Consider the following 217044-nt stretch of genomic DNA (forward strand, 5'->3'; position numbering starts at 1 on the left):
TTGAATGGGAAAAGACTTCAGTATATTTGTAAGATGGGAGGAGGGAATCTGCACAATGGGAGAAGTTAAAGGTAAAGCAGAGAAAAGGAGGGAAGAAAAAATGGATAGAGAGGCTGTGAGAGAGAGAGACAGGGAGAGAGAGAGGGAGAGAGAGAGAGAGAGAGAGAGAGAGAGAGAGAGATTGAGAAAAGGAAAGAGAATGAATTAATTGTGGGGGAAGAAAACTCCAGAGCAGGCATGCGGAAGAAATGAGTTGTGGCTTTGAATCTGGGAACTGGTATCTTATTCTCTAAGCTAGTGTTTGGATATGGGGTTAAGGATGAACGCCGTTGGAAGTTAAAGAAAACTGCACTGGTTATCTCAAATTTCACCACAAAATAAGAGGCAAAATATCAAGAACACTGACGGAAGGTTTGGTCTTGTACAGGAGGTACCTCATCCACTAAGGCAGAAGCAAAGAGAGGCAGCAGAAGGCTCAGAAAAAGACTCTTATAGACATGGTGTCAAGTCACAGGAGAGAAAGGCGGATGGCCTTGATCTGAGGCAAACTTGTCTGTTAAGGCAGTGGTCCCCAACCTTTTTTGGGCCATGGACCGGTTTAATGTCAGAAAATATTTTCACAGACCAGCCTTTAGGGTGGGATGGATAAATGTATCATGTGACCAAGACAAGCGTCAAGAGTGAGTCTTAGACAGATGTAATAAAGGGAATCTGGTCATTTTTAAAAAATAAAACACCATTCAGACTTAAATATAAATAAAACGGAAATAATGTAAGTTATTTATTCTTTCTCTGTGGACAGGTACCAAATGGCCCACGGACCGGTAGCGGTCTGCGTTCTGGGGGTTGGGGACCACTGTGCTAAGGTATTATTTATTTGCTGCTCTTCTTACATGACACAATTCCAAACATAAAACTATAACAGAAATAATATATAGTATATTAAAATTAATATTTCAAATATTTATTTTATATTAAGATCATTATCTATTACATTAATCTTTCATAGGCAGGTGTGTCTATTTCTTGGTTTATAAACCAAAACGCTAAATATTCCCTTGATCTAATTTGTAATTTAAAAAACTAATACACTATTTAATTTTTTTTTTCAATAATTTTTTTTTAATTTTTTTATTTATTCATTTTTAGAGAGGAGAGAGAGAAACAGAGAGAGAGAAGAAGGGAAGAGCTGGAAGCATCAACACCCATATGTGCCTTGACCAGGCAAGCCCAGGGTTTCGAACCCACGACCTCAGCATTTCCAGGTCGACATTTTATCCACTGCGCCACCACAGGTCAGGCACTCTATTTAATTTATACTATTCAATCAGAAAAAAATAACTGGTAATATGCTGTGAATGTAGTATGTATATTTGTTATCAAATTTAACAAACAGAAACCATTCTGGACCATATAATTTTATCTGGTATTAAATTCATGTGCTAGTATAGACTGATTTTCCTATCAAAAAGTAGGCATAAAAGTATTCCATAATTGGTAGGGATCTTTGAGAACAGTAGCTTCTCATTTGGGGGCCTCACACTTCCAGAATCTAGATATTGAACAATAAAAGTTAATGTTCTACTTTCAAGTTTCAATGCATCTAATGGAAATCCCACTTTACCCACACACGACTTTGACGTCCCTTACAATCATTTGAAATTATTTCAGTTCATTGGGGTCATTCTTCAGAAGCTATTTTCTTGGATGTTAGAAGCTATTTTTTGTATCATGGTGTTTAGTGTTCTTAGCATCTGGGACCCAATGCTTCACATTTTGTTAATGGGTTGCTTTGGGAGTAGGAACACCCTAACACAAACGCTAGAGTTTATTAATTTGTACTCCCTCTGCTGGCCAACTTTCCAGTAAATGGTTTTCAAAAAAGTTCCATAGAGGTAACTAACTGAAAAACAAAAACAAAATCTTTTAAGAAAGTCTTCATAGTAAAGATGTACCAAAAAAGGCTAATTTCGAAGTCCAAATTCCATTCTGTATAATTTTAGGGTAATCCTCATCCATTTTTTCCTCCAGTTACAACAATACTTTGAACAGAATCCAGAATTAAACTGTTAACATATGAACCTGCAAGAAAACAAAACCAAAAACCAAAAACTCGAGATTCTTCTACAGATTTAATCCTAGGTGTACATACTAAAATGCATATTCTTATCAAATAATTAACACATATTCACAGTTAGCAAATAGGGACAAACTTTATACAAAAGTTCTGCTACTACTATAGTTTTCAAGAAACATTTATCCCACCAGCAAAAGTGAAGACAGCTCAACCTTTTTAAAGACAGATATTTTGAATAAAGAATGTAAGATATAGTCACAATCAGAGGTGCAAACAATAGTTTTCTTCTTGTGGACGATGTAAAACTTCCTTTTAAAAATATTTTTTCATTGTTCTTCCTTATATTTCTTTAGACAACATAATCATTTCTTCTCAAATTTTTTTTTGGGGAGGGGAGTTTTTATTGATGGTCTAAAACAAGTGCCTTCATAATTTTAGCTGAGGCAAAAACAGGATAATTAGTAATTCTCCTTACATATCATTGACATAGTCTTCCAACAAGTTGATTAAGCGGAGAGGTCATTTTCTAAGTCCAAAATATTCTAACTTTATGAAAATAATCAGAATTTATAACAAATGACAGTAAGTAGTTTTGTGCATTTGTTTTCTATGGGAATCAATAACATTTGCCAATTAAAACCCAGACTTTGTATTGGTGTCCATTGAACATAGCAGATGGCCAAATGAGGGCTAATCATTGTCATAGATGCAACCTGAAAGAAAAAAAAATACAAATGTAATTATGGTTATGCAAAAACACATGCCCTGGAGTGTTCCATGCTTGGATATATAGGTAATTCATATATTCTTCATTTAGGATTTCAAAAATTAAAACTGGCTCATTTTATAAAAAAAGTAGTTACATGAAAGTCTGTGTATTTATAACATTTATTGTTCTGTATTCAATTCCAATAAAGTTTATGGACAAATTTATTCTCTATCAAAATGAGACTCAAGATTATTTTATTTGGCATAAATTACATGTATGTTGTGGTAGTCATTCTGAATGAGTTTGAAATATTAAATATCAGTAAGAATAAGTTTAATAAGGGACTAAAGGCACTATGCTTAAGAATAAACAAAACACTTTCATGTCAGTGATTAATTTTTTAGATCATAATTTAGGAATACATAATGCTTAGGGAATACTAGTAGTATTATAGGTTATGACATAAGTACCAGGTACACATTTCTTTGTGGGTAAAAGCAATTCTTAAGATTCATAGTATCATAAAATTTTCACCAAATATTTTCATACTTCTGTTTTCAAAGAAAATAAATGATTCTTCCTTGATTTCCTAGTCATACAAAAATAATTTTTTTTGTTACATGAGCACATTTATCTTTTCTAACGTTTTCAAGCAATTCAAATTCTGATCATCTTGGAAGGTCCTAACTAATCCAGCAAGCTGTTTTTAGTATTTGTAGGAACAGTAAATTCACTGTTTCATATCTCTGTGGTTGGTGCCATGGGAAACTTACCATCAGCAATATCATCATAGATCTCTCCATCACTATAAATGTAGAAAATAAATTTTACTTTAAAGAAAATATCTTCTTAGCATTAAAGCAAGATTAAAAGGTTAATGATATTTTGCATGACACAAAGCATTTTTTGAACTTTATAAAGATTTTAGTTTTTAACTTAATTTTAAATCTTAATTACAAGGATGAGAAGTTACTATTCACTTAGAAGTGGAAAGAAATTTCATATTTATCTGCATCTTCTTTCATTGGCTTAATCTAATCCTCTGCTTCATTCCTCCCCACCAGGCCCCCCCAATTTGTTTCTGACTATCATAAACATAGAATAATAGAAACATGCCTCAAGAGCAGACTGTGCCTGACTCATCCTGAGACCCAGCAGTGAGCCTGGCACACAGCTGAGCTCGGGCAGAAGTGTTTGCTAAAGTAAACAAACTGAAAAACTATGGAGTATTAGAACCACTGGGGATTCTCATCAAAAACTGTAACAGATTCATTATATTTATTAATATCAGATTTATTCTTTCAGGTGAACTTCAAATGTTGACTGAAATACAGTAACATTTGACATCAGAAATGGATGCATCATTTTTGCATGTTTCTAATTTGACTTATAAATATTAATTATAAAAAATATAAATATTAGTCATAAAATCAGTGACCAAGACACAGTTAGTATGGTGATTCTTACATTATATAATACTAAAAGTATTTATGGTGATAAGCAGAGTTCATAATAATAGTTCTGGCTATTTTTTTTTTTACACATTTTAGGTTTTACATGGCCTTGAATCTTTGTGACATATTCCATTCTGCACACAGACTGAGTGCCTCCTCTGTACCAGGGATATACATATGAGTAAGACACAAGCTCTGATTTCAAGAAGCTTATAATCGAATGGAGGAAAAAATGATATACACATAATTATAATAAAAAGTATTGTAAATATTAAGATAGCCTTGAAACATAGGGTACAGTTTCAAAGCCCAGAAATGCAAGGTGACTGTCACTTAGACCAGACCCACGTCTGGTGCCTCTACTGGCTCTGTGCTCATCCTGCACCAGCCACGGGCCCTCCAGACTGCTGCCAGCTGTGGCAGGTGCTCTGAGCTCCCTATGTCTTCTGTTTGGATCCTTTCTCTGAGATTGAGGGAGGCTTTGGCTACTGGACTATTGGACTCTGGTACAAATGCAAAGAGGACAGATTTTCCTATTATTCATCCAAAAAATATTTATGAAGTATTCACTTCAGTAGGTGGTAAACCGATGATTCCTTAGAGAACAAACTTTTAAAATTCTCTAATCATCCTTAATAGTCACTGGGGAAGATGTTGTTCTATTATTTATCACATATTCTTTCCTTGAAATTTGTATCTTTTACAGAATGAAAACTATTGATAAGCCTCATGCCAGCACCATGATTAATTTTCTAAGGAAAATAAAAGTATTATGATTATTTTTCTTTTGACTCTAGACTAGTTTGTGGACAAAGCCCTTAACATTGATTTGTTTCTTTCTGACTGGCATCAGGTTGTTTATTGATACACTCTGTGAATTCTTCTTCATTGTTTTTATTATGCTGAATTCTGTAAATCTTGGTATTGCAATATTATGTAACCTGATAATCGAGTTCATTTCTTGCACTGGTTTACTTGGAACAGAATCTCATAATGTTTAAGGGGGCTCTAATAGCACACTGCTACCAGGCTATGACAACATCTTATTCATAAGAAAAAAAGAATCATTGACTGCTATCTTTTTTCTGGCCTGCCTCCAAAAAAAAAACAACTTAATACTCTACTATGTCTGCTATGAGTACAGAAACGTCCTCAATGAAGGGTTGAACTATAAACTGTTAATAAGTGATATTAACACCTACTGTGTAGACAATAATTGGTCCCTGATTAATTTGATTCAACCAACTGCATTAATCAGCAAGTGAAATGAAAAGTATTAATGAAAGTGTTAGTGGCTTTGACCTGTCTGTCTCCAATGTTTGCAATGTCTGTCTCCAATAAAGATATAAAACTATAAACTGTATAATGATAAATGAGAAGGGATTCTTGTCTATTTAAAGTGACACTTTAGGCCCTGGCCGGTTGGCTCAGTGGTAGAGCATCAGCCTGGCATGCGGGAATCCTGGGTTCGGTTCCTGGCCAGGGCACACAGGAGAAGCACCCATCTGCTTCTCCACCCCTCCCCCTCTCCTTCCTCTCTGTCTCTCTTCCCCTCCAGCAGCCAAGGCTCCACTGGAGCAAAGTTGGCCCGGGCGCTGAGGACAGCTCTGTGAGGCGCTAGAATGGCTCTGGTTGCAACAGAGCAATGCCCCAGATGGGCAGAGCATCGCCCCCTGGTGGGCATGCTGGGTGGATCCTGGTTGGGTGCATGCGGGAGTCTGTCTGACTGCCTCCCGTTTCTAACTTCAAAAAAATACAAATAAATAAATAAATAAATAAATGAAAAAGTGACACTTTATAAAAACTTTATTATGAGTACTAACATTAGTATGAAAGTTCAGTAGATGTTATTTAAGTGATATTAAGACTCTTTTTGAAAGCAAAGCATAAAATTCTTATACAAGTATAATAATAGAAGGAAATGAACTTACTTGTCCACCAAATAACTCCGAAGAACATAACCATCTATGAAGAAAAAAGAAAATCAATTTTATTATAATAGTCTTGAAAAATCTTTACTATTTCTTTTAAGAAATTGAAAGAGTTGAATATTAATATAATATACCATAATATATTGAATAATTATATCTATCTTCAAATAGGATTCATTTTTCTTGTGTCCACTTTTCTCTCCTTCTTTTCTCTCTGACTTTTCTATTTCTCTCTTACATGTCTCTTCCCCTCCACTTACTATCCCATTTCTTAAGGTGTCACCCACGGGACCCATTTTAGAAAGAGTTTAGTAAGCATAGCATTCAATTACAAAAGTAGTTTATAGGTTGGTATTTTAAATACTACCATATCTAAGACTTAATTAACACTTCATATTTTATAATATTGGGCCAAACCAGGACTGCTTTTAGATGCCAGCTATCTAGTGGCTACTTGGGGGACGGAGCATTCTAAAATGGTCTCAACATAGCGCTCAGATATTCATTGTGGAAGATCTTCCTTAACTGCTTTTGCCATCTCACAGTCTCAATAGTTGCATTTTCATCTTTCATGGAACAAATCACCACAGAAGAAGACATGCCAGGGAGTCTAGTCATTCCCCCGGTTAAGTAGGAAATAGATGGTATTTTATGCAAGAAAGCAAAACAACTTGTTAAAGCACCTTATGTTTGTCCCTCATATTGTAAAAATACCCTTAGAAAAAAAAGTCTGTTGACATACAATTCATATTACTAAACTTTAAAATAATTAGCCTACTGTTACTGCCTAAACGCTATTGTATGCTGGAGATTAGTATCATTTATTGCCTTGTCAGCACAGTCTCTAAGTCACTTGTTTCATTTAGTCAATATATTGGTTTTGGTCCATATTAGATATTGTTTGGGTTCTAATTCAAAGTAAATGTGTAAAAAATTATAGACCAGGAAGCTCACAAGCAAAGATTTATACAAGTGATAAACTTATGTAAACATATTGATGTCATGTTACTGCTGATTTAACATGCAAAAATATATTTTTAAAAGTTAGGATTGGCCCTGGTTGGTTGGCTCAGTGGTAGAGGGTTGGCTCAGCATGTGGATGTCTGGGGTTCGATTCTCAATCAGGGCACACAGGAGAAGTGACCACATCTGCTTTTCCACACCACCCTACCCACCTCTCTCTCTCTTCCCTTCCCGCAGCCATGGCTCAATTGGTTCAAGTGCATCAGCCCTTGGTGCTGAGGATGGCTCCGTGGAACCTCCAACTCAGGTGCTAAAAATAGCTCAATTGCGAGCATTTCCCCAAGATGGGCAGAGCATTGGGCCAAGATGGGGGTTGCCAGGTGGATCCCGGTCTGGGTGCATGTGTGAGTTTGTCTCTCTATCTCCCCTCCTCTAACTTGGAAAAGAAGAAGAAGAAAAAAAAAAGAATCATACTTTAAAAAGAATTATACTTGAAAAGGAAAAAAGGTTATCTTTGAATTCCTGTAGTATGAAAGCACTGAAGCGTGTTTCAAGATAATAAAAGTACACAGTAAAGTAATATTTTATTCAGAGTATGAAAAATTAGACTATTTTATACCTTTCTTTTTATTTCAGTCAAAGCAAAAGTTATTAATGTGAGAATATCTAAAATGAATATTTATGATCCTGGAGTAGTCTTTGATACCACAGTTTCTCCCTTCTCTTTACATTAAACAGACTTTAAACAATTAGGGTATATATCATAATTTAAAACAATTTTTAAAGGGAGATAAGCTCATCTCTAACAAATTCATTTCATGTGTGTCTCTCAAAAGAGAGTATTAGTGCACATAAAAAGGTTTCAGAATTAATTATGGTTTTGTGTCAGGCTCCAATAACTGAAATCTGTCTTTTTCTGTATGTATGTCTGGGGGCAAAATAAAATGTGAACAGTTCTCTATAGGCAGTAAGAGTCACAAACTTTTTTTTATTAGTTAAAATTTGTGGTTTTATTTTCATTTTGAATTTTTCCTTAAACTGGAAAATAAAACACTATAACTGTAAGTGTTCTCATGATACATTCATGTTTAAGTTAATAATTTAAAAATAAGGACTTATATGGACTGAAGCTTTTAACAATTGCATCAATCTCATTGTGAGTTGTTGGGGCTTTATAGACTCCCTGAATTAAAATTAAAAGACAGAAAATTAATGAAATGTATAAGAAATTATAAAGTGGTGCCAGAGACTGGAAGTATTCTGACATCAAATATATTTCTGGTTTTAGAACAGTCTTTAGAAAATTAAGAGTAATAAAGATAAAAATGAAGAGAATACAATCATGATTTTTAGAAATGAAAGGTTCTTATTTTCTTATGTTATTAGCTAATCTACTTTTAAAGATTCAATTATGGTAAAACTGTGTAGCCCTGGATAAAACATTACCTATAATTAAGCACTAAAACAATGTTGTACATGACCAAAGTTAATTAACTCCTGATATACAGCTTCATTATCTAACTTTGCAAAATAAAGTATAAAAAATTATATTCTCTTAGGGTTACAAAGCCCTGCCGTGTTTCCTCCTTCACTTGACCATTCAAGAATTCTGAGGAGTAGCATTCTCTTTTGTTGGATGCTCCATTTTCATTGTTGTGTGTTTGCTGCATAAACCTTAACAATTGGGAATCTTTTTTAGGAAAAATGTATCACAGAGATTAAGTGAGGTGTGGTGCAGTGCTGCTCTATTTTAGTCCCTTGAAATGATGTGATGATTGGGGGTTCATTAGCTATACAATGACTATTCAATAGCATCTTTACAGGATTAATGACTTTTAATACAGCAGAATTTTGCTATCTAGTACAATTAAAAACCTTTGCTGAAACTTCATTCTGTTAAAAGCATGATTCATGGCAATGTCAAAACAAGTGACTTGCTATGAATTTTTATATAATCCCTCCATTATAGTTCTTAGAAATAATTTTTTTACAGTAGCACAATACTCTCTTGCTCACACATTCCACGTGCATCCATCATGAGGGAATGATAAGGAAAAATACCAACAAGTAAAATTAATAAAAAAGACGCCTTATGGTTCCATACTGTGTAGAAGGACTGTCATGTGTAGTGAGCCCTATAATATTGTGGGTTTTGGAAATTATTCTCACACATAATATGAAATTATTACACAGTGGTACCTTGAGATATGAATTTAATTCGTTCTGTAACCAAGCTCGTAAGTCAGTCAACTTGTATATCAAACTGCCGATACTGGACCCATGCGCCAACGTGCCAACCAGCGGCAGTTTCCTGAATCACCACTCGTATCTTGGAATTTCGCTCAGATCCCGAACAAAAATATGGACTGAGTTGCAGCTTGTATCTTAAAAAATTCATATGTTGGTCTGTTCGTATCTCAAGGTACCGCTGTATTTGGAAACTTCACATTCAGAAAGCAGAACACAGTGGTTTGAAACAAATGTTTTTAAATATGTGGTGAGTTAGAGCTAGTTAAGAAAGTCACACCCACCAGTTAATGTCCCCAGCAAACATTTGCTTGCTACAGAGCAGATGTGTCCCAGGAATAATGACTCTCCTTGCAGAGGGGTGTTGTGAACATGAAATTACTTAGGAAATACAAAACCATCTTTCGAAAATGGAAACTATCTTCATTCTAATATTTTCATTTTTTTACTTGATAAAAATGACTTCTTACATCCTTATCATTCCATTTGTTTTGAGCAAGTACAGATATAAAGTTAAATTTATTCAATTTGGCCTCATGCAGTTTACAAAACAATAAAATTATATTGCACAGATTAACCCAGGCAAATAAAACAATGTCCAATTTCAAGGGAAAATGCTCATAATATAATAAAAAGGAAAAACAAAGTGCAGTGTGTAATACTGAATATAAATTATTATAGCATTATTTTAGTTTTATAAAATGTTCTCTCTCATTTCTGAAGCTTCAAATCAGGATGAGACTTCAAATTTCTGAATTAAAAGTTTTTTCTTCAGTGAGCACGTGTTTTAAAACTGAAAAAAAACTTACTGAAGCAAAGAAATGATCAGCTAGATTTGGCAAAATTTAAAGCACCTTTAAACTCTCCCTTTCTTTGATGCCCAAAGGAAATGGAGGACATTTTAGCCACAAAGAACTCAGCTCATGTCTCATTGCATATTTTTGTAGAAATTTTTTTCTCCAATGACAAGAGGTGGGAAAACTTACAGCTTATGGGACGCTGAATTATGGCATATGTACAAATACTAGAGACAAATTCTAAACATTTGGGACTGTGCCAGAAATATCTCCTTCCAATCTCAACACCTCTGCAGTATGGGCTTTCCAGCTCAGAAGGTGACACTTGATCAGGTGTGAAAGTGCCTGGAAGAGTGGCTTGTCCTCCACTCCACAACGGGAAGGGATTACTGTTACAGCTTTAGCCTCTAGTTTCTATCTTTACCAACCTTAGGTGCAAGTAAACTAGGTTGTCTTTCCTTTGAGAAACTACAGAAGAATACAGAGTAAAGAAAATGTTAGTCACCAGGGAGTTGCATTGTAAATGCCTTTGCTGGTAACTAGAAGATATGGATGGAAATAAGGAACTGAAAGATGTGGAGCCTCCCAAATGATATACAAGTGAAACACATTATTAAAGCTGAGAAAGAGAACTTCTGGTTTCTAACCAAAGTATCCCACAGACCTTCTCCTGTAAGTGTCTCTATGTCCAACTGCAGTCACCATATTGCCAAATTCAATTCAGCAAGCCCTCAGCAAGGTGCCAGAAACTGTAGAATGTGCTGGCATAACAAAGCTGCAAACATTTCATTGAAGCTACTCTCAAGCTCAGGGTTTAATAAGAATAATAGGTTGCCAAAACAGTAAGGCAACTACAGCAACAAAAGTCGTAGCATGGTGGAGCAGAGGAGATATTAATTGTGATGGGCAGCTGGGAAGAATAGAGTGGTTGTGTTTCTAATTTTAGGTGACAGCTGGGTAATTTTTAATAGACAATTATGGGCATTCCAAGTACAATAAAATAGCAAAGGATGAAATAGCATAAGTCATCGAGGGAATGACAAATAAGTCATTTGTAATTCTGGGGTGTCAGTTGCAGATGGGAAATAGCTGATGAAGGTGTGGCTAGATCAGAAAGGGTTTTCAATATTGGCTTAGAGACTTTATGTTTTAAAAATAATATTTGAGTCACAGCGTGGTGAGTAGATTAGTTGAGAATAAGGGCAAAGCAGACATGTTCAAAACATTATTGCAGTAATCTAGGTGAGGGAGGGTTAAATCTATATAATAACTGCCCCCAAATCTATAGAGGGATGTGTAGAATTGGTAATAAATTTAGAAAATTAAGAAGTACAGTTTAAGGAAGGAATAAACAGGAAGTTTAGAAAATTTAAGAAGAGCAGGAGGAAAAATAAAAGTAAAATTAGGCAGATATAATGATTCAATCTTGGACTAGTACTTATTTTGAAAGGCAGTAACACATTCTCCCCACATTCCTTCACCTTTACCATTTTAGTGCCTTTCGACTCAGTTTTCAACGGACAGCACTTGTGTTTTTAACGTTTTACCAATGGCTTTTCTCTAGTTTCCAGAACTCTCTTTGTCAACTTTCTCAGTACCCTGAATGACTTGCCACCTGCCCAGGAGTTGGCTTTAACTCCTGACAAATAACAGTTGTATAAATACCACAGTTTGTTTCCCACTGGCAGGGATCACTGCCACTCCAAGTTCCCCACTTAGATTAAGCTTCAGTTATCCAAGTGGTAACTTTTTCAAGAATAAGGCTTTACTGGCTAAGACTCTTCCCTGCCTACTTCTTCTAGCTTATAGATGTTTCCCAGAATCAGCTCTCACATGGAGAAGCCAAAGGAAGACAAAGTCCAATCCAAAGAAGCCTTTAAAAACAAAAGGTACACACATGCCACTGATGTAATCATCTGGTTTCCATCCTGTTTGAGATGGACCTCAAATCACTTAAGAATTGACAAGTAGGTTGGTACTGCGTCAGAGAAAACATGACAAAAGGTTCATGGAATCCTTGAGTGTAATCTACCAGAATTTTATGTAATGTCTCTACCTTTCATTTTTAAAAGATGATAAATTTCAAGAGGACAGGAGCCCTCCAGTATTAACAACAATAATTAGAATTATTGATGTCCAAAAAGAAATGATAGCAGATTACAAAATCTCTGAATGGCTACTGCTCTTCTTCATTCTAAAAGTTCCCTGGTCCCTAAGGAAGATAGCCATCTCTTCTGAATTTATCTATTGCTGCTGCTCACCTATATCTATACCTATTCATGTTTGTTGATGAGGTCATCTACATCCTTGTTACCCAGAGTGTGTTCCATGGACCAGTGGCGTCAATTACCTGGGAGCCTGGTGAGATGCAGAATGTCACACCTTACCTCAGACCTACTGAATTAGAATCTGCATAGATAACAAGTTTCCATGTGATGTGTGTGTATTTTGACATCCAGGGGCATTGCTCCAACTGGGATTTATTGCTAAAGACTGGAGTCTCAGAACAGCACAGCATGAGCCTCTCCAACCATACCAAGGGCAAGGTGTGTCTGGAGCGTGTGCATGGGGGACAGGTATGCATCACAAGTATTAGGACAGATCTCTGCTGTGAAATATGTAAAAGAATTTGGATAGAAGAATAAAGCAAACATATTACTGAGACCCTATCATCCTAATTAGCCATTATTTGCATTTTAGTTTTTTAATTTACAAAATTTTTAACATGCCTGCAAATCCTATACCACATAAAGCAAACTTCTTTCTCTTGCTATTGTGTTTTAAGAATTTCCTCATGTTATTATCATGATCTTCATGTAAAATATGCATAGATATATTTGTCATAACCTATTTAATAATTAAACATTTTTGAACATTTTAAATATTTTTGATGGCCTTTTAATGCTTACTGTGTTTCTGCATTAAAGGCTATTCCTTGGGCTACATCCTCACAAATACTAGTCTGAAAGGGTTTTCCTTCTTTCCTGGAGGTCTGTTTGCATTTTCTCTCTATTAAGCTTCGAATCTTAATACCACACACCCTGACTTTCTAGCCTCTGCATCCACATTCCTTTCTCTTCTTTTAAAAGCCAACCACACCTCCTCCATGATAAATTGAGATCCATTCCCCCCCACCCTTGAGTCACTGGGTTTTGTTCTTAAAGCTTCATTTCAGTTCCTGATCCTGAGTCACCTTCCTGTCATTAAAATCCAAACCCGGAGCCAGTGTTTTCCAGGCAGACTAGCCTAGCAGCTAGCTGATCGGTGGCGGCCGTGCTGAAGATCCAATTTTAAATATAGGACAACATAATTTTGAATTACTCTTTCCTCTACTTGATATTAATAAGCTTCCTTTTTAAAATTTGACAAAAACGTATCCATCTGCCTGCTTTAATAGCTAACAGAGTCAGAGGACAAAGACTGTTCTTGTATTCACTTGGAATAGTATGCCATGTTAAGTGTGTCCAAAAAGGAAATAAAAACAAGTGAATTTGCAAGGAAGAGAAATGGAAATTCTAGGTGTGACATATGCTATATAATTTCAAAACCAGGCCAGAGCTAATACCTCTCATTCCTTCTGCACTGTGGTTCTTATTTTAGTGTGCATTAGAATCAGCTAGGGAAGAGTTATGAGTGCAGATTCTTTCTGACCCCTTAGAGCTCACACCTCTAAGGGTGGGTCCAGGCAGCTGCAATTTTAATACACGCACATGGGTCTCCTAATGCTGGGTGTCTGTGGGCCTCGTTTTGAGAAGCACAAATCTGGTACTGCAGTGTGAAATATAGCAGGTAGGAAATGAAAAGGGACAAAAACCAATACGTTGATTGCAACACAGCAAAATTTCTTAATGTTCTCTATAATTAACAAAGCATAGAATGAAAGAGTTAATAAAAACAGGAATGATTACTGACCCTTGTTTGGTTGGTAAACTCTAGAGGGTATATCTTGCTAGAGTAGTCAGTGACTTACATTTTCCTTCTTCATTCCTGCAAAGAACTTTTGTGTCATCCGTGTTTTGTATGACATCAAGAGATTCACCAGGCTTCAACGGCAGATCTCTGTTCCCCCACTTTTTAGAAGTTAAGGCTGGGACAACTGTGGTTGAATACAGGACTCTAATTTCACCATCATACTGAAAAAAAATTTAAATACAGTATTTATTGACACATATTATTCAAGTAATTCATTGATTGATATATTTATGAAGAGAGTCTTTGCTAAATAAATAGTTTCTTGTTTTTAAAAGATAATGTAAAAACACTAAAGAAAAGTGTTTTGGAAAAAAATCACGTGTAACTTCACCAACCTATAAATATTATTTTTCAAATAAAAATTTGTTTTAGAAGTTTAAGGTGTACATTTATTACTTTCATGCACTCGTATATTTCAAAACCATTACCACTGTATTTATCTAACACCTCTGTGACCTCACATAATTGCCATTCCTTTTTTGTGGTGAGAACATTTAAGATTTACAATTTATTCTTTTAGAAACTTTCAAGTTCAGAATACAGTATCACAGGCTGCAATCGCCACGCTGTACATTAAATCCCTAAAACTTACTCATTTTACAACTGAAAGTTTGACCAATGGTTCCCCCCTCCCCCCACCCCTCCAGGCTCTGACAAACTCTCCTCCTCTATGTTTCTATGGGTTTGGCTTTTTTAGATTTCACATTTAAGTGAGATCATATAATACTATTTGTCTTCCTCTGTCTGGCTTATTTCACTTAGTATAGTGTCCACAAGGTCCATCTTCATTGTCACAAATGGCAAGATTTCCTTCCTTTTTTTCCCCGTGGCTGAATAATATTACATTGTGTATACTGTATATCACATCTATTTAATCCATTCTATTTTTAGATTATCTCCTAGGTAATCCAAAAGTTCAAAGGACAGCTAAATTAAGATGATTATTTCAGTATATATATAGTATGCATTTGTGAGTTTGCTTAATTTGCTATAAAAATAAATTTAAACCTAAAATAAATTTTGTAGAAAATGAAGGAGTTTTGATGGACAACTCTAATATTGATAATTAGACTTTTAAAATATGCATTTTGCAACTTAAAAATTATAGAATTTTTTCATTAACATTTTGAACTTGATATGATATTTAAACATGACGTACTTTAAATTTTTTCCTGAAGTCTTTTTCCTGCTTTTTTAGCTTCTTAGGGTCTTTCTCTTCTGTTTTGTCCTTGACCCCTTGACTAGGAAGGCAGAACACATGTAAAACAACAGTTTAAAAAGTATAAAAAGATAATGTAGAATAGAAACTTTACTCATAACATTAAAGTTTTGTTTTTAATTAATTCTTTTCTTTAGAAATCCAGTACAGTTATTGTAATAAATGACGATATTTCATAATGCAGAAGACGTTCTTCAAGAGACTGCAGATTATTAGTTAAAATGGGTCTATTATGTTGAATCATATAAGTCATTGACGTATAGTTTACACATGGTCACATATTAGCACTTTCTTATGATTCAACCTATTCTTGAACTTTTACATTTTTTATCTCCTCCTAGATAGTTAAAGGAATTGGCCACCGTCATAGAAAAGGTTTTTAGAAAAGAAACCCACACTTTTTAAAAAATGAATTTTCATCACTTAAAATATTTATTTATATGTTAGTTTTTTTCATATCTACTGAAAGTAGAGCCAGGGTGGGATTTCATAGATACCAATTTGACTAAAAGCTAATTCTTTTAAGAGATCAATAAACTTAAGAAAGTGATTCTCCAGCTTGGTAACATACAGGATCACCTGGTAAGCTTTTTTAAAATAGCATTGCCTTTGCCCAATTCCCAGTATTTCTGATTACATTAAATTAATTTTAAATTCTAAATAATTAGACTAAGTGGGGTCCATGTACTTACATATTTTAAAAGCTTCTCCCATGCCAGTAATTTGTAGCCAAAGTGGAGAACCATTTGCTAGGGTTAAACATGAATGTTATGGAAAGGCTATGGGATTTAAAAAATCAGAATATTTGTGAATAATGAAACATTTTAAACACTATTAATTTTTATTTAGATGACCTAAGATAAAATTTTGTTTATAACTGATTTATTTAAAGTGTTGATTCTTAAATTTTGAATCTTAGAATTTAGTTCATTCCCCGTGAGATGAGTCAGCACAGCTACTGCCTTCTCCCCAAGAATCTCTTATCCTGTGGTACTCAGGGCAGTAGTGAAATTGTAATCCCTGATCAGCTATGGAATGATCAGAATATACATGAAAGTTAGAAATTCCCCACAAGCTGTCTTTGAAAAGAAATCTATTGAAATTTATTTAAAAATAGAATACTCTGTTGGAGACCATGAAATTGTTTCAAGCTCTGAAAATAAGCCAACCGGTACAAAAACTGTTACATATCACATTAAGTTTAGTCAGCTAGGGTTTATTGTGCTTGAAGAAAAGGGCCAATGTGTGACTGGGTTCCTAGAGAGCTATTTTATGGAACGTAGTGGCATTTCCACAGTAATATAAAATAGAAAAATGCATTAAAACTGTCAGGGATAGAAGCGGTTTCCCAATGGTGAGGAATATTAAAACTTAAAATATTACTGAAGATTAGATTTTCCACCCATGGAGGACTGAAAAAAGGAGAATGAGTGTCCTTTCATCTTCCTTGTTTGTTTCGCCCATTGAACTTGATGTTCATAGATAAATGACACCATATTTCCCTTTGATTTCATTAATCTTGGTACTGTCTCTTTTTCAGTAAAATTAGTTTAACAATCTTGATTTTAAAAAATACACTGTACTTCAAGTTTATTTACACATTTTTACCAGTATTGCTAAGAAGACATCATTTATTGTATTCCACTTACGTTACTTTCATCCTTCAAATAATCAAGTCCAGGATCTTTTTATCCCCCCCCCTTTTTTTCCTTGAGAAAGCTAAAGAGGTGGTTGCTTTTATACACTGTGTGTCAGATCATTTCACATGCTTACTGAACTATAAACAAAGAAGCCTATCATATTCTTTTTTATTTCAAGAGTTTTCAAAAGGTACACCTTTTATATTAAGTGATATTAGATTTTCTTACAATTGTAAGCTAAAATTAAATGGAAACTTCATGTGAGTCAAAGAATGTCTCTATTCACTGTTTACTGTTCTTTTTTCCTTTAATTTGAATGGAACTTTTAAGAAACTGATGCTTTTTGAAAAAAAGACACACAAGAAGTCCTGTTAAAGAGCAAATCTTCTTGGTTTTCATAAAAGGAAAAAGCCTCCCTGTGGAGAATAGAAGAGGCTTAAACAAGGTGGGTGAAGGCCGATGTATAAACTAAGGAGTCTATTCCCGACAAAATGGTTTTGGAAAAAGAATAAAATAAAGGGAGGAAATGAATCAGTGAGATCAGTTGTGGTCAGGCCCTCAATATTTTCCCAGTGAACAAATGAATGAATGAATGAATGAATGAACGAACAAATGAACAAATGAATGCAGAAATCAGTGAGTCACAGAGTAAAGGATAATCAAGGGACAATATGCAGGACCACGGGGAGAGGAGAGGGCAAGGGAAAAGGTGAGGGAGGAGAAGGAGACCAGAGGAGGATCAAGGTTACCCTCTCATGAACCTGGCAGAAGTTAGAGCTGGGATCAGGGAGAAGAAAGAGCAAACAGGATCTCACACAGTAGATTCACACCCCATCGGAGTTTGACTAATTATTTGAGCAGTCTGATTTTCATTACTTCATTATACTGAGAACATTTTAATTACCTCATCTCTGCTGATGGAGAGGGGTAATCAGAGGCATCAACATCATCATAAACTTCATCTCCCACGTCTAACAAAAGACAAAATAGCAAATGTTGAAATGCTGTTAATTTAAATTTTGATATGAGCATTTAGTGTTTCAAAGACAAGAAAATAAGGTCTCCTGTGGTCTCTGTACATTACTTCTAGAAGCATTGTCTGCTCTTTAAAGGGAAGAGATTCTCATCTCATCTCGTTGGATGCCTGTGTTAAATTTCCCTCAAAAAAAAACAGCGACCGTGATTGTAACGATCATTCTCAAGACAAAGAAAAAACAAAAACAAACAAAAAAGTGACAGATTATTTGAAGATTCACAAGTGTAATGAATGCCAGGATTTGTAGATTACTGACAAAAACTTGACTTCACTGGTCATTGACAGAGATTGAAATCAAGATTCTTGGGATTTAGGATATTATAATGATATATAAATATACTGTAATTTTATTTTTATGTCTATGTCTAATCTGTCTATCTATCTATCATTCTTTTTTACTCACTGATCTGTTCCTCATAAACTTTTACCTTACAATAATGTTAGATATATTAGGTATGGCACCACCTTAAAACATAAATAACATCTATTAATAAGACACTGATACCAGCAGGTATTAAGAATCAGGATTAGTGGAAAAGTTGCTATGACTTTAACTGGTTCAATGGCTTTTCCAATCTGTAGTTACTTTTCTTTCTCTTAGACTTCTTGTTAATAAAGATCCACAGCAAATGAAGCTGAAGACATGAGTAATTAAGTACATGTTTTAAGGAACAATCATCATAGAAAGTTTAAATGTTATCTGGTAGTGGCAAGGATTTGATTTCCTTTAAAAATCCTCCTCTCTCTGTACATATGTAGAGATTTCTCTCCATTCAAGTTAATTAATTTCACAAGATAAAATTTGCTTAGCTATATGAAAAATCCATAATAAATAATGACATATTGGTTTCCAGATAAGGAAAAATTACTATCTCATGTACATACACTGAGAACACATAAACACAAAAGAAAATTAAAACAAAAAATACATTTCTTACTTAATTGATCACATTTGTTACATTTTATACCTATTCTTTGTGGAGTTGTTTCTTGAATATGTTTTGAAAATTATATATTAAGATATAAGCTCATCATTATTCATGGATTGATTTGAATTAGTGCCTTATATATTTTAAAATGTATAACTGAAAACAAAATCAGATGAACAGCCTGGAAAAATATATTATCCTGTGTTTGCTTTGCCCTTTCAATTTATTTATAAATTAAAACAAAGCTTTGAAAGCCCCTAAATATTCTTGTGAGACAACATTTTATTTTGTTCAAGTAAATTTAAGAAAAGAATTTGAAAGATCTGTCTCAGCACAGGTAAAAAGAAATAAGCTGATTGAAATTGTACAAAGAAGAAACTTTTACATTTAGCAGTGGAAAAATTTTCAAATATAACATAAATTATACATTTTAAAATATAAAAAAAATTTATGTTGGACCCTGGTGGCATCTAATCTGGTTTGTTTTTAGAAATTTTTATGCAGAAGTCCAATATATCCAGCTGTGATTAGATTGTGGTGTGCGGAACATGGGGAATGTTGGTGTCCACCCTTGCCTGCCTGTCTTTGTCTCCACTGGAAAAAACTATTTAAAAATCATCAACATTTAAAATTTTCCTCTTAATGCTATTTCATTGTTGAGAAACTGGCCACCCAAGGTGAAATTACTTGAGGAGGTTACACAATTTGTTATTTTCAGTCAGAGCTTTAATCCAGATATCATGATTATATCCAATGATTTTCCACTACCCTATCTATAAGAAATGAGATGTAAAATATACAGTTAATTTTTATTACTTACCCAATTGTTTAGGAGGAGCAGGGAAACTGGAAAGAAAATGAGAACACAGTTGTAAACAGACCAATATAAACACAGAAACTGAGTCCTTTATTTAGGAGAGACATGAACAAGTAACAGCCTGAAGGCTTTCAAAGGCTGATCAATCTGTAACTATCATTCCTTTCTCATCCGCCATTTCTCCACTAAGTCCAGTTTCTGCCTATCAATTTGAAATTTGGAAAGATTTTTTTGAACTCCATTGTTAGCCAAAGAAATCAAGAGTCAAGACATTCAGTAGTTTATTTTTCCCATAGCCATTGGATCAATGTTTTCAGATTTGTTCTATAAGGCTTGGGAATATTATTACATCAAAGTAAATTAAATGGCCTCAGTATTTTGGATTCATTGTGGCACAATTCAGGCCAAAACTTGTTATTGGACTCAAAGAGTAGAAATGGAGAATTAAAATGTACAAAACTCATAGAAATCTTTATATGACTATGTTTCCCAAACATGTGCATATATATCCCCCAACAGGAGAATGGTGAATAAGAGAGGCATACCCACTGAAACAGGGAGGATGAGTTTATTAATAGAAGTAAGTGATCTGAAATTGGATTGGGTGGCATTTAGTTGCAACAGAAAAAGACCTTTGCCTTTATTACTTTTCAAACTTTAAATATACACATACACACACACGCACACACACATACATGCACACACATATCACTGGAAGAAGGGTGTGCAGTTTTACGAAAGTGTGAGAGGTCATTAGTTCAAACGATCCAAAATCAGAATTAGGTTTTGTGTTATTGGAGCAGAAAACATAATCTCTGCTTATATTTCTAAGAATAGACTATATTTGAGCAATGCTTCATCAAGAGGAGATTTGCTGTGTTTACTTATAATTTTAAGTATCGTACTTATTAAGTGTTGAATCGTGTACCAGATAATGTGATTAAGATCTTTCAAGTTTATATGCATGGAATTTATACTAATGGGATATGTTTGGATGGAAAGAGAAAATTTATGCATTATTTTTTATTTAGACACACTGAAGACATTTAGAATAACTTTAGTATAGGATAAATGTATAATTGAAATATGATTAATATGTCACTATTGTGGAAGACAATTACAAAGACTTCAAATACTGTATTTAGAGAAAAGAAATGACAAGTTATATCCTTTATTTCTAGCAAAGTAATTTTTAAAAGCTTAAGTATATTTTGAGGAGTAGGTAATATAAAATATTATATAATAAAATGTGGCATTGAAATTATGGGCTTTTAGGTGTGATGTTGCAGTTTTAAAAAAAGTCCTACTAAGAGTGTGTAAGTATGAGTGTGTGAGGGTATTATGTGTGTACACATGTATGTATGTGTGTGTGTTTGTGCATGTTTGTAGGGAAAACAAGTGTATCTTTGAATCATATAATGGTTTTGAAATAATTTGTGCTCCTTTTATGTAAATGCACGAGCTTAAGGGTAAGACAGAAAATGAAGCTAAGAGGACATTTAGAATAATATTAAAATTGTGTAAGCCTGTCAGAATTTGGTTATTGGTTACAAAATATTAGTAGCATTTGATTAACTTAATATTAGTGTAGTTATTGTGCACTGGATTTGGTTGGTTGACTCTTACGATGAACCTTCATCATTGTCTGACTCAGAGACTTTAGGTTTCTCTCGTATACTTTTCTTTTTGTCATCTTTTCCCTTTAACATCTTCAAAATCCCCCAGGACCATGAGTTACTCTTCTCTTCAACCTGTAGTGTGGAGCTTAGGAGCATGCAGGCATGATCAGAATGGAATAATCAGTGGAACAAGAAGACATTGGGTAGATATTCAGATTTGTTATAAATGTACTGCATTGATCACTCAGGCAGTAAGTTACTCATTATAGTAAAAAGGATGATGCTATTAGACTTATAGGTCATGAGCTTTGAATACTGCTGCTACTTGATAAATAGTAGGTAAGTGATATTTTTTTCTATTTGGTGAGATTTCTCTTGGTTTTTAAAATAGTTAAGTCAAGTCAAGATAAAATTTTAACAGAAATTAACTTTATTTTTGATTAAAATTGAGTAACTAATAAATCTTAAATTTTAAAATATGCCATTTTGAAAGTTTAAACAACTAAAGGGTTAGGCCAGGTATTTAGTACTGTCTTTGCCACAAGTCTCAATTTCTTTGGGTTTCCTGTAACTATGATTCTTAAACAAAGGACATGTAATTGATAAATACTTCAGAGATTATTGTAAAAGTAAATTATTAATTGATAAATGATCGGGAAAAATTTGAAAAATAAAAACTATAACACCTGTAATTTTTTATCCCTTTTATTTATCACTTCTTTTGACATAGTTTTCCAAATAATATATCACTTATTTGAAGTGTGGTAGAATTACACATACAACTTTATTATGGTTGTTGAATAAACATTTACATCATGTTTGGTAATGTAATAAGGAACACTATTTTTTGCTATTTATTCTAACTAGGAAGCAAAACTAGTTTCAGTAAATCCAATAATTTGCAAAGAAGTAATTCACTGATTATTCTTACCCATCATCAGCATCTTCTTCTTCAATCCCATCATAAATATCATCATCTGGGGGAGGTGGGAACATTCCTTCATTTGGATTAAGGGGGGGAAAATCTTCTGTTAATTTTGGAATTTGGTCATGTAATAATTGCTCAAAATTTGATAATCTGCCTTATTTAATGGCAGAAAGCATCCCTCATTCATATTAACTATTTAAATTAAAAACTTTTACTCTCCCACTCTCACTTAGATAGTAAGTAAATTGTTCTGTTGATTATTTTATAGAATTCTTATGTATAAATTTTTATTAAATATAATAAAAGTATGAGGAATAATAAAAGGTACTGTATACCAGAAATGAAATAAATGGGTAGAATAAATATTAAGAAAAGAAAAATTAGAGAAAAGAGTTAAATATTTATTGTTGAAAAAGAGAAGGAAGGATGTGATAAGAAAAATTTAATTAATAGTGAGAAGACATTTAGAAAAAGCTATTGATCAAGATAAAAGTGAAGAAAAGCAAAGGAAATTAAACGTGAATTTGTAAATACTGATGGTACTGAAACAAATCTTTCATTTATTTCATTTTATCAATGTAATATTTAAATGTTAAACACTTTCTTATTTGAGTTTTTTTCCTACAACCCTCAGGAACCTTAGTATTTGACAAATATTTGTTAAACAAATGTTTATTGAGGACCTTCTATGTGCAAGAATATGTATAATGAGGAAGAGCATATTTGCCAATTACACATCTGTTGAGGGATTAATATCTTTATAAAGAACTTATAAAACTCAACACTAAAAACAAAAACCCCAAACAATCTAATTAAAAAATAGATAAAAGACCTGAATAGACACTTGTCCAAAGAGAATATACAGATGGCAAATAGACATATGAAAAGATGCTCAATGTTACCAATTGACAGAGAAATGCAAATTAAAACCATTAAAATATCACCTCACACCTGTCAGAATGTTTAATATCCAATATAACATCTGATATAAATCAACAAACAACAAGTGTGGGCAAGGATGTAGAGAAAAGGGAACCCTTGTGCACTGTTGGTGGGAATGCAGCCACTATTGAAAGCAGTGTGGAGTTTCTTCAAAAAAGTAAAAATAGAACTGCCTTAAGATCCAGCAGTTCCACTTTGGAGAATATATCTGAAGAAATCTGAAACACTGATTCAAAAGAATATATGCAACCCTATGTTCACTGCAGCATTATTTACAATAGCCAAGTTTGGAAGCAGCACAGTGTCCATCAGTAGATGAGTGGATAAAAAAAGCAGTATTACATTTACAGAATGGAATGTTACTAAGCTGTAGAATAAAAAGAAGGCTTACCCTTTGTGACAGCATGCATGGACCTGGAGAACATTATGCTAAATGAAAGAAGCCAGTCAGAGAGGGACAAGTACCATATGATTTCACTCATATGTGGAATCTAATGAGCAAAATGAGCTAACAAACAAAACAGAAACAGACTCATAGGTAGAGAACAGGCTGACGGCTTTCAGAGGAGTGAGGTTTACAGGGCTGGGTGAGAGAGGTGAAGGCATTCAGTGGAAAAATATAACCCTTATAGACATAGATGATAGTATGGTGATTACTAGAGGAAAAGGGAAGTAGGAAAAAGTAGAAGAGAGTAAAGGTGATGGAAAGAGACATGACTTGGGGAGGTGAACACACAATATGATATACAGATGATGTATTATAGAATTGTACACCTGACACCTATATAATTTTATTAACCAGTGCCACCCCAATAAATTTTTAAATAGGTAAAAAAATATGTACAATAAATTTGAAATTTGACTTTTAAGATGAGAATGTTAGCACTGCAAAGGTATTAGTAAAAGTCCCTTGCTTTGCTGATGAGAAGACAAGGAGTCTTCAGGAGCTACACCTGAAGTATATTCCGTGACAGCAAAAGAAGTATATATAGTTAAGGTGTCTATATAAATTGTCATCCAAACAAGGATACTTCTGAAAGTGAACGAAGATGCTTGTATAATTATGCCTGTACAATTGGCCCGTACAAATCAAGACTGCCCTGGGCACACTGAAAGTGACCCATAGCAGAGTTAGGAGAAAAAATGAGTTGCTCAGGGTCATCGGTTTCAGTCCAGTGTCATTCTACAACTTGAATATGCTCCTTGTTAGGTACAAACAAAAGCATTTTGTCATTAATACACACAAAAGTGTTGAAGACTTGGAAAAACTTCTGCTAAAGGCGTGTGGCTTACCTCCACTTCCACTGTGACTGTGGCTAAAAAGGAAAAAGAAAAGAAAAAAAGAGAGAGAGACAAATTAAATTAGTATATGAGTTATTTAATTATCAAGAAAAGATGTACATGTATTGAGCAATTATACCAAAAAAAAAAATAATGCTCCAGTTAAAAGTTCTTAGGCTGTTATAATATGTGAAGAGGAAGAAAAATTATTCTTTATCATAAGAGATGAGTAGTAACAAGGCAAAGTAGAAAACAAAAGAAACCTAGTAAGAATCAAGTGAGTTTTGGTACTCCACTAGGTATTCAAAACGATACTGTTTGCTTCGAACATTTTCCCATAAGGCAGTCTTCAGATTATACATTATCGCATCATTCCATAGATGGGCTTATTTAAAAAGAGTATTATTCCAGGGGTCCTACTGAATTATTATTGCATTAAATTAAATTCTCTTTCAACATCTTGTAACCACAGCATTTTACTCTTAGTCCCATAACATTACATTTTATTTTAAAAAGGAGATCTTATTCATGGGACTTTTATGGAATATGACCCCTGATTTTCTCAATCCAGATTGCTTGATTTATTTATTTCTATAGCATTCAATATCCCTATTTTATAATTGTATGTCTTCTTGCCTGTTTGCCACTAAAATATGAATTCCGTGACAGCAAAAGAAGTATCAGTTGTGAGTACTAGAAAATCTCAGAATTCATCTCGTTCATTTCCCTCAATTTGCAGAAAAGAAAATGGAGCTCTGAGAAGTTAAATGACTTGTCCAAATCTTCTCAATTAACTGAAGAGCTGAGATGAGAACCTCAGCATCTGGCCTTCCTGAAACGTTGTTTTGACTACACCTAGCTGCCAAACTCTCTGTACCGCCATTTTTACTCTTTGGATAATTCACCTGCAACAGATATCAGTCTGATATTACAACCCCACAGTATAATCATATACTCATATCTGACTCCTCAACCTTAAAGTCTATCAAATAAATTGGTCTGATGCAGAGCTATGGTTAATTTAGAAATAAAAAAATAAATAAATAAACACCCTTGCCAGTGAAACTTTGTAGAAAAACATGTTATAAATGTCTAATATACAAATAAGGAATTAACTTTTGATGAAGTTTAAGTATTTTCTTTACTTCCATACTATTCTCATACTCATTTTCTCTGACATTTCCTTTTGAGTATAAAGCAGGAAATCAGAATTACGTGAAGAGTTGTAATCTGGTTGGCTGACACTTCCAACAAATATATGCCATCTTGGAGATTCTCATATTCAATGTCCAAAGAATGAAGTTATAGTAATTAGGAGCAAAGCTGCCACATGTAAGGTCAGTGGATAGAGGGATGGTCACGTGGGGAACTCAGACCTGCCCACTTTGGCTAGGACCGCCCACAATCAAGCCCATCAAAGGAAGCTTCCCAGGAACCATTTGGAAAGAAGCGATCGTCTGCCAGCCAGTGAAATTTCACCACGTCATAGTAGCTCCACTTCCCTAGAGGGACCCTTTAAATATCTCCCACGCGGTTTAATCTGTGCAACTTCCCTAGCCTCCATTTCTCCTCCATCTTTCTTTCCTCAGGGCCAGGGAACCTTGCCGGGTGGGGTGTGCGCTCTGTACTCAATAAAGCCGTTTACTTATTCCACACTTTGTGGCTCCGAGCCCTCTTCCTTCCTTCTCGGCGGGGAAAAATACCTTACACCACACATTGTTGCATTCCTAGAGTAATTCTTCAACTCACTAAAATCCTGTTTAGCATACAAAATATTGAACAAAAAAACCAACCCCCCCCCACACACACACACGCAAATATTGAACAGATGAAGTAGAGGTTAAGGAGAGGAGAAAGTGTGAGAGGAGAGAAGTGGAGGGGAGGGGAGGGGAGGGGAGAAGGGAAGGAGAGAGAAAGAGAAAAGAATACATGGAAAAAAGATTGAGAAACATACATAGGAAAATGCTATGTGATGGAGGATTGGAATTTGGATCGATAATTTCCTTTCCTTCAGCTTTCATATTTATTCTAGAAATTGCCTCAAATGAAACAAGAGAGAGGAGAGCTGTTGGGACCTGTGTTTGTAGAGTCTGCAGTACAGTCAGCTCTCCCTACCCTGGAGGGATCAGGAAAGATCAGGTAAGGAGTGCGAGGGACCAGGAGGCGTCTGGAGGCGGGAGGAGAGGACGGGCTGTCTCCTATTCTTGCCAGGGCTAGCTGCCAGCTGTCGCCAGCATCCTTCCTTGTTCTACTAAGGACAAAGCATGTTCTGTTAGCAAATCCGTGCCAGCAGCAGCTGTAGTTTCAAAAACAAAACTTGTGTAGAAATTATGTCTCTTTCTCTTTTTTCTTTTCATTTTCTTATTCAATATGCAGGAGAGGAATAGAAGCTAGAAAATATTATGATTCTGTACTTGTTTAAGATATTGAGCATTAAAGCCATACCCCTCCTCATTCCACTCTGTTACAGAAAAGATTCTTTCTCTGCTATGTATTTACTAACCAGAGCATGTCTTTCAGAGCTGTGCTGTGGAGGACTTGATAAAACAGAAAAGGTCGTGGTGTTAGTTTGGGGAAATAGTCACCCATTACGGTTAAAGAATGCTTCATTTTAAGAGCATTGTTCTTTGTGTATTTATTTACTTTTCCTGAGTTTATGTATCAGTTTACACATGTATTTATTAATATGACTGTTGTCATAAAGCCCCAAAATAAAGTGTTTTTTTAAAAAAAGAAGTAAAAGATAAACATAACACAATATATATGCAATGACACATGTCTAAAAACTTTTAAATCTCTGTGACCATTTAGAACTTCAACTGACCTTGAAACTGACATTTGCTGAAACCAAAACTATGTCAATGGGTGTCTGATGACTAAAGACAATTCATGATCTGTGAACTCCAGTGTACACATTACATTACATGTTTTGATATAAGTTGCATAATTTATGTTCATAACATGGTAAGAAGGCATTACAGGCTATAATTATTTTAGAAAGATAATCTGCCAGTAAGAAACACAACAAATTCTATTGTTGTTGACAGGAGGTATAAAAACCACAAGAGAGGAACTTAATTCTTCATGTGTCTTAAAAGTATGTTACTATTTTTATAGTTTTACATTTTTTAAATGGTTGATAATTAAAACAATTTTCTTTGAAATTTGAGATGCGAAGAATGTAGACGCTCTTTTTTTTCCCCCAAGAGAAGCTCTAGCATAGCTCGTGTTTTGGGACCACAGCGGAGGATTTCCCATGCCACAATGCGGGCCTAGAGAAACAAGGCTCTTCACTGGGCTAGAGATTGACCTCCTCCATCTCCTTGAACTTGAGGGGATTGTGATTTTATCAGGAATGGGAGATATTGGAGGAAAGAAGGAATGAAAGGAGAAGGGGAATGAAAAAGCAAGGAGGAGAAGAAGGGACAAGGAAGATCAGAGGTAGGGAAAAGACATGGAAGAAGAGGCATGGAGAAAGGAAACAGAAGACTGGGAGGGGAAGGAAGAAAAGAAAAGGTACAGAGAAGAAGAGGGGAAGGGTCCCCCTTGGCTCCTCCAGAAGGGATGTCTTGTTCTGTTCCTTAGCCCGGGGGGGGCATTCCCTTAATTTACGGGGGGCCTTCACCCTCATCTAGTGGAGTGGATGGGCAATGGAAAGTTGGCTCCTTAGTTGATACACAAGAATCATAGGGAACTGAGTTTTTACTTTTGTACTTTTAAAGAGCAAAGTAGAGTTGTAGTAAAAAGCATTTTTTCCCTATGTTTAAATAAGAACAAATGTATTTAGACTTGAAGATTTCAGAGCAATAAATTTTATGTATCTTAGAACTTAATTTTATATTTCATGGCTCACATTTTACAAAATCGTATTTCTTTTAAGTATCTTATCTCTAAGATTAAATTGGAATGAATATTATAGAGCAGCATTTTGGAATGACAATACATTCAGCCAGATTGAACAAATGGCCCATTATTTTTCAAGTAGTATTTGATACATATAACCCGGAGTAAAATAAAAGAGTCTGGAGTTTCAAATGACCTTGCACTCATATTGGAGTTACTATATAGGGTGACTCAGTTTAGTGGTAGAGAGCAATAGGAAATATGGAAGGTAAAATATGGAAGGACCTTACCATCCATTATCCCTGGCGAGGAGACAGTCTGATCTGTTTTACAGGTTGTTTCTGCACATACCTGCTAACCTCATCCTGCTCTGCGACATCATCATACACTTCTTGGTCATCTTCAATGGTTCTCGATGAAAGGGGACCGAGAGAGTTTTTCTTCCGTTTCAAAGAATCATAGTCAATCTCTACAGCAGTTGTTTTAATGTAGCCATCTACCAAAAGGGGAATGATTTATGTTAACTGCAGCTTAAAAATGTTCAAGTTGTGAATAAAATACCAATTGCACATTTGCTCTTTAAAATGATCCCTTATTTTTTTTTTCTTGCAATCCTGATTTACAGACAGTCTTCCTGAGTAGACACACATTTTACTGTACCTTGTCCAAGTTTTATGCTGTTGTGGTTTGGAGTAAGCCTGGAGTCCATTTTCAAGATTCCAAAGTGATTCCCATGACTCAGTTTTTTCCTTTTAGCATCAGTGAGGAAACTAATGCCTCCCTTTCCTCCCTGGAGTAATATAAACATTTACATTGTTCCCCACTAAAAAAAATAACACAGCTGAGGTGAAGATGGAATGCTACCTGTCATTCTAAATCATCCTAGCTTTGTTCACCCTGAACAAAACTCCTAACTTAATGCTTATGAGTAGTTCTGAAAAAATGTGCACATTTCATTTTGGCTCAGAAAGATGACAGTCTGAAGTCAGAGGAAAGTTTGCACTCACATGACCCCTTGCAGGTCCTGCCCAACCACTTCCCCTCAGGGTTGTCTGTGAGGCGGATTATTTCAATTTGCTCTCCTTGCTTGCAGCTCAGTTCATTCTTCCCCCCTTTGACATCACAGCAAGCTCTGGCTTGATGGATGACTTGAATAGGGCCTGTTAGCTGCAAAGAGGGAAAAAAATTAATCACAGTTCTTTAAAAGTACAAATGTAAAACTCTAATTCCCTATGATCCTTGCTACTCAGAAAATCTTTAAGGAATGCAGCTTTGAAAGCCAGTGTGTCCACAAATTGCCAACCTGCCTATTTCCAACAGTTACAGGTTGGAACTAGAAATTGAGGGTGAATGTCTTTCCTGGTCAATGTTCTTATTGGAGAAGTTCGGGGAAATGCACAGGGCCAGGCAGGACCAGCAAAGAATAGGTGTCTGTGCCTGGGGTCCAGGAGAAGGTGGGGATATCTGGGCCTTAGCAACTCCATGGAAAGCTTGTAAAAGAAGCCACGAGTAACTGAATACCACGTGTGCACGACAATTCACTCTGAGTGGTATTTGTTTTTATGGCATATACTGGTGGTCGGCTTGGTAGGCGAAGGTTTTTTCTCACTTTGCATTGTGAAGTTATTCTGCTGGCTTTCTGTTTTATAAAACAGCAAAGAGAGAGCTACACTGCAGATGGTGGGTGTACTCTTGGGAAAAGCACTTTCTTTTTTTTAACTTTGTGGTTGTCTGTCTATAAATGTGGAGTAGACATTGCCTGCTATAAAGAAAATAATATTTTAAAAATAACTTTGTAGATAAAAAAATAACAAGCAAAAGTGAGGTTTTAAAAATTAATATCCTGAAAAGTACAGTGGTTTCTTGACAGCAAGGGAATAACCTAGTGGTTGTGGTGGTAACAGATGTCACACATTTAGAAATCAGAGATTATCGGAGACAGAGGTCAGAAATCCAGGTAGATGAAGAAGGATGAGAAACAGTAGATATCAGAAGTCAATGTAGGTCAGGTCGAGACACCAGCAGTTACAGTAGCTCATAGAAATTTTATTCTGAGAGAGGTCTGGTTCATCTGTAGACTCTTGTGTCCATAGCACCATGCCCCAGGGATGTGTGTGGTCCAAAGCTCATACTATAAGTAGGTTAATACCAAATGTGTAACAAGGAGAGCCACGATGGATTTGAGTAATTGCGCATTCATTCACTCAGTCAGCAGATTTCTTGGGTGTGACTAATTATAAGTTACCATATTTTATTTGAATTTTATCATATTAGATTTTTAGTGTAGGGATAAAGGAGCATATGGAAACAAAAAGATATCTGTTGTGAGGATAGTTACTCCTTGGAAAACAACAATTAAGTAATTTTCCAACCATGGAAGGTTTCAAGAATGGTGCCCCATTTGTGGGAAAATTGTAAAAAGGAGCTACTCTTTTTCACCTATCAGCAAGCAGGTTCTTACTTTAAATTTCTTCTTTATCTCTTGTTCTTTCTTTTCTCTCTCTTTCTGTTCCTTTTTCTCCAGCTCTAATCTCTTCTTTTCCTCCTTTTCCCTTTTCTTCTCTTGTTCTTTGGATGCTTCTCTGTGGATAGATATTGTTAGATTGTTTCATCAGCTGCAGATATTGATGTGACAGGGCTCACTATCTAGAGAGTTTTCTACCCACAGCAGAAGACAGTATCTGAACTCTAGGTGAAGGTAAAAAGCCAAGAGTTGTAAACATTTCTGGTTGTGTGAGATTGTTCTTAAACCCAGTAGGAAGCATACAAATGATCCCATCCAACGCTCTGCTCTGCTACCTCCCTTATATCTTGTGCCAACAAGTGGAAGACACTCTTTTATAAAGGCCTGGTTCTTGATGCTTGTTGGCATGAATAGAATTAATCTTACTCCCTCTCTCTTTCTCTCTCTCTTCCTCTCTCTGATGTCCATGCACTCACAGGTACAAGAGCATGTGAATATGGTCTGTCTAGAGGGTAGTGTGGACTCTAATATAACAGCATCTTAACCAAGTCCACTTGAAATCCTCAGAGAAGTAAAGAATCTTTAGTCCTTCATATAAAAATGAAGGTTACCATTATATGTCAGTCATTTGAACAATAAAGCTTCCCCCAACCCCAGTGTTGAATATATATCCAGTCTCCCTCCTGCAAATCTTTATATTCATCTTAGACAGAAAATATCATCTTAGATGGTAAAAAAATAAATGTGACTCATACATGTCTTCATATGTTTCTCCTTCACTTTCTTCCTGTCAAGAAAATATTAATAATTAATTTAAATTATTCAAAAAAGGATACACACATATTACATATATCAAGTACTTAGTAAAATAAGCATAAATTTAAATGCATGTATACTTGGCTTGTTTAAAATATTTTTCCCATTTTGGAGATAGATTTGGAAAGTAAAGCTCAAAAGATTTAATTTTATATCCTGCTATATAATTCAGATGTGTAGCCTGACTTAAGTTTATGTTCAGTGCCACAAAATTACTAAGTCAGAATAATAATTGGTATTCGATGTCTCAAGCATTTTAGATGAACTAAGATAAAAAAATTCATCTTTACTCATAAGAATTTTCATTTGTTGGTTTATACCAATAGTAAATAAATCACAATAATTGTTAAATATTTTAGTTACAGTAATATAATATGAGAAGGCAGAAAAAAACTGACCTCATCTAGATTTCCAGTACCTACAGGGGTTATAAAAAAGAATAAAATTTAACATACTGTAATTTAAGAAGCACTTTAAATCAGGGTTATTAGGTGTACTATAATATTCTAGACAGTTTATAATCAAGCAAAACATTTGTTTTATAGAATATATAACAGTGCAAAATCGAATATGTGGTTTAAATCCTTACTATGGCTTTTTGATTCTTGTAATTTAATTATAAAATCATTTCATTGGCTTTCATAAGATAATGAAGACACCCTTTATTCTCTTTATAAAAGGCATGCATGTTTGCTTTTGTGGGCTTGTCTGAAACAAAGGTATTATCAAAGGTATAACTTGTTTGCACTTTTTGACTTTTTGACTCTGATTCACTCTCATGCATTGAGCAAATCAAGTTAATTAGATTTTTTTGAATAGATATTTTACTGCTCAAGTGTTGATTAGTATGAACTAATTACCAGATATTAAGAATTATTTAAAACAGTAAGAATAAAAACAGTGTGGTTGGTATAGAAACAGATAGACCAATGAAATAGAGAGCCCAAAGACAGACACATAAATTTACAGACATTCACAACTAATGCACACCCAAACACACACACACAGAGGTGATAGGGTATAAAGGTGGCATGATAAGGAAATGAGAAAAGGGTGATTTCAGAGTATGGTGATGAGGAAACCAGCTCTAAACCTGGGGCTACAAATCTGGATTTCTACAGATTAAAGATCTAAATATAAGAAATAAAGTTTATAGAAGAAAATAGAAAATAATTTTTTTTATTTCCTAGGAATAAGACTTCTTCAATAAAATGTGTAAAGCGTGAATTATAAGGTAAAATGAATAATTTTGATTGTGGTCATTTTATTATTTCCAGTGGAGGACAGGATGAGCTATGTTAATAGACAAGGAGAGAATGAGAGAAAGTATTTGCGATGTCTACAACTGACATGTGCTGAGTATCTGGAATACAAGGAACTCCTGCAAGCAAACCAGAAAAAGACATACTCACCCAAATGGTCAAATGATATAAACTGGCAACTTCCAGAAAAAGAAACACAAAGGCTAATAAACAAAGTACTCAGACTCCACAGTAAGCAGAAATATGAAAATGAAATATCATTTTATACATGTAAGATAGGAAGCAATTGGAAAGTTGAAGAATCCATGAACAGTGAAAGGTAGACACCTTGGAATCCTCCTGCCCTGCTGAGGGGAGTGTACAGAAATGCAGATCTTCTGGAGAGCACGCTAGTCCTACTTAGGCAAAATGAATATGCTGTAGCTATGAATAGCCATTCCACTGCTGGATATCTAGATCTCTAAGAGAAGTCTCTCAGAGGTCCACGCGGGGGCAAGAAAGTGCACTGAATTATTATTTGTGGTATTAGGGAGTTGGAGGGAAAATGTAAATGTATAGGATGCATACCATGGAGTACTTGTGCAGTAGTTAACAGCAACAAATTAAATATAGTACATATAGCAGTATGGATGGGTCCCTCAAAACGCATTATGTTGAGTGTATAAAAAGATCAAAGTGAATGCTAACATAGTGCTTATGTAAACTGAAATAAATATACACACACATACAGCAGTATGCAAAGAATATGTATAGACACATACACATTAAGGACATTAGACTATTTGCCTCTGGTAAGGGGAAGAGAGGAAAGAGAGTGTGCCATGGAGATAAATCAACAAATAAATAAGTAAACGCAGAGAAGGGTCTTGCATGGGTCAGTGAAGATGACAATCCTTTAATAACCTTATGAGAACGATTAACTTAAACTTCTGTAATGGGACATAACAAAGATAAATAAAATGTGTTTTTGCCCCTTACCATCAAAGTGCATGGTGCCATCTTGATTTTCCTCATTTACAGGGCTTCTGGAAACCAGTAAGAAGGAAAAGTGAAAATAGAATAAGTAGATGCTCATCTTACAATAAAAAAGAGTAAAGGGATACTTTTTAAAATTATTCTTTTTCTTTTTGATACCTGCTGTGATGTAAAACTTCAGAAATCATCAGAATAGGCTTTAGCCCCCGTATTTATGAGCCTTGTATTTTGCAGCAGGAGCAGCAAAACAAAGAATTGGGGAACTTGACCACAGAACTGTCCATTTATAGTGAACACACACAATCCACTGCTTCAGGGCAGCCATGTTTTTTTTTTGTTGTTAGAACAGCAGTATATCAATAACTCAGTCCTGGGATTCTGGAAGCATTTGATTAGTTTTATGGTAGATACCCAAGAGAATTAGTTCCAATCCTTTACTCCTTTCTGTTTTCCACATGTTCCCCACAGGGCTTTACTCCCATCACCTGTGGCTTAGACTCCGAGTTGCATCATTCCAAACCACCTCACTCCAACTGCTCTTAGTTATTGACACCGGGGCCTGGCAAATCCCTAATGGTTTATGGAATCATCTATAGTTTCTGTTTCTATTTTCAGGTTGATTAGCATAGCTAGAGAAAATCGCCATTTTATTGATTCCAGGTATTATAAATAATTGTCATTCAATATCAACTATCCCCTCTACAATATTCTATAATCTCATTACACATTTTTCCCAGTCAACCCTCTCTTGCATCATCTCTCTCTCCATGGCTATGCAAAACCTTCACCATTTTCCTCAGTTCTCCTATTCCCCCTGTCCTCCCTGTAATGAGGTGATCTTGCTTCTTATTTCACTGATCAAATAGCAGTTATTGGTTGTGAGCTCTCTTAAGAAAATACATTTACTTAACCACAAACTTATCTAGAGTTATACCATCCCTACTAATACCCTTCTTTCCACCTGTGTTCTGAATCTTATCTGAATCTTACCCGAATTATCAGTGACTGTAACCCTTTCATCCCCTTTCTTTTGTGCATCGTTATATTATTTTTATTATTATTGTTATTCTTCTTTCATTCTTCTAGATATCTCACTCTTTGTTTCCTTCTTCAGCCCAAGTGACTCATTTATAAAGAACAAGCACTTCTCTTTGCCTGTCTAAATCCTCTACTTTACAAGATGATCTTCCTTTTCTCAGCCAAGGTTGAAAAAGATGTTTATAGTCACTGATTTCACTTCCTTGTGGCAGCATGTTATATTATGTAAATTTAATTCTTAAAAAAATTAGGCCTGTACATGAATTTTAATTAATTAAATATTAATTAAGAGCACAAGGTATCAGACATCAGAATACACTGACATTCTACATAATTACATCTATAGCCCTTTCCATGGTATACAAGGTTTTTATTATTAGCCCACTTTTTTTTCCCACATGTTAACAGTAAACTGACTTACTCTGAACATTCTTTTTGTTCTTCCATGCTTGGCCCTGCTGTTTTCCTTCTCATCATCTCCTACTGTAGCCCTCCCTAATCTTTAAGTTCTTCCTTAACCATTCTTCCCTCAGTGAAGTTATCCCCGACTCCTCTAAGCCCATGCAGCTGAGTCTTCTCTGTGTCATATACTGTTCCATTATAGTGATTGTTCAGTATTACTATAATTACAGAGACATTGATGCACGTCTGTCTTCCTACTGTGAGACCACAGCTCCTTGAGGAAAGAGACTGTCACTTTGTTAGTTAATTTATTATTATTATTGTCATTTTTTAGAAAGGTATCAGAATAATTTCTGTCATGTATAGGATTTTATTTAGATGAATTAATGATGTCTTAGTTGTACCAAGAAACTAAATCAACTTTCATTATTTAATTGAATTATGCATTAGCATTTATGAAGAATATTAAGTAAAAAATACTATCTAGTGTGTAGTTTACTTCCTAAAACACTTGGATGAATAAGAAACACTAGCAACATGAAGGCTATCTGCATATCACATTCATACACATGTGTCTATATGTCATGCAACCATTTATTACTTGTAGATAATGTTTGCATGCATACATTTATTCATGGACCCAACCTTAAAGCAAATAAATCTTACTTTATTTCAGATGGGTCTGAATTTGAAAATGTGTTAACATGGAAATAGTCAACAAATATGGAATAATGGTAAAAATAGGAATGCTCATGAAGAATGGAAGGGAAAATGAAGAGGAGAACTACATGGGTGTCATGAAAAAATCCAGATCGAAGTGTCACCAACTGCTCAGAAGAAGTGTTCCCAGCATTGAGAACAGCACCACAGAGAGATGAAGAGGCAAACAATAAAACTACAGTAGTAGTTGCAACCCAGGTCACAAAAACTAAACAGAGGGAGTGAGTAAAGGAGAAGAAAGGATGCTTACCAGTTATGATAATAGTCTATCTAGGCAGGGAGGCTTTTTGGCAGCATCTTTGTGGTTAGGGTATTGCAAGACAAATTAAACAAGAAAAACAATGTTAGGACCATCATCACTATGCTGCCACTTTTGGGAAGTATTCAAGCTCCATATCCTGCCTTTAAAGATGTAAAGTTGCTGACCTTTAAGCTTCATTCACTATTCATGACTTATCTTCATGACTAACTTTTAATTGCCAGTTTATTTGTTTCTCAAAGGAGGAGGAGACCCAAGAGATGCATAAAACTTTGTTCTGTACCAGCCACAGAAATCCTGAGAACTTTTCTGTGGAACACGCCTTCCTGTGTAACGGACAATCGCAGGACTCGGACTGGTCAAGCCATTGCTCTGTGAATGGAGGTAGGCAAGGCAGCGGCAATGCCTGGCTAATGTGGCAAGTCTCAAATTTGAGAGAACTGAAATCACTTGTAATTAATAAAAAGGTCATAATGGTAAATTCTTACTTTTCTCCTGATTTTAGAGCATGCTCCCCACACACAAAAAAATCTCCAAAATAAGACTTATGCGGACTATGAATGACCTCATGGAAAAGAACTGTTTAACCTTTCCTTTTTCCAACCTTAGTCACTTCCTATTATTTATTATTTCTTATTACCTCACTTTTCCTGTTTCATTACTATTAATAATCATGTAATTTTTTTGATATAACAAAATATTCAACCATGGGTTCTGTTTTCATATGAACAATTAGCCACACTGTCAAAATTTTAATTAAATTTAAACAATAGCACAAAAAAAATGTGTTACACTACCAATGTTGATTCGAACACTAATAATGATGACTATGCTCGTTTGATCCAATTCAGAGTCTCTCTAGGTGTCTGAGTGACATAGCAAAAAATAGAGCCAGCTGATGTCTGACCACTAGGTGGGGAAACAATACAGTTTAAAGTACAATTTGCATTTCTCTAATGATTAGTAATGTTGAGCATTTTCTCATATGCCTATTGGCCATCTGTATGCAACCTCATGTTTATGGCAGCATTGTTCACAATAGCGAAGATCTGGAAACAGCCCAAGTGTCCATCAGTGGACAAGTGGATCAAAAAGCTTTGGTACATATATACTATGGAATACTACTCAGCCATAAGAAATGATGACATCGGATCATTTACAATAACATGGATGGACCTTGATAACATTATATGGAGTGAAATAAGTAAATCAGAAAAAACTAAGAATTATATGAATCCATACATAGATGGGACATAAAAATGAGACTCAGAGACATGGACAAGAATGTGATGGTAAGGGGGGGGGGTGAAGAAGGAGAGAAAGGGGGCCAGGGGACGGGAGGGGCACAAAGAAAACCAGATAGAAGGTGACGGAAGACAATTTGACTTTGGGTGAGGGGTATGCAACATAATCAAAAGTCAAAATAATCTAGAGATGTTTTCTCTGAACATATGTACCCTGACTTATCAATGTCACTGCATTAAAATTAATAATAAAAAATAAATAAAATACAATATAATCTTGGCCTCCACTACTTTATTTTTAAGGCTATTTATTATTTCTAATTTTTACCTGCCTCCAGTCTTTTCCATTGTAATGGCATCTTGACCTGACTGATATATTTACAAGTGACTTCTGGGGAGTAGGCAGGTGATAAAGGCCACAGAGTTTCCTGAGATTCCTTCCTTTATCCCAGCGAGAGCTTTGTTTTCTTGTCTTAGTCAATACAGCCTCTGCCCCTGGGGAGAACTGTCAACCTTGCTGGTCCATTGTTCCTTTGGAAAGCTAGCCCCTCCCCTGAGCACTAGTCCCAGTTGCTCCAGTTCCTGGTTCCAGGAATTCTACCCCTTCTTTGCCATGATCATTTACCCCTCTTCACTGGCTCTTTCTCATTAGCATACAAACATATTGCTATTTCTTCCATCTTAAAAACAAAATAAATCTTGGCCCTGGTGGACAGCTCAGTTGGTTAGGGCATAGCATCAATGTGCCAAGGTTGCGAACTCACATACAAAAATCAATCAATGAATGCATAAATAAGTGGAATAACAGATTGATGTCTCTCTCTCTCTTTTCTCTCTTTCTCTTTTTCTCTCTAAAGTCAGTGAAAAAAATAATCTTTACACCTTTTCCACACCAGCCCCATTTCTTTGCTTCCCCTTTCTCCTTTAACATACAGTCTGTACTTGAAATTTCCAAGTTCTTTCCTTTCTTGATCTTTTAAAGCCATTTCAGCCAGGATGTATCCCCACTGCTTCAGAAACGTGCATACTGACCCCCACAGCGCTCAGTTACTGGCCTTCGCAGTCTCTGAGACAGCTCCTGCTTCCTCCTTGGGAGCTCTACCTTGGCTTCTTGGTTTTTTCTACTTTATTGATTGTTCCTTTCCATTCTCCTTTTCTGATATTTTTCTTCTCCTAGACCCAGTAGAGTTGGAGTGCCTCAGGGCTCATTTCTTCTCTTTAATTATACTCACTTTCTTGGGAATCTTAACAGTCTCACGCCTTAAGCATGAAATATACACCTATGACTCTTAAATTTATATTTTTAAACCAGTACTTTTTCCTAAACTGGTCCTTACTTATACCCAATTGCCTGCCTCCTCCACATTTCCACTGGGATGTTTAAGAGACACCTCAAGCTTCACACAGCCACGCCCCTGACCTTCCCCTGCAGCCTTTCCCATTTCAGCTGATGGAAACATCATCATCTCATTGCTGTTCAGGCCAAAAACCCAGGAGCCATCTTCCACCCTCTTTTTCTTTCACGTCCTGAATCCAAGATATATGTAGACTGTGGACACCTCTCACAAGCTCACTGCCAGCCCCCTGGGTGAACCCCATCTATACGTTGCCTATGTTTCTGCGTTATCTGCCCAACGGCTTTCCCTGCTTCTATACTTGCCCACTGTCTCTTATCAGTCCGCTGGTAAGGTACTCTTTATAAAACACAAGTGACCTTGTGGGTCACTTAGGATAAGAGCCGCAATCTCTGGCATGACTCACATGGGCCCTGAGTGAGCTAAGCCTTTTCTTGCTACCCCCCTTCCCTTGCTCTACTCAGACCCAGTCACCTTCTTCCTAGTCTTTGAACATTCCAGGCTTTCGTTCTGTCTGTTCTCTCCACTGGGAAGTGTCTTCTTCCAGACACCTTCGTGTCTAACTCCTTCACTTTGGGAGTCTGCTCGAGAATACCTTCTTATAGTCCTGGCCAGTTGGCTCAGTGGTAGAGCATCGGCCCAGCGTGTGGAAGTCCCGGTTTGATTCCCAGCCAGGGTTCACAGAAGAAGCGCCCATCTGCTTCTCCACCCTTCCCCCTCTCTTTTCTCTCTATCTCTCTCTTCCTCTCCCATAGCCAAGGTTCCACTGGAGCAAAGCTGGCCTGTGTGCTAAAGGATGGCTCCATGCACTCAGCCTCAGGCACAAGAATAGCTCACCTTGCGATAGAGCAATGCCCCAGATGGGCAGAGCATCACCCCCTAGTGGGCATGCCCGGTGGATCCCAGTGGGGCGTATGCAGGAGTCTGTTTCTCTGCCTCCCTACTTACTTTAGAAAAATACAAAAATATATAAATAAATAAAAAGGATACCTTCTTATAAAGAGAGCCATGTTCCTCTGTTTTAAGTTGCAACACACTGTCCTCAACCCCACCCTCATGCTACCCCATCCAAACCTGCACTATTTTCTCTTATAGCATTCAGTATTTCCTAATAAACAATATACTTTACCTCTTTATTATTTTTATTCCTTTGCTCTCTTGCCCCTGTTCTATGTGAACTGGCGTCTTTGTTTTAGTCACTGTTTCCTGAATTCTTATTACAAAGGCATAAAGTAATGACTTAGAAAATAATTGTTGAGTGAATGTAAAATAATCTGTTAGATCTTGACCTGAGCATGGCCATTGATTGGAGAGGGGAGGAGTGGCATTTGCAGGCCAGCAGAGGGCACACCGGAGAAAAACCCCCGGTGTGTGTTTTGAAGGGTGGGCGTGTGAAGAAAAGCACAAAATAGCTCACAATTTTACTTCAAGATCATCCCATACATTTCCCTCTCACATTAAATACCAGTTTTTGAGCCTGACTATGAAGACCCATTTTGCTTTCATTTCCTCTTTGTGTCTTATCTAGCTTCCTCTTCTTGGAGGAAAGTTTCTAACCCAGATATTTCTTCATTTCGGAATTTACTTGGGCTCTCTAATGAGAGCTAAACGCTAAATGGACACCACATTTTTACTTTTGAAATACGTTATCTTAGGGGTGCTCTTTAGCCTTCATTCCCTCTATTCTTTCCATCTGACAATTAACTTTCAGATATTCCTATTATAGCTTATTTAGGCAATAAAACAGTTAAGACTCTTGTTTCTCTTCTGCTTTCTTCTGAGAGCATGTATTTTGTGGAGTTGGAAACTCTTAGATGAGTCCAAATTTCTAATTAGAAGTTATTTTTTTTTTTTTTTTTTTTTTTTATGAAGCTGGAAACAGGGAGAGACAGTCAGACAGACTCCCGCATGCGCCCGACCGGGATCCACCCGGCACGCCCACCATGGGGCGATGCTCTGCCCACCAGGGGGCAATGCTCTGCCCATCCTGGGCGTCGCCATGTTGGCGACCAGAGCCACTCCAGCGCCTGAGGCAGAGGCCACAGAGCCATCCCCAGCGCCCGGGCCATCTTTGCTCCAATGGAGCCTTGGCTGCGGGAGGGGAAGAGAGAGACAGAGAGGAAAGCACGGCGGAGGGGTGGAGAAGCAAATGGGCGCTTCTCCTGTGTGCCCTGGCCAGGAATCGAACCCGGGTCCTCCGCACGCTAGGCCGACGCTCTACCGCTGAGCCAACCAGCCAGGGCCAGAAGTTCTTAATTAAGGGGGGGTAGGGGGGAGAGGTACAGTTTATGACAATTGGTAGTTTTTGCTATTGTTGCCATCAAATATGAATTCGGGCCCGGCTGGTCGGCAGTTCTTTTTCAACTTTGCAAGAATTTTCTGCAAAGCTAAAAAACTGACCATTATCCTTCTGAAGTAGTAGTACAGGCTAAAACATTAGGTTTTCAAATCCTTTCTTCCTTCTACAACTTCTTACTCCCTGCCTGTCGTGGTGGATCCTAGGGAGTAAGTTTGCAGAAAAGCAGGCCTTAAACCGCTATTTTTAGAAGAATCTGCTACCAAGGTTGCCCCTTGGCTTGTATCTGGGAACACAGCTTCTAAAAAGTTCTCTACACTGATATGAAGAGTTGTCCAATTGATAAGAGTGCTTTGCCATGCCTAGACTGTATAAACAATGTGACTTATGATGAACATCTGCCTATTTTTTTTCTAGAAGGCTGGTATTTTGGTAGTTGCTAGGTAGCAGGTGTCTATATGACTAGTTCCCAGTAAAAACCTGTCTCTAATAGGCTTTCTGGAAAAGCAACATCACACATGCATTGCATTTTCATAGCTGGAGGAAGGAGCACTCTCAGTGGGGCTGTTCCCAGCCGTAGGAGGCGAGTGTTACAGCAGTGCTACTGTATGCTGAATCCTGTTAGTACATCTTCTGTACACGGGTGATCTTGGAAATCCTAAAACAGCAGTGCCAAATACTCCTTCTCTTCACAATTCTTTTGATCAGACTACTATGTACCAGTCTTCATGGCTTATGAATGTTCAGGAATCGAATGCTTAGAACGGTATATGATTGACATAAACACACAATGTAGGCCATAAAGACAGTAATAGCCACTAAGCTGCTCTAACATCTTCTGGTTACTACCTTTAAATCCTCCCAAAATCATAATAAAGTGAAACATATTGGAGGCTACCCATTACTAACATACTTTCAACCCATGCTCTAAATTGTACTTATCAGCATTTAAAGAAAGTTGTCAGTCAGGTATTAACAGATTCTATTATTTAGATTACAGATATTAAAACTTTAAATGTAAAGAACATCAATCTGGTAGGGGATTGAAGTGAAAGAAAAACGAACTGTAGCTAAACATTTGGGGATATTATTTATTTGTGGTAAAGGAGAGTCATGGAAAGCAATTTTCTAGAAGAAGGAAGGGAAGATCTCTCCTTACTTGCCAGAAGAATTCAAGCTTGCCGCTCTCTGAAGAGTTGGGTTTTTTTTGTTTTTGTTTTTTAACAACATTTCATTCTATTTCAATCTTCCACTTGCTTTTTTCTCAACCACATACTCTGGTAAATCATGGGTAAAGAGCACATGCATAGCAACCCATATAGTTTTGACATTTCTAAAAAGTGCCATTTAAAAAATTTTAAGTTTGAGTAAGTTTCCTAGGTTTTTAAAACAGCCCTGAATCTGAAGGATGAGAGAAACCTGCTTCACTTTGGATTCAGACTGACATTGGCTCAGATTTTTACTCTATTTTTGTCTGATCTTAGAGAAGTTATTTAGCTTCTGTAGAATTCCATTTCCTCATCTGTGAAATGATGATGACACTATTCATTTGAAAAGATAATAGGGATTATATATGTTAAATGCCTAACACATCATAGGTTGTCAGTAAAATATGGTAGTAGTGGCAATGGTGGTGATGGTGGTGGCGGTGGTGATTAGGGAGGTGATGGTGATGGTGGAGGTGGTGGTGATGGTGGAGGTGGTGGTGATGGTGGAGGTGGTGGTGATGGTGAAGGTGGTGGAGGTGGTGATGGTGGAGGTGGTGATGCTGATAACAATGGTGGCTGTGTGATGGTGGTGGTTTGACCTGAAGAATGCTTCAGGACTTTAAAAAAGGCAGTGGAAATTTTTTTCCAAAGAATGACTAAAAGAATAAACTACTGTAAATACAGATAGACAAGAGTTGCTCAATGGTCTCAAGGTTTGATAGCAGCCTGATTAGGCATTCTTTTTCCCTGCTGTCCACCTGTGTGCTCCCCACAATTTACCACAGAACCCTTAGCATTCAGCCCAGCACAGTTTGAAAATTTATGGCAAGAGACTGACAAAGAAATGACAAGATAACCTTTTGCTTACTTTAGCTCTAAAGGAGGTTTAATGTTTCTGGGAGGTAGACTTGGAACGGGCGGTTGTGCTGGGTGCGAAGCTGGCAATGGCGGTTGGCTGGCCGGATGGGGTGGTGGAGGTGGCGGGAGGGAAGCTGTCGAGTAAGGGGTTTGGCCTTTGCTGGTACCTAAAAAGCCAAACAGACACCACCATGAATTAAGACAAGTCTTCAAAATACAAGAACTGGTTATGCCAAGTATGCAAAGATGAGAATTTTAAACATAAAAATGTAAGAAATGCATTATAAGTTAAATTAGTGCTTTAAAGAGTCTACGATTCTAAGTATCATGGGACATGGCATTTTTAATGTTTCATTTCTTTTATTTTTTCAGCCTTACTGAGGTATAATTAACAAATAAAATTGTAAGATATTAAAGTGTACAGTGTGATACTTTTATACATCTATATATTGTTTAAAGAATCCTCTCCATGGAGTTAATTAACACATCCATCACCTCTCTGTTTACCCTTTGGGAGATGAAGGAAAGAACATTTACAGTCTACTGCTCCCTTAGCTAATTTCAATTACACCACTTTAAATGTTAGATCCTCAGACTTTAGATATCTCATTTCTGTCCCTATTTCTCCCCACCCCTAAGTCCTGGCAACCACTTTTCTACTGTTTTTATGAATTCAATTTTGTTTTTAAAAATTACAGATATAAGTGCCCTCCTGCAGCGTTTGTCTTTCTCTGTCTGGCTGATTTGATTTAGTATAATACTCTCCAGATTCATCCATGTTGTTAGAAATAACAGGATTTCTACTGTATATATTTACCATATTTACTTTATCCATTCATCTGTTGATAGGCACTTAGGTTGTTTCCATACCTTGGCTGTTGTGAATAATACTCATATGAACGTGGGACGGGAGTACAGCTATCTCTTTGAGATAACGACTTTGTTTCTTTTGGCTATGTGCTCAAAGTGGGATTGCTTGGTCATACGGTATTCAACTTCTAATTTTCTCTAGGAAACTCTGTATTGCTTCCCATAGTGGATGCATCAGTTTACATTTCCACCAACAGTGCACCAATGTTCCCTGTTCTCTACTTCCTGGGATTTGCTCTCATGTCTTTTTCATAATACCTAGTCTAACAAGTCTGAGAGGATAACTCATTGTGCTTTTTATTTGCATTTCGCTGATGTTAAGAAAAATCTTAACAACTGTTAAATCTATGTGTAGAGTATATGAACAAAAAACTTCATTAAAAAGTAAACAAACAAAAAGCAATTATTACCTTTTGTAAGGTTTTAAAACCTGTTTTAATATCACAAATTTTGCAAACAAGCTGCATCAACTTTAATACCACATTCTTTGTGTTTTACAGATTAGATTGTTTTTCATCTGACTCACTATTTTATAGCAAAGAGTTTTAGTCTTCTTGACTGCTTTCATAGGTAATACATTTTGACTTATTTTTGATGTTCTCCTTGAATCTTTAATGAGAAATAAGTTTTGTGTGAGGTGTGATTTCTAAAGATTGAAACCTATTAAAGATCTCTTAAGTTAATCATATATTGCAGACTTTATAATATGAGGACAAGCAAAACTAAGTAAATAGGAATTACCCATAATCCCATCACCCAGCAATAACTATTGAGTTACAGGTATTTTAAAACACATACTTTTATGGGAGGGGAGCAAAATGAGAGAATTTTGCTATTTTGTTATCAGCCTTTTATTTTTTTTAATATTCATAAATATACTTTCAGGTTAATATAAGTATAATATTATTTTAAATCATTAAACTAGTGTTCTTCATGTAGCTCTACCATTTTTAAAAATCTAGGTCTTTAATGCTAGATATTTGTATAATTCTTTTCTTTATTGCTGTAATAAAAAATGGCTTAGTCTGTGCATATCCTTAAAGGTTTTTCTTAGGATAAATGTTATTAAGGAGAAACTGGGTCACACAATATTTTTAAGGCATCTGTTATGAAATATCAAATTATCTTTTAAAGCAGTGGTCCCCAACCTTTTTTGGGCCAAGGATCGGCTTAATGTCAGAAAATATTTTCATGGACCAGCCTATTTAGGGTGGGACGGATAAGTGCACAAAATAAAATTATGCGACCGGCATAAAAACTGTGGTATTTTAAAATATAATTGTCGAACTTACTAGACAAGTGTCAAGAGTGAGTCTTAGACGGATGTAACAGAGGGAATTTGGTCATTTTTAAAAATAAAACATCGTTCAGACTTAAATATAAATAATATGGAAATAATGTAAGTTATTTATTCTTTCTCTGCAGACTGGTACCAAATGGCCCACGGACCGGTACTGGTCTGCGGCCCGGGGGTTGGGAACCACTGTTCTAGAGACACAGCAACTGAAAGTTTCATCAGTTAGTATATGAGAAAGTCGATTTTCATTCATCTTGCCAGCATTGGCATTATCCTTTTGAATCTTTGACAATATTATGAAAAAAATTCTACCTTCTTATTTTAATTTCATTTTTATCAAACTAAAACACACGCAGGAGTTAGAAAGTCAGTGGCCAAAAACACATAACAACAGCAACAATAAAAATCAAGTCTTCTGTTCTCTGGAAGGCAATCACTTTCAACATTTTAGATGTTTCTTTTGCATTAACCCCCCTATCTATAGGCTTACTGTATTTCCCCATGTATACGACACACCTTTTTTCAAAAAACTGGGGGTCTGAAAACTGGGTGCATCTTATACAGTAGTTGTAGATTTTTTTTACTTGCATCTTCCACTTTTTCATGTGCATGAGGAGTTGCATGAATTTTATGATAAATAAAACTTGAGTTTGATAACTTTATGTAATAAATATTTTTCAAATTTCAGACCCCAAAATTAAGGTGTGTCTTATACAAGGGAGCATCTTATACATGGGGAAATATGGTACCCCCAAAGCCACGTGCTTTCTCACCTTTACACAGACCCATCAGTCTCTCTGAGTGGGCGTCTGTGGTGGGCCCCTGCTACTGGGCTTGTACCCATTCTCCCTTCCCTAATTACAACAACCAGAGCTACCTGGAAAGGGCGTGCTTGCATTTCCGCAGGACTGGGAACTCCCAGGGGCTCCTCTTGGGACTGTAGGCAGCCGCCCGGCCACCACCAGGGGAGGGCTTGCCTGAGCGTGTGGCGAAACCACAGGACAGCAGTGCTGAGTGATGCGGAGGGACTGAATTGGGTTTTTAAATAAATCACCTTAGGAAAGTTGTTAGAGATCATTTAAAAGGCTTAAGGAGGCTTTAAGCTAATTAAGTGTTCTGTTCCCCCTCAAGTTTAGGAAGACATATGCTAATGCCTTCCTAAACTCCACTGGTATTTAGCAGCAGAACATTTTGCTTTGCAAAATCTGTGGTCACTTTCAAATACCACAAGGAATATATTTGCATGTATATAAAATAATTTTAAGAAAAAGTACTTTAGTTTTTACAGAGGGAAAAACAGTTAGACTTATATTAATATAAAATGATTGGCTCTAAAAATCTCAATATTGTCTTTTAAAAGTATACCAAGATATAATTAGCAATATTGGAATACTCAAAAGCAAAAAAATATAATGTGTTGTGATGGAAAGAGGGGGGTGGATTATAATAAAATTGGTAAAAAATAGAAACAGAAACAAATCTATAGGAAATTTCTGAGATTAATAATAACGTAAAGTTTTGTGGGGTTTTTTTTGTCAACAACCATTCCAGGCCTTTTATATATGTAATCATTTTTAAAAAAAGATTTTATTTATTTATTTTTAGAGTGGGGAGAAAGAAAGAGAGAGAGAGAAGGGGGAGGAACAGGAAGCATCAACTTCCACATGTGCCTTGACCAGGCAAGCCCAGGGTTTCAAACCGGCAACCTCAGTGTTCCAGGTCAATGCTTTATCCACTGCACCACCACAGGTCAGGCCATATGTAATCTTATTTAATCTTTATAATAACCCTATGGGGTGTATGTTATTATTTAGTTTTTATTTTATAGTTAAGAAAACTATCCAAGTTCAGGGAATTTGCAAACAAAAAAAGTGGGGGTCAAACTCAGCCAGAATTTGAACCCTAGTCAATTTTTAAGTTTTTTTAAAATTTTTAAATTTTTTATTTTTCTGAAGCTGGAAACGGGGAGAGACAGTCAGACAGATTCCCGCATGCGCCTGACCCGGATCCACCCGGCACGCCCACCAGGGGTGACGCTCTGCCCACCAGGGGCCGATGCTCTGCCCCTCCGGGGCCTCGCTCTGTCGAGACCAGAGCCACTCTAGCGCCTGGGGCAAAGGCCAAGGAGCCATCCCCAGCGCCCGGGCCATCTTTGCTCCAATGGAGCCTTGGCTGCGGGAGGGAAAGAGAGAGACAGAGAGGAAGGAGAGGGGGAGGGGTGGAGAAGCAGATGGGTGCTTCTCCTGTGTGCCCTGGCCGGTAATCGAATCCGGGACCTCCGCACGCCAGGCCGACGCTCTACCACTGAGCCAACCAGCCAGGGCCCTAGTCAATTTTTTATAATGTCTTTGCCTTTTCTGCTGCATTCTGCTGCTCCTCAAAGTAATGAAATGGCAATTATTGGTAAGTTTAGATGGACGCATTAACTTGCTTTCCTGAAATCTGAGTGTAAGTTCAGCTTTTCTAATGAGTACCTTTTATTTTAGTGCAATTTCATAAGAGTTTTCAGTTTAGGCAGGGCAGAACTGGCTTTGGAGAATGGAGAGTAATTCTGAAGCATCTATTCACCTCTATGCGTGTTTTAGATTTGAATTTATAACTTGTATCAGAATTTGATATTGGAAGCCAGAGAGCAGGAAAGTAAACATTTAGGAGCCAGTAGAAAATGGGTCCCCAACAATGAATGACTGATATTGGAAGCCAGATAGCAGGAAAGTAGCCATTTAGGAGCTATTGAAAAAAGGGTCCCCAACAACGAATGACTAATGTGAGCTGGCTGGAATAATAGTCTCAAGAAATAGAATTGAGAAACTTGAAATAAAGTCATAATAGAACTTGGAAGACATTCAGCAGTAACAGGAAACAACAAGTTTAGAGTTCAGTTGGCATCAAAACTTAGGGACACAAGACTGATTCACTTATAAGAAGTATTCCCTGTGGCTTTAAAGTACTGGATAGGAAAAGACCATTTGGAATTTGTTCCTCAAATACGACAGAACTGAGCAGGGCTATGGGCCCCCTAGCAGGAGGCAGAGCTGGTCTTCTGGACTTTGTAGGATGAGTCAGTGGCAGTGGGCGAATCAGGTAAGTTTGCACCCTACCGCCTACTCTCACCCCAAGCTGGACGCAAGAACTGCATTCCTGGGCAGTGTAACAGTAGCTTAAGAGTTCAAGAAAGACGTGGGGGAGGAAGAAGGTTTCCTCTACCATTTCAAGTTCTTCCAGCTCGTCTAATAAACAGATCCACAAGAGAAAAATAACCAAACTTCATTACATAGGTATGTATACGAACCCCACATACAGGAGAAGTTCAGAGAAAGAAAAAAATGATGTTTACATGACATTCTTTTTTTAAAGTTAAGTCCAGTGGACTTTTTCTTTTTTTCTTTTTTAAAAGACTTTAATCAATTTTCAGAGGGAGAGAGAGAGAGAAGAGAGAGAGAGAGAAGGGGGAGGAGCAGGAAGCATCAACTCCCATATGTGCCTTGACCAGGCAAGCCCAGGGTTTCGAACTGGCGACCTCAGCATTTCCAGGTCGACGCTTTATCCTCTGCGCCACCACAAGTGAGGCATACATGACATTCTGATCTAAGAATGAGGTAAGGCACCTTAGGGCTTCTGAGGGGAGGAAGGTCATTTACAGAATGATAAAAAGAGCAGGTGTGTGGTAATTAGAAGTTTGCCCTGCCTTATAGATAGGTCATAAAGAGTTATTTCGGTGTTAATTCTTAATGTGAGCAAGGCTCCTAATTTAAATTCTTTAAGCGAGAGATAAAACTGACAAGAGTTAGTCTCCAGGAGGTCTTGATTGCTTTCTACTCAAAATAACTCACATGCAAAAGTGGTGCGTGTTAGAGAAGCCTGTCTGAGCCCCTGCAGAGACCCTGGGCACTGTCTGAGCCCCTAGAGAAACCCTGGGCACTGTCTGAGCCCCTAGAGAAACCCTGGGCACTGTCTGAGCCCCTGCAGAGACCCTGGGCACTGTCTGAGCCCCTGCAGAGCCTCTGGGCACTGTCTGAGCCCCTAGAGAAACCCTGGGCACTGTCTGAGCCCCTAGAGAAACCCTGGGCACTGTGTGAGCCCCTGCAGAGACCCCGGGCACTGTCAGAGCCCCTGCAGAGACACCGGGGTACTGTCTGAACCCCTGCAGAGATACGGGGCACTGTCTGAGCCCCTGCAGAAACCCTGGACACTGTTTGAGTCCCTGCAGAGACACCAGGCACTGTCTGAGCTCCTGCAGAGACCCTGGGCACTGTCTGAACCCCTGCAGAAACACTGGGCACTGTCCAAGTCCCTGCAGAGATATGGGGCATTGTCCGAGCCCCTGCAAAGATACGGGGCACTGTCCGAACCCCTATAGAGACACTGAGCACTGTCTGAACCTCTGCAAGGAGACACTGGGAGTTTTAACAAAAAACTCGAGTGGGGGTTTGACTTACATTTCGCTATACCATTTTAACTTTCACAAGAGATGTAATAATTTTGATAACAAAATTCTCAATTCTAATAAAAATATGACTAATGGCAAAAATAAGAGAGCTGACGCCCTGGCCAGGTAGCTGGGTTGGTTGGAGCATTTTCCCGAAGAGCAGACGTTGCTGGTTCGATACCGGGTCAGGGTATCTACAAGAGCAGATGCTTTATCTTTCTTGCTCTCTTTCTTCCTCTCTTTAAAATCATTAAAATAAACATTAAAAAGAGAGAGAGAAAGAGCGAGAGACAAAGAGAACTGACTGTAGTTGTATTAGGGAACAGTTTATACTTGTTACAGAAAAAAAATCATGTGGGTTGGGAATGAAAGGGAGAGAAATTGCAAAACTTTGTAGACACGAAAACAGCTTTCAAGAATCTGGAAAGTTAACAGCCTCTGATTCAAACTTCTCATCCTCTTTAATTTTGGAAGCTCATAAGAGGCTTTGCCCAAGTCATATGCCTTGACTCAGGCACACCCGGATGGGTGGAACACCAGGGCCATTTTACGAGGAAGAAACGACTGGGAGGGGCCCTCCATGAGTCAGGGTACCCAGGACTTATCTGGCCGTGCCCTGAGGGTGGCTCCAGATTCACAGACTCCCCAAAGTGATGGCATTCTGTCAGCATCTAAAACTCTAAGCAGAAAAGTAGAATTGAGGGAAAAGAAAAGAAAGAATGGGCAGAAGGGGAAAGGATGATTCATGAAAACACAGCAAAGGTACTAATATACTTATAGAAAAAAGGACATTCTGTTATTTCACAAACTGTGCACTTACAATTTTTTAAAAAAAATATTGTCACAATACTCTCTTAACACAGAGATCTATGAAGACTCAGGAAATCTACTCTGTAGATTCTGACTTTTATGAGTTTTGACTAAGAAGGTTCCTATGTCCTTCATGTCCCAGGAGTCTAAGGAGCATCTAGAACTGTGGTTCCCCATTTCCATTTTTTTTTTTTTTTACAGAGACAGAGAGAGTCAGAAAGAGGGATAGACAGGGACAGACAGATAGGAACGGAGAGAGATGAGAAGCATCAATCATTAGTTTTTTGTTGCGACACCTTAGTTGTTCATTGATTGCTTTCTCACATGTGCCTTGACCGTGGGGCTACAGTGGACCAAGTAACCCGTTGCTCGAGCCAGCAACCTTGGGTCCAAACTGGTGAGCTTTGCTGAAACCAGATGAGCCTGCGCTCAAGCTGGCGACCTTGGGGTCTTGAACCCGGGTCCTCCACGTCCCAGTCTGACACTCTATCCATTGCGCCACCGCCTGGTCAGGCCGTTTCCTTTTTAATCTATGGATTCTTTTACAAATCCAGTGACCCCCAATTACCATAAAACCCTGACCTTAGGTCAGGGATTTTTAATCCTGGTTTTGTTGGGATGGTTTAGAATTAGGCCAGGCATTGGAAAATTTTTATTTTATCACCAGCTCTATCACCAAAAAGCCTTTGTCTTTGGCAAATCAGTTCATCTCCACGTGATTTAGTTTTTCAATCTGTCAAATGGTAGTGATTCGACTCCAGCCATTTTACAAGGGTTTATGGGTTAGAAGGGCTGCTATACACGAAAGCATCTTGAAAAGTCTGCAGTATTGTATAAACATAAAGGGTGATCACACAAAGAAGAGTTCTGTAAATAAAATTATCACTAATTTATCCTAACAAAATATGTTTATTTATTCTTTGGCAATAATTATGTGTCTGCCCCAGGATTTAGCCATTGAACTGGCAACTTGGAACACTGACTTTTAATTTCTCTGGACCTGGGTGAGCACATAGTTACTACCCATCCAAGTGGGAAAAAAAGCTGTAGCCACTGTGTGGCATTTCTGGAGTCTGGACTAGTGAACTCTGCGTGAAGTGATTTATAAAGCAATCTAGTTGTACACGAAGTGGAACCCCAGCACACTCCCTGACACCTAACCACACCGGGACTTCCTCAGGACCTCAGTCTCACAGGGGTCTTATCACATTTGCCATAATGGGTGTTTCAGACAGTATCCCCTACCCATGCCTCCCTCATTCACCATGGATAACCTTGCCTTTCATTGCACGAAGAACATTGGTTCTTATCAGTGCCCATTTCCTTATAGACCCTGCTCCATTAATTATTAACTCCTTCCCTTGCATCAAGCAAGAAACATTTACTAAGCACTTACTATATACTCTGGACTGTGTTTCCATTCTTTAAGATACACTTCCCATCTTAAATGTGTCTGATCTCCTCTACTCTGAAGAAATACAATATCCTTTCTAACCACTGTCCCTCACCCTAGCTAAGAGCTGCTTTTCTCCTTTCCTTCACAGACAAGTTAAGTTCTTTGTGAAGAATGAAAGGGCTCTGGGATAGAGAAGCTCGGTTTGGATTCGGATTCTACCACTTTCACGTTAACCTTCAACTGTTTATTACTTAATTTGGGACCTTGAGTAAGTTGCTTGACTTCTCCGAGTCTTCATCTTTTCATCCTTGAACTGGTCACATATACCCACCTTGCAGTGGACATAGTCTAGCTCTTAATAAACATTTTTATTCTTCTTAGCCATTACTTAGTCTGGTTGCATCATTGATACATTGCAGTCTACCCACTGCAACTGGAAAAAACCAACCAAACAAAAAAAAGCACCTTTTGTCCCCCCCAAACCAATCATGCCTAGTACTGGTTCTGTTAGAACATCTTAGAATGGATTAAAAATCAGGAAATTTAACTTTAAATCCTTAAATCCATCCCATTAGGTATCCAAACAAACATTACTTTCACTTTCTTGATTCCTAAACACACCAGGAGCTATTTTCAACATGGGAGGCAGCATGGTTTGATGGAAAGAACACTTGTGCTCGCATCATTCAGACCTGGGTTTGCCTCCTACTCTCACCCAGGACCAGCTGTAGGACACTGGGTGGGTATTTATTTTGCTTCTCTGGGTTTTGTATTCCCTGCATGTTAAAATGGAGCTACTGATGCCTAACTTGCAGGATGACTGTGAGAATTATAGAAAATATGTGTACCTGCCCAGTGTATAATAGGTGTTCCACTTCTGAATTATCCTGAAACCCAGGACTGTGTTCTCTATGACTCCAAGAACACATTTATTTCCATCTGTGCTGAGAGACTGGTATAATCATACTTTTAATAACTTAAGCATCTCTCCCCTTAAGTTGCCACTTACGCTTGAAACAGCATGCTAATCACCACACATCTGACCAGTCTGTAGAAAGCAGTTGCCTCAAAGGCCATGGGCCCCTTTAAGAGTGGTGCGGCTGGCTGTCCTAGCTTCCCAGTAGTGACACCCAATGCAGCCTAATGCTGCTCTGAGAACTTTCTTTCATTTGTGTAGAGAGCACTCATCTGTGATTTCTTATACTAATCTGTTTTCTTTAAAATTCCCGTGACTTACTTTTTATTTATTTATTTTATTTTATTTTTCTGAAGCTGGAAACGGGGAGAGACAGTCAGACAGACTCCCGCATGCGCCTGACCGGGATCCACCCGGCATGCCCACCAGCAGCGATGCTCTGCCCACCAGGGGGCGATGCTCTGCCCCCCCAGGGTGTCACTCTGCCTCGACCAGAGCAACTCTAGCGCCTGGGGCAGAGGCCAAGGAGCCATCCCCAGCGCCCAGGCCATCTTTGCTCCAATGGAGCCTTGGCTGCGGGAGGGGAAGAGAGAGACAGAGAGAAAGGAGGGGAGGGGGTGGAGAAGCAAATGGGCGCTTCTCCTATGTGCCCTGGCTGGAATCGAACCCGGGTCCCCCGCACGCCAGGCTGACGCTCTACCGCTGAGCCAACCGGCCAGGGCCACTTTTTATTTATTTATACATTTTCTTCCCAGTAAAACAGTAATCTTTTGAAAGCAGGTCTAACCTATCAACATCTGGCTGTGCCCCACGACACCTGGACTCTCCTATACATAGCAGAGCATTTACTGCTTTATTGATGTGGAATGCTGAAAAGAAAACCTGACATTTAGATCCCATATCCTGGTCCCTACCCCCAAAGACAATTATGATCAGTCTCATACATGTCTTGCAAGGAATATTCCATCTACCTTTTTACACAAATGGTATCATAGTACATATATTATTCTGTGCTTTGCTTTCTTAACTTAATTTTAAAAAAGATTGTTTTATATTCTCACAATTATGGTGATCAGTTTTTCCCCCCATAGCTGTGAAGTTCTCTATTGCATGGATTTACCATAGTTTAGTTACCGTTTTCAACACTGATACAAACTTAAATTATTTTTTAGTAAGTGAAGATATAAATACACTGGTTTAAAGTATACAGTTCATTGGTAGTATATTTACAATTGTGTAACCATCATCATAACCCAATCTCAGAACATATGAATCACCACAAAAATAAACCCGTACCCATTAACAGTAGCTCTCTGTCCCTGTCCCTGTTCTTTCTCCGCCTGTCTAATCTACTTTTAGTCTCCATAGACTTGTCTGTTCTGGACATTTCATATTAGTAGAATCATAAAATATGTGGCCTTTTGTAACTGTTTTTTTCACTTAGTTGTTTTTGCAGTTCAATCATGTTGTAGCAGATATTGGTACTTTATATATATATATTTATATATTATGGCTGAATTATAGCCCATTGTATAGATACCATATCTACTATTTATCCATTCATTAATTGGTGGACATTTGAGTTGTTTCCATAATATCATAAGTAATGCTGGTATGAACATTCATGTTCAAGTCTTTGTGTAGACATAAGTTTTCATTTTTCCTAGATCTATGCTTGGAATAGAATTGTTAAGTAACTCCATGTTTAACCTTTTGAGGAAGTGTAAGTTGTTTCTTATATTTTTATATTTTTGGCTTATTAGACAATCACAATTATAAAATTATTCTTGCACTTATTCCCTTGAGAATAAGTATAAATACACCTGTAGGGTAAATTCAAGAAAGTGAAATTTGTAGGTCAAAAAAACCAAACATTTCTGTAAATAATGCCATTTAGTCAGATTTTTATCCATTTGTATATCTTCTAGCACAAAATTGTGAATACCTGTTTTACCATAACCTTGCCAACATTGTGCATTGTCATACATTTTAAGTTTTAACAATTCTGACAGGTAAAAAAATAATGATATGACATTTCAACTTGCATTTCTGTGTTTATAAGTGAGGTTAAATATCTTTTCATACATCTATAAGACTTTCATTTGTGTCTGTGTGGGTGTGTGTATCTGTGTCTCCTTTCCACAAAATATTAGAGGTGCAACATCTTATTTAGTTAAGTAACTGAAAAAATGAACGTTGTCTCTATTATAACTGGCATCTTATTATTTACATATAGACATATAAATAAATATTGACATATCTATGTAAAGTATCTTTAAAATTTCCAGAAGATCCTCAGCAACTTTCAAAGGTAAGAACTTGAAAGCCTTGGGCCCCTGGCTTAGAAAATCCAGTTTTACAGAATTTTTCCTTGCCCTAATTCAAAAGCATTTTTTTTTAAAATTTTATTTATTCATTGTAGAAAGGGGAGAGAGAGAGAGAGAGAAGGGGGGAGGAGCAGGAAGCATCAACTCCCGTACGTGCCCTGACCAGGCAAGCCCAGGGTTTCGAACCGGCAACCTCAGTGTTTCCAGGTTGACGCTTTATCCACTGCGCCACCACAGGTCAGGCCAAAAGCATTTGTTTTTATCTTCAAAGGATCTATAAACCCATACTGGATGGGAAATTTTGAAAACGAATTTCGTTGAAAACAAAGCACTGTAACTACACTACTAAGAAACCCTTTGCTTTGAAAGCAAGTTGCCGAGAAAATGTTGGTTAGCTTAGAACAGTCCATCAAAATGGAAAAAAAAGTAATATTGAAATGTCAGTTTTTGCATAGTTAATCAAAGCAGAAATTAGGATAAAGGCAACAAAATGAGATCAAAATAAACATGATGACCGATTAGAGAAGAATTAAGCAAAGAAAGGCTTTGCCCACTGTCTTAAACTTCTCCTTCTCAGACCTGGCTTTAGTATTCAGTGTCTCTGGATTCTTTCTTTAATTCTTAAAAATTCACTCATTCAATAACTTTGTTGATTGTCCAGTTGTTGTCTATATAATTATTTGCATAACTTATTATATATTAGTCATGAAATGTAAGTTATTTTTATAAATTATTTTTTATTCAATTCAAAAAGTAACATGAAATTAAATTAGACAGTAATCTGACAATTTCTGACTTTTGAATTTTTTAAAAAAAGTTAAGTATTATTTTAAAAAGAAAAATATCACTATGTAAGAAACATTTGTTTTTTGGACAGATGCTCAGAGCTTACAAAGTGCCTTTTTCTTACTTTACAATACAGCACAATTGGACACATGATAATAACTGAATTTCTTTTCTTTAAATGCTAAAGTCCTTTTGAAAGTATACTAATAACTTATATGGGAGGGAAAAAAATACCAGAACTCAAGTTTTAGAAACTTTCTCAGATGAACTGATCCATGAGTTGAAGGAATAGTGAATGTTTTGGGTGAATAAATACTTTTAAAATAAAATGATTGTAACCCAGAAATACAACATGAATGACCAGAGAAAGAGCAAACACAGATGCTACAGAGATAATATCATAGCTTCAGAATGGGCAAATAAAACAACTGTCCATGGCAGCCAGGTTGGAACCCGTATTTGTGCCCTGAGCTGAGAATGTGACTAGTTAGCAGGAGAAGAATGCCCTGTCTCAGTGGGGTGGCTACTACAGGGCTCCTACTGTTGTAAATATGTGAAGAGCAGGTTTAGAGTTTTCTACAAAGTCTTTCCCTTTTTGAATGCTGACAACTAAGTAAACAAAACAAAACAAATAACTAAAACCAACACCCACCCACCTACCGCCAAAATTCTGCACACCATACAAAGCATGTTTGCAGGCTATATTAACTTGTGAGTGGCATCTTCTTAAGTTAAGGTTGAGGAAGTTGCCATAAAGACAAAGTTCATTAATAGAAATTGCCTAATCATAGGCTCATCCAGAAAGCCAGTTTTTGTTTTTGTTTTTTCCCTGCTAAAACTATGAGATTTTAAAAGGGTAAATGAGGCCATCAGACCAGGGGGAGAATTACAATGTGTGGAGGAAAGAGAACCAACAAGAAGTCACAGCTTCCTGCAGTGCCCGGATAGAGCAGGTGTTCCTGGCGAGACTCCAGAGGAAGATTCCCTGGGCAGACAGAGTGACCACAACCCAGTGTAATTGTAAGAAGCATGAGTACATAAACAGATGGGTGTAAAAAGGTTATTCAGTTCAAGTAATGTTTGCGCTCCTATGACAATGACTATTATTGTCATTGCTATTTTTGAAAGATCACTGTGCAGAAGAAAGGAGAGACCCCGAATCAAGAGACAGCATGAAAATGTCAGATGATAAATCAAGACCTTGAGAAGAGAAAGAGCCCTGGCTGGATAGCTCAGTTAGAGCATCATCCCAAAGCACAGAGGTTGCTGGTTCGATCCCTGGTCAAGGCACATACAGGAACGGAATGATTTGCACACTGTGTATTCACAGACTCTGTGAAACTGGCCTCCAGAGGGGCTTAATTCATGTGGACTTGCTGAAGGCTTGCCTTCTCATACCCTCTTTCCAACTGGACATTTTTAATCATTTTTCAATTTTGCCAACATAATCACTTAATCTTTCTGAGCCTGCATTTGATCTGCAAAATAATAAAAATTCTACTTCACTATAATGTTATGATAATTATGTCAGTTAACAAAAATGCTTATTACAAGGACCTAGCTCATAGCCGACACTCCATAAATGTCCATTCCCTTCCCTTATTACAGGTTCCTTAGTGAGTAATACTTTAGTCAAATTAGGTGTATTTGTATAATTTTCTTATGGTGTTAATAAACCTTTGCGATTTGTAACGTGTTTAACCATTGAGCAAATCCACTGTTCAGTGCCCATATTCATATTCTTTTTTTTTTTTTTTCATTTTTCCGAAGCTGGAAACAGGGAGGCAGTCAGACAGACTCCCGCATGCACCCGACCGGGATCCACCCGGCATGCCCACCAGGGGGCGATGCTCTGCCCCTCTGGGGTGTTGCTCTGTTCGGTCCAGAGCCACTGTAGCACCTGAGGCAGAGGCCACAGAGCCATCCTTGGAGCCTCGCTGCGGGAGGGGAAGAGAGAGACAGAGAGGAAGGAGAGGGGGAGGGATGGAGAAGCAAGTGGGTGCCTCTCCTGTGTGCCCTGGCCGGGAATCGAACCCGGGACTCCTGCACGCCAGGCCAACACTCTATCGCTGAGCCAACCGGCCAGGGCCTATATTCTATTTTTAATTATAGTTTGCTAATTAGGAATATTTCTTTATAGTTCAGCATTATTATGTTACTATGAGTAACACACAGGTGTTGTAACTCAATTTCCTACATTTCTTTTTCCAATAACTGTAAAATCTTTGTTTTTAAGTTCACTGTGACATTATTTGACTTTCACTTTTTCTTTTTTCATTCATTGGAGGCAAATAAAGCTGTATGTTAATAACAATTAAATGCAAATATAAACTTATGCTAATTTTTATTTAGATTTTCACTGGAATGAAAACAGAATTTAAAAAATTGTATGGGAAATTTAGGACCTCTGATAATGTCCAAAGATTTCAGATTCAAATACACTGTCCTGACTGTCCATAGTCCAGACAGGTTTACCAGTTGAACATAAAAATTTCTCCACCTCATTTAGCTCATCTGTATGCTTTGCTTAATAGTTTTAATCAGTCAAACAAGTTTTACTCTTTCTAAATCTAATTCACAAACTCCATCACTGTGTTATTCAAATTAAAATATTGTTACCTTTACACTGTGCATCTAATCTGGTATGAAGTCCAAATATACCAGTAAATTGGTATTAACATCTCATGAATAAATATTTAACAACCGCTCCTACTAATTCCTATTTCGCTTTTTCAACTCCCTACATTTGATACGTGAGCAATTCCTATCTAGATTTCCTCTGGAACATATTCCAAATTCATCCACCTCTCTCCCTTGTACTGTCCCACCCTGGCCCAAGTCGCATTGTTTCTCACTCAAGACCCTTCAAACCAATCTTTCTGCTTTATTCTTATTTGCCTGCATTTTATTCTCCAATAGCAAAGAGAAGTCCTAAAAAGGAAACCAGATAGTAACACTCTTTTTTATAACAGCTCCAATTTCAGTGGCTACGTATTGCAAATACCAAATGATGACCTTCTATGGTATTGCAGCCCATGCAAGGTCTTTCTGTTTGTTGAACCACATCAAGCTGGTTCTCACCTAAGGAATTTGCACTAACCATTTTCTGCTCAGACATTCTTGTCCTATATCATTGTATAGTTGGATCCTCTCACTATTCCTGTATGTGCTTAAACATCATCTTCTTGAGAGGTCTTCCCTGTTGATCTCATTTGAAATAGCTGCACCTTATCTGACACCTCCTTAGTCACTCTGTTGTGTCTTTCGGTTTTTTCTGCGCAGTATGCAGCATTCTCTGAATTGACTTATTCATTCACTTTCATATTATCTGCTCCTCCAACTAGGAGGTAAGCTCTAAGAGAGCAAAAACCATACACATCATTCTAATTGCTATATTTCCAAACATAAACACATAGTTGTCACTCACCACATATTTGTTAAATGGCCATATAAATAAGTAAATAATCCTCTGCTTAAAAAATATCAAATGTCAAACCCTCTTGGATCTTGTCTCTTTTAGATCAACACCAAAGATTAAACATCACAAAGAATTTGTTACATAATTTATGTTTATCATTAATATTAACACAAAGGATTATCATTATTTTTATACATAGCAGTGAAATTGAATGTTATAGGACACTGAACAAAATGAAGGATAGTTAAAAATATGCTGAAGCTATATAATTCCTAGAATTAATAACATTTAATATTAGTCTTGGAATTGGAATAAGAAGACATCTAACAGAAATTCACTGAGTCTAAATTTAATTAAAATTTAAATCACAGACTTGGCTTGAAAGGAAATCTTTCACAATAAGAGATCAGAGACAGTCAGAAGCATAAGCCCAAAACTAAGAATTCCGGATAGATATGAGTTTGACTGGTCAAAGTTCATCTAGAAAGGTCAACCAGGAAGGAGGCAATAGTCTAAGTTAGTCAATGTAGAGTATCAGGTAAGACCATGTACTTGGGAGTTAGGCTTCTGGTCAAATCCCTTGACTTTGTAGATTACTGCTGCCCTTGTCCATTTACTGAATGTTGTTACCTAGTTACAGTGGACCTATGCATCTCTAATAGTTAATCATCATTAATTTGTGGACAGGAAGCAAGACAGTGCTGGTGGCCTCGTAAGAAATCATACATGAAACAATAATATTAGATCCAAATTATATGACTTGCAAAATGCAAATTTTGCAACCATGAAAGGTAATGATGCTGGAGATTTAGCATGATAAAACTGGGTTTGGGGTGAAGATGAGAGGCTTGCTAAGCCCCGGCTTTGGACTTTCTACATGTGCCAAGACTTCACAATAAGCCAGGGGTAGTCAACCTTTTTATACCTATCGCCCACTTTTGTATCTCTATTAGTAGTAAAATTTTCTAACTGCTCACCAGTTCCACAGTAATGGTGATTTATAAAGTAGGGAAGTAACTTTATAAAATTTATAAAGCAGAGTTACAGCAAGTTAAAGCATATAATAATAATTACTTACCAAGTACTTTATGTCAGATTTTCACTGTTTGGCAGAATAAATCTTTATAAAACAACTTACTATATATAGTTAAATCTATCTTTTTATTTATACTTTGGTTTCTCCACTACCACCCACCATGAAAGCTGGAACGCCCACTAGTGGGCGGTAGGGACCAGGTTGACTACCACTGCTATAAGCAAACAACACATAATGGACAGCAACCCCAAGTTTATCTTGAAAAACTGGGGATATATGAGAAGCTATGCTTCCCTAAAAACTCCCAGCCTGATTTCTTCAGGTAGGCTTTGTTAAAATTGTATTACTTATATTTACTTTGGTAAACTTTGACACCAATAGATTGTGCCTCAGTGCTCATTTTGACCAAACCTCTAGTGCAGTCTTTTGTAGGACTATACGAAAGATGCACACTTAACTCAGATTGTGATAACATCTTGTTGAAAGATCTCCTGTTGCTTTAAAAGATAAGAATCACATTTAGAGAATTCTTAGTAAGTTAGAGAGATCTAACTAGAATGACATTTAACAGAAAGAAGTATAATTACTTAGTGACAAAAAAATTGGTATATCTTGGGAAAAAAATCAACTATGTACAGCAATCATAGAAAAACTTTTAAAGTACCTTTATATCATAGATATAAAATATTAATAAATTTCACAACATAGTTATTTAAAAGATAAAGTGATATTTTATATTTTAGATTCCTCAACTGAAATGACTCCTAGTTCCTAAAAAGAATCATATATATTTTAGGCTCTCTTAGTGAATTGTCAGAATTCGACTCTTCAGGCATTGTTATTAGTCTGATGATTAAACCTAGGTCTCTGGCTGTGGTTTGCACAGTTTAAGGTGCTTAAGGATCCCTTGTGTTTATTTAATAAACAGGTTCTAGATTCTGATGCCGATGCTGATGGATGAGGCTCAGAGGTCTGCATTCTTGCTTAGAATCTCGGAGAGTTCTGATGCTTATGGTCTGTGAAACACACTTTGAGAAACACTGATTTCTTTTCCTTTCCCTTTAAATGAAATAGTAAAACTCAAGTTAGCTAATGCTGGCATTACCAACAGTAAAAGGTTTAGATTAAGGTATAATGAGATGTTTTGATTGCTTAAAAAAGTTAAACAATAACCTGGATATAGCTTTTGTCCACTTTTGTCTATTACTTATAAGACACAGTAGTTCCTGAAGTGTAAACCCAGCTGCAGCAGCACCTGAGAACTTACTAGAAATCAACATTCTCAGGCCCTGCCCCATAGAGACTCAGTGGCTGGGGCCAGCAGTTCGTTTCAATGAGCCTTCCAGGTGATTTTTCTGCACATTCAAGTTTGAGACTCACTGGTGCAGAATAAACGGTAGATACCTTGTCTTATTGGAAGGTCAGCACAATGTAGAAGGCTGTGAGGAGGCCGGTAACTGGAAGTAGGCATCGCACTATTAAGATGTGCAACTTCTTGCTAGAAATGCTCGTGCATTATTATCACAGTCTCTCTTTGTTCAGTCTTAAAACACAACTTGTTTATTTTTGACCCTCAATGATATTGTACCAGGTTCGAGCTGACACTTTAAGATAGTACTTCATTCTTTGTAAGTCCCTTCTTGCCCTTTCTACAAACCAAACCTTATACGATCCAACCACAGTTGAAGTAAGAGAAGCTGGTAGTTAGGAAATGGGAAAAGCCTCATTAAAATGCCACAGCACTCTTCATTTCATAACTGGATGGATGGGGAAGTGACCAGGAGGGGTGAAGGGTGATGCAAGGCACTGGAGAAAATCAGAAGATGACTTGAGGAGATGGCAGATTGAAAAGACTGTAAAAAGACAAAGTGATCAGGAGCAGTGCTTAGCATAGTGTCTAGAGAATGTTGACTACCAGCTTTCCATGTAGAAAGGGGACAAAACCAGGCAAAGGGGACTCACCGAAGCAGATGGTATCTCTTTTGACTACTTATGGAGCAAATGAGCAAGGAATTAGAATCTCTGTTCCTAAAGACAGAACCATAAAACCACCAGACGGAAAGTTCTTGTGAATTCACTGTTCCCGTGACTTTCATATAATTTGGCATAAATCAACTTGTTCACTAGTTATGAAGCCATCTTCCTGCTCCAGCACTGCACTTTGAAACAGGATGAGAGAATCAGCTAGCCTTAGGATAACACAGCATGGGATAGCTCTTAAAAATGTCCCCTGTTCTGACTGAAGATAAGAAATCTGAGGTCCAGATAAGTTTAAGAGTTCACTGAAGTACATAAAGCTTCGAATCCAGGGACTAACATCCTGTTTTCCTTATATAAGTGTTAGTCTACCATCCCATGAAACCCAAAATAGCTCTCTTTCTCTCTCAGTTGTTTCAAAATCCTAAAAAGATAAAAGCTAAACAGCTTCCTTTTGTTAGTGTTTTCAACATCTCAATGATGAGATAACAAAAAGGTACATGTTACTCTCTAAAATGAAAGAAGAGATAAAGCAAAACCACTAATAGACTAAGAGCAAACACAAAGCAGAAATCTTACCCCAGATAGAAACAGTTCACCCATATTTTTCTTTTCCTTTTTTTAGAAGAGGAGAACCTTAAGATTTCCCAAAAGTCATGGGTATATGTTTGCCTGCTCATATATGCGTGTGCATGTGTGTATGTGCGTGCTGAGATAATTCTGGGGGTGAGTGAGATTGCTAATTAACTTCCTGGAAGGGAGGGGAATTGATAATCAAATCTCTGAGCTGGGGGAAGGGAAAGGGAGTGTTGGGTGGGAAGAGAGAGCAGAGTCAAGATTCACTGAGGTAGACACTATGTAGATGGTTCAGCTTTCTTTATGGAGAATCCAAGAAAATATCAAAGAAGGGACTCTGGGGGCGGGGTTAGAAGTATGTAAAGCTCTATTATACTGGGTTTGATGAAGTCCCCACTTGATTGATGACCCTGATATCAACAGTGAGTTGGGTTGGACTGAGTTAAAATTGTTCGGAGATGAGAATGGCTCACAGGGGTTGAAGTATGGGGCTGCCTGGTGGTTGTAACTAGCTGAGGGCTTCTTTTGACCTCATTGGGGAAGAAATCTCTGGCTTTTTCTAGAGCTTAAAAGAGAAAAATGACAAGAGTTGCTGTGAAAATATGTGCCGTTGTCAATCTATAATTTCATAATGCCCTTAACTGTTGGTGTGCCTTTCACGAGCAGGTTTTCTGCTGGGCAGGATGTTTCTAAGAGGTTTCTAACTGCAGGCTCCTAACTGCTCAGTGCTCTTCTGGACCGCTCCTTACAGAGTGCTGGGCAGAAAGGCATCTCAGGGTGTACCTGCTCATAGTTCCAAATGGGGGTGGGGTAGTACTCTTGGGAGAGGGGGTAGGTTGAGAATGGGGGTGGAGGGGTTGTTTTTGTTGCAATGGGTAGTGAGCAATACTGGCTTTTCAGTAGCTAGAGGCCAAAGAGGCTAAAATTCCTGCACTAGGAAAGACAGTTCTACTTGACGGGCAATAGTGTGCCCCAGACAGCCAGGAGCATTCCAGAAAACTGAACAGCTCATTTTTTATATGAGACTGAAAGTGTTGAGGGCTTCATAGGCAGGTGCAGAGCACAGATGAGCTCCCTCAAAATAGAGCAACCGCTTCTCCCAGGGCTCATGCTGCTGCCCACAGTGGCGTCTTCATGGTTGCTGTCCTGTATTCAGAGAACACCGTCATTGTTACATTCACCTAAGACCAGCGTGATTACAAAGGCACGCTGCTGGTATTACTCTGGACCTTGTCAACAAAAGCAAATCTGTACTTTCGCATAACTAAACAGAGAAAAACTCACAACTTGGGATGGTTAGATGATTAGACTTCATTTGGCACCAATTCAGAGCGGCTTCACCTTAAAAGTGCCTACTTAAAAAAAAAAAGCCTACTTTTGAAAAGAGAAATGGTGGGAAGACAAACAAAGATGGAAAAATTGGGGGTTTTTCAGAAATGAGGCTCTTGGTTCAAGTGAAAAGTAAAATAGAAAGAGCAAAACAGCCCCCTGGGTTTCTGATCCCACCGTTCCCTGTGCTCGTCACTGGGCTGGCTTCCAAGCCCGTTTTCACTGAGAGGGTGTAGGCAGAGAGAAGCACCAGTGAAAGCAGGATGAAGTTTCACCTTGAGCGGCAGGGAGGAGTGAAAACAGGAAGGGCAGAGGCCAGCCCGGGCTGAGCCTGGGCTGTTAAATTTCTCCTAGGCATTACGCACCTTGGGGAGGGGCACTCATCCTCATTCTCATATTAATGTATTTCAGACTTTGAAAAATGTGGACTATCTCAGAAACATTGGCCTATAATTAGTCCAGTCTGCTAACACTGGACTATAATTTTTTGTCAACTGTCATTTCCAGGCATCCAGGGCCCACGCTTACTGTATCAGTACCGTCCTGAATTTAGTCCAGTGGCAGTGAGAGCCCAGACACCCATCTGGTTTCCTAAGGGCTGTAGCTAACCCTCAGTTTATTGTTTTTGTTGCTACCTCCTTACTATAATGCCTTTGCTATGCAGAGAGGCCTCTATTTATTAACAACCGCAAGAGGTCTGTAACTTACCCATTCCTGCACTTTCATAGGTCCCTAGCACTAGAAGGCATCTTAGGGGTGATATATCTCACCTCTCTCATATTGCAAATAAGAAGGTAGTCAAATAAATTACTTATCCTAAAATATTCAAAGTTTACAGAGTTGAGCTCCAAATGGAGTCTCTTGACATTAAACTCAACTATACTGTCTAAGAACTGAGGGCCGATTGGATTCACTAGGACTTATGGTGCTCAAACTACTGATTGTGATAGAATTAGGGAATCATTAAATGCGAAACTATTTTTTTCCAGTATGTTTTTCAAACTTTTCAACTACTTAAATTCAGATTTTTGAATCTTTATATATAAAAGCTTCTGAAATTTATATATAAAAAGGGGGCTTCCACCCAAATCCCCAACATTCTTTCTTGTCTCTCCCACATCCTTGAGGCTGTATGTGCCTGTGTGTGTGTTCTCTGAGATAAGGCATCTTGCAGCTAGCTCCATCTCTGAACTACAAAGTCACCAAAGCTGTTAGAAGCTGCAAGAATACCCACTTCCTACTATACCGGTACCATTTTTTTTTTTTGCAAAGCTGTTCTCACTCCGCTTCCCCATCTCAAGCAAGCTAAGCATTAGAACAATGCCTTCAAGTTCCTTTCTATGCTGTTTCTGCTTTGCACAGTAAAACAACTTTCCTAGCAAACATGAAATATTTTTCACCAGTAAATTTGAGCTGTAAGTATTATCTGCTACTCTGCATTTATCTAATGTAGTATTTCCTCCAAAGTCAGTTCCTAGGAACATTGGTCCTACTAGCTATTGAGAGAGAGAGAAAGAGTTCAGTGATCAAATATGATATGAAAAATTTCTGCAAACTACATACTCCTTTTGATATTTATAGTACTTACTAGTTTGTAAAAGACTGTAAAAAATGAATTTAACTTTACTTAACCAAGGATTTCCCAAACATACTAAAATTACTTTTTCCCTATCACATTTGTCGGCATCCTGCAGAACTCTCAGTAGCTGGGCAGTGTTGAGACAACAGCCAACCTTTCCTGAGTACTTTTTATTTGTCTTACGGGACCCCAAGCACCTTATGGAATAAAAATTTTTTTTAAGGCTCAAATATCTGAGTACAAATTTGACTCTGTAGTCAAAGGCCCTGGGTTCAATTTTGGTTACACCTCTTACTACCTGAATAACTTTGCATAAATTACAACAATCTCTGAGCCTCAGTTTTCTTCACTGCAAAATGGGGGTGGGGGTAGATTGTGATATAATGTGTGGAAAAAGAAAAAAACCCCCACTGGTAGAATATCCAAACAAAATCGAAGAACATGAGCCTCATCATTCCTCCTAAGCCCTCCACCAACATTTATTCCTATTCCAATCCTTCATCCTTATGTGCGACCAGGTAATCTCTTGTGAGCACACTGTGATGAGCATATGCAGGTTGGGTGTTGACTAAGAGCCTGAGGGAAGTCCTTGTGACAGTGACCAGTCCCAGGACGACTATGGGGGCAGGAGTCTCACCATCATTATGGTCATCTGTCTAGGTATCCAGGCTCTTTGGGGGCAGGACACATGAGATATGGAAACAGAGGTGCTCTAGTAACAGATGCTGTTGCTGCTGCTGCCTCCACGTAGTGGTAAATGGTGGCCGGTGTTACTCACAGAAGGCTGGTCTGGTAAAAACCGAGTGTCGTTGGGGCAGAAAGCAACACCATCTACTTTCTCCCTCTCCCGCCTCTACTCTGATGATGTTATCATTGTGTATGACAAACCCTCTCACTGACGCGATCTTATAAACCAGACTATTACTTTAGATTTTCATTTTTTAGTAGCTGTCTCATCAGAATAAATCCAAGAAATTACAGAAGTGGTTGCTTTTCTGTATATTTTTGGAAGAGAATTTCAGATAACAGCTCACTGAATTACTCATTCACTCACGTTGCTGAGCACATAGTTCAGCGACATTTTGCTGAGTGGAGGGGGCTTGAGAGTGAACAGGACCTGGTCTTCACTTTCATGGGACTCATGATACATAAGGGCTCAGGTTCAGAAATAACCGACACCATCTGAGATGTAGTGTGTATGATGTCACAGGAAATGCTACTCCAGTGTTAGAGATGCCGCTAAGCTACCAGCAGGTCATCAGGTCAGCACAAGTCAGTAGAATATTCCGGGATGATGGCTATGTACCATACCCGTACTGTCTTGTATTAAAGCCACCAGCCACACGTGGCTATTGAACACTTAAAATGTGACTAGAGGACATGAATTTTAAGTTTTATTTAAAGAATTTAAATTTAAATAGTCCCTTGTGCTTAGTGGCTACTATAGTGGACAGTACAGACCGAGATAAGAGGCTACCAGACAGGTAGCAATGTAAATACTCAGGAAAGCATTGGGTCTCAAGAGGCAGGTGGAAGTGTCAACAAGGTAATGGGAGAACTGAAACTCCTATGAGCTCCAGACCCGTGTAACTACCTGCTTAGCTGACATCTCAAAATGCCTCTAATTGCCTGTGTTCAAAATAAAATCATGGTCCTCCCACAGAGCTAACCCATCATTTTCTCACTGAAGAATCTGTCAGATCCACCTGCTTCCTATCTCCATTCACCTCCTCAGCCAACCTCCTGCCTCTATCACTTCTTAAACTATTTCGAAAACCATCCTTCCCCAACATCAAATATGACCAGGTCACCCTTATATGTATTTAGGCAAAAGGTCCAAGTCCTTAAAATGGCCTGTTAGTGTTAGTTTCTGCCTACCATCTTAGGTCCATCTTTTATTGCTTTTATTCCTTTATCTCCATTGCAACCTCACTTACCTTCTTACTTTTTTATTGTTCATTAAACAATACTGGAGTGGATGGAGGGCGCATGTATGGATGCCATGGGTGTTTGTGTGTGTGTGTGTGTGTGTGTGTGTGTGTGTGTATAACTGGGAGTAAATATGTTATATTACTGATTTACTGATCTTAGTCTGACTAGCCATAAAATAGAGCTAAATAAGAATAAATTAACAAAGTAAGCTCATAAAAGAATTTCTGTAAAATGTTAAATTCAGTTTATGTCTCTTATAACCATGATTTAGTATAATCAATTTAGTGACCACAGTTATGTATTCTGTAACAAATTGGATGTAATCAATCCTGTGCTTTCACCTTTGGTCAAGTTCTCATTACAGCTGAAAGGCCTGTCCCCCTCCGACTGATGCACATCAATGGATAACATCCAAGCAAGAAGAATAAGCATAAATGGGAGCTACATGTCTCCGCCTCGGCCTCCCCTCTTCCTTCTTCTCACTGCCACCACACCAGAGCTTGCAGTTCTGATTCTCACTGAAGGCCAAGAGGACAACCTCACTGCAGGGATGTGTGGGGACCTGTTGCAAAGAACAGTAACCCTAAGTTTATAAGTTACTTGCTAGCTTCGGTTCCTGTACCAACCAAAGAAGCAGACTCCGACTTTCAAATATGCCAGCTCCAGGAGACATGCTGATCTCCAATCAGTTATCTGAACTCACTGGCCTGGCTTGCACGTAGCCCCTCTCAGCAGAGAACTTTCAACCCTTACTTTTGATTCCTTTGCTCTGTTTTTTGTTTATTCCTCCTCCTTCTCCCTCCTTATAAAACCCCCTTCCTGCACCAAAAGAGGAAGATGGGTTTTCAAAGACAGGAGCCCCTCCCCCCATCTTCTCAGACTGCTGGCTAAAAGAAATGTTTTCTTGAATTTATTGAGGTGACATTAGTTAATAAAATCATGCAGGTTTCAGGCGTACAAGTCTATAATACATCATCTGCACGGCTGCCGGCTCTTGAATAAACCTCTTTCCTTCTCATCAGCACTTGAGTCACCAATTTGGCTTTTCCATGGCACAGCCAGCCAGACCTGCAGGGCATTATTCTGCATGCGTGTGCATGCGTGTGGTCCAATGTTATATGCCACTGCCCTTGGATTGCACCAACCGTGAGGATGCTCCTAGAGACACTGTGCAGATGATTATAAGTGATAAAAGTAAATGCTTTTCTTCAGGCCTGAGTTCAATGTAAGTTTTAATCAGTTGGAAGGCTTTCAAAGAGACTAGGCCACATCCATCATTTTAACTATGTTATGTGAGCTATGTAGGTACAATATGGGCAAATTGAGCTTATTTTAGCACCGTTATCTCCCTTTCATGACAGTTCCAAACCAGGGTGCTCTGAAGTTCAGAGCACTTTGTGTGTGGGTGATGTCAACTAGTCGGGAAATCTCGTGGCCTGCAGGGGGCAGAGGAGTGAGGAAAAGAAGCCCTTCGTTCCACAGCCACTTTCCCTAAGACAGTTGGCACCACTGTCCTGCACACCCTTGTGCTATTGTTTCCTTCTCTATTTGTTGTAGTTATTTTCTGGGCGTTGTAGGATAATTTTTTTTTTTTTTTTGTATTTTTCTGAAGCTGGAAATGGGGAGAGACAGTCAGACAGACTCCCGCATGCAGCCGACCGGGATCCACCCGGCACGCCCACCAGGGGCGATGCTCTGCCCCTCCAGGGCGTCGCTCTGCCACGACCAGAGCCACTCTAGCGCCTGGGGCAGAGGCTAAGGAGCCATCCTCAGCGCCCGGGGCCATCTTTGCTCCAATGGAGCCTTGGCTGCGGGAGGGGAAGAGAGAGACAGAGAGGAAGGAGTGGGGGGAGGAGTGGAGAAGCAAATGGGTGCTTCTCCTATGTGCCCTGGCCGGGAATCGAACCCCGGTCCCCCGCACACCAGGCCGATGCTCTACCGCTGAGCCAACCGGCCAGGGCCGCAGGATAATTTTATTATCCTCAGAATCGTCTCCTTAAAGAAAAGGAAATGAGCTACAGGCCAGACTCTGAGCAAAACTAAGTTGACCAAGTTGGTCTTCAAAGGCCCCTTTGTTTCCTGTTGGTATTTGTTTCCTTTTTTAAATTTTCTCAAACTCTGGTCCAGAAAGAAAAGTGGTTGTATCCAAGGTGTCAAGAAAAGTGACTGTATCCAAGGTGTCTTTAGTGACAAGTGCAAACAAGCATAATGTATGCATCTGAACTGTTTGGATCTATCCTAAGAGTGTTTGCCTCTCACAGGGCTGGCTGGAGTTCCCACTTAACATGTTGGGAGAATGAATGCTGTCCAGGAGCCCGCAGTGACTTCACACAAGTCAACGGTCAATGCCAGCTCTAGTAGTACTGCAGGCCAGCCCAGCGTCTATAACAGGATGCTCTAGTATGGTTCACACCAGCTGCCTATGTCACAGGACATCCTTTCCCTGGGTATTTCCACTCTTAACATCTCTGCTCCATCCACTGTTGCCCTAAGGAAAAGGAGTTACTAACACTGCTCAAAACAAGCTATTCTTGACTTTGTAAAATATAAGAAAGTATATGTCATTAAATGATTAAAAGAAGAACTTATTTGAGTCATTTTTTTCTATTGTCAGTGTACATAAGAATCTCCTGAGCAGGTTATTAAAAGTAGAGATGCGTAGGCCCTATTTATACCTTAATCAGAAGTTCTGATTCAGGAAGTGGGCTGATAGAATTGGCTGGTAATGATAGCATTGGGGGGAAGGGCAATCTTAAGTTTTCAAAAGTGCCTGAGCCCATTTTTGTGTGGATGGTCTACACACCACACTGGGAAAAAAAAGCATTGCCTTGAGAAACAATGGGTAAAAAGAATATTATAGTAGGTATCAGGAAAGAGATTTTGATGTGATGAAAATTTACTTGCTCTGCCTGACCTGTGGTGGCACAGTGGATAAAGCGTTGACCTAGGAATGCTGAGGTCATCAGTTCAAAACCCTGGGCTTGCCTGTTCAAGGCACATATGGGAGTTGATGCTTCCTGCTTCCCCCCCTTCTCTCTGTCTGTTTCTCTTGCTCTCTCTCCTCTCTTTCTAAAAATGAATAAATAAAAATCTAAAAAATAAAAGAAAATTTACATGATCGAATGGCAAACCCAGTCCTAGTTAACAACTTAGAAGAAAAGCCAATTTTCAATTTTTAGAAAAAACATAGCAATGTATTAAAAACTGATTTTCTACACTAATTTTGTGACTATATCAGAAAATGTGATCATATTAGCCACAAAACTGTCTAAAACAGATAGTGAATTATAATTCAATGAATCAGTCAAAGAAGGCTAAAACATTTTGCAGTGCCGTACTTAAAATAGAATAACCAAAAATTAAATAATGATTCGATTAATCGAAAACAGTTTGGTGAGTTTTTTTCTACAAAGAAGTATATGTACCTTAATAAAATCAATTATTTTGACTATTTAAATCATTTTAAGTTACTAAAAATGTGGAAATTTGAGAACAAATGTTAAATGAGCTATTTTGGTGACTGTAAATATGAAAATCCTAAACTATTGCTCAATTTTTTTCCTCTTCACTCACAGATTACAAAAAGATTAATTTTCTTGCTTTTTAAAAAAATCTCCCAAAGAATTTTCACATTGACTGATTGGTCCATTTGAAGAAAGATTAACTTCCTATTTGTCGAATGTGTTATAACATGAGTTACTGATACTGAGAGCTGGGCTTTTACTACAATGTCTTTTGTTGAATCAAGGTGCTGAAGTAACTTCCATTACTTTGCTGGTGTGACTTTAAAAAAATGTATATATTCTCTGATGATTCAGCTTTTGTCCCCAAATTCACTTTAATGATATGGAGAAATACTTGTTGGACATATGTTTTGAACAAGTTCTCGCTCTCGAAAGTGAGATGATAAAAATTGTTCTGATTTGGTTATAAAATTTTATAAAAATATGTATTTTATTTATCAAAATTAATTTGTCAATAGCTATCTCATGTACATCATTCAGCTTTAATTTATATTCATTTTTTCCTCCACCAAATGGAAAGAAATATACGTAAAAATAATTCTGGCCCAGCTTTAGTTGTCTTTGATTTCAGCTTATATGCTGTTAGCATTTATACTTTATGCCTAGACTCTAGGTCAAAATCCTTTTCTGGAGACTAAAGAACCTTAAATTTTTCTAATAACTAGTTATGTATCCCCTTTAGGGCACTCAAACACATTTCTCATTCTTTCTTTCAATCTTCTAAGTCCCTGCAAATAAGGAAGGGCATCATTATGTGTAAACACTGTTTTTCTTATAACACAGTTCAAGAAGTGAAGAACTCATATAAACCATTAGTTTCTTCAGGTCATTTGTTTTATTTATAATTAGTAAGTGCAAACTCAGGCATATGCACAGTACCTATACATGAGGCTAGTTGAATTTTTTACTCGTTTTTGTGTGGTGTAACCCCAAACTTAGATGATTCTTTTAAGATAACCCATTAAGTACTTTTCTAATAGACACTTTACAACAGTTAAATGTCTTACTAATGTTTTCCCCTTACCTTCACGATGAAAAGTTCTTGGTCAATATAGTAGGCTGACTACATGCTAGAGCAACTCTGCTCACCCCAAATCTCTATAAAATATTAAAATATCACTGACAAAAACCCCCCACTGACACACTGGAAAATAAGAAAGTAAACCCCCAGTGGAGCAGAGCCACGAGGAACCTCTCAAAGACAGATCTGAAGAGCACTCGCTGAAAGAGGACACAGAAGCCCCAGAGAGCAGACAAGAGAGGGTGTTGAAAGGCAGCACCCACCTAGAGCACCCTACGCTCAGAGATGAAGAGTGCTGGGGACAGGAAGGGGCCCTAGGGAAGTACTTCAAGGGACCTTCACTACCAACAACCGTGGAACCTCTAAACATTTAGGAAAAGCCAGAGCCAAGAGAAGAGGACTCTGGAGTCACAAATGGTAGAACTCTCACCTAAGCAATCAGCAGTACAGCGAGAGAGGTGCATCTAAATGAGGACAAGTTGATGTTGTGTTAATGAACAACTTTCGTGTTGTGTTTGAACAAAATAAAACGTGATTTAACACAACAGTTGGATGCCATTCTTCCTGGTAGTGATTGATACCCGAGGCAGCTGCTGATGGCTGCGATCCGTTAGTTGTTTATTGTTCAATGGGGTTGCTATTTGAGCATTATCTCCTTTCCCTTTTTAATAAGTATAATTAATTTGCTGTCAATGATTTAAATCTTTATGATATATCAGGAACTTTTTGAGTGCTCTGTATCCATTTCCAATCAACCCTCCAATAACCCTAGGACAGAGATGACTTACATTAATTAACAGATGAGAAACTGAGGCTTGGAGAGCCTAAGACCTCTCCCCCACACCTTGGGGTCCCCCAGTGAGCAGCAGAGCTTGTACCAGAGCCCGAGGCTCTCTTGCAACAGAGCAGCTGCTCTGAACTCTCCCTTACAAGAAAGAATTGTGTGAACTCCTGCATTTTTTAAGACATACAGAAAAATGTGCTCCTGTCTTCACACTACATCTCACCTCTAGATCAGTGAGCGTTGATAGTGCTTTCGGCAAGCTCTCTTATCAACTTCGCAGCGAGATTAACAAAAGTTTCCAGTCTACAAAAATACAGTGACAAGCTCCTACAAATATCTGTTTTTATCAACACCACATCCACCCTCTCCTTTCATCGTGTGGTTCACAAATGCAGGAATCGTCTGCAGCGTCAAACCAGGAAAGCAACTGTAAAGCTTCCCATAAAACAAGGCACCCTTTATTTTAGGAAAACCGCCCGACTTTCTTTTACACTGACTTAATTTCTATGTACTACACAAACACAGGCCTATTTTGAAGATTAGCCAGTTCATACATTAAATTTGCTAAAGAAATAGATGACTGTTGTTACCAAGTGACGTGTTATCTGGATAGTGAGGTCCCTAGGCCAGTACAGTTGCTCTTGCGTGCTGATCGTATTCAGAACACTGAAACACCCAGCCTGCTCACGCCTTGGCCCTCCTGACCAGCTTCGTGGGTGCGGAGAGGGTGGGCTATCACCAAGCATGGAGACTTCTCACGGGGAACAAGTATGGTCACACTGGGTAGGATCATGGGCTCCAGTGTCATTCTAGCCTCTGTCATACAACAGCCGTTCTTACAGTGACACATAATTATTCAGGTTTTTGAGGTCTGTTTATCATAGCACTTAGATTTTTTTTCCTTTGCCTTGAGTACCACCTGTAGTGATAAAGATGGTTTTTTAATTTAATGAATAGTAATTATATGAACCATGTGCAAACACTGTGCTGAGATAACCAAACAGCCAAGCAAGGCAGAAAGGGGAAGAGGAATGAAAATAAAAGGAAATAGAGAATGGGAAAGGGTGGGAAGGAAAGAGGAGGGGGCAAGAGTCCTTGATTACAGATGTTCTCTGGGGGAACACTGCCATTTTTAGGCCAACCTTTTTCATCTCATGGCACACATCAACTAATTACTAAATTCTGTAGCACACCCCAAAATGTATTATATTGTTTGCTAATCTGACAAAATAAAAACAGGTATGAGTTTGATTCATTCACACTAGACAGCTATGGTTGTGTTGGCTGTTGTCAATTTTAATTTGACAATCTAGGGTAAAGAGTTTGGTGCCCCAGACTAAATAATTAGGTATTACATGTTTTAAACATTCTTGCAGAGCACCAGCATGCGGTGCACTGGCTGAAAACCTCTGTTTCTGGGCTGATGGTCACAGTGTGCACAATTTAACCACCTAATAAAATAGTGCACAATTCAGCTGTTAATGTAGTGAACCAACTACATTCTTTTAAGGGCTCCAGACATTTCTTAGAAATCCCTGGACCTCTTTATGATAGCAAGTAAAAGGAGAAGCCTGACGACTTTCTGGACTCTGGTACCAGCCCCATCGATATTAGACATTTGAATAGCACCTTTGCACCTACCCTAACTAAGCAAATTTTTAAGATCAACCACAGGACACTATCTATTTGCTTAAACATATCATTTCCTCATATTTATATTTTAATATAATCACTCACTTCCTTTGTTTTCAGAAAAATACCTACGGCTTAGAAACCCTACCTCTTTCCATCATCCCCTTTACCCTCTACCCAACTGTAATTACTCTATTCGACTGCAGTATTTCTCAACGTGGTCCAAGAGCTACCTGCCTCAGAACCACCTGGTGATATGAATAGCTATGCCAATTCCCGGCTTCCATTCAACCTTCTTGAACTACAAACTTTGGGGGCATCCTTATGCAACTTAGAGTTGAATAACCTTTGAAAAACTAAGGCTCGATTTTGATGTTCTATTATTCTTTCTGAATATATGACATACACATTGTTGGTCAGATCATCTATCTGTTTTGGCCATCTTTCTCCTTAGAGACCCATTTAGTGTTACAATCATCAGGAAGACATGTAAGGGACATTGGTTTGCATGGGGATTGTTATAATATTTTAATTCAGGAAGGAACCTGAAAACTTCCAAATCCTAGATCTGGTAGAAGAAAGCTGCTCTCCAGCACTATTTCTTTTAAGAGGGTAAAAGAATGATGATCACATCCACTCAGAATAATTCTGTTCCCGTGCTTCTATCAGGATCAACTAAACTCTCCTAGGTGCATTCATCAGTAGTTTCTAGTAATACAATAACTATCGACAGCAATATAAAACCACTTCCTCCCACCTGGCCATCCCTCTCAACTAATTCCTTCCACTTTCAGAAGAGATGGTAAAGATACCTTTTAATAAGAAACTTCTGCTTAATACACAAAGACAACAGCTGAGCTTAAGGGTTTGGGGAGAGACAGCTGGACTGTTCCGAATCAAAAATGAAAAAAATTAGTTCTTATTTTTCTTTGCCATTGAGAAGGAATCAAAGAAATGAGAAAAGGAAAGGGTGAGCAACAGGAGAGGAGACAGGAGCCCATATTGCAAAATACCTCGCTGCTTGTGAAGAAGGGTTGTGGCCAGTATTGTGGTTCAAGTTTTCTATCTTCAATGCAGTGTAAACTCCCGCCTCCTCATGCCTTCAATAAAGTCTGTCGTGCACATAAAAATGCCTTCACTGAGTTCTCTGCAGTGAAAACTATGGAAAAGCACCACCAAGTCTTGTTCAGGAGACTGCAGTACAGCACAGGGTCAGTGTGACAATTCCTACACCCGTCCAAGTTAGAAGCAGGAACTGAAGGTCAGAAGGGAATTCAATCCACTTAAGAATTCAATCCACTTGGTCATTCATTGATCTTATGTGGAGACCATTAGATTTTTTTCATAAGACATGCCTGGTGTTTGAAATAAACTTCATCTAGATTTTAAAGACCACGTGAGTTGCTTTTCTATTTCCTACTTTAGCTTTTCCATTTCAAAGTTACGTTGGCATGTGGAATTCACCATGTTTTCTTAGTAGTCCAGGATTCAGCAACCCCTTTGGTCCACATGCCTCCATAAATGCTAAATATCTCTTGTGGGTTTTACCAGCAGGTTTCACTGACTCAAAAGAAAGGAGACTTGTGATGATGGGATGAAGGAATGGAAAAGAGTAAGATTAAAAACATCATAGCTTAGCCTGACCAGGTGATTGTGCAGTGAATAGAGCGTTGGACTGGGACGCAGAGGACCCAGGTTTGATAACCCCAAGGTCACTGGCTTGAGTGCGGGCTCATCTGGTTTGAGCAAGGTTCACCAGTTTGAGCCCAAGGTTGCTGGCTCGAGCAAGGGGTCACTCAGTCTGCTGTAGCCTCCCACCCCCCGGTCAAGGCACATATGAGAAAGCAGTCAATGAACAACTAAGGTGCCACACGAAGAACTGGTGCTTCTCATCTCTCTCCCTTCCTGTCTGTCTGTCCCTATCTCTGTCTCTCTGTCTCTGTCACAGAAAACAGAAAAAAAAATCATAGCTTAGAGGATGAGAATGAAGAAGAAAGCAAGAAAATAAAAGGGAGACAGATGGTAGGAGCATTGGTGGAATGTCATTTTCTAGACCTAGTGACATAGGCTATTGGTTATAGAATGAAAGTTTCTGCCACCCTAAAATTTATATTTTGAATCCTAACCCTCAATGTGATGGTGCTATAAGGTAGGGTCTTTCAGAGGTGATTTGGTCTTGTGGGTGGGAGCCCCATGAATTTCATTAGTGCCCTTATAAAAGAGACTCCAGACAGCTCCCAGGTCCCTTCTGCCACGTGAGGACACAGTGAGGAGACAGTCATTTGAACCAGGAAGTCGCTCTCGCCAGACACTGAATCTGTCAGCGCCTTGATCCTGGACTTCTCAATTTCCGGAACAGCAAAAGAAATTTCTGTTGTTTCTAAGCTGCTCAATCTATGGTATTTTTATAGTAGCTACCTGAACTAAGATAATACCTTCCCTTGTAATAGTGTACCAACACAGTAGATCCATTAGCTGACCACTCAGAGTTGTGGAGAAAGCAGAGGTTCACAGCTGGGAGGCAGAGAGCTAGCAGAAGGTCTAGAACCTCAGTTGGTTGCATGCCACTTAGCCAGAGTACAATTAATTTCTCCCTATGGGGATTAAGAATTCAAAGCATTAGAGAAATCAAAGACAGCCTCTTCCTACAAAATAGAGAGGTTTCCTGCTTATTAAACTGCTAACAGCAGGTCTAAGAATTTTTCTTTAACTGAGAGTAAAATGAAATACTAACGTGTATTTGATAGACTTGCCTTATCCTCCTTCCACATATAACTGCTTTTGAAAAAGTGGTTGAGGAGCAAGTCACAGTTTCGTGTGTGTGTGTGTGTGTGTGTGTGTGTGTGTAACTGTAACTTTCCTACCCAATCTAGATGAACCAGAAGTCAAGGGCTGGCGAGGAGGGAGAAGCAGGGTCCTGGAGAACCTGAAGTCTATATCCTCAGAGAGTTCATGCATGGGGTCCCTCAACTTCTTTAAGGTGACAATTTGGAAGAGAAATAGGAAATAGTGTGCGACTTTAAAACGTACCACTTCCTGAAAGGGGCTATTTTGTGGCATTAATCTAGGATTCTTTCTCCACCTAGTAACAGTTGAACTACTTTTTCCAGACTAAGAGGAAGAAATACTCACACTTTGGATCTCTGTGATATACCGTGTATCTGCCTTGCCATTTTATTTTTTTAAAGACAGATTTTTCATTGGATGGTTGCAGTGATCCGATCACCACACAGATCGCTTTGGGAAATATGATGATCTACTTTATTTTTCCAAGAATTATCAGAAAATCAAGAAAAGAAAATGGTATTATGCGGCAAGAAGCTTTCTGTGCGCCCTTCTTAGCCTTACCAAACCTCCGAGCCGCCGGGGAACGCGCAGGCGCGGTGGGCTGGCCTCGTGCAGTGCACTTGGCACAGCGCAGGCACGCAGGCTATTGAATAAGCACAAGCAGCTGATTCTACGGGTAAGTCCTGACTTTGGGGTAAAGAAAAACCTCATATGGGTTTTTTTTTTTCAGATTTTTTTTTTCTATAACCAGATGTCTCATCTTCGGTTACTTTTTCCTGATAGTATCTATTGCTATTGGGTGTTCAAGATGTTTTTTTTTCCTACCTTTGCTCTGCCAGACAGAACAAAGTCTGATAGTTTTTTCTTTAGTAGCAATTTAAACAGAAGAGAGTATGTTTCTTGTTTATTTACTAGTGGTTAACAAAGCAGTTACACTCTCCAATTTTTGGACTCTCTCTTTTTTCTTATATGTTGGAAAAACATGTAATTTAGTTCTCGAGATGGTTTTTTAGGATTTTAAAGCCATACCATAACTATCAAAATTGTGGTTTCTCTACAAGAATATACAGACACTGCTCACAAAAATTAGGGGATCAGGGAATGTGTAGATACTCCAGTACTTTCAGCCTTTTGTCTAGTGCATTTTCACCAATGAAATAAAGGTTGGTTTTGCATCTCATTTGCATAATTGAACAACTTTCTTTTACTTGTTTGCTTTTCTGATTTTTTTTTTTGGAGACAGAGAGAGAATGAGAGTCACAGAGAAGAGAGAGAGGGATAGACAGGGACAGACAGACAGGAACAGAGAGATGAGAAGCATCAATCAGTTTTTCGTTGCGCGTTGCAACACCTTAGTTGTTCATTGATAGCTTTCTCATATGTGCCTTGACCGCGGGCTTTCAGCAGACTGAGTAATCCCTTGCTGGAGTCAATGACCTTGGGCTCAAGCTGGTGAGCTTTTGCTCAAATCAGATGAGCCCGTGCTCAAGCTGGTGACCTAGGGGTCTCGAACCTGGGTCTTCCGCATCCCAGCCCAACGCTCTATCCACTGCACTACCGCCTGGTCAGGCCTGATGTTCTTGTTTAATAAAAAATATCAAATGCCTCTTTTTTTATTGCTTCATATTCATTTTGAAATATCCCCTAATTTTTGTAAGCAGTAAATATATATATATATTTTGTATGTGTTTGTAAATTTCCAGATATATTTGTAAAAATAGGTAGCTGGATTTCTGCTCCTGAGGCATAATTTTATTCTTCCAATAATTGGAGTTATTCTTGCACAAAAGTTAATTTCATTTTGTTTTTTAAAATAAAAAACATATACACAAAGAGGTGTTTTAGGCATATGAACCCATATTCAGATACAGTTTCTGTCAAGCTAAAGAAGAACCTTTAGAGGCAAATGCATGTTATGGAAATCCAATCCTTCAATAAAGGGTTTTATTTGACTTGGCTTAGAAATTATTTAGCAGGTTATTATGGAGCAAGGCCTCTCCGAGCCCAGTGAGAAGGCTGAAACTATAATGTATACATTTGCTCCACTCTTCTTCCTAGTTTTTGGGAAAAAACAACGTATGTGTGTAAGCACAATCAAAAGTAAATTAGAAAGAGCTTTTATGTGTTTGATTCTTAGACTTGACTTTCCTTTTCATCTCCTTCCTTTCTCAAGTAATTGAAATTTCATTTTTAATGCTTTTATCTTTACGGGTTACTTGATTATTTTAAGAATGAAATCATTTTTATCAAATTTGGTATGTAGTATATAATCTCATGCATTTCATACTTCAGCCATTGTAAATAAAAATATTTATTTATGTTACAAGTGGCCATATCTTCTTGGGTCTAGCACAAATGCTACTAATGATGCTATAATGCCAGTTGATTGGGCAATATTTCCATATTTTCCATTGTAATGGGGCTTGAAAATGTACCAGTCCTGCCTCTTGATCACAGGAAGAGTTATTCCAATGGGGTAAATCATGGATGTTGCCGCCAGCTAGGTTTTATAGAAGTTTCTCTTCTCATAGCTAAAATTAATTTTAAAAGATTATCTGATGCCTGAGCAGTTAAGGAAAACAATAAAATTAAAGACCAAGTTGAGCACTGAGCGAACCAGGAACCTAAATATGCTGAGCAGAGATTTCAATGGCAAATGACTTGGGTCCATTTGCTTTCCCCGTATGTCAGTCCCTGTGGTCCTCTCCCTTCTTGACTCATTTTCCTATTCAGTATTCTCTTCCTCTCCTCGTCTAGTGCAAACTGATTGGCTGATGGCTCTCAGGACATTGGCAGGTTATCGGAGGTCAGATGCTATCAATAGTCCAGAGGTGAAGCACCCATCAGGTAGCTGGATCTCTCCCTTGCCCCACACTGATTGTGTCCAGAATATTCTTCAGAATAGGAGACTTGGAGAGGGGTTGGGGAGTGGTCATCCAAGTCCCTGACTAATAAGCGTAGTCCAGATATGTAAAACCAGGTTGGCTGGCAGTGGGCACTCAATTCATGTGAGTTTCCTTTTTTTCACCTTGCTGCCTGCTTTATGAAGGGGTAAACTGATGGTACTTTTATTTTATTTATTTATTATTATTATTTTTTTTGTATTTTTCAGAAGCCAGAAATGAGGAGGCAGTCAGACTCCTGCATGCGCCCGACCAGGATCCACCCAGCACGCCCACCAGGGGGCGATGCTCTGCCCATCCGGGGCATCGCTCTGTCATGACCAGAGCCATTCTAGTGCCTGAGGCAGAGGCCACAGAGCCCGGGCCATCTTTGCTCCAATGGAGCCTTGCTGCGGGAGGGGAAGAGAGAGACAGAGAGGAAGGAGAGGGGGAGAGGTGGAGAAGCAGATGGGTGCTTCTCCTGTGTGCCCTGGCCGGGAATCAAACCCGGGACTCCTGCATGCCAGGCCGATGCTCTACCACTGAGCCAACCGGCCAGGGCCTGATGGTACTTTTAGAATAATTGTTAACCCCTAAATTATGATGGCAGTAGTTAGCTGGTGTTACATAATGAGGGAGAGGACTTCCCCCATGTTCCTCCTCCAATTCCCAAATAAAATAGTAAAAACAAAATAAGGCAAGGTAAACATTGTTTCAAATTCACTAGTGGTCACCACACAAGAAAAGGAAAATAACCTCACTGGATAAATTTCAAAAAGTGATGGCTAAGGGAGGAAACAGAAGGTCCTGGTGTCACAGGAGGCGAGTGTAGCTTCCCAGTTGTTCCCCGGGCTCGGGAGCAATACTGTGGGAATCCAGCGATTCTAGAAAAATATGAGCATTCCCCCTAATATACTCCAGCTTAGAGAAAACTAAGCAGCCTGGTTCAGGAGAAACCAATAGCATGAAAGCCCTACATACCACTACAGGGTCAGACCAGAGGCAGAAGGGGGCTCAGCCGTCATGGTTGGCCTGGCTTTGGTCTGGGGCCCTGAATGAGGTCTCAGATAATGGACCAGAATCCAGATCTCCAACAAGAACTGCCCTCAAGGCCAGCGCAGCTATCCTCACTCCATAGAAGAGTGGGTTAAAAGCGATATCAGGACTCAGATTGCAGCTCTCAAGGGAAGATGAACTCATCATGCTGGATGAAGGCAAGTAGATGTGTCTGTCTTCCACTGGGCAGATCAAAAGAAATGGTGCGACCACTACGCCTGTGGAACCCCAAAACCTTCAGCACAAAGAAGACTCCACCTCTCAGAAACTATTGATGGTGGAATGATTGACACAATCATGGACTGGCAAAGTTCTTAAACCTTAAGGACAGATTTCTCTGGGAATCATTTTCAAAGAGGGAAATTCAGGGTGGTCTCTGACTTCTCAGTAAAATGAAATTCCAGAAAGTAAAAATAAAGATCATGTAGGTTGCTTATAAACATGATAAAAATATCAGGTAGTAAGAGCCCAAAGGATGCTTTTGGAATATGACACAGCCCCGAACAGGTTGTGCTGTAAGATTTAGACTGAGAAGCTGGTTCATCTTAGAAGGGCAGAAGAGAGAATTTTAGAAATCAAAGAATTGGGAGCTTTTGAGATTTGACCATGAAACTGGGTGATCAGGAAAGAGCAGGTGCTTCCTAAGGCATTTCACTTACGTGTTTAAACCCAGACAAGCTGCCAAATTCACAGTTTCCTCTGAAGCGTCAACCCGGGATAGAAGGAAGACGGACAGGTCTTATGGAAAACTGCTTTCCTAGGGATCCAGGAGGGCAAGTGAAATAGACTGGGCTCAGACTGGAGCTACAGGTAAAGGTGGACGCCAGCCAAGTGCATGCCGGGCGCCGGGAGCGTGAGCACGCACAGCATGCGGAGGGTCTCCGTGCCACCCGGAGCTGAGCCACTCTAGACGACGTCCTACGCCAAGCTGTGCGCCACAAAGCTTTGCCTCCAGTGTTCCAGTGTCCTCAAGTAGCCCAGTCTGTGATCTACTTTGTAGGTACTTTGATCTCAGATTCCAGGTGCACACTCACATGTGTCAGTGCTTGTAGAAACCCTGCTATGTAAACAATCCACGCGACCCTGAATTTCTTAAATTGAATCCCTTCTTCCTGCCAGGGCTGCGAGCAACACAGTGATAATAAACGCGATCTGTACATATCTAATAAGGCAATAAATGTGACCTGTACATATCTAATAAGGTAATTTTAAGAGAGTACACGTGAAAGGAGAATGAAGGGAAGGAAGGCGACAGCTTCAGGATCTATGAAGGAAATCCTTGTCCCTTCCTAGAAACGAGTCACTTGCTGGTGAAAATAGACCAAATGCCTTTCAGCTCCAAACTGCTATAGGTGGATTAAAGCAACACATAAATAATTGAGGAGGGAGGGGGTCAGTCACAGCATTAGCTCATTGCTAAAGCCATTTGGGACCTTGGCTTTGCCCCTTCAGTTGTCTGATGCTTAACTGGTCATTCTTGAAGCTAACACAGGAAAGATGAGTCTTAGTTTCTCTCCAGTGTTAAGAACAAGACTAGAAAAAGAAAAAACAAAACTGGACGCAGTATTTCCCAGCAGGTTTTACAAACTCCTAGATGCAAACCAGCAGCCAGGCCAGGGGTTCTCACCCCAGATGTTGCTGGCCGGGCATACACAGTGATGCTTGGAAGGAAGTCCTTTCACGACTGGCTTGGAAACCAAAAGGAACCAAAGGAAAGGTTAGTTCACAGAGCATTTTTATATTTTGAATTAAAAAAAAGTTTTGGCTTTCATAATCTTAAGTGGTTCTGGAAAAAACGTTACTAGCTCCACATTCAGAAAAGCAGCATGTTATATTCAAGCTCTGGTTTATAAGAAAATAGGCCGAAAAGATCTACAATCTAGACTATGTGTATAATACTAATTTTGCATAGAAGCTTAGTTCAATTGAATGTAACTCTATTGGCAAGGGATATCTAGTTTGTTTTAAAATAAAGTAATTCCTAAGCTATAGAGAGTATTAATACTACATTCTGATTAGTGAGATTTTGGTGGGAGGGCAAACCTGAGCAACTAACAAGAATATATTATTTCTATGCTTCAAATAAATAGAGTTGAGCACACCAGTCTCTGTCTTCATAGAGCTTGCAGTGGTATTTATAGTAAAAAGGAAAAAAGCCTTGTTTCAACCAAAAGACAAAGAAAGAGAGAAGAATGAGGACTCTCTGGGTTTCATTTATGCTTTATTTATTATCTCATGCTAGCCTATGTTTCAAGAGAGGGAGCCCAGCAGGGAGGGTGGCAATGGGGCCCCGGGCTCTGAGTGAGAGGGTCAGGCCGGTGCCTGCTCTGTCATGGCACAGCCTTGGGCATGTTACCCGGCCTCTGTGGGCTTCATGTCCTCATAGCATCCCTACTTCCTTGGAATTGACAGGGTAACATCTCTCTGATCTATAACGAGCCCTCAATAAATGCTACATATTTCTAACGGTTAATATACTGGATAAAGAAGATAAAAATGGAGAGGTGGATCTGAGGATGCGGTATAAAGAAATTGTACGTGCATCTGGAAGAAATCAGGTGGAAGGCTAAGAAACAAGTTTTAGAGTTTTGAAAGCCTGCAATATTATTAGATGAAGCTTTAGTTAATCTGAATACTATACGATGAAATATCCTCTAATTTTTGTGAGCAGTATACATATATACTTTCTAATGCCGGTATATTTTTTTAACTTTCCTAAATGGAATGCTGAATTACTTAGTATGATTGAGGAGAAAATAGCAATGTTGGGATCTGGAGTCGGCTGATTTGACTATTAAGAAATTCTCTGCGTTCAGAAAATAAATGCTTATTTTATGACCTATAGGGGAGGTTATTTTCTGTACTTTCTCACAGTCAAAGTTTGGAAACAATACAAACTGTTAAATCAATTAGGTGTGTCATCTACTTACAAGACTATTATGCAGCTTAAAGAGTAATCGGTTACTTCTTATTAAAATGTGGAAAGACAGACAGGACTTATTAGTGTTTTATAAGAAACAAGGATATGAGCATTGCATATAATACTCTACTTCCTGGGTAAACAGCAGGGGGGATTGGTATCTGTATTTCTGTTTGCTTGTTTAAACGTGAACAGACTTTGGGGTGGCTGTTCGTGAGAGGCAGAGGCTGGAAAGACCCAGCAAATGGCAGAAAGAAACTAATGGCAATTTTTCACTATGTGCCATCTGACACTTTCTTTATATACTTGCTGGGTTTTTCGTTTTGTTTTGTTTTAGCTAGATGTGGTTTCTATTTAAAAAATAAATTTAAGAAAAGTGAATGATTTAAAGGGCTGTTGTTCAGAATTTAATTTTATGAAACACAGTGCTTTTATTTTGACGCCCACCTGAGGTCAGATCAAGTGAAGAAAGGCTGAGTTCTAATTGGTAGAAGAGGTGGATGAAGAGGGAAGGGGTCCACTTTGGAGCATTATACACACCATGGAATCAGAGGCTGAAAGCGGGGTACACTGATGAGAGGATGAGGGTCTACACTGTGTGACGGGGCACCTGAGCAGAGGGAAGGCATGCCAGGGTGGGGCAAGGCCGAAAAGGGAAAGAGAAGGGCAAGAATCAACCCGATACCAGGCTGTTGTGCTGGGGCTCTCAGAGCCCCACTGCACTAAAATCAAGTGACCACACTGCAGAGCCAGCAAGGCAATGGCGGCAGCACTTGTGAAAACTCACTTGCTAGCATGCGACCAGATACCCGGTTCCCACCATCCAGACCTCGCAGTGGGTGGGAACAAAGATGGAGGATGTGGAAGAGAGCACCCAGGGAATTCTGCCTGACATCAGAACAGCTTGTTTGGCATGAACTAGAGCCATAAAATGGAGCTCATGATAGCAAAATTTAAAATCTGGGGTAGAGAAGAACCAAGAAAGAGAAATAAGAAGGGGCCCAAAAATAACATGTCTGAGTTATATACCAGTTTAATCATTAATCTGTTAATCAGCACTGAAAATATTGATCTTGGGAAGATTACAAAGTGTCAAATATGTCTACGGAGCCAAAAAAAAAAAAAAAAAAAAGGACAAGAACCTGTATGACTGGAACAGCTTTAATCGGACCAGACACTTGTAAAGAGAAAAATATATCCAGTAGTGAGTGTGATCACTTGTAAACATCTTCCTCCTCCCAGTAGCAACAGTTACACATCATTTGCCTAAAATATCAATCATGTCAGGCATAAGTGAGTTTCATCATGCAGAGTTACAAATCTTTACCAAGTCACTCAGCATCAAATGCTAGCATGTGCCCTAGTATTGTGGTAACATCTCTGGTAGAAAAGAAACTATTCACCTAGAAAAAGAAGAATATACCCCTTTGTCTGGCTTCGTATCCTAGTCATGTACTACTTGATGAATCAGAGAAGTTCAGAACATTTTATGTTGAGAACTAGCTAAAAGATAAAACAAAGTGACGTTTCCCAAGAACCCTGTTGCTCTTTTATTTGAGTAGTGGGCTTAGGAAACATGTTGTGGGCATTTACAATCACTTAGAGGAGGGTCTTTGAACGTCTGTACTATTGGCATTTGGGATTGGACGTTTGGCAGCATCCCTAGCCCCTACTTGCTACATGTTGGTAGCACCCTCCTGTTGTAAAAATGACAGGTGCCTCCAGACATTGCCAAATGCCCCCTGGGTGTCAAAATTGCCTTAGAGTTTCGGTCCCCTTTCCATCTAACTCCTTAGTGGTCACTCCAAGTAACACACCGTGGTCTCAGTCAACAGAAATGAAACCAAACTAAGGAAGTCAATGAAACGATTATCATTGAGCAAAACCACTTATCAATCAAATGAATGTGTTTCCCCCACCCCTCAACACCAGCCCTACCATCTCAGACCTCCCACACCGAAGAAAAAGAATGCTAATGTACAGTTGTCACATCCACAAAAGTACCAGAGAGAGCATCATTCCTTGGTACAAACCTTCCCTCAGAAGCTAAGCTAAAACACCCATTGCTGTGGAACAAAACATGTTAAACAGAAAACGAGAGAAAAACTTACTGTTTCCAGAGGCAGCTTTGCAGAATTTCATCAGGTCCACATGTGGTGGTCTGCTGGGTTTTGCTGGGGGTGGGCCCAGGACAAGCAAGGAAGGCAGGGGCTTCTGCTTGGGGGTGGCTGAACTCCTGTCACCCTTCTCCTTCTCCTGACCTTGGCCCCAGGGCCCCACCATGCTCACCTTGGAAGGTGTCTTAGGGAATTTGGCAGGTGGGGCCCCAGGGGCCGGCTCCTCCTGGCTCATTCTGCTGAGGAATACGTTCTTAGCAGCATCGATTTTCCTGTCTTCTTTCTTCTCATCAGCAGTTTTGGGGAGGCCTGGGCTTCCTCTGCTTGCAGTGGGTCTCAGGATGACTCCAGGAAAAGGTGAACTTGCTGTCTCGCCTCCATGGTCTTTATTGTCCGAGTCTTCCCTGGCTGGTTTTAAAGGGCTGCTTTTGGATTTGACGCCTTGGGGGGTGAAGGGCCCTCTCTGAGGAGATACATTCTTGGTGGGGCTGTCGCCTTCGTGCGGGTCATCGAGACTCAGGGATGGCTTCTGGCCAAAAACGGGTTTGGGGAAGAGGGGCTTGGGGTCGTGGTCTTGTGAGGTGGGCACAAACTTGCCTTGCAGCCCAGATAGCTTTGAGAACGCTTGCTTCTGTTCGTGATCCTGGGCTGGAGGAGTAAACCTGGGCTTCAGACCTGGTGGCTTCAAGTCATGGTCTTGGTTGACACCATGGAGTGAAGGTTTGTTCCCAGGAGGCCGGGGAAACCCGGGTTTGGAATCTTCTTTGAGCAGGCTGGTGGGCTTGGGGCCCACAGGTCTCAGAAAGCCTACCTTCCCCTCGGGGTCTCTGGTGGCTGGGACTGCTGGCGATCCGAATCTCTGGGCCACCCCTGTGGGCTTCAGGAATGGGGGCTTGGGCTCTATGTCAGGCTTCTCCTCAGAAGAAGGTTTCACCGCCAAAGGTGGCTTTGGGGACCCGAACTTTGGTACGTTGCTGGGTCCTGCTGGAGGGCTGGCATTTCCTTGGTTGTTGAATAAATTCTTTTTTGCTTGTACTCCCGAAGGTGAATTTTGTCCCGGGACTTTGAAGGGCCGGCTGTTGACCGAGACGTCCTCTGTCGGGTTGCCCACTGTGTTAAACTTCGCCATCAGGGACTTCACATCTGCTTTCCCATCCTACAAACACAGGGAACAAAAACTAGCTGAGAACCAGAAGTTTCACTTGCACAGTTTAAAGCACTCTACTTTAAAGGGTTTCCTGGTTTGAGGCCTGCAAGGTCGCTGATTGGGCAGCGAGCTATTGTAACATTTATCTTCCTCTATGGCAAAATAAGTGTGAGAGCTTCTTGGAGGGGGAGGGCCATCGGACATCTACCTTTGGGGGGTTGTCTCAGGCAGGCACGCTTGTTTTTGTTTGTCATAACTTACTATTCCCCTTTCCTGTCACTGTTTCTCTAGCTCTCATTGCATTTACTCTTCACTGGGCATTTCTCTTTTTTTCTTGAACAAAGATGGAAATTTCTAACAAAATGACTTCTTCCATATTTTACAGCTGAGCCTCTTCAATAGAAACTGCACTTAAGAAATGAAAGTAAACTCCTAGGTTGCATGCTGTACACCACATGGCCATGTTTGGCATCTCTGTGGTTTAGGAGTGTTCGCTCTGGTCAGCTCCACCTCAGGTCGGTCTGTTTGCTCACAGGGAGTCAGGGCAGAAATACCCACTCATTTTATGTGTAAGTAATGAAAGGAGTTTTTCTACTTCCTTATATAACTTAGTGCTGTTGATTCCACTGAAAGCGGACTAGCAGGCAGAGTGCGCTCCCTTCAGGGACTGGTCCTGTCTAGGGGCAGAGTCTGGGGCGCTTGGGGAAGGCGGCAAGGATGCAGAGACTGGCTGGGAGGTCTCACATCCAGACTTCTTGCCTCTCTAGTCTTGTCACCTCTATAATGACATTCGTCACTCCCTCTCAAAAGTCCTGCTACACAGTGTCGGTCCTCCTTGTTGAAGGATGAGGGTATTGCTTAGTATATAAAGCAAGCAGTCACACTTCTGTGGGTACAATCCCATTTAATCTGGTAGAACTCATAGTGTGTTTGGCCTGTCTCTCAAAAGCAATTTCTTCTAGAATATTCTAGTTCTTTTAGAATATTTGAACATCTGAAGCTTTACAAAAATAACTGAAGACACATGTGTGGTCATCACTGTTGCTATTTTCGTGCTTTAAACTTCATCTAGAAAAGGTTTTCTCACTCCCCCTCCCCCCATGGCTCATTGCCACACACCGTGTGCATTTCATCTGTCAGGGCCCCACTTGACGACCACAAAACCAGACCTTGTCGGGTTGGGAAGATCTGCTCCAGCCCTTAACCCATGTGTCACTGCAGGCACACCTCGGTGTGCTTCCCTTCTAATAGTGAGAACCACCATTTAGTGTGGAAATGCACGTGCTTGATTCTGAACCATGCCTGTACCTGTGTGATCCGTTTCAGGCTTTGGGTGGATGGCATTGTCTAACTTCATTTGCCAGGAAAAAAAAGTGAGGTTAAAACTGCAAAAGGACATCGTGGGAAGGTCATGAGAACTAGGTTGGAAACCTAGTTTATCTGTTAGGCCTCAGTTGCATCATCTATAAAACGGGTGTCACAACACAGACTTGCCAGAACTGTCATGCACGTTAGAGAGAATTTGTGAAGTGCCTACCTGGCCCACAGCACGGGCTCACTGACTTGAGTGGACTCGAAGGAACCGCTGAGCTAAAGCCAGCCCAAGGACTCGCTAGATGAAAACTACTATGATGAGAAATGTTGATTAGCATTTTAAACTCACAGCCAGGAACTGAGCACAGGGACATCCAGGGCTCCAAACTCCACACTCTATCTCATTCCACTTTGTGTCCCCACAACACCTGGACCAAGTCCAGGGATTTAGGTATTTGGCATTGAGCTGAATACTGTGAATAGCAGTTGTAAAAGAGATGATGCCCTCAGCCGTGCGTGTGTGTTTTGGGGTTGGGGGTAAGAAACCTGGGAAGGAGATAAAAACCAGATGAGAGAAACATGTTCCAGCTTGAATTATGCTTCTTTAACTTACTACCCTATATCTGATTTGCTGAAAACATCTTGTTCTCTACCTTGCCTCCCTTGGCTACTTTGTAAAATTCCCATGATTTCCTCAAATCCTCCATCAGTTCCTGAAAGCAGGGAGGAAGACAGCAACCAGGCAGAGCTGGGATGCTGGGGGCAGGGGGAGGATGGGAGAAGGTAGGTCCCGCCCTGTGCCTCAGGGACATCATGGCTGCAGAGAACCCCGAATGTGAGCACAAGCAGTGTAAAGAAGTATCAATACAAAAATGCTCGCCACCTGGCAGAGAGTCTGTCTCTGGGGAAGAATCTTTTATTCTCTCTAGACTTACTCTATATTTTGTAATCACATTCCAGGTCTACAAGTTATTCTAGACTTTCTAACAAAGGGACATATAGCAGAGGGGTTAATAACATAGACTCAGGAATCATGTCACCTCAGCTTGCATCTTCTAGCTATTTAATCTAGGGCAAGGAAGATCAATTCTCTGGGCCTTAGTCCGCTCACCTCTACCATGGGACTAATAATGCCACATCACAGGGCTGTTAGGAGGAATAAACAAATTAATATTCATAAAGCACATTAAAGGGTTCCTATTTTTATGAAGCAATTCAAGGCGTACAAATCATCCAGAGGTCCCCAGACTTTTTACACAGGGTGCCAGTTCACTGTCCCTCAGATCGTTGGAGGGCCGCCACATACAATGCTCTTCTCACTGACCACCAATGAAAGAGGTGCCCCTTCCGGGAGTGCGGCGGGGGGGGGGGGGCGGATAAATGGCCTCAGGGGGCCACATGTGGCCCGCAGGCCATAGTTTGGGGACGCCTGGGTCCTCTTCCACTGTTTTGGTGAGGAACAGAAACCAAAGGATCTAAGTGATATCCTGCTTAGTTACAGCAACTTCACATCTTGAATTTCATGGGGGAAACTCCATGAAACACACTAACCCACTGTCAAACTCTGTGTTCTGGTTTTAATTTAGAAACTATGGAAGTGCTTGATTTGGAATTGAAATTTGTCTCTTAGATGTCAACCCAGACCCAGGAGGTAGGGCAGTGCCATGGTTAATAACATAGGCTCTGGGATTATTGACTTGGGTTCAAACCTTGACTTTGCCACTTACTAGTCATGTGATCTACCCCTCTGGGACTCAGTTTTCTTCATCTATAAAATGTAAATAGCAGTACCTATTTTTCACAGGCTTTGTTTTTCAAAAAAAAGGATTGAATGAATTAATGTATACAAAGTTTGTGATCAAGAATTGCATGTCTGGCCCTGGCCAGTGGCTCAGCAAATAGAGTGTTGGCTGGGAGTATGGACATCCTGGGTTCGATTCCTAATCAAGGCACACAGGAGAAGTGACCATCTGCTTCTCTCCCCCCTCTCTCTCCCCCTTCTTTCCCTATTCCCCTCCTGTAGACAGTGGCTCGATTGGTTTGAGTGTGGTCTCAGATGCTGAGGGTTGCATGGTTGGCCTGAGTGCATTAGCCTCAGGTGCTAAAAATAGCTTGGTACTCGAGTGTTGGCCCCAGATGGGGTTGCTGGGTAGATCCCGGTGAGAATCTGCCTCACTATCTCTCTTCCTCTCATCTAAAAAAAAAAAAAAGCCTGACCGGGTGGTGGCGCAGTGGATAGAGTGTCGGACTGGGATGCAGAAGACCCAGGTTTAAGACTCCAAGGTCACCAGCTTGAGCGAGGGCTTATCTGGTTTGAGCAAAAGCTCACCAGCTTGAGCCCAAGGCCACTGGCTCCAGCAAGGGGTTACTTGGTCTGCTGAAGGCCCTCGGTCAAGGCACGTTTGAGAAGGCAATCAGTGAACAATTAAGGTGTTGCAATGCGCAACGAAAAACTAATGATTGATGCTTCTCATCTTTCCATTCCTGTCTGTCCGTCCCTGTCTATCCCTCTCTCTGACTCTCTCTCTGTCTCTGTAAAATAAATAAATAAATAAATAAATAAATAAATAAATAAAAATTAAAAAAAAGGAATTGCATGTCTGCTGTTGTTTTTTCTAATTCACTAGACACATAACATCATTTTTCTCCTGGTGATCAAATTGTGAAGTTACAATTGTTAATATTGCGTCCTAATTTTAAATCAATGTGACTGAGACAAGCATACTGCTAAATAACAGTTATTATGTTTGAGTTTAGTTTACGTGCTCTCTGAAACTTTTCACCAGGGATAGGTTAAGAAAGAACAAGTTCTTATGTTGGAGCTGAAGAAATATAGCAACTGCTGAGCTTACTAATATGCTTGGCAAATCAAATAGCCTGAACACTACAACTATTTAGTCCATTATATTGACTGCTTAGCATTAGATGTTGTTTGGTTGCTATCCTTGTTAATAAGTTTAGTAGATAAAAAATTTTAACACCCAAACTCACCCTTGATCTTAACAATAATAGCCAGAATTCTTATTCCTTAATGATAATGATAAGAAGTCAAAAATGATTAAAATTTTTTTGATGTTTTTCCACTTTGACTTTATTGTAGGTTGAATAGCCATTTCATTTTCTAAGGTCCTTTTTACTTTAAAAGAAATAGGGAGAAGCAATGTATCATTGTGTAATAGAGTGAAAAGTAAGCCTGCTCCAAGCCCTGAACCTCCTAGTCTTCCAGTTCCAGTGGGATTATACATCCTGATTTACCAGTACTCCATGAGTTTATGCCTATTGCTCTGAAATAATAATAGTGCTACCTTTTACTCTCAGAATTGACCGGCTTTAAACAATAAATTACACGGTAAACTCACCCAGTTCCTCACTGGAAGCAACCGCTGTTATCAGTTTCTAATGTATATATCTAAGCTGTGCATACACACACACATCCTATCTGGCCCCACTTTTTGCACAAAAGGAAACCTGTGCTTTACACCTGGCTTTTTTCCAGAACTTATATTCAGTTGATACCCACCAGTACAGATAGACTTATGATTAGCAATCATTCTGATTGCTTAATACCTGTGAAATTCCAGTTGTTAAATTTTCAAAATTAACTCTGCTTTTCTTCCCTTGTGAATTGATCTTTATTAGCATATATATATTTGAAGAATCTCTTTTTGATAGACTTTATTCCTTTATACTTTGGAACAGTTTTAGATTTACAGAAAAATTGCAAAAGTAAGCCCTAGCCGGTTGATTCAGCGGTAGAGCATCGGCCCAGCGTGTGGAAGTCCCAGGTCAATTGCTGTTCAGGGCATACAGGAGAAGTGCCCATCTGCTTCTCTACCCTTCCCCCTCTCCTTCCTCTCTCTTCCCCTCCTGCAGGCAAGGCTCCATTGGAGCAAAGTTGGCCTGGGCACTGAGGACGGCTCCATGGCCTCCGCCTCAGGCACTAGAATGGCTCCGGCCTCAATGGAGCAAAGCCCCAAATGGGCAGAGCATCCCCCCCCTGGTGGGCATGCCGGGTGGATCCCAGTCGGGTACATGCGGGAGTCTGTCTGACTGCCTCCTCACTTCTGACTTCGGAAAAATACAAAAAAAATTTGCAAAAGTAGAGAGTTCTTGTACATTGTACATTCACTTTCCTGTTATTAACACTTCCTGTTAATTTTCAGAACCTTTTTAACTTTTTATTATGATTTTAAGATTGGGCTTCTACTTAAGCCTAAGAAGAGGTAGCTCACAACCTGGAAGACCTCAGAGTTTAAGGTATTTTAAGTAAAACAAACATTTCATCTGAGATTATTTGGAATTTCTTTTCTTAAGTCATTTGAAGCAATTCACTATTATTTCCATCTATGGACTGATATAATGTTTAACACAAACTATAAACATTTCTCTATAATTACACAGGTGTAATGAACAGAAATGCTCTTGATACAAATAAAATCTCTTTAGTTCTCCCCTATATATTCACTTCCTCAGAATTATATACCTTCCCTGGTATAAACGTACCATGTTCACCACAGCCCCTGGGAAGATCGCTGTTAGCAAATTCATCCTCTGGATTTCTAGTTCACAACTCCAGAATCCAGAAACCTGTTTTTGCTTTCAGCAAACTCCATAGAGACAGTGAACCAAGTACATACCTACATAAAGGCTGAGATGGCATTTAGTATAGACCTTGAGAAAATGTTTCCTTTTATAGCTAACTCATCTATACATGTTCATGTGGAAACTTAAAAATACTCTCTTACCGTTATTGATAACAGGGTTTTAGATTTATTTTTACAGTATTCATGCTTTTTCATCTATCTCGAATATTAGACTAATCCAGTGGTTCTCAACCGAGCAGTTTGTTTTTTGTTTTGTTTTGCTTTTTTACAGAGACAAAGTCAGAGAGAGAGATAGATAGGGACAGATAGACAGGAACGGAGAGAGATGAGAAGCATCAATTCTTCGTTGCGGCACCTTAGTTGTTCATTGATTGCTTTCTCATATGTGCCTTGACCATGAGGCTACAGCAGACTGAGTGACCCCTTGCTCAAGCCAGCGACCTGGGATCCAAGCTGGTGAGCTTTACTCAAACCAGATGAACCTGCTCTCAAGCTGGCAACCTCGGGGTCTCGAACCTGGGTCCTCCACATCCCAGTCCGACGCTCTATCCACTGTGCCACTGCCTGGTCAGGCTCAACTGAGCAGTTTTGGCAATGTCTGGAGACATTGTTGATGAAAATGATCAACAAAAGGAGAGCTCTTGGAATCTAGTGGATAGAGACCAGGGATGCTGTTTTTTAGAAATAATATATTGTTTTATTTTTCAACTCCAGTTGACATATATCATATTAGTTTCAAATGTACAACATAGTGACTAGCCATTTCATAACTTACAAAGTGTCATCATACCTAGTTATTATAATATTATTGACTATATTGTCTATGCTGTGCTTTGCATCCCCATGGCTATGTTTACAGCTGCCAATTTGCACAGAAATTCTGCTTTGAACTTTTTATAGTAGAGTATACACTAACACCTGTAAATAGAAACTAAATAATATGAAAACTACTGCTAGAGATTGTTTTTTAAAGTTTCTTGCCTTTAAAAATCTTGCCTCTGTAAAGTTTTATTTTGTAAAGCACAAAGAAAGAAAACACCCATGGATTATGGATACCTAATGAATTAAAAATAAATCTGAAGCCTGAGTTCACCTCCTTAAGTTGTGTTTGTCACCTTTGTAATTAAAGCCTAAGGAGAAGTGCCCTGGTACCCACCCTCTCAACCATCTGGCATTGCTCACCTAGACTGATAATATCTGACCGATAACTGTCCTGGACCATTCTTGAACTAATAAATGCGGGACTGATTATTTTCAAAAATGTACTTTTTTTTTTCAATAAGAACTCTTTTTTCTTTTTTGAAACATTTATGGGGTTTTGCTAGCTGTATTTTCAGCTTACAAACTCTAAGACCCTTGAATATATCTTTATCATTTATTTCTAACCACAGCCGCCAGACTCTTTTTGAGTTCATTCAAAATTCCCTAGATAAAACCAGTGGGAAAAGAGAAGAAGCTGATTTCATTTGATTGTATGTAATGATTTTAACTCAGAGGAAGAGAGTAAATAACAACAGTTTACCCAAATTGGTATTGGTATATCTCTTTCTCTTTATTTCTTCTTTCTCTCTCTCTCTCTTTTTCTTTCTTCATTCCTTCCCTTCTTCCCTTCTTCCCTTCTTCCCTCCCTCCCTCCCTCCCTCTCCTCCCTCCCTCCCTCCCTCCCTCTCTCTTTTTCTCTGTCTCTTTCATCATTAATCAAAATTTCTGTGTGCGGGGTATTTATTTATTTATTATGTTGAAATAACATGTCAGTACCCATAACTTATCTGGTCTGAATCATTGGTTCATCTCATGGAACAAAATTAGCTGCTACCACTCCCACCATTGCCCAGAACAAGAGCCCAGGAATAGCAACCTCAGAGGATAACATAGGCTGCAAGGAGCTGTAGGTGTGAAGAGAAAATGTTCCAGGAAGCAAGCACCCGTCTGGCCCAGGTCATCAGAAATTCTAATAAGGGTGTATGGAACAGGGAAGTCAGGAGGGGAGGGTGCTGGGGGAAGGCTCATGTTGCTCCAACCTGGGATCCACTCAGCCAAGGATTGACCAGAAGCTATAACAAAAAGACTGAGACAATCTGAAGTTCTTCATTAAGCCACATAAGCTTACCATCCTTGAGGTAGGAAAGAAGCTGGTGAAAATTTGTAATAGACTCAAGCAGCTAAGACTTTCATAGAGCAATAATATTCAGCCTGACTGGATTATATTGTCTAGGTTAAAGATAATAACAGCTATATTCCTCACAATCAAGTCTTCTAAACACACACACACACACACACATGCACGCACATGCATCCACACATGCAGAGTGGTAAGTGTCTTTTTCCTCTAAAAAGACTTGATTTTCTGGACCTAGTAAGCCTGGAATAGGGAACTCTTTAGATTTGAAAATAAACTTTTAGAAAACTTTTCATGTTAGCAATTGCATAACATAACTAATTGTGTTTAGTTGTAGAAATAGACTTAATGAAAGTTGGCCGAAATAAAATGCTTGTGGCAAAACCCTTCGCAAGATGGTAGATGGCACGTTCCACTCTCCATAATAAACCTGCAGTAACCTCCTTTATCCTTATTAACACTGTCTAAAGATTTACATGCTTAACGTGTGTACTCGTTTCCCCAATGAGAGGTGAAAGCAAGGACTTGGTTTTATCTTTTTCCTGGAAAGAGGACCCCTCTGCCACCACCTACCCACACCAGCATGCCCCGGATGCCTGGCACATTTCTTTTCATAACACCTGTGTAGTAAACATAGTGGTGGACGGACAGACTTGACTTGAATTTCACCGTGCTTGATCACAGAAGTAATAGTTGGAGAAATGACTGCCTAAGCTTTTTTTTTTTTTTTTTTCCCTGAAGCTGGAAACAGGGAGAGACAGTCAGACAGACTCCCGCATGCGCCCGACCGGGATCCACCTGGCACGCCCACCATGGGCGATGCTCTGCCCACCAGGGGGCGATGCTCTGCCCATCCTGGGCGTCGCCATGTTGCGACCAGAGCCACTCTAGCGCCTGAGGCAGAGGCCACAGAGCCATCCCCAGCGCCCGGGCCATCTTTGCTCCAATGGAGCCTCGGCTGCAGGAGGGGAAGAGAGAGACAGAGAGGAAGGCGCGGCGGAGGGGTGGAGAAGCAAATGGGCGCTTCTCCTGTGTGCCCTGGCCGGGAATCGAACCCGGGTCCTCCGCACGCTAGGCGGACGCTCTACCGCTGAGCCAACCAGTCGGGTCTGCCTAAGCTTCTTAAAGAGTGTCAAACCCTAGTCATGAGTGTATTTTTAAGAGCTCTCTGTCCAACAGAAGCTCTACTCCTCGGCGAATCCTCTGTGATGGATTCCAGTTGGCTGGAGAGAGCTCAGGCCCCTCTTTAAGAGGATGTGGGAACGTGCCTCTCACCACAGATCATGTGGCTGGGGCTGGAGGAGGCTGCTGCAGACTGGGCAAGGGCACAGGTAGGAGGAGCGAGCCGTGGAAGCAGTCGTGTTGGCCCCGATTATGACAATGCCTGACATTTTTTGTTTTGGTGAGCTGTGAGGGCAGAGCTGGAATGGCAGGCAACTCCAGCAGCCAGCTTGGTGTTCTCAGGTGTGTCACGGAGAGAAAAACACCTGGCAGAGCGGGATTCCCTGGGAGCTGTGTGGGCGTGGCTTTCCTCCGGAAATGGCCCAAGAGTCTTGGCAGAAAGCTCTTGCAGATGTCACTGTGTATTATCCTCCCTTTGTGTGTTATCTCAGGCACCTGTTGCTCTGATCTTGTCCTTGTTCCTTATGGGTTCTCTTTTTTTAGGGTAAATTGAAGTAGATTTCAGACAGCGATGGCCCACCTTCCAAAGACTATCACCTTGAACTCTCAAGGTACATAGATCAATTAGGCTTTTGTGTACCCTCAGTATTTAAAGACTAAGAACTTGAAAATCACCATCATTATACCAGTTGTAACCTTCAAACTTCCCTTCCTGATTATCCTACCAAATAGCTTCTGCACAAATACAATTTGACTTTGTTGTGGCCTCCAATGGCTTACATGTAAATGGCTGAGGAAGTTAAATGTGACTTTGTGTTTCTGAAGTTAATTCTGCTAGAAATTTTTTACTTCTTTTTTTTTTAATTTGTTGATTTGAGTGAGAGAGGAAGGGAGGGCGGGAGAGAGAGAGAGAGAGAGAGAGAGAGGGAGAGAGAGAGAGAACGCCAGGAACATCAATCTGAATCTGTATGTGCCCTGCCTGGGGATCAAACCAGCAACCTCTGCACTTTGGGATGATGCTGTCACCAACTGAGCTACCACCCAGCCAGGGCATCTTTGACTTCTTTGATGCTGATGGAATGGTGATAAGATGTAAATAGTATAGAAGAACAAAATAGTCTTGAAACAATTTATTTTTGTAATTCTGTTTTTTATAGTTTTTAAGCAAATTTAGCTTACATTTGCTTAGCGTATCATTTACTTAGCCTGCATTAACTAAGTATAACAAATTGGAGGAAGCTATTTATATTTTGACTATTGAACATGTAGATAATTGCAAATTGTTTTCATAGATATCTTACTAATGGCTCATTTGGATTTTAGGGTACTATTTAAAGTACGTACAACCTAATACAATATAAACCACCTCAAAGAGATCTAAATTTCATTTACTACTTTTTGTGGTCATTCTGTTTTCATATATAAATAATATGAAGCAGAATAAGAAAACTCACTTTGCTAAAAATATAAAATTTGTAAAGAAATTTATTTTGATGGCAGAGAAAGATACTGTTTGACATAAAAAACAAAATAGAGGTCCTGGCCGGTTGGCTCAGTGGTAGAGCGTCGGCCTGGCGTGCAGAAGTCCCGGGTTCGATTCCCCGCCAGGGCACACAGGAGAACCGCCCATCTGCTTCTCCACCCCTCCCCCTCTCCTTCCTCTCTGTCTCTCTCTTCCCCTCCTGCAGCCGAGGCTCCACTGGAGCAAAGATGGCCCGGGCGCTGGGGATGGCTCCTTGGCCTCTGCCCCGGGCACTGGAGTGGCTCTGGTCGCAACAGAGCGACGCCCTGGAGGGGCAGATCATCGCCCCCCTGGTGGGCAGAGCATGCCCTCTGGTGGGCGTGCTGGATGGATCCCGGTCGGGCGCATGCGGGAGTCTGTCTGACTGTCTCCCCCCATTTCTGGCTTCAGAAAAATACAGGGGAAAAAAAAATAGAAATATGCTACCTTTTCTTTCTGCCTTCATACCCCTCTGAACTCACATATCTATGTACACACAGAGATGCATAGGTCTGAGCAGTGAGTTTCTTCTCTGTATTTGACAAGAAGTTAGAAACTGAAATTTACTTCTTTAGTGATAATGTTTAGGCCTCAGTTGTGTTTTAGCTCCAGGTGCAGAAAAGCAGCAAAACCAGGTGGGCCACAATGACTAATGACTAACTATTTAGTATGACCTGCCCTGGGACTAACCATTTAAGTATGATCAGACCCTGAAAGGCGGCACCTGGATAAGCTAATGAATATCCTATTGAAATCCTCCCCTAAACTCCCAGTCTTTAAACACCTTCAAAACAAAGGACCCAGTGTGCTCTCCCTCCCTGAGCATGGAGCACACCTTCCCCTCTTCTTCTCCCACAGGCAAGCATCTGCTAGATTCAAAGGGTCCTCACGAGGCTCACAACCAGGGGAGCAACAGGCAATGGGCTAACCCTGTCAACCATCCCCATGGCCCCCTTTTCTCTGCTCATTTACCTCCCACAGGTTTCTAGAGAGCCCAGGCACCCTCACCTAGGCTCTCCTGTTGCTGCTTCAATTCTACGCCCTTCCTTGTTTCACTGTCCCCAGCTTTAATAAACTTACTCTTAACATCACCTGGACTCATATTATGAATTTTTCCTGCACAAAGTCAAGAACCCATATATTTCCAGCTGGCCCTAGGTAGACCCCAAGGGCCACGTTCCCTGTCTGGGAATGTTTCATGCATAGAATGGAATATTATTCAGTCTTAAAAAGGAAGGAGATTCTGGTACATGCTCTACCATGGATGGATGAACCTTGGAGATAAGGTGATGCTAAATGAAATAAGCCAGGCACAAAAGGACAAATTGTATGATTCCACTTATTCGAGGTATCAGATTCCTAGCGACAGAAAGTAAAAAGGTGGGTGCCAGGGACTAAGGGGAGAGGAGTTGGTGTTTAATGGGGATAGGGTTCCAGTTGGGCAGAGAAACCCCAGACCAGCCTCTGGTGGGGAAATGTTCTTTGCTGAGACTTTCCATTCTGAGACTCTTTGGAGTCTCATTCCTGCGCAGTCATGTACTTGGTTTATTCCCAGTGGCTGATACAGAGATAATTCCAACCTCCACTTCTTATCAGTCAGCAACTATATAAGTAAATGCCTGGACATGCTGGACCCTCAGCTTCAGTAAAAATAAAGACAATTAAAATGGGCCTGAAAGGTGGACCAATTTGAGTTAGAAAGCTTACCTTAGAATCACAGTGTTTGAGAAAGAAAAAAAATATCTCTAAACATCTGTAAATTCAAGCTCGTCATTTTACTGAAAAGGAAACAGGGTAAGTGATCTCCCCAAAGTCACCCAGCTACTTAGTGGCAGAACTTGAACCTGGGTCTCCTTGTACATCCACCCAGCTTCCCACTGTCCTGTGCTGCACGACCGGTGGGGTCACAGCTTCTACGGCAACATTCTCGCGAACACTGTCACCAGCAGACGACATGGGGCATTGCCCTCTGTGCTCGGAGCTCGCAGCAGACCACGGTGAAGTTATTGTCGTCCCCACTTCATAGATACAGAGACCAAGCATGAGGCAGTTCAGTAATTCACCCAAGACCCACAGCGGGTGAGTAGCAGAGCCCCCATTCAAACTCCCATCTTGAACCTAGAGCCGCAGTCTCAACCACACCCCCTGCGACCACAGCCCAAACCAGGCCAGGGAGCCACCGTCCCCTCCCCCAATTCTTGTTCTTAGAACGTTCGCCCAGAGGTGGCCCCTGCTAACACACTGGATGAATGAAATAGTCTGTCCACTTTTCCTGACCGTTTTTTCTTGTTAACATGGGATACCCATGAAGGAAAGCATGATTTTAAGGCACTTGCCGACTCAAAAAAGCTTTAAAGCAATCGCCTGCACTTAGCATTGGGACCACCAGGTGTCAGTGTGACTGCCCCATCAGGCAGTGATAACTCTTCAAGGTGTAGAATTTCCCCAGAAAGGAGTTTGATGAACTCTGAGTCCAGGGGCCTCTGGGTCTGGGCAGGAGCTAGGGAACATTTGACACCCACTGGCAGTTAAACACGTGGATGGATATAACAAACAAACAACATGGATCTGAGCCTTTAAAATACTTTCCCCAGATAAATGGAATCCTTCCCAGGATATTTATTTATTTATTTTTAATAGAAGACTAACCTTTCCAGAGCATCCCCTACACACAGCACAATTCCTTTGATATTCATGATCACCTTTAATAGAACATTTTGAAAGGTGTGATTTTACTGGAAAGTAGAACCTCCTCCTCCTCCCCCTCCTTCTCCTCCTTCCCTATCATTTATCATTAATTCTTGGGGCATTAGCATATTTGAAGTTTGAGCCTCCCTTCATATATGGACATATATTGATCTACATAAACCTCTCCTGACAATTCTCAGCATTGGCAGAAAAGCATGGTCATGATTTTGCCTAGTATTCACATACCCATCCGTTTTCCTACCCAGAATAACCTCACTCTGATGACAACATATTTAAAATGGCAAATGTTACCTATCTATTATGACATATTAGCACACACTAAGTGCATATAGTTTTATACTCACAACAGCCTTGCGAGGTTAGTACTATTATTGTCCTCATTAATTTAGAGGAAAAAACTGAGGCATAGAGAGGGTGAATGGTTTGCCTAAAGTCACACAGCTGATAGAAGGCAGAGTAAGAGACTCCTCCTCTTCCTTTAATTACCTGTGAGTTTCGTTAAAAGGAGGGTGGTGAAGGCCTTGTGAATTCTTTAGAAGAGGCAGTGATTTATACAAGACGGCTGAGGGCTCTAATCAAGTTCTGGAGTTACTGCTGCTCTGAAATACTCCTGAGAGGATTGGTAGCCCTCTGTGGTTCTCAGTCCTGGTTTCCTAGGATTCCCTCTGAGGCTCTAAGAAAGCAGGATGGATGGCAGTGCAGCCTTCCTTCTACAGTCCGTGTAGAAATTTTGCACGAATCCCCACTCCCTGCCAGATTGTAAAGTCTTGGTGGAAACTGAAATTTCCTCCTTCTCATCAGAAGAGCTGCATGGGCACATGCTTGTCAGGAGCAGGATGAAGTCAGTTGTCTGTGCCCAGTAGGATTATGGGTCTGGTTTCTGGGCAAGACATCATTTAATCACAGCAGCACCAGAGATTGGAACAGGACTACATGAGAGGCCCTATCCAGTTACAAAACAGCAAATGACACACTTTTATCTGCTTGTCACCCTGCTGGCTACAGTGAGGCCGGGTTTTCATGTCTGCTGCCCACCTCTGCTGCTGTTTGCTAACAGAGTGTGCCTTCTCCCAGTCATTCCCTTGAGCACAGTCTGTGCTGCCAGGATTTGGAGAGGGTGCCTCTTCCTGCTGTAAAAAAAAATGCGCATATTTATGTACAAGAGGAAACCTGGGCATAGCTGTTACCTGACTCCGGCAGAATGAGCTGGGGGCAGGGCTCGTCTAGTGAGTCGTCCTTGGGCCAGGGACCAGGCGCCCCCTCGCTTTGGGCTGTTGGATCTGCTCGGCACAGGGAATCCAAGGACTGTGGCCCTTTCTGACTCCTGGCAGGGGGATGTCTTGGGCAATGGTTGAGTGATCCTCCTCTCCCTCCCCCCTCTAGGCTGACTTAGACAAAAAAACTTCTATTATGCCCTCAGGATATTTAGCAAGAAGGAAGAGAAAGAGGGGAACTAAAAAGTGTCTATTCAGCCTGGACACTTCTGCTGACATTCCCACCAACCATGTGATATTTAAAAGGGCAAAACCAAAACAAGTTTCTCCCGCCTGCCACAGGGCATTCGGGGAGAAACATAGGCCTTTTGCTCTGTAATCTGTTTGCATTCTCAGGGCTGTCCTCTGGAATATTCTGGAGAGTGCAATATTTAAATGAAAATTCATGTTAAGAGACTATTAGTGGGATTTTAACAAATTGTTGTTGGTAAATTAGCATTCATTCATTCATTCATTCACCAGTCATAAACATTAAGCACCAACCAAATGGATCAAACACTGTGCTGAGACTAGAAAGATGAACGAGACAAAACTCTTCCTCTTTGTGGTTTATAATCTTCTGTCAGTCATGCCAGAGATGGCCACACTCTTCCCTGTACACATTCTTTGTCTATAGTGAGGGTTGGAAAACTATAGTCCACTTGTGAGGGTTGGAAAGCTATAGTCCACTTGCCCAATCTGGTTTATGGCTTGTTTTGCACAGCCCCTCAAGCTAAGAATGGTTTTTACATTTTTAAAGAGTTGAAAAAGAAGAAGAAGGAGAAGGAGGAGGAGGAGGAGAAGAAAGAAAGAAAGAAAGAAAGAAAGAAAGAAAGAAAGAAACCATAAAAAAAGAACAACACATGACCAAGATTGTATGTAGTCTAAAATATTTATTATCTGGCCCTTTGCAGAAGAATTTGCAAACGCCTCTTCTAAAGTAAGAAAATTCTTGTTGTTTAGCAAGGATAAGACATTTTCTAGCCCTACTGGCCACTAGATGTGGTCATATGACTAACTTTTGGCCAATGGGATCAAAGGAGAAGAGATTTCTGGAGCTGCTGGGCAGAGCTTCCCCTCCCTGTGGGTTGGAATGCTGTGTGGACCTGAGCCATCAGATTCACTGATGACTTAAGGCAATGCTCTAAGAATGGCAGAGCAAGAAGATGGTAGGAGCCTGGGCCCGGCACCAGGGAGTGACTCTACCATCTTTGGATTTTGCTGGATGCTTATAGAGGAAAGGAAGAAAGGAGAAAGAGAAGAAATGTTCACTATTTAAAGTCGGTCTTATGTTTCTTCTTTCCCTCACTAGCTTCCCTGTGGTGCTAAAATAAAACAAAATCCCCCCAAAATCCAAAACTCACCATGCCTTCATGGAATTCATCTCCACTCTTTTTTTCCCTCACCTGGTTAACTCCTAGTCATGCCTGAAGCTTACTGTAGGTACCACTTTCTTCTGAACTCAGCCCCTCAAGAACATGTCAGGCATCCTTCTTCTGGCTTTTGTAGTATCTGTGAATTGTTGGATACAAGTCTTTCTCTTGCACTAGAACTTGAGTACTTTAAGGGTAGAGTTTGCAGCTTACCTGTCTTTGATGCCAGGTGTAAGGCCAGGAGCCGTCATCGTGACCATTCACATGCAGGTTCCCATTGGATTCGGGTAGACGATAAAGAAATGGCGGAGTCAGAGGATGGGGGGCCATCCTATTTATTGGTGTCTCACCAAGACAGGCAAACCACAAAGAAGACAAGGGAAAAGCAGAAAACCAGCTCTTCCCATGAAGGGCAAGGGATCAGGGGAGCCCCTGCAATTGTGATAGCAGGAACTGTGTGTCTGAGCTCCTGGTCTGTCCCACTTTATAGTGTAGAAAACCAAAATCCCTTAATCCAATATACAAACAAGGAAGTCTCCGATACAAAGTCACTTATCCAAGGCATAATTGGATTCCTCATGAGAGTGCACCACCCAGATCATACAATCAGTCAAGGGTGTGGGGAAAAGCTTAGTCCCAAAACCAAACCTCAGGCTACAACAACCTGGCCTGCTTATAGCCTGTCCCCACACCCAATATAAGTCACAAGCAAGCAAACATATATATCATGTTTACAAACTTATTTGACCAACACCAGGCACACTAAAGATGCTTTGTGAATGCTGTTGAATGAATTAGTCTATTAGAGGCAGCTTCCTAGTTTGTGGGGCAGTTGCTTTTGCTCTTTCTTTCTTTCTTTCTTTCTTTCTTTCTTTCTTTCTTTCTTTTTTTTTTGATGCATTTATCCCAGCAAAAGGTAAGTCCAACAATGTATACCTCTGAGGGGAAGAAGTACATTTTGCTTTCTAAATGGCAGAAGAGAAATGTACACATTTACAAAGATTATATTTTTAAAAATTGAATGTCTTATTTGACTTAGATGCTAGTATTGCTTGTTGATAACATCTAAAAAGGTTTGAAGATGTAATAAAAAGTCATGAAGTGAGTTTTGTCACATAATGATATAAATGGAAGTATAGATACTTTCTCAAGTCTACCTTATTATGTAAAAATAAATACCCATTTTTTTCTATTTTTACAAAATTGTCTCACAAAGAAAAATTATGCACTAATCTATTTTTTATAATAACATGATATTGATCAGAATTTCATTTGGTTCTCTCCATGACCCTCTATATTATATTGCTTATAAGTGATAAAGGCAAAAGCATTGTTTTTAGTGTAAGCCTATTTTATATACTCTGGATAGACACAACCAGTTTTCTGAACCAGCAAATTAATGTAAGACTTTTAAGCAGTAGTATTTTTTCCCTCCATGTAGAAGAAAGAATACAAAATATTAGGGCCATATTGTCTTCACATATGATTTTTCTTGAGATGGTGTTAACAAAAGGTGGAGTTGGGAAAAGAATTTCTTGCATCATATAATACTGGTTGATTATTTGAATAGCTACCTTTCATTAAATTTGTAGTTCCTGACTGTTGGGCAGATAAAATGTATTATGCTCACTTTGTTAAAGAGGCCGTTGCCCAGGTGATATTAATGTGTGTTGAGAATTGTTGTAGCATGAGGCTTGGTTTTGGGATTAAGCCTTTCCCACCCTTTTTGATGAGGGGTGGTACAATCCAATCATGCCTCAGAGAAGTGACTTTGTATTAGAGACTTCCCTATTTTGTATATTGGATTAGAGGTTGTGAAGCTACACTATAAAATAGGGGTAGAACGGGAACTTGTCGCTTGGTTCCTGAGGTTAGCATGAGAGAGCAGAGAGAATAGAGCCAGCAGCGGGAGGAGGCCACGTGGAGAAGGCCAGGAAAAGCAGCCAAGATGGCGGAGTACTGAGTGAGATGCCAGTTTGTACAGAGTTTGTATCTGGGATAAGGAAGGAAATGGGGAACTGAGGAGAATAAGGCTGTTGAGCTAGAAACCTTTGATTCTAGGAAACTCGGATAAATCAGTAGCTTTGTGAGCACTGAATGTGACTGGGTTTTGGAGCCCAGTGTGTATTTTTACTTGCCCGCCGGGTGCAAGCTAGATTAAAGACTATGGCCCACCAGTTTTTGGCTCCATGGTTTCTTTACCGACTGTCCGAATCCAATGCGAACCTGCATGGGCCAGAAGGCTGCTGTGATAGTGGCTCTGGCCATGGCTTCTGGCTTTACACTGACTAAAGCTTTTCATAGATTACAAGGAAACCTGAGCAATAAAATAAAATAATTCAAAGGTTTCTTAAATCAAATATTAGATCTTATATTATATATGCTGAAGAGCCATACCTAACAGCTCAATGCTTCTAGACAATTTATTAAATGTTCAAAGCTAACCCTGTCCCCCAGGAAAAGCAATTCTAAGCAAATGATGGTCTCAGTGAATAGCTCATTTTTTGTGGACCTGAATACTAGGCTTTTTCTTCCCCATCCTATGTGACACAAGGAACTAAAATACTACAAGAGGAAAATTAGTGAGTTATCTAATGAGGGTGGAGGAAGTCAGCTGACTCAACTCATTACTACAGTATCATTATCTATTCAGTATATCAGAATTTCTGTGTTTGCAATCTAGGCAAATTCCTTTACTCTCCCTGTCTTATCTCATCTTCCCCTCTACCCCACATTGAGAAATCTCACCCTCTGTCTATCTGGTCAGTATAATTACTATCTGAAGCATGAGCTTGTTTATACCTATGGCTTGTCCATAGGCTTGCTTTTTTTGTTCTCTAAATTAAAATGTACTTATTATTGCTCTTACACTTTAGCAATCATAATACTTACTTCCCCTCAATTAAAAAAATGATGAAGTTCAAATTCAAGTTTGTAAAGGAATAAGTGACATGGAGCCAATAGCCAATCTAGCCACCTGTCAAGAAGAAAGAGGTGAGCTGGTTCTAGGGGCTATGGCAGCTCTGATGCACCATTTAAAGCCTCTAGCGGCCTACTCAGAAAGCAAATCATGAGTGCGTTTGGGAGTTAAAATAATTTGGTCTTGAGTTAGGCTTTAGCACAGTCCTGACGGGTAGGGATGGGGGTGGAATGCAAAGACAGAGGGGGGCAGGCTTCAGTCTCCGGCATAGGAGTGCATTTGGCCAGAGAGGTCAAGCCTGGTCACTGCTCCAGACGAAGGAGCAGCAGGTAAAACCCAAGTGCGTCCACCCCTTCTGAAAGCTCACATTGCTCTCCTGCTGTATGTCTGGCTGTCTGGAGCTTTGTCTTTAAGCCAAGCACATCCCAATCGCAGGTCATCAAAGATGTGTGTGCCTGGAGTGAGTTCCCAGTCTGCTGTCAGAAAGTGATGCCCAGACATGCTGGCAGTGACAATGAGAATGGATCACCACGTGGGAGAGAAGCCAGGAAACAAGTCCTGCTCATTTTCTGATCTGGACAACCACCTTCCTGCCCCCCCCCCCCAACTCCTGCACACAAATCAGAGAAACACCGCAACCTGCACAGTGCAAGAATGGCTCCAGGTTCATGTGAACAAAAGGGGACTTTTCTCCCTTGTCCCCTGCCCTACCTCCCTCTGACCCCAGCCTCCTTCCTCTGACCAGCTCTTTCTTCCTGCTCCCCAGGAAAGCAGAAAACTAGGTGGCCAGCACCAAAGAGTTTTCTAAGTGTCCGCTTCTAAGATTCTAAAAATGCATTCAAAATAGAAGAAGATATGCTGACATAAGAAATGTGCAAACCTGCAGACCATTTTTACGAATTTATTTCAGTCAAATGGATGACAATTGCCTGAAAGCAAATCTCCATGGGTTGAGGAAATGCTCCGGAGAATGGCAGTTTTATAGCTGATTTTATACATTGGAATAGAAGGAGGACACCTAAGAAAGACTGCATGAAATCCATTAACAGTAGATTAGCGGTGGGAAAAAGAAAAAGTGGAGAATTCTCTGGGGTTCAATAAAAAACAAAACAGAGAGACTCATACATCTTTGACATTGGTGGGTTCAGGATAGTTAATAATTAACATTTATGGCACCTAAGGATGACATTCGGGGAAGAAGGAACAATGAGGGATTCTGTGGTCTCCTGCACTGGTGGTAAGAGATCTGGAAAAGGAGATTACTATGACATTTCAAAGGTATGTTATCATAGATGCAAATAGATAATAGCCTCATTTAAGGTAAAGATTGAACTTTGTCAAGGAAGCTACAGGCCTCAGACATGACCCACCATGACCTGCTTATCATTAGGGATTTTTATGTTCAGACCATCTTATGTGGTTACTTTCGGTCTCTGAGTTTATAAGGCCCACCAAGCAAGCCTCCCCTGAGCCTGTCAGATTTAATACGTGGCCCCTTTTTGGTCTGTAGGTAAAAGGGACTAGAACTCCAGGGATTCTGCTATATGGGGTTGTATCAGGGCCAAAACCTTTTGAAAGATGCCAGCAATCTTTGAGAAGTGAGCGTCCATGACCCTTGCTCACTTTTCCCCTTCTTAAGTGTCACCCAAATTTTGGTCATGCTGAAAAGTGGTCACTCAAGATGTTTCATTGTGGCTGGGTAACAATAAAATATATTAGAACATATATACCTACTATGTGGATACTTATTAATGAATTCTATCTTTTTCTCTATCTGTCTACACACACATATATTATTTTGTGAATATATTTTATCTGTTATAAAACGTAAACAAAATATAGAAATGATGATATATTTAAAATATAATATTTTTAACAATTGCTCTTCATGCTCAACAAACTGTCTTGAGTCCCCCTTCTGGTGTAGTCCTCCCACTTTGAAGACCACTGATGGAAAGCGTGGGGAGAGAAGACCACTGGTGGAAAGCGTGGGGAGAGAAGACCACGGCTCTGGAAGTAGGCAAGGGGCGTGGGGGTGTCAACAAACCAGTTTCCCTGCAGGTTGGCTCCGCCCATTCAAGTGCATTTATAAGTTCCCTTCTTTGACAGGCACTTGCAGCCCGCCCTCCGCCTGGTTCAAAGCCTTCTGCCCCAGCAGCGTCGCCTCGCCTCGCCAGGGTCCTTGTGCTAAGTAAGTTCTAAGGCTCCTACTGTTGCTCTCCTAACCAGGTAACCAACTGCCTACGGAGCATGTTCACCTGAATGTCCAACAGGCACCGCATCCACGCAGCCAGCCATTGCCATGAGCTTCATGAAATGAGAGCTGAAAACCCACTTTACACTCTCTTCTCTGACTGTCAAGTTCACATCTTACACCATGCCCCGCTGCTTCCCCAGTAGTTTTGAATCCTGCGTGCCCCCTTTCCTCAATGACTTCCTGCCTCTTCCACCGCAGTGGCTTCTTACAGACACGTTTTGCCTCTGAGTCTGTCTCCTCAGAGGCAAAAGCATGGTTTTCCTGTGATTAACTGGATCGTGTTTGCTTAAGGCCCTTTCGAGAGTCTCCAAACCCTCAGAAAAAAAGTTATAACTCCTTAATGTGGCCTACGAGGCTTTCCTTCATCCATCTCTGACACAGCACCAGTCGCACGTGATGCAGCCTTTACTTCTCTCGTTCCTATACCTTCTTCCCCTTCCTCACCTGGTTAACCCAGGCTTCTCCCAGCTCCACTCAGAGTTCATCCTCTGCAGCCCCCCAAAGCCTCTCTGACCCTCCCCTGAGCTGCTCAGAGAACTCATGGAATCATAGGATAATGTTCCACATCTCGATTTCACTAGAACTTGACAGGGGTAAGGTCAGCTGTTAATTTATGTGTGTGTCTTTAGAATGGTAGTCCTCCAACTTCAATGTTCAGAAGAATAATTGAAGGTGCTTTGAACACTGCAATTCCTGACTGAGCAGGTTAGGTTCCTAGTTCCGAGCACGAGTCACCCGCATCCCATCCTGAGCGACTCTCACCTAGTGCATCCTTACTTAGAGTGTTAGCACAGTATCAATGCTAAGGCCCTCAGTAAGTAGGTCTCTCTCTGTCTCTCTGTCTCTCTCATCTTTCCATCTTGATGAGTGAAGGCACTAACAGGGACTGAGACAAAGACTGTGCTGACTCTGCCTTTGGAAGTGGGACTTTTGATGAACTGCACCCAGGTGCAGAGCTGTTCCCCTCAGCATGACTCCGACCTGTGCACCTGCTGTTGTTGCCTATGTGTGAGTAGATATGTGCACACACACACAAATTCACATCAAACATACTCACCTTCAACAATTAAAAATAATTTTGAAAAACATAGAAAAGGTAAGGAAACTCTTCTTGATTAAAAGATGTCAAAAAGATATAACAATAAAATGCAATATGTAAATCTTGATTGGATGCTGATTTGAACAAAAGAAATATCAAATAATAATTTTGAGACAACAATGATAAAAAGAATAGTTACTTTTCTTAGGTATAATATTATTGCAGTTAAAATAGAGAATGATCTGCTTCTTAGGAGGTATATACTTAAGTTTTCGGTGACGATTTGTCATGATTTATACAACTTACTTTCAGATGGTTTGGGAAAGCATTTATACACGCATATATCATTTGGCAAGATGTTACCAGCTGGGCGAATTTAACTAAGAGGAAGGTTGTTGTTTGTTGTACGACTGTTTAAACTTTCCTATAGATTTTAAGCTTTAAATATATATATTAAAAAATGGGGAAATGTAAAAAGGATGATTTCACATAATCATTTAGATTTGTGGCTTTTCTTGAAAAGTCTGATACCCCAATTTAGTAATAAGGTGTAACTACATTGCTTATTGAAGTCACTTGCCTGGCCTCAGAATTTGCAACCTTTGGCATGGAGGTCAACAGCCCTTAAAATTTGTTTTCCAGATTCTCTTCCTAGTATTCTGTCTCTTAAATCCCATAAGAAAGACTACCTACAGTGCTCTCCCATTGAGGAAGGCCTTTCTGAGAAGGCAATGTGGGAACTGGGTAACAGCAGGCTTGGGCCACCATGCAGACTGTGTCTGTTCTTGATACACACACAGAGCCCAAGGCATCTCTTCAAGATCAGTAACCAGATCAGGATATAAGGTTAAAGACCAAGTCAGCAGCAGGAGTTGACTCTTACTTGAAACAATCATTATCTATATCTTCTGGGGTTTGGGGTCCTGGCCACACATGTCAGGATGAGCAGAACCGACCTTCACTGGTAGATAAAAACGTTCCCTCAGAAGAATCAGTGAAACCATGATAGAGACTGTCTCTGTATAGCAATAGTGGGAAATGGAACTGAGGCAGAATGGGAACTGATTCCAACTTTATATATGCTGTTTATATACTGTTTATTTGTTTCACATTCAAAAAGATTTCAAACAAATGACAAAATTCTTGGTGATTGAGTCATTGAAATTGGTTATATATTTCTTTATGCTTTTTTTCCCTATTTTTAAAATTTCTCAGAAACCAACCAGCCAAAACGTTGGGTTCTCCCTCACATGGGACAGAAGGATTTCATGTATTCCACACTACAGACATGTTAACTTTGGAACTGTTGTCACCTACAGTAATACGTGGTCAGACTCTTTCCAGAATAGAAGGAAAGGGAAGTAAAACCATAAGACTGTAGTTTTCCCCAAATACTCAGAACCACAGATTTTAATTTGAAATCACCAGGGTCAATATTTTTTGATCTGGTATTTCCCCTTAATTCCCCAGTGGCTAAAGAAAGAGATTAGGAAAGGAAGATACAAGACAAAAAGTGTTTGAGATCGTTCTCCTATATATTATTTCCTTCTCTTTTTTCTGACTCAGGAAGCTAATAAAGCAAGATCCCACACTTATGATGTAATCCCTCCTCCCCTTTTTGATTTGGAAGCTGGTAGAATTTAAAAACACAATAAACTCCTTTGGGATTTTAGCTAAATAGACTTTGCTTACTATAAAACTGGAAGGGTTCTTTCTGTCCATTCTAATTCTCAGCATTACATAAAAATCAACGAGAGCCTGACCTGTGGTGGCGCAGTGGATAAAGCGTCGACCTGGAAATGCTGAGGTCGCCGGTTCGAAACCCTGGGCTTGCCTGGTCAAGGCACATATGGGAGTTGATGCTTCCAGCTCCTCCCCCTTCTCTCTCTGTCTGTCTCTCTCTCTCTCCCCCCCCCTCTCTCTCCCTCTCTCTCTCCTCTCTAAAAAAATGAATAAATAAAATAAAAATTTAAAAAAAAAATCAACGAGACAGCAAAGAGGCTGTCTCTTGCAGTGGCAAGAGTCTCATCTCCTCATGGGACAAGGTATTGTTGTTACATAAGGACTAGGGACAGTCGTGATTGAATGTCCCAATTCAGCCTGACCAGGCAGTGGCACACTGGATAGAGCATTGGACTGGGGCACAGAGGACCCAGGTTCGAAACCCCAAGGTCACCAGCTTGAGCGTGGGCTCATCTGGTTTGAGCATACCTCACCAGCTTGAGTCCAAGCTCACTGGCTTGAGCAAGAGGTTAATTGGTCTGCTGTAGCCCCCCAGTCAAGGCACATATGAGAAACCAATCAATGAACAACTAGATGCCGCAACAAAGAACTGATGCTTCTCATCTCTCTCCCTTCCTGTCTGTCTGTCCCTCCCTCTGTCTCTGACACACACACACACACACACACACACACACACACACACACACACACAAGGTGATAAGTGAATGTCCCACTTCATGGGCCAGGATGGGGCTGGGCTGGTGAAAATAATCTGGGACTTGGGATCCCAGGAAGAGTGATCTGAATCTTGGAAAGGACAGTGTCCAATACTCTCTCACTAAAGGAAAGACTTCCCAGTAGGACTAGCAAGCTTGTTGGGATGGGATTGAGATTATACCATCCCGCAGGTTGAGAAATGGAGACCACTGGCCATCTGTATAAAACGCTGAACTTTTTTGTTTGCTAGACCCAGTTCCTGCAATGTGAAGGGAGTGTCTGTAAGTGAGAACACCCAGGAGAAGTTAGCCCAGAACCAAGTGAAAGGACAGTGAACACTAATAACTTTCCTAAGTATATCAGTTTACTTATAATCTAAGCAGAACTGTTGGAACGCTAAGCTCCTCTAAGTCTGACCAAGAGGGGTGATTTGCGGGATATTCACTTTTGATATTTATGTTTGTCATAACCTAAGGATTTGAGCTGCTCTATAAAATAATTATAGCTACCATTTACTGGAGGATTAACATTTTCCTGGCAAGCCACAGAGGACTTTATACATATTATCTAATTTACTTTTCATGTGATTATTATGCCCAATTTATAGACAAGGGTACTCAGGCTTGGAAAAATAAAGTGAGTGAGCTAAGTGGCTGAAGAGGTCCTCAAACTTCAGTTTGTGCGAAGGTCCCAGTCCGCTTTCTTACATACATCCAGAGGCTTTCAGCCCTAGCTTCACAGTAGCATAATCTGGGTTACTCTTAGTAAATGTTGATGGCCAGGCACACATGGTCAAATTAAAGCACAGTACTTGGGTGAGGAGCCTGAGCATCTATTTTCTTTAAAACTTCCAAATGATTCTAGTGGTCAATCAGGATCCAGAATCTCTGAGTTACCTTGTACTGCTCCCAATAGTAGTCCTCCAAAGATGTGTCTCTCCTAATCTCTGAAACTGTAAGTACATTACCTTCCATGGTAAAGGGGAGTTTTCCAGAGTGATTGAGTTAAGGATGTTGAAATAGGGAGATATCTAGGATAATACAGGTAGGCCCAACGTACTACAAGAGTCTTATACAAGGAAGTGGGAGGTGGGAATATCACTATCAGAGGGACGCAGCCTTAGAAAGACTCCATCAGGAATTTCCAGCTTGGAAGATGGAAGGTCACGAGCCAAAGACTGTAGGCAACCTCTAGAGTCTGAAACAGGCAAGGAAATGGATTCTTCCCTCAAGTCTCCAGAAAGAATACAGCCTTACCTGCATCTTGATTTTGATTCAGTGAGACCCATTTCAGACTTGTGACCTACAGAACTGTAAAATGATTAATCTGTGTTGTTTGAAGCCGCTAAGTCTGGCCTTTTGCTTATACTGTAAGTAGTATAGTTATGTATCAGATTATTTTACATATGTTAGATAGCAGCTGTCTATCTAACTATTCATTGCCCATCCATTCACCCATCTGCTGAGAAAACATTTACCGAAAACCAACTGAAGGTGTGAGGCAGGGTTGTCATCTTCATTTCGTTGATGGGCAAAGAGGCATGGAGAAATTAACAACTGAGGCAGGACTTAGATCCTCCCACCTAGTCTTTGGTTCCATAAGTACACTGCTCTTTGCTGCACTAAGTTGTTACCTCTGTTATTTCTAATTACTGAAATCCTAGATCCTATGGGTAGGGATTCAGATATTGCCATAGCTGACCAACTGAGGAAGTATTTTGGTGCATGTAGAATTCTGTAACATTTTTTTAAGTCATAAAGTTGGTGAAGGCTAAGAACCAGAAGATGATGTCAGAGTAGTGTCACTGTGAGAGTTACCCTTGATCTCTCCCCTTGAAATTTCAACAAATTGAACAGCTATAAACCAGCGAAGGGGCCCCAGCTGAGCTCACAAGCTTGCCTGAAAGATCCAGGCACAGAATGGACTAAAGGTGGGAAGGGTGAAAAAACAAACAAACAAACAAATAAAACAGAGGACAAAAGATAAGAAACACTTGAGTATGGCTCCGGAGAGGAGAGAACCTCGGAGTGACTAAATCTTCAGCCAGGAGGAACGGAGAGATTGGGGAGAATTTGTTGTGATAATTGAACCAAAGTGGTGGAGCATGGGGTCACCCCCAGTGTTCCCATGGTCTACCCACAGCCTGCACTTGGACAGAGACATAAAAATACAAAGTGTGGCCCCCCAGCCTCCCAGATACTGCCTCCCTCCACAAGCAGGTACAGAGAGAGGCAGAGATATACTCCACAGGTGAAGAACATAAGTGCCCTGTGTCTGGTTGTCTGGTCCCCTGCTCTGTTGGGATGCGGGGAGGAGCACCCAGAGGCCTGAGATCGACATTGTTAAAGCTGTAAAGCCCTCACAAGACCCACCCATCATAGAAACTGCAGCCCTGCCTCCACCTTTGCCACTGCAACTTCTCAGCCTGGTAATATACAGAGCTAAAACTTGTTATCCAGTGCCACCTACTGGAAAAAGGTAAAAAAACCTTTTTCTTCTAATTTTTTCTCTAGTTCTTTCTTTGTTGTTTGTTTTTTATTGTTTTTTGTTTTTTAATTTTTTTGTGGTTTTCTCTTTAATTTTTGATTTTTAATTCAAGGATTAACTGAGACAATATATGCAAAATCATCTGGCACAATGCTTGGCACATGGCGAGTATGGAATAAATGTTAGGCGAATTGTTAGCAAGTTGCAGAGCATTATGTCAGGTGGTATGGTCAAGGAAAAATAAGACAAAAATCTCTGCTCTCAAAAAACTCAAGGCTCTTTGGAAAAACAATTGCTGTACTTCTGGAAAATTCATAGTACAATTACTATTACAGAGTACTCTACGTTAAGTGCTAAATTAGCTGTTCAGACATGAGAAATTATTATGCACTGAAGTGATGCTGAAATGGTACTTGGGTCATGGGTAAGATTGACTGGGAGGATAGACCTGGAGAACTGTGATAACAATGTGAGAAAGCGGGCTAGTAAGAGGAGCACAAAGGCCACATAGTTCTCAAAACTCTTCTTACATGCTGGGGAGGTGACTAGAAGAAGTATAGCTAAGTGTTTCTCTTTTGCAGAGTGGGGAACTGAGAGAGGGGAGGCCAAGTTCTCACAGAGTCAGCAGTTCCCAGCTGCTGCCAGCTGTGCTTCAGTCATTAGACTACATTGCCATCAGCTTGGGATGCCTTTGGAAGGGAGTCGAGGTAAGGCTGGGTCACCCAAGCAATGACAGATTTTTACATGGGTGATGGGACTTGACCCATGGTAACCCAATGATGAATAGGTTGCAAGACAGAAGAGAAGCTATAAGGATGCACAGAATTATATCATCAAACTGTTTGGCTTAGCTCCGAGCTCTTGGGAAATAGATCAGTGTAGAGTAGAGTAGCTAGGAGTGGTGAACTCTCTCTCAGCCAAAGACAAGAGTGGTTGAAAGAAGGTGACTGGAAGATACCTATTTGCAAACACACACGCATGCACACACAGACACACACATAGGCCAATGCCCTTTCATAGTCACTTTTTATTATAATGGACATTGCATTATTGTGTAAAAAAGGATCAATGTAATATAAATTTTCTTGGTATTACTAGCCTGTATTACCTAAAAATATGGCACATGAAGCTAAACAAGTAAGGCACTGGGAAGAGGAATCAGGGCTAATGTGGGCAGCCGTCTAGCCATTCTCATTGCAATACACCACGGAGGACATGCACCAGGTCTCAGAAATGGTATCTGTGTGCCATGACCACACTCACAACTGCAGTCAAGGCTGCCAACAGACCCAGCCATCCTCTTGAATTAAAAGTGAATTCTCATTTAAAACCATTGTAAGTGCTACTTTTAAAGACTATACTTTCAGGGATCATTTCTATAGTTTGTAAGTGCTACTTTTTAGAGTAAATATTTTATGAAACAAAACAATTTGTATGCTACTGGGAAGAGGTAGCAAATATTTGGCTGGGCAAATGAATGGTTTGGATTATGAGGAAAGAGTAGAGTAAGACTTAGATATAGCCTCCAGGAAGTCCTGTTGTAATTGATCAGATGATGAACCATGGCCAGCGTCTTTAGCAATCTTCTGCTCAGCTTAGAAACAGGGTTCTACTCACTTTTCCCTTCTTCAGTTAATCATTTATCTATTTGTATTCATCATGTTCTAAAGCAGCGGTTCTCAGACTCTTTGGGTTCAAAACCACGTTACATACTTAAAAATTATTAAATGGCCACAAAGACCTTTTGTTAAACTGGATAATGACTGAGAAGATGTTCATTTATTTATTCATGTAAAACAACAATAACAAATCATTACACATTAACATGAATAACAATTTTATTAAAAAATATACTTTCTAAAACAAAAAATTTAGCAAGAGACATAGCACTGTTTTATATTTTTGCAAATGTCTTTAATGTATGGTATAATAGAAAACAGCTACATCCTCACGTGTGCTCCGCATTCAATCAGCTGTGACATGTTTTGGTTGAAGTATGTGAAGATATGGCCTCAATGGGAAGAATACCTTAATAGCCTTTTCGTGGAATTATGCAGCCTCTGAAAAATTCCATTGAACATTCATGAAAGCATGAGAATGGAAAAGACCAATAACATCTTAGTATTATCATGTAGATGGCTTTGATCTTGTGGGTTCCTTAAAAAGCAATTGGTGATTCTCAGGGGTCATAGACCACACTTTGAGAATCTCTACTCTGGCCTTTCTCTAGCTTATATGGCCCAGATGTGTTTCCAGGGAAAATGGGGTTTCCTGTTATCTGTGGATGGCTCTTCAAGTGAACAAAGTATGGACTCCAAATGTATGATACCCAATCTTAGGTCTAGATCTTAAAATATCTACCTAATTCCAAAATAACTACCCTATCCCCATAGTACAATATGTCAGGTAGTCTGATTCTGTGTGGAACTATGAGGAATCTTTGTAAAGGCCACCCATCAAGATTATTTTGTTTCTGACTGTATTTGTATCTATATTAAAATATTATTGATACTTAAAAGCCTAAACTTCAGGCACAGAGACTCACTTGTTAATCTTATTTAATTTATATACATAAAAGTACTTACAGTTATCTCTCATAGGGCCACATCCTCAGTAATGGAATTACCCATGAACAGCTTGGGAGTTAGAGATGTAGACCCTCCCTCCAGTCAGTATAAAATCCACGCATAACTTCTGACTCCCTCAAAACTTAATTACTCATAGCCTAGTGCTAACTAGAAGCCTTAGCAAAGATATAAACAGTTGATCAACATGTATTTTGTATGTTACATGTATTAAAGAACTGTATTCTTACATTAAAGTAATCTAAATAAAAGAAGATATTATTATAAAAACCATAAGAAAGAGAAAATACATTTAAAGTAGTGTACTATATTTGTCAATACCATAAGTTTATGTTGTCTGTTTATAAGATGAATTATATGTCAGTACCTATATCAATATTGTCTTACATGATATAAAACATAGTAGGTATTATACATATGACTAACTTTAGACATCAAAAATGAAAATATAGGCCCTGGCTGGTTGGTTCAGTGGTAGAGTGTCATCCCAGTGTGTAAGTCTCAGATTTGATTCCCAGCCAGGGCACACAAGAGAGGCACCCATCTGCTTCTCCAACCTTCCTCTTCTTCCTTCTCTCTATCTCTCTCTTCCCCTCCCGCAGCCAAGGTCCCATTGGAGCAAAGTTGGCCCGGGCACTGAGGATGGCTTCATGGCCTCCGCCTCAGGTGCTAGAATGGCTCTGGTTGCAATGGAGCAACACCGGGTGGAACCTGGTTGGGCGCATGTGGGAGTCTATCTCTCTGCCACCCTTCTTGCTTCTCACTTCAGAAAAGTACAATATATATATATATATGTATATATATATGTTTATATATATATAAATGTGAAAAGGAAAATCACATCTATTTATAGATATAATAATCCATGCATTGATAATGAAGAAGCAACAATACAGCCTGGGGTCATCAATGTAATTGCTTCCCAGTACAGGTTTTGATCAACTTATGACCTATGCAACTTATGACCATTCGACTTTATGACCACAATTGCTAGCCACGACTGCTCCGCATCTGGCAGCACAAGTGTTGCCCAGCTGGGCATACGACAGTGTGGACCAGCTTCTGGCAACACTACCATCTCCGCGTGCACCATTTCAACTGTTATCGCAGACTCGGTACAATAATGAAAGAAAATTATGATAAACTATGACAAAGATTTTTATAACATTATTTCACAGTACTGTACATATAGCCTACTCAACACTACTCAAATCGTGTTACGACTGGTCTGTTGGAACTAATTGTGGTCATAAGTCGAGCACTAGCTGTAGTAAGAAAATCTCCAAAATATTTTCCAATATACTTATTGAAAAAAAAATCTGTGTATAAGTGGCCCCACGTAGTTCAAACCTGTGTTGTTCAAGGGTCAACCATATAAAACTGACTTAAAGAATCCTATTGAGTCAAGAAGCTCAAGTCCTTGAAATATGAACAGGCAATTACAAAATCACACAGCTCGTAAGCACACACTCAACAATCAGCTTAAATCTCTGGAAGGAAAAAGGCCAGTGTGACTTGCTTGGCAGTGGGGTTGCTTTCCTGTTCATATTACAACTAAGAATGAAGGCAAGAAATGATGCCTGTCAGAAAACTGACGCGAGGCGGGAATGACGATAGCACCCCAAGGAACTGCTTTTTCTTTCACAGTCAGTGCACGATCTTAAAAATATTTTTCTTGAGAAATGAACAAAGGTGACATTTTTACCCTTTGGGCTTAGAAGTGGGTCAGTGCACACTTCGAAAATAAATAACTTCTGGCTGATTTGATGCAGATGTAATCCACAGCTGTCCAAGCAGAGGCAGAGCGGCTGTCAACAATTGGCCATACATTTACATTTAAGCATTTTGGCAGCATTTATGAAACGTAGACTACTTGTGCATGGAATAGTTTGTTTCTCTTTCTGCTGTTTAAATCTTTACTTAAAAAAAACATTATGTTGCCAGATAACTGCCATCTTTATTCAACAGACACTTGTTAAACATGTTTGAGGCTTACTAGGCACCAGGTGTTACACTGAGTGAACAAATAACGGATAAAACCTTAACCTATGATACTTACTTATAGGAACTTTTTAGCTAGTATACCCTTAGCTGCTATGAATGATATCAAACATATATTCAAACATATATATTTCTTTAAGAAATTGTTGATAAGCTTCTAGAGTAGTTCTGCCCAACAGGGTTATTTGTAATGTAGACATGTCCTCTACCTGTGCTGTCTAATGTTATGCCATTAACCATATTCTGCTATCATTTAGAATCAAAGAACAAATAAAGCACTTCCCAGAGAAGAAAAAGCTAAAGGAGTTCATCACAACAAAGCAGTATTACAAGAAATGAGGAAAGGTCTTCTTTTAGGAGAAGAAGGAAAAAATATGAATAATAAAATGGCAATATATACACATCTCTCTTTACTTTAAATGATACAATCTTGCCATTTGCAACAACATGGGTGGGCCTAGAGGGTGTTGTACTGAGGGAAAGAAGTCAGAGAAAGACAAATGTCATATGATTTCACTTTTCTGTGGACTCTAAAAAACAAAATAAACAAGCAGAACAGAAACAGACATAGATACAGAAAACATTTTGGAGGTTGCCAGGTAGGAGGGAGATTGGGGAAATGGCTAAAAAAAGGTGAAGGGATCAAAAAGTACAAATTGGTTGTTACAGAATAGTCATGGGGATGTAAAGTACAGCAAAGGGAATATAGTCAATAAGACTGTAATAACTATGCATGTGTCAGATGAGTACTAGATTTATTGGGGTGACCACTTAGTAAGTTATATAATATAATGTCTAATCATTGGAGTGTGCCCTGAAATATATAATATTGCATGTCAACTATAACTGAAAAATTAAAAAAAATATTTAAGGTAAAAAAGATTATCAGATGATAGCAAATTATTAATTGCCAAGTTAGAAGTTTGCAAAGAAACATGTCGAGGCAGGGAAAGCTAACTTCATATTGGACAAGGGCAATGAAAAGACTGTGTTGTTTAAAGTCACGTTGAGATTTGAACTCTAAGCTCTCTGCCACTTAATTAGTTTTTCTCCTTGGCCAAATTACTTAGCCTCAGTTTTAACTTCCTTATCTATAAAATTATTATATTAGCTAATATGCAAGATGCTGTTAAGGTTGGCACATGGCCCCACACATAGTAGGCACTCAAGACTGTAAGACTATTCAAATTGTCAGGACTATTAATTACCACCACCAGGGTCTTCTGGAAACAGAGCAAACATATGAAATGTGATGATGTTTGTAGTACGCAGTGAATAAGTAAATTTAACTTGAAAGAAGCTGTTAAAGGAAATAGGAAACAAGTTTAACTTGTGAGATGGGTCCATATGATTTCTTTTCCTTGAAATCTTGACAAAAATTTTGGTTTGGCTCTCATAGGTAATGGTAAACAATTGTACATGCATGCCAAAAATAGTGGGTAAATATAGTTGTCAGAGGCACCGCCAAAAATAACCTTGGGGAAAGGGAAGGAACACAGTTAGAGTATGTTACAGTAATCCAAGTATGAGATGATGACCTTGACAAAGATAATAGCTGCAGAAATGGAAACAAAAGGTCTAATATAAAAGACATTTTGAAGAAAGAATGCGCAGGTGTTACGGGTGAGTTGAGACACTGACCCATGGAGGCCTTAGGGGGCTCTGGAGAACACCTTGTTCCCCTCCAGGCCATTACTTATGGACACAGCGGCCTTTTGTTGTTATGTTGTTTACCCAGTCAATTCAATATCATCATTTTCTATGTGGGACATGATATGAAAAATTCTGATAATCACTGAACTAAAGTATTCACTGCCAGACAGGATACAAGGAAAGAAAGAAAGGAAGAGTTAAAATGACTACAACACTTTCATTCTTCAAGACAGGATGGGTGGTACTGGTGGAAATGGCAGAGTGGGAAAGAGTTGTTTGCAGCGTTTGGTTTAGGATATTTCAGTTGTTGTATGAGAAATCCCTGTGAATAGGTCACTGGAAAAACAAGATTGAAACAAAGATGAAAGATTTCTTAGAGCTGGAGATTGTTTGCTTTGGTAATGGAATACAGTCAACTGCATTTGGCCAAAACACCCTCAGAGGAGGTGGGTTAACAGGTTGACATCAGCTTGCCTCTGTCTGCCTTGTCTTTATGTGTGTTCTATGAATTACTTTCATCTTCATGTTAGACAAAGATAGAAAAGCATTCTGATATTTACATGGACTAGCTAAGACCAACTAAGATTGCCTGAGATAATCAAGGTTCAGAATAATTTGTTGACCCTAAACGAAGAAGATAAAAATAAACGAGTGCCCTCAACAATGTAAATATATTGGATGCCACTGAATTGTTCTGTCTGTCTGTCTATCTGTCTGTCTATCTGTCTACCTACCTACCTACCTACCTACCTACCTACATACCTACCTATATATCATTTATCTATCTAAATTACCATGGGGGGTAGGTTTTAAGAAAGCCTGAGAAGGTAAAAGAGAATGCTTTACTCTCTTTGTTAAGTGAATTTTTAGTTTCTTCCTTTGGCCTTCTCCTTAAAACTCAATTGTAACTTGACAAAGATAAAAATATTTAATTAAGCCAACATCAACTTGTTTGTAATACTTTTTTGGGCCAAGCTTCCTGCCTGCAGAAGGAGGGACAATAAAGGGCAGCTATTGTGCATGGAGAAAGCTGGACAAGGACAATGAAGTCCCTGTAGCCAGACACGGAAGGAACTATTTACTACTGGACGCAGGGAGAGGAAAAAGGAGCCCTAAGCCCTCTCAGTATTTGTGTATTGTTTTTACAACAGCCCCCATCAAATCAGTAAAGTATTTCTAGTGGTTTATGAGAATAACTAGAACATGAATTGAGTAATAGTGTTTAGAAAGGCTTATTTAGCCTCTAGGAAAGCCAAGTGGGTGGGGCTTTATGCTTTGTTTACCTCTTGCCTCCAACAGTTAAGTTTTCAAACCACTTCCCCTTCGAACACATGAGAAGCTCTTTGTTGTGCGTGAGAACTGGCTGATGATCTCTGCATATGCTAGTGTGCCCCATTTGGTCAGCTCAGGTTGTTTACAGAGCATTGGGCATCAGTGGGTCACTGGTCATCATCCCAGGTTCTCCAAGACTTGAGTTGGAGAGATGGGCAGGTAGGAGGGGACACAAACTTCACGGCCACTCCCTGATTTTGGAGCTGCATGTCCTCAGGTCAGCTTATTCCCCACCTTCCCATTTATTCTCATCTTCTTCTCTTCCCTGCCCCCTTTTATTTCTTCCTCAAAATCTAGAGAGGCAGAGAGGTGGTGAAGAGGGACCTCAGGGAGGGACCTGAGGTCAAGTTTGGGAGAGGGGGTGGGGGTTCCACCTTTTCTCCTGATTTTTCCTCATTTCTCTGGGTGACTCTATATGGTCAAAAAACAAAACAAAACAGATATGTGGAGTTCATGGTGCCCTGCACAACCCTAGGGGGCGTAATTCATATTGTGGCCTATGATCACGGAGCACTTCTCAGGGAGAAATTCACCTTATTTGAAAAGCAGGTGCATTGGAAAGGGGCTTTGCGGTTTTGGCTCATTTGAATTCTTCCTGCTACATTCTAAGCTTTTCTTTTTGCTGGAGGGCATCTACTTATAATCTTCTGCTCAGAAAATTTGTTATTTAAATTGCAAGCCTCTTGTAAACTTACACTGAAGCCCAGAGGAAAGCTTGATCAGGCCGAGGCTTGACATCGGGTCCCTTCTTGGCCGTACTTCCCCTCAGTTTTTCAGTCATCCTGAGGGCGTGCTTCCGAAATCCTTCTGAACTCCTGACATGCTTTATATTCCAGTAACTCTTAAATCATTCTAGTGTTTCTTTTTTCTCCAAAACCAATCTAAATTCTTTTAGGTTGACTCAATGTTTTTCTTTTTGAGGTATATCAACAATTCTCTTAATGTTGTCAAATGCTAGAATCCAGAATTCATTATAAAAGGTTTGTGTCTCTTCTACCACAATTAAAAAAAAAAGTGTATGTGTGTATATACATGAGGAGGGTGTGTTTCTCCTAATCTGTGCCGTGATATGTTCCCAACTTAGAGTGAAATATATAGTCAGAATCCTCTCAATCTCTTACTAAACACAGCATTAATAAATATTTGCCAGTGTTTATGCACATGTACATCTTTGGGAGACTAAAGTAGAGAAGACAGAAAACATAACCCAACAGACTTCTCTGAGAGAGAAACAAGAATAAGAAGATGGTGGTCAGATGGGCTTTGCTGGTGAGTTTTTGAATGGGTTCTAGCCGAGAATTCACTATCGTCCCCAACAGTCCCGTAGACAAGAGAGTGAAGAGGAGGGGGTTGCACTGAGGGACACCTGAGAGAAGGGGCTCTCTGGATCGGGATGTCCAGGTGGGAAGAGGAGGACCAGGCTTTTACACAGCTTAGCAGGTGGAGGTTTCAGCAACCACAGCATCCATCGTCAAAGAAGACTACATCATAAGACTTGGAGGGGGATGTTTTGTTTAGTTCCACTTTTATTTTCTTTTAGAAATTTCATAGCAATGCTGTTATGCCAAGGAAAGAAAGAAAAACAATGTTTTCTTTTGTTCATGCCTAATCTAGAAAAAGACAAAAAGAAATGCAGTGTACCTCTCTTTGCGATGGACAGGTAACTCAGGGGATACAAATGAGAAACGTCTAAATGAGGAGCTGCAGCTTAGAGACAAATGGCAAGAGGCTCCTATGGCAAAGGGACGTGCCAGCCCCCAGGCTGTCTGTGGTCTCATCGCTGTCTCCTACGGCACAAAGCTGCAGGTTGTCAAGGGCCAAGTGGCAGAACTATGCTTTCCCTTGTATGATAACACACAAACGTCGGGGCACATATAATATGCAAAATTGTGTGATTATAATTCAGCTCAGAGTTGGTGCCTGCCAATCCCATTTTTATCATAATATCATCATATCATAATATCATAATATCCTGTCGTCCCATCCAAGGCAGAACTGCAGACAGGTCAGCCTGACCCTTGGAGTTGGACTGTGAGAGCTCAGAAAGCTTACTGCTCTATGCTTCAACTTTCTTTTTTTAAATTTTTTTTATTTACAGAGATGGAGAGAGTCAGAGAGAGGGACAGATAGGGACAGACTGACACGAACGGAGAGAGATGAGAAGCATCAATCATTAGTTTTTTGTTGCAGCTCCTTAGTTGTTCATTGATTGCTTTCTCATATGTGCCTTGACCCGGGCCTTCAGCAGACCGAGTAACCCCTTGCTCGAGCCAGCGACCTTGGGTCCAAGCTGGTGAGCTTTGCTCAAACCAGATGAGCCCGCGCTCAAACTGGCAACCTCGGGATCTCGAACCTGGGTCCTCTGCATCCCAGGCCGAGGCTCTATCCACTGCATCAACTTTCTTATCTGAAAATTGGAACAATGATTCCAACAAAATTGTCCTCATAGGATCATGTGAATATAGGACAATGTGACACATACAAAATAAGTCTGAAAGCGGAAATGCTCTTTAAAAGCATGACTTTCAAAAATAGTCACTTTTTTGCCTAATGAATTATAGCTCTCAGATACTAGTTTTTGAAATAGTATTTAAAAGATGTTCTATTCTATATGTCTTTTTTTGACTCTATACAACTAATAATATTTTCCATTGTGTAGTATATGTATGAAGAATGACCTCCCCATAATTTTGACACACGAAAAAGTCTTTAGTTTATATTTACAAATGGAATCCAATATTCTGTTTACCTTAAGATCTTATTCCAAGATTGTTAGTTGGATATTTAAAAGATAAAAATTCAGAGTTTTGGCACAATTCAATAAAGTAGGTTTATGTCTGCAGGTTAACACTCCAAATAGCAAGGCCTGTGATTTAAAAAGAAAAACCTCTCCAAATAAGAGAAAAGCTATATAACTTCCATAAAATATCATTTCTTTGGACATTTTGTACCCTAGAAGTATATTTATAGGCATTTTCCTTCTATGTCAACTGTGATATTTCACTGTTTTTCAGTATAATACCCAGGCAAGCAAACATACCTACATGGTTAGCTTGAACCAACTTCCTTCACCAAACATTTGCTGAGCATCTAGATTATGCCAGCACCATACTGTGCTTTTAGAAAAGTTTGTTCTTATAAACATTTGGAAGTTTGATTCATTGGCAACATTTTCTTTTTAGGCCCTGGGTGTTTTTTCTTTTATTTTTTCAGTGAGCCTGTTTTCCCTCGTCTGAGGTTTTGGAAGTTTGGTCCAGCAGCTCAAAAGGAGTTAAATCAAACTCTGTTGGTTGCTCCGATGTCACAAGAGGAAAATTATTTCTATTTAAGGGGTCCTTACTTCTGGCCGTTCCCTTGGTGGGGCAGGAGTCAGGTGGAAACATTGCACAACAGTAATGATTTTCCCAGCTGCAAAGCTTCTTCTAGTCCACATTTACTGATGAAATTTGTTTCTTTCCCTCTCCCCCATCCCTAAAGAAATCCAGATGTTTCTAAACATTTTAAAAAGTAGGTTATTAGGTTTTCATTTTAAGTAAGAATTTGGAGTTCTTCAAAAACCGTTTTGAAAGGATTCAAATCCTTTTGATTTTAAACGAAGGTTTTGAAAGTATTTGCACTGAAGATTGAACCATTTTAAGTAAAAGGAGAAGGAGGAGAAGGAAGGGGAGGAGGAAGAGGAGGAGGAGGAGGAGGAGGAGAAGGAAGAGAAAAAGAAAGAGGAGGAGGAGGAGGAGGAAGAAGGAGGAGGAGGAGAAGGAAGAGAAAAAGAAAGAGGAGGAGGAGGAGGAGGAAGAAGGAGGAGGAGGAGGAGGAGAAGGAAGAGAAAAAGAAAGAGGAGGAGGAGGAGGAAGAAGGAGGAGGAGGAGGAGAAGAGGAGGAGGAGAAGGAAGAAGAAGAAGAAGAAGGAGAAGAATAAGAAGAAGGAGAACAAGAAGGAGAAGGAGAAGGAGGAGGAGGAGGAGAAGAAGAAGAAGAAGAAGAAGAAGAAGAAGAAGAAGAAGAAGAAGAAGAAGAAGAAGAAGAAGAAGAAGAAGAAGAGAGAAAAAGAAAAGGAAGAAGAAGGAGAAAAACTCCCAGCAAACATTCCCTGACTTCCTAGTCTGTGGTAGACACAGTACCAACAGCTTTCCTGCAAAGGGCTCATCTTATACCTCTTATGGAGTCTGCCATTGTCCCTCCTTCACAGTGGGGAGAACGTGGCTACTGAGTGTGGAGCTGCTCGCTCACGGTGAAGCAGGTAGCAAGAGGTCTAACTTGAATGTGCGTGTGTATGGTGTGGCTCTGGAGCGTGTTCACAACCACCATGCAAACCCATTAAACAGATGCTCTGGCCGACCCATTAGACAGAAGCTCCCCGTGAATGTGCATGCGCAACACAGGCTGCCTGGTAGGAAGAAGAAACCGGAGTGACCTGACAAGTAAATGAGGACCTCATCTTGCATTATTTCATTCTTCCTTCTCTACATCCTCTGATCCTATAGGAATACACTATTAGCATATAAGTGAGATAGCAGAGCCTTAAAAACCAGTTGAGGTGGATTATAATCATCTGATTTAAAACCTCAACCATTTAAAATATGTCAGCACTGAGAAAGTGTAAAGCATTTTGAAATAATTCATCTTAAAGAGCTCTGAAGTCTACACAGGCAAAGAAAAAAAAGCAACTGAAAACTGTCAATATTTAAGTTGGAACTCCAGAAAGGAAGTGTACAAAGCTTTGCTTTGATTCTCAGAGCCCTGTGAACATGTGCGGTTTAGAATTCCTGGGTGACTTTGAAATCCGATTACTGGATCAGATTCTGCAACATTCTCCGCACTGACATTGGCAGTTTCAGGCTCCTCCTTTTAAGGACTGTTGACTGTCATTTTTGCCACATGCACAATTCAACCCACTGGGTTCATGCCCATGGAAAACTCAAACTGCAGAGTCTCCGACTGTCCTGAGGGTAGATAGTATCAGAAGTTGCTACAACTAACTGCAAAACAGGTTAGCTGGAATAGCTAAGGGATCATACGAACCACAAGTGAATAGTGTGTCCTCAAAAAAAGGTAGAATGAACAAATTTCATAGAGGTCAAAAAAGTAGGTTGGCAGAGCAGTCATGGACTCCTCATGACTACTTTAGAGGAATGTGACATTTTGGACTCTAAGTCTCAAAGATGCTATTATGACAGTGAACTTTAAGTTGTGTGAACAAGATCAGGTTGCCAAGAGGATTGTAAGGGGTTATTTTTCCCAAACAGGTGTCAACATAAAATGGGGAAGTGGGGAGGGGTTATTAGGATATTTTAGTTCTTGTGAGAGTGGTTGTTCTTCATTTGTCAGAGAACTAGAAGTGAAGGAAAGGAACTTTCATTTTGAAAAAGTTTGAATGGGATATTAATTAATTCATTTGGCCAATATTAACAAATCTCCAGGCACAAGCCAAACACTGGATTAGGGGCTTTTAAAACAGAGGCAAACTGGACAAGGATCTGCATTTGGGGACTGTTATTCTGGTGGGGGGACAGAGCAGAATACAAAAAGTTTTCTTGGTAATATGGCACAGTGAGAGCACAAAACAAAGATAACCAGTTTCCTTGGGTAGGCCAGGACTTGGTAGCTTAAAATGGTAACCCTGAAATATGAGTGTTTCCCAGATAGACAGGGCATTCTGAAAATTTAAAATATTTCCCGCAAAATAAACATAAATACTGTTGGTGACACAGTCTAACACAACACTGTCCACTGTTATAGCCACTTGTCACATGTGGCTATTTAAGTTTAAATATGTGTTAATTAAAATGAAATAAACTTAAAAATTCAGTGGTACTAGTCATATTTTAAGCATTCAATGGCCACGTGTGATTAGTGGTTCTGTATTGGACAGTGCAGACAGACAAATCTCCAGCACCACAGAGCTACCTATTGGACAAGCACCGCCAGAGGGTACGGTTTAAGGGAGGTGCAGCAAGAGCCATGCCTGCAGACAGAGGCTGTAGCCAGAGGACCTTCCGTGGCATACCATGGAGTTCAGACTCTATCCACTGGGCCAGTCATTAGCTAACTTTTTCTCTAGAGAGCCAGATTGCCAATACTTTTGGCTCTTGGAACCACATGGTCTTTGCCAAAATGACACACTCCGCTGTTGTAGCTTGAGACCAGCTGTAGAAAACACATAAACAAGTGAGCACAGCTCTGTTCCGATGACAATGCATTTGTAAGAGCTGGCGATGGGGTGGATCTGGCCGGCAGACCATCGTAGTTTGCTGACCCCTTCTCTAGGCCATCAGGAGCCATCTGAATGCTCTGAAGCCAGAAAGATGCATAACTAGACGTGCGCCTTAGAGAGACACTTGCAGGAGCAGAGTGAGGGCAGATTTAAGAAGCGTGAGATGCAAGACTCTGATAGTCCTGTCAAAAAGAACAAGGGCCTGGATTGTGACTGTTACCTTTTGAATATGGCTGGAGAAAAGGGAGAGTGTATGTGCTTTTAAGATGGATGGCAGGGTACTGGTGACAATGGAGAAATAGTAAATGACATAGAAGGATGAGGCTTGGGTGACAGGGCACATGGTGGCTGCACTCACTGAGTAGTCACAGATTGAAGAAAGAATGATGACTTTGGTTTGGATCTACTGGCAGTTGAGGTGCCTGTCATACACGTGAATCTTCAGCAGAGGATTAGTAGCTGATGCCTTGATCCCGAGGGCCCGAAGAGAGGGACACAAAGGATAAAGCCTGGAGTATTACCAAAGTGGAAGGCGTGGGTCCAAAGGGGGCTGACAGGGAACTGTCACAGGCACAGGGAGGAGAACCAGGGAAGATTGGCATCGCAGACAACAAGGGGAGACTTTCAGACCACCACCGAGAAGACTAAAAAGATGCCATTAAGTTTGGTGATTACAGGCATTTTTGGAATGTTACCCAGAATAGATTTCATAAAACAAAATAAAACCAAAAGAAAAAAAATCACCACCAAATTGTCTGGAATGCCCCCCCCCCCACCTTTAAAATATGTTAAATGGAGTGATACACTTTTTATGTCTTGATTTTTCTTTTAGCATTGAGTTGCAGGATTACTTAAATGTATGGAGGTCATTAGGGTCCTGTGACTATCACCTTGTAAATGATATGGTCTAGCAATCACTGCATTTAGGGGTGGAAAAGCAAGTAAAATCTTGTGTGGTTACCCCGAAGTGACCTCTGTGAAAATTCCTTAGGTGAGCCTCATGCTGTGAGTGTTAGACAGTGATTATGTAACCTCTTAAAATGATATGGAGTTCTGATTTTAGAGTACGTGCAAACAACAAAGTGCACTTCTTAAGACAAGGGACTGTGGAGTTTTATGTAATAAAACTCATGATACATATGAAGGCTCTATCCTGAAGCCACCTAAACTAACTAGTAGCTTTAAGATAGAATCAAGTGATTTGGGAGGGTCCCATTTCACAATTTAATGGTCAAAGAATTAGTCATCCCTTCAAAGTAGGAGTTCCAAATGATTTATAGCTACCTTTGAAGAGGTTTATGTTAGGAAAATATTTTACATGCCTAGTGAATTAATACATCTCACTCAAACTTTGGGTGATTTGTTGTTTAAAATTTTGTCTGAAAACATGGAAAACTGGCAAAAACATGCTTGTGGTTTTCAAGAGTACTTATTGAATTAGTATTTGTTTCTGAAGGAATTGCTTAATTCGCACATGAAAAGCTGAGTACCACACATTTCTAAATATTTTCCATTAATTTTGCCTCTGTAAACCACATTAAGGGAAAGTAAAATCGAATGATAATAACACAATATTAACAACAAAAATAGAATGAGTCCCTTCATCTGCAGTGACCGTTTGGTTCACCAAGTTAGACTGGAATACAGTTTTAACTGGCGCTACGGTTTTACTGTGACTTTATTCTCAGTCTGATCTGCTTTCTGCTCCTTGGCCTGACTCAGCCCCAACCTGCAAAGTCATCCTGAGACTACGTAAGGGCTACTGAGTAGGTGGAAAATCTCTAAAGTGCAAAGTGTGAAAAGTAAATTGAACCACCACAGAGCAATACTCAAAAGAAAAGTCAGTTATAGTATACTAACCCAGGTTTTTTTTGTTTTTGTTTTTGTATTTTTCCTAAGTGAGAAGTGGAGAGGCAGACAGACTCCCGCATGTGCCCAACCGAGATCCACCTGGCAAACCCAGTAGGGGGCAATGCTCTGACCGTCTGGGCATTGCTCTGTTGCAATGGGAGCCATTCTAGCACCTGAGGAGGAGATCATGGAGCCATCCTTAGTGCATGGGCCAACTTTGCTCCAATGGAGCTTTGGCTGTGGAAGGGAAAGAGAGAGAGAGAGGGAAAGGAGAGGAGAAAAGGAGGAGAAGCAGATGGTCATATCTCTGGTGTGCCCTGACTGGGAATCGAACCCAAGACTTCCACACACTGGGCCAATGTTCTACTACTGAGCCAACTGGCTAAGGCCTACTACCCCAGGTTTTTTTACTGAGAAAATTACAGCTGGATTCACAACTAGAATTTTTATTTAAAAATTTTTTTCTGCTATTGATTATATATATATATATATATATATATATATACACACACACACACACACATACACACACAAACATACATGGACAGAGAGAGAGAGACATTGATTTGTTGTTTCACTTTTTAATGCATTCATTGGTTGCTTCTCATAGGTGCCCTGACCGGTGATCAAACCTGTAACCTTGGCGTGCCTCATGGATGTTCTAACCAACTGAGCTACCCAGCCTGGGCACAACTACAATTTTTTAAGAACTTAATGAAATCATAAACTTTACTTGGAAATATACACAGGTAAAGATATCAATCACTATTGTGGAAAGAGGAACAATGATGGGAGGGGTGAGGGAGAGTAGCCCTTTAGATATTAGATATATTACCTAGTATCTAAGGCATGATGACGATAGAAAAATAAAATGGCTCAAAAGAGAACTGAAATGGAAATTTAAAAGTCATAAAAATGAGAAAAGAGGGTATCTAAATAGATATTATTTTAATTTCACATTTTGTTCCTTCCATAAGTCAGAATGAATGCCAAATAGAGAGTTTAGAGGAAAAATCAGCAGAGTACGGACTACGGTATTTGTCCAAAAAAGGTGTTGATTTTTAAATAAATTACAACAGAGAAGACAGACTCATGTAAAGAGAGATGCAGGTAGACTTGATACTAAGTTTGTGAAACAGCAGCTTCCCACTGGTGCCCCAGAAAGTCATCGAGTGCCATGGTGTAGACACAGACCCTGGAGCCCATCTGGGTTTGGATCTTAGTTCTACTTCTAAAGACGTTAATTACTTAACTTCCTTCAGCTTCCAGGTTCATAAAACAAAGTAAAGGTAGTATATCTCCCAAGGTCATTCTAATAATTTAATGAAGTGCTATTTTAAAAACACTGAGTCTGGCATATAGAAAGCACTTAGTGAAGTGTTTGCTATTATATATTATTCTATGCTATATTTTCTCAAAGGAAAATGTTTTGAAAAGTGATTTGAACTTGGATACAGCTCAGGACAGTGCTATACAGAAAGAGGAAGATAGAAACAAACTCTTTTCTTTTCATGAAGAACAGTAGATTTTAATGCCCAGATTATCTAGTCTATGAATCTATTCTTTGAGATTCCCTGAAAGGAGTTTGTAACAGGGATAAGTAAGGTATTTCTATAAAACCAAGAAAATTTTTATAAGATTTACAATCCAAGAAAGTGACTCATGGAAACTCCTTGAAGTAGATGTATAAAGATACCTCTCAAATATGAATAAGAATACTTCTTTTCACTTTTTAAAGAACCCAAATCTGGTTTTATTTCCACGAAATAAAAATGTTCGTAAACATTGCCAATACCCATCTGGGAGCCCGGAACATTCCCTGCCCTTCAGAGACTGTGCGGATCCCTCATAACGGACCGTTGGGGAACAGCAGTGACAAAATCCAAGTGAAAGCTGAGGTTTTTTTATAAAATAAGAACTCAGTGTATTACTATTATAATCTCTGTGTCTCCCATAATTTAACATAAATGGATTGGCATAGATATCCTCATGTCTACCTAGTGTGAGAATTTTGTTTTAAAGTGTGTAGTTACCTACTAAATTAGAAGGATGACTTGGTCTTAATAAGATTGGGCTCCTGTAAGATTATGAGTCCATAGCAAAGATGTATTGACTGCTTGGGATGTGTGAGATAAGATGGTAAGTGCAAAATAATTGGGGAGAAAATGCTTTTGAAGATTAAAGATGCTTGATGAGAATTTCAAGGCATTGACAAGAGAAGCAGAAGGCAGGGCACGCCAGATCAAGGGGGATTGAGGTGAGTGAGAGCAGAAAGTGGAAACTTTCTTGAAGGGAGAAAGTTGGAGCTGCGCGTTAAAGAAGTGTCAGAGTGGTGTGGCTGAGCTGAAGGTGGAGAAGTGGCAGATATACAACTATGAGAAACACAAATGGAAGGTCTCGTCTTCTGACTAGTGACACTTCTAGAAACATATTTACGAACTTCCAGTTAGAATGTAAGTCAGAGTGACCTTGGCCTGTTGGCTCAGTGGTAGAGTGTCGGCCTGGCATGTGGAAGTCCTGATTCGATTCCCGGCTGGGCACACAGGAGAAGCAAACACCTGCATCTCCACCTCTCCCCCTCTCCTTTCTCTCTGTCTGTTTCTTCTCCTCTTGCAGCCAAGGTTCCATTGGAGGAAAGTTGGCCCAGGTGCTGAGGATGACTCCGTGGCCTCTGCCTCAGGTGCTAGAATGGCTCTGGTTACAACGAAGCAATGGCCCATATGGTCAGAGCATCGCCCCCTAGAGGGCTTGCTGGGTGGATCCCAGTCAGGCACATGTGGGAGTCTGTCTCTCTGCCTCCCCGCTTCTCACCTCAGAAAAATGCAAAGAGAGAAAGAAAGGAAGAAAGAAAGAAAGAAAGAAAAGAAAGAAAGATTTTTAGCATAAGGGATAGAGTCAATAATATTGTAGTAACTATTTACAGTGTCCAGTGGCTATTAGACTTAGTGTGGTGATCACTTTGTAAGGTATATATATAAATGTTGAATCACTATGTCATACACCAGAAACTAATAGAATACTGTATGTCAGTTATAAGTTTTAAAAGTGTTTTGTTCAGATGGTAGGGTCTTTACTTTCTATTTTCCTGTATTTTTTTTTGTATTTTTCTGAAGCTAGAAACGGGGAGAAACAGTCAGACTCCCACATGCGCCCGACCGGGATCCACCCAGCACGCCCACCAGGGGGCGACACTCTGCCCACCAGGGGGCGATGCTCTGCCCCTCTGAGGCATCTCTCTGCCGCGACCAGAGCCACTTTAGCGCCTGGGGCAGAGGCCAAGGAGCCATCCCCAGCGCCGGGGCCATCTTTGCTCCAATGGAGCCTCGGCTGCGGGAGGGGAAGAGAGAGACAGAGAGGAAGGAGAGGGGGAGGGGTGGAGAAGCAGATGGGCACGTCTCTTGTGTGCCCTGGCTGGGAATCAAACCTGGGATTTCTGCACGCCAGGCCGATGCTCTACCACTGAGCCAGCCGTCCAGGGCCTATTTTCCTGTTTTTTTTTTTTTTTTTTTAATTTATCATCATCATGCATCTCATTTTTACAAGAGAAGAAAAACAAAAAAGCTATTTACATTTAGAGAGTTTTTTTTTTTTTTTTTTTGCAGATATCTTACTAGTGGATAAACAGGTTATATAAATGCAGACTGGTGCAGCCACTGTGGAAAACAGCATGGAGATTCCTCAAGAAATTAAAAATCGAACTGCCTTTTGACCCAGCTATACCATTGTTAGGAATATACCCCAAGAACACCATAGCACTGTTTGAAAAGAAGAAATGCACCCCCATGTTTATGGCAGCATTGTTCACAATATCAAAGATTTGGAAACAGCCCAAGTGTCCATCAGAGGACGAGTGGATTAAAACGCTTTGGTATATATATACTATGGAATACTACTCAGCCATAAGAAATGATGACATAGGATCTTTTACAACAACATGGATGGGCCTTGATAACATACGGAGTGAAAGAAGTAAATCAAAAAAAAACTAAGAACTATATGATTCCATACATAGGTGGGACATAAAGATGAGACTCAGAGACATGAACAACAGTGTTGGGGTTACAGGGTGGGGGGAGGAGAGGGAGGGGGTTGGGGGAGGGGAGGGGCACAAAGATCATGGCTTTTCAGCATTTGCCATATTCCCCCTTTAATCTATAGATAGACAGCAAATATTTACGTATGGTGTTTCCACTATAAAGACTGCTATCTTAGGGACAAATGCTGATAAACTATTTCAGCAGTTCCTCCTTCTTCAAAGACTTATATGTCAACATAGAGCTCCATGTTTCATAGGACATACTCAAGCTCACTTCATGCTCCCTGGAGCTTTAGCACAAGGGAATGCCCCCCCCCCCTTTTTTGGTATTATTTTTTCTTTTATTTATTTATTTTGTATTTTTCTGAGGATGGAGATGGGGAGGTAGTCAGACAGACTCATGCATGCGCCTGACTGGGATCCACCTGGCAGGCCTACCGGGGGGAATGCTCTGCCCATCTGGGGTGTTGCTCTGTTACAACCGGAGCCATTCTAGCGACTGGGGCGGAGGCCATGGGGCCGTCCTTAGTGCCCGAAGTGGCTTTGCTCCTGTGGAGCCTTGGCTGCGGGAGGGAGGAGAGAGACGAAGAGGAAGGAGAGGGGGAGGGGTGGAGAGGTAGATGGGCACTTCTCCTGTATGCTCTGGCCAGGAATCGAACCCGGGAATCCTGCACACCAGGCCAATGACTCCGACGGGTCTACCATATAATGCTTTTTACTTAAAAAAAAATTTACATTTCTTTTGAATGCTGATGAACAGGAGACACCAAATCTTTTTCGCCTGCAAACTACTACCTTCTTTATTAGATCTAGCTAATAACACTATTTTGTCTTTTTCCAAACAGCTCCAGATATATGGAAAAGATTTATATAGGCGGATGGGGATCCTCAAACCCCTCAGCGAGATCTTCTGAGAATGGCTTTTAAGATACCTAGAGGCAGAAAAAGCCCAATAGAGATCAGGGGAACTATCAGCTTTTAGGATACACCCTTAAAGGCTCCAACGCCCCAAAGGGGTCTCATAGGATGCCATCTGGGTCCTGCTTCAATAGTGGAAAGGAAAGTCATTGAGCTAAAGCCTGCCAGGCTTACATGCCTCTGCTGTGAGGAAACAGGAACACTGGAAGGTGGGCTTCCCCCTCGCTCCTCTAAGGGAGGGTTCAGTCTCTTCCAGCCCTGCTCCAGCCACCTATGACCTAACCTTGCCCAGAAAGCTGGGGTTTGCCACTGAAGGCTGAAGGTGCCCAGGGCCGTCAGCCCCATCTACGACACTGTGGACGAGCCTAGGGTATTTCTTCCAAGAAGCAGGTAAACTGATCTCATTTGCACAAGGGCCACTTAACTATGTTTTGCCTGAATAGTCAGGTTTTTTATTCTTCCCTCAAAAATCTTTGTTGTGGGTGTTGATAGTCCTAATTTCTGCTGCTTTGTTTTATATATAGTGTCTCCTTTATCCCTCCTACCTCAATGCCCCACTCATATTTCAGACTGGGACCTACTCCTAATTTAGAGCTCTCTTTCCTCCTTTTGCCAACTTGTATTATGAATTTACCTTTGCCACCCAACTTAGTGTATCCCAAGGTTCTCTTTACCATGCCACAGTCACAGAGCTCCAGGAAAAAGCAACCTGGTCTCAACTCTCCACGCAGAGGAGAACAGAAGCTCCATATCCATGCAAGCTGCAAATGGCTTTTTGCAGTCTACCTGAATCATTACCAGCTAGAAGCAGCGGTCATTGGGACTTGGACATGAGCTGCAAAGTATAGAATGGTGACAACAATTCCATGCGGACTTTTCCTGTGGGGAACTTTCCTGGACTCCTGCTCCCTGTGACAGCTCCTAACAGACTGAACTGTGATTGGGTTGCATTTTTCAGGGATTTGGCATTGTGGTGGGGCCAACTTGGACTTGGTGAACATGTTAAGGACACTATCTTTTATGGATTCTTGCTGTATTGGCCAAGAGTTTGCTTAAAGACTTTTAATCACTGTAAAAAAAAATAGAGGACTGTATGAAGAAGATGGGGCACATATACACTATGGTATACTATTCAGCTAGGAGAAATGATGACATCGGATCACTTACAGTGGAATGGTGGAGTCTTGGTAGCATTGTGCGGGGTGAAATAAGCGAATCAGAAAAAAACAGGAACTGCAGGATTCCATACATTGGTGGGACATAAAAGCGAGACTAAGAGGCATGGACAGGAGTGTGGTGGTTACGGGGGGTGAGGGGAGGGAAGGAGGGAGAGGGGGAGGGGGAGGGGTACAGAGAGAACTGGATGGAGGGTGGCGGAGGACTATCTCTCTTCGGGTGATGGGTATGCAACAGAACTAAATGACAAGATAACCTGGAAATGTTTTCTTTGAATGTATGTACCCTGATTTATTGATGTCACCCCATTAAAATAAAAATTTATTTATAAAAAAATAAAAAAAGAGAAAAAAATAAATGCACAGGTTAAGAATATAGAAAATGGAGTATTATACTGAAGTTCTCAGCTCCATTTTCCCAGTGTATATGACTTCCCTCCTCCAGTTTTTTCTTCTTTTCTTTTTTAAGTGAGAGGAAGGGAGATAAGAGAGACAGACTCCCATATGTGCCCTGACCAGGATCCACCTGACAACTGCCATCTGGGGCTGATGCTCAAATCAACCGAGCTATCCTCAGTGCCTGAGGTGGACACTCGGACCAACGAAGCCACTAGAAGCGGTAGGGGAAGAAGGAGAGAATGGGGAGATGGAGAGGGAGAAAAGCGGATGGTCGCTTCTTCTGTGTGCCCTGACTGGAAATCAAACCTGGGACATCTACACACTAGGCTGATACTCTACTCATTGAGCAAGCTGGCCAGGTGCCCCCCTTCAGTTTTTATCATGAAAAATTGCAAGTATATGATCCAAAAGTTAAAATTGAGGTTGAAAGTGAACACCGAAATACCTCCACTAAGATTCTATAATTGTTTGCATTTTGCTCTTCTTGCTTTTGCTTTATCACGTCTATTGATTATTCCGTTTACCTTTGGTCTTTGATGCATTTGAAAGTGAGTTGCAGATATCAATATGCTATCTGATACTAAATGTTAACCATCCCCCAATACTTTCTCACACACACTCCAGACTAGTCCAGAACCCCCAGCAAGCTGTTATGCATTGAAATCTGATCTTACCCCCAGACCAGATATTGTTTCCAATCCAAACATGTCCCAGTCAGCCACCTACCCGAAGGCAAAGTTTACCAAAACTGACCCTGATTCTTTCTACATATCCACAACTGTGTAATTTATTCAATTCATAGAATATTAAAGCCAGAAAGGGAAACTATCTGATCTGGAGTCACCATCTCCCAAGTTTCCAGGAAGTGAGTGGGTAACATAAGAAGTGGGTATCACATTTAAGATGATCAAGTGGATCTCATAATGGAGGCCGACCCAGCCTCAGTATGGGGAGGGACCAGGGGAAGTAGAGCTGCCCAGAGCCCGAGGGGACAGAATGTAAAGTCAGGGCACCTCCTAGCCTCAACCCACTGGTTCCAAGAGCCCTATATTGTAATCATCTCTCCTTTTGTCTGCTTTGTGGGTCTAGGACTTCGAAAGGTACAAATTTATTAGAATAACTAAAAAAGTACAGTGTTAAATAGAATAATTTTAAAGTGTTTATGGATGCAGTATGTACAGTCATTCAGTTAAATACAGATTTGAACAATGGAAACAGTAGCATAGATATTGCAAATGCAAACATGTGGAATGGTTCTAGTTTTTGCAAGTTACTTCCTTAAGAGTCCAATAGTCCACCTATCTCCCTCCCCCTCCCCCATTCCTGCCCGTCTGGATTGAGTACCTGTCTATAATAAAGTCAAAGAAGAGAGAAACCAGTTTGCTTACTGATCAAAGGATAGGTGTACCATCATTTCTCAGGAATGTGCTGGCTGACCTCCCTGTGTGTGTGTGTGTGTGTGTGTGTGTGTAATTAAATAGGATTTACCACATGAAAGGGAAGAACAGTGAAAAATGGGGATGGAGAAGAGTCACGATGAATAGAAATTATATCTGAGTTTTCTTGCCCAATCAGCCATCGAGACATGGTTATTCTGGCTACTTTCTGGAACTTCCTTCTACTCTCCTTGCCCTGCTTATCAAATCCAATCAATGTTTGCTCAGGTTGTCTAACTTTTACATCTACTGAGAATTAATATCATCTATGCTATGCATGCTCAGTAACTGAGCATGGACTGTCCTTGGAATCAGAAGTTTAACAGTTCTACCTTCATACTCTTTGTTTGATAATTAACAACAGAAAGTTTGGAAACTCCCCACCCCTTCCTCAGATGACTAATTTAAAAGTGTGTATCTGCTCTATTGTATTGGGGTAATATGTTCATGTTCTGCTATTTAAAAAACTCCACCCAGCCCTGAAATGCTGTCTCATGCAGTTGTGGGTGCATGTGATAAAATTAGTTTCTTTCGGGTGAATGTCCGCTTGTGATAAAGTAAACTCAACTACTTTTCTTTCAAAGTTGTCATAAACAGAATTGCAAGTAGTTTTCTTTGGACGGTGTCCATACACTGACAAATTAAAATGTAATCATGTAAGTTAAACCCCCCAAATGTCTATCTAGTAAAGTGTTTTTATTAGGTTTCACATGAATTCTTTCAACTAAATGTCTGTCAAAGATCGAATTCAGCAGATGTTTATTTCAATTCTGCTCCTTTTCATCTCTGCCAGAATTTACATAAGGGTTGAAGTTATTGTTGGCTTATCAGTTTTTGGAGCTTAAATCTAACTATAGCACAGTGATTTTGAGCTCTAATTTTATAATCCTACTAGCTTGTTTTAAAAAGCATATAGTAACATTCTGAAGTTTTTATTAAAAAAATAGGTAATTTTTATTGAATCAATATTCTTTAAAGACTATATAATGTTTTGGAGAAAAAAGGAGTTTCATAAAACAAAAGGTCCCAGTGTGGAAAAAAAGAGAAACATTTTTAAAATGCTTTTTAAAATTCCCATTTTCAAAAGACTTATTTTGACTCAACTTTGTTTTGTAGTTTCTTGGCATGTTTTACTTACAAAATAAATAGCTTAGAAGAATTCTCTCCAGGTTTTGCTGTGTGTTCATATATAAAGCTGTGTAATCCTTATAGAATCCTTAGTAAGTAGGTCTAGTTCCTCATCCCTTTTTACACATGGAGAAACTGAGGTACAGAGAAGGTAAATTGTTCAAACTCACATTGCTGGTAGTGGGCAGTGCTGAGAGTCAAACCCGGGAAGTCCAACTCCAGAATCACTTCAAACTTTGTTCACTAATAGTTTCACCCATTTCCACTTAGAATTTGGAAAGACTGGGTAAGAGTTGGGATAAATGATTGTCAAAACGGGTTAAGCAGTAAATGAATAACTAAGTTGAACTTTTGACTGGGTGTTTGAATCAACTGGGGAACTTAAAATAAAAAAGTACCTAAAGCCCCCACCAGGCCTGCTGAACCAGAATCTCTGGGGGTGGCAGAGGGGTCCAGTGTGCAGCCAGGTTAAGAACCACTGATCCAAACCTCTTTAGCTAAGTTTTTGCCCAGGGGGTCTCAAACTTTTGCCTGCATTGGAATCATCTAGGAGGCATTTTAATTCACACAAGTGGCTGGGGTTTTTTTGTTTTTGTTTTAGTTTTAATTTTTCCATTGATTAGAGAGAGAGAGAGAGAGAGAGGAATAGAGAGAGAAAAAGAGAGACAGAGAGAAACATCAACTCGTTTCACTTAGTTGTTCTATTTAGTTGTATACCCACTGAATGCTCTTCCTATGTGTCCTGACTGGGGGGTCCAACCCGTGACCTCTGATGTGCCAAGGGGACGCCTTTTCCACTGAGCAACCTGGCTAGGGCACAGAACTTCTTATTCAGTCTTGGGTGGAGCCCAAGAATTTCTGTGAAGTTCCCAGATGCTGCTATTGCTGGTGGTTTAGGGAGCACACTTTGAGAACCACTGCCTTAATAGGCTGGGATTGGGACAAAGAGGGATGGTGGAGAGCTGGAAGCAACTGGATTAATTCAATGTTTCACCAACATTGACGCTGACACATGTCTTCTATTTCATTGATTTATCCAATGCCACAGATCAACAATAAAGGGAGAAAAGAAAAAGGAAAGATATGATGCTAAATTTAAGTGAGGGAAAAGAGATGGAGAAGAGGAATCAACTCTGGTCAATAAATTAGAGTCGTCTAGCTCTCCTACTGACCTCACCACATGTTGAGGATAGAATAGAATATAAAAATATTTAAAGATAGATGTACTGAAAAAGAAGACAACCATTCTAGATCAGAAACCAAACAAAAACACAAGACAAGGAGTGACAAGGAAGGACTGGAGGTCTGATGGGACCGGTTCAGGACATGGAAGCATTTGTTCAGTTCCTATAGGTAACCTGAGCTACAGTCACTCTTTGAAATCAAGGGCAGGGACAAATATGCTTTTCCCATTCTTAGCACCATGAAAGGAGGCCAAATTATTGGCCACTGAAAGTTGCCTTAGGATAGACAAATATTTTCCAATTGGGGATGATTTTAGTAGAGCATGGGTGGGAGTGAGTGGAACACATTTTGTAATATTTGGAAATGTTATCACAATGAACGAGATGGGGGTGCTACTGACATCCAGTGGGTAGGGGCCAGCGATGCTACTACATGTCATACAATGCATAAAAATGAAGAGGTTGAGAAACCCTGGACTAGACACAGTCCCAGAGCCAGACCCTGGGTCAAGACACCAGTTGACTTAGTAATGAATATACTAAGTGCAACATTACCGTGACCATGAATTATGCAACTCTCCATATAAACCTGGTTATAGGTTGGAGTTCTCAAGAAGTAGTAGAGATTAGCATAACACTAGAAAAAGTGGAGAGAAGGCAGCGTAGGAAAGGAAAACCAACCAACCAATCAACCAACCAACAAAACCTTCTCAATGTAGGTCTGCAGCACAAAGTTCCAAAATATGAGAAGAAAACTATTAGTGAGAACTAAAAACCCCTAAAAAGCAGCAATTATAAGATAGGTTTATCTAAATTAAATTAAAATAAGAGAACAATCTTTTTTTTTTTTTTTTTTTTTTTTGCGAGATTGAAACAGACAGGAAGGGAGAGAAATGAAAAGCGTCAACTAGTAGTTGGGGCACTTTACTTGTTCATTGTTTGTTTCTCATATGTGCCTTCACCAGGGTGGGAGGGGCTCCAACTGAGCCAGTGACCCCTCGCTCAAGCCAGTGACTTTGAGCTCAAGCAAGCAACCTTGGGCTTCAAACCAGTGACCTTTGGGCTCAAACCAGCGACCATGGGATCATGTCAATGATCCCCACGCTCAAGTCAGCAATCCTGTATTCAAGCCGGATGAGCTCACGATCAAACCAGAGACTCGGGGTTTTGAACCTGGGACCTCAGCGTCCCAAGCCGATGCTCTATCTACTGAGCTACCACCAATCAGGTGAAAGATAAGCATCTTAAAACAAATGAATAATTTCACCTACAGGAAATGACATTTAGACTTCACAGTACACTCAAATCAGCAACAGTAGAATTTAGAAGCCAGTGGAATAAGTCTGTAAAATGCTGAGGAAAAATATTAACTTAGAATATTTAAGATAGCTAAACTATCATTTAAGAGTGAAGGCAAAATGAGGTTTTCAGTGATACAAAGACCAATATACATTGTAACATGTTTTATTCTTTTTCCAAATTAGTACCCATCTGTGTCATTAGCCTGAATGCATGAGGACTATGCTTTCCTACATCTCTATCTTGCTTAGCTTAGAAATGATCATAAAAATTATTTTTACCAATTAAATGTGAATAAAACTAAGACACAGTTCTTCCAAGTAGAAGTCTTAAGAACTAGAAATAGGGTTGAAGAATTATGTTCAATGTATAATTACATTGTATTTAGGTCCTTGTTGTGTTTAGAAGAATAATAGGAATACTAAATAATTATAGAAATTGTTAGACAATAGGTAAGAGCATGTATACTTGGGTAAAAAGATGTATAAATCCAGACCAGAAGACTCAGATATAAGAAACACGGACAAACATGGGATATTATAAGTATACTGACCAGTATGACCGATGGGAGCTTAGAAGCAGAATCACAGAACAGATGTGGACAATGGACTCATGATGGTGAAGGCAGCAGACAGGAGTAAGGAGAAAGAACAGACTACAATAAGTTGTACTAAATTGCTTATCCATAAAAGACTATATTAGATGCCTGCCTCAGAGCACAAATATAAATAAAATCCAGAAGATTAAGGGCATAAATGTGAAAAACCAATACTTAAACCATTTAAAGGAAAGGTTAGAAAAATACTTTTAATATTTGGGAGAGAGGTCAAGAATATTTTCTTTAAAAGGACATCAAAAGCAGAAATAATAAAAAGCATATTTTAGAATTTGACAACATTAAGATTGAAAACTTCTGGATAAATAGAGACCCCAAAAGTAAGGTAAAAAAAAAAAAAAGAAGCAATAGATTAGGAACATGAAATTCACAACATATAGCTTACACAGGAGTAATGCCTAGAATTATTATATAAGGATCGCCTATAAATCAACATGAAAAGGTAATCCATAAGAAAATGGGTAAAGCATGTGAGGAGAATTTACAAAAGAGGTTACCTGAATTTGCAGAAGCAGCCAATAAACTTATGAAAACATCCTCCATTAATTAGTAATTAGAAAACTTAAAACACAACAATGAGGTAGACTTTTACATATAACACGTTTTTCAAAATTTTATCAATAAATCAGACAATATCAAGTTTTAAAGATGTAGAGAAATGGTAATTCTCATAGGAGGCTGATGGGAGGTGAATTGTTACAATGACTTTGGAGAACACTTTGGTACCTTTTAATAAACTTGAGGGTATCTGTACTCTCTATGTAGAACAGTATTTATCCACTATTGTTCAGAATAGAAAATAATGACAACAAATTACATGTTGGCGAATAGGTGAATAAACCACAATGTATAAACAATGAATAAACACAGCAATCCAATAAAGTGAACCAGAGCCGAATGTGTCCAAATGGTTGTATCTTGAAAACATACCAATGTAAAGTGAAAAACAGTACATGAAGAAATCATAAAAATAAAACCCGGCAAAAACAATACTATATGTCATTCTATGGATCTAGACATATGAAATAAAAATATAAAATTGTTGCTGGGAAGGGGAGATGCCACTTTCAGAGCCGGTGTGGCCTTTTGCTCTTGGAGGGAGGAGTGAGCATGGAACCGGGATGGTCAAAGACAGGACTTCAACTTTGTCTGTTGTGTTTTGAAAAGATTGCAAAGGGCAATATTATGGCCAAATGGTTACATGCGTGAGATCTGGGTGATGAGAATGTGAGCATTTGTTTGTTATTTGTTTTATAACATACCATAATATTTTATTGTGTTTCTTTATACCATGGTATTTAAAAAAGAAAAGGACATGATAAGTAAGAAAGGGCAGATGGAATGCACCTCGAAGTATTAGGGAAGTGACACTGAGGTTAGCAAATCGAGAGCCCCACAGCCATGCACTTAAAGAACAATGGTGCCGCACGCTTGCTGTGTGCTCTTCTCTGCTCTCAGATGCGGCCCTCATTTCCTCTTACGTGCATCGATGGGTAGATGCAAAGGATCTCCTAGAATTTGAACCTCTCACCCTTGGTTTAAAACCCTCTTGCCATGGTATAGAAAATTTTTTTTTAACACATTGGGCTAGATCTTGCTGCAAGAGGTGGATGAACCCTTCTGCAGAAGGGGAGGATAAGAATAGAATGGTAGAGGGGCTGGGGAGCGGGTCGAGGTGAATGGATTTCTATTTGGGGTTATTTATATATCATTCAGGACTATGATTTAAAATATTCTGATTTCTCTGTGACACCAACATTTGGCTGGGCTTCCATTACAGCCCTTCAAGTTATTTGCAGGTCCTCCAACCCGCGCCCCTCAGAAACCCTACTGTTATTTTCTAACTTGGCTGGGTGCCAATTTGAAGGCACACTTTTGAAGGAAGAGGGAGAGAAAGGCAATGTTGAAGTCTCCAGCCACGATCAAGGCTGTGTGGTTACTTTCACATGCGCCCTCTTCTCCAAATGTAGACCAGCTAAGAGCGCTCACACCTTCACTTAGGAGCCTCCCATGACTGTGGGGTGAGCAGAACAAGGTCGAATTCCTTGTCATGTCAGTTACGGGGCTGCTGCCTAGTTTTTCTTGCCAGTCCCCTCTTGCTCATTCTCTAGACACCCCGGTCTCCCTGAAAGCCCACCTCTCTCTGCTAGGCTCCTTCGCTCTGCCATTTCCTCTGCTAGATGTGGTCTTCACCACCACTTCCAAGTGCCAGCTCACCCTCACCGCGCTGGGCCACCTCCTGTTTCAGGTTTCGATTCAGCTGGTCTCACTGGGGCCTTGAGAATGGGTATGACTTATACATATAAGCTGCTGAAGTCATTCTCCTGTGCAGCCAGAGCTGAGAGCCACTGCTTTAGGCTAAACGTCACCTCACCAGAGACCAGACTCCTTTCTAAGAAGAAGTCTCTCTTATGTGTTCTATCTCAGCTCCTTTGTCACCTCCGCCGAGGTCACGGCAAGGTATTTGCTGATATGACTGCTTTGATTAGCTGTTCATCTAGCCGCTTCCACAGAGCCATGGTCTCCTGGTGCCTGGACCAGTGGCATCAGCATCCTCTGGGAATTTATTAGAAACATAAATTCTCAGGCCCCATCCCCGACCCTCCAGGTGACTGAGGTGCGTGCTAAAATTTGAGAGCCACTGCGGGGAATGTGGGCTCCAGGAGGTAGAGCCCCACCCGTGTGGTTCACCCCCTTCCCCGTTCTCATCTAGCAGGGCCCCGACCTAAAATAGGAGCTCCGTAAACCTTGGTTGAATGAATGAGTGTGATAGCACATTTCTTTTTTCACTTGCTCATGTATAACAAAAACCCCAAACACATTTTTTACTTCATTTCTTAGAACCTCCTAAGATTTATGCATAAAAGATTTTCCTCCATACTAACCACAAACATACAAAAATTTCTACATTATTGGATATCTGCCCTTCTTCACCCTTACCCCCTTTTTTCCATAAAATTCTACAAATTGAAATGTACCTAAACAGGCTTGTCTCATGAATAAGCATTACTTTTTATTCTTTCCATTTTAGGGCTATGGAGTGAGCTGTTTGAAGTTGCAGATTAAGTCAATTTCCATAGAGACGGATGTTTGAGAGGCAGAATTCTATTGCCCATGGCCTTTCACTTCTAAAATGGAGCCATATTATAAGAGACACGGGAGAACACTGAGGCCAGCTCTGCTCCCTAACTGAGCAGCTTGAGAGAGAGTTGGGGAGACTTGGGTCACGACCACCCAAGGCGTCTTGGGAGGCTGGGTGTGGAACCCGCCACTCCTCCGCTGTGTGGCTGACTCCGATCAATCTTCGTAGCTGATGTGCTTGTCCTCACAACATCCCACATACTTTTGTGCTTCATTCCTACAGGTTTCCACAATTCCTCTACCAATAAGTTACAATGTTTGGCTATAAGAAGTGAATTTACTGATAACACCTGGGCTATGACACAGTGCCGCTTTTGGATAGTTTTCTCCTGCACTCAGCGGGGAGGAAGCCAGGTTAGTCACACCTAATACAGTACTGTGGATGAGCTTGGGAGGGGCAGAAGGGAGGAGGCATTTGATCATTGAATCCCCCTTTCTGCACCATGCGGTGGAGAACCACGAAGCCAGGAACCTCTCTGGCCTCCCATCCCAGTGGCTTCTGCAAGATTTCAATGAAGTGAGCCCGTTGACATTTGGAAAATTCAGACTGGCAGTAGCAGAGGCGGCTCTGACAGCTGATTCCCATCTCCAACAGGGAACGTCACCAGCCTGAGAAAAGGCCCCTCACACTCTGGAATACTTTCCTTGGGCCTACCTGTTGTCCTCTCTGTACCTACTTTTCCTCAGATGCAGCATAATGTAAAAAAGCTCACACTCCGTGAGCAGACAGAAGTGTGTGCAGCTCCCAACCCTGATATTTAATAGTTGTGTGACTGTCAGCAAGTGACTTATGCTTCCCAAGACTCAGTGTCCTCAGCTGGAAAACTGGAACAAGAGCAGTAACTATCTCTCAAGTCCGTTATGAGGATTTCATGAGATAGAGTATGTCAGGGCTCACACATTTAACTGCTGTTAACATACTCCTTCTGTGTTCACGGGAGTCTCTGTGCCTCCTTAGGAAATGATGTCTTTGGGGCTGGAAGGGAGGAAACTCATATTCATCTAGTGTCTGGGTAGTGCCTGCGCTGTAATAGGTGCTTTATAACCGATCTCATTTACTCTCCAGAACAACACTGTGGCGTAGTTATCATCCTCCTCCTCCTCCTCCTCATAATCATCCCACCACTGTTAGATAAAGAAACAAACTTATGACTTGAATGACTTGTGAAAAAACATACACCTAGTAAGCAAAGCATAAAGAGCCATGAATATAGCCTTTTGACTATGCTATGATGTCTCTGAAGGAGAAAAAGTAGAGTTTGTTTTCCTTCCTTTGATATGTTACCTGCCTTTCTGCAGCCTGTCGTACAAATGTCAGAGCTATGTTGGGGGAAAGAGAAATTAAGAGAAATCTAATTCCCCTTTAAGTATACCCTGACATAGGATAGGTATGTATATACCATAATTGCAACTTGAAATTTATTTACCATGTCACTATAGACTAAGTAAACTTAAATAGAATTGTTTAAAAAGAGAGTATCTTTTGTTAAAAGTTAAAACTATTTTTTTTTACTTAGTACTATTTCTAGTAGTTTGGCCAATGAAAAAATAATAAGGCAACATATATAAAAGAAAGCTTGTGACAGTCTTGTCTGTGTTACCATAAAGAAGAAAAAATAACTATGAAAACTAAATGTCCAAATATATGGAACTGATTAAAATAAATTATGGAATAGTACACAGTAATTAAAGTGATTTATCGTTAGAAATTATATCTAACTCATTATTATTCAAAATATTTCAAATAAGTTATCAGATAAGCAAATAGTTTATAAAGTTTGATGGCACTTATAAAAATTATATTTATAAAATATATTTTTAAATGATAAAATTTTAGAAGGATTGGTACTAACTTAACAATGGATGCCCCCTAGGAGATAGAACTAAAGAAACTATGTATTGTTTCATTTCTTCATATCCATATTTCTAAGAAATTTTTTTAATAATATGTGTTATTTTTATAAGAAGATAATCTCTTAAGAAAACATTGCTTACGTATTACACCAAACATACACTATCCAGTTAAAATATTTTTTCTGTTATCATCTCGTTTTCCCCCCCAAAATCCAAATAACTCTTTAACCATAACACCCTCATTTATTTTTTTGCTTATGAATCTGTAAATTGTATTTTAAAAATTACTCAGAAACGTGTACACTCCAGTGAGATAATAATGCCATATTAAATTTTACATTTTGATCGCCAGTAGGAGAAATGCCCTCGTTTATTTGTTGAAGAGGATATCAGTAATTAAGGTCAAGCTGTTTTCTAAGAATCCTGGACCTAAAGATACAGTTTGGAAACACTAAAGGCATTCATCAGTCCCACCTTGATAGGTGACCGCCTTTCTCCTGCAGGTGCGCTTTGCTACCACTTTCTTCACCACTGCGCATGCCCCTCTCCGGTGCCCGAAACTCTGAGCCCATCTCTCCTCTCTGCTCCGCGTCCAGATTCCCTTCACTCACTCTACACTTTCCCCTCTTGCTCAGAGGACAAACGCATCCCATGAACCCTTTACTGTCCATTCCAGTGTCTTCCCTCCCCCAGTGACAATCTAGAAGAGTCGCAATCTCCACCCTCTCCCTGGGAGCTGTAAAGGAAGTAATCCCACGATTAGAGAAGGGAAAACCAACGCCAGTGTTCTGGGGGCTGCGCAGGGACATGGGTGGGAGAGAAAGTGGCTCTCTTCTAGACCCTGGAGCATAAGAATATTATATATATAAAAACAGCCAATTTTTACAGAGAAATAATAGGAAACCATGTAGCAGAATGTTAACACTGTCATTCAGCTACATTGCAGGTTAAGTTGGTTTTCATGGGACAACTGGGAAGCTGGTCACAATTTTAAGGGTGCTTTAAATAATGACTTTCAGTTAACTTTGGGAATACAACGTGTCCCTACGATTTAGATTAGTTGGGCGTTGTTTGCTTTTCTTAATTAAAATAATTTTAAAAATGCAATTTTTTAAAAAAACAAAAGAGCTCTTTCTATAAAACCCACTGTGTTTTACACATTAGCTGGTGCGAATCGTTGGAACTCTCGACTGGGGTCCACAGAGCAATGGGAAATTTAACTGCATTGCTCATTCTGACCCCCAGCTCTGTTACGAGAAGAAGACAAGAACTACAACTTGCCTTTTTCTGAGGCATAGCTCTTCCTCTCTTCTGAAGGCTAGAACAAGAAAAGGGAACTCCTGAAGCCACAGCTCTCCGCTGGTATAATAAAGGCTCAACAGCTTCAGTTGCTAGTGGAACAACGAGGGGACAAGCAAAAATTCCCAAGGCCGTGAGACCTGGCCGTAATGCACCCCGTCCATTTCTGCTTCACTAGAGAGGATTAGATGTTCGCCAGGAGACCAGGGAGAGCCAAGAAATTGATTACTTACCATTTTTTATCAGACAGAGTGGACGTGCCTGGCACGAAGCGACCCCGAAGATGCTGGCGCTCGGACAGTGAATGTGCAAACTAGCTTTGCAGAATGTACTTCCTTTTTTGAACTGTGTGGTCTGTCCAGCTTTCACACATTGATATGTAGGGTTTATTTGCATGTTATCGTAGCCCTCAGAGAACATTTGTGTAACTGGCCAGGTTTATTCAGTTTATTACACTTTAATAATATGAGGGCAACTGCAGGAGAAGTTGTCAAGTTGGAAAATGGACACAAAATTTTTTTTAATTATCTGGATATTATATTCTGTGTACATTATTAACCTGATTTATACAAAGTCTGTATTTTTGGATCTATCTATCATCTACCTATCAATTTCTCATCTATGAATGAAAGGCCCATTCTACAATGTTAACAGTGGTTGATTTGGGTGAAGGTATTATACATAATTCTTATTTTATTCTTTGCTGATTTTTTGTCATCTTTTTTGAGTATATAGTGCTTGTTGAAAGCATAACTATAATTTAAAAAAAAACAAAAGGACCATGTCATTTTAATCATCAATTTCAAATGTATTTAAACCAATCTCATCAACATTTAAATGGTGGAAATATAAGTTTATCATAGGATGTCATTCATTTAATTAAAAATATAAAGCATATTTCAATCTAGGTGCTTGTGTTAATATTTCAGCAGTTTTTATTAGCACCTAATGCGTTAATCCCTCCCACTTGAGAACCAGAAATTCGAGTTAAAACATGATATTTGATTCTAAGTAGTTTACCCACCGATCAACTGTAGTACATCTATCTAAACATATCTTGGTACACAGATTTATTTCTTTTATTTTGAATATATAGCTTAATCCTAAAGTAACTTCAAAGGCAAAAGATCATCTTTGTTTCTAAATTTTTATTTACTTATTTATTTTTTTACAGGGACAGAGAGAAGGATAGATAGGGACAGACAGACAGGAATGAAGAGAGATGAGAAGCATCATACATCAGTTTTTCGTTTTGACACCTTAGTTGTTCATTGATTGCTTTCTCATATGTGCCTTGACCATGGGCCTTCAGCAGACCGAGTAACCAGCGACCTTGGGTCCAAGCTGGTGAGTTTTTGCTCAAACCAGATGAGCCTGCGCTCAAGCTGGCGACCTCAGGGTCTCGAACCTGGGTCCTTCCGTATCCCAGTCCAACGCTCTATTTACTGCGCCACTGCCTGGTCAGGTGTCATCTTTGTTTCTTACTGCAAAGAAAATCCAACCGAGTCCATAATTGGCGATGCAAATGTCTAGATCTGTCTTGTAAGTATTACTGCATTTACCTAGTCAAGAGGCACTAAATACCTTCATTTGATGATGAGCTAATATTAATTATATCGTGGCAATACAAAATCCTTTATTTTTTAAAAAGATGTTCTTTATTTATTCCTTAAAATGAAAATGTTTTTGAAAATTAAGGTATGGTAAGAAATATTGACAGAACAAGGCAGGAAAGCAGGGCTTGGTGAGTTTCAGGGGTAGAAAGGAAGCTGATATTGCTCTAAAACTGGCAGGTATTTTAATTTTTTTTTTTTTTTTATTTATTCATTTTTAGGAAGGAGGGAGAGGGAGAGAGAGAGACAGAGAGACAGAGAGAGAGAGAGAGAGGAGAGAGACAGAGAGAGAAGGAGGGAGGAGCAGGAAGCATCAACTCCCATATATGCCTTGACCAGGCAAGCCCAGGGTTTTGAACCGGCGACCTCGGCATTTCCAGGTCGACGCTTTACCCACTGCGCCACCACAGGTCAGGCAACTGGCAGGTATTTTAAAGAGGGCTGGGGCTTGAGGAGTAGTCAGGAGCTAGAAGGATAGCCAGCAATCTGAAATCGCACAGTCTCTAGCACATAATAAATGTACAATGAATGAGTGAAGGAGAAAGAACAAGGCAAGACCAGGTATGAGCCTGACCAGGTGGTTGCACAGTGGATAGAGCATCGGACTGGAATGTGGATGACCTAGGTTCGAGACCTCGAGGTCACCAGCTTGAGCGCAGGTTCATCTGGTTTGAGCAAGGCTCACCAGCTTGAACCCAAGGTCACTGGCTTGAGCAAGGGGTCACTCAGTGTGCTGTAGCCCCCTTATCAAGGCACATATGAGAAAGCAATCAATGAACAATTAAGGTGCCCCAACGAAGAATTGATGCTTTTCATCTCTCTCCCTCTTGTCTGTCTGTCCCTATCTGTCCCTCTCTCTGTCTCTGTCACAAAACAAACAAACAAACAAACAAACCACACAAAAAAACCAGTTATGAGAACCAGGCATCCATCAGATGTAAAACCATTGCTGGACGTCCTTACAGTGGTGACATTCTTCAGCATAATCAGAAAGCCTCTATTTCACTATCTACTGGACCAGAGATGATCCCAGTACAGGGACATCTGAGGGTCTAAATCAGTGGTTCTCAACCTGGCTGTGCATTAAAACCACCTGGAGGTCTTTTTAAAAACCCAGTTTCCAGGCTGTACCCCTAGACCCATGATGGCGAACCTATGACATGCATAGCCATTTTCGATGACACACAGCCACATACCAGAGAAGTATGGGGCTGCATGCCGAGAAGGACATTTCATCCTCGGCTCCTGCATGGCCAGGTGCAGTAAACATTTGCTGTAGCGTAGACACTCTGTGCCGGAGGTCTATAGGCCAAAACAATAGAACTCCGGCACAGACCATCTATCTGGGACTTCCAGTTAGGCTGTTAGGATCTGGGACTTCCAGTTAGGATCTTTGACCTCGCTTCTGGCCGGCAGAGCAGGGAGCAGCGGAATGCCGTGGGGGATGTATCTCTGGGGGCCCTGTGATCGCCATTACCAGCAACCACATAACCACAGCAACCATCATCCAATCTACTGTTCTGAGGTGTTGTGGATTTCTAATTGACCATCATTACTGAGTTAAGTGAGGGGGAGGCTGGGAGAGGTGAGGGCCTGTGCTATGGGTGCCATTTCCTGCCACTAGAAATAGCGGCAGCCATCTTAATTTACATAAGATGCATCTTGCAGAATTTTAAGACAGCATCTGGGCTCAGGTGTTTGTCGACTTGAGGTCAAAGCTTGAGAATCTGGAAAGGTGCCGCTTGGAGAATCAAGAGGAGTGCCACTACAAACAGGAAATTTGGAGTGCCTGGAACCGATTACCAGACACTTTTAGTACCCTGAAAAATATAGCAATGGCTTTACTCACAATTTTTCCCTCTATGTACTTTTGTGAGACCTTATTCTCAGTGTTAAATAATATCAAAACCAATAAAAGAAACAGACTGACAGATGAAGTTAGTAGCGCTTGCTTGGGCTTGAAGTGTACAAAATACCAACCGTCAACTGAAGATTTAGCCAATGAAATTCAGCGACAAAAAAGTCACTAATAGGCAGGTTAGTTAAAGAATTCCCCCTCCGCCTCACTTATCTTAGTTCACAGCACATCACACAAGTTCAATAATATCAAGACCAACAAAAGAAACCACTGACAGATGAACAAAAAGTCACTAAGGCCCTGGCCGGTTGGCTCAGCGGTAGAGCATCGGCCTAGTGTGCGGAGGACCCGGGTTCGATTCCCGGCCAGGGCACATAGGAGAGGCACCCATTTGCTTCTCCACCCCTCTGCTGCGCTTTCCTCTCTGTCTCTCTCTTCCCCTCCCGCAGCCAAGGCTCCATTGGAGCAAAGATGGCCCGGGCGCTGGGGATGGCTCTATGGCCTCTGCCTCAGGTGCTAGAGTGGCTCTGGTCGCAATATGGCGACGCCCAGGATGGGCAGAGCATCGCCCCTGGTGGGCGTGCCCCTGGTGGGCGTGCCGGGTGGATCCTGGTCGGGCGTATGCGGGAGTCTGTCTGACTGTCTCTCCCTATTTCCAGCTTCAGAAAAATGAAAAAAAAAAAAAAGTCACTAAGCAGGTAAGATAAATAATTAGTTTTTGGTTTATTAAATACAGTTATATATTACAATTATACATTTTTGTTATTTAAACTATAAATATCGCAAAATTATGGGTTTTTTTCTCTAAGTGACACACCACCACCCAGTTATGCTCAGTTTTTTGGCAAATTTTGACACACCAAGCTCAAAAGATTGCTCATCACTGCCCTAGACCACTAAAAATAAGAATCTCTAGTTTTGAGACCAGGGCGCCAGTGTTTTTTAAATTTCCCTGGGTGATTACCAGGTGCAGGATTCCAAAAGGAGGAGCACACAGGTAACTCATGCCAGAGAGATGGTGACCCAGACAAATCTTACAGGTAGAAATAATTCTACACGCTGACACTATTTACTACTAAGTTTACCAACATATTTTCACCAGACACTACATAATAACTATTTACTCTTGGTCGTTCGATGACTTTCTGTACCAGGAAGTTGGACAAAATTACATGCCAACTAGAAATCTAGAAATTTCTATTAACAATGTAGCTGATTGGACAAGTCTTTGGTTAAAAGAACTTCAAATTTCAGTTCCTTCACTTGAACTCCATTTCAGTTTCTGCTTATCTCTAAATTCAGATGATGGTCATTTTTAGTTGTTCCTGACATAAATTTAGCAGTTTTTCAAAAATGTACACTGAAGAGAAGTATTTTGGCTAAGAGAAAAACAGATAAGGGCTGAAGCTCTCAATCCTAACTCATAATCCACCAATAAGTTTATACTTTTTAGTTTTTGGAGCATAATCACTTTTCTTACAACAACTATTTCAAAGAGTACATATCTGAGTACATTTTCTGTCAAGTCAACTAAGTACATACAACCCTGAGCAGGAAGGTGAAACAGGAAATGCAATAAAGGCGAGAGACAATGTAGTGATATGATCTAAGAAGATAAAGTCATATTTGCATGGTGTGGGCACTGCAATTATTACTGTCCGTGGCAGGAAGAAGTAGCTCAGAGACTGCAACAGTGGTTCAAATTCCTCAGGTACATGGGCATGCAGTCTCATCATAAACTTGCATTCTAGAAAACAGCTTTTACTCAGGCAATGGTAAAATCAGTCTGTCCTTTTGGTAGTCACTGAAGGTGACAGCTAGGTGGAGACCGTGAGGCCCAGAGACAGTGTGTGGTTGGTAGTAAACAGCTTCATTTTTAAAAGTCAATTTACAGGAAAAGAGAGAAAGAGGGCACTAGTGAAAATTTAAGTAACACTACCTACTCATTTCTACTTAACAGTATCATCAAGGTTGTTTCTAACAGGATTGAAAAAGTGCACGGTTGAAATTGTTAATAATGAGGGTTAGAAATACTCTTTGACAATTTCTGCCTTATCATCTGAATGGCTACCATTTTAAGGTAGAAATACAAGATCATCTACTTTAAGTGTCCAGCACAAACAGGCCTGGGAAAACCCCTGAGATAGGAGAACATGGGAAGGTTGAGTCTCACCTCTTCCAGGAAGCCTTCCTTGCTTCTTGCTTATTCATCTCCCCGTTTTTCTGAACTTCTGCAGACTGCACCACGAAATGAAGCTCTGTGATACGTTTGCTTTTGTGGTTCTCCCATTGCATGGGCTGCATTAAGTCTGGCTGCCTAAATAAATTTGAAACTCCTCCAGTGAGAGTTAATTTTTGAACTTCCTTCTGTCACCCTAAGCTCCTAGAACAACTTTTATTTTTTTTTAAACCTTTTGTTTTGGCTCATGGGTTCCTTTCAAAATCTGATAAAAGCAGTATACTCTTTGCACAGTAATTCTATCAAGCCTCCCTTGATGCCCATTCTTTATGAGAAGCATTAGAAGAACTCTTCTTGGCTAAAATAATGATCACTACATTGTTGCTTTTTGATGATGAAAAGAAAGCACAGAAATGTTAGGTGACCCCCACCCCTCAAGTTTCTATACTAGGAGTCTGGTCAGCTGAAACTTCATTATTTTGTAGACTTGACTCTTTTTATCAGCATGCTTTCAAACTTTGCCAGCAAAGAACAACTCAAACTCACAAAATAGAGTCATAGAAATTCAAGGAAATTCTAGTCTCCCTGCCTGGAGAGATACGGAGTATCCAAAAGGAAAGTGGCTAGGAAAAGGCAGGATATGACCAAGTGTGATTAAAAATGTTGTGCAGGAGGAAATGGGCAGTTCCTTGGTTTGGCTTATTTCTCTTTCACTTTTGTTTTGAAAACAAAATGGATATTTTTTCACTCTTGTACTTTTGTACTTTTGATGAAAGGAGGCCTTTCAGAACATTAGTGCTCTGGAAGAAATAACTTACTAATCAACTTTAGTACAGAGTGAACTCATCTTCTAATAGATGAAGAGTTCCCACTAGATTCCATAGAATGAGGAAATTTTATTTAAATTCAAAAAAGGCAGGAAACAATTGTCCTTTATTTTTATTTATTTATTTATTTCTGAAGTGAGAGGTGGGGAAACAGACAGACAGACTCCCGTATGCACCTGACCGGGATCTACCCAGAAAGCCCAGTATGGGGTGATGCTTTGCCCATCTGGGCTGTTGCTCTGTTGCAACCGCAGTCATTCTAGCGCCTGAGGGGGAGGCCACGGAGCCATCCTCAGCTCCCGGGCCAACTTTGCTCCAATGGAGCCTTGGCTGCAGGAGGGGAAGAGAGAGATAGAGGGGAAGGATTGGGAGAAAGGTGGAGAAGCAGATGGGCGCTTCTCCTGTGTGCCCTGGCTGAGAATTGAACCCGGGACATCCAACGCTGGGCCGATGCTCTACCACTGAGCCAATCAGCCAGGGCTGAAACAATTGTCTTTATAATTTAAACTCAACCCCAAGCAAATGTTTACTAAACTTTAAAAGAGCTGCCAAAGTAAGAAAATGGAAAAATAACCCAAACTTTACTTAAGAAGTCATTTATCAAAATAATTAACTTGGAAGGCAAAGAGAGAAAAGAACAAAGCTTGAAGAGAATTCTGTTATATGTTAATTTACTCACCACTTTCTTCTGCTGTTTTGGCTATATTTTATATCTTACCCTCTTCTTGGGTTTTGGGGGACTCAGAATGCTCAGTGGAGTCTGTTAGTCTTGTACTTTTCTCTTGTGGCTTTTGATAGTCTCTTTATTCCTTGTATATGCTTCTTCAAAGCAGAATCCAAGTTGTAATTCAGTTATCTCACTGGGTTTCCAAGACAAGGAGATTTAACTGACATCATCAAAATATGTACCATTATTGGGCTGGTCATCCTGCTTAACAATTTGTAAAGCGTAATTTGCATTTTAATGAGTGAAAGAAAGAAAAAGTGCTATATGAAAAAATGGGTTCATTCATTCATTCCCAACTTTCTTCCCAAAAGGAAGATTAGGCCAGAAAGTTTGGAAAATAATAGAGGTATGTTGGGATTTTACAGACTCAGATAGGATGACAAAGGAGAAAATAGGTCATTCCATTGTTCCATGAATTCTTTCCCTCACCCACTGTCCTTTAATTGAAGGTTTGAATATACTCATATCCTTCATCTGTTGTCTGTTTAATTTTAAAATAAGAATGTTTGTTTCAGTCCAGGATTAATATTGGTGAGCCCTTACATTTTTTGCACTTTTAGAATTTGATTTCAAGGTTGTTTAAAACAGTAAATTTGAAAATATTTTTGGATATTTCCTTTTTTTCCCTTGAGTTTCTTTTTTGTATTTATTTATTTATGCCTTTGAATTCCCATATTCTTCTATTTGAACAGTGACTCCAACTTAGTCTTTTTTATACTCTATTGCTCAAAGTTGGATTTGTCAGGCAGAAAACCGACCTAAATACATAATTATTTATGTCCTTATATAAATTAGCCATACCTGAGTATAACCTAATGACTATTTTCTTTCTTTCTTTTTTTTTTTGTATTTTTTTCTAAAGCTGGAAACAGGGAGAGACAGTCAGACAGACTCCCGCATGCACCCGACAGGGATCCACCCGGCATGCCCACCAGGGGCAACGCTCTGCCCACCAGGGGGCGATGCTCTGCCCCTCCGGGGCGTCACTCTGTTGCTACCAGAGCCACTCTAGCGCCTGGGGCAGAGGCCAAGGAGCCATCCCCAGTGCCCGGGCCATCTTTGCTCCAATGGAGTCTTGGCTGCGGGAGGGGAAGAGAGAGACAGAGAAGAAGGGGGGGTGGAGAAGCAAATGGGCGCTTCTCCTATGTGCCCTGGCCGGGAATTGAACCCGGGTTCCCCGCACGCCAGGCCGACTCTCTACCACTGAGCCAACCGGTCAGGGCCTCTTTCTTTTTTTAAAACAGTTTTTTAAGACTTTCTTCATTTTAGAGAGGAGAGAGAAGGGAGGAGGAGCAGGAAACCTCAACTCCCATATGTGCTTTGACTGGGCAAGCCCAGGCTTTCGAATTGGCGACCTCAGCATTCCTGGTTGATGTTTTATCCACTGTGCCACCACAGGTCAGGCCTAATGAAAATTTTCTTTTTATTCAGAGGAATAGGAATATTTCAATTTTCATTTCCATTGTAGTTTTTGGAACTTGATGCTATTACTTACTAATGCTATAAGGAGGACTTAGGAATATTTTTAATGTAGTTATGAAAACAAATCTATTAGAACAATTTGTGAAATAATTCAGTGTCATCTTAACCCTCTTTTCTCTTTATACTTTCAGGCTGATTGACTTTAGTAGGCTAGCACATGGGTGAAAACCACTGATTAACAAGTAATATTGGGAAGACTTGATATCCACATACAAAAAATATGAAATTGAAGCCTTACCTTATGTCATATGCAAAAACTAACTATAAATGATTAACAGACTAGACATTAGAGCTAATAAAACTATAAGATTCTTAAAAGAAAACATAAAAAGAAACTTTATGACATTAAGTTTAGATCCAGTTATTTATTGAATATGACATAAAAATATAGGCAACAAAAGCAAAAGTAGATAAATTAGATTTCTTCAACATTAAAAGGAAACTATCAGTAAAGTGAAAATGCACCCCCTCTAATGGGGGTAAATGTTTGCATATCATCTATCTGATAAAGAATTAATATCCAGACTATATAAAGAATTCTTACAAGTGAAAAGTAAAACAATACAAATAGGCAAAGGATGTGTTTTTTTTTTTAATTTTTATTTATTTATTTATTCATTCATTCATTTTTAGAGAGGACAGAGAGAGGGAGAGAGAGAGAGAGAGAGAGAGAGAGAGGAGAAAGAGACAGAAAGAGAGAGAGAGAAGGGGGGAGGAGCTGGAAGCATCAACTCCCATATGTGCCTTGACCAGGCAAACCCAGGGTTTCGAACCGGCGACCTCAGCATTTGCAGGTCGACGCTTTATCCACTGCGCCACCACAGGTCAGGCCGAGGCAAAGGATTTGAATAGACATTTTTCCAAAGCAAATGTACAAAAGGCTAACAAACACATGAAAAGATGCTCAACATCACTAATCATTACCAAAGTATAAGTTAAAATCACAGTGAGATACCACTTTTACTCATTAGGATAGCTATTATAAAACAACAACAAGCAAGCAAACAAACAAACAAACAAAAAATAACAAATGTTGTCTAGGGTGTGGAGAAATTGGGACCCATATTGATTGCTGGTGGGCATGTAAAATAGTATAACTGTTGTGGAAACAATATGGTGGCTCCTCAAAAAATTAAACATATAATTACCATATGATCCAGCAACTCTAATTTTGTATATATACTCAATAAGTTAAAAGCAGAAACACAAAGAGATATTTGTACACCATGTTCATAGCATCATCATTCCCAATAGACAAAAGGTGGAAGCAGCACAAGTGTCTCTCAACAGAGAAATGGATAAACAAAATGTGGTATACATATACCAAATGGAATATTATTTAGCTTTTAAAAAACAATGAAATTGTCATAAACACTTGAAGACATTAAATTAAGTACAATTCAAGGACACATATTTCATGATTCCACTTATAGGAAGAACCTGATATAGTCAAACTCATAGAGATAGAAAGTAGAATAGTGTGGTTACCAGGGCTGGGGAAGTAGGGGATGGAGGATTAGTGTTGAATTACTACATAGTTTCAATTTGGGATGATGAAAACGTTCTGGAGATGGATAGTGGTGATGGTTGCACAGCAATGAGAAAGTAGTTAATGCCACTAAAGGATACACTAAAAATTGTTAAAATGGTAAATTTTATATTATGTATATTTTAACACAATAAAAATTACTTTTCCTAAAAAAATCACTGAACTTATTATTTATTTAGAAAGAGGATGAAACCACTCTGCCATATACTATTTTCCTCAATTTTCAGATGGAATTACCTCTGTTGCTTCATGTCGCAAATGTTGGAGTCATGTTTGGAAGGATTTATACCAATAGCCTTGCATGACAACAGTAGTAACAGGCACCATTCATTGCTTGTCTGTTGTGTGACAAGGGGATTGTGTGCATTATCTTAATGACTCACCACAATTCTGTGAAGGAGATATTATTATCCTGGGGTTTTAGCAGTCTAGTAACTTGTCTATTGTTAAATAGTCCATAATTCTCCTTTGAACAATTTCACTGCTCTTAGCATGGTGGTGAGTGATAAAAATGAGGTAGACGTGGAAGGGTGAGGGGCAGAAAGATAGATGTTTGTCCTGAGAACTATTTGTGTGTGTGTGTGTGTGTGTGTGTGTGTGTGAGAGAGAGAGAGAGAGAGAGAGAGAGAGAGAGGGAGAGGAAGAGAATCTTTTCATTTTCTTTTTAAATAAACTAAGCTGACCTGGTCTTTTGTTCACCATTTTTGGGTTGTTTTTCATAAACAACTACTGAGAAACTAACTCAGGAGCTGCAACCGTGGGCTGTTGTGTGCAGTGTCCCACTTCACACACAATTAAAGAGCTTTGGGGGAGACAGTAATGAAAAGCCAGGGTGAGGATGCTGACCACACCTCAAACATTTATTAGCTGGCAGGTATGTGTTGTCTGTCTACCATGTGATCAGTAGAATAAATAAGCAACCTAAGTTTTATGTCCAAAGCGGAAAATATATAGCAATACCCTAAAGGTTCTTTTTAAGGGAACACGAATGTTCATTCAGCTTCTCCAGGTTCTTTTATGAGTGGGGTTCAGTGTAATGACTCGAATGTATGGCCAGAACCTTGGCTATTGACTTGAATTTGTGCTGTGCCTTGGCAGCAAGCATGTGAAGGTGGGCAGCAGTTACAGTCCAGCAAGCTAGGGCTTCCCTCCTCCAAAGTCAGCTTCTCCCAACCACATCCAGGCAGAGCCACAGAATGCTCAGAGGCCAGGAGGTCCTTATTTCCCCCAGTTTCTGGTGATTCCTCCTCAGTTTAGGTCTGGAGACTCTTCTAGACTGCTTCCTGTTGGGTAGTTTCTGGTGTCTCAATGGTGCACCCTGCTGGAAATGATCTACCAGATACACCATCTCTGAAGGAGGTTGGAGGATCTTGCTGCCAATAATGAACCAATGCTGTTTCCCCAATTTCCAGTGGAAGGAACTCAGGTGAGTCATTAAGACCCCCCTTGGGGGTCTGGTTGAGATTCTGCTTTTTTATTGTTTTAACGATTGACAAAGATGTAAGGAATAATCAGTAGTTACTATGATAACTTCTCCTTTAATCCAGGTGTTCTGTGTCAAAAACTCTCTCAACAGTGAATTGTCTAAGGCCAGAGTCCAGTGTTAGTATGCACTCAACATCCTCATTTTTCCTGCTTTACTCAGGTTTCTGAGCGCAAGGAATTATCTTGAGCCTCCAGGGATGCTTTATACCTTATTGGACCCAACACCTTTATTTTTAATATACCATCTCTATATGAAACTTAATCTACTAAAATGTATCCTATATCTAATAACTTTTTTCTTCGCTGTTAAAAAAACTTAAAAATCATTTTTAAAATTTTGCTTTTGAATTTATTTGCCAATAAATAATTTATTTACTGTGATCTCTCAGCAATCTTGTATATTCTTGAGAACTTTCATGAAGTGAGTAAAATGAACTTAAATTTATTTATAAATGCATGAAATGTTGATTAATAGGAATGACAATTAATGGAGTCTACATGATACTTGTTGTTGACATTTAATTAAACATTTATGAACTTTGATTTTGCATTTGTAGTTTGAGACATTCTTTAATTGCCCTCCCTCCCTCCCTTCCTCCCCTCCCCTCCCCTCCTTTCCCCTCCCCTTTTATTGTATATTTTAACACAATAAAAATTACTTTTCCTAAAAGAATCATTGAACTTATTATTTATTTAGAGAGAGGATGAAACCACTCTGTCATATATTATTTTCCTCAATTTTCAGATGTAATTACTTCTGTTGCTTCATGTCACAAATGTTGGAGTCATTTTTTGGAAGGATTTATACCAATAGCCTTGCATGACAACAGCCTTCCCCTCCCCTCCCTCTTCCCCTCCCCTCCCTCTTCCCCTCCCATCTCCTCCCCTACATTCCCCTCCTCTCCCTTCCCTCCCTCCCTCCTTTCCTTTTCCTTCCTTCCTTCCTTCCTTCCTTCCTTCCTTCCTTCCTTCCTTCCTTCCTTCCTTCCTTCCTTCCTTCCTTCCTTCCTTCTTTTCTTCTAGAGTTTTAGATCTTTTCAAAGATCTCAGGCCTTAACTACCATGCTAGCTGGATAAAATGGTACAGCTAGTTCTCATAATCGGTTTCTGATGTGTAACCTTACCTTATACAATTCATAAGGGTAGGTATAAGTTGACTCATATGGATTGCTGTTTTCATTTTTTGGTAAAATATGACTGAATAGAGGCAATTTCACACAATTTAATCTAATAGTTTTTAGTTAAAAAACAATAGATTTTTTTTTTTTTTTTTTTTTTTTTTTTTTTAGTTTTGGGTAACAAATACAATTGACTTTTTCCTACGGGCAGGTAGAATTAAACTGGAGAGCTCAGACTAATGAGCAGAGCGCTGTGCCTGTGGTAAGTGCTTAGTAAGGATTTGCCGAATGAATAAAACACGAACATATCAATGAAGGACCGAAAAGGAAGAGACTAAGTGAACAGGAACGAAACCCACTAGTACAGACTGGGGTAGTGGAACTGGCGAAATGTGTTCATCATACAAAGCACTTTGGCAACTACTTTAGTCTTTTTAACCAACGTTGTCTTTTTAATTTAATTTTGTTTTGTTAGCAAGAGATTGGCATTGTGAATGGGGGAAAGCAGACTTGGCATACATATATCACGGCTGACTCTCCTCATTAGAGAAAAACAAATGGAAACAGCATAGACGTTTAAGAGGGAAAAGAAGCATCATGGATCTAAGAGAGGAGGTCAAAGGTTGGTAGAATTTTCATGAAGTATGATGCTTGCTCTTTGTTTGACCACCAGGACTATGTCCATGGGCAGCATCTTAAATTGAAAGGTCCTGGTGTTCATGGTGTTTTTCCTTCCACGTGATCACAGGGAGGCCAACAACTCTATTTCTTTTCGGTTTTCTCTTCTGGAGAAAACAAAAGGATTATCAGAACTTAATGATTGATAGGTAGGACTTCAACTTTGGGTCCATCAACCCATCCACTTATGAATCCCCTCAGCCTGTGTTACCATGATGTTCCAGATTCTGTCTAGGTGCTGGGAATAGAATGAAGTTTAAGATGCAAGACACATTTCCAAATTAGAGGGCATGTTCATCGGGTGCAGGGAGAGTCAATGTGACCAGTGAGGAAGGTGAGACGTAGGTAGAAAATAGAGGACCTGCGTACCAAGAGCATAGAGTTGGGGAGAACACAAGTGCTTTTTGGATTGCAAAGCATTGAGTTGATACTGAAGAGAGACGAGAAACAGAGCTTTAACATTAAATACCCCCCAAACACATATTATTGTCCCTGACGATATCAAATAACTTGTTCTCACCTGAAGGAATTAGTTGTTTGTTGATTTCACAGGCAGTTCCCTCGCATGTGACTGGACAGGTACACTCACATTTTCCATCCAGCAGAACCACAGTCCCACCGTTCTGGCATGGGTGGCATTTTCTTACACTGTACTCATTGACATAATCTTCAATAGCTCTTTCCAAATTTTCTTTCTTTTGGTGTGCATTTTTTATTTTCACTGGGATCAGACTATATATAGGAGACAGCTTCAAGAAAGCAAAACATTTCATTTTAGGCCTTTTTCTACTGGTGGAGCTTGTACCATTCTTCACTGAATTACTGATTAATTAATTAACTAATTCAGCAAAGACTTATTGGAAGATTATCATTGCCAGATACGATGTTAACTTTTAAGATTACCAGTGACCAAAATTCGTCATGATCTCTCTAGTCATTGAGATGACATTGTGGTAGTAAGGAGACTGATGTTAAAATAATCATACAGATAATTTTAAATGGAAACTATGATATGTACTATAAAGGATGGGTATATGTGTTTTAAAAATTAACAATCATGAACTTAAGCTTTTGGCCATATATTTTATGGGAATACTATTTTGTGAGTTGTTTCACTGCCTTTTTCTCTCCTCTTTCAGAAAGAATTTGCCTTAATTTAGTGGAACAATGATGCAAGTTTTCATGTATGTTATGGTTCCTCCACTATACACTTGACCTTAGCCAAAAGTCCAAGAAGCAATGGTACCTGTACTACCTTGTCTAAGAGGAGGTTTGTGAGCAAGGTCAAGTCCAGAATGCTCAGAAGGTCAACTCTTTATTGACTTTTTGCACATTTAAATTTCTGGAGTTAGACACAAAGTTGCTACAACTGAATCAGGGAAGCTTGGAAAGGTTTTCCTGAGGAAATGACTAATAAACTGAGATCTGAAGATAATCAGGAAGAAAGAATAATCCAGTCACACAGTACAGAATTCAGAAAGTTTGGGTAGTACAGGTACCATTGTTGGGAAATTTTTACTGGGAAGGATGTGAGAAGAATGCCACTGAGGAGGAGATCCTTCTAGACCAGGAAGGGGACAGAGTTAGCACATACCTCAAGTAGCAGTAAATCATAATTTGATCGCTAGCACTTATCTTGGGGAGTAGCAAGACCCATATGGTCCCCCTACAGAAGCTAGATATTGAGGACCAGACTTTAGTCTCATCAGGGATCCTCATGCACAATCTTAGCATGAAAGGCTTGAAACCACTTGACTTCAAGTGGCCATGTAAACATAATTAATGATGCCATCAGGGAGACCATGGTGGACTAAATATATATGTATCTCCTATCCCTATTTCTCCAACAGAAACATCAGGATTCTTGTATTAATTTAGGCAATAAGGAAGAACCTCCCTAAACCCCATCCAACAAATGAATGAAGGCTAAATCTTTTAGCGGTATATGGAGGGATAGAGGCTCTCAGTGTCAAATTTAATTAGACTTCAAGAAAATAAGGTACAATAATTTATTTTGCACATTTAAATTTCTGGAGTTAGACACAAAGTTGCTACAACTGAATCAGGGAAGCTTGGAAAGGTTTTCCTGAGGAAATGACTAATAAACTGAGATCTGAAGATAATCAGGAAGAAAGAATAATTCAGTCACACAGTACAGAATTCAGAAAGTTTGGGTAGTACAGGTACCATTGCTTCTTGGACTTTTGGCTAAGGTCAAGTGTATAGTGGAGGAACCATAACATACATGAAAACTTGCATCATTGTTCCACTAAATTAAGGCAAATTCAATTATGTGACTATGAAGAGCCTTTTGAGTGAAGGAAGGGTGACAAAGTGAGGCCCTTTGGTGGCACAGCACTTGGAAGCAAGAGACCACAAAATCAGAAGGCAATTAGAATCTAAAGATTCAAGAAAGAAGATATAAAATATACATATCAACAATTCCTGCTGTAGAATAGTGATGGGTTAACTATTGTCAATTAAACCTTTTACTGAGGACAATGAGAAAGGCTGAACAAAATAAACCCAAAATGAAAAATCTGCTTGAAGGCCCTAGAGAACTAACAAGGTGATAAAGAATTAACGAGGTAATCAAGATCTGGGAGAAGATGGAAATTCAGTAAGGAAAGCCCAATGTTTTGGGGTCACCAGTCCCTTTGACATAGTCCCTAACTGAGGAAGAGGTAGTCAAGTGACTAAGAGACAGGCAAAGCATATTACTGGCCTGGGGAAGAAGGTTGGACTCTAGGACTGACAAAGGTAAACAAGGGCCCCAACCCTAAGGACGAGGGTCCTAAAAGTAAGAGGCAAGAGGAAGTGTGGAAGCCCTGGTCAAGACTGCAGCCTGGTTTGGGTTAAAACAATCCAGAATTATTCATACTTCAGGAGCTTTCCAGATATAAATATGTATTTCCTTTGGAGAAAAATAAAATCATCCTTAGCCTCACACTACTCCTCTAACAATTTTTAAAGTACAATCCCCAGTCCGCAATAAAAATAACTAGGTACACAGGGAAGCAGGGCAACAAGCTTGAGAACCATAGAAATAATAGAAATGGGAACCATATCAGGGGGTGATGCCAAGATTTGAGTTCCCAAGTGTGGAATTTCCAAGGTAAATTTTTTTTTTTTTTCATTTTTCTGAAGCTGGAAACAGGGAGAGACAGTCAGACAGACTCCCGCATGCGCCCGACCGGGATCCATCCGGCACGCCCACCAGGGGTGACGCTCTGCCCACCAGGGGGCGATGCTCTGCCCATCCTGGGCGTCGCCATGTTGCGACCAGAGCCACTCTAGCGCCTGGGGCAGAGGCCACAGAGCCATCCCCAGAGCCCGGGCCATCTTTGCTCCAATGGAGCCTTGGCTGCAGGAGGGGAAGAGAGAGACAGAGAGTAAAGCGCGGCGGAGGGGTGGAGAAGCAAATGGGCGCTTCTCCTGTGTGCCCTGGCCGGGAATCGAACCCCGGTCCTTCGCACGCTAGGCCGACGCTCTACCGCTGAGCCAACCGGCCAGGGCCTCCAAGTGTGGAATTTAAAATAACTGTATCAGCAATGGGGATAAGAAACAAAATTGCACATGTAAACAGAGAATAGGAAACCATTCTTTTAAATGGAAGATTTGAAAAATAAACAAATAGACATATTAGAACTTGATATTTTAATAAACAAATTGATGGACTGGTTAAATGGCAAATGTGACACAAATGGAGCAGAGTTAATGACCTGAAATATAGAGGACAAGTTATTGACAATGATGCATGGAAAATATATAAAAGTTTGGGAAATACAGAAAGAAGGTAAAAAATGTAAGAGTGAGAAAGTAAAAGATCCATATAATCTGAGTCTCAGAAAGAGAGAATATATAAAAAGCAATATTTGAAGATTGGTGGTTGAGAAACTATAAAACTGGTGACAAACATCAAGATACCTCATCAATCAAAAGCAAGGTTAAATTTTTTTCTTGTAGCGCGTAGGCACATCAGCGTAAAATTACTAAACAGAGACATACACACACACACACACACACACAATAATAGTGGACAAAACCTTAAAAACAGCTTAGTAAAAAACCATAATAATTTGAAACAAGACTGACATTTGATTTTCATAGATATAAAATTATACTACCATTCACTAATAAAATATAAATCATTCTAGGGCAAGGAGGTAGTCATAGGGAAAATTTTTTTAAAATGACCCTCTAACTTATACCACACACAAAAACAACTCTAGGTTTATTGTAGATGAAAATGTAAAAGCAAAATAATGGGGCTTCTGGAAAGTAATACTTTCTTAAAAAAATATCTTTAAGACCCTGAGGTAGAGAATAACTTTACCTCAGACACAAAAGCACTAATTGAAATGAAAAAAAATAAAAATAAAAAAGAGATACATTTAACTACATCAAAATAAGAAAATACCAACATCATAATTCCTGATAGGACTCACTGAGGACACAACATCACTTTTGTGGTACTCTTGCTAAAAAATGCACAACCTCAATCTCCCCTAAACCTAAACTGAGAGGCATTTGATACAAGTGACCAATACTCATCAAGTGTCAAGGTCGTGAAAGACAGGAAAAGTCTGAGGAATTGTCATAGATTGGAAGAGACTAAGGGGACATACCACTAAATGCAGTGTGTGATTGTGATTGGATCCAGGAACAGAGAAAAAGAACATTGGGGGGAAAATTGGTAAGATTTAAAAAAGGTCTGTGATTTAGTCAATGTAATTTTCTGATTTTGATAATGGTACTATGGTTATGTAAGTTGTCAATATTTAGGGCTTCTCGGTGTAGGATATATGTGAACTCTGTTCTGTTTGTGCAGTATTTTGTCTGTACTAATTGTGCAGTTTTGTAGTAAGTCTAAAATTATTTCAAAATAAAAAGTAAGAAAAGAGGAAATCAGTTATCGAAAAGACCATTAAAGGGTGAAAGTCCTCAGGTTGAGAGAAGGCGTTTATAACAGTTTTATATGAGAATAGTCTTATATCCAGAATAGATCAGGAACATCTACAAAGTCAACATAATTCTTTCCAGCATAGCCCATTCTGAATTACTATGTAAGATACAGATGCCAATTGTGCCATATTTATTTGGTGGGAAGAAACTACTTACCAACATTGCCACATTGGCACAAACAACATAAGCATATGATGGAGTTATTTTGATTTTTAAGAAAAGAAACCTATCGTGTTTCACCCTTCAAAGGAAAGTCAAGGCCAGATGATCTAAGACACAGGGGTAGAGAGGGTCAAGGAGAAAATACGATGTGGATAAAATGCATAAAGAGTGTTCAAACAGATAAAGATGAAAGGTGTGTAATGACAGCATTTTCAGAGGAAACTCGAACCCTGGAGTCAAATATCTCACAGAAAGACAAAGAACAATTAAAATGAACTTCTTGAAGTTTTTCTGAAAATCCACATCTTTTTCTGATGACCTCTGGCCTCTGTTAAGTAAGAAAACAGTCATAATTTTTCTCCTATCCTACTCACTCTCTATCTTTCTACCATTTGTAGATGGATATATTTTCCGTGGATGTAGTCTATCATCACACTTGCTAAAATACAAAAGAAAAAAAGAAATATAATTTAATATTAAGTACTTATGTTATTATAATATTAAGTATTATGTTAATATTAATATTATAATGTTAAGTATTTAAGGTTCTTACCGGCTGCTAACCTAATTAAACTATATGTACCAAATGTAGCTTGTTGATCAAATGAGTGTTATTTTTATCTCTATATAAGAGAGTTAAGGATGATTTTCACTATGTCATTGTGACTATAATGACTATAACACAGAGAACTGGTACTACAGCTCTTTAAAAAGCCGATGCTCTTTAATATCTGGTGCATCACTGCTAAATTGCACAATATAACAAAAATCATAGGTTAATTGGTTCATGATTACTGAAGTTCTTCCAGGAACAGCTTAATATAGCTTGACATATGGGTAGATAAGAGCGGTTAAGGGAAATGAAAAAAGGGCAACTGAGAACAGAACAGGCAAGATGAAGGCAGAGCAACATAAAAGCACAGGATTCAGAACTCACCCATTTGAATGAGGTGGCTCACAAATTTGTTTATATTTTCTAGGGCATTGAGTAAAACAACTGAATTTAATTATCATCTGCATTAAGAAAAACGTGCCTGATTCCCAGGAGAAACAAAATGATACTTGAAACTGAGATTAAAAAGTAGTATCTCCTATGAGTTCTTGCAAAGGAGACCTTATGAACTTCCACTTTACTAAGGTACTTAGTGAAGTCAGTTCTCCTTTTGGAAGTGGTAGTGTGATGCTCCCGCAGGCAAGGACAAACCAGGGTTGGATGGAAGGGAAGTAATAATTCCTAAGTATCAATTTTGTGCCAGTCTGTGCTGTTGGCTCTATATGTGTAGTCTTATTAAGTCTGTAAAATAAACCTGGAGCCCTGGAGGATTTAGTGTTGCAGAAATCAGAAAATATTCTACATCTTGTGAGGGACAGAGACCCCCACTCAGCCTGGGTTGGTCTGATGTCATACTCTGTGCCTTCCTTCCATGCTGTGCTTCTTCCCAGGGATGAGATGGGAGTACATTTACACACTCACGTCTCTTTCAGATGAAATTAACTGTTCATTTGAACCAACAAGTACATTTAGTAAGAGAATGACAAAGTCTTCTATTTGAAAATAAACATTCCTCTCCTCACCCTTCGTTTTGTGAGCACAGGAGCATCACTTAAGGAAGACGCCCAATTTACAAAATCAGTCACATCAACCATTTTCGCTCCCCTGAGAATCTTCTCTTTCAGTTGAAGTGCATATTGTTTGGTTCCTCCTCTTATGAGAGAAATAACATCATCTATGATGTTATCCTTGCTGCCATTTTCTGAGAAGAGAAAAGGAATTGTAAGTCAAGCATATTCAATCCTGTGATAGCTGACAAACATTTATTAACCCCCCTTTGAATAGTCTATAGTTATTGAATTTTACTTATAAATATTACTTATATGACTTTTTCACCCCAAATCTACAAGGAAAATTGTTATTAGTAGATAATTGTACATTTCAACCCTCTTTTTTATATAAAAAAATTAAGAGTGGTACCATGAACGATTACATTGGTAATTCAAAGTTCATCAGTTATGCATGTGCACACCTGGGAACTAAAAACACCTTTCAAGGAACGATAATAGTTTTTTTGTTGCAGACTTACCTTTATAATTATATTTTCTGTCAGTTTGCTTTAAACTATTTTAATATTATTTAAAAATCAAAAGGTACAAAAAAGAATAAAGTGAAAAGCAAAAGTTTCCTCTACCCCAAATTCCTACCCATTTCTCCCTCAGTCTCCTCTCCAGACTAAACAACTTTTAACAAATTATTGTGAATCTTTTAGACTTGTGAAATTTTGAACTGGGAAAAAATTTCAAAATGATTTTTTTTGTGTGTGTGTGAGAGACAGACAGAAAGGGCGAGAGATGAGAAGCATCAACTGATTGTTGTGGTACTTTAGTTGTTCATTGACTGTTTTCTCATATGTCCCTGGACTGAGGGACTGTAGTTGAGCCTGTGACCCCTTGCTCAAGCCAGCAACCTTGGGCTTCAAGCCAGTGACCTCTGGGCTCTAGCCAGCCACCATAGGGTCAAATGTATGATCCCGCACTCAAGCATGGGACCCTGTGCTCAAGTTAGTGAACCCGTGCTCAAGCCATTGGGGTTTTGAACCTGGGTCCTCAGCATCCCAGGCAGACCCTCTATCCACTGTGCCACTGCCTGGTCAGTCCAAAATGATTTTTTAAAAAAAATCTTCCCTCATTTTTATGGATGAGAAAACAGACTCAGAGAGTTGGAGAGACTAGCCCAAAATTACCCAATTAGCTTACGGGCCAACTATCGAAAATATGACATTTGATGGCAAGTTCAGTTCTCTTTTCAGTTCATCAGTGGTTTCAGTCATGGCTATATTAGTGATTGCTATGCTTTAAAAATATCAGGCATTTAGCCTGGCCTGTGGTGGTGCAGTAGATAGAGTGTCAACCTGGAATGTTGAGGTCACCTGTTTGAAACCCTGGGCTTGTCCGGCCAAGGCACATATGACAAAGAATCAATCAATGAACAACTGAAGTGAAGCAACTAGGAGTTGATATTCTTGCTCTCCATCCTTCTCTCTCATCCCTCTGTAAAATCAATAGGTAAAATCTTACAAAAAGAAACATCAGGCTTTCACCTTTTCTTTGTCCCCACTACTTTCAAAGGTGAGTCTCAAGCATCTAGACTTCTGAAAATTCTCTCAGGTTTTTCTGAGTAAAAATTGAGAATTTCAGCATTGTCTCATGCTTGTAGATCTGCTAAAGATTAATAATAAAAGTAATATTTATCTTAAAGATATTTATAGTTTTTAAAGGGTTGTACACTTATTTAATGTGAAGGATAGATTAGGGATTTCTTTTTTGAGTTTTATCGAGATATAATTGACATACAATGTTGTATAAATTTAATGTGTATGGCATAAAGACTTGACGTATATGTATATAATTACCACAATAAGTTTCACTAACATACATGTTATATAGGTACAAAAATTCTTTTTCTTGTGATGAGGACTTTAAGGATCCAGGTAATTTTCAAATACAGTATACCATACAGCAGTGCTAATTAAGAAAGTCATCATGTTGTACATTACATTCCCAGTGCTTGTTTACCTTATAAGTGGAAGTTTGTCCCTCTGTACCAGTTTAGTGACCATGGATTAGGGGTTTCAAGTCAGGTGGAAGGCTGAGTCAGATAGAGAGTTTTGGCCTTTTCCTTTCTTAAGAGGGACACATATAGTACTGTCGCTAGCCCATTCAAAAGCTTTATTCAAATTAAGTAAAAAAAAAATATTTTCAAGATATTTTTCTACCAGTGCTACTGCAAATGAACAAATCTATAATGACAATAGTGTAAATGGCACCCTGAAAGCTGGGCATGGCACAGCCTGCACAATGGCGACACTGATAAGTACATATTCATGGGTTGTTTGTGTTTATGTCTGTTTGGAAACCACTGTAAAGATAAGATAGTTTTTAAGCACTTAGAGTTGTGGGGTTTTTTATTTTAAATAAAGAGGGTGCACAATAAAAGGGCTTATAGTGATGGGACAGGGCTCACTGACATGCCCCCTCCCTTTCTACCTAATAAGTTAGGCTATACTTACCAGTTCTGCCACCACCTATATGTTCACATTTATTTGCATCAAGACCACCTTTGATTTCATATCCAAAGTTCACATTTAGGGTGGCATCGAACCCAAGGCATTTCTGTACGTCCCTTAGTTCAACACCTGTTTTGTGCATTGAATTGAAAATTATGAAATGATATCTATTAATGTCATAAATAAATTCCAGTTTAATTCTTTTGTGAGAAACATACTTGCATTCTTAGACATTATTACTGAATGCAAACTCAAGGTCACATCTGTCCTGCTTTGTCCTCGTATTGGAATCTAGTGGTCTCCTGTTAACTTTGCTTGTCAACTTAATGGCAAAGGACATATAAATTTACCCCTCGTTTAAAAGGGACATAGGTAGGCTCTGGCCGGTTTGCTCAGTGGTAGAGTCGGCCCAGTGTCTGGAAGTCCTTGGTTTAATTTCTGGTTGGGGCACATAGGAGAAGCAACCATCTGCTTCCCTACTCCTCTCCCCTCTCTTTCTCTCTCTCTCTCTCTTCCTCTCCTGCAGCCATGGCTCAAATGGTTCAAGCAAGATGGCCCCAGGAGCTTAGGATGGCTCCATGGCCTTGCTTCAGTAGCCAAAATAGCTCAGTTGTTGAGCAGTGGAGCAGCAGCTCCAGATGGGCAGAGCATTGCCTGGTGAGGGGACTTGCTGGGTGGATCCCGGTTGGGGAGCATGCTGGAGCCTGTCTGTCTTCCTCCCTTCCTCTCACTTAATAATAATAATAAAAGAAAAGGACATAGGCTATACTAGGGTGGTTATAGTTCTAAGATTAAAGATTTCAGCCCTTGGAGCTTTCTCAACCAAGAACTCTTAGCCTGAAGAGTCCCTTGTGTTTTGATCACCCCTGCTGAACCTTTCTCTCTTGATTTTCAAGTTACTCAAGATGCAGCCCTCTTGTGCCCCTCCCCAGTGATATCTACCAATACAGCAAGCAGGGCTCAGAGAGCTCATTGTGCTCTCTCGCAGGCTTTCACCCTGTGAGGCAGTAGAAGCCAAGCACCCTCATATTCTACTCCCACAGGTAAGGTAAGGCTTCTTCCACCTGCCTGAACTAGACTGAGCCATCAAGAGCAGCTGGTTCTGGCCATGTCATATTTATCTCATTTGGAGCGTGTTAAACAACTGTGGGAACTGTGTCGGGCTTTAAGATTATTGATGCATTCTATTCTTCCCTTGACACTGCCAGAGGCTATGGGGAAAGAGCCATGGGATTGGTTTCCCACAGCTCTTTCCTTTTTCAGAGACACACCCCAAAATTTTGAGGGCAGAGAGAGGAGATAGGCTAGCATTTATCACTGCTTTAAGAAACAGTATAACTTTCATAATTAAAATATAAATAATTCAAACTTATATAACATCATCTCTTTTCATCTGCTTTATTCTTAAAAGGTTTGGATAAAGCCTTTATTCCCAGGTGGCAACCATGTAGCACATAGGTCTGCCCTACACATAAAGCAAACCCTGATGGTCAAACATGGTCTGCATTCTATGATTTAAAGTGTGGTCAGAAACTTACTCAACATGAACCTATTTCAACTACCACCATGCAAGTAGACCTGTAACCATGCAAGGTAAGGCTAATTTTTGACCCTTGCGCTAAGATGTTAAGATGAATATTTCCCTTTGAATATTGAAGAATAATTTGGAAGATAATTATCATACATACAGTTGAACCAGTCTATTGAATAAGAAATGGGTTATAAAATTGTATCTCTTGTACTTTCTTTCACCCTTTAAATAGGACTTCACTGAAAGCAGCATTACCAAATAATATTAAATTGCAATACAATTTCTGCTGCTGGCTAGTGCATGACCAAGTCATCTTGTTTGAGGAACAAGAAGTCAATTGGCTGTTTGATAGGATTTTAGATGCCAAAGGGCAGGGAGAGTGTTCTTTCAAGGAAGCATAAAACTTTATTCTAGAGGTTTTAACCATTGAAAGAGGTTAACAATAGGAATGATGACTGGTTAAACATTATTAGAAGTTAGAGCTCTACTTCTAGGCATACCCTTTGTCTTCATGGAGGCTTTATCCAAAACATATATTAGTTCATAGAATCCTCCTAGGGACCCAGAGGTACTGTAGTGAGTTCCAAAGGTTTCCAAAAATGCAAAATATTCCCCCTTTTCATAGGAAGTTGGCAGATTTTTTAAAGCATCCAAGAAAGTTGATGTCAGCATGATATCTCGATTTCTCATCACAAATCTTCCCAGATCAACTTCTCCTTTTACATGTAGAAACATTTTTTCCTTATTTTTGTAGAACAGAAGAAAATAAATGTGAGCTCTACCACCAATATTTCAAATGTAAAAATGACAAAAATTTAAATTTCCACAGGTAATAATTTTTTTTGTGGTACCTATAAGATATCAATTTAACTTAGTAGAATGGCAAACTTAAAATACTATGAATACTAACTGTTGGTGGAGATGTGCAGCAGAGGAAATCCTCTAATACACTGCTGGTGGGAGTGGGAGATGCTGCAACCACTCTGGAGAACTGTTTGACAGTTTCTTATAAAAGTAAATACACAGCAACACTATGGTCGGCAATCCTACCTTTACATATTTGCTTAAGATCAGTGAAAAAACAGTCCACAAAAATACTTGTACAAGACTTTTATAGCAACTTTAGTTAGGCTGTCATAAAATTGGGAATGACTCAAATGTCCATCAACAGAGGAACTGATACAGAAATTGAAGTATATTCACACAAAGGAATACTAATTAGCAATAAAAAAGAAATGAACTATTAATACATGCAACAACATAGGTAAATTTAAAATAGTATGCTGAGTGAATTAAGTCAGACACAAAAGAATATATGGTGTAATGTTCCATTTATATAAACTTTTAGACCAGGTGAAACTAAGTTAGGGTCAGAGAAATCTGGTCATTGGTTGCCTCTCAGGTGGTAGGAAATTTACTGCAAAGGGCATGAGGGAATTTTCTAGAGGTTATGGAAATGTGTTATATTTTGTATAAGGAGGTGGTTACACAGGTAAATACAATAGTCAAAACTCATGAACTATAAGCTTAAAATCTTTGCATTTATTGTATGCAAATTATACCTTACTAAGTTGATTTTTAAATGTTAAGAACATACGGACAGAAATGTCAATATTCTATAGGAAGCCCAATCTTTCTGTTTTCTAGATGAAGAAATTCTGATCAAGGGGTATCAAGTTATTAGCTCCAAATGACACAAATAGTCCTTGGGAACAATTAGTACTAAGAACCTAGGTCTCAGGTCTCCTTCTTCCTTCCACTATGTCCTCTCAATTTTTGACAAACGGGGATGGAATAGATGATATTTTAAGACATGGATCTCAAGCCAACCTAACACAGCTCAACAGTTAAATGTTCTGTGGGATGATGGCTTATATTTCTAAGACAAAACTGGGGTAGTGATGAACTATGTATTAAATGCTATAGACTGTCCCAGCCAAAACTAAATTACAATTGGCACACATGATTTTGTAGATGATTCTTTTGAGATTCTCCTGCTGTAGTTGTGGTTGGCACATGTGGATTGCATGGGAGCTAAAAACATTTTATTCTTTTTTAAAAAAATATCTCAGTGTGTATGAACACCACACCAAACTTTCTGCGTTCTAGAAGCATAATGGTTTGTACTGCATGACTTAACTGTGGGTGATGGTGCGTAATGCAGTCTCTAACAAAAATCCTAAAGGGACTCATGGCATATATAGTAATAAATCATATGAATTCTCCATCTGATGACTTGCATAATAATTCTCAATGGACTCTCAAAGATGCACAAAACGTATTTGAATTCCTTTGCACTGTTGCTAAAATTAGGAGGTATACCTTATTAGAAAGATGTTATGTTCTTTGGCTCAACTTATTTTAGAAGTAGACCTTCAGTCAATCCTATTCATATTGTTGTTTCTTTCATCTTACAATAATAATAATAAAAAAATTCTTGACTTCACTTGTCCAAACATTGCTACCTATTTCTTTGTCCTTCTTAGAAGCAAAATTCCATTAGTTTTCTATATGAGCTGTTTCCAATTCTTCTCTTCCCAACTTCTCTAAATCTAATCCAGTCATGCTGCTGCCCGTACAACCTCAACACAACTTCTCTTGTCACCAATAACCTTCAAAATGCTAAAGCCAGTGGTTGCTTCTTACTCCTCATCTCCTTTGACATACATATTAGTATACTTGTCATAGTTTATCACTCCTTTCTCCTTGATAGTGTTTCTCTTTTTGTCTTCTAGGGAAGTTCTCAAACTGTAAAGTGCAAACAAATCACCTAGAGAATTTTGTTGAAATGCAATTCTGATTCAGTAGGTCTTGGGTAGAGTCTGAAATCCTAGATTCTCAGTGATGAAGATGCTGCTGGGGCCACCCTTAGAGTAGCAAGGTTCCAGGGCATTACACTGGCACATCTTGCTTTCCTTTGCTGGTTCCTCTTCTTTCTCCAAACTTTCCATTGAAGTTCCTTGGATTCATTTTTGATCTTCTTCTCTTTTCTATCTACATTAACTGTTAGTGGCCTCACCAAACCTTTGACTTTAAGAACAACTCCCAACTTAATAGCTCAAGTCCAGATCTATTTCCCAAACTCCAGAATCATAACACCTACTTCCTACTTGACATCTCCAGTTGGATGTCTAATAGACATCTCATCTTTAATTTAACTAAAACTAAACCACAGGTGTTCTCCTCCAAACTTGCTCTACCTGAAGTTTTCTTTATCTCAGTTGATAGCAACGCCATCCTTCAAGTTGAGTGGGCATAAAAACTTAGAGTCCTGTTTGACCCTACAACTCTCCTATCATTTCTCACTTTTATTCCTACAATCACTTTCAACAAACCTTCTTGCTTTTGCTTTTAACTCTCATAATCTCTCTCTCTCTTTCTCTCTTTTGACAGCCACCTGAATTGCAAGCTTAAATGCAAAATGGAAGTATTAAGAGGCCAAACTGGACAATTCATCATATTTCAGTATAGAAAAAAGATATAGACAGTGGTTTAGATGAGTGTCAATGTTATTGAGTCACTTAAGGATTCCTCACGTAAGACGATTTTTCAGTTATTTATAAGCCAGTAAGGGAGTTTACTAAAATGAACAGACATATTTCCTTGCCAGTCTACCACAGCTCTGCCTCTTGGAAATAAAAATAATGTCTAGAGTCTAACGATGATTGATGTTAGAGCAGAGGTTGGGAAACTTTTTGTCTGAGAGAGCCATGAATGCCATATATTTTAAAATGTATTGATAATTAATTTTGTGAGAGCCATACAATGACCCATTTACGTTATGCATTATCCAATAAAAATTTTGTGTTGTCCCAGAGGACAGCTGTGATTGGGTCCAGCCACCCACAACCATGAACATGAGCAGTAGGAAATAAATGGATTGTAATACATGAGAATGTTTTATATTTTTAACATTATTATTTTTATTAAAGATTTGTCTGCGAGCCAGATGCAGCCATCAAAAGAGCCACATCTGGCTCACAAGCCATAGGTTCCCAACCCCTGTGTTAGAGTAACTGAGATTAAAGCTGTTGCCTTTATCCTTTATGGTGACAATTAGAAGAATAGTAACCATACTTTCTTATTGATTCATTTGCAACTTAGGATCAAGTGAGACAATTACTAGGGTCTATTAGTCTTCTATGAAAAATATTCCAGTGACGTCACTCAGAGAAAACAAAAACGTCTTAGAATAGGCTGTGAGCATCATAATGAAATTGGCACAAACCAATGGCAAAGAAAAAATTCTCAAGGCAGCCAGGGAAAAGAAGAATACAACATATAAAGGAAGGCCCATTAGATTATCATCAGATTTCTCAGCAGAAACTCTACAAGCTAGAAGAGAGTGGACCCCAATATTTAAAGTCCTGAAAGAGAGGAACTTTCAGCTACAAATACTATACCCATCAAAGCTATCCTTCAAATATGAAGGAGAAATAAAAACATTCACAGATACAGAAAAGATGAGGGAATTTATCATCAGAAAACCCCCACTCCAGGAATTACTAAAGGGGGTTCTCCAATCAGATACAAAGAACAAAAAATAAATAAAGCCACAAGTAAAAGCTCCAAGAACACAATAAAACCAAATTAAAACTGTGACAACAACAAAAAGAAAGGGGGGAGAGGATGGAGATTAACAGTAGCAAAGGACGATGGAGTGCAAAAGTACTCACAAAATAGTGCTCTACAATGAACAGGGTAGGAACCCTTTTCATTACTTAAAGGTAACCACCATTGAAAAAACCACCACAGAAGCACATGGGATAAAAATGATAGCAACAGAGGAAAGATGTATGGAATACAAACAAATAAAAACAAAAGATAGAAAGATGAAAGAGAAGGATCAAACAAGACACAAAACTAACAGAAAGCAATCTATAAAATGGCAATAGGGAACTCACAAGTGTCAATAATTACACTAAATGTAAATAGATTAAACTCACCAGTAAAAAGACACAGTAGCAGAATGGATTAAAAAAGAAAATCCAACGGTATGCTGCCTACAGGAAACTCATCTAAGTAACAAGGATAAAAATAAATTCAAAGTGAAAGGCTGGAAAACAATACTCCAAGCAAATAACATCCAAAAAAAAGCAGGTGTAGCAATACTCATATCGGATAATGCTGACTACAAGACAACAAAAGTACTCAGAGACAAAAATGGCCATTTCATAATGGCTAAGGGGACACTGAATCAAGAAGACATAACAATTCTTAATATATATGCACCAAACCAAGGAGCACCAAAATATATGACAGCTACTTATTGACCTTAAAACAAAAACTGACAAAAATACAATCATACTTGGAGACCTCAATACACCGCTGACGGCTCTAGATCAGTCATCCAAACAGAGAATCAACAAAGATATAGTGGCCTTAAACAAAACACTAGAGCACCTGAATATGATAGACATCTACAGGACATTTCATCCCAAAGTGACTGATTATACATTTTTCTCCATTGTACATGGATCATTCTCAAGAATTGACCATATGTTGGGCCACAAAAACAACATCAGCAAATTCAGAAAAATTGAAGTTGTACCAAGCATATTTTCTGATCATAAAGTCTTGAAACTAGAATTCAACTGCAAAAAAGAGGAAAAAAATCCCACAAAAACAACATACTTTTAAAAAATGAATGGGTCAAAGAAGAAATAAGTACAGAGATCAAAAGATATATACAGACTAATGAAAATGACAATACGACATATCAGAATCTCTGGGATGCAGCAAAAGCAGTGATAAGAGGAAAGTTCATATCACTTCAGGTATATATGAACAAACAAGAGAGAGCCCAAGTGAACCACTTAAACTTCACACCTTAAGGAACTAGAAAAAGAAGAACAAAGACAACCCAAAATCAGCCGAAGAAAGGAGATAATAAAAATCAGAGCAGAAATAAATGAAATAGAGAACAGTAAAACTATAGAAAAAATTAATAGAACAAAGAGCTGGTTCTTTGAAAAGATCAACAAAATTGACAAACCCTTGGCAAGACTTACCAAGGAAAAAAGAGAAAGAACTCATATAAACAAAATCCAAAATGAAAGAGGAGAAATCACCATGGACACCGTAGATATACAAAGAATTATTGTAGAATACTATGAAAAACTTTATGCCACTAAATTCAACAATCTAGAAGAAATGGATAAATTCCTAGAAAAATACAACCTTCCTAGACTGAGTCAAGAAGAAGCAGAAAGCCTAAACAGACCTATTAGTAGAGAAGAAATAGAAAAAACCATTAAAAACCTCCCCCAAAATAAAAGTCCAGGCCCTGACGGCTATACCAGCGAATTTTATCAAACATTCAAAGAAGACTTGGTTCCTATTCTACTCAAAGTCTTCCAAAAAATCGAAGAAGAAGCAATACTTCCAAACACATTTTATGAGGCCAACATAACCCTCATACCAAAACCAGGCAAGGACGGCACAAAAAAAGAAAACTACAGACCAATATCTCTAATGAATACAGATGCTAAAATACTAAACAAATACTAGCAAATCGAATACAACAACATATTAAAAAAATAATACATCATGATCAAGTGGGATTCATCCCAGAATCTCAAGGATGGTTCAACATACGTAAAATGGTTAACGTAATACACCATATCAACACAACAAAGAACAAAAACTACATGATCTTATCAATAGACGCAGAAAAGGCTTTCGATAAAATACAACACAATTTTATGTTTAAGACTCTCAACAAAATGGGTATAGAAGGAAAATATCTCAACATGATAAAGGCCATATATGATAAACCATCAGCTAACATCATATTAAATGGCACTAAACTGAAGGCTTTCCCCCTTAAATCAGGAACAAGACAGGGTTGTCCACTCTCTCCACTCTTATTTAATGTGGTACTAGAGGTTCTAGCCAGAGCGATCAGACAAGACAAAGAAATAAAAGGCATCCATATCGGAAAAGAAGAAGTAAAGGTATCACTTTTTGCAGATGATATGATCCTATACATTGAAAACCCCAAAGAATCCACAAAAAGACTACTAGAAACAATAAGCCAATACAGTAAGGTCGCAGGATACAAAATTAACATACAGAAGTCAATAGCCTTTTTATATGCCAACAATGAAACAACTGAGAAGGAACTCAAAAGAATAATCCCCTTCACAATTGCAACAAAAAAAATAAAATACTTAGGAATAAACATAACAAAGAATGTAAAGGACTTATATAATGAAAACTATAAACCATTGTTAAGAGAATTCGAAAAAGATATAATGAGATGGAAGAATATTCCTTGTTCTTGGTTAGGAAGAATAAATATAATCAAGATGGCCATATTACCCAAAGCAATATACAAATTTAATGCAATTCCCATCAAAATTCCAATGACATTTTTTAAAGAAATAGAGCAAAAAAATCATCAGATTTATATGGAACTATAAAAAACCTCGAATAGCCAAAGCAATCCTAAAGAAAAAGAATGAAGCTGGGGGCATTACAATACCTGACTTCAAACTATATTATAGGGCCACGACAATCAAAACAGCATGGTATTGGCAGAAAAGTAGACATTCAGACCAATGGAACAGAATAGAAAGTCCAGAAATAAAACCACATATATATATAGTCAAATAATTTTTAATAAAGGGGCCAAGAACATACAATGGAGAAAAGAAAGCCTCTTCAATAAATGGTGCTGGGAAAACTGGAAAGCCACATGCAAAAGAATGAAACTGGACTACAGTTTGTCCCCCTGTACTAAAATTAACTCAAAATGGATCAAAGATCTAAACATAAGACCTGAAACAATAAAGTACATAGAAGAAGACATAGGTACTCAACTCATGGACCTGCGTTTTAAAGAGCATTTTATGAATTTGACTCCAAAGGCAAGAGAAGTGAAGGCAAAAATTAATGAATGGGACTACATCAGAATAAAAAGTTTTTGCTCAGCAAGAGAAACTGATAACAAAATAAACAGACAGCCAACTAAATGGGAAATGATATTTTCAAACAACAGCTCAGATAAGGGCCTAATATCCAAAATATATAAAGAACTCATAAAACTCAACAACAAACAAACAAACAAACAATCCAATAAAAAAATGGGAAGAGGACATGAACAGACACTTCTCCCAGGAGGAAGTACAAATGGCCAACAGATATATGAAAAGATGCTCATCTTCATTAGTTATTAGAGAAATGCAAATCAAAACTGCAATGAGATACCACCTCACACCTGTTAGATTAGCTATTATTAACAAGACAGGTAATAGCAAATGTTAGAGAGGCTGTGGAGAAAAAGGAACCCTCATTCACTGTTGGTGGGAATGTAAAGTAGTACAACCATTATGGAAGAAAGTATGGTGGTTCCTCAAAAAACTGAAAATAGAACTATCTTATGACCCAGCAACCCCTCTACTGGGTATATACCCCCAAAACTCAGAAACATTGATACGTAAAGACACATGCAGCCCCATGTTCATTGCAGCATTGTTCACAGTGGCCAGGACATGGAAACAAACAAAAAGCCCATCAATAGATGACTGGATAAAGAAGATGTGCCACATATACACTATGGAATACTACTCAGCCATAAGAAATGATGATATCGGATCATTTACAGCAAAATGGTGGGATCTTGATAACATTAGACGAAGTGAAGTAAGTAAATCAGAAAAAACCAGGAACTGCATTTTTCCATACGTAGGTGGGACATAAAAGTGAAACTAAGAGACATTGATAAGAGTGTGGTGGTTACAGGGGGAGGGGATAAAGGGAGAGGGAAAGGGGGAGGGGGAGGGGCACAAAGAAAACTGGATAGAAGGTGACAGAGGACAATCTGACTTTTGGTGATGGGTATGCAACATAATTGAAAGAGAAGATAACCTGGACTTGTTATCTTTGAATATATGTATCCTGATTTATTGATGTCGCCCCATTAAAAAAATAAAATTAAAAAGAAATAAGAAAAAAAAAAAAGAATAGGCTGTGAGGCCCTTCATGATCTGGTTCAAGGTAACCTTTCTAACCTTTTCTCCTTCCCGTTCACTTTGGCCCAATGGATTCCCATCTTAGAGCTTTGTCTCTCAAAATTCCTCCTGCCCAATATATCATCCCAAATAAAACTGCTTGGTTTTATCCTCTCCTTCTATTATTTGCTCAGATCTTACCTCCTCAATGCAGTGTGCCTTGAGCTTCCCTTTTTGTACTGCCATCTGCCTAGCCCTCCTGATTTCCCTTCTACTACTCTATTTTTCATTTTATTTTATAGCACTTAGCATTTTCTAGATATTGTATAGCTTCCCTTTTTTCTTTCTCTTATGTTTATTGTTTTTATATGTTTCCCCCTGCTGATCTTTACCCTGCCTATAAGGACAAGACTAGGAGTCTTTATTAGTTTGGTTCACAGACAGATTTTGAGCACCTTGAAGCCATACCTGGCTACATACTAAGTCTACAATTAAATATTTGTTGAATGATTTAAAGAATTTTTCAACTGCACATTTTGGGTGGGTATTCATATAAATATTCAGGCAATGTACAGACACATAAAAACAATGATATCATTAGGAATAATATAAGCACTAAGAGTGAATTATTCTTTTTTTGTGGCAGAGACAGAGAGAGGGACAGACAAGAAGGAAGAGAGAGAGATGAGAAGCATCAATTCTTCATTGCAGCTCCTTTGTTGTTTATTGAGTGCTTTCTTATATGTGCCTTGACTAGGGGGCTACAGAAGAGCAGAGTGACCTCTTGGGCTTCAAGCCAGTGACCTTTGGGCTCAAGCCAGCAATCATGTCTATGATTCCATGCTCAAGCCAGAGAGCCTATACTCGAACTGGTAAGCCTGTGCTCAAGCTGGCAACCTCAGAGTTTTGAACCTGAGTCCTCTGCATCCCAGTCCAATGATCTATCTACTGCACCACTGCCTGGTTAGGCAAGAGTGATTTATTCTTTTTTTTTTCTTTTTTCTGAAGCTGGAAATGGGGAGAGACAGTCAGACAGACTCCCACATGTGCCCGACCAGGATCCACCCGGCACGCCCACCAGGGGGCGACGCTCTGCCCACCAGGGGGCAATGCTCTGCCCCTCCGGGGCGTCGCTCTGTTGTGACCAGAGCCACTCTAGCGCCTGGGGCAGAGGCCAAGGAGCCATCCCCAGAGCCCAGGCCATCTTTGCTCCAATGGAGCCTTGGCTGCGGGAGAGGAAAAGAGAGACAGAGAGGAAGGAGAGGGGGAGGGGTGGAGAAGCAGATGGGTGCTTCTCCTGTGTGCCCTGGCCGGGAATCGAACCCGGGACTTCTGCACGCCAGGCCGACGCTCTACCGCTGAGACAACCGGCCAGGGCCTTTCTTTTTTTTTTACGAGTGAATTATTCTTAATTTCAAAGTGTAAGAAGGGTATATAAATAGGTGGTTGAGATATCAAAAAAGGAAGAATAGCATTTTATAAGGGTCATATTAATTAAAGAAAGTATATTTTATAGATATTACAAAGATGATAAAACAAACTTTGCAATATGGTTTAAAAATGAAAAGCCAAACACATTTTCAAAGTCTAAAACTAAAGGTATGATTACAAAGTAAGCAGACCAATTTCATATGCGATGTGCATGATTTTACAGCACCGTTACTTTAGAGACACACTTAGAATATTGTGAGTGCACAGTCATCATCCTAAGGCAGTGGTTCTCAAACTTTTTGAAGTCAGGGTGCATTTAAAATCCTACAAATAATTGTAGGCGCACTATATACAAATTTCTCAGAAATATGTTATAATAATTAAGTCAAATATTAAAGAAAAAGTATAAAGTCCAAGCATGCTTTTATGGTAATTAAATAAAATAAATATGACAAAATTAAATTTATTCTGACATTAAAAAACATTTTTATGTTACATTTTTTGAGTTATGCTTTTTAGAATTCATAAAAAAGAGGGGATAAAAAAATAAAAAAACTGACAAAAATGTTATCTTTTTATATATTGATATATAGATACATTCTTAGTAAGATTTAGTAAATTTGGCAGGTCCCGGCATGAGAGTGTTAAGTTTTTTCATTCTTGTGTTTACGAGAAACATGAGCGTGATGTGTCCTAGCAATTTCTTCAATGTTTGGGCATATATTTGAAAGGCAAACTTTCATTTTCTCATCAATACGTTGAAGAATTCCTCTCTTTTTACTCTTAATTGTGTTGAGGATAGAAAATTCTAATTTACATAAATAGGATGTTGAAAATTGTAGTAAAATGTTCAAAACTTTTTTAGATATTGCTACATATTCTTCTTTTATAGAAATCCAAAAGGCTTCAAGAGACAATTCCTTATGTTTAATCATCAATCCAAAACCCCCACCATACATATCATCTTAACTTTACACCAAACAAAGGATAGAAGGAACTTGCCTCTAGTCTTTCCAGGGGACATGCGGGGTAGTGTAAACAATTCAGCACCACAATTTAATAGCCTTTTGCAACCTAATCAGGAAAGTGAGGTGGGGGTTGGGCAGACTATCAGCTTATAGCCAATTCCCCACACCACTGTCCCCCAAAAATCTAAACTCCAAAAACCCTGTTGGTTTTTTGGTCCCCAAAGGCACATATTTCTCTGGAATACCATCGGATGCACCTGAAACTCTTCTAGGGCACACCAGTGCACCCTGGCACACACTTTGAGAACCACTGTCCTAAGACATTGCAATTAATTAGCAAAATGATGTAGTATGAGTTGTCACTGTAATTCTGAAGACAGTATAAGTTGAACAGTCCATTATTACAATATCAGTGAAAAAGTATGCTCTGAATTTCTAATTTATTTGTGCTCTGATACTACCACCAAACATCTCTTACTATTACTAAAGATATTAGATGAGATTTTTCTCCACTTACCATTTTTCTTCCTGAATTTCTAGCTACATATTGGAGGATTTGTTGAGTGTTAATTATTTCTCTCTTATGAAGTCAATTTTCTCTAAATATGTAAACTTAAAAGAAGGGTTCAGTTAGTTAGAAAAATATCCCATTATATTCTCTATAGGAAGTGTTTGGGCTTACCGTCCTAGTAGAATATGTCAATAACCGTCGATAAGTTTCATTTTTGGAATATCTAAATCGAAACGAAAGGTCAGTATTTAATTTTAAACAGGAGTTTGTTCCTTCTCCTCCTTCTCCTCCTTCTCCTTCTTTTTTTTCTCCTACTTCACAATGGTTTTCAAGTTTGATTTTAGATGTCCCAATCTTTTCAGTTGGTGTGAATTTTACAGATGCATGTACATTGAGTGATGATGTTGTTTCTCGGAAGATAGATTTGAATACTTCATACTGTTCTTCATAATGCTCAGTTCTGAAATTTTTATCCGCTTTGGTCTGAAAGAGAATAACAAAGTGTTGTTAAAAACAGCATACAAAAACCACCCAAAATAAACACAGAAAAACAAAAGCCCACAATTATTTGAAAGGCAGTAGACAATTATTTGAAAGGCAGTAGAGCCTTTAAAGAAGGTAAGACTGAAGGCCACAAGATGAGACAGCTAGGGTTCAAATATTGGCCCTATGACTTAGAGGACATTACAATAACCTCTGTATGGCCAATCTGATTTCTAGTCTGTGAAATAAGCTTACTCCTCATACCCAGCCCAAAGGTGGCTGTGAGGATTCAATGAGGTAATGCATAGAGAGGGTTTAGAACAGTGGTCCCCAACCCCCGGGCCACAGACTGGTACCAATCCGTGGGCCATTTGGTACCGGTCCGTAGAGAAAGAATAAATAACTTACATTATTTCTGTTTTATTTATATTTGTCTGAACGATGTTTATTTATTTATTTATTTTTATTCATTTTAGAGAAGAGAGAGAGAGAGAAAGAGAGAGAGAGAAGGGGGGGAGGAGCAGGAAGCATCAACTCCCATATGTGCCTTAACCAGGCAAGCCCAGGATTTTGAACCGGCGACCTCAGTGTTCCAGGTCAACACTTGATCCACTGCGCCAACACAGGCCAGGCCAATGTTTTATTTTTAAAAAATGACCAGATTCCCTCTGTTACATCCGTCTAAGACTCACTCTTGACTCTTGTCTCAGTCACGTGATATATTTATCCATCCCACCCTAAAGACCCGTCCGTGAAAATATTTTCTGACATTAAACTGGTCTGTGACCTAAAAAAGGTTGGGGACCACTGGTTTAAAACATAACATACTTTCAAAAGTTAAGATATCAATAAAGAAAAAGCAAGTTGCGTAACAGATGCACAATATACTCCCACTTATATAAAAAACAAAGTAACAAATAATAAAGCTAATCCTTCTGAATGATTTATGAGCCAGAGACAGTTTTGTGCATTTTTTTTATAAGTTAATTAATTTAAGCAGAAAGGCCAGTGTTGTGGACCATAAATGGCAAAAAGCCTTGTAGATTCGAGGCTTAGCAAAAGGCTAAGTTCTTCCCCCACCACCTCCATATTGGCTATGATGCTGAGTGTTTGCACCCACTTCATTTGCTTCCTTAAGTTGCTGGAAGCAATTTACATGCCTTTCCTCTTACTCTTTGTTTGTTCAGATATTGGTTGATTTCACTTATGCATGGTAGGGGGATTCCTGTTTATGCCTTGGGAGAATTCCTGTTTTAGTCTTGGATGTGTAACTTTGTATCAAGGACTTCCTTGATTTGCATATGGCTATATAATAAAGCAAACTGGGGCTATGGGGCACTTGGATATTGCCATCAGCATTTGAAGAGTCCTCCCAGTCTCATCCTTTTTTTTTTTTTTTTTTTTTGTATTTTTGTATTTTTCTGAAGTTGGAAACAGGGAGGCAGTCAGACAGACTCCCACATGTGCCTGACCGAGATCCACCTGGCATGCCCACCAGAGGGTGATGCTCTGCCCATCTGGGGCATTGCTCTGTTGCAACCAGAGCCATTCTAGCACCTGAGGCAGAGACCATGGAGCCATCCTCAGCACCCAGGCCAACTTTTTGCTCCAATGGAGCCTTGGCTGCGGGAAGGGAAGAGAGAGACAGAGAGGAAGGAGAGGGGGATGGGTGGAGAAGCAGATGGGCACTTCTCCTGTGTGCCCTGGCCGGGAATCGAACCTGGGACTCCTGCACACCAGGCCGATGCTCTACCACTGAGCCAACCGGTCAGGGCCTTCATTCTTTTATCTTAATAAGTCTGTTTCCTTAATTCTGCACCATTATTAGGAGCTGCGCTGGTCCACGGCAAGTGGTGCCCGAACAGAAGACTTGAGTACGAGGAAACTAAACTGAAGGCAGGTGACGGAACTCCCCAAGTGAAGTGTACACAGTGAGCAAAGAAAGTTTTTGGGGAAAGTGTAATTGGGAGTAAAATATTATGAAACAGGGTAAAAAATAAGGGACTTTTTTTGTAGAAATGTTTCCGTATGAAGACAAATCATTGTCTGAAGAGTATGAGGGTGAGGTGAAAACAGAGGGATGTGAATACAAGGATAACTTGGAGTCTAAGGATGACTCGGGGGATAAAAAATCAGCGGCTATGGCTGCCTTAGCCGCGGGGCCTCCACTGCCCTCGGCTCCTTCCTATGTTGAACCCTCTGCTCCTCCTGAGCCACTGGTTACAGTGACTATAGAATTTGAGAATGGATAGGAGACTCAGGTATTAGGAAAATTACAGCTTTTCCTGTTATGGTCTGATTTTCTTTAATGTTCTAACTACAATCTTCTAAACTATCATTTTGTTTCTTTCTTATTCTTTGCCTGGAAAATGAGGCAGGGGACCTGTGTTGGATCTGACTATAGAAAATATCCCAGCAGCTGTCGAGAGCAAATTTTCTCGAGGATATTTTGTTTAGTCCTATCCTTCAGTCCCTCTGTCAGAAAATGCCCTGACCAAATTCAGGCAGGCATCTTTCTAATCTGGTTGTGCTCTGAAATCCCGAGTTTCTCTGGTTTGTCTTTCTTGTTTCTGTTTAATCTTTGTTTAATGCTGTCTAAAATGTGTCTGTTTTTAAGGCCTGAATTAAGTTCTTTTTTTTTTTTTTGCATGCAAAAATTGGAAATTCTGGCCCTAATATTTAGAAAAAATAAAATGATTTAAGAACTTGTAAGGAGCGCTCATTTAACTTTAAATAGAATAGGATGTAGATCCTGGCCTGACCTGTGGTGGTGCAGTAGATAAAGCATCGACCTGGTATGCTGAGGTCGCCAGTTTGAAACCCTGCACTAGTCTGACCAGGGCACATATGGGAATTGATGCTTCCTGCCTCTCCCCCCGCCCTTTCTCTCTCTCTCTCTCTCTCTCTCCTCTCTAAAATGAATAAAGAAAAAGACAAAAAAAAGTTTAAAAAAATATAAAACAAAAAAAGATTAAAAAAAAAAAAGAATGTAGAGGACTTACTGATTTGGTTAGTGCACTGCGAGGTGTCTTCAGAGTTAGGAGCCAAATAGCAATTTACGTATTAGGATTAATTAAAGTTATATGTTATACTTGTGTTTTTTGTGTGTAAATTGTCTTGTTTATGTGTAAGGTTATACTCAGGTAAAAATAAAGGAATTGAGCAAAATTAAGCAGGGCCCTAATAAGTCATTTCAAGAATTTGTCTCAAGCTGCTTCAGGCAGTTAGAAGAATAGTAGAGGATAAGAATGTAGGAAAGATTTTAATAAAGCAGTTAGCATATGAAAATGCTAATTTGACTTGTCAGGCTGCACTATGGCCTCGTCGCAAGAAGGGAGATATAGAGGACTATATCAGAATATGCGCCGATGTTGGGCCTTCATACATGCAAGGTCTTGCTTTTGCCACAGATGTTAATACAAGATTTCCAGGACAATACTTTGATAAAAGGCAGAACAAATGAAAGAAGGAAGGTCAGGGAAGTACTTCTGCCTGTGGATATTGTTTCCAATGTAGGGGTTTGGGGCATTTTGCTAGAAGCTGCCTTGCTCCCCCCGGATATCGGTCTCATCCTCTCCCTCAAGGACAGCCAACCCTTAAGGCTCTGGACCTCTGCCCATTTTGTAGGAAAGAGAAACAGTGGGTGAATAAGTGTAGGTCTCAATATACTATCAAAGGGCAGGTAATTCAGGGAAATGGACAATGGGGCCCTCCCTGGCCCCATCAAACAATAGGGTGATGTCAGTGTTTCCTCAGCAAATTCTGATTCCAGCAGGCCAAACATTGCCCAGCTATCCAGGGCAACAACAGGCAGTGCAGGACTGGACCTCAGTTCCACCTCCCAATTCATATTAACTCCAGAGATGAGACCTCAAGCTATACCCACTGGAATTTTTGAGCCACTTCCCAGTAACACAGCAGGACTCTAATTAGGCAAAAGTAGTTTAACTATGAGAGAATTCTTTGTTCTTCCTGGAGTAATAGACTCGGATTATACAGGGGAAATTAAAGTAATGGCCCACACACTGGGGAATATAGTCACTATCTCCCCTGACATAAAAATTGCTCAATTAATCCTTTTACCTCTTTTAAGACAAGGCCAAACCCTGCTAAAGGGACCCCGAGAGAATCAAAGATTTGGCTCCACTGATGCTGCCTACTGGATTCAAAAAATAGGTCCAGAACGCCCTGAAATGGAACTAACAATACAAGGGAGTAAATTTAAAGGACTTTTAGCTACTGGAGCTGATGTATTTGTTAACGCTAAGCTACACTGGCCTCCTTCCTGGCCCACTATGCAGCAGCCACAGAATTACAAGGTATAGGGCAGAGTAAATCCCCTCAACAAAGGCTTTTTGCCATTTGCGGTCCACAACAGGCCAAGACTTCAGCCTTGAACTGCCTGTTATACTCTACTGCCTGTAAAAATAAAAAAATCAATAAAAATAAATACATGCATACATACATGGAAAATCACTGGAAATATAGACAAACCACAGAGAATATTTACCTTTGAGAAGAACTGTAAAATGGGATGGTAGAGTGGGAGATTTTTTTCTTGCATAATCTATTGTGCTGTTTGGACATTTAGACACCCCCCCCCCCCGACACACACACACATTTATTTTTGTATGAAATAAAAAAATTGAACTAAACAACCTAGTTAAAAATTAAATCTTGCAATTAAAATATTCTTTGCCAACTTGGCTATTTTCAGGTATCAAAATAGAAGGACTGTTAATTTCAATGGTTACGCTCTTTCCAGAGGTTCTATAAAAGAAGTCAAAATACTTGGCTGGGAAGGAGACACCCATCTCTTGTCAGTGGCATGGACCCTCTTCAGTGGCATACTTTGGGTGACTGTTCTGCATAGGGAGGGTATGGTCTGAAGATTGACGCCCCCACCCCCTTCCAAAGTCACCTGTTAAAATCCTACTGCCCGATGTGATGGTATTAGGAGGTGCTGTGAGGATGGTGTTAGAGAGGAGCCTTCATGAGCAGGATTAGTGCTCTTAGGAGAGTAACCCTGCAGGGTATTAAGCTTATTGAAACAGCTTTAACCTAAAAGCAGAACACTGTGTCTTCTTTTGAAGAGACTTACTTCATAGACCAGAGTAGCCACGTTCCAGGGTCTGCGGTAGTAAGTCAAGGTGTTGCCATCCCACACACGGTCACAGAGTCCGTTGTAAAACTCATTGTCAAAAGGTGTAGTGAGGGGATCCATCCCTAAGATGTTGATCCTGAGAATGAACACAGAAGTGTCAGGTAGGGATATTCCAGGAGCTAGTGCAAGGCAGCCCTCGGTAGGTGGGGACACCCAATATGTGTGTGATGTAATCAGGAACAGAGGTAAGAGCCTGTTCACCTCTGCACTGTTTCTCTGGAAGAAAGCTTACTTTAGTAAAGCCTTGTAGACTGTTCTAGGCAAATAGGACACGGAGGAGAGCACAGTGAAATAAATGCAGTAACTACTGAGCCAGGTGGGCCACCTGGTGCCTGGAGTCTTAACTTCATTGCTGTAACTCTTAGCTAACCTCTCAGGAAACTAAGAGCCAATGCTGATAATATCACCTATTTAAATTATTTGCAACCCAGCACCTCAAGGGGGCAGTGCAACATGTGCATGAGCCCTTTCCTCCAGTTGTCTCATTGCTTGCCAAGTACCTCGTTTTCTCCAGGCTTCTATTATTTGTGTGTTTCCAAGAGGAACCCCCAAATTCCAGCCTCCTGCCAAGGCATTCTCAGAAATTCTATTTTTTTCTCCCAGGAGAATATTTTATTTGGCAAGTTTTAATTCAGAAATAAGAATCTTGCTCAGCTTTAAAAAAGTTAAGTTTTTTTAACTTTGTCGACCTAAAAACAATATATGAACAGGAAGCAGTTCATTCTTTGTGAAGTTCACTTGTGTCAATTGCAGAAACAGTCACTGCTGTCTAAGCTGTAACTGGAATAAATGGTCCCAGACCAGGGAGGACAAAATGGGGTATGAACCTCTCATCTATAACTTAGCTTGGCACAAAAGCATAAAATTCTTCCATGTTCTAGACCACGTTTCTAATTCCCAGAGCTGGATAATAAACTCAGATGATGGTTTCAGAAAACTTTGTCAAAGGGTGTGGATGACTTACTATAAACTCATTGCTAATGCAAAGAAAAAAATTAGAAGGGTATCCTGTTGCCAGTGTGTTTATTAAAAACAATATCTCTATACAAACAGCACATTCTTAAGCTTTGAATCTATAAAGAAAATGAACACTATAGTTCAATTTAGTGGAAGGCAAATTAAGAAACGATTTCAGGAATATGTTGCTCAAGACTGACCATATAGTTAAAATGAACCACTTCTCACTTCATGGATGAATATTACTTATTATTTTGCCAGAAAACAGACAGGGCTCAGTATCAATTTATACCTGGTTTATTTTTATAGAAGTAAATGCTGAGAAACCCCGCTCACATAAATAAGTAGAGAAGAACAGGAGAAACGTCATAGCAATGTGAGTCAGTGCTTTGATCTCCTGAGTTTTAGGCCAAGAAAACATCACATACTAGCCTTTCATCAAAAATTATTTTTATGGCCCACTATCTGACAGTTGATTAGGATATCTTCAATGTTGTTGATAAAAGAACTTGAGTCTATTTGACTTACAAAGTGTTAAGAGTCCAGTTGGGGACTAACATTTTTGGAGTTGTTTTTTGTTTTGTTTTTTTCTCCTTATTGTGAAATGTGAGATGGGTGAGGGTGTAGTCTTCTTTCAGAAAGTGGGAGTTAGATGAGTTCAAAAAGGAAAGTGAGGAAGGAGAATGATTCTGGCATCTTGAATGCCACGGAGTTGTCAAGCTTATCAATTTTTTGAGAAAGATGTATATATGGAGTTGAGGATTTACTGTGACTTAGATAGATTATTTAAGTAACCCAATAGTTGAGGAAACTATTATCTTAAAATGTTCCAGGTTTCCCCCCCCCCTTGGAAAACCTTTTCTGCACCCATGATGCCCATGCCCCAGTTTGAAGGTGATTGTTTTAAAGTTCAGCAAGTTGACCAGTTGGCTGGATCCATCTGGAAAATTGCAACAAAGCTGATCTATGGTCTGAAGCACAACTAAGGAAGAAATTTTTCAAAACTTTTGATTTGGTTCCACTACTACAGAGACAGCCAGTCTCGTCTAGAATGAGCCAATTCTTTTTTCTGCCAAGAAACATGAAAACTTCTCATGGATCGAATGTCATCACCTGGGAAATAAAAATAAAAAATAAAAAAAGGGTTCTTCAGCAGCACATAGAGATGACTGTTTTCTCACCTGCATCGAGAACCATGGGCAGCTCCAATTTACCAGGTAAACTGAAAAGTCCCCCCACCAAAGTGCTATCATGCTTAAATCACACAAAGAAAGTAATTCCTCACGTACTGTATATCATTTGCAGCTGGTATGAATTAATGCTTTTTTTCAATGAATGCAAGATGGGTTTGGGATTTCCCTAAGTATTTCTGGAGAGTCTCAGATGCCTAGACAAGAGGCTGAAACAAGACAAGAAGCTGAAACAAATGAATTCTCCTGGCATAAGAATTTAAATGACAGTCCATCTAAATAAGTAAATAAAAAGAGTGTCCTCCAAATGTAAAAAAAAAATATATAAGTTAATTACTATGAGTACTTGTGACTTTCATGTGTAAAAGAAACTGACTGGATATGACATTTATAAGATTTGTTAAGGTTTTCCAGATTGGATGGTGTAGAATCAGTGTATAATCATGTTAATAACATTAGAATGTTTATGTCTACTACCTTGATTTCAATATAGTCCCATAGCCTGTGTTAGATCAATAGTAAATACATATGTAATATTGATGGTGTGGATGGAAGAATGTCATAAATTTAATAAAGCATGTTATTTTGAAACCTCCTCTTAAATATTAATTAGTAATTTATCCTGTTCTTCTGTACTCTTAATTCAGATGTTTAGATAACACATACTATTTGAGTTTTATATTCTAAAGTTAGTGTTGCTTTAAAGTTGTGGTGTCAACTTGTAGGCTTTGTACTGATGTAGGAGAGGTGATGTTGTGGTGATAGGCATGTGGGAAGAAGGAAAAAAGTAAGTGGAATGGTGGAAAAAATATAGGTTCATGTAAATCAAAGAAACTTGGGTCTGCTCCCTGTCCCAACGCTGACTGTAGTGAAGGATGAGGTATCCCAGGGGCCCTAGTCAGCTCACTGGGATGCTTCAGTATGAAACTCCCTGGCAAAGGCTAGATAGCAAATTTTCTATTCTCTGAACAAAGGAAAGCAAAAGATTATAAATAATTGTTTTTTAGCTCAATGAGCCAAGATTTCTGTATCCTTTTCCTATTAAGACACGATGTAAATTTGCATTAAGTGAGAATACGTAACATATGTAATCCCCTGCTTCAGGCCCTTTTATTTAGATTAGGGAGAAAACTGTTTCTTGGATCCCAAGTAAAGCAAAAATAAAGCAATAATGGGCTTTCACCACTCCTGGTCTCTCCCCGAGGAAAGCAACAAGAAGAGTCAGAAGTCATCGGAGCATGCAGTGATCTGGCTATAAGATTTTGGCCAACTCCTGTTCCATTTCTGCCAATTATTAAGAGAGCCTGCTGAGTTTGGAACCCAGGATCATCTATTTGATTCAAAATTCCTACCTTTACGCTTAGGGCCAAAAGCACTGTGTTTAATATTTGAATGCTGCTTGCTTGGCAAGATTTTATAAAGTGAACAAAAGAAGTATGAAACGCTTTAGCTGGTGCCTGGCTCTTGGTATTTTGGAATTTTTCTCTTATGTGATTGAAGGAGTGGAAGTTTCCTCTGGCTCAGAGAGAGAAGACATCGCCATTTTTTACAGAAGTCTTAGGAACTGTCAAGTTCCTCAGGGTAGAGTTTCTTAACCTCAGTACTAGAGACATTTTGGGTCTGGCTGTCCTGTACATTGTAGAGTAATACCACGGGATATTACTCTAGCAAGCCCCTAAGTCCAACACCCTACAATAGTGACTGTCAAAATGGTCCTCAGACATCACCAGATACATGACAGAGGAATATCACCTCTGGTTGAGGACTGCTACCTTAGTCCTGTCAGCCTTGCTCTTACAACATCACCCCATTTTCTTTCCTCCCCCTATCCCCATTCCCAGCATGGGAGTCCTGAACCTGAATTTCTTTCTAGGGACCCACCCAGTTCTGGTCTGGCCTGATGTCAATTGATACTACTTCAGCAAGCACTTATTTTCATTAGCTAATTCATTCACCTATTTATCCACATGTTAGTACTTAAGGACCTATTATAAACCAAGCACTGAGAATATGAGGATGAAGAGACACATTGCTTTCAGGAGATCAAATAGAGCCACGTGCCATCTCTGTCAATATACTACTGGATGGGGAACAGCTATGTTTCTGTTGGGAATAATTTGCTAATAAAGCACCCTCTTACTGCTCTGTACAACGAATGGAGACTCTGATGTGGACATCCATGGAATGTCTTCTGACTATGTGAAACAACTGGGTAGCAGCTTGGGGCTGTGTCATTTTCCCAACTCCTAGAGCACAGATCTCTGCAAATAGTTTCTATTTTGTACAACTCAGAGTTCCAGACTGTCCAAGACTTTTCATCAAAATTTACCTGGCCAGATGTTTTGTATGGAAAATGAGTAAAACTTCAGCTCTGTAATGAAAACCATAGCCTCAACACCACCACCAGCTGTCATCATAGTGGCTTTCTCTGTCCTATTCCTTTTGGGTCAACCCTAGAATGCTGGAACCTTCTGAGAACTTCTAACCAGATAGAGAGCCAGGAGAAGTTCCCGAGGAGGATAATCTTCCTGCCAATTCAAACGTTGGAATGGAATTGCCAGAATGACTACTGGCGATCCCATTTTAAATGTTAACACGTCATTTCAACATAGCTACGGTCTTCCAGAAGTTCATAAATGAGGTATTATATCTCCTACAGGACTCAGAAGTAACCACCTAAGATCTTGATAGGCTAGTAGTGCATTTTATAGACACCTATTGAGGTCAGGCAGTGTCCAAGTTATCATGAGATAATTATTCAGCACTTAACCTCTTTCAAACTCAAACATAACTCAAGCAGAAAACAGACCCACAGGCTATGCTTTCTAGCAATGCAAACCCTGTACTGCTTTAGCATGGCAGGAGAGATGGGCATCACTCTCATTCACCTTCTTCCAGAACACCCAGGTGGAATACTGACCCATAGCCTGCTGTCCGTGCCAGCTCAGACTCTTCCACCACTCTGTCTCGGCAGGGTTTGCGGGGCTCCCTTTCACAGTTATCTTCATCTGAATAATCTCCGCAGTCATTGTCGTCATTGCACATAAGTCTCCTCTTTATGCACCTGCCTGTGACCAAAATCAGGAAGGAAACAATGTGTCTAATGCCAATTTCCCTCTCTCTGAAGTCATCAAATGCAATTCAGTGCTGGAGGGGCAGTAACACACATACATTTGACCACAGAATATGCAGAATCTATTGATGGCCCATTTGGGGGCCCCTTTCTTTTTTTTTAAATTATTTATTTATTTATTTATTTATATTTTTCTGAAGCTGAATACGGGGAGGCAGTCAGACAGACTCCCGCATGCGCCTGACCGGGATCCACGCGGCACCCACCCACCAGGGTGCGATGCTCTGCCCCTCCGGGGCATCGCTCTGTGGCGACCAGAGCCACTCTAGCGCCTGGGGCAGAGGCCAAGGAGCCATCCCCAGTGCCCGGGCCATCTTTTGCTCCAATGGAGCCTGGGCTGCAGGAGGGGAAGAGAGAGACAGAGAGGAAGGAGAGGGGGAGGGGTGGAGAAGCAGATGGGTGCCTCTCCTGTATGCCCTGGCTGGGAATCGAACCCGGGACTTCCGCACGCCAGGCCGATGCTCTACCACCGAGCCAATGGGCCAGGACCTTGGGGGCCCATTTCACACTTGGAAACATGAGCGCCTAGAAGTGTGCGTCTTCTTTTTTACCCACAAGTGCCCGCAGAAACCTCTAATAAGCAGGCGGAGTGCAGGGCTTGCCTGAATCACACTGGAAGTCATTTCCGCAGCCCTCGTCAGCATCCTCACAGTTCTCAGTGGGCACGCACTCCTCTCGGTCTCCCAGACTGTCCACGCACCTTTTCCCATTAAATTGTCCGAAGGCCTCAATGCTCCGTGAGCGAAACTGCACAAAACCAGCTGGACACGTTAGAACTTTGCATTCCAAAACAGGGATTAGGACCTAAAAGTGCACCCACACCACGGCAGCCCTCCAAACCCCCGTTGAGTCTATGGTTTTAAGATGGGAGCCATACAAGCTGTCACTAATGTTACTTTTAAAGGGACAGCTCACAGTCTTGGGCTGGTGGTTCCTTATGCATGAACAGCCCAATGACTCCTTATGACACTCATTTATCATGCGTGTCCTGTTCACATTACCCAGCACAGTTACTCATAGCCATTTGGATATTGATCTTTATTTGCAACTTGGTTGAAGGCTCCTTGAAGTCATTTCCCCGGAGATGTTGGCAATACAATGTCCACGTGGGGACATCAACAGGGAATAGGGCTGCATGCTTACCCTTTGTCTCAGGCAAGGGTCACATGGTGTCCATTCACTCCAGGGGCTCATTCTGCAGTCTATAGGCAATGGAGTTCCATTCCTTTGTTCTGGCTCTAGGTCATAACTAAGATAACAGAACATGTCAACTTCCCATGGCCATTATGTGTGCCTGTTTCCAAGAAGTCTTCACTAACCAGTTCAATTTATTTACTATTTTCCCCCTTTCCAAATCACACCACTTACCATTTTACTATATCTCCCATTACTTGATTACTTGATCACGTACCATTTTGTATTTTCAACTCATCGTTTTTAATTTCTGCACTGAGTTTGTAACTTAACTTTCAACCTCACAACAACAAAAGTGGGGGCAATGAAGAAAAAGAGCCAGGTGTCTTGCAAGGTGTCTTACACTGATTAGTCTTACATTTCCAACTTGTTTATGAACTTACTGAAGCTACAACCTTCGTTGCATCTTGTACCCCTCAGACTGCCTGGTGAAGCCTGGCATTGCCGGGTTCTCTGCACCCTTAGCCAGATAACTCAGCCCTTGCCGGAGCAAGCAGTTCAGGAAGCAGGCTCCCCCACCTCTGCCTTCTCCATTTCCTAAACTGGAAGCTTTGCCACCAGTGTAGCACTTCCCATTCCACTCCAGGACCTGTCCTACTCTTTCTGCATGGTCACATCTTATATTTTGGCATTTGGAGCCTCCACTTCCCTCCCCAGACCCAATGCTCAGCAGGGCTTCTGTGGCCTTGAACTTTTTTCTCTCTTGGTTTACCATTTAGATCTCCTCTGGGTGCAATGCCACCTCTCATTCAATGACAGGATAAAAGGCCCAAACAGAAGCCACCGAACACAAATCCTATCCACTTCCTGCCCCCAGGTCCCTGAGCAGGCACCCATTTTTCTACAGTGCAGCCCCCAACTCCAGGGGATGACGAGGTCGAACTTGTCACAGCCCTAGATCCCAGCTCCTCTTTGAGGATGTCCTTGAATATCTCCTCCATTTAAATCTCTCCCTCATTTCCAGCTCCTTTCCATTCTTCATATAATATGTTCATTGTCTGACATTAAACTTAAACAATCAGATAAATGAGCAACTAGTATACTCTTTCTGAACTCTACATTTCTTCTCAGCAATCCTCATCTCCCTTCACAGGGTTGCTTAAAGAAACTTTTGTAAACGTATATCTGTTTCTCTCTCAACCAAAACACAAAGTCTCATCTCCTCTTTCAGCCCTACGTGCCCCTTTAGCTACCTCCCAAATTCTCTTATCTTTTTGCCAGCTTTCTTGAAAAAATAGTTTGCAACTTGATCTCTTGTCCCCGACTTCCCAATCACGGCTCAACCTTCCTCCCTCAATGACATTACTCTTGCTGAAATCAAGGATGACTTCCAGGTGGCTCACTTGGCTCTTTCAGTCCTTATCTTGTTGACTCCTTCCCACTCTTGCTGTTTAGAACACGCCTTTCCTTTGGACTGAATGACACTAGACTCCTTTCCTTTCTTTTTTCTCCTTTGACCTCTTCTCTAACATCCCCATGAAGGTTCTTCCTTCTTTGATAGTCTCTGAAAGGCTGTTTTTCCCAAAGTCCTGTCCTTGGATTTTTTTTTTTTTTTTTTTTTTTTTTACTTTATGCTTTCCTCAGGGTTTTGGTTTCCATGTATATGCTCATGACCCAGAGATAAGTCTGCAGTCCAGACATCTTTTCTGAATTTTAAACTCTTGGATATAACTCCTAATTGGATATCTGCACTTGAATGTCTTTGTGGCTCAACGAACTCAATGCCTCCCAAACAGATTCTTTTTCTTCTTCTCCCAAAGTTGCTCCTCCCTTGAATTTAATTTCTTGATAAACAGCACGTCACCCTAACTAGAGACTTAGGGATGTTACTTGTCTTTTCCAACATCCCCCAGGTTCATCTCCCATATCTAATCAACTACTAAAACATAGTCTCCTAAGTGATTCTCAAATCCATCCATCCTTCACCTCATCTAATGTAGACATTGTTCTGGTCTTCACTGGTATTACATCTCTCCCAGATGACAATAGTTTCTTTCTAATCCAGTTTCCATAAATCATCCAGGGAGATTTTTTTTTAAAAAAAGCATAGTTAATCTTACCATTCCCATACCAAAAACCTTTCTCTAATTTCCCTTTGCTTTTAAGATTAAGTTCAAATTTTCTAACATGGTGTGATAAATAGAGTAATGACTCCAAAGATGTCTATGTTCCAATTCCCAGAATTTTTGAATACTGTACGTTCCTTTACATGGAAAAGGCACTTTGCAGATGTGATTAAGAAGAGATCATCTTGTATTATTCGGGTGGGCTTGTTCCAACAATGTTAACTCAAAAGCAGAAGAGTGGTTCACAGAGATGTGAAGACAGAAGAAGAGGCAGGCAAAATTCAAAGCATGAAGTGGGACTCCCCAGCTGTTGCTGGCTCTGAAGATGGATGGAGGCTATGAGCCAAGAAATAGAGGCAGCTTCTAGGAGCTGGAAGAGGCAAGAAAATGAATTCTCCCCTAGCGCCTCCAGAGAGAAATATAGCCCTGCTGGTGCCTTAATTTTCACCCAGTGAGACTTGCTTCTGGCAGATAATAAATTTGTGTTTTTTTAAGCCACTAATTTGCGGCAATTTGTTATAGCTGCAATAGGAAACTAAGACACATGGCCTAGAAAACTGTACATGGCTATCTCCTTCTTAATTCTGCAACTTCATGTTTCTCCATCAAAGTTTCAACCATATTGAACTTGAAATTTCCAAGATAAGCTACTCTTTCTTCTGTGTTCAGGCCTTTAAACCTATTATTTCTACTTTACCATACTGAGGTCATCTTGGACATATTATTATTATTTTTTTTCCCTGAGAAACTTCTTTAACCTTCTGTGTAAGTTACTTTTCTGTGTACATATTCCTATAGCATTTGGTTTTTTTCTATATCATAAGCACATTTGCAATGATTTTACTCATTATCCATTCCTTTATTGATTCATCATGTATTTATTAATTGCCTACAATTTTCTAGGCATCAAAGATATAATGGTGTGCAAGACGGCAAAACAAAATAAAATAAAAACCATGATTCCCAAACTAGCAGAGTTCATGTTCTAGATAAAATTATCAGTGAGATAAGGAACTTTTAAATCCTGTTCAGCGTGTATATACCACATGCCTAGAAAGTAGGAGGTGCTCAGTAAATGTCTTTTAAACAAATAAATGAATAACTAAGCGAAAGAAGGGGAAGTTCTTGATCATCTTGTCTTGGAGAGTCCTGTATGTCTCTAGGCTATGATCTCCCGCTGAACATCCCACAATGAATTTGTGCAAGAATTGGTTGTTACTAAGTTGGGTTCATGACGGGAGCTAACCTTTTTGCAGGGCTGACTTTTGCTTACACCATCCAGAAAATGAGGAGGCCTAAAGAACATCAATCTTTTAAAAGCATGGATTAAAATGTATTACACAGGCTGTCAAAACTCCTTAAACAACTTGCTTTCCTGAAAGTCTGAGTTTTAGTGTATATCTAAATTCACGTGCCTGGTCTGTGGTGGTGCAGTGGGATAAAGCGTCGACTTGGAACACTGAGGTCACCAGTTCGGAACCCTGGGCTTGCCTGGTCAAGGCACAAATGGGAGTTGATGCTTCCTGCTCCTCCCCCTTCTCTCTCTCTCTCTCTCTCTCTACTCTCTGAAAATTGAATAAAGTCTTAAAAAAAAAACTTGAAAAAAAATCACATGGCTAAGAAATTCTCTGCTAAAACTTTTCCATAAAACTAAGGTGGCATTTGGAACTAACAGGTCTCATCAAGGAGCAATGGCTGATTCCCCTTTATGATCTATATAGCATTGGTTTTTGGTATTACTTGCATATGATAGCCCTCAGATATTAAACACAGGGATTGTGACATTGTGATCCTGGCTTTAAATAAGGGTCTCTGGGGACAGGCTTTAGGCATCAATATTTTTTAAAAGGTATGCCAGGTGGCACAGTGGATAAAGCATCGACCTGGAAATGCTGAGGTTGCCGGTTCGAAACCCTGGGCTTGCCTGGTCAAGGCACATATGGGAGTTGATGCCTCCTGCTCCTCCCCTCTGTCTCTCTCTCTTCTCTCTCTCTCTCTCTCCCTCTCTCTCCTCTCTAAAATGAATAAATAAAATAAAATAAAAATTAAAAAAAAAAAAGGTATGCCAGGTGATTTCCATGTTCATGCAATGTTGAGAAACACCTGTTGGCAACATCTGGTGGATATCCATAAAATCTGAAAGGGTGTTGTTCAAGTGGGGAGTGCTCATTATATCAAAATAACACAAGATTGAGGCCACAGTTGACCTGAAAATGTCACTGAGCTGATTGGTTCATGATTGGTTTCAGGAATTACTCTAGGCTCTACCTATTAATATCTCTATAGAGTTTTTCAATATCTAGTTTTTCTAGTTTGTCCAGTATTAGTGTGGTCATCTTCACTGGGATGGTCTGCTTCTATCTTTTTTGTATTCATCACCTACTTAGATGATCGTATTATGATTTTGCTTTAGCCTCTCCCTGTGTCTTCACATGGTCTTTCCTCTTTCTGTTTCTGTGTTCAGATTCACTCCCCTTGTAAGGATACCTGTCATATTCAATTAAAGCCCATCCTAATGACCCTATTTTACCTTAATAACTACTTTAAAGACCCTATCTTCAAATACAGTCACATTTTGAGATACTAGAGATTAGGACTTCAACATACACATTTGGGGCAAGGGGTCACAATTCAGTTTGTAGCACTCAATAAATATTTTTTAATAAAGCAATTTCTTCTATTTATCTACTAGTTTTACTAGACAATGTTTAAAGCTCATTTTCTCATTAATCCTATTAGTTCTGTTTCACAGATGAGAAACTAAAACTGGAAGGTGATACTACTTATCCCAAACTGGAAAGTCGGTGACAGACCTGGACTTGGAATCCGCATTTCTGCCCTGCAATTTTGTTCGTTTCCTGTGCCGCCTTCCCTCTCCCTCAACTCACTACATCCTCTTTGAAATAATTTAAAAATTATCGCTTACCCAATAATTTCTGGTTGTACTAGTCTCATGATTTTTAGACATTTTGAGATAATGAGGACATTTGAGTGAATGCTGATTTTTTTTTTAAGTGTAGCAGCTCCAGGTATAAGATATCAATTGGACAATCTCATTCTTGCCTGGATGTATTTCAAGCTTACAAGCGAATAATGTCAAGTAAGCAAAATTAAACTGAAAATTGTATGATTGCCTGGCTGTTTAGTCTCCATTGCAGCAGGTACCTGGATATTTGGAGGTAAAATAAAGGCAGGACTTGAGGGAGCTATTAATAAGGGCTAAGAAATTATGCACAAGAAATGTGCTGCACTGCATCAATATTGAGAAAGGAGATGAGTGATCTTGGATAGTTCCTCCTTAGCTCAACACCCCCTCCCTTGCTCCTTTGACTCACTAGGCAGATAATCTTCTACAGCTCAAGGACTGTGCATGTACAACACTTACCCTCTGCCTTTCTCCATGCTGGGCTATTAGACTGCGTGGAGAAGTATTCGAAAGCACTTTTTTGATACTTAGATGAAATATGAATTTATCAAGTGGAACCTGATTCCAAATGTTTCAAACTCAGCTTGCTCACCACTTCCTAGATCAAAGTGGTGTGCATCAACACGGTGGGGTGTCGAACTCGGGGCCAGAAATACATTAAATAAAGGATTACTGCTGTATGCCAAGTTCCACCTCCCTGCCACGATGTTTCCAGCTTTAGAAAAAGAAAACCCCAGGAGCAGCTCCCCTGCCAGGACCCATGTGGGTAGGTTCAGGCAGGAAAACACCTGCTGGAGGAAGGAATCTTTCTGTCAATAGATAAGACAATATGACTCCTCTGAGTGGAGAAATAAAAGCTAATTGGGACTGCATTCTTGACCCATAAATCTGCCAGTTTATTTAGTTCATGCAATTTACCAAGATGAAAGCAGCAGTGTCTAACACTCTTAATTTTTCTCAGGACCTTTCTCAATTTCCTAAGTCTCAGTGAAGAGGCAACATTGAACAGCTTTATGGAGGGCCCACTCTGTGACATGCATTGTTCTAGTGGCTGTGGCCACAAGATAGCATCCTGTACCGTCATGGAGCCTACATTCTAATGGGTAAGATATAATGAACAAGTACATCTACCAGAAAACATAGTGTGCAGTATGAGTTAAGGCATATGAGTTGTGAAGGAAAATTATGCAGGGCAAGAGAAGCAAGAGGGTTATAGGACTGGAGGAGGTAAGGGAGGTTATGTAAAATAGTGCAATAATATTCTCAGAAGAGATGTGGTACTTTAAAAATGTGTTCAACAAACAGGACAAACAAACAAAAACTCATAGACACAGACAGCAGTATGGTGGTTACCAGAGGGAAGGGGGTTTGGGGTGTAGTAAAGGGTAAAGGGGTTCAAATATATGGTTACAGAAAGAGATTTGACTTTGGGTGGTGAGTGAGCACACAAGGCAATATTCAGATCATGTATCACAGAATTGTATACTCAAAGCCTATAGAATTTTATTAACCAACTTCACCCCAATAAATTTAATTTTAAAACATGTTTCAGCATGACCAGGCAGTAGCACAGTGAATATAGTATTGGACTGGGACGTGGGGGACCCAGGTTTGAAACCCGAGGTTGCCAGCTTGAGTGTAGCTCCTCCGGTTTGAGCACAGGCTCACCAGCTTGAGTGTGGGGCTGCTGTTTTGAGCGTGGGATCATAGACACGACCCCATGGTAGCTGGCTTGATCCCAAAGGTCACTGGCTTGAAGCCCAAGGTCACTGTCTTGAGCTCAAGGTTGCTGGTCACTCATTCTGCTGGAGCCCCCTGTCAAGGCACACATAAGAAACCAATCAACGAAAAACTAAGATACTGCAAAGAACTGATGCTTCTCATCTCTCCTTTCTTGCTTGTCTGTCCCTATCTGTCCCTCTATCTGTCTGTCTATCAGCTATCTATCTATCTATCTATCTATCTATCTATCTATCTATCATCTATCATCTATCTCTGTGTCTCTGTAACTAAAAGAAAAGAAAAGAAAAGCCGTCCAAGTTCTGCTGGTTTATATAAAGACACTTGCACTGCGAGCCCCTCAGTACTATGTGTAAGGCTGACTCCCGAGTTTACCAGGTGGAGGATACGCGCGCGCGCGCGCGCGCACACACACACACACACACACACACACACACACACTGAGATAGAGAGAGAGAGAGGAAAGATGTCTAAGGAGAATTCTTCTAAGCCTTTCTGCTCATTATCTCACTTAATTTTTACATCAGTCCTATGAGCTATACTACTGGTATTATCACACTTTAAAGAGAGTGAACGGAGCCACAGAGCTGGTAAGAAATCTTCCTCACATTACCCAGCAGAGTATACTTGGTGACTACGTTAGCATTCAAAGCCAGGCTGTCTCCCCAGGGGACACATATCTGGCCACTCTCAGGGTTTCCAAGCCCCAGTCTAAGACTGCTTCTGAACTATAATATTTGAAAAGTGAAAAATAAAATCAACACAAAAATGATGACTGCACTAAAAGTGTCAGTTATACTGCCAAAAGAGGAATAGCAAACTGGAAAAAATGTTTGTAATTCACAGCAGAGACCAAAGATGGATTTATAAAGTGATCACAGAAATCCCCACAAGAAAGACAAGACCCAGCAGGACAATGAACAAAAAGCATGGACAGTTCACAAAGAAATACATGCATGTGGCCTTTAAACATGTGAAAAGATGTGCAATTCTGACTCAATAAGAGAAAGGCAAATTAAAACTATTCAAAGCTACCATTTTGTAAAACCTGTAAGATTGGCAAATATCAAAAAGTGGGCCTAGGCCTCTATTGGGAAGGCTGTGGGGAAACAGTCATCCTTTTTTTTAAAAAAATTTTTTTGTTAAAGGCTTTTATTTTATTTTTTTATTTTTATTGAATTTCTTGAGGTGACATTGGTTAGTAAAATTACATAGGTTTCAGGTGTACAGTTCTATTACGTATCACCTGTATATTGTATTGTGTGTTCACCACCCCAAGTCAAGTCTCCTTTCTTCACCCCTGTGCCCCTCTACCCTCCTCCACCTCCCCCACCTACTTTTCTTCTTGTAATCCCCACACTGTTGTTTGTATATGAATTTTTTTCTTTGCTTAAACCTTTCACCTTTTTTACCCAGCCTGTCAACCCCGAACCCCTCTGACAGCCGTCAGTCTAATCTCCGTATCTATGAGTCTGTTTCTATTTTGTTTGTTAGTTTATTTTGTTCATTAGACTCCACATATGAATAAAATCATTTAGTACTTGTCTTTCTCTGATTGGCTTATTTCATTTAGCATAATTCTCTCCAAATCTATCCATGCTGTTGCAAAAGGTAATATTTCCTTTATACTCAGCCATTAAAAAAAAAAGAAGGAAATCTCACTTAAAATTTTTTTTTCCCCATCACCCCACCCTTTCCACTTTGGCAACCATCAGCATCTTCTGTGGTCTGTTTCTGTTTTGTTTTGTTTATTCATCTAATGTGTCGTTTTAAATTCCACATATAACTTGGAGCATATTGTGTTTGTCTTTTTCTGTCTGACTTATTTTACTTTATCATAATACCCTCTAGGTCCATCCAAATTATTGCAAATAGCAAGATTTAATTCTTTTTTATTCCTGAATAATAATCCATTGGATGTATAGATTACATCTTTATCCATGTACCTATTGACAAACACCTAGGTTGCTTCTATATCTTGGCTATTACTAGTAATTCTTCATTGAACATGAGGATGTGTACATATCTTTTCAAATTAGTGCTTTTGTTTTCCTTGGATAAATACCCAGTTGTGGAATTGCTGGATTATATGGCACCTCTAATTTTTTAGGAATTTCTCTTCATTTTTTTTATAGTAGCTGCACTAATTTATAATCCCACCAACAGCATACAAGGGTTCCCCTTTCTCCACATCCTCACCAGCACTTGTTATTTGTTGATTTATTCATGATAACCATTCTGGCAGGTGTGAAGTGATATCTTATTGTGGTTTTTTTTTTTTTTTTTCTGAAGCTGGAAACGGGGAGGCAGTCAGACAGACTCCCGCATGTCCCCAACCGGGATCCACCTGGCACGCCCACCAGGGGGCGATGCTCTGCCCATCTGGGGCTTCGCTCTGTCGCGACCAGAGTCACTCCAGCGCCTGGGGCAGAGGCCAAGGAGCCATCCCCAGCGCCCAGCCATCTTTTTGCTCCAATGGAGCCTCGGCTGCGGGAGGGGAAGAGAGAGACAGAGAGGAAGGAGGCGGGGGGTGGAGAAGCAGATGGGTGCCTCTCCTGTGTGCCCTGGCCTGGAATCGAACCTGGGACTCCTGCACGCCAGGCCGACGCTCCACCACTGAGCCAACTGGCCAGGGCCTCTTATTGTGGTTTTAATTTGCATTTTCCTGATGATTAATGATGGTAAGCATCTTTTCGTGTGTCTATTGGCCATCTGTATGTCCTCTTGGAAGAAACGTCTGTTCAGGTTCTCTGCCCATTTTTTTAAACTAGATTGTTTAATTTTTTTCCTTTGGTGCTAAATTGTAGAGTTCTTCATATTTCTTGGATATTAGCCTTTTACCAAATACATCATTTGAAAATATCTTTCTTTTCCCATTCAGTAGGCTGTCTTTTCATTTTGTTCATGGTTTCCTTCACTGTGCCAAAATTTTTAGATTGATACAGTCTCATTTATTTAATTTTCCTTTTGTTTCCCTTGCTTGTGGGGATACATCCATGCTAACAGTGATGTCAAAGAGTTACTGCCTATGTTTTCTTCTAGGGGTTTTAAGGGTTTAGGTCCAACATTTAAGTCTTTAATTCACTTGTAATTTATTTTTGTATATGGTATGAGAAAGTGGTCTGATTTTATTTTTTGCAATTTGCCAACTCTACTTATTAAAAACTGTCTTCACCCCATTGTACATCCTTGCTTCCTTTGCTGTAGATTAAGTGGCTATATAAACAAGGCTTTATTTCTGGGCTCTCTGTTCTATTCCATTGACCTTTACATTTGGTTTTATGCCAACACCACACATGGTCATTATCGTAGCTTTGTAGTATAGTGTCATGTCAGGGAGTGTGATACTTCCCACTCTGCTCCTTCTCGAGGTTTCTTTAGCTATTTGAGATCTCTTGTGGTTTTATATAAATTTTAGGGTTAGTTCTAATTCTGAGAAGAATGTCATTGGTACTTCAATAAGGATTGCACTGAATCTGTATATTACTTTAGGTAGTAAGGATATTTTAACAATATTAATCCTTCTGATCTGTGAGCATAATCTATCCTTCGATTTACTTGTATTATCATTATACTAGTGGTGAAAGTGCAAAATGAAACTGCACAGGTCCATGGGGCAATTCCTGCTACATCAGACAGGGGATCAATTACCTTGTGACCCAGTTATATCACTTCTGGGAATTAACCCTCAGGTACGATAATCTGCTTGTAAAAGGATAGAAGAATAAGGCCATTCATTGCAACATTGTTTATAGCACAAAAGATTGGAAGCAACCCAAACATTCAATAAAAGACAGGTTATCTGAACAGTATAGCCACCAATGGAAAATAAATCTGATTTGAGGAGAATGAGGAAGTTCCCTATATACTGATACAGAAAGGTCTCCAGAATGTATTGAAAAGTAAAAGGCTAAGTACAAGGCAGTATGCATAACACACTGCTCACAAAAATTAGGGGATCAGGGAACATGCAGATACTCCAGGACTTTCAGCCTTTTGTCTAGTGCATTTTCACCAGTGAAATAAAAGTTGGTTTTGCATCTCATTTGCATAACTAAACAACTTTCTTTGACTTGTCGTTTGCTTTTCTGATGTTCTTGTTTAATAAAAAAGAATCAAATGCTTTTTCTTTTATTGCTTCATATTCATTCTGAAATATCCCCTAATTTTTGTGAGCAGTATAGAATCCTTTTTAAAAAGAAAGGGAGAGAGTAAGACTGAGTTTGGAATGGTGGTTACCTACAGGGGAGGGGAAGAATGGGGTGGGTGCTGGAAGTGTTCTAAGGACTTTACATACAGTCACACAGGTCTCATGAAGACTTGTGAACAGGGAAATCAAGACTTATTAATGTGTATTTCATTATTTTTCTAATCTTTGACCCATGCAAAATTTTTGCTATTTACAAATTAAAAAGAAAAAGATAAGCAAGACTCACCACACACTTAATTAATACTTGCTTATCACTGGGCTAAGCACATCGCATTTGTATCTCAGGGATTTCTCCCAGCAGGTCACATTTTTAGTCCCATTTTTCTGGTGAAGAACTGAGTTAGAGAAATTAAGGACTCTGCCTGAGGTCACATAGCTAGCAAATTGTGGATCCTGGAACTCAACTCAGGTCACCTGGCTCCAGGATCCACACTATGAGCTATGATTCTATCAGCAGAGTGGTTTTTAACATTTCTATTCTCCCTTGAGAAGCATAAGAGATGATGTTCTCTTTATGACCTGTTTTCAAGGACACATTCATGTTTGTAAATAAATAATCACTGAAAATCTCCGACAGTTGATGGCTCGCAGTAGCTGTAGCTTAAGATGAAATGTCTGCAGCCCTGTGATTTCCCCTGAATGCTGCTGTCACTCCATCCTTTCCTCTCCTAAACTGGAAAACATATCAAGGTGAAAGTAACAGTAATGTTATTCTTTTTAAAGAATATTTCACATTTATCAAGTTCTTACCACGTGGCAGGCGCAGATGTTGTAAGTACATGACATGTATGATATTAGAACTTACACAAAAAACTAGGTAGATAGCATCATTGTCACTGTTAAGAGCTGAATTGTTGAAATTCTATCCCCAATACCTCAGAATTGTGACCTTATTTGCAAAGAAGCTCATTGCAGAGAAAAACTAAGTTAAACTGAAGTCATTAGAGTAGACGCTAATCCTATATGACTAGTGTTCTTAAGAAAAGAGGAAATTTAGAGTCAGATAGACATACACAGAGGGAAGAGGATGTGAAGATGGCCATGTAATGACAGAGACAGAGACTGGAATGAGGTACCTGCAGGCCAAGGAACACCAAGGATTGCTGGCCACTACCTGAAACTAAGAAGGACCCTTCCTAGAGTCTCAGAGAGACTGTGGCCCTGCCCACACCTTGATTTTGGACTTCCAGCCTCCAGAGGGTAGGACATAAATGTCTGCTATTTAAAGCCACCCAGTTTGTGATACCAAGAAATGAATACAATCACCATCTCATAGATGAGGGATCAAAGGTACAAAGGGTTGGAATAGCTCGCCCAGGCTTACACGGACAGTTTGTAGCTCATGCCCCCTTCAACTGAGCTTGGGACGTCTGCTGCTCCACTCTAATACAATCTGTATGTTTAAAAATTCTTTGCAACTTTAGTTTTTGGCTGAACTATATGTCTCACTTCAGGATTGGTCTGGACACTCTATTTTGACCTCAAGCCTATACCAAAGGGCAGACAGGGAGTAGACGGAGCAGGGCAACCCTAACAAACTCGCGAGGGCATGGCAGCAGGAGCGCACGAAGCCAAGTCCAGCTGCACACTGCAGCTGCTCGGAGCTGGGGGCCAGCCAAGGGGGCTTGCTGGTCCTCCCTGAAACAGCAGAGTGTGGCCAGGACCCAGGGGGTACAAACTTCAAAGCAGCTGAAGCCTTCCCCACAGCCTCTCATTTTTAATCAGCAGGAGTCACAGTCCAGGAATGCAGGTTGTTTAAAGTTACTTTTTTAACTTAAGAAAGGGTCAGAGTAAGTACAAGAGGGCGAAAGCAACTTTCAGGAACTGGCTTCCCAACTCCCCTTTTACACGATGCTCAGTAAATGAACATATTATCTAAGTGGAACAGTGCTTCTTAGATAACATGGGAAAGAAGAGAGTTGGGATGAAGAAAAGCCTGGTGGAGCACTTGGCTCAAGCCCTTGTTTGTCTGTGGAACACCTTCGTGTGTCTCCTCCTGGCAGCGAAGCCCTTTGAGCAAGCCACGTGCCCTGGGGGCCAGACAGAAAGGCAGCCTGCCCTGCAGCCAGGAGGCAGGCAAAGATATGCTGAGATGGACCTCGGAGTCAGAGCAGAATTTCGTTAAACCAAGGGTCAAATGACCAAAGAAGAACTGGACACAGATCACAGTTATGTCTGGGCCAAGGGACAGTGTTCGGGAAAATACTTGCCCCCGGCTAGCTTATTGAAGCCCAAAATATTTCAAGACCATCATCAAATCAGATCATGCTGGGTGGGTTCACAAAGGTCTGTTTTCCTGCAATTCTGGAGACAGTGTAGACGTTTAGTATTGTCTGGTTGATATATTTCCTAGACTGACAAGGCATGGGCTTTGTGGTTCTAATTAGGATCAAAGCAAAGAGAAAGTTTTTGTGGGTTTTTTTTTTTTTTTTTGCTGGAAGCATGGCCACTAGTGCTAGCCTATGGTGATCCTTCTAGAATGGAAGAAACACCACCCTCATCCAAAGGACAAAGTGTGTGCCTCAAGACACGACTTGGGATGTCAAGGAAAAGAAGCAAAACTAGTTAACCTGTGCCCAGTGTGGGTGCAAATGGGTGATGGATTTAGTAGTTAAGTGTTAGACATTGAGGCAGAGCGTGGGAAAGATTCATTTCCTTAACTTTGAACTTCTCAGACGTTAGACACTGATAAACCCAGGTTTATCACATACTGGTAAAAATCAGTTTTGTTTCTGAATTCCAAGTATGTACTGAAAGACTATCTCAGCCTAAACATCTGAATGCCCGTTTCAAAGAAATCCTTGGAAACAGCAACTGGTTTCTTTAGAAAACTCACAGGCACACCCTTACCTTTTTTCCAACTTTAAATTCCAAGGCTACATATCTTTGTGGGTCAGAATTTTTCACGTGCTTTGCTGTGAGGAAGTAGACCTTAAAGTGCCAGCGCCCTCAGTGAAATTGCACAGACATGAGGAAGAGCGACTTACCTGGGGGGGGTGGGTTCGGCGGTCAGGACTCCGATTTCTAACACGCATATTGCTACGGCCAAGGCGAAGCCCCGGCTGGTCGACATCTGTCTGCTCAGGCGGCTCCCTGTGGAATGGCCGGACAGGCCCTCGGAGGCATTTATTAACAAAGGGCAAGAGTACCAGAATGATTATTGTTTGTTTTAGATTAGGTTTTTTTGTTGAATTGCCTTCCTGGGTGCAAAATCCAACCAAAAGAGAGACATTTCATAGTTCTTGGCATGCTATTTTCTTGCAAGAACATGGCAATGAGTCTGTGCATACTAACCTGGCTGAGATTAGCAACGCTTGTGTTAAAACAACAACAAAAATGATTGACAAACAAACCCCGGAGTTGCTCCCCTTTGGAGACTCTGAGAGGGAGGAAGAGGGAGTGTGTACAAGTCTGAAATGATTTCCGTGGAAGCGTAAACTTGAAATTAGTAAGAGCAGTAACCTGGCTGGAAAGGGAGGCGGACAGAGATGTTCCGACGTAAACACGAGCCGCATGGCTTATTTGCACCTGTAGGAAAGGCAAAGCATCAAATGCTCTTACAACTTGGCTCTCTTTTTAGTTCATCATTTTGAAGAATTCAGGTCAACTGCCTAAGGCAGGTGTGGCCAACATACGGTCCACGGGCTGGATCCAGCCCCTGTAATGAGTTTATGCGGCCCGCAATTAAATTTTTAATATTCTCCCTATGACACACTGTGGAAATGAAATAAGTGGTACTTTTAAATCGTTATACATAAACTATGATATCTAACCATTGTATATCAATGAAAGTTAAAATCTCAGCTATTCAGAAGCAGAAGCATCTTTGATTATTGGAAATCGAGATATTTAAGAAGATAGTAATATGCAGAAAAGAATTTCGTGTGTGACTAATCTAGAGCTAACTTCCAATAACTGGTTAAATGGATTCGTGATACTTCTTTATTTTTTAAAAAAATTCCACTATAAAGATTTACAACTTTTGTACTCATCTGTGCAATTTTTATAAGCAATTGAATAATGGAAAATATGGGAATTTAAAAAAACTTGCCAAGGAATATTTAGTAATCTTCAGCTCAACTTATATTTATGAACAAACTTTTTCTTTAATGAATCTAAATAAAAGTACAACAAGATCAAGATTGAATGATTTTCATTTAGAAGCTGTGTTAAGAATAGCTACTACAAGTATAGAGCCAGATATTAAAAAAATAATAGGCAATGCAAAGCGCCTCAACATGTCACATTAGTTTTTTTGTTAATTTGTTGTACTAAATTACTTACATTTATTCATAAACAAATTACATTATAAAATTTTGTTTACTTAAACAAATCGTTTTTGTATTTAACATTTTTTTTTCTTTTTCTGAAGTTGGAAACAGGGAGGCAGTCAGACAGACTCCCACATGCGCCCAACCAGGATTAACCCGGCACGCCTACCAGGGGGCGATGCTCTGCCCATCTTGGGGCGTTGCTCTGTGGCAACCAGAGCCATTCTAGCGCCTGAGGCAGACAGAGGCCATGGAGCCATCCCCAGCGCCCGGGCCAACTTTGCTCCAATGGAGCCTTGGCTGAGGGAGGGGAAGAGAGAGACAGAGAGGAAGGAGAGGGGGAGGGGTGGAGAAGCAGATGGGTGCTTCTTCTGTGTGCCCTGGCCGGGAATTGAACCCGGGACTCCCGCACGCCAGGCCGACGCTCCACAACATTTTTTTAGTTTTAATATTTTGTCCGGCCTGTGAAAAAAATTTTCTTTCTAATCTGGCCCGGGGCAAAAACTGTTGGCCATGCCTGGCCTAAGGCCTTTGCGTTATCCTAAGAGTATGTGAACTAGAAACCCATGATTGGTCCTGTCAGCCTGATAGATCCTCGGATGGAACCATTTGCTTGAACCCACCATGAGGGATGCCCACCCGCACCTGACTGTAATAATTAATGTGGGAAGGGGCCTTGCATCAGTACGATTTAAAGCTTGCTGAGTCATTCAAATGTGTGGTTGGAGCTGAGGTTCAGAATGACCACTCTGAGAAGAAAGGCACAAGATGTTATATATTATTGAATTATTTTAAGGTGTTGCCATAGGACTTGAAGGACATTCATATATATTTATTAATTATAAACAGGCGGCTTTTGAACAGTAGTGCATACAAAGACCAATAAAGCAGGGAGAGGTCGGGGAGGTAACAGATTTAGAACTAGTTTTTCCAGGACTGCCTATCCTACAGTAGACATTATCTACGCTCACCACGCTTCCTTGCCCTTTCTCCTTTTTATGCAGAAAGCTTGAGGTGTTTAATGGGATTAGTTTCACAGGCTCTCCTGAGCTTGCTGCTTATAGACAATTTATATGGTCTCCACATGTAGACCATGCAGAATCGCTAAGTAAAAGGTGATTCAGCATCTCCTCTTCTTTCACTTCTGTTTGCTAACCCCTCTACCTTGCCTGTCAGACAATGAAGAAGACCAAAGTCTTCTTTATTGCTCAACCTATAACTCTTTTTCTTACCCACTCTTAAAATTAAGACTATCATTAAACCCAGAAGTTTCACAGGGTGCTCTGTTGAATTTTCTTTACCAGAACCTTCTGGGTATTCTGTTTTGAAAGTATAGATATCTTGAAATGATAATCCCTCCCCTCCAAAAAAATACAGGGCTTATGGTATAACATGTCAGCTTAACAATCTTCAAGTACTTTTATGAAATCTCCAGGTGACTTTGATTTGCAAACACAAAATTCTTACCCTGTCCCTATCCAGGAAGATCCTTTTATAGTCTTTATACTTGTTAATGAGTCACCACCTGCTTTTTCTTTCTGGTTTCCATATCTAAAAGTCATCTTTGCTTTTTATGGCAGTAATAATTTGACAGTATACAAAGTGTTAAGCAAGTTCATAATGGTTTCTTCATAGTTATTCCGTAGTTACTAGATAGTCCATTAATGTCATTTGGTTGAGGTATATTTGGTTTCTGGATCTTTAGACTTTGATTAAAAACAAACAAACAAACCCACCATAACAAACAAAACCTAGTATTTGAGGACCAAATCAAATTCAGATTTATCAGTTAACTGCATGTAAATCCAACTAAATATACTAGAGGATGATGCTTTGCAAATCTTATACTCTCTTTGATTTTTCGGTTTTAAAATTATGTCTTCTTGACACTTTTCTACTTCAAGCCTGAGTTCTGAGGCTTGTTGCCCAAGAAGGGAGATGTAGCATAAAATAGCGATTGGTCACATGTGCCTCTCCGCAGCGGCACAGTGCAGGCCATTGCGCAGAGCCTGTGAACAGCCCGCCGCCTGAGAAGCAGAGAGGGGAGAAGATGGCGAGGGTAAGGGTGGGGGTGGGGGTGGGGGTGAGGGAGATGTTGGGAGGCGTCTGCTCTTAGTAACTTTTTCAGGCTGAATTGCAGAACGGAGCCAGTGTGATATGTAGGTAGGCTGCGATTGGAGACAGATGTTTCTGTCCTTGCCACCTGAGACCTGGAGAACAAAGCTGTCAGACGTTCCCAGTGTGGGGAAGCCAGGGCAGACTACAAGTCTTTGTGTCACGTGGTTGGCAAAGAGGGAGGGACTGAACTTGGCTTCCTAGGTGTCTTTGGCAATCATGGGCCTCAGAAGTTTTCAACGTTCCCCTCTGACCTGAACAGGGAGCAGGAGGGTAGCTGGCAGGCTTGCTACTTCAGGGACAACGTGGGCTTGGAGCTGATGGCTGGGATAGAAAAGCACTTGCAGTCAGACGTCAGGAGTCTAGTGTCAGTGAGGGTCAAGGTGGGGGCCTGGGTAGCAGGGAGAACCCAAATGCAGGTCCCCCAAATGCACAGAGAGGGACAGAGCTTACATTCTTCAGTCAAAAGATTTAGCTACAGGTATCAACAGGGAGTGGCCAGGTGGATGAGGAATATGCTGTAGATGCTGGAAGAACCAGGGGATAGCAGAAGGACCTAAGGATCTAGGTCCTTCTCAACACCTCCTCCACCCCTGCACCCCATCATACTAAACATTATCATAGAGAAGAGCAGAAAGAAAAAAGAGACATTTGAAATACTAGGCACAATCCAAAAGAAAGAGTTATTATGGAGGGAGTGATCATGGCTAGGCTGAGCTTGCAGATGGCACCCATAACCAGTGAGTGGAGGCAAGTGAGGAAGATCGGGCTGGTGAAAGAAAGAGAGAAATAAAGTACGAAATAGAAAAGAAAAGAAAGAAAGGAAGGAAGGAAGAAAGAAAAGACATTTCTCTTTGCACACAAATGTAGGGTAAGCACATTTTCAACCCTGTTAAGAAATACATTTGTCTTCTGCAGACATTTTGCTAAGCTTCCCTCTCCAGGGACAAGGCAGGTTGATAATTCTAGCCGAGTTCAGTCAGGAACTGCATCCTGGTTCTGGTCCAGCATCACTTTCTTCACTTATTTGTTCTCTCTTTACTGACTCGTGCTTGTCCCTATTTTGGGGTTTTGTGTGTATTGCTGATGGGCTACCCAGGTACCCCTGCTATGTGTTCACCTGTTCCGTTTTCAGGCTCTACAGTTCAAGGGTTTCTGTTTACCAAATTAAAAGATTGAGAAAAACAGCCTGACCAGGTGGTGGCATAGTGGATAGACCATTGACCTAAAATGCTGAGGTCCCAGGTTCGAAACCCCAGGTTGTCAGCTTAAACGTAGGCTCACCCTATGTGAGATCATAGACATGACCCTATGGTCACTGGCTTGAGCCCGAGGTCGCTGTCTTGAGCAAGGGGTCATTGGCTCAGCTGGAGGCCCCTGGTCAAGGCACAAATGAGAAAGCAATCAATGAACAACTAAAGTGCCACAACTACTAGTTGATGCTTCTCATCTCTCTCCCTTCCTGTCTGTCTGTCTCTCTCGAGCAAAAAGAAAAAAGAAAAAGAAAAAAAGAAATCGTCACCACTAATAGGCTTTTTTATTTTATTTTATTTTGTATTTTTTTGAAGTTAGAAGCAGGGAGGCAGTCAGACTCCTGCATGCGCCCGACTGAGATCCACCCAGCATGCCCACTAGGGGACGATGCTTTGCCCATCTGGAGTGTTGCTCCGTTGCTGATAGAGCCCTTCTAGCACCTGAGGTGGAGGCCGTGGAGCTGTCCTCAGCGCCTGGGCCAATTTTGTTCCAATGGAGCCTTGGCTGTGGGAGGGGAAGAGAGAGATAGAGAGGAAGGAGAGGGAGAAGGGTGGAGAAGCAGATGGGTGCTTCTCCTGTGTGCCCTGACTGGGAATAGAACCAGGGACTTCCTCACGCCGGGCTGACGCTCTACTGCTGAATCAACCAGCCAGGGCCTTGATAGGCTTCTTTGAACCCTGAAGAACTTAAGAGAAGAGAATTTAAATAAACTATGTGTTATCAATGCAGAGGTATGATCAGTTCAATTAAGAGCATGAGACCACTGGATGTAAGATTTTGATGAAATTATACAACAAGTTTCCTGTTACAAAACAGGCTTTTTGCGAACAGCATTCCTCATTGACCATGGAACACACATCTAACCTGACTGTAAGAAGATGCAGGATGGTTACTATTTATAATGGAGAGGAAATTGGGAGAATCTGGCTCATAACCCATCTTTCATTGTGAGCAGTCAGAGGGTTATATTGAAAACAGAAACATTCTGGTGGGTAAAACCTGAGTTAGAACGGACTAAATGTGAGGATAAATTGATGTGTTGCATTTAGAACTAGAAACTTTTAATTTTGAAGTGATAATCCATCCTGAAAGTGAGCTCTGGAAAGACCAAAGCAGTATTAACTTGCCGAATTAAAAA

At 39.8% G+C, this 217044-nt stretch overlaps 2 protein-coding genes across 6 annotated transcripts; both read right to left on the reverse strand.

Moving 5' to 3' along the window:
• Positions 1-2115: 2115 nt before the first annotated feature.
• FYB1 (FYN binding protein 1) lies at positions 2116-154836 on the reverse strand. 5 transcript variants are annotated; one of them, XM_066240120.1, is made up of 19 exons: positions 154749-154836; positions 86697-87858; positions 43312-43468; positions 33925-33971; positions 32083-32102; positions 31624-31655; positions 30866-30986; positions 29412-29571; positions 28756-28900; positions 24574-24596; positions 22342-22408; positions 21418-21555; positions 19795-19820; positions 17914-17980; positions 15310-15391; positions 14149-14311; positions 6172-6205; positions 3560-3591; positions 2116-2790 (listed from the first exon to the last, which is right to left on the reverse strand). In XM_066240120.1, exons 2-19 carry the CDS (start codon positions 87829-87831, stop codon positions 2768-2770), a joined length of 2472 nt encoding a protein of 823 aa, XP_066096217.1. In that variant the 5' UTR covers positions 87832-87858; positions 154749-154836; the 3' UTR covers positions 2116-2767. The 5 variants fall into 5 exon arrangements, with proteins under 5 accessions (XP_066096217.1, XP_066096189.1, XP_066096199.1 ...); XM_066240092.1 differs by lacking the exon at positions 154749-154836 and adding an exon at positions 149338-149445; XM_066240102.1 differs by lacking the exon at positions 154749-154836 and adding an exon at positions 139882-139984.
• A 7530-nt stretch (positions 154837-162366) lies between these two features.
• Positions 162367-211406, reverse strand: C9 (complement C9). The gene is made up of 11 exons (XM_066240206.1): positions 211254-211406; positions 197274-197379; positions 196733-196877; positions 195918-196065; positions 190788-190926; positions 185375-185686; positions 173840-174080; positions 171812-171937; positions 169323-169501; positions 163141-163369; positions 162367-162727 (listed from the first exon to the last, which is right to left on the reverse strand). Exons 1-11 carry the CDS (start codon positions 211337-211339, stop codon positions 162705-162707), a joined length of 1734 nt encoding a protein of 577 aa, XP_066096303.1. The 5' UTR covers positions 211340-211406; the 3' UTR covers positions 162367-162704.
• Positions 211407-217044: the final 5638 nt, after the last annotated feature.

This window comes from Saccopteryx bilineata, chromosome 1 (assembly GCF_036850765.1).
Source record: "Saccopteryx bilineata isolate mSacBil1 chromosome 1, mSacBil1_pri_phased_curated, whole genome shotgun sequence".
NCBI lineage: Eukaryota > Metazoa > Chordata > Mammalia > Chiroptera > Emballonuridae > Saccopteryx > Saccopteryx bilineata.

Excerpts from the sequence above, each read along its gene's own strand:
- FYB1 (XM_066240092.1), bottom strand. Across the intron at positions 3,592-6,171 it reads CGGAGTTATTTGGTGGACAA|TGATGGAGAGATCTATGATG; the intron begins GTAAGTTCATTT and ends CTACATTTATAG. Across the intron at positions 2,791-3,559 it reads CTATGATGATATTGCTGATG|GTTGCATCTATGACAATGAT; the intron begins GTAAGTTTCCCA and ends TTTTTCTTTCAG.
- C9 (XM_066240206.1), bottom strand. The coding sequence starts at position 211,339 with ATGTCGACCAGCCGGGGCTTCGCCTTGGCCGTAGCAATATGCGTGTTA. Across the intron at positions 197,380-211,253 it reads GCCGAACCCACCCCCCCCAG|TTATGACCTAGAGCCAGAAC; the intron begins GTAAGTCGCTCT and ends CTGTTATCTTAG. Across the intron at positions 163,370-169,322 it reads CTGTGCTCACAAAACGAAGG|CTGTCTCCTATATATAGTCT; the intron begins GTGAGGAGAGGA and ends GCTTTCTTGAAG.